The 257,000-nt window shown below is 38.2% G+C and overlaps 1 protein-coding gene across 2 annotated transcripts; it reads right to left on the reverse strand.

Moving 5' to 3' along the window:
• Window positions 1–13,269: 13,269 nt before the first annotated feature.
• On the reverse strand, window positions 13,270–204,760 carry pde1b.L (phosphodiesterase 1B L homeolog). 2 transcript variants are annotated; one of them, XM_041582578.1, is made up of 16 exons: window positions 204,447–204,760; window positions 192,032–192,140; window positions 43,303–43,416; window positions 40,854–41,036; window positions 39,060–39,126; window positions 35,374–35,490; window positions 32,348–32,488; window positions 29,240–29,340; window positions 27,082–27,207; window positions 26,642–26,743; window positions 25,411–25,531; window positions 22,789–22,870; window positions 20,724–20,847; window positions 19,040–19,176; window positions 16,488–16,591; window positions 13,270–14,515 (listed from the first exon to the last, which is right to left on the reverse strand). In XM_041582578.1, the coding sequence occupies exons 1-15, from the start codon at window positions 204,502–204,504 to the stop codon at window positions 16,509–16,511; spliced, it is 1,665 nt and encodes a 554-aa protein (XP_041438512.1). In that variant the 5' UTR covers window positions 204,505–204,760; the 3' UTR covers window positions 13,270–14,515; window positions 16,488–16,508. The 2 variants fall into 2 exon arrangements, with proteins under 2 accessions (XP_041438512.1, XP_018103026.2); XM_018247537.2 differs by lacking the exons at window positions 192,032–192,140; window positions 204,447–204,760 and adding an exon at window positions 97,194–97,423.
• Between the last annotated feature and the right edge of the window lie 52,240 nt (window positions 204,761–257,000).

The following is a 257,000-nucleotide window of genomic DNA, read 5'->3' on the forward strand; positions in this document are numbered from 1 at the left end:
ATGGACCCCGTTGGCCCAGACCACATACCCCGATCTGTCGGGCCCCCCAAAAAAAACTTTGCGGTGCGCACCAACTTTGTCTTCCATGGCTGCCATGCGCATGGTGCCCCCAGCGTTTGTAACCCAGTGGGCCAATAATGTCCAGTCCGACCCTGAGTTTACTACAGAAAAACTCACCCACTTGCTAATCAAATCATTGTGATTTTTTAGAAGTGAATTTATGATAAATACACTTAAAAAAATCGCATAGGAATGAATAGAAAAAGAATCTGGCAGTGGCAAATTGAAGCTAAAATAATAATTGCAGAAGTAATTTTTACTTTTCATTCCATTTGATGCAGCTATACACTAGATATTTCCCCTCCAGATCCTCATTCGCTTGTTTTGCTGTTTTATGAGCTATTGAGAGCCTAAAGCTTCTTTACTGTGTTGTTTACAGACACCATTCTCTTTTACTGACAGTGCCATCAGTAAGCGCTCTTTTTTTAATAACAAAGGGTTTATTTTTATCAGCAGCTAGGCATCATTCTGATAAATAGCATTTCCAAGGTTTATGCGTCACAAGCATAAACCTTGGGACAGACAGAAGAGGCATGTGCTTAGGGTGCAATGGTGGAGGTGCTAGATATGTACCTGCCCCTAGTTCCTCTATAAATACTATTTATCAGAATGATCCCTAACTGCTGATAAAAAAAAATAAAAGAGTGCTCTGTTTGGATTCTGGAATGACAGCGGTATAAGAAGCAATGGTGTCCTTGTGCACACAAAGATTATCATGGATGGGGGGGGGTGTTTGCCAGTGTTGGGTCTTGCCACCCCCTCCTCTTATCACCTGGGGGAGTTGGAATCTAGTTGAAGTCTGCTTGTGCTTTTGCGCCGGTGCTGATGCTTTGTGTTTATACATTTGTGTGCAAAATATTCTCATTATCATACCTCCCAACATTTTGGAAATAGAAAGAGGAACAAAAACATTTGCTGCGCGGATCGTGGTGAACTTTTTGCCCATGTCAATTTTGTGGCCACACCACCTAATTACCATGCACATTTTACAAAATTTGTCAGGTTATGAAAGTTTGAACACATTTTTGTGGTTTTTTTATAGTTTTGCTAGTGAAGATGAATTGCCCTTTAAGCTGCAATTCACAGTTTCCCTAAGAGACCTGCTTATCTTAAATTATAGCAATTGTTTCTTTGCTCATCTTAAATTGTAACAAATGTATCTAATTGCACCTGCCACATATTATGGACTCTTCCAAAAGCCAATTAAGTTTTTGAAACTTTACATCATCTTTCTGGCTGTTTAGTGCAGGAGATCAAAGAGAAAGTCGGGACATTTCAGTAACAATCTGGGACTGCGGGCTGAGCTGTCAGAATCATGACTGTCCCACGAAAAATGGCAAAGTTGGAAGGTATACATTATGAAGACACAATCCATAATACAATGAATATTTCCTTTGGCTACAAAATCCATCAGTGAATATTTCCTGGTCTGAGCAGAAGATGGCTACTAATTATATATTAAGCACTGATAGTCAGAGTAATGTAATCCCAGCACATTATACAGTAAGTACATTGGATCCTGGTGTATTACATAGTAGGAGACGGAGCAATGGGTAATGTCATCAGAACTATGGGTAAATGGATACTAAGCATATTGCTGAGTGATAGTGATGAGGAATTCTAGTCCCAGCACATAATACTGTCAAAATAATAGGTCCGATGGACTTCATCTAGTGAGAGCAATGTATAAATAACCAGAGTCACCAGCCTCTTTACAACATCAGACAGTAAATGACAGAAGAAACATCCCAAGTACCTTATACATTGTGAAGTAGTAGATGTGATCTATTTGGATTTTGCCAAAGCATTTGATATGGTGCAAATGACTGTATTCTGAACAAAGGTTGTTTGGTCGTATACAGAGAAAGGTAAATTATATAGTAGGGTTCTAAGTGTGGTCCCACGGGGGTTCTATATAGGGTACACTTTATTTAAGGTGAGTTAGGGGAGGGTATTCTAATAATGTATCAGTATTTGCAGATGACAAAAAACAAAATTTCTAGGATGCATCATACTTGCAACAGGATCTGGGCAAACTGGCAATCTGGACAGCTAAGTGCCAGATGAGATTCAATATTGATAAATATTAGGGATGCACCGAATCCAGGATTCGGTTCAGGATTCGGCCAGGATTCAGCCTTTTTCAGCAGGATTCGGATTCGGTCGAAACTGAATCCGAATTTGCATATGCAAATTAGGGGCGGGGAGGGAAATCGTGTGACTTTTTGTCAGAAAACAAGGAAGTAAAAAATGTTTACCCCTTCCCATCTGGATTTGGTCGGTATTCGGCTGAATCTTTCACGAACGATTCGGGGGTTCAACCGAATCCAAAATAGTGGATTCGGTGCATCCCTAATAAATATAAGGTTAGGCACCTGGCATGTAAAGATATGCAGTCACTAATACCCTTAATGTAGCTACCCTCAGTGTCGGATTGGCCCACCGGGATACCAGGAAAACTCCCGGTGGGCCTAGGTGTCAGTGGGCCCTCATGCTGCTAAACTTTTGGTCTATTTCATGGCCATTCCCTATTTCTATGAGGACAAAGAGGCTAAATAGATGGAACAATTGATTATAGTATCAAGAAAACAGACTTGGAGAATAGAGGTTGATTGAGGAGAATAATAGTACTGAGAGTGGGCCCCTGTTCTAAGGTTTTATGGTGGGCCCCTGGTCTAAGGTTTTTGGGTGGGCCCCTGGTGTCCCAGTCCGACACTGGCTACCCTAGGTAAATCTTAAGAAGTAGAAAGACCTGGTGGTACTTGTAGATAATAAGCTTGGGTGCAGCAAGCAGTGCAGTAAAACATTTTTACAGGAAGAGCTGTTATATTGTGGATTTCTCACCCCGTTGTGATAGATACATTACAAGCTTCAAGAAAGGGGTTGAATGTCTATTAAAAAGTGAGTCAATTCCCAAGTTACTGAAATTAACTCTTGTACAAAGTTGATCCAGGGACTGTTTTGATTGCCCTCTTGGAGTCAGGAAGGATTTTCTCCTACTCTGATGCAGTGAGAGGCTTCAATTACTTATTTTTTTCTCTTTCCTCTGAATCAACTAGCAGTTAGGCTGGTTTAATTTAGACCAAAATGTTGAACTTGATGTTCATGTTCCGGTTTTCAATCTAATAAATGCTGGGGAAGAAAAATCGGTGTAATTGTATAGATTCATATTGGAAAATATTTTGGTACAAAACCTGTTGCCCTCTTGAGAATTTCACTTTTCACAGCCAAGTCAAGAGGCGTAGATTAAAAATAAAATAAAAGTCATAGTCTATACTTGTTTTTATTTATTTTTTATTATTATCATAAATAATTAAAGACAGTTGTACATTCGATTAATTTATACCCCCCCCCCCTTTGTTTTTTATACATGCGCATAGTTAAAATCTGGCCATATGCATTTGTGGGGGTGTTTTTTTGCATCAGTTACAGCAGTGCAAATGTTTATAGCAAGACAAGAATCTGACTTTGTATTCACAGGAATAACCACTGAGCAACGAGTCTATGGAAATGTGTGTGTTGTAAGGGGCTGGTATTTTGCTCTGAATCATATTTAATTCTCCCTTTCAGTGCAGAAACCCAATGTAACACATCAGCTCTGTAAAACCTGTCCTTAAATGCTAAAAGTAAATACACAGAAATTGAAATATGGTGAGAATATTGCCATCAATGGGGCAGATTTACTAAAATGCGAAGAGGCGAACGCTAACGGCATTTCGCCAGAAATCCCATCTGCAGAGACATCACCAATTTACTAACAGGCGTAGGTGACAATTCGCTAGCAAACGGGACCATCAATAGCATTCATTTGCACTCTATCGGCAGACGACCTTTTGCTCTTGCGAACGGTCGTTCCTCCGCAAATTAAGTGCAAATTTTACTGAACGTTACCTCTACCGCCAGAGTTGACTTCACCACTTCAGACCAGGTGAACTGCTAAAAATAAGATAGATCTTCCTCAATCTTACGTCACTTACATCATATCCTGTCTGCCGGACATACATTTAAGTTGTAAAAACGATGGCGACATTTCCTTTTTTTAGCGGGATTGCCTGCAAAAGCCCTAACTTTTAAACTTTTTTGGGTTAACATGTTTCCCCAGACATTTGAGGGGCATAAAACATTCATTTTATGGTGGGCTCATGTCAAGGGCATTATATGATCTCTTTTGTCTTTATTCAGGTTCCTTGGACATTTGTAATAAAAAGTGGCAACTCAAGCATTTGCTCTAATAAAGACATCCATATGACTTTAATGTACCCGCCTTATTAAAACTGACCAAAGCGTAAGAAGACTAACAAAGTTTCGCTAGGCAGAAGCTAGCGTAATTTTGCTTTTAAACACTCGAACTGCCAAGTAACACTAGCGAAAAGTCGCCAGCGTTCAGCACCCAGGACGCAACTTTGCATTTTAGTGAATTAGCGTAGTTGTAACGAATTTTCGCCTGCCAAAGTGGTGCGAAGCGGTCGCTGGCGACAATTCACCCTTTCGTGAATATGCCCCAATGAGTACAAGGATGAAATGCTACAGTTATGGTTTTACTGAAGTTGAGAACTTAAGAGTCAAGTACTCAGATAAGTAATGACAGATGTCTCTTGTACAGTATATAGTTCTGTATCTAAAGATGAAGAATACAGTACTAAAGAACATCTGGAAGCTTCCATTATTTTAGACATTTATGACATATATTATGTTGAGGACACAAAGCCGCATAGAGAGTAGATGAAGCATCTCATGTGCAGATACATACTATAGTGTCCGTACGCACACCAAACTACTCAGACAATCTGAATAACCCACGCCAGTACAAAGAGTACATCCAAGGTGTTCTGGAGCCCTGCTATGTATTGTTTGGACTTATTATCATCTTAATGTGCTGTAAGTTCAGGGCCATTACAATATGGACCTTCTTTTTTCTCTGTTGTTGGTTTGATTCTGATATTTTGGATGTAGAGATAAACCAAACACTTTGTCATACTCAAAATTCAGCCAAATGACATGGTTTTGACATTTTTTTAACCATTTCATGGAGTGGATTAGAATATTCTGAACAGAGGCAGAGAGTGGGAATAGAATAACAAAAATGGACATAACTTTTACACTACTCTTCCAGCCCAATGAGACAGCTGTTGTCAAGACAGCATGAGTTTTTTTGTTTACTGAAATAGCAATTTAAAAATTGAAGAGGTTGCCTTGTTGTTTTAGAGTGCTATTCAAGAAAAGAAGGAAAATTGTAAATCTCAAGAAGTCATTCTGTTAGTTTCCTTGCCAATAATTTGGTACCTTAAAAGATTTACGTCTGTAAATGTTACAGTTAATTTATACTGCCTATTTCTTTCATTAAGAAACCTGAAATGTCTAAAGTGCAAAATTAGTGATTGCCGTTGAAAATTATTCCGCAGTGAGACAATGATAGATACTTTCCCATGAAATACATGGTAAAAGTTATACAACCAATGAATATGTATAATTCTTATACAATAAGATGCCCATACAGACCATCTCTCTTTAGGTCAGCTATACCATACCAAACAGCTTTTGGGAATGATTTATAACTTTAACTTCAATTAACATTTATAAGAAAAGAAACATCTTGTAGAGTTGCTCGGCTTAGAAAATAAAGTTAGAGAGCAGAGAAGAGTCATCTGATGTCTGGTCAGTTCTAAGGACAGCAACATCACAAGATGTTTCCTTATTAACTGCAAAAGTGCCTAGAATGGTGCCCCTCTAAGATATTTACAGTTCATCTGTTTGTGGGATTTCATTGATGCATTTGGACCAAACTCTGCACATTGCTCTATATTCCTGCCAATAGGAGATCATTTGTACTAGATGCAGAATTAAAGTCAGCTCCATCTCTAGATGGTAATAGAACATCCCCTCTGTAGTCCCATGAGCTAACTCTTTCTTGATGAAAACGTTTGCACTGCTGATAAGCACAGTATGTGTAACAAAATAAGAATTGAAATGGATAACAAGAATGTACCACTCTCAGGTGCAACAGGAAACAAGATATTTACACTACTACCCCAGGGATTCCAATCAGTCTTCCATTAATTGTGCATTGCTGTGAATACGACTGAACCATGAACTCTTGCACATATAGAGAAAACATTTTTTTCAGAGTGCTTTAAATAAGCATTGGCTTTACCAAACATAACTCAACAAGAATGAAAAATAACAGGTCACCAATAAAAATACAATTTTAATTATAATACTTTGTCTCTTAACAGATTTATGAACTATTTATTTAAAAATAAATATAAGTATACATTATAGAATGCCATAGTTTCCTACCTTAAAAGTTCTATGCTTATTACCAGTTCTTATATCATTCTGTATCTCTGTTAGAGTTGCATTTTACTACAATTTCTCAAATTTCATAGAAAAGAAATAGAAATGATGCTGTTCGTATGGCTTTTTTACTTAGTAAACCTATTAACAAACCACTGGTATCCAGGCCTTTTCTGACAGCCAAGTGTGGAGGTTACCCCTGCCAACATGATATTTGAGGCTCTGTTGATTGGCCTGCCTACTCCATTGTCTCTGTATGTTCAAGCCTGTCCTCTTAGCCTGTCATTAGCATTTAAAAATAGTATGCAAGTATGTGTACAAAATTATTAAGGAAAACAATGTAGCATTTGAAGGGGAAGCTCACCTTAAATGTTTTTATTTTATGTATGCTAATCTGCAACTGGTGATATTTTGCCTTACTATTCTGCATAGAATAAATTAAACAAACATTTATTATGTTTCTCTTCATGCCCTATCCTCTTTCTCTTCCAAACTGGATTAAAGGACACCACTTAGTCACTAGAGTCACTTACTTTAGCAACGAGCTACAAAAAACAGTTTAATTGTCAAATTGAAGATGAATGGGACAAAAACTAGTTTATAATGCAACATGATATACTAAAGTTTTAATAGTAGGGTTACTTTCTGCTTTAAATAAGCCCCCCTGTGTAGAGTCATGTATTCAGTACTATTGATAGAGTATAAATTCCTTGGTATGCAGATTCCCCCGTAACCCTCCTGACTTGGATGGATTCTGTTCTCAAGCAAGCCTTGGTTACTATTACCCTGGTCTTGAGGGCAGAGCCACCTGTTTGGCTGTAAGAGCAGTTCATTGATCTCTATGCTCTAGTCTATAAAAACTATTTGATTCCTTTGTTCAGCTTTCTGAGTTCAGAATCCATGAATCCAAACTCATGTCACATAAACTTTGTCTTTCATCTCAAGTGGTTCCCCCGACTATTCTCTATTCTAAAACTGTACTCTGAATATTGAATTATACTATTCCTGCATTAAGTCTCCTGTACCTCACACTATATTAAGCTAAATAAAATATGCTTCAGCTATGGGCACCTCTTGAGGCCAAAATGGACAGATGGATAAAGAGATTCTGCACATACCAACATTTTACATTGGGTCTGGCAGAATTTAATAAGCCTTTACTCATAAATAACTAAGTGTGAAGTCCTCATGGGACATTTAATGTCAGCCTTAGGAAAGCAGTGCCGTTGTCTTGGACAGAATGAATCCCCTTGTGTTTCTAAGTGTATTTAAGGGCATTTTCATCTTATTTTGGGTTTGAATATCTGTATTAAAAAAAGTAAAAACTGCATAGACATAATTAACAAAATGTAGAAATCTTCAGAAAACAAGACTGACATTACCAATATATCCTGCCCCAAGGATATAAGATTCTGTTTAATACTATTCTCACTTTAATGCATGTAAAATTAGCACATGGGTTTAAGCATGTTCAAATATGAAACAGCTGGGAAATGTATGGAAATGAGAAACAAGAATCAAAAACATCTCACTTTATGGAAATAGACGCATATATGTGAACACATCCTTATGTGATGCCCAGGATTATTCTGTTCCTAAGTAATATAATAAATAAATACCGTGACAATGCTGATTAATACGTTTCCTTTGTAACAATATTTCAAATATGTTATAATTTCAGTGTGTTTCATATATTTGAACACACACCTTTCCTTCCCAAAGCATTTTAGACGCCAGTATATTGTGTTGCATATTTTAAAATATTAAAACTTTATTTGTGGCCTAATATTTAATTATTTAAAATATGAGACGGATGCGAAGAATACAGCTAGTAAAAGTCAAGGGGACAATGATGTTCATTTTTCATATTTGTGGCCAGCGTTAATGACCATCACTCCATATGTGGAGCAAACATACTAGGGGCTAAAAAAAATTAGTAAATAAGTAAAAACCCCACCTGTAAAAAAACTGACACTGTGCGGACCAATCAGGAATAAGTATAAGGTTGCAGTACTATAGTAAACCAATCAGATATTCTCAGGGGCCAATGACTCATAGTAGTCAACCAAATAGCAGCCTATGTTTTAGCAAATTCTACTGACCTCCAAATATTATACTGTATCTATTTAAGAGAAAATGAATGAAATAAACAATAATCTTTTTTCTATTTCCATGCAGGCAAAAAGCCGTCACAGTTAAACTTCTCACAAAAGAACACCTATCGGCCATTTCAGAGTGTTTTTCTACTGTAATTTCAGCATCAAAATACTACAGATGGCCCCAATAGCTAGGCACTTGTATCACATTTCAGGAAAGAATTATGTGAAAATTTGACAGCGTTGGTGTCACACTGATACAATGGGGTGGGTTACGGCATGCAAACAGAGCATTTCAAGGTGCATTAAGCTTTGCTCAGTTAACCTCTGTCCGCTGTAGGATTTTTTGGAGACAGGATGTTGTTACTTACAAGTATCTTATTTGTATCTCTAACTTCAAAAAGAGGTGTATAGGAAATAGGACATAAAATTGAGAAAGAAATATCAAACTATTATAATAGCACGGCATTGTATAGACAAATTGTATCATTCTGATGTACAACTATACACATAGACAGTACATATAGTAGTCACTAATCATTGAAATAAGTACATATTGCTCACTGGAGTACTGACATGTGGGGGCATCTGGCAAGGAAAACATCACATCATTATAAGGTGGGGTTTGAGCAGTGCCAACAACTCCTGGGTGCATTTATGTCAATGAATGATGACGTGACCTTGTAACCCAATATATTGGGGGTTCCAGGTGAGTACTAACTAATGAAGTTATATTTTCCCATGAAATCTACAGACTAATGTACATTATAGTTTTCATTAGGTAAATCTTCCTAATCACCAGTGCCGATGAAAAGTTGCTTCTAGCTCTTGAGTGGCAACATCTCCTATACCTACAACACAAGTCTACAGGTCTAGTCATCTATAACAATCAATCAGTAGGTACTGGGGTATATGTTCAGACTTTTGAAAACAATGAGAAATAATATACCTCTGTGTCATGCACTTAAAACAGATCAGGGTATTTCTAGTAGTTTATACAAACTATTCATATAGTAAGCACTGACTTCAACATTATGCAATTCAGGAATTATTCTAGAACTTACCTTCATTTCCTCTAAGCAACCTCATGTAAAAACCTTCCTGCTTTGTAAAACATATATTATGAGCTGTAGTAAAACCACTAAATGTCTGTTGATTTTGTTCATTAACTGACAGATAGTACTGACAGCAGTGTCATGAAAAACATGGCAGCAGTGGAAGGCCTGGGATCCAGGGATGCATTAACAGAGAACTAAACCCCCCTAATGAGAAAAGCCTCATCCACTACCCACCATGGTCTCTCCTCCCTGCTTCCCATAATGCATTAGAGCAAAATGTCAATCTCACGTATCCATGCAAAGCAGCGCAGCAGAGTTTAAGGGCGCCATCTTCTGCATCTTTCGGCAATTTACGGAACTTTCCGACACATGCGCAGTTGGTATGAATACCGGACTTGGTCCAACTGTGCATGCACCAAATAGCTAAGTGTCGGTGGTCCCTTTCCAAAGAAAACAAAAGATGTGGAAGATGGCACCTTGAGCTCTGCTGAACTACTCTGCATGGACAAGTGACAAATTTTGCACTAATGCACTGTGGAGCGGAAGCAGGGAGGGGGGACTGTGGTGGGTTACTGAGTAACATAAAAATAAGCTAATCTTATTTTGTTATATACAGTAAATCTCAGAGGAAAAAGACTCTCAAATGTACTTTCAGTTATGCACCCTAACAGGGAACCTGAAGATAAGGTTGCCACCTTTTTGGTATAAACTTACCAGGCAGCAATGGGAGGCAGCAACAAAAGGGACGGGCTGTGATGTAGGAGTTGCAGGCCGATGATGAAATGTGGGCAGAGCTATGATGTCACGAGCACCACAGGATTGGTGGAAGAAGAAAAAAAAGGAAGGGAAAGTTTGGGGGGTTCTGGGCGAATCGATGACTTAAGGGGGCAGGCTGGGGCAGATTTACTGGCAACTACAATGTCGGTACATTTATAATGCAGGCAGGTGTTTTACCAGCTAGTCTGGGTGGCAACCCTACCTGAAGAGTATATAGAGCAATTTACTATATCTATATTAGAGTTGTACATACTCTACATTAAACATCAATAAAAACGCGAGTAAAGTTTAGGCCCACCAGTATTTGGTGGCATGGCTTTTCTGCCCCAAGGATATAAGATTCTGTTCAATACGATTCTCACTTTAATGCATGTAAAATTAGCACATGGGTTTAAGCATGTTCAAATATGAAACAGCTGGGAAATGTATGGAAATGAGAAACAAGATCAAGAACATCTCACTTTATGGAAATAGACGCAGAAACTAAACATTTTAACATTTTATGTTAACTCTATGCAGAAGCTTTCCGTATTCATTGTTTTTGCACGATTATCTCAACACCAATAGTACCAGTAGGATCCATAACAAAAATAAGTCATTGGTATACAAACCAGGACATAACGGGAATGCTTCCATTATAATTAGCTTGAACTAAGATAGGCATTAATATTCTGAGCTCTTTGATGTTTGTCTATAACCTGTAATTTAAAATTCTATCTGGCTGCAGGTTTAGCCACAACTCTCATATGGAAAAATGCAAAACAAAAATATTAAATTGTTCACAATCCACAAAGAATTTACTGTAAGCTCAAGTGCAAAGTGATAGAATTTATATGGGTGCATTTTGACGCCATTCAAAAAGGTACTTATCCAGAAACGTAACTAGAGGAGGGCGGGTCCTGGCGCAAGACGTGCAGCCGGGCCCCCCTCCGTACAACCGGAACTGGCCGGGAATTAGCGGAGCGTGAACTGCCGGGGGGCCCTGGCCCGCTCGCACCCTCTGCTCTCCCGGTAGTTCCGCCACTGTACTTGTCATGCTCCTAGAGGTAATGCCAAGGTTCTGCTTGCTGGCTGTGTCAATGGAATGATAATGGTGTGTGCCAAGCAGCTGGACATCATTAACTGTGTGCATAATATGAAGACATATTTTAATTCCTAAAATGCCCTGGGTTTCTTGAATTATATACAGGTATGAGATCTGTTATCCATAAACCTGTTATCAAGAAAGCTCCAAATTACGGAAAGGCAGTCTCCCATTGACTCTATTTTATCCAAATAATCCAAATTTTTAAAATGTATTTCCTTTTTATCAGTAATAATAAAACAGTACCTTGTTCTTGATTCAGACTAAGTTATAATTAATCCCTATTGGAAGCAAAACCAGCCTATTGGGTTTATTTAATGTTTAAATGGTTTTCTTATAAACTTAAGGTATGGAGATCCAAATTACACTTATCCAAAAAAAAAAAACCAGGTCCTGAGCATTCTGGATAACAGGTCCCATTCTGAAGATGGCTTTTCCCTGCCAGTTACTACTGAACCATTGAATCAAAATAGGATGTATTGCTTGTACAATAAAAACAAGCCCTTGTGTAATAAATGAATGTTGTTACATTTGGGAACAGGATGAAACTCAACACATTAGCTCAAAGCTTTTCTTAAGGGTGTACAATCCATTATACTAAGCAAACCTCCATTACAGGGTGTGGGGGGAAAAAACTGAAGCATGAGAGACATTTAATGATTCCATTGGTCCTCAAACTGTAGTCTGAGAGGCTACTAATGTATTTCTGTGGAACATAAACAACCTTAATATCGTGATAGTTTGAAACATAATATATAATTTCTAACATTTATAGAATGCCCGTACATTTTGTTTCTCTTGTCATTTTGTAGTTGCCATTTGATAAAGGCACGGGAGCTTATAAAGAAATTCCCTAATTCACCAATTCCTTCTGGCAGATGATAAAGAGCCTCACATACCTGTTCATTAGCAGAAGTGAATGTGTCTCAAGTTTAGCCCTCAGCCCAGTATAGGCTTCTCATCTCCTGGCTTAGACCACAGTAGATTTCCCTGTTCTCTATTGGGCATCCAGAAAGTCAGCACAGCTCTATAATATCATTGCAAAATAGCAATGAAGTGTCATATGATGGAGCTTAACGTGTTATCATGTGGCCTTTCTAATGTCCTGAGTCCCAAAGCAGATCTCTTTTTCCTAGTTTTATTACCCCAAGCTTTTTCCCATGCAACACTAAAATTATTAGCATATATGTCATATGAGTGTAACCTCCGGTGTGCCCTAGCTTTCTCTGTTGCATGATCGACTTTTACATTCTGACTTGTATTTGAAGACAGCTGGGTACATGGACATTTTAATCTAAAAAAAAAAAAACATAAAAACATTTTATTGCTTTCTTTTGTCTATAGTGAATGTCCTCTGTACCCAGAACCAGATACATATTGGAAATGACCAACTTTTGTTTTACAAAGACGAATGTTTATATTAGATTCTAATAAGACTAAAAATAGACATAGTTCTATGACAGACCAAATAACTAAATGTTAAGGAGGATGCTAGGAGACAGTCTGGTATATAGTGGACTTACTAAGCCACTGGCAAACGATGGTCTTTCCTAAATTCACGCCGACAAAATAGCCACACAATTACTTTTTAGCAGAGTTCCCTGATAGTCATTAACCTGAGATGTGATGGTTTAACGAAAGCTGAAAATGTTGACCTGATACCGTTCATTATCTGGGGCAAGTATTTCTGTGTTCACAGTCTACATCATAGAAGAGACAGCTATCCATGCAAAAGCATTGAACAGTACTGTTTTCATAAATACATATTCTGTTCCTGTAAGAGCAATTCTATATTCGACAGTTTACTGATCAAGGTTAGACAGGACTCAAGGACGAAATATATATCACGTACTTTAAAACAAAACACAACATCGAAATCAAGACACTGACAAGACAGAAATGCAAGCTTCTGCTTTCATTAACCAGACCATGGAACTACAGATGGAACAGACTTCCATTGAACCTGCTCCATCTGTAGGATATGAAGGAATGCTACTCATGTTAAAAACAGGGGAGATGAAGAGTTGATTTGTTGCTATCAGTAGAATCTGTGACAATGTCTAGAAAGGATTACATGAGCAATGCTCTGTATACTCTCAGGAATAAGAGTGGACAGAGCCCTGCTTATGTACGTCAAAATTAATGAATATGTTATTATTTGCATATTATTTAGAACAGAGGAAAAATATAAAAAGCAATGTCTGCCTAGCAGAAACTATTCTATTACAGCAATGCTCTGTGCTAATAATGTGTTCAGCAGCAGTACACAATTGGTGTAATAAATGCAATACAGTACACATCATTCTAATAAAAGGACTTTACTAACATGCTTTGGTCCCTTCCGTGTGGGTAATTAGATCACAATGCAATGGAAGAACTGAGTCTGTGTTCCACTGGCTTCTGTTAATTGTGTGTGTTAATAAAGAATAATAAGGATCACTTCAATTTCTTACAGCATCCAGAATCCTTCGACTTTTATATTGACCAGCTGTAGGAATATTGTATTTTGGTGGGGATGTTGCCCTTGGTTTTGCCCCAGGTAAATTGTCTTAATAAGGTTTGTATTAGGAGATGCCTTGGTTCCATACTTTCTACTTTTCTTTAAATGCAGTAATGCATTACAGGTTGCAATTCCCCTTGCTTCTTCTCCTTTCCACGCTTTCACTGTCCATATGTAAAGGGACTGTGGTTTCATTTATTATTTTTGCATCAATCTTGAAGACAATGAGCCAATTTCTGTTTGACTGCTTGAGAGTCATGCAGAGCACTGCATTGATGACTGTTTGTGTGACTTGTGTACAACAACAAAATAGAGTGCCCTAATTTGAGAGACTCACTAAAGAATAAGATACCTCTGTTGGAAATGCTACATGGAGAAGAGGCAGCTTAGTATTTCCATTGAGAGGCTGTTGAGAAAGAGAAGTAGGAAGAGCTGTGTAAAGGTCTGGGAGTCAGTCCACACAGTGTCACAGATGGAGGGATTCGAAGGGCAAGCTAGATCCCTGAATCCCTTCTTTCTGTGTGTGCAAAGTGACAGTTGACCTCACTCAGAGCTGATTATATTACTTTCTGCATTCTAATTCTTCCATACTGCAGTGAGGGGATCTGAAGTGCCATAAAAACTTTGTTCTGGACAGGAGCATTGCCTGTGAACACACAAAGAAAAGGAGAGAGTAAATGAAAATGGAAGGGCAAACAGAGTAAATCAGAAAGGAATAACAGGAGCAAAGCTCCATCTGGTCTGTTTTTTTCCAACATCTATGCCCCAACTTTAGAGGCCAAGTTCATACCACTCAATATTGTTGACCCATGTTGCTTATTTTTAGCAAGAATAAATATCAGCCTATGATTAAGTGTTTGTAACATGGAGGACACAATAAATCTTTTCTACTTGATTTATACAGCTTGTTGGAAGATTGCCTTTTTTGAGTGCCTGCCACAGATTTATTCCCGGTTGTCCGCTCCCCATGCTGAGGGCTCAGGGCGGTGCACCCAGGCCACTTCCTAAACGTGGTGAGTAAATACTCCACTCCATGAAAACCCCTTCTCTGATTCGTTACAAGAATAAATATCTAGCAAGGAGCTAGACAAGAACCATTCCACTCCTGAAGAGTCTGGAAGACCAATAGGCTGTTATTCAACCCATCTGTGATGCAAAAATATTTGCCAACGAGAAAATGCAATCCTTATCACATTTCACAGGTGATAGTTATATCTAAAAACTCATATCTGACACAGATATACTCAAGCATCATATTGATAGTTATAGGTGATATATATATTATGCACTAGTCAAATCATTTTGTGACTTGACACCATAATTGTTTTGCTGGTGCCCTGGTAGGTCAGTCTGATCCTTATTGAACACATAGGTTTACTATATAAATAATTTTATGTCAATATCAGAAACCTAATATTGACTATAATATAAACCCAGATATTACAACAATAAGGGGCACATTTACTTAGCTCAAGTGAAGGATTAGAAGGAAAAATACTTCAAATTTCGAAGTATTTTTTTGGCTACTTCGACCATCGAATTGGCTACTTCGACCTTCGACTACAACTTCGAATCGAATGATTCGAACTAAAAATCATTCGAATATTCGACCATTCGATAGTCAAAGTACTGTCTCTTTAAAAAAAACTTCGACCACCTACTTTGCCCCCTAAAACCTACCGAGCACCAATGCTAGAATATGGGGAAGTAATTTCTGATTGAAGGAAAATCGATCGAATTACGGTAAATCCTTCAACTTTGATATTCAAAGTCGAAGGATTTAACTTCGATGGTCGAATATCGAGGGTTAGTAAATGTGCCCCTAAGAGTCATTTATAAAAGGGGATGAAATTCTAAAATCATGTGATCTTGTGTTGAACCATTAAAAAAGCATTGGAGAATTTAAACTGGTAAAGTAATTATAATGAAAAGGGTTTACTTTTCCCTAAACACAATTAGAATTGCCGTCTAAATGATCTTTGGAAAAATATTTACACTACTTGGAATCGTTAAACATAGTGTGAGTGTTCCTGTACATTTTACTGCCATTAGCTCTAGTGAATTCCATAAGCTTTAGTTTAAACCAGCTAAGGGGTTGATTGGAAATTAACGCTGCAATAAAGGAGCCTGTAATCTGCAACTGCCTGAGCATGTGAGATTGTCTATTAGTAAAACTAACCCTAATACATTATTAGTAAAACAAATACAATGGACATCTGATCAATGTAGATAGTGATATTGTACTGCTCTCATGGGGCAATTAATAAGAAAGAAGATGCAGTCCAAGCTATAGTAATAGTAATACTAGTCATTTTTTTACTCCATGCATTTGCAAAGGAGGATCAATGGCAAACCAAGATTTTTTAAACTTACTGAAGGCTCAATTTGGCAGTAAACACATAGACCGGTGTTAATATTTGATTACAGATGACTATATTGGATGGTCTGGTGTTTTTGTGCAGCCAGTTTAAGGCCTACCTGCATACCATCTGTGTATATATATATATATATATATATATATATATATATAGATATATATATATATATATATATATATATATATATATATATATATTTTTTTTATTATTATTAATTTATTTTTCTTAATTTTTATTTACCTGGTATCCAGGGTAACTGCACTAGTCCACGTTGCCATTTTCCTCTGTGCTATGTACCTCCTCGCATGGGGAGAGCTCATCCACAGACGTTTGGTTAGTGATTCCTGTGATTATAAGAAATTATTTTATTACTTTAATACTTTAGGACTTTAAGGCTGTATATAGCTAGCAGTCAGTTCCTTAGTGACTACTCCAGAGTGGCCTCTTTCCACAGGTAGCATAAGCTACAAACTGGACAGCACTCCACAAATTTTTAGTTCTAAAATGCTTTTAGTTCTACAATGCCTGTGCCACTGTATCAGTAATAATGACGCACTTTAAAACATTAAAAACCAATGATATTATTATATTGCATCGTAAAATTAAGGGGCGGATTTATTAAGGGTTGAAGTATTCAAATTGTGAGTTATCCAAACTTGATTTGAGTTTTAATTAGATTTCAAATTTCGAGATTTATCATACTCTGGCCCTTGAACTCGAATTCGACTATTCGGCACCTAAAACCTGCCAAATTACTGTATAAATCAACGGGAGAGGTCCAGGGATCAACTTGGTGATGTTTGCAAACTTCCTGACATTCAAGTTTTTTTCAGAGGAAAAAGCTCGAATCAAGTTAAATTATGCAAATTACATAAAGCTCCCTTGTCTGGAAAACCGCATGTCCCAATCATTCCAGATAATAGCTATACCTTGATATAATACAAAATGTTCCATGTGATCCACTGTGACCTGTGACGAAAAATGACTGATAAAAACACTACTGGAGTTTTCCCATTTAATTAAACGACAATTGAGTTTAGTGAGACATGGGTGAAGGATGAAGGACTTCTTAGCACCTGCAAGATCTTTTATCAATTTAGGATTCCAGTGATGGACTTGGCTGTGCCCAACTCCTTGGTAAATAACAGTAGTATACAGTTCATAGTACAAAATATCTTATACAGAAGGGGTAAGATAAGATAAGGGGTTTTTCTGTACTTTCCGTAACACATTTCAGAAATAAAAAAACAACCAAAAAAAAAACAGGATTGTTTTGCCACCGACATGGGTGTGTGCAGCTTGGTCATCATGAAGTACAAGGTACAGGTATGGGATCCGTTATCTGGAAACTTGTTATCCAGAAAGATCCAAATTATGGTATGGCCATCTCCCATGGGAGATGAGCCTAATTTTTAAAAAGTATTCCCTTTTCTCTGTAATAATAGAACAACACCTAATACTTAATTCCAAATAAGCTATAACTATAAGCCTATGACTAAGTGCCCACAAGGCACAAAATGCGTAAGGCCACCCCTAGAGATGCTCTTTTTGGTTTAATAAATTACTTTTTATTTGCATCATACTTTGGAGTGAAGTCTGGTTTTTGTGCCAGCATACAATTGAATTGCAATGTATAACATTTCCTCCCCAAGCTGAAGGTCTGGGGCTTGAGCACCTGGACCCCCTGTTAATATTGGTAAGTGTACCTTACTGTTTACAAGTTTACAATACTGATCATCTCCCCCCCTCCCCCCAGTTTTTACCCCTTCATTATAACAAAGCTATAATCAGTCCTTATTGGATGCAAAACAATCCTATGGGGTTTAATTAATGTGTGAATTAATTTTTAGCAGACTAATGGGCAGATTTATCAAAGGTAGAGGTGAATTTTCGAATGAAAAAAATTTGAATTTCGAGCAATTTTTTGTGTACTTCGACTAGGAAATAGTCCAAATTTGAAAATAATTTGAATTTCGAAATTTATCATGTGCTGTCTGTTTAAAAATTCGACTCCGACCATTCACCATCTAAAACCTGCCAAATTGCTGTTTTAGCCTATGGGGGACCTCCTAGAACCTATTTGGAGTCAATTGGTGGACTTTGAAAAACCTAAAAAAATTTTGGGAATCGAATTCGATCGAATGCGCTATTCCTTCGATTTGTACGATTCGAATTAGGCCGAACACGGACCTATTTGATCGAAAAAAAACTTCAACTTAATTTCGGTTGGTCTTTTTGAATTCGAATTTCGAAGTTTTTTCAATTCGAAATTCGACCCTTGATAATTATGCCCCTTAAGGTATGGTCCAAATTATAGAAAGACCCCTTATCTGGTAAACCTGTCCCAAGTATTCTGAATAACAGGTCCCATTTCTCTACTGTCTTTGTTTTACAGAAAGGCAACATCAGAAGTTAGAAATAGTTTTTAATACAGGATGCTGTGGGAAAAAGCATTGCCTCATTTGACCCCTTTCACACAAAAGTATAGGACAGTATTTGGCTGAGGACTTTGCATTGTTTGCTGAAAGTATTTTGTCTACAAGTACTCTAGATAAAGGCAGCAAATATTTTATACCCCCAAACTATATATTTATTTATGTTACATCCTATTAGTAACGTAGATTCCCAAATTAGTAATTAATTTATGCCCATACAACAAGGACACACCTTCCGTGAACTCCTCTGCTCTAAACGTCTTTGTGTTTTTATTTTCATCCCATATCCTGAAGTTGTGGGAATAAAAACATTTGTATATTTTACTATGGAATACAATATATACAGTATTTCCTTACCGCTGGCTGCTCTTTCCTTCCACTTTTGCTTGTTTTCCTGGATATACTTTGTCCACGTTGTTCGAAAGCTTTTAATGTCAGCATTAATGTCTCCCATTTCAGATTGGTCGTCTATGGATGGCTGCCTCCACTGAGAGCTTAAAGAGGTAGAAATACAACCACTGAGTTATACTAATGGAAAATATAAGCCACGGCAGCACCAAAGTTTGAGGTTTTAAAAATAAGAAGAAAATATGGATTCAGCAAGCAAAGTTTGATCCAAAAGATTACAAATACATTTTAAAGGTAACTTGTATCTAGGCAGAAACTCAGCAGCAATTTAAAGGGATCCTGTCATCGGAAAAAATGTTTTTTTCAAAACGCATCAGTTAATAGTGCTACTCCAGCAGACTTCTGCACTGAAATCCATTTCTCAAAAGAGCAAACAGATTTTTTTATATTCAATTTTGAAATCTGACATGGGGCTAGACATTTTGTCAATTTCCCAGCTGCCCCAGGTCATGTGACTTGTGCCTGCACTTTAGGAGAGAAATGCTTTCTGGCAGGCTGCTGTTTTTCCTTCTCAATGTAACTCAATGTGTCTCAGTGGGACATGGATTTTTACTATTGAGTGTTATTCTTAGATCTACCAGGCAGCTGTTCTCTTGAGTTAGGGAGCTGTTATTTGGTCACCTTCCCATTGTTCTGGTGATGGGCTGCTGGGGGGGTGATATCACTCCAACTTGCAGTGCAGCAGTAAAGATCAGATGAAGTTCATCAGAGCACAATTCACTGGGGTCAAATGACTAGTGTTAGGGAGCTGTTATCTGGTTACCTTCCCATTGTTAGGTTGTTAGGCTGCTGGGGGGGGAAGGGAGGGGGTGATATCACTCCAACTTGCAGTACAGCAGTAAAGAGTGATTGAAGTTTATCAGAGCACAAGTCACATGACTTGGGGCAGCTGGGAAATTGACAATATGTCTAGCCCCATGTCAGATTTCAAAATTGAATATAAAAAAATCTGTTTGCTCTTTTGAGAAATGGATTTCAGTGCAGAATTCTGCTGGAGCAGCACTCTTAACTCTTCATTTTGAAAAAAATCTTTTTCCCATGACAGTATCCCTTTAAGTGTCTGTGATAAGGTTTCAATGGTAGAAAGTGAAATATTTTAGGGTGTGAGGATATTAGTCTGCCTTTACCATTAAAAACAAACTAAATAATGGGGTTGAGAAGCTTCAAGAATGCTAAGGCTTCATGAACTTAATATGGATGAAGGCTTTAAAATAGTTATTTGCTGCACCGTGTTGCAATACACTGCAGTATAGTAGGGTAAGGGCACATTAAAGAGGTTTCAGATGAATGGAAATAAAAGAAATTGACTGGGTTCCTAATAAGTAAATTAATATTTTATAACTTCATATCTGCATATTGCATGAATTTCTGTATTCAGTAGTACATTAACTTGATAAAAATTGCTCAGTGTTTTTTTTTTATGCCCAAGCTGCACTTGTGAATCCAGGAGGCTTCCCTGGAGCACCTAATGATCTGGCCTTGGTATCAAATGGAGCCACATTAGGTGCTAAATATGGGCTTCTGCTGACGTGCACCAAGGCCGGGTTAATATGCTGCTCTTGATCAGAAAATCTATTCTGTAGTAGAATATAAGCCATCTCTGAACCCATCTGAGTGAGAAATGTTTTCAAACCTTGACTGGTTGACTGAAGCAGTTGATTTGGATTTGCTTCCCTCCTCTACTAAAGGAAGAACAATCTTTTCAGCCACATCTGTAAGCACTGAAAAAGTGGGGTCCACAATAAATTCAATGAAGCCTGTGAAAAAGCAGATGGTATCTTCTATTAGTGCATCTACGTGAGCAAAAATGTAATGAACACAAAAATTTAAAAAAAAACAAACTGTCAGCTTCTCGTATTCTTCTTGGCAAAATCATACTCTACCATTCACAGGAGAAATATGAGTTTATCACATACACACACACTTAAACAGTTTTACTATATCAGGTGCAATCAGGGATTTCTTGTAGCATATTTCTACCTCCCCACTGCCAGATTGAATTCTTTGAGAACTTATCTCCAAATTCCATTTAAGATTTTTCGTGACTAGATAAGCATTTTATGAGCTAAATTATAAGAGGTTTTCTTATCAAACTGAACCAGCACCATTACATCTTGTTCAGGTACCTCTATGCCTGTCCTTTATTGTTGTATTTGTAATATTAGACATGTAAATGTATTTGTGAGTGAAAGGAAAGTGTGGAAGGATTCTGAACTATAGCAGAAGGTCAAGACTTGTTTGTGCTTTAACAACTCATACAAAGCAGCTTGCCAATGTCTAGCTGCAGGGAGATTTGATGCACAAGTTAAGGAGTGGGTGGTTTGTGTCACAGGGGTGTGTGAGGTGCCAGAATTCTGGAGGCCAGAATAAAACATGAATAGGAGAGGGTCTCAAAGAAAGATAAGCATACCAATAAAATGAAATGAAATGTAAACTCTCAAAGCAAATGAATGTAAAATTGCTCAGAGCCCTCTTCTAAGCACTTTTGCATTATGATAAATATTTTCTAGTTTTCAGTATATTAGCAGTTTCTAAACTTCTTCTAGAAGAGACACACAAAATCATGTAAAAACATACTAAAAATGTAGAGACCAAAGAAACAAAAAAAGGTATACGGTGCAGATCACTGGTTAAAACTCTGTTGTACATTGGTTCTGAGATGTGGAAGCTAAACGCAGTTTACTTTTATTTATATATATATATATATATATATATATACATACTTGCTACATCTAAAAACATTGTAATGCACAATAAAGATAAAGGGAATGGGAACAGAATGTGCCTATGCAGTACACAAGTAACGTGGGACACAGGCAAAACATTTGAGCCACAGCATCAGGCACCCACAGACTTAGGGTTTCAAAAATATACTCTCTGAGCTCTTATTTACACATGGCTCAGCTGGGCAAGAATTCATGTTGTTGGCATTACTATATATCATAGGCATTCTGAACCTTAAGCCCAGTTTTATCTTTGCTAGAGGGCCGAGGACCCAAAGGAACCAGGGAATGTCATCTTGAAAAACTGTGACTCTGATATCATATATTCTTCTATATCAATACTGAGTGAGAAAAAGACTAGCCAAAATTTAGGTGGTCCCAGCCATCATCCTGGTAGTGGAGAGTTAGGTCAGCCCAATATACTGATTCCATCGTCCTGGTAGTCAGGCTACATATAATTTTAGTGTCGCATTCTTGTATGTAACTTGGTTATTCATGAAGGGGGTTATTTACTAAAATCACAATTGATCTCATATTTTATTAAAAAAAAAACATAACAAAACTCCCATGCTCAATTTGACCTTATTTATTAATAAAATAACCCAAACTGATTGGAAAAACTCAATATAATTGAGCAAAAAACACAATCGCTCTGTTTTTTTGCCCAGAAAAAAGTCAGATTTTCAGGCTAAATCCACCGAAGACCCTGGTAACTTTAATTTGGGATAGGTGCCTCTCTCATTGACTTATACAGAACCTCGGCAGGTCTGAGATGGCGGATCTTTGGATTCAGGCTTTTTGTAGCATTGGGGTATAATAAATCTTCTTAAAATCCAAGTTTTCTAGTGAAAACAACTCAAATTTTTCGAGATTTACTATTCGGACTTTAATAAATAACCCAGAAGAGTTTGCACACAGATCAGACAATAAAATCTTTTTTTTTAATCAAGTACAACAAATGCAGTAATATCTTACCAATCTGAGATTGGGCAACCAAAGTGGACTTTCGGTCGCATAGTGGAGAAAAGGGCAATCCCAATTCAGTCTCTTTGTCACCCTTGGGAAAAAGTAATTATATATTGATAAGTAATAATAAATATCTATTGTAAAAAAGAAAACTGCAAACTTGCTAGCAAACATACACATTTCACAATAACTTATATAGCATCAGTAGATTATACAGAAGTCTAAAAAAATATTACTTTAGATCCCCATGAAATTATGGAAGACTGTTTATCTGTCTTGGATGAGACTTGCAGTATATTAATACACATGTCTAATATGTTTTATGATAATTAATACAGTTATGGAATCCGTTATCTGCAAACCCATTATCCAGAAATCTCTGAATTATGGGATGTCCTTTTCCCATTGACTCCATTTTATCCAAATAATATAACATTTTTTAATTTTTATCTGTAATGATAAAACAGTTCCAAACTAAGATATAATTAATCCTTATTGGAATGCAAAACCAGCCTATTGAGTTTATTTAATGCTTACATGATTTTCTAGTACATTGAGGGGCACATTTACTTAGGGTCGAATATCGAGGGTTAAATTAGACCGTCAAAGTAAAATCCTTTGACTTCGAATTTCGAAGTCGAAGGATTTACCGCTATTCGTTCGTTCGAACGATCATAGGAAAAATCGTTCAATCGATTTTAATCCATCGATCAAACGATTTTCCTTCGATCAGAAATTTGTTAGAAAGCCTATGGTGACCTTCCCCATAGGCTAACATTGATGCTCGGTAGGTTTTAGGTGGCGAAGTAGGTAGTCGAAGTTTTTTTTAAAGAGACAGTACGAATTCTCGAATAGTCGAAAGATTTTTAGTTTGAATTGTTCGTTTCGAAGTCAAAGTCGTAGTCGAAGGTCGAAGTAGCCAATTCGATGGTCGAAGTAGCCAAAAAAAATGTTCGAAATTCAAAATACTTTTTATTCTATTCATTCACTCGAGCTAAGTAAATGTGCCCCTAAAGATTGTGGATTAATTGTGGATCACTTTTACACTTACCTAAAAGGTTGGCATTGGTGCACTAAAACCATGTGCACAAGACTAAATAGCTAATATAATAGCCAAAATTAGATAAATAAATACAATAATCGCCAAATGAAGGGGGTAGAAAGCAGATGTTAAATATATATGGCAGTCAAGGGCGAGCTTGTTGCTTGATGTTGATGTTGATGCATTTAGCAGGTTAGTGCCAGCTGCTAGGCATCTGCATAAAATAGTGCATGGTCACATTAGCTTGCTCTTGCTCAAGTGTATTGTATTTAACTTTATGTTTTAGTCTATAAATGCTAAAAACACATTGGCACAGAGAAACAGGATCTAAATGAAATGAAGTGTATGACAATAGTGCTCGTCCCTATTTCCAGTAGATGGATTAGCACTTTTTAAAGAATATACTCATAAGGCCATGGCTGAATGTCTTGAACTATGGCTACAGTTACATGGTGATCAGCTGAGATTCTTTATGACACTGACTAGTCTCTAGAGGAATATGAAGTCCCAATGTCCTGCTGGACATCAAGCACACCAGGCAGACCACCAGCATTTAACTGTACCATGATATTTTTTGGGGAGGTAAAAATACTTCCCTGCCTGCCTCCTTCAACAGAACCTGGCACTGATATAATGAGCTTTGATGTATTTGCCTTCATGTCTGTATTTATACTAAAATTTGTATCTTTTCTCATAAACTTCATTGTGTATAAAACACAGAAAATTAAATGAATAGTAACACCAAAACACAGCTTCAAAGTAAATAATATAATGCCTTGTACTGGTAAAACCGGAGTGTTTGCTTTAGAAAGACTACTATAGTTTATATAAACAAGCTGCTGTGTAGCCATCTGGGCAGCCATTCAAGGCACAGGTTACATAGCAGATACCAGATGCACTCTATAGAATACAATTGTATTATATTACAAAGCTAATCTGTTATCTGCTAAGTATCCTGTGCCTTTTCTCCTTTTTCAGCTTAAATGGCTGCCCCCATGGCTACAAAACAGCTTAGTCTTTCTGAAGCAAACACATAACTTTTACCAATGCAGGGCAACAGTACATCATATATTAATTACTTTAAAATGCTTCTATTTTTTGTGCTACTATTCCTTTAGCATGGCAGTTTGTTGCTTTGCATTTTATAATTGTTTAATAAGCATTTCATGTTGAAAAAGTGAAATTTAGTGCAAGAAAACTCCATTTCCTATGAGTTCTGTAATTGCATTAATATATAATCATGTGCTCAGCAATTGTTGCTCTGATTTAATGTTTTAATTTCAAGTAAAAAGGGGCCAAACAAATGTGTAATGTAATAACCAATGAGAGACTACCTGTGGAGCAGTTATTAGTATCAGAAATGTAAATTACATATTACAGCTGGGTTATTGGTATGAAATTATAGAAGTTCATTGAATGCTTTATTTGTTTTTGTGTTAGAAACTCTAAAACAGAAAAAAAGGCTGCTAATAAGTACCAAGCAACACAACAAATTTCAAGTAAAGCGTGATATAGTGTTTATTGTGATACAGAGGAAGATTGGCAGCTGCAGAAATCCAGATTTAATATATTGTCGGTAATGTCCTTACCTGTCTAAAAAACTCTTCCATTAGAGCTTTGGTCCATCGTGCATGCACCTTCCACTGCTTGGTGGGATGGCTGATATCAGCTGCATGGAGTAGTAGAGAAAGAGCCTTTGATTTGTCCATGCTGAAAGCAGATGTAATAAGCAATAAGCGCAGGCTACAATTCTGGCATCCAATCTGTTTTACCAAGGAATTAATATGTGGAGAATAATGTACGACCTGTTATACATAAAAAGGCTATTATAGCAAAAGGGACTCCCATGAAGTTCCGTAGGCAGAAGTAATTACCAAGCACATTCTACATTTTTCAAGGGAAGGATGTAGTAAAATAGTGCCAAAATAAATTGAGCTATATCTTTGTGTTAAAAGGATCCTGTCATGATTATTATGGTATCATTATGGTATAGTTTTTATTACTAAATTACACTGTACATTGCAAGTTATTCATTCTACCATTTAAAATGTTATTCTTTTTATATATTTTTTATGTTGTAATATTTGTGTGTAGGCAGCCATCTCAGGTCATTTTGCCTGGTCATGTGCTTTCAGAAAGAGCCAGCACTTCACAGTGGAACTGCTTTCAGGTTATTTCAGGTTACTGTTTCTCCTACTCAATGTGACTGAAGGAGTCACAACTTAGATTTTTACTATTGAGTGCTGTTCTCATATCTACCACTAGGTGGGCATTGAGCATTTTTATTAATGCAGGTGTCAGGGAGTTGTTATCTGGTTACCCTCCCATTGTCCAGCTGCTGGGGGGGAAAGGGATGGGTGATAACACTCCAACTTGCAGTGCAGCAGTAAAGAGTGACTGAAGTTTATCAGAGCACAAGTCACATGACTGGGGGCACCCGGGAAACAAACAACATGTCTAGCCACCTATCAAATTTCAAAATTAGATATAAAAAAAAAATCTGTTTGCTCTTTTTTGAAAAAACAGATTTCAATGCAGGATCCTACTGGAGGAGCACTATTAAATGATCTATTTTGTAATAACATGTTTTCCCCTGACAGAATTTCATAAAGGGGTCATATGGTTCACCACAAGCTAAAGGTTTTGCATCCGCATAGTAGACAGTTTAACGCTAATTTTTCACTGGGTGCTACTGGTACAAAACCGCCCGCTATTTGTAAATAAGTTTTAGAACCATAAACTGCTTCAAGATTTATAGTACTATAACAATAGAACCTCAAGATACAACTTTATGTACAGGTGCCATTTTTTAATACTCACGTTTCTAGCTGTTGCAGAGATGTTTTCATGGTTTTGACTTGCTGAAAATGACAAGACATATCAGTGGCCAGGACCATCTCTATGACCAGAGACCTTAGTTCCCTGTAAATTAAAAATACACTTTATTGACAATCATTATGCATAAAAGGTGAATATGCATAGATGTTGGATGCCTCATAATGGCTAATCTGGTGTAAAGCATATTACTGCACTAACAATCACATTATGTAACCTATTTCCATGTAAATAATACGGTTATATCATGTCATCGACATTGAATGTGGTACAGTCTCTTGCCAGACAGGTGGGATGTTGCCCTGTAGAGCCACAGAAGCTCTCATTCAAATTAATCAGGATTATTTAGAGAACATTGGATTGTTTTAGTAAGAAACCTTCGCAGTGATATCTTTTTTTTTTTAGACATTAAAAACTGAACTTACGCAAACTCGTCCTTAGTGAGGTTGACAAAGATATTCATCTCATCATCTTGCATAATCCGATAAACTGCGCTGACGTGGTGATTCTCCAGCACTGAGCGGTCATTGTACAGAATGGCACAGTCTGACCTAAAATAATAATAATGTTCACTTGATATATTTATATATTACAGTGCAAAGAGAACAAAGTCAAGTATTAAAGCGGTTGTTCACCTTTGAGTTAATGTTTAGTATGATGCAGAGAGAGATATTCTAAGATAATTTGCAATTGGTTTTCATTTTGAACCACAACTTTAAGTGTTTGAAATTGATACTCCTGCACCTGTACTATAAACTGCATGGACAGGTCTTATACTTAACTTGACTTGGATTGAGTGAATTTACAAGAGACAGACGTTAAAAAAAAGTTAGGTTCCCATTATATAAAAAGGTGCAAAGTGTTTGTAAGTAATAAAAGCCACCCATGGCTCATTTGAATCACTGTGCTCACACACAAACCAAGGGTACACATACATGCTAGGTTACACCAGCCAATGATGGACAGAGTTCTGTATGTTACTGATACACTTCTTCCTGTTACAGTTAGAGCTGAACTATTTCCTGTCAGGTGATCTCCGAGGCAGCACACAGACCATCACAAAATGGTGACTCAAGGTACAAGATGTAAAAGGACAATATTTACTGATATTTATATTCCGCTTTGGTAAGATTCGCTAATACGTTACTTATACTTATACAAAGTATCTGTTGGTAAAACATAAAATTCTAAATCTAGTATTCCTTTAAGTTTTCATGAAGAAGTACAGTAGGTTCTCTTTATAATGCTTGTGACTACATATTACAGTAGAAGACATTGTATAGATTCATTTCTGTTCCAACATTTGGTTGAACCTATCTGCAATGATAAATGTGTCGATTCCTTAACATTTTCTTCGCTGCAGCTGCCACCGAATTGCTGGATTCCCCAGTTAGATCCTTAATACATTATTTGTTTCTTAATATTTTTATCCGAGACTCATTTCCTCTGGATACCCTACAAGGTAAAAACTGAAGAATTATCTATATATAAATGCAGATATTATGAAGATAAATTGGCTCTAAAGTGGCTGGTATCTATGATTATTAATGATTACGGCTCAAATTGTGTTTTTTTATGAACTCTTACATGTTTATCCTGGTTCAGACTCCTGCTGCTCACATAATTGGTTCAAAAGAAGAGCTAAAATGGCAGATTAACTGAGAGATGATTAATATTAATTGATGAACAATACAGAAACAGTGCTACCTGCACCGGCCAGGAAAATACTGCTCATTAGGTGTTAGGTCAAGCTCTGAACATGGAAGACCATAATTGCGCTGACGTTGCCTGAAATAATGACAAGCAGCAGGGTGATGTGGAGCCAGATTTTAAGACAATTAAAAGTTCATGTTTTAATTAGCAGAGAACAAGAAAGCATGTTTTCATGGAGAATTGAGTTAAAAATATAATAAAGCTCCCAAGTTAAAGAGGAAGTTCACCTTCAACTGAACTTAAGTATGATCAATGTTCTAAGTCAATCTGGAGCTGATCTCCATTATTTTTTTTATTTACGAAGTCAATTAACCCAGTGTTCAACTCCACTCCAGCTCCTGTTGTTTGATTAAGGCAATGTTCCCAGTTCCCTCATGTTGGCACATATAGAATACAGAAGGCCAAACCAGGTTCTGGTTCCTGAGGAAGAGCGTTACTTTATCACATGAAACACACTGAACTACCTATTGTAAATGCTGTTCATCGATGGATGTTTGTGAATAGTTTATATTTTGGCAATTCTGTTTAAGTTTAATAAAATATACTTCACTATATTTGGCCTTCTGTAAATAGAAGAGGTCTTATAAAAAGTTAAAACACAAGGTTTACAGAATAAAATGGGGTCAAGGCCCTGCTCACAAGAGCTTACAAAGTAAAGGTGATGGAGCCCTTGTGCATCTTCACCGTGTCTGTGTTTTCTCTCACATTCTAAAAACATACTGGTTATGAAACTGACCTTTGTGTAATTGTGAAAGGGACATTAGAACACAATCTCCACTGCAAACAGTGGCGATTTGCTGTAAAGCTCTGCAGAAAACATCGGGCTATAGAAATAAATGGCAGTAATATAATAAACTTCGAATGACTTACTTTGTCTGGATGTGGAAGCTGTTTGTCGTTCCTGTATGTTCAAAATCATGGATGGCCGCAGCAAAAATGATAGCCAAAATCTCAATCTCATTCAGACAGTGCTAAAGTGAATAAAAACAGTTGATAAATGAGTTGTTAGTAACACAACGGCCTCTAGAGGGAGAGGGAGTATAGAGCAAATGTGAGACACTAAATGCTGAAAATGTAATTTCCCCCTGAAAAATCTTTAGATTTATTCCAACTGAGCTGCTTTAAGTATCATTGAAATACTGAAATAATGAGGGAAGGATAAATAAAACAAAGATTGAAAATTCTCTTTAATGCAGGTTCACTGCTGCTATTACTGCATGAAGAATTGAAAGGAGCTCTAGAGACGCTGTGCAGAGTTTAAATATTTACAGATATGGTATTAGCGCTTCCTTTGTTATTACAGAAAGGACAATGTATTTCATTAGAGCTCTATTCCAGTTATCTGTTCCATATTCTGTATGACAAAGAGGCCCACAGCCACCTGAATGTATCAAGGTTCTGTAATCTCCTTCCTATCAAATCTGCTCTTCTTTCCTAGGGCAGAGGACCACTTGGCTTGAGAGCTTTCCTAGCAAAGACATTAAGATCAACACTATAATCCTTATCCCATGTCATACCAGATCCCAATTGTGTTTTGAGCCTATCACTATTCCAGCCAAACTTTAATTGGAAATACTAGATTTACAATGTGACAAGATTAATTCAAATCATTTCCTCAGAAGTCAGAATTAAATCACTACAATATTGTATAGCTATCTAGCATTAGCTAAAGCTCAATTTTCATCTCTCCCCTTTTGTAAAGTGCCATTGATATCGCTCTCTCTGTACAGGAAACATTATTAATACAGAATATGAAGTTGTATAGCAGCTGAAAAGATATTAAACCATGTTAAAAAGGTTTTTTCCAGTGGCACAGTGCTAGTAGTCTCCTCTATAACCAACAAGCTCCTTTTAATCATTAAAAAATAATGCTTATTTGTAAAATACTAGTGTCCTGACAGATATAGTCCAAAGAAAACCCCTCTACAAGTGTATTCAAGGACAAATAGCTTTTAGAGACCCCTATAAACATCATAAAATAGCTGATAAAGGACATTCATTCATTGTGTATATGTAGGAAAGGGCTCCTGATGAGATGGTTTTAGAGAACTTTAGGTATATAAATAAGATGGTAAGTCCCAGTGTACCAAAACATTTTGAGGAATGCCATAATAATGATTTAAAGGTATATCTTTCTTGCGATTTTTAACACATATGTCCCTCTCTTGGTAGGGTAGGGCACCTCAGGAGATGTGAAACTGATCGGATTTCTCAACATTGGAGTCAAAAGGTCTTATTTTTTTTTCATATAATTTTTTGAACATTTTAATATCTGTGTGAGCTACACATCTACTATTTTAACTATTTGTCATATTATTATGTATCCATAGTTTATGCATTACCTGGAGTTTTAATAAAGTGTCGCTCATGTATACTTCATCAATATAATGGACCAATAGGAAAACCTTGCCAGTAGGTGGGATTTAAAGGTCACTTTGCTTTACCTGATGAAGCAAGTTGGTCTCCTAAAATCCCCCCCAAATGATCCTCCTGGATGCAACTCCAGCAAAAAGCTTAATTCAGTTTAGTGTGTTATATGGGATGTGACTACACTGGCGAATCGTAATTTCGTTACTTCGCCGATTTACTAACGGACGCAGGTGTTACTTCGCTAGCAAAGGAGATCGACGCTAGCATTGCTTCGCACTCTAGCGCCAGACGAATTCTCCTTCTCCCGAATGGACATAACTACTGAATGTTACCATTTTCGCCAGACTTGCCTTGGCCAGCTCAGACCAGGCGAAGTGCAATGGAGTGAATAGGACTTCCTCAATTTTTCAGTGGAAAAACTTTCTAAGTTCCAAAAAATATTTGCGTCTTTTCCTTTTTTCAGAGTGATAGCCTGCAAAAGTCCTTAATAATGTTTTTTGTTTAACCGGGTTCCCCCATACATTTTCTAACATATGGAACATAAACTATACAGTGGGCTCATGTGTAGGGCATTATACCAACTCTATTTTCTTTATTAAGGTTCCCTGGACTTGTGTAATGTAATGTATTTGCTGCAACATATACGTCCATTAGACTTTATAATATTCCACCGTATGCAAATTAGCCTCTGCAATGATAAATGTGTCGATTCCTTCGCTGCCACCGAATTGCTGGATTCCCCAGTTAGATCCTTAATACATTATTTGTTTCTTAATAATTTTATCGGAGACTCATTTCCTCTGGATACGCTACAAGGTAAAAACTGAAGAATTATCTATATATAAATTCAGATATTATGCAGCTAAATTGGCTCTAAAGTGGCTGGTATCTATGATTATTAATGTTTACGGCTCAAATTGTGTTTTTTTATCATTGCTTGAAGACCTCTAACGAAGTTGCGCTAGGCATTCCCCCAGTGAATTTAGGAGGTTTGCATCAGAACTGTCTCTTAAAGTTTGCATTCATTTATAGCTATCTATCATTCTGTAGAATTCAGTTTGCAATTATCTCACATTTTGTAAAGTGCTGTTTGTCTTAAACTATCATTATCAAAGTGCTAACTGTCTCTCCTTATATAAAGCACTTTTTATTACAGAGCACGAAGGTGAACAGCTGTCGGAGAGACACAAATCAAACCATTTTATACCGTTACTAATTGAGCAATAAACTCAGATTTTAAACCAGTGAAACAATTTCACTGTCATTTAAAAACATCAAGTTCCTAGTTTGTGCTATACAATTTGGGAAAGCGTTTAGTGTCAGTGCAGGCAATTTGGTCCAATTAAATTTGTTTGTAATAATGAACTATATGAGAAAGGAAGCATATTTGTAATTATCTAGATAATTTCAAATCAAACCCATTTGACTACTCGGTTTCTCACTAAGCAGCTCACTTCAAGCTTCTCATACACAGATTTTATAGTATAAATGGTTTGGAAATGGAACAGATAGAATAATGATATTTGGATCTGTGGCTCGAGAGTTTATTTCTGAACTTAATATGCAATGACAAAAAGATTCTTAGTTGAATTATATAGAGATAATTACCACCATGCCCGTTCTGAGAAGAAAGCAATGAACTGTCTGTGTTACATCTGCTGCATGGATCTGGTTATGGTACGGATTCTTATATTTCCCATAACCGCTTTCCAGAGAGTCCAAAAAACTCATGAGAAATGCAATAGGAATCTGAAGAAAAGAATGAAACATGATTAATTCCTGTTAGTTCCTGGTATTGACAGTTGCCTGTTTCTGTTTATGAATTTTCTCCATGATTCTAAGGTTGTTATCTGGTTCTGACCTGGCCTGCCAGTCTACATCTATTTCTGTCCTACTACTCTAAGGGGCACATTTACTAAGGGTCGAATTTCGAAGTGGTAAAACTTCGAAATTCGACCATCGAATTGTAGAAATTCGATAGTCAAAGTTTTTTTTGATTAAATTTAGCCATTTTAGATCGAATTCAAATCGTTCGATCGAAAAAGGATTTAATCGATCGAACGAACATTTTTCCAAAAAAAACTTTGACTTCTAAAAACTTAGCCAAATACTGGCTATAGGTTCTAGTAGGTCTCCATAGGCTAACATAGCAATTTGGCAGGTTTAAGATGGCGAAGTGTCGAAGTCAAAGTTTTTTAAAGAGACAGTACTTCGATTACTGGTCGAATATTCAAAGTTTTTTCAGTTCGAATTGAATTTTGGCCTATTCCATGGTCGAAGTACCCAAAAATTAGTTTGAAATTCGAAGTTTTTGAATTCTAAAATTTACTTTGTATTCACTTAGTAAATGGGCTCCCAAGTATATGTTTGGCTGCTACACTTGCCCCTGTAGGAGTCTGGATTTTCTTGTGGTAAGGCTTAGCGTCTCCCAAGTAACTGAGAGCCCGGCCCAACAGGTAATTGTTGACTGCACAGGAACATGTGGCCTAACATTAACTTGTGGCTAGCTTATAGGCTACAACGCTAATTGACTACCTACTGACCAAAATCTCCAACTAACAAATATCTGTGGCTTTTAGACCAAGGTATAAAAGAATAAATCCACTAGTGTATTTTGGTTTTGTTCAGCTTCCTACTTTACTTGGTTTCCTAATTGCCTCACCTAGTGATGGGCGAAAAAATTCACCAGGCACGAATTGGCGTCAGATTTCCGCATTTCGCGCAGGCAAATAAATTTGCGAAACTCACGAAACCTGACATGGGGCTAGACATATTGTCAATTTCCCAGCTGCCCCAAGTCATGTGACTTGTGCTCTGATAAACTTCAATCACTCTTTACTGCTGTACTGCAAGTTGGAGTGATATCACCCCCCTCCCTTTTCCCCCCCAGCAGCAAAACAAAAGAACAATGGGAAGGTAACCAGATAACAGCTCCCTAACACAAGATAACAGCTGCCTGGTAGATCTAAGAACAACACTCAATAGTAAAAACCCATGTCCCACTGAGACACATTCAGTTACATTGAGAAGTTAAAACAGCAGCCTGCCAGAAAGCATTTCTCTCCTAAAGTGCAGGCACAAGTCACATGACCAGGGGCAGCTGGGAAATTGACAAAATGTCTAGCCCCATGTCAGATTTCAAAATTGAATATAAAAAAATCTGTTTGCTCTTTTGAGAAATGGATTTTAGTGCAGATTTCTGCTGGAGCAGCACTATTAACTGATGTGTTTTGAAATTTTTTTTTTCCCATGACAGTATCCCTTTAACCCCCCAATTAAAAAATGCCCCTACCTAATAACCTAGATAGAGCCCCTCTCTGCTTCACCCTCGCATACTTCAATAACCCTGAAAATGTCCCTAAAATACTTCTCACCTATCAGTGCAGAGTAAGCGCAACGGAGCTTGTGGGCACGTTCCGAAACTTCAGCTCTCTTTGGGTCCTCTTCTGCAATTTGGGTCTTCTTCTGCAATTTCTGTCACTTTTGGTGCATGTGCAGTCGGTATGAATGGGAAGACTGCTCCAACTGCAAGTGCGCCAATACGGCGCTCTATTACAGATGAAGACAGGCGATCTGGAAGATGGCGCCCACAAGCTCTGCTGCGCTTACTCTGCACTGATAGGCGGGATATAATTTAGTGACATTTCCAGGCCTGTTGAAGTATGCGGGGGGAACAGGGAGAGGGGATTATCTACAGTAGGTTAGTTGGTAGAGGCATTTCTTAATTGGTGGGTTGAGTTCTTCTTTAATGTTCATCTAAGGAGCACTTCCACCTTGGGGTGTGCTGCACTTTGCATGGAGTGCCAGATCAGAAATCCACCAGGAGGCAAACCACAGCCATGTCCTTACCGCCTGCCTTAGAGCAGGGTGGTGTAATCAACAGTCAGTGGTGTATTAGTGACGGGAGCCACAGGTCTCTGGAATGGAGGGCAGAGGACTGTGACAATTTGTGTCCATTCCCCCCTGAGATAAGGTTAAGAAAAACAAAACAGCTGGCTCTGTGCATTTTTTTAACATTTGTGAAAATTTATGAAAATGGTTTAAGAATTTGCATTCCTAAACATTTTAATTAGGTCTGCAGATTTCATGCTCATTCCGTGCTGTACAATGTGACAGCGGGCTTATGTTTGGGAGTATTGGCTGCAACAGGACTCCAGAATAATCATTAGTATCTCTCACTGGAATGTCTAACTATTTTACTTCAATACATCTTCAAATTATTTCCTAATCTACTGATGAAGACTTACCTCTATGTTCACCATTGATAGTAAAAAAAGAAAAAAACTATTCAAATGACAGAAAAAATGCATTTTACATATAAGGTTTTAAACTAAAATGCATTTTTCCAGAATTGTTGCATAGGGCTTTAAAAGAAATTGAATCTAGCCTGTGTGGAAATGTGTCAGGGAACTTAGATTGTAAGCTCCATTGGAGAACTGATGACCAATGTCTGAAACGTGCTGCAAAAACATGTTAATGATATAAAAAAATGAATGAAAACATGATAATAATCTAGGAGAGGATAAAGAAAGACAATACGGTATATTGATACTTAAAATAAAGCACCCAACCTACAATACAATACAATTAAAGCTTTTTAGGATTAGTACAATATGAGTTATTTCTTAAGGTACCTTGAATCGACTGTTAAGATTGTGCCTGGTCAGAAGTTCAAAAACAATGGTTTTCAAGGCATGATCCTCGCTCACTCTGTTCAGCACAAATACATCAAAGTCCCACAGGTCCAAGTGCTGAAAAGACAAATAGAAGAAATAACATTTTTTCAGACTACAAAGACAGGTATGGGACCTGTTATCCAGAATGCTTGGGACCTGGGGTTTTCCGGATAATGGATCTGTCTGTAACTTGGATCTTCATACATTACGGGGCACATTTACTATTGGTCGAATATCGAGGGTTAATTAACCCTCGATATTCGACCCTCGAAGTTAAATCCTTCTACTTTGAATATCGAAGTCAAAGGATTTAGCACAATTCCTTCGATCAAACGATTGAAGGAAAAATCGTTCGATCAAACGATTTGAAGGATTTTAATCCATCGTTCGAATGATTTTCCTTCGAGCCCAAATTGCCTAGAAAGCCTATGGGGGCCTATGGTGGTCGAAGTTTTTTTTAAAGAGACATTACTTCAACTATCGAATAGTCGAATAGTCGATCGATTTTTAGTTCGAAGCGTTCGATTCGAAGTCAAAGGTCGAAGTAGCCAATTCGATGGTCGAAGTAGCCAAAAAAAATACTTCGAAATTTGAAGTATTTTTTTATTCGAGCTAAGTAAATGTGCCCCTACGTCTACTACAAAATCATGTAAACCCAATAGGCTGGTTCTGCTTCCAATAAGGATTAATTATATCTTAGTTTGGATCAAGTACAAGGTACTGTTTTATTATTACAGAGAAAAATGAAATCATTTTTAAAGATCAGGGTTATTTGATTATAATGGAGTCTATAGGGGGGCAAGGCCTTTTGGTAATTTAGAACTTTCTGGATAATGGGTTTCCAGATAACGGATCCCATATCTGTATATATCTCTGCTAATGGTTTCAAATACACTAATAGCAAGCCTGGCACTGCATTCACTGAGTTGTGGTCAATAGTTTTTCTGTAAGAGCACAAGAACTAGACTAGACAATGTCATGTAAGCATTAATTGATGCTGTCCTGTAATAAAAATCTGAGTATGCCGTTACCATCAGTGCTTATACTGGTATCTGTATATAATTTCAAAAAATAACTTTGGAGGAAGGTTTTATGGCCAATTACATTTCATAGAAGATTTGGCCACACATGCCTTGCCACATTTAATAACCACGCCAGCATTCACAGAACAAACAAGGTCTAATTAAATGGGAGTGAAAATTACAGCTTAGCTATTTTAATTTTAATTAACTTTTATACTCGAAATACAATACAATTTTTGCTACAAAATCAACCAAACTTTAGAATGCCCTTAAATGTTGTGAGTCATAATTAAACTTGTTTAAATTACAGTGTATGTCAATATAAAATTATTTGTTGCCATGAACAAAAATTCTTCCAGGAATGTTTTATATACAGGAATGGGATCTATTATTCAGAAACCTGTTGTCCAGAGAGCTTTATATTACAAGACTCAATTTTGAGAAAATAATTCTAATTTTTTAACATTTTCTCCTTGCTCTATGTAGTGATAGAACGGTAACTTGTACTTAATCATAACTAAATATATTTCGAAATGTATTTCGAAACTGATCCATTGCTTGACAGCTGCCAAGTCTTTCGGGAACAATTAACTGTATATGGCCTAAAGTATTAGGGCACCTGACCTGAGTGTCCCAATATGTCATTCCAAACCAAGGGTATTAATATGAAGAAGCTCCTGATCATGGAACAGCCTTTATTTTTCTTAAAGGAAAAACAAACCCTTAATAAAAAAAACCCTACCCCCTACCCTACATAGACCCCCCCCCAGGTAAATGCCACTAACTCTTTAATTACCCCCTCTGTGCGGATTCTGTCCAGCGGAGTTCACACAGCCATCTTCTTCTCTTTGGTAATCTTCGGAATGAGACCGGTGTATCGATGCATGCTCGGAGCAATTTTCTATACTGTGCATGAGCCGAAACTCACGAAAATTGCCAAAGCACCGGTTTCATTCTGAAAGATTACCGAAGCGGCTGAAGATGGCACCCGTGAACTCCGCTGGACAGAATCTTCACAGAGGGGTAAGTAAAGAGTCAGAAGCATTTGCCCGGGGGGGGGGGGCAGCTAGGCCATGTATTAATTCTATCCTTGTCCAATGGCTCTCCATGCAGGAGTCAGAGTCTGATAAACAATTACGTTTAATGTATCATTGGTGCGTGCTCACTTCTGCCGCCCTAGACAATGTATTAAGAGTCTTTCAAATTAACTGACTGTGACACAAAGCTGCATGTAGGGTGAAAGATTGCTGATCCTAGGTGTGCTCCCTCTCTCATTTATATTTAATTTGTATTTCTAGCAGAAGAAGGTGGGGAAAAAAAGCATCTTAATTCTGAAATTCAACAGACTGTTTTTAAAGCAGGTTAAATGGGTATTAATGTCTTGTGCTATGGAAGGGTTAAAGGAAAACTATACCCCCAATGAATACTTGAGCAACAGATAGTTTATATCTAATTAGGTGGCATATTAAAGAATCTTATCAAACTGGAATATATATTTAAGTAAATATTGCCCTTTTACATCTCTTGCCTCGAACCACCATTTTGTGATGGTCTGTGTGCTGCCTCAGAGATCACCTGACCAGAAATACTGCAGCTCTAACTGTAACAGGAGGAAGTGTGGAAGCAAAAGAACTTTGTCTGTTAATTGGCTCATGTGACCTAACATGTATAGTTTGTTGGTATGTTTGTGTGCACCGTGAACTGGAACTAGATACAGCTGAGCACACTCCTTTTTCAAATAGCCTGGTGCACAAGCGTAAGAGGGTACGGCAACCCCCAAAATCAGACCAAACTGTAGAAATACGCAGGCACACAGGACGATTAAAGTGCAGGGTTACCCCTTGCTATTTATTTCTGTGCGAACGTGCAACGTTTCGGGGCAAGCCCCTTTGTCAAGCATACGACAAAGGGGCTTGCCCCGAAACGTTGCACGTTCGCACAGAAATAAATAGCAAGGGGTAACCCTGCACTTTAATCGTCCTGTGTGCCTGCGTATTTCTACAGTTTGTGTGCACCGTGAATCATACGATCCCAAGGGATGGCCCTTATTTTTTAAAATGGCAATTTTCTATTTAGGATTACCCAATGGCACATACTACTAGAAAAGTATATTATTATGAAAATGGTTTATTTACATGAAGCAGGGTTTTACATATGAGCTGTTTTATGCAATATCTTTTTATAGAGACCTACATTGTTCAGGGGGTATAGTTTTCCTTTAATGCATGGGCTGACTTGCCATTTTAACTGTTCTGTGTGATTTTAAAAACTGAATAAATATCTTTAGCAAGTTATATGGAAGCAGCTGAAAGAAAAAATCTGCAGTTCTGAACGATCATCTTCTGCAATCAAATAATACACCAAAGACAAGGAAAGTGATAGCTTCAAGCCATCATTTACCGTACATCATCAATATAACAGGCAATGTTACACCTAATGTGCATGAGTAATGGAAAGAGATAGAACTCATGGATTCAACACCATGAAATGGTAGTGATTCTGCTTCATATAATTCTGAATAAGAATTCATATTAGAACACTCATTCTACTCATAAATATGCACAGCTTTAATGAATGTTACTGTATTTGCCTTACATATGTAGAATGGCTGGATGCCAGTACCTTTAAACTGTTAACAACAGCTGCAGAATAATTGGGTCCAACTGCTGTGTATGATCTTCGAAACATTCTGCAAAGGCAAGGGAGACAGGAATTTTCATATTATATCTTTTTTTTTTTGCTTGAGTAGAAATCAGTGGTGAGCCAAACGACGATGAAATCCCCAATTTAAATGTAAAGCAGGGTTTCCCCCTTGCAGATTCCATATCCATAAAATAGCACAGTAATGCCATGGTCTGCCAAGTTTGGAATGGCTGTGGAATTGATTTTAGTTTTAATGCCGGGAGAGCTATCGATACATGGGAAACAGAGAGAGGCATAGTGTACCGTCGGAATTGTTTTAATTGTATAAGCAGCCTTGCGGCAAAGACTGTGCTAAGGCAAGAGGTTGCACATACATAGAACTACTGTCTAATCAAGGAACAATGACTAATTATTTCAGGTATACTTGAATGAATAGGCATTTAAATAGCTCCTAGAAGTCAAAATGATTGGGAATGACAGAACCGCTTGAATAAACAGCATCATTCATAGTTAGGAGATACACTCACATTTTACATTGAAAAGAATATAGCAATCACCACCCATACCAACAGAAACTTGTATGCCAAAATATGGACAACTACCCAGCAATAATTGCTTAACGGACCTGAGATTGAAGCAGAATCTCTTGCAGTCAGATAAATATCTACTATGTGCAAGTTAAACCCATATGAGGCTCTCTACTTACTTATGCTTTCCAGGTCAAGCAAATAGCTTATTAGCACATAAGGTGAATAAGCATACATATACCTCATGTACTTGTAGTTGCAAGCAACAGCTAGGGGCCGATTCACTAACTTCGAGTGAAGGATTCGAAGTAAAAAAACTTCGAATTTCGAAGTGTTTTTTGGGCTACTTCGACCATCGAATGGGCTACTATGACTTCGAATCGAACTAAAAATTGTTCGACCATTCGATAGTCGAAGTACTGTCTCTTTAAGAAAAAACTTCGACCCCCTAGTTCACCATCGAAAAGCTACTGAACTCAATGTTAGCCTATGGGGAAGGTCCCCATAGGCTTTCCTAAGTTTTTTTGATCGAAGGATATTTCTTTGATCGTTGGATTAAAATCCTTCGAATCATTCGATTCAAAGGATTTTATCGTTCGATCGAAGGAATAATCCTTCGATCATTCGATCGCACTATTTGCGCTAAAATCCTTCGACTTCGATATTCGAAGTCGAAGGATTTTAATTCCCAGTCGAATATCGAGGCTTAATTAACCCTCGATATTCGACCCTTTGTGAATCGGCCCCCTAATGTGTGTATTGCTGTGAATGCAACTTTTGAGTTAAGTGTCCCCAAAAGAGGGTTAACACCATCATCCAATATGAAGGCCAACCCTTAACTGGGCTGTACTAATGCAAACTGATTGCTTTCATAATAAATATGATTTTTTACAAGATCTGGTAACCGCAATATAGAGTGTCGGACTGGGACACCAGGGGCCCACCCAAACACCTTAGACCAGGGGCCCACCATAAAACCTTAGACCAGGGGTCCACTCTCATTACTAAAATTCTTCATCTCCTCAATCAACCTCTATTCTCCCAGTTTGTTTTCTTTACATACTATAATCTATTATTCCATCTATTAATTAAGGTAATGTTGTTTGATTTTTAATATTGCTCCTCAAGACTTCCATTGCTACTGTTCTCACAGAAGGAAATGGAACAATCAGTGGCTCAGTCCCCCTTACATAACATTCTTCCATCTCTTTCATCCCCACACTATGACAGCAGCAAGAATGGGCACCTTTCCACGAAGATTCCCGCCTGCACTGCATGGACGATGCTGCGAAACCTGGGCTTCTCTTCAGACCTCCGGCCAGTTGACCGTGTATGCTGGGTAAATGTGGAGGCCAGCCAGTCCCGGACTTCAGATGGAACACAGTCTGATCGGATTTCTGGCAGTTCATCTTCTGTGTCTAGAATCTGCCTGTAGAACAGAAAACCAAAATGTAAAGAATTTTAATTTTAAAGAATTTTAATAAATCTAGTTGCCTACTGAACATTAAAGCCATTAAACACAAGGGCACATTAGCCCTCTGGTTTTCAACAGTACAATCATTATATGGTATATAATGGTTTAAAACATTGCAGCTATACTCATTACATTAACCAAAATAATACACACACAATTAAACAAACAGGAAAAAAACAGAAAGGGTAGTGTAACTTGTATTATATCTGTATGTCTCTCAGGGTAATTACAAATCATACAATACATATAAACTGTATTAACTAGATATTGATCTTCACAAAAAAGTTTGTGAGTTTCCAAAACAGTTTTTTTCCCCCCTAAACTCCTTGGTACTAGTGATGAGCGAATTTATTCGCCAGGCGCGAATTTGCGCAGAATTCCCACGATTCGTCGCCGGCAAATAAATTTGCAAAACCGCTGCGAAAATTCGCCAGCGTCAAAAAAAAAATGGACGCCGGCGAATGTGCGCCAGCATCCAAAACGGGCACCAGCGTCCAAAAAATGGATGCTGCATCAAAAACGGATGCCTATGTCAAAAGCGAGACGCCAGTGCCATTTCGCAAATTTTTCGGCGAAGCAAAACGCCCCAAATTCACACATCACTACTCGGTACTGCTTCTTTGTATTCTAAATTGTTGGTCACCTCTCTTTGTACTTGGGTAATACTAGGGACTTCTTGTTTTTTTTCCAATTTCTAGCAATCAAATGTCTACAAGCATTTAGGGGCCCATTTACTTCGTTCGAGTGAAGGAATAGAGTAAAAAAAAACGTATTTTGAATTTTTTTTGGCTACTTCGACCATCGAATTGGCTACTTCAACCTTCGACTACGACTTAGAGTCGAACGATTCAAACTAAAAATCATTTGACCATTCGATAGTTGATGTACTGTCTCTTTAAAAAAAACTTCGACCCCCTAGTTCGCCACCTAAAACCTACCGAAGTCAATGTTAGCCTTTGGAACAATTTTTAGGTCGAAGAAAAATCGTTCGAAGGATTTAATCGATATTCGAAGTCGAAGGATTTCAATTCGGCAGTCGAATATCGAGGGTTAATTAACCCTCGATATTTGACCATAATTAAATTTGCCCCCTAGTATTTGGAAAGTCAGAAATTCTAAATTTTTGTTTGGAAGTTTTCCATATAGATTCATCAGCATAGCTTCCAGAGACTGTGGGATATTTTGTTGTGTTATCTCTGTGTTCAAAGATCTCACATTAAGTCAAAATCTCTGTATTTTCTCACATGAAGCCCTCTGCATTTTGATAGGTTGACATTTACCAATTTCTTTTCTGCACTGAAATAATTCATTCCAAACACTTTCTCAAAAAGATTTGTTCAGATCCTTATTAGTTACTTCTAATTTATATCAGGGAGGAAAGATTGGGAGGGGTGTTAGCAGTGCTGGACTTAGATACTCACTGAGATCCCAACTTCTAGGGGGTTATTTATCAAGGTCCGAATTTATCTCAATATCGGCTGCTACAAACTCCGATCTAACGTTTTTAACGCTTATTTATTATTACATTTTCCAAAAAATTTGCTTTGCAGGAAAAGCTCAGATTTTCATGATTTTTTCATGAGTTTACTCCGAAAACTCAGAATTTTTCGGAACGTTCACCCGAAAGCCCTGAAAACATTGTGAAATTGCCTGAAACCCCTGACACAACCAAAAATCAATGGGACTGGTCCCATTATTTTTTTTGCAACCTCGACAGGTTTGAGATGACGTGTTTTTATATTCGGGCTTTTTAGCCCTCGGCGTTTAATAAATTCCGAAAAATTCGGGTAATTTTGGGTATTCGGAGCTTAGTAAATAACCCCTTTAGTGTTCCCCTGCCAAACTGTACTGATTTCAACCCCTGCAATCCACTGCTGGCAGCTACAAGTTCCCTCTGAAGACCCCCACCATCCAACTGCACCAGGGCAGGTACGGACAGCATGACTAGTGGGGGGGGCAGGACTCAGAATGGACAGGGCCTTCAGAGATTTTACTGGCACCTGTAGGACAGTCTGACCCTGGGCACTAAAACTTTGCTTGGCCTCTAACAGAACAGAATCATGCTCAACTGCCCAAAGCAATTACAAATATTCTGCCAAACTCACACATATCTACATTGATAAATATCTCAATTTGTTAAACTTGTTCCTTTATCCATATACAAAACCTATACAAATACAATAAAATGTTGAGCGTTGCTCTTAAATTAAAGGGCTCTTACCTTGTCTCATCGATATAAACCGCTTCCAAGAGCGATGCTGTATATTCCAAGTTTTTTTTCAACTCTACAATGTTGACCTCTCCATTTTCCAGTTGTTTTACCATGTACTTCAGGCTAAACAAAAAGAAGGGACATGTTATAACTTTGTTGATCTAATTGGAGTTACTTTTAAACTATTTGTCCACAGGAGACATTTACAAAATATGTTTGATCCTCAAAAAATGTGTATTTGCATGTTTTCGATCAAGATCATATCCTGTTGCACAGACTTCAATTCACTCCCTGACTATCTGGGGACTCAAAGCAATATTTCATGACTACTTGACACATTTACATGACACATTGCAATCCAACAAAGGAATCAGATTTTTTTATGTCTTGCTTTCCTGTCCTACACTTTGTTTGAGAACCTAAAACTGCTGTTTTTGGGAAGAGCAGTAATGGGATGTGGACTCAGTATCTGCAGTTTTCACATTAGTGCAGTAGCATGGCAGGGTCTACTATCCTCTCAGACATTATAAGGGCAAGTCTCAATGTATTGCTCCAATGATAAATGCATCACACTTGCACAGGGCTGTAATAGCATTGTGTTGTACAACATATCTCATGAAGTTTGTGTTAGTCGTTGTGCTCACCTAACCATTACTCTTTAATGCATAGTTGAGCCAGGACTATAACTCAAATTAAAGGGATCCTGTCATCGGAAAACATGTTTTTTTTCAAAACGCATCTGTTAATAGTGCTACTCCAGCAGAATTCTGCACTGAAATCCATTTCTCAAAAGAGCAAACAGATTTTGTTATATTAAATTTGACATGGGGCTAGACATTTTGTCAATTTCCCAGCTGCCCCTGGTCATGTGACTTGTGCCTTCACTTTAGGAGAGAAATGCTTTCTGGCAGGCTGCTATTTTTCCTTCTCAATGTAACTGAATGTGTCTCAGTGAGACAAGGGTTTTTACAAGGGAGTGTTGTTCTTAGATCTACCAGGCAGTTGTTATCTTGTGTTAGGGAGCTGCTATCTGGTTACCTTCCTATTGTTCTTTTGTTTGGCTGCTGGGGGGGAAAGAGGGAGGGGGGTGATATCACTCCAACTTGCAGTACAGCAGTAAAGAGTGATTGAAGTTTATCAGAGCACAAGTCACATGACTTGGGGCAGCTGGGAAATTGACAAAATGTCTAGCCCCATGTCAGATTTCAAAATTGAATATAAAAAAATCTGTTTGATCTTTTGAGAAATGTATTTCAGTGCAGAATTCTGCTGGAGTAGCACTATTAACTGATTCATTTTGAAAAATTTTTTCCCATGACAGTATCCCTTTAAAAGTATTATAGCTCCTGCTCATACATACAGTATATTTTGTAAATGCAGATGTGTTATAGGTATGTAGTAATCTTTGTTTAAGTACTTTACTAATAAAATACATCAATAAAAATTATATATATAAACCAGACACTGAAGATGTAATAAGAAACTGAGGGATCACTAGGTGCTATAACTCCTTTGGTTCCCAATGTTATAATACAGGTATGGGACCTTTAGTAAAAACAGGTTTTTGGATAATGTATCCCATAGCTCTAATACAGACAGACTTTGGTTTTGAATTTGATTTACTCCTTGTTGCTATAGTAGGGAATGTTGGTAGCCATAGTTCTGCAGTTGAGGCCCAGAGGATTACCTAGTTCAGGAATAGTTATTAAGTTTGTTTCACTAAAAAGTTTTAAAATATGCAACAACTCCTTGCATTTTATAGGCCAATGCTCTATAGACTTTAGACAATGATTTGTTCCATACTGAAAGGTATATTTCCATCCTCACACTTATAATAGTGTTATGATACAAATAATTTTATATCATAATATTTATATACATAATATTTTCTTGGTCTCTTCCTCTTTTCTTCAATAAGAAGTAGGGAACCATATTAATTACATGCTAAAAAAAAATTCGTTACAGCGTTTGCGCACAATGTAATGGTTTCTGGCTTGAGAGAGTTAATCTCCCTGCTATTCCCTCAGGCGTTCCTCAGTCAGAAGGAAAGAGCCTGCACATTACCCGAGCTTATTTTTCAAACTTCGGCATCCCGAGGCCCAGAAAAGCCCAGTGAAGGAGAAAATGAAATGCGGAAATGAACTCTCAAGAGGAGCAGAGACCTAGAATTTAATTTATTGTGTAAGATGGGGCAGTGACAAGATTTTCCTAGTAGTTTTCTTCACAAACTAATGCTTGTGTGAAATTGGAGAAAAGACCATGAGTAATGCTGTCAGGGGGGAGGCATATGATATTGATCAATGAAAGAATATTTGGCTCAAGTGGATCCATAAACCAAATGCAGCAGCTTGTTTGCTAGTTGACCAGGCAATATGCTTATAAAGGCTTTCCTATTAACAGCCAGGGTCTCATTTGTCATTTGTCAAGCTGTCTTGTGGTGCAAGGAGCAAAGCAGGCACAATTTTGCACCCATAAAAATGCTATACAGGAAACATTTTTTTACCATGCAGCTTAGCATTCAGCATTCATTCAGGCAATCTTGTTCAGTCTGGTGCACCTTACCCTAGCGACAAATATTGTGAATGAGTAGCAGAGCGCAACTGCATACACAAGGAGGCCCTGACTGCTTTTGACCACCCATTACCCTATGCTTTCCTTAGTGCTAAGAATCTGTGCTCAAGATACAGTATATAATTACTGAATAACTTGCAAGAAAATACCCCTCCTATACCGTGTAATGCCCACATTGGCACCCCTGAACCTATTGTAGGGCTGCAACCTTTTCTGCAAGATAATATTAACCTATCTAGCTTTCATCAGTATTATTTACATCAGTATTATGTATTTTTACACAGAAGGCAGGGTAATACTAGTGAAACAAACTTTTGTGGCATGTGTAATGGCTTGGAATTCGGGACGGGGGTGGGAATTACATACTACAGAATTGAACCAATTTGCACTTTGCCCATAGTTAAAAGAGGCTCATCATCAGTGTCTTCTTGAGTGTTTAATCTAAGCACATGAATATTTTATTTTTTATTTTTCTTAAGAAAAGGGGTAAATCTTGCCAGGGACATGAAAATGATGGGTCAAAATATTTATATTTCAAAAATAATTCTTAATGGAACTGCTTTTAGACAGGCTTTTGTTTCTCCTACTCAATGTAACTGGAGGAGTCACAGTGGGACTTAGATATTTACTATTGAGTGCTATGCTCATTTCTACCAGGGAGCTGTTATCTTGTGTCAGTGAGCTCTTATCTCATTACATTCCCATTGTTCTGCTCATGGGCTGCTAGGGGGAAAAGGAGGTGGGTGACATCACTCTAACTTGCAGTGCAGACTGTAGTCAATCAGAGCACAAGTCACACGACTGGGGGTGCCTGGGAAACTGACTTCATGTCTAGCTCCATGTCAGATTTCATAATAAAATATTAAAAAATCTGTTTGCTCTTTTGAAAAACAGATTCCAGGGCAGGATTCTGCTGGAGCAGCACTAGTAAATGATGCATATAAAAAAAAAAACATGTTTTCCCGTGACAGAATCCCTTTAATGGTCAAGAAAAGAATGGAGAAGTCAGTAATGGGTAGGCTAGCCAGGCAATTTTATCTTGGGTGGTATTACAATTGAAATATGGAGAAATGCATAATTCTATTTCTATGGGTGTGCTTCCCTGACTTTTATAAAGGTGGAGATAATTTACTAAGGAAGTGCATTTGCCCACAGCAACCAATAACAACTTTGCTTTCATTTTCTAGCTCAAAGTAGACTGATGCAAACTAATTTCTATGAGCCCTTATTTGTAAATGATTCTTGTCCTGGGCAAATTATTCTTGTCCCACACAATCCATTGTCCCTTTGCCAATCAGCTAGTTCTCTTAAAAGAAAGACAGCAAATGATTTTCAGTGGCCTCCAATCCATTCAGATGCACAAAAGAGTGTAAAAGGCTGTTCCCTGAATAAGTGGACAAATGACTTTAGCCCAGCACTTCCAACAATGCCCTCCTGCCTTTGCCACATGCTACACTGCCTCATATGCTTTCCCTGCACGTTGTCTCCTTCAGTATGCCCTTGCCCCCAGCCAACAGCCGTTCAAAAATTGATTTTTCTTTTTACGCTTTCAGCTTGCAACTAATTGAATAGATGCTACCTGTGATTATGACATGGCTGTTATATCAGGCAGAGGACAGACTGGCTGTGCCAAGCAAAGAAATAGCCAGACACAATAAGCTAGGTTTTTCAGAGTTCCTCTTATTTATATTAATATGTGTCTGCCAAGGTGATGCGAGTTCAAGTGGTCTTAGGCCTGCAATCCAGATAGAAAAGGAAAGATACAGTCGTAAGAAAATAAGGCTTCTGGGTTTATGGGAAGATGAAAGCTGTAAACACTTTCGTTATTAAGAAATCAAAGATCAAAAGGATATAGCAAATGTAGGGTTCAGTGAACCTGGCAAATGATCTGGCACATACACAAATATTGAAAACAATGTATAGCTTACAAAATGCAGCCCAATAAAAAATGTCAGTCTCTTAGAATATTTCTTGCCGACCCCTTCACAGTCTCTCAACCGTATGTAAATCCAAAAACAAGCCTATATATGTCCCCAGAAAGGGATATATATAAGAAGCGATCAGCGCCTGTGGCAACAGAAATAAAAAACAGACATAGCGCAGTATGTTCACAATGTGGAATATCACCCTGTGCATACACTGGATGGTAAGTGGATGTGTTCTTCCCTTCTCCTTTAAATGGCCACTTATAAGGGTGTAGAGTGGCAATGCAGATGGACAGAAGAAAGGAAAGGTATTTTTTTTTTTTTTTTTTTTTTTTTTAAAAAAACAAAAGGAATTCATAATAGAGGCTATTTCCTATATATTAAACCATAATTATTTTTGGTTTGGGGACAAATACTATTTACAGACATGGGGCACCGCCATGGGAACGAGATTCGCCCCCAGCTATGCAAATCTGTTCCTAGGACACTGGGAGCAGTATAATGTAACATCTAAGCTGGGGGGTGATCTGGTCCTATGGCGGCGCTTCATAGATGATATCGTATTCCTGTGGCAAGGGTCGGAAAAAGAAATGTTAGAATTTGTCAATGACATGAATAAAAATGATCAAAACTTAGAATTCACTTTAACCTATAGCCAGGAGACAATAAATTTCTTAGACCTAGAAATAAGGAAGAATAAAAATAATGATTTCCTAGATTTTAAAACCTATTTCAAAAAGGTAGATGTTTGCAACTATGTATTAAGCACCAGCAATCACAATCCCATATGGCTCCAGAATATTCCATATGGACAATTCTGCCGCCTAAAGAAAAATTGTTCCAATCCAATGGAACTAGAAAGCCAACTGAATTATGTGTCAGAACGGTTTAAACAGAGGGGGTATAAAAACAAACTTATTCAAAAAGCGAGAAAACAATTAAGAGGAATAGACAGAGCAGATTTACTAAGAGAAAAAAAGAAAAAGGAATCAATTAACGAACAGCTAAGCTTATCGTTTATTACTTCCTACACCCCGGGGGCACAAGAAATAAAGAGGATTCTAAATCGTCATTGGAACATTCTGGAGGGTGATGAACTCCTAAAAGGGAAAATACCCCAAAAGCCAAAGGTAATATACAAAAGGGCAAATAACTTAAGTCAAATAATAGTACGCAATTTCATCCCTACTGAAAGAACACAAACCAAAAAACAAAAGGAGGAGTGGAAGGGTTTCTTTCCATGTGCACTCTGTAAAGCCTGCAGGCACGGGAAAAAAGGGACACAATTTATATCCAATACGACAAAAAAGGAATACACCATCGATCACTGTATCAAATGTACAACACAAAATGTTATATATTGCTTAGAATGCCCCTGTGGCCTTCAATACATTGGCAAAACCAATAGGAAATTAAGGGAAAGAATTAACGAACACATAAGAAACATAGAAAAGGGAGTTATGAACCATAGTGTGTCAAAGCACTTTAAAGAGTGTCACAATCAGAAAGCCAAAGGTTTGAAATTTTGGGGTGTAAGCATAGTACAAAAAGATTGGAGAGGGGGAGACTTAACAAGGAAAACATTACAAGAAGAAAGCAAATGGATTTATAAAATGCACACATTCATACCACAGGGGTTAAACATAGACATCAATCTGAGAGCTTTTTTATGAAAAATATTTAATATAAAAACATACAAAATACAAACAGGCAATTGAAAAGCAAGACAATGACACAAGGAAAATACATGGAGAAGAAATTAATGAAAAAACATATGAAAAAAAGTTTTTTATGCAAAAACTCGAAAAAAACTACACTTCCCATGATTCTCCTTGAGTTATTGCTTTTATATACTATTAAAAAGCATGCATTATTTGCATAAAAACGAAGTTCACTGATTTAGAACAAAAAAAGGGAGAACTACATCTCCCATGATCCTCCCTGATCATTGCCCTTGTATAATGTTAAAAATGTACCTTGTCTTTGTATATATTTTTTGAGCCAGGATGTTGTATTGGGACTAGGTGGGGCATCAAAGCTAGAGGGGTGATGAAAAGGATGTGTAGGAGGAAAATATACTGTCTTCATTATAATGCTGAGAAGACTGACAGTTGTATGCGCCAAACCGGAAGTGAAGTCGCTGGAACGCATAAGCTGGAACGCACAAACCGGAAGTGAAGGCGGAAGTCGAACAAACACGCTGGAATGGGCTTTAAAAGGAAGGATACAAACGAAAATGGCAAGAGACGCCTCTGAGGAAGCTGGTAACACCCAGCGAAACGCGTTAGGCAGAGTTTGGGGGACACAACAATCCAGACCAAGGCACCTGAAGCAAGCTGGCAAGAACTTGGAGTGAGCGGACAGGATTGCCTTTGGGGGACCCCAGAAAGACTTTTATTTGGACTCAATGCGCAAAAACCCGCAAGGGAAATGTGAGTGAGAATTTTTAATTGTTTTTAATTATGTTTTAAATAAACGGTGTTATACTATTATCGATTTGTATTCCTGCTGAGAAACTCGGAAGGAGTGGTGAACGCTGAAGGAGGAACTTGAAAGAGCTTCATGTTAAATACACCATACCACGGCAGTGGTTTGTAAGTAGGCATTTTTTATATATAAGGTGAAGGCATCTGCATCTTCGGAATACACATTCCATTTCACAGGAAAGTTCATAGAAAAAAGAAAAAAAAAAAAAAAAAAAAAAATACCTTTCCTTTCTTCTGTCCATCTGCATTGCCACTCTACACCCTTATAAGTGGCCATTTAAAGGAGAAGGGAAGAACACATCCACTTACCATCCAGTGTATGCACAGGGTGATATTCCACATTGTGAACATACTGCGCTATGTCTGTTTTTTATTTCTGTTGCCACAGGCGCTGATCGCTTCTTATATATATCCCTTTCTGGGGACATATATAGGCTTGTTTTTGGACATACACAAATATCCCTAACTATGAAACTGTAAGTGAACCCTACACTAAACTAAATTCTACATTAGACAAATTTAGTATAAGGTAAGGATTTATTTAAGTACCTTGGGTGCAAAGATTAGATCAAAGGCACATCAAAAATAGGTTTGGAAAGTAGTAGAAGACACATTTAGTAGAATCTGAAAGACCTATTTATGACTTATTCAGGCAAAATTCATTCAAAGATGTTTTCAGCAACAGTTTAGGTGGGTGGAGGTGCAATAAAACAGTATTATGAACAGTGAGTGAAGCCCACAGCAGCTTTAATGGTAGAAGAAAGTAATAGGGGTGGTATGAGCATTAAGGATAGATGATAAATAGATAGATATATTGATATATTTATACGCTAGCAACAATTTTTATACGCGCAACTATTTGGTCCAAATGTATTAAAGTTAATGGGCGTCCAAATAATTATTGACACTTCACAATTTTGACATTTTTTTGACAAATTTTCCTTTTTTTTTGACGCTGCAGATTTTTCGCCAGCCAATCAATTCGCAAATTAATTCACTTGTGGCGAAATGCTAATATAGATAGATGGATTTTATAATATAATTATTCACATGTACTTCACTGGCAGGCTTAGCAGTTGGCAGCAGTCCAAGAAAAATAGTACAGACTCAACCGGAAAATGTCCACATCGGAACCAATGTTTTAAAACGTGAAAATGTGTAACTAGACGCGTTTCGTGACTTCTAGGTCACTTCATCAAAAAGGATGGGCGCCATCTGCTGGACTGACAGTTAAATACTATTCACTATTAAGAACATGAAAAACGTTTAAAAATCACGGCACGTAGACTTACACTGAATGTAAGGATATGTTAAACCAAACATTGTTTGCTAAATAGTTATTATATGACATGTAATCAATTAGTTACATCTAATCCAGTTATTATGTAACATGTAATCAATTTGTTGCATCTAATCAGAAAGAATAAAAATAAATAGTAAAGAAACAACAAATCAAATGAGATATAACATGAGAAAAATGTGTTACAAAAATATATCCAATAAATAACGATTATTAATTTACTGACTGAAAGATTCATATATATAATATAATAAATAATCAGTGTCCAAAGCAGCATGATATAATTAAGATTTCCAAGACAATTCATCGATGGAAGGTAAGGATTATGATGTACAAATTCCTTAAGTATTTAATCTAACAATGGAAATTCATATAAGTTGAAAAATCATTCCTAATTTGATGGGGGAGGTCTCTTAGTAATGATATACCAAAGAAGGGGGGATTTGAGAGAAAGTCATTGATTAACGTACCAAAATTCAAACTAATTACCTAACAATCAATCAATAAAGCAATTCAATTCCCATTCTCTATTCAGCACATTTGTGTAACGGTGTTGAGCTTGTGTATCCAAAAAGCTTCCTTCCTGAGGAGAGGTAACTCCATATTCCCCTTCTGCACATTTGTTACTACCCTATCTATAATTTGGGCATATACACAAAGTTTACTTTCATCGGGTAGAGCTCAAATCTTTGCATGACACACAACTGAAATGCTCCGACCGGCGTTTCCTAAAAGGTCTGATTGTCTTTCCGACATACTGTAAACCACAATTACAAGTGATTAAATAGATAGCTGTTGGCAGCAGAAAGGTTTGGAAAGCTCCTGCAACACAATAGGCAGAGCCCCAATCATTTCCCCAGTCCCAGCATTTGATTCACCCACAAGTATCAGTTCATACTCAAGTGTGGGTGTTCAAATTCAACCAGCAAAACTGGTGTTATCTAGATTAGTTAATCTGCAACAATCCTTGGGCGATATCTTAGAGGACAAATTTGGCAACATTGTAGGGAACTTCCTATGTGGAGACTAATGATACTATAAATATTTGCATTGTTTTACTTGAATAAAAATAACCTATACTTTGTACTTTACAGCTACACTCTTTACCTGTCTTCTTCCACACCTATTCCTGCTCTGTCTCTTGTTTTTGCGGATGTAAAGTGCCAGTGAAAGTGCTCCTTCAAACTGCCTCCAAATCAGTGTCCCTGCTTCTTCTATCTGTTGTTATCCTTGGCCTCTCCTTCTTCATTCAATTTCCTTTCCAATCACAGTAATATTTTATTTTCTTTCCTTATTTTACAGCCAATTTCTATGCACTCAGACCGTGCGACTATCCTCCAGTTCCTAAGAGCATGTTAAGAATGCAAATTGGCTTAAATGAAAATGCATAGTGTCTCTTGATTGTTTAAATACAGCTAATGATCTCTCATAACAAGATGAGCTACAAGCAGCAGCTCACATTTTATAGCTAGAAAATTTATCTTTAAAACAATTAAATGTGATGTGCTGAAAAACAGAATCATTTAAGTTACAAATGCCCCCATACACAAACTTATTCTTCCTTAATATTGTTTCCTATCCAAGCAAATAATACAATTACTTCCTTAAATATATTTTCATAATGAGTTTGATCATTTAAAGCATTCTATCAAGAGGCATAGCAATCATGTATATATCTTCTGTAGAACTTCTTAAAATGCCTTCACTTTACCCAATTCCGTTTGAGGCTATACCATTTAATGATTTTTTTGATATAATGGTGCAGAGAAGTGACTTGACATGCCAGGCTGAAATACGATTCTGGGGAATATACCTTACAAAATTGGCTGTGCCAAGCAATTGTTTGTTCTTGTTAACCTTAACACTTTATATTAAGCTACAGATGTCGTTTTATCTGGTCTTATAAGAATTGTCCTTCCAGTAAAAAAGCCATATCTACTATCTATTGAGAAAGGGAACAATAAAATGATTCCTTGTGCTAAATATTTAAAAAACATTAGTGTAAAAATTGTATGCCCTGGTTATCTGGAATAAGATGTGGAAATATTGGCGTTTTCTATTCTATAGCGTACATGAAGTCTATATTAGGGCCTATTTACATTCCAATTTCTATATTTTTCCTTTAAATTTGTGGTTTTTTTATTATTCTAAAACTCAAAAAATTTGAGATGTTTTAAATGTAAAAACCAGAGTACAACACTTCAGCAAGTAAGCAGTCACGATTCTATAGAAGTCAATGGGAGCTCCTTTTGGATCTTTCTTAGCCATTTGGACATTTAGAGGTTTTTCTGATTTTTTCTTTGCTAGTAATTATCGGAAAACCACAAAATTTTTCAACACATCGTTCTGTTTTTTTCCGTTTTGTACTTTTTATATTCAAATCTTTTAATAAATAACATGGCACTCGTGGTTTTAGAAAAAAAATTAGTTTATTCGTGGTTTCAAAATCCTCTAAAACCACTAAATGAGAATATTGATAAATGGGCCTCCCCGTGTCAGGTTTAAGTGAGCCAAAGGGGGCGCTCTTCTGTACATAGATATAGGGATAGACAGCTAAAAATCCCACAAGGGACAGACTTTATTGTATTGGAATAAAAAAGGGTTACTATTCCAACAGAAGGATAAAAGGGTCTAAATGAAATCTTAATAAAATCTATGGGCTGTTTTACTAAAATTAAGATTTCCTTTTTCGAGTTTCCAAAGTCAGTGGGAGCTGCACTGATCCTATTGGACCTTTTAGAGTTTTTCGGGGTTTTTTTTTCGCTAGTGATTGTCCGAAAAACTAAAATTTTTAAAGGTTTTAGAGATATTCGTATTTGTGTTTTTTCAGATCATTCAGCTTTTTTTTTTTTCATTTGTACTTTTTATATTTGGTTCTTTAAATAAGTTTATTGGCATTCGGGGTTTAGAGAAATGGAGTTTTAACCATTAAAATGCCACCTTAAATAAACGGGCCTCCTTGTGTATGTTCACAGTTTACAGCAGCAGATTACCATATGAATAATCTTTGAAAAAGTGTTGTTCAACCCTATGCAGAGTTCAGAAGTGCACATTGTATTTAATCTAATTAAAATCTTTATACAAAAAAACTGTGTTTGGATAGTCAAATCCAAATGTAAAACCTACAGCTATAGATATTGTAATGCAGTACAAAGGTGTGTTTTTCTCAGACTGCTGAAATTATATTGATAACAGTTTAGGTATAAAAAGTAACCAGCACAGAAGGGTGATAGCAATGATGTTGATGTTCTCTAAGGATAAGTCCGCACTGGGCGTTTTGGGGAGATTTTGGTCGTCTGGCAACTAATCGCCTCATTGATGCGGCGACCAATCTCCCCAGACGCCTTCCCTGACTCTGCGCCGGCTTGAAATGAACAAATGCAGGCGCTAATCACACACAGCGGTTCGTTTTCCGAAGTCGCCCGAAGTTGCCTCACGAGGAAACTTCGGGGGACTTCGGAAAATGAATCGCCGCGTTTGATTAGCGCCGGCATTTTTTCATTTTAGGGCTGGGACACACTGGGCGATTTGGGGAGATTTAGTCGCCTGGTGACTAATCGCCGCGACTTTTCTCCCCGAATGCCTCCCCTCGCTCTGCGCCTGGCTAAAATGAAAAATCGCCTGCGCTAATCACACGCGGCGATTCGTTTTCCGAAATCGCCCGAAGTTGCCTCACGAGGAAACTTCGGGCGACTTCGGAAAACGAATTGCCGCGTGTGATTAGCGCAGGCGATTTTTCATTTTAGCCAGGCGCAGAGCGAGGGGAGGCATTCGGGGAAGATTGGTCGTGGAAAGTCGCGGCGATTAGTCGCCAGGCGACTAAATCTCCCCAAATCGCCCAGTGTGTCCCTACCCTTAGTCAGCGCATATTCAGGGAAGGCGTTTGGGGACATTGGTCGCCGCAAAAACGAGGCGCTTAGTCGCCAGGCGACCAAATCTCCCCAAAACGCCCAGTGTGGCCTGACCATGAAAAAGTGCAGAATTGGCATAGTTAAATCAAGATAACAGTACTGCACTCAATAAGACTGCAGATATCAGTATAATTCCCTGTGTTGCCAAATGTTACACAAAATATACTGTATGTTTTACATGGAATAAAACATTCACACAGACTGTGCACCTCGCTGCAATGTTGTACTTGAATAGAGACAATCAAGACCAATTTAACGTGTTTAGATGAAAAGAGAGGCACACGGCCGCTTTTTTATTTGAAGTAAGAGTTTATTTCGGAGCTGCTGCAAAACAAACGTATAACACAGAGTATAGGGCTGAATTCTCCCATATCTTTTAACTTTATATCCTGCTGTGCACCTTTCATGACTTGATTTAGAAAGCTTTACAAGCAAGAATAAAATCTATAACTCTGCTGTTCTTGCTTGGTCTGAACCATTTAACTTTCTTCCAATATACGAGTTATTACTAAGCCCTAAACTCGCATATAATATGATTTTTTCATTGGAGACTTAGCAACTTAAAGCGTCATTTACAAAAGCACCTGCAACTGCCAGTACAGGTATGGGATCTGTTATCCAGAAACCCATTATCCAGAAAGCCCCAAATTATGTAAAGCCTGTCCCCCATAGACTCCATTTTATCCAAATTCCACTTTTCTCTGTAATAATAAAACAGTAGCTTGTACTTGATCCCAACTAAGATATAATTAATCCTTATTGGAAGCAAAACCAGCCTATTGGGTTTATTTAATGTTCAAATGATTTTCTAGTAGACTTAAGGTGTGACGATCCAAATTATGGAAAGATCCATTATCCATTAAAACCCAAAGTCCTGAGCATTCTGGATAACAGGTCCCATACTTGTATTTTAAATGGACACAACAGAGAGTGATGAAAATAATTAAGGTACTTGCGTCCTAACATGCTGCACTTGAACATGGTTGTCAATGTATCCATGCTTCCTATTCTGATGACAAATAGGGGAAACTGCACTTTGCACACTGTACTTGCATTTGTAAATTAGTTCATGATCACATATGGTGCCACTCTAGGCATGTTAAAGTCTTGGTAGAAAATTTACTATTCGGCATTTAATGTTAAACTTTTAATTTGACATGATAAAATTAAAACGTGTTAATACAAGCCCCGAAAAGCTGTGATTATCCTATTAAAGGGCTACTATACCTATACCTATGTATACATAAATGCAATACATGGCCTGTGGGCGGGGCTAAGGATATTTTGGGCAGATAAAGCAAACAATTAAACGAACAGTAACACCAAAAAATGAAAGTGTTTTAAAGAAACGAAAATATCATGTAATGTTCCCTTGCACTGGTAAAACTGATCTGTTTGCTTCCGAAACACTATTATAGTTCATATAAACAAGTTGCTGAGTAGCAATAGTGGAAATTGAAAAAAGGCTATATGGCACAGGTTAAATAGTGCATAAAAGATACCACCATTGTGTTCTACAGAGCTTATCTGCTGTGAAACCTTTTCTCCTTTAAATGGCTGCCCCCATGGCTACACAGCAGCTTATTTATATAAACAATAGTAGTGTTTCTGAAGCAAACACAGCAGTTTTACTAGTGCAGGGCAACACTGCATTATATTTTTTTACATTAACACAATTTCATTTTTTGATGTTACTGTTCCTTTTAAGCAGAGTGAACTGCAATCAGTTCTGTAGACTTAAGTCTAGAGGAGTGATCCCGAACCAGTGGCACTTGAGCAACATGTTGTTCACTAACCCCTTGGATAATGCTCCCAGTGGCCTCAAAGCTGATGCTTAATTTTGAATTCCTGGTTTGGAGGTACTGGAAGTTTTGGTTGCATAAAACCCAGGTGTACTGTCAAACAGAGCCTCGTGAAGGCTGCCAATCCACATAGGGGTTAACAAATAGCCAATCACAGCACTTATTTGGCACCCCATGGACTTTTTTCATGCTTGTGTTGCTCTCCAACTCTATTTACATTTGAATGTGGCTCACCGGTTAAAAAGGTTGGGGACCCCTGGTCTAGACTTTGCTAGGGAAGTGTGCGATGTATCCATAAAGCTTGGAAATGTATCTTAGACATGGCTAGAGTGGAGCATGGTGGGAAATGAGTTGTGGTTGGTGCAAAAGGGGCATGGTCAGGGCACAAAAGCTCATCACCTGGGTGTTTCCAAGAAAACTCTAATTTGATTCTCCCAAAAACAACATAAACAACTTGACTACACGGTACAGTAATTGCAAAAGCACAAACAACATTTTCTATTACAGTTTTCCTTCATGCTCAATAGAGAGTTCAGACGAGCAGACTCTTGCTGTGATGAAATTACAATGAAAATGCCTATGCCAGCCCACTCAATAAATAATTCTGCTGCATTGTTCTTTTTCTGGATGCAGACAATTAACTAAATGAAGTGAGAGAAACAGACAAACCCTGAAGGCACTGAACCAGCCAAAGTATTCACATCTGCAGCGCTAAAAGAGGCTGGAAAAAAGCAGAGCATCTAAACACTGCAAATCTATACCTCTTACTGATGAGCTCTAACAAGTATAAAATAGTCTTCTGCTAGTTGGCTACTTCAACCATCGAATTGGCTACTTCGATCTTTGACTACGACTTCAACTCGAACGATTCGAACTAAAAATCGTTAGACTACTCGACCATTCGATAATCAAAGTACTGTCTCTTTAAAAAAAACTTCGACCCCCTACTTAGCCATCTAAAACCTACCGAACCTCAATGAAGGTCCCCATAGGCTTTGTAAGCTTTTTTTGGTCGAAGAAAAATAGTTTGATCGATGGATTAAAATCCACGGTCGAACGAATTGCGGTAAATCCTTCGACTTCGATATTCGAAGTCGAAGGATTTAACTTCGGCAGTCGAATATCGAGGGTTAATTAACCCTCGATATTCGATCCTATGTAAATCTGCCCCCAAATCTTCCCCTGTGTACAGTATATGCTAGAACTGCTGTTACAACTGCATTCTACTACTACTGTCGGGATCCATATTTTATAATATTATCATATCAAATAAACACTATTTTAGTGTTTCTTCCATCAAGCATGATGAATACCCACTTACAATGTATCACCAAAATTCTGTTTTGGATCTCTCAGGCTGCCCTTCCCTGCAACCCCCAGTAGAGCATGCTTTACAGGTGACTCTCTCAGGATTTGCCCTCTCAGTATAAGTGAAGGAAGAGGTATCCACTCTGATCTTGCACACAAAGGTAGATATTTCAATAACAAGGACACCAGTGGTTCGTATACAATAAATAACTGTCTATTTGTGGGAATATATAACAGCCTCTTTGGTGGATATTTGAAGATGGTATGATAAAATTGGTCAGTTAATAGCTCACTAGCAAAACAATCAGAAAATAAGTTGGACAATGGTTGGATAGTGCTCATTTAAAAGTGTCCAATGCCCAAATAATTGCTGCAGTTTTGTTGCATAATAAATCCCAGAAATGTCATGCTTTTTTTGGGGTTTTTGGTCAACAAAAAGCCCGACCCAAAAACTTGAAGCTTTGTAAAGGAACAGTAACATTAAAAAATAAAAGTGTTTTAAAGTCATAAAAATACAGTGTTGCCTTGCAGTGGTAAAACTGCTGTTAGAAACACTACTATTGTTTATATAAATAAGCTGCTGTATAGCAATGGGGGCAGCCATTCAAATGAGAAAAGGCTCAGCATAACAGTGTTATCTGTTATAGACTATTTTACCTGTGCCATATAGCCTTTTTTCAATTTCCGCCATTGCTACAGAGCAGCTTGTTTATATGAACTATAGTAGTGTTTCTGAAGCTTTGGAGTCTTTTTTTCCCCTAAGAACTTATTGATTTTTTTCTTTCCAGTGCATTGATCATCACTGAGCAAAACTCTAGGGATTGCCGCGCCCCATTTTGGTTGACAGCAATGGCATGTACTTCAATTATCGTTGAGCCATAAGTGTGAGGTGAATGGTGGTTTTTCCTCCCTAATTATAACTTAACAAAGAGTTGTTATTAATGGCAGCTACAAGGCCTGCTGCTGTCATACATCTCATTTACACCTGTATGTAAAATGTAATGATGGGATCTGATACTCTTGGTGGCTACAGTATATAACACTATAACTTGAGGCACCCCAGTATGAATTAACTCAAGTGAAATTTTGCTTCACTAATATAAACAACATTCACAGGTCCATGCAACAGATTTTCCTTTATTTTTACCTATTTTTTAACAGTTTCTTTGGAGCTCTAGGTTGATTTTTTTTTTTTGCGTAGTCACACTTAGTTGGTATGATTTATCCAGAACTACAAAACTCTGTCATAAATGACCCATCTTTGTAATCTCAAATCATTCCTACGAACAAAAACATAAGCTGCACATTGCATGTAAAATATTCAGATTGTAGCATTCTCAATGACATTTCTGACTACTTTCTTGTGCACTGACTAATAAACCTGTCAAATCTACTGGTGATTTAATCACTATGGGCAAGGCCAGACGTGGCGTTTTTACATTGGGCTTTTAAAAAAAGCTCAGTCGGGAGTAAATATCAAATCAATACTCTATTGGATCTGCATGTTTGAAACCACATACGTAAATATGCAGCGTATTTTAAATTTAATTCTTGCGAGATAAATGACGCATATACCTTTTTAGGCCTGTGACGTAATTACGTTGCGTATTGACGATCATCCCTGCTCCAATTGCTTTTCTATTTTTAAATAGCTTTTCTATTTCTAGCCAGTGAAATTATGGGGAACGAGAACAATGAGAAGTGCATGTTGGGAAAAGAAACCTACATGCTGAAAAACGCATGTTGATGGTCACCTGGTTTCAGTGGCGTATTTACGCCCAACAGAGCTTTTTTAAAAACGCCACGTCTGGCCTTGCCCTATGTCTCACTCTGCAAAATTAAAAATACCCTGGACTGGTTCTAAATAATTTTTTCAAAAAACGTTAGTAACAATTCATGACAACAAAGAATATTTTCCCTAAAAAAGCCAAAAATGGTAGCAGAACAAGATAAAGTGGCAGTCAGAGATAGGTTCCCAGCCAAGCTTCATGCCAGAATCACCACTGGCTGCCATCTGTTTATTATAATATCATTTCTTGTTTTTATTGATCCCTCTGTGTTTGTGTATTGACACCTATAAATTATATATCAATTGTAATGCAGAAATTATGTTACTGAAAAACAATTTCCTGCCCTTCAGCTACTGCGTATCTCTTAAAGTGGACCTGTCACCTACACATAAAAAGCTGCATAATGAAAGTCCTTTGCAAATTAAATATGAAACCCCAAAATTTTTTTTCAATAAAACATCCATACCTTTTATATAGGTGTTTAAATATCTAAACTGTCAATCAAATATTACCTGCCCCGCCTCTATGCCCGTGGCATAGAGGCGGGGCAGTCAATTACTTTCACTTTCCATTCAGCTCTTCCTACATGTCACTGCTCTCCTCCCATTCCCCCTTCCCTCCTCAGGCTCTATATTTGTGTAGGGCACTGCACATGGACATTAGGTCCCCCATTCTGGTGCATACACAAGATTTTGGGGTGATACACAATTCCCCTTAATAACCGCGTCCACAAAATGGCTGCTGCCTGCTTGCTGTGATTGTATAATTCCAAGACAGAGGGAAACAAAATTTAAATAATAAATACAGTGTAAGTAAAGTTTATTTTGCTCAACTAACATGATCGAAAAGAATTTGAAATTATTTCTTAGGGTGACAGGTCCCCTTTAATGAAATCTCCCTTCTGGCTTCCTATTAAAGTCCTTAATCAATAGATGAGTTTTTCTGTCACTGAATGTCTTGAAACACTTGCAGCTAGCCATGTTTTATTTACCTTTATATTCGCAATCAATCAATAAACTTAGTCTTTGATAAATCCGCCCCAGACTGTGCAACAATAAGCAATGTTATGTCCAACTATAAACCCTCAAAACAATTTACAATTGCTCAAAGTGCTGTTAAAAGTACTTTCTCGTTACATTATTTTTTTTTATATAGTTTTCAAGATATAAGCAGTTTTTAAAATGATAACACAGTGATCCCCAACGAATGGCTCATGAGCAACATGTTATTTTTGAATTACTGGCTTGTTTTAGTTGCATAAAAACCAGATGTACTGCCAAATAAAGCCTCATATAGGCTGCCAGTCCACATAGGGGCTACCAAATAGCCAATCACAACCCTTATATGGCACCTCAGGGACTTTTTCATGCTTGTGTTGCTCCCCAACTCTTTTTACATTTGAATGTGGCTCACGGGTAAAAAAAAGTTTTGGGATCCCTGTGATAACACAATGAATTCAGAACTACAGCACCACCTGCTGCCCATTTAGGTCAGCTGTTACAGTTGGCTGAAAATTAAAATTGTAAGAAAAGAAATGTATCGTTATGTTGCTCTACTAAGAAAATTAAGTTAGTGAGCACTGAGGGATCATCTGACATTTCTCTGGTCAGTTCTAAGTAGGTTGTGATGAATCCTGTAAGAGCTTCCCCCTTGGAGCGAGGGCCAAAAGGAAGCCCACAGGTCAGGTCTCCTCAGTCAAGGATTCATTCATTTTAACCGACTGGGTCACCTGCAATATTCCAATTTTTATTATGAGAAGATTGTTTGTCATGCAAAACCATTGTACCATATATATATTTAATTCAATATCTTTATACAGACAGTTGTGTATAAGTGATTTTGTGTCTAACAAGCTGCAGGTAGAGTGTCAAGATCACAGCAATAGTTCCGGCAAAGCTGATGTGGAAGTTAGTGATGGGCGAATTTATTCGCCGCCGGCTAATACATTCGTGAAACGGCCGTGAAAATTTGCCGATTTGCAAAAAAAAATGGACGTCGGCGTCAGTTTTTTGGACGCCGGCACAGGCATCCAAAAAAACTGATGCCGGCGCGGCTTTGCAAATTTTTTGCTGTTTCGCGGATTTTTCACAGTTTTGCTAATTTTTCGCCGTTTTGCGAATTTCGCGGGAAATTCACTAATTTTTCGTCGAATCGAAACGGTGGAAGTTCTTAGCTTGGGCAAAGTGAGAAAAATAAGTCAAAGTTATATCATAATAGTAGAACATCAACAAATTCTGCAAATATCCATCAAATTAATTATAAAGATAATCTACTACTATATATAGTAAAGGTAACCCAAAGAGCCAGATAGATTAGAAGACTTGTTTCTAATTCACTTTGCAGTTAAAATAAGAACTAGAAAAAGAGACCCTTCTTAATGGCTACTAAAGTCACCAGCGCAGCATCAGTACATCTTGACATCATTTCTGTAAGTGTATAATAGAACTTGAAAATAATATCAATGCCAAAATTGGTGGAAAATCTTATCTTAGGTACCGTTACACCTTAAATGGTTTGAGATCTGATAACTTGAATGGTTTTGTTACATTATGCATCACAACAGAACTGCTCAGTGGCCACATGTACCCTGAGGATGGGAGTGCGATCATCCTGGAACATTTCATGTGATTAGAATTTCTTGGGATTTAGCTTCTGAGCATTAAAATTGTTCTGAAATTGTTCTGATCAACACTGTATTATAGGTATGGGATCTGTGGTGTTTATACAAATGGCCTGTAGATGTCACTGTGCTCATACTTATACTGTCCATACTTCCTGGTAGCTTAAAAGTGAAAGTGAAAGTTACTGTTGTGTAATGACTGCATGACTCTGCTAATAAAGCACCGCTATACTCTACTCATCCTCGGCTACCCAAAACATAACAAATGGCGACAAGGATGGCTCTTCTACACAGGATCTGTAAACTGGGAACCCGTTATCCAGAAATTTCCAAATTATGGGAAGGATGTATCCCATAGAAATAATTTTTTTAATCATTCAATTCATTTTTTTAAATTATTTTTTTTTCTGTAATAAAGCAGTACCTTGTACTTGATCCCAACTAAGCTATAATTCATCCTTACTTGAGCCAAGGTATGGAGATCCAAATTATAGACAGTTCCCTTATCCAGAAAACCCCAGGTCCCAAACATTCTGGATAACAGGTCCCACATCTCTATCTGTATTTGTCTAATACGGGTATCTCTATCTTTTTGTTGAAGTTTTAAAAACTACATTTGAATTAAGTGAAATTTGTACATTTGCTGCTTTGCTTTCTGCAGAAACACTTTCCCTCTACACAGGTATGTACCAAGAGCATGTCACATATAGACTGACATTAATATTGCCTCATATATTTTGCCTTTAGACTCCCTGTAATGATAGGATGAGCACTACATTGTGGAGCTGTTTCAGCAGCCGTGTCCTAAATTCTGAGAGATAGCCTAATTATCAAACTACTGCTGTGGTTAATTGAGTTTTAATGGGTTTGGGTAGCATCTGTAACAAACAAGTAATAAAACAACTTTAAATTTAGCATACAATCTTCACTTTAAACCCTTTAAAGTCAAATCATAACATAATCTCGTAAAACTGCAAGATAGGGAAGATAATAAATACATGGACTTTTCTCCAATAAAGGGAGATTAATCCTTCCAATATTAGAAAGGCCCGGGTGCAGCATTATATGTGCCGGCTCTATGAAAAAATGCATTTTCTGCTATCCATTGGGTTTTTTGCACAACTCGAGGCTTATTCAACAAGCTCCCCCAGTCTTAAGACAAAGCTTTCCTTTCACACAGTGTATTCATTGCATTGATTTACAAGTCAATTTTAGCTATGTCTGGAATGCAGTATGATGTTACCTGGCAGCAAGTGCAACTTCACATGAAGGGGCTGATTCACTAAGGGTCGAAAATCGAGTGTTAATTAACCCTCGATATTCGACTAGGAATTGAAATCCTTCGACTTTGAATATCGAAGTCGAAGGATTTAGCGCAGATAGTTCGATCGAACGATCGAAGGATAATTCCTTCGATCGAACAATTAAATCCTTCGAATCGAACGATTCGAAGGATTTAAATCCAACGATCGAAGGAATATCCTTCGATCATAAAAAGTTAGCCAAGCCTATGGGGACCTTCCCCATAGGCTAACATTGACTTCGGTAGCTTTTAGATGGCGAACTAGGGGGTCGAAGTATTTTTTAAAGAGACAGTACTTCGACTATCGAATGGTCGAATAGTCGAACGATTTTTACTTCGAATCCTTCGATTCGAAGTCGTAGTCGTAGTCGAAGGTCGAAGTAGCCCAAAAAAAACTTCGAATCCTTCACTCGAAGTTAGTGAATCGGCCCCGAAATATCACAGAATTAAAGCGATTCTTCTGATTAAAATGTTATAGTGGTACAGTTATAGGACCTGTTATCCAGTTATTCTGGATAACGGATCTTTCTGTAAGTTTGATCTTCATACCTTAAGTTCACAAGAAAATCATGTAAACATTGAATAAACCCATAGGCTGTTTTTTCTTCCAGTAAGGATTAATTATATCTTAGTTTGGATCAAGTACAAGGTTCTGTTTATTTTATTACACTATTAGAGGAAAAAGAAAACATTTTTAAAAATGTCAAATATTTGGAGAAAGATGGAGTCTATGGGAGACGGCCTTTCTGTAATTTAGAACTTTCTGAATAATGGGTTTCCAGATAATGGATCCCATACTGGTCTTTTTGTCCATTAGTTTTGAGGTTTAACCAACAAAGCAAATATAGTGAACAGATTACAAATAGGACATACAGCAGTTCCAAGGATATCATAATCACATCACAACAACAAGCATGTGTCCCCTAACAAATTCTCCCTTAAAATCTCTTGTTGGGAGGTCATTTTCCTGAAAAGTAATTCTTTTATAGAAATATATTTCCTCGAAAGAGTTGTTGAAGCAATTTCTGACAAGCTGTGATCTTGACACTCTACCTGCAGCTTGTCAGACACAAAATCACTTATACACAACTGTCTGTATAAAGAGCGACTACATTTTCTCATTGCCGTGTTATGTGCATGATAACACCCCGCAGTGCTGAACTGTAGGCAGCACACACTAATGCTTGTACTATTTAAAGCCTTGTTGTGGCCCTCTCCCTCAGCTCTGTAGTCCCCAGACATGATCTGATTTACTTTGCACGTATTATTTTATATTGTAGGGTAGCATTTATTTTAGGGGGGCTGTGCACTGTGCACTCAGCAGTAAAGTTATTAGTTCTGACAACTAGTCCCACATGCCTAATTCATATAAACGCTTAAAAATGATCACTGGTGAAGGCTATTGGGTTGTCACTTAACCAATTTACTTGAAAGTACATGAAAGCAAAATAAACACAAGTACACAAAAAATAAAACTGGCTTTTTTAATAAACAAATGAAAGAATCCAACAGCTTTGCCATTACAGATATAGGATCCGTTATCCGGAAATCAATTGTAGATTTACACCCATTATGCAGAAAGCTTCAAATTATAGGAAGGCTGTCTTCCATTGACTCCTTTATTTGTAAACATTATTTCCTTTTACTCTGCAATAATAAAACAGTAAATTGTACCTTCAACCTTAGTGGAGGCAAAACCAGCCTATTAGGTTTATTTAATGTTTAAATGATTTTCTAGTAGACTTAAGGGATGAAGATCTAAATTAAAGAAAGATCAGCTATCTGGAAAACCCGATAACAGGTCCCATACCTGTATTCAAAAAAATATAAAAACTTACAACCACAAGATCTAAAACATATACATACATATTAAATGTCAGCAGAAGCGTACTAGTTGAGCAAGGGACCCTGTTAATGAAGATATGTGTTGGTATTATGGGGGGAGGCGCATTCCAGGTATAAAAATGGTGCCAGTTACATAGTTAAGTTTGGTTGAAAAAAAACCAAAATCGATCAAGTTCAACCCCTCCAAATGAAACCCAGCTCATATACATACACACACTCACACCGACCCCTCCATACTAGTGATGTGTGGGTCAACTACAGCTAAGATAGCTAAGATGATGTGTATAAACTATGGGCACCACTGGGTGTTAACCATGAACTAAAGGTTTATTAAATAGCAATGGTACTATTTGGTACACTTAGGAAGTTATTTATCAAAGGTCGAATTTTAGAGCTTTGTGACCTTTTATAGACATCATATGAACTCACAACTCGTATGGTTTCTAATTTAAGAAAAAACTCAAATGTAAAAAACTCGAATCAGTGTAGTCGGGGTGAAAAACGACAGCATTGTTCAAGTTTTTGAGCAAATCCACCGAAAAAAAACTCATGAACATCATGAAGGCTATTAACATCTTCAAATGGTTCAAGGGACATCTGCCAGGGGCGTAACTATAGAGGAAGCAGACCCTGCGGCTGCAGGGGGGCCCAGGAGGTATAGGGGCCCCACGAGGCCCTAATTCATATACAATTTCAATAAATATTGGAGAAACAAGTCAACCTCTTAACATTTTGGGGGCCTGAAAAATAATTTGCTGTGGGGCCCAGTAATATCTAGTTACGCCACTGATTTCTACTTGACCTCGACAGGTTTTTGATGGTGTATTTTTAGATTCGAGCTATTTCCAGCTTTGGGGTATAATAAATCTTGAAAAACTTGAAAAAAAAATCACGTTTTTTGAGTTTATATTTTAGCCAGAAAATTTGAGTTTTGACTATAAAAAAAAACCTCAAAAACTCACTCGACCTTTAATAAATCTGCCCCTTAATGGTTGGAGACATCAATTCAGCAAGACAATATGTTAAGCACCTAATTTATTAATCTCACCACAGGTGCGTGCGGTGGTCCAAGGTAATGCACTCCACCCATAGCCCTACAACACTGACTACCTAACACCCCTGGGGTGTATTATAACATGATGGTAGTCATTCACTTGGTCCCAGTTATCCTGGCTTCACTAAAAAGTGATTACCTTAAGGCCCAACCACTTCTCCTCTGACACTGAGGCCCACCTCCACCTAATGCTCTCTGACAGATCCCTGTTACTCAGGCATTTCCTAAAGAGTAGTGGTCTTAACACTTCTCTTCTGATACTGAGGCTGACCTCCACCTAAAGCTGGCCATAGATGCAAAGATCAAATCATCGAACGATCGGACTTCCCCATCTCCCGACCTGCCACTAACCATTCAGATCAAATAAAGTAGTAAAAGAAAAGATCAGCCGATGTTCTTCCCGACAGCAATCGTACGAAAGTTATGTCTGACCAAAGCTGGTGACAGTCTCCCACTGATATTGTCAGATCGACAATACACGCAGAGATATTATCGGCAGCGACAGAAATCTTTTAACCTGTCCGATCGACCGATCTCCGTGGGACGAAAAATGTCGGGACTCTCCACACACGGCCTGAAAATCGTACAAATAGAGGATTCGTACGATCGGATCTTTGCGTTTATGGCCAGCTTCACTAAGGAGTAGTGGTCTTAACACTTCTCCTCTGACACGGAGGCCTATCTTCACTTTAGGCCCTCTGGCAGACCCCCCTCCTAGTATGATGGAGTCCAAATATAGACTGAGAACATGTTCCCACCCCTTTATACACTAGGGAACCAGGAACTGGTAAGCTGCTGGGCCAGTCAGGAATGCTTCCCTCCCACAGGGCATAGGTTATGGACCAGTGGACGTCCTGAACAATAGGGGAAAGTAGACCATGTGGGTCCTCTACACACTTTAAAGGTGTTAATTATTTTGAGATTTCGGTGGCATGATGGCAGTACTTTCCTCTTCTTTTTCTCCCTTTCAATTCTCATTTTCACATTCCAGGATTTAAAATAATAGAAATACAGGTCCCAAAAGCAATATCAAAGGCTTGCATTTTGTCATTAGTTGACATGAGTTTTCTGCTTGCATCGTTAGTATTCCCATCCTCTCTGGTAAATGTTTTCTTGGTTGTGACCCTGACTTACCGGGTGTCATAGTCAGGTGAGGACAATAATTGGATGAGGCTGCAATAAGACAAAAGAATGGGAATGTAGCATTTCCCAAGAGACTAATTTGTTCCACATATTACAAATTGTCTCTCTATTATTCAGCCTTTCTTTATTCCTCAAAATAAATGTCTCCTAGTGTAGCGTGGGACTATGGCAATACCACTGCAACAATGATCAGGTTAATGGATTACCAGTAAGTGTTCTCCCATGGTGAATAGTTACAAAACAACAGGACAGAAGTGTGTCACGGAGATGACATTCTACATTAATTCCACTTAACCAGTTGTAGGCTAAATTCACCAGGTTACATTTAATCAGTATGCAGAACATTATGTTGGATATTTATTAATCATTTCATAAGTGCCCATTTATTTTACTGAATTAACAACCAGAGCTTTAGTAATAGAAACTAGATGAAAAGGGGGATTTATATTCATAAAAGTCAACAAATGCTTAAAACCAATAAGATGTTTGCTTTTAAACATGGTGACCATGCTACCTGCTGATTGGTTGCTCTAGGTGACTAGACCTGAATTACCTTTTATTATTTAACCACTTTATCTGATGTATTACAAGTAGTATACTAGCCTGTAAAATGTAACATTCTAGATATGTGGCCCTATGTAGGCCTCCCGTTTCGCTTCAGCAAAAAATTAGCGAATTTCCAGGAAAAATTCGCAAAGAAATTGTCAAAATTTGAAGCTGGCGTTAAAGTCTATGGGCGTCTGAATAATATTGACGTGTGGTGATTTTGACGCAAGCGACTTTTCGGACACGCAGGCAAATTTTCACTGGAGATTCGCAAATTTATTCGCCGGTGTTGAAATGCTGAAATTTGTTCGCCCATTACTACTGCAAAGTATTGCAAAGTATTACTACTGCAAAGTATTGAGCACCCCCAATTGCTATGTGCTTGGTAACAACCAATAAATAAAACCAATTAATAAAAGAATACCATCAACTGATCTTACTCTCTCTCTTTGACACACCTGGGGGGTCAAGCCATATTCCTATTAACTGGGCTCCCTAGATTTATGGCTTTGCTTACCTGTGTAGTCACACCACTGTCAGTCGAGATACTCAGCTACCTAACTTAAGGGATGCTTAAGGGATGATTCACCTTTAAATTGACTTTCAGTAAGTCATAGAATGACCAATTCTAAAAAATCTTTCAATTGGTCTTCATTATTTTTTTTTTATAGTTGTTGAATGATTTGCCTTCTTCTTCTGACAATTTCCAGCTTTCACTGACCCATCTAAGTAACAAATGATCGGTAACTCTACATATTTATTGTTAATGCTACTTTTTATTACTCATCTTTCCTATTCATATTCCAGTCTCATATTTAAATCAATGCAGGGTTGCTAGGGGAATGTTGACCCTAGCAACCAGATGAAATTGCAAACTGATGAGCTGCTGAATAAAGAGCTAAATAACTCAAAGTCACAGATAATAAAACATGAAAACCAGCAGCAAATTGTCTCAGAATATCACTCTCTACATCATACTAAAAGTGAACTCAAACCCCTTTAATGCTCCTACAGAAGTTCAGTGTATAGATCAAGCTCCTGCGCCTGTATATTTATAGGAAAGGGGCACATAGTCCCCCTAAATAGTATGAATGATCCCAGCAAATGTTCTAGAATCTTCCCCCTCCCAGCACAATCAGTAAGATATGCGAAGTTGATGGTATCCCTCCATCTCTCAATGCCCCAGCATGTATATTTAGATATTAGCTGCAAATTTCCACTTTTCGCTGCGAAAAAGCAGTGAAAATTTTGGAGGCACGTCGGAAAAGTCAATCGCATCAAAACCGTTGCACGTCAACATTATTTGGACGCCCATTGAATTTAACACCAGCGTCAAAATTAACGAGATCGGGCATCAAAATTCGTGTTTCGCTAAATTTCTGCAGTTTCGCAAATTTTTCAGCGAATCGAAAAATTCGCCAATCACTAATAAATCTTCTATAGTGTCTGTTTAATCCCCTGTATGCATATATATAGATATATATAGATATACTATAGTGTCTGTTTAAATATGAATAGCAAACAATATGCTTCATTCCACATAGCTTCCCAAAAGCAATTTCTCTGCATGCGCTGTATCAGTTATCTATGGTGTTAAATTAACTGTTCTAATATGCAAAGCAATTGGGTTTGTTTACCGTCTAATTGCACTTTCCGTGTTGCAGGCATCAGTATGAAGCTATTAAATGCAGAATAAGATAGAAGTGCATGACAGTGCTCTGCAGACGGTGATAAAGTTGGTTTTGCAGCATTTCTGTAGCACAGGAGAAGGGTATGCTAATGAAATCCTCAAGTAAGGAGACTAGCAGAAGTGTTCATGTCATATCTCTGTGTGCAGCTGGGAGAATACTGTATTAGGCATGACTTGATAAGCATCCATTTACACTAATTACTTTCTCAAGAAATGAATGGCAGCAAGTAAATGATACAAAAACCCCATTTGCTGAAAGCACAGTTATTTTGAATTAAAGGGGCAAGAGGTTCTAAAGTTTAGCTTAATTACAAGGAATAAAGCAAATGTAATACAGGATGCTTTGAACTATTGAGTTCCTCACTCAAAGACGTTGAATTGTATCATATCGATCTATAAATGGAACAACCAACCCACAAAAGATAACAGACGTCAGGGTGGATTTTGTATGTTTCTTAAGTTTCTGTGGTCTCACGGGAAAACATAGCCCCCATCATACAGTAGATTCTCAGGCTTCCAAGAAGTAAAGGGAGCAAGGCTGTTTTATTAAATGGGCAAAAGAGATATTTGCCCAGGGCCCACTTGGACTGGGGAGGCCCATCATTAGACCTTTCATCTGCTATTACTTTCTTCCAGAAATGGAAGGCCCTTCATTTATTGGAAAAAAAATGTAAATAGTTTTATTCCGGTGGGTTGTGAGGTGCTGCTTTTTTGTTTTCTAGACAGATCTTTTGGCTACTTGCTTTATTGCCTTTCTTATATTCAAGTCTGCCTGCTTAAATTAGTTCAGACATTTCTTAGGACGGTTGTGGGGCCCACCAAAAAGTTCTTTGCCCTGGGCCCACTGGTAACTTATAGAGGTCCTGAAAGGAAGCAAACTGAGCGGGGCCAGCTTCCTCTATAGCATTATCACCCCCTCCATGCAGCTCTTTTTCTGATGGGATGAGTTTTTGGTGCAAGGGGGATAATCATAAGGAAAGAATGTATACTGTACATAATGCATGAATTGTAGAAATGTGTACATACAGAAAACACATACTACGTTGAGCCCATTTGGAATAATAATAATAACAATAATAATACATTTGACAGTATGTGCCCCAGTGCATTGCCAGTTCACTTTATTTAATCAAAAACTTGTCTACATAGGTATTTTCACTCTCTCCTCTCTCCTCTTACCTCTTACCCACATAATAATATTCCCCCTCCCGCTCTCCCAGGAGAAGGCATTTGCCCAGCCACAGGAAGGGCCAGACATTTTTGGCTAAAGACATGTTAAAGGAGACACATAGAATAAATAAAAAAAATGAATTTTGTATGCAATAATGTATACTATCTGGTGCTGGTTTTACTTTTGGCTGTAGATTAATATGGCCTTCAAAATTAGCCTCTTTATTTGATTTCCCCATATATGGTCTATGGTCCCTGTTTCAAATGAAGAGTGGGTGTGTTCTAATGGTCACAATAGAATCACAGTAGGAGGGGGACAGCCAATCACAGCCCTGCAGTCACACAAGCATATACATGGTTTCAGTTCCCTATTAGGTCAGCCTAGCAGCTGATTGGTTCCAATCCTACAGTGCAGTGTGCTGAGTGCCGCCGGCTGGCTCCCCTGCAAAGCCTTGAAAAGGAGGCAGCAGGAAGTGGAACAAATGGGAGGGATTTTTAATAAAGTAACCAGAAACACAACTTTTTAAAGCACATTCCTTAATGCACTGGCATATTCATGTTTTTTCTTACTATCTTGCATTATATCTTGTTACCAAAATTATATTTACATGATATATATATATATATATATATATATATATATATATATATATATATATATATATATATATATATATATATATATATATATATATTACAGACTCTGAGTCTGTTGAAGAGAGGGGTGTATATGATAAAACAGACAATTTGCCTACTGTAACAACCTATTTACATGTAACATTTTAGTTGAATAGATCAGAAGCAGAATCATTAACCAGAAATAATGAACATAAATTACCTGGCAAGGTGTTAAATGTACTAGAGAACAGTTCACCATAAGAATTTGGATTTCCAGACACATTAGGTGTACAGCCTCAGACAGATGGCATAAGAGCTCAAAAAATGCTGCATTCATACTTCACTTGACAATATTACAGTGCTCAACCAACCATTGCAATGACGCATGTCTGGATTTTTTTTAACTCATCAATGGAGAGTTAATTTTCATTACAATATCAATAGTTATATGGAATAAATTTTACATTTTTATAGGACAAACACAATATTTTTTAACATTAGGATCACAGAAGAAGTACTTTCCTCATACCTACACTTAATATACCAAATTGCATGAATACTTAAAAGCGGACCTGTCACCCAGACATGAAAAGCTGTATAATAAAAGTTATTTTCAAATTAAACATGAAACCCAAATTATTTTTATTATTAAAGCATTCATAGTTGTAAACTCATTTAAAAATCTCAGCTGTCAATCAAATATTGCCTGCCTCTCCCCTACGCCTTAGGCATAAAGGCAGAGCAGGCAGTTACTTTTACTTTTACTTTCCATTCAGCACTTCCTAGATGTCACTGCTCTCCCCACATTCCCCCTCTCTCTTTACCATTTAATTGTGTAGCCAGGGCATGGGGATGGACATCAGGTCCCCCAATCTGGTGCACAAACAAGATTCTGAGATGATGCAAGGCTTGCATTAATAACAGTGTCCACAAAATGGTACCTGCATGTTTGCTATAATTATGAATTCCCAGACTGAAGGAAACAAGATTCAAATAATTTATATAGTTTAATTAAAGTTTATTTTGCTTGACTAACTTGATAAAATAGTATTTGTATTTTTGTTATTCGGGTTACAGGTCCTCTTTAAGAAATTGTTGTGCTTCCTAGAACTGTATAAGTTGTGTGTCTCACTGATCTGTTCCATGTTGTACCCAATTGTCTTTGTATATTATACCTTAAGCCCAATCTTTGTGCCCCATTTGTTGCATCCTGACAAAATAAACTATCTCCAAAGTTTCAACCCCTAATGGTGCTTAATAAAGAACCATCGGGGTCTCCAATAAGCAAAATAAGCACATTCCTCCATAAGGCATCTGTAAGTCAAAGCTTGACTTCAGCCTTCCTTGCCTGCTTAGTATAGATAACCCTGCACTTTGAAATCCTCTTCTTTGAAGAGCTTTCCTAACAAGCGGATCTCTGCCCAATTTGGCCACCCATGGACGAATGACTGAATCACACTGGGGACTTCATCAAAGCACCAACTTTCTGCCACATATTGATCAAAAGTCACTTGTGAGGGCCCCATGCACCTGCCAGTAAGCTGCTAACTTAGTCTGGAGGATCCATGTCAGCTGCATTTGTTGGACAGTGTATGGCCAGCTAAAATAGATAAATATGCAACAACCATAACTTAAAGTGCAAGTCAACCCTAAAATAAAAATTTGCCTAATGAAAGAAAACATTATTCTAAGCAACTTTGCAATATGCATTCATCTAAAATGTCCTATGGTTTTTAAGTTATTTGTATATATATATATATATTGCTATTGAAAGCAGTGTTTGTCTGTCCCTATTTTCTACCCTGTTGAAAATATTAGACCGTTGATACAACGTAAGACAAGGCAGCTGATTAACAGACCTGTCTTTGCTGGGGAACCAAGACTGTTGCAAGATTGTTTAAAAAGTAACAACTGGGAGTTAAGCCAATGCTGCTTTCAATATAAATTGTTTTTATAAATATCTTTAAAAAGCACTGAAAATTTGTAATGAATGTATATTGGAAAGTTGCTTAGAATTATGTTTTCTTTTATTAGGCAAATGGACTTGCCCTTTAAGATAGCCCAAGATGGGGCAATTAAAACTGCTGACTTTGCCCTTCAAGGGTTTATTTAAGAATGGAAATGCAAGTATGGTTGTGCTACAATGGAAGCAATTTTAGAACACTTACTGACTCCATTATAAAGTGCATGCACAGTTGCATGTGGTTTGACGCACTGGACATGCCAGAAATGTAATGGAAAATGCTGCAATATGGGTAAAAACATTACACACTATATCCAAACTTGCTGTTTGCACACTGCACGTGAATTTTTAAATGAGCACTCAAATCAGTATCTTATTGGCATGTGTATGGTCAAATTAATATATGGCTGAAAATCAGTCAGATATCTATAGGAGGACCACATTGGTGTATTAATGTGATGCATCTCTGTAAGCTTGCAGTATAATCGGATCTGCCATGAAGTCAACCTTATTGACTTTACATAACTAATTTTTGTGAAATCAGTAGTGGAGACCTCTGGGAGCTGTAGTCATGCTCCAGCTGAAGAGTCACTAGACCTTTTAAAACATTATTATTATTAAACTTTTAAGTCAACAGAAAGGTGAAAAACTATTTAAACGGCAAGGCTTAAATTCATCTCATCCCGTAATATAAACAGAATAAATTTAAACTCTTGCAAGACAGATAAGGGCAATCACCACAGGGGAATTTATTATCACAAAGGAGAATGAAAAGTCGCCTTAGGAAACAGCTAAGCAATGTAGGCAGAAGACTCGGCAGGTTGCCTGGATACAGCCATAGTTTTCTCTGCAGTGGCACGTGTCATTGAAGGCAAGTCAGCAACAAGTAACATTTGAGATTTAAGCTTCACCCCCCGAGAAGATCAGTAGGGTTTATAAACACTTCATGCTTATCCTCGTAAGTCAATGGCAATTCATCTGCATGTGTAATTTAAGAAACCTGCATTATTGATCAGGGCTGATGTATGTAGAGGTATTTATGTACAACACTGCTCTGTAAATAACCCTGCCGACTGTTATCTCTGATTGCTTCTTGCAAATGACAAACTAGTATAATTTACAATTTTCTAATTTTCATTTGAGCTCACTCTTCACAGTTTATAGTTCATGGAAAAATAAAGTAGATGTTCAGAAACATGAGCCTAACAGTATGAAATGCCTTGGCATAAACAAGCTTTAGCATAAAAGGGGAATGTATGATTAATATGGACGTCAAATAAAGGTCAGATGGCATTGTCTGCTTCCAGATATAGTCTGGCATCTGGCTGGTCTTGGTCAATGAGAATTCGCTATACTTTTCATGCACATCCACCCCCATGTCTGTTACAGATTTGGCTGGACGCTGGCTATAAACAAGTGTTAGCATGGGAAATGTTAGAACAGAAAACCAATGTTTTAAATAACCAAATAAATAAACATTTTTCATGAAAGGTCCCCTTTCCTTAGGACAGCATCATTCAAATAAATGCTTTATCAGAAATACACCTAGAACTGGATTCGGCAATTCACGTCAAGTTGTCAAAAGAGACTCACTACCCTCTATAAAAGCCATTAACACAACTGCCGTTTTAGATAATGAAGCGTTAAGGAGTATCTGCTTGGAGGGAGGACTAAAACAAATGTGGCATTCATTCTAACATGTTCCTCTAAAAGAGCAATGTCCATTAATTGTGTTCTCTTCTTTGTTAGGTTGTGTTACACAGGCATCAGATGCTCAGAACTTTTAGATTCAGTCTTGACCTAGGTTGATCTTTAGAATAAATCATTATTAATTCTGCCATCCAATTTTTAACCGTTCCTAAATCATGAAAAAGATATATATGGTAACAGTCTTCCATTGTATACGATATGTCCCTCAATGCACTGTGATTGCTTTGCTCACACGAGGACTTCACTGTTAGAGTTTATAGAACGCTCTTGTTGCGGTCATCATATCATTTCTTATATTGCAAACTTTTCCTATAGTCTATCATGAGTGGCATGCATAAAACTATATCTTCCATGCTCCACTGTCAGGGTCTTTCCTTACAGGAGGGAAGCGCTTGCAGCTGGAAGTGCCAGTTAGCTCTTGCAAGTGCCACTGTATCACTCAAAATACTGTGTTCCCATGCTGACCTTACAAATTGGTCATGTTGGAAAAGACTACAAAGTAGTAATGTCCTCACTTGCAGGAGCTGAGCACTAGAAGCTGGAACATGCAGATACTGTAGCTATTACTGATGCTGCAAGCATATTCCTCCAAATGCTACACTTTAAAGCAGTAACTTTGCCTTTGGTGTGTGCAGAAAGATTAAAAAACCAACAATACACTGAGAGACTGTAATTTACAGTGGAAGCTGGAAGAGGTGATAAAAGATGAAAGAATAAGAAAGGTAAATTAAGTAGGACAAAGGCCCCTTTAAGTTATGATCAGATAACTCTGATGTTATATATATATATATAGGACCTGTTATTCAGAATGCTTGGGACTTTGGGGAGATTTGTCTCCCCCAATTATTTAATGGTGACAAATGTCCCGAACATGCTCTCCATTTGAAATAATTGAAATCACTGCTGGTATGACCGACATATTGCTGAATCCTCCAGAGGCAACTTCAGGCAGTTAAGTGATATGTTGGTCATACTGCCAGCAATTTCAATCATTTCAAATGGAATGGTATTTTTATTATTTATGAGCGACTGCCCTTATTCTGCTAAAAAAATTATTTAAACATTGATTAAACCCAATAGGATTGTTTTGCCTCCAATAAGGATTAATTATATCTTAGTTGGGATCAAGTACAAGGTACTGTTTTATTATTACAGAGAAAAAGGAAATCATTTTTAAAAATGTTTAGGGAGTCTCTGGGAGATAGCCTTCCTAATAGCCTAATTCGGAGCTTTCTGGATAATTGGGTTTCCGGATAATGGGTCTAATGCCTGTATATTATACTCAATTCAGGGACTGAGTTTGTTTTTTTAGCATTAATGGTACAAATAGGAAAGTGAAAATGTGTGCCTCTTAGACTGATAAACTACTATTTCCTGACAACATGACTGGTTGATTGGTTTTAGTATTTTGGACTGCATGTCCCAATGGGCAAAGAAAAGCAACCCTTCCGCTAAAAATGAAATAAATGCTCATTTTGTTACTGTTTGTTTTTTTTATTTACTTATTTTTGTTTTTTTTGTCCTGAGACTTGTTCTGGTGCCAGGAAAGAATTTAGCAGTCCTTTTGTAATTAATGAGGGAACACTGCAAACAATGTTCTGATTCAGACATAGCCAGGGGCAGGCTTGAAACACCTTTCACTTCAAAATTAGCACTGAGTCAGAAATATATCTCTGTCTTTCTCATGGTGATTTTAGCATCACAGGCAGGATGCATTGAGGTAAATGTGGGGGAGTCCTAAATAGGAAAGAAAGAAAGAAAGAAAGAAAGAAAGAAAGAAAGAAAGAAAGAAAGAAAGAAAGAAAGAAAGAAAGAAAGAAAGAAAGAAAGAAAGAAAGGTTCTGATATTGCTCTGTTTAGGAAAATTGTAGGGAAAGTAGGGTTGCCATCACTTTTAGTAGAATTAATCTAACTTGCAGTCTGTGAATATACCCAGGCAGCATTAAATAGAATCTTCTACTGGCTCCACTGTGAAATTGTATTTTGAAACACAAAAAAAGCCATTTGATAAGAACATTTTAACTTTTGTATCTTTATTATTCTGTTCCTTAGCTGCCCACATAAAGGTTAGTAGAATTCATCCATGGCTGTAATACAGAACATACAGTAGCTCAAACCTGAAATTCAGTTATTTACAATTATTCACATCACACATGAATCATTTTACAAATCATTTCGAGTGTTGCAGACCATAATTCATCATTCCAATCTTAGAAAAATGATTCACAGCGAGATACATCAGGAGATTATTACAGATGGGAGGAAGCCAGCACACGGACTAAAGAAATGTTAAGGTCTATAAAGCCATGAAACATTTACATACACATAATATTCTTTCACAAATTAATATCATGCACTTTGCCTACAGCTTAGTAAGTACGATTTTGCTCTTATATATTTCCCCCCACTTTTTACATAATTTTGAGGGACTCATTTAGTCATTTCATAAACAGATATGCAACCATTAGTGATGAGTGAATTTGTACCGTTTTGCCAGAAAAAGTTCCACAACTCCAAAAATGCACGTGACAATTTTTAAACGCGCTGCCTTTTTGTGCAAATGCATTAAAGTCAATGGTGGTCAAAATAATTTTGCTGCACAACAATTTTTGCACGCAACAATTTTTACATGCACGAGTATTTTGTCCAAATGCATTAAAGTCAATGGGGCAAATTCACTAAGCGCCGAAGCGCAGAACGCTAGCGTTAATTTGGCATTTTCGTTACTGCGCATATTCACCAACGAACGCTGGCGTAGTTTCGCTAGTGTTACTTCGCACCCTTACGCCTGGCGAAGTTTCGCAAGCGACGTAACTACGCAAATTCACTAACGCGCGCAGTGTACTGAACGCTACCTTTTACGCTAGACTTCCTTCGCCACCTCAGACCAGGCGAAGCGCAATAGAATAGATAGGGATTGCTTCAAAAAAAGTCAAAATTTTTTCTAAGTCCCAAAAAACGCTGGCGTGTTTTCTACATGATGGCTGATAGGCTGAAAAAGATCGAAAGATTTTTTGGGGCTCCCCTCCTTCCCCCCTACATTTCCTGACTCATGGCAACTTACCTATACAGTGGGCACATGTGTAGGGCAAAATAAAATTTTTATTTGATGTTTTGAAGGTTTTCTAGCCATTTGTAGTACTGATACGTATTCCTCCATTGAAATTTGAATTAGGCGCCGTATGCAAATTAGCCTTCGCTAGCGTAACTTTGCTTCACTAAGCGAATCAACGCTAGCGCAACTTCGCAATCTTACGCTACCCCTGTGCGCAACTTTGGATTTTAGTGAATTTGCGGAGCGCTGGCGAAACTACGCCTGGCGAAGTGCGGTGAAGCGCGGCGAAGTTGCGCCTGGCGAAACTATGAATGTTAGTGAATTTGCCCCAATGGGCGTCAATATTTCCACATGCAACTTTTTTTGTGGCATCAAATTTTTCCTTGGAGAATTTTTGCAGCAGTTTTTTGCGAAAAAATTCGGAGGTTGCAAAATTCGGAAATTCACAGCAAATTCATGCCTGGCGAATAAATTCTGCCATCACTAGCAACCATTCAACTTCAGTTTTTACCAGCCTTCTGCAGGTTTGCTCTGTATTTAAATCAGTCCGTGATTTTGTGACCCAAACCCACATTTTTGTGCTGTGTAATGCAGAAAATGTTCATTTTGTTTCATACCTAATTAAAAACATCTCTGGGGACAGCTATTACTTTATGAGATTCTGCGTATGCTTTGAAAAAGGCCATCAGACAAAATGAGGCAATTGGCCCTGAATGTTGAAGTGACATCCCTCTTAGAAATAGAGCAGGGAAACACATTCTGGATGCTCAATTTAATTGTAGGCAAATGTATTTACAGGCTGCTTTGCTGTAGGAAACCTACTGATTCCAATTACAGAGAAAGAGAAAAACATAGATAAAGTATTCGGAAGGTTTGGTGCCTGAATTTAATAATAAAAAAATCTGCATAAACAGGCAGTATACTGCCCTTGTTCAACATGAATGCAATGAATAGAGCTTATGCTGAACATACATTTTTTGCCTATTGTTTAATCATAAAAAAATGTGTTTGTTTTTTTTTATTTCTTGAGGTAAACAGGGCAAATAGGGAGCCTGAAGCTACTCCATGTTTGATCCTTGTGAGGTACATAATTAGATTCCCAGTATACACCCATTTCCTTTCCCCTTTGTTGTGACTGTATTTTTAGAAGGAGCCCATTACTGGGACTCTAATAATATAGCTTGCGAGGACCAAACATGGAGTACCTTCACTTTCCATGTTTGTGCTGTTTAGCTCCAGAATGGTTTAGGCAACTATGGGCTGGCACCCATCACTTCCGCTGTCATATCATGCTTCCCAGCCTCCTTAAGCATAACCATTGCCACCCCCTTCCTAACCTAATGATATGCCCATCTCTGCACACTCCACAAGTGGCTTGGAGGTCTAATTAATGACATCACCTATTTCATGCTGAGATTAGTATTTTATATGTTATAATGATAACATAATTATATTATAATAATAGTATAGTTATTATTATTATTATTATTATTATTATTATTATTATTATTATTATTATTAATAAATCATTATAATAGTATTATTATTACATAATAATTAATAATTATTTTATTACATAATTATAAGGTATTTTATAAAAATGCAGGCAATGTATTAAAGCTGGATCTAGTAAGAATAAATATGTGCGTAGGAGCCATTTATTCAGCCTTCAGCAACTTCAACGCACCCAGCAATTCCTCCTGTCCTGCCATGTCCTCACCTTAAGATGTTCTTGAATATAACTGAAATAGTCCGTGAACTGAAATAAATGTCATTGTACAGTAATTGTCAATGATGAAGAAGTCTCTCTCCAATGCAGGTTCTTAGCCCTGCCCAAAATATCATTTTCCTTCAGGCACCAGCTCTCCGATTGTCCACTTGCTCTCCTGCCTCAGTGCAGTTCAAATTATCCAGCTGGTTTGTCATATTCCCCACATGGTATAGACAGTTATACATTAATTTATTCTCACACTTAGGGGCAAATTTACTTATGGTCGAATATCGAAAGTTAATTAACCCTCGATATTCGACTGCCGAATGGAAATCCTTCAACTTTGAATATCGAAGTCGAAGGATTTACCGCAAAAAATCGTTCGATCGAGCGATTAAATCCTTCGAATTGTTCGATCGATGGATTTTAATTTATCGATCGAACGATTTTTCTTTGACCTAAAAAAGCTTGCAAAGCCTATGGGGACCTTCCCCCTTCACGATATCTTCAAATTGTAAAATGGACAAATGCCATTGACTTATACATGAATTCAGCAGGTTAAAGATGGCGGATTTTTGTATTCTAACTTTTAGCAGCTTCAGGATATAATAAATCTCAAAAATCAGTGAATCAGACATATTAAATGTGAAAATGTTAAATGGGCTCTTTTGATCAAAATTCCAAATTTCGTAGTATTTAGCACTCCCTCTTCCCTCACACAAGGAAAGGTAGTGACTTCATCAATCACATGCACCAGAGACTTTAGACAATTCTGTGTTACAAAGAAATGTGTTTCCATGTCTAACAATAAAGCTGAAGAAAGCATCTGAACATTATAATGAAACATCTACCTGGGTACCTAATCCTGCCATTCAGAACCAGTCAGCGGGGAGATGGATTACTGCTAATGGCTTCTAACAAGGCACAATATTCACAACAGCCACGTAGATGTAACATGATTTCTACAGCTTCTTCATAATCAGGATCAGTGTTGTTATGGAAAGCAAGGGAACATAGCATGTGCTTATCTAAATCAGGCATCATACTTAGGGAAATTACTTACAGTAATTAAAGAGATTAAAGACCATCATCAGATGTTAAACCTATATAGAATATTACACTGGAAGGACTTCTTTTCATTATGAGTGTGTTTGATGCATTTACTAAAGCTGAAGAAGGCCAGACTATCTTAAACTAAATAAGAGATCGCTGGAAGTGTTTATAATATCCAGAGCATAATAAGCCAAGTTTCGCCTGCACATTAGTATTAAAACCAGTGAGCCAGAATAATATCTTGTTAACTGAATGAAATAATGTTATAATGTTATGGAATATGTTGTGCATAACTAAATGAATATGTGTTAAAACAACAGTTCCAAGCATGGGCTAAAGCTTTAGCTATATATATATATATATATATAGTCAAATACAAGAGTCCTCTGCACTCAACCCATTATCAATATATTTAAGACAGCGACATTTTGTGCATACTGCTACTAAAAAATGCCTTACCCTTTAAACAAAACAGGGATTGTTTGTCCATATATTGCAATATATTTAAGCTGGCCAACTACGTCAAAGTCATCCCATATCTGGCCAGTCCTATGCTCAATTTTATCTGATTCATTAAGAATTCTATTGCTACATTATACATTTTACAAAGGGACTAGGTATTACCTGCAACTTAACTTGCTGCTTTCAAAGTAAACCTCCATACTTGGCTGCCCTTTTATTAGACACCAGTGGGATCACCTGACTATAGCTGGGAAGGGTGGGAGCTACAACATGGAGCTGGTCACTGCTCCTGTATAAACTATAACAAACAAGCTCCCACCCTTCCCAGCTATAGTCAGGTGATCCCACTGGTGTCTAATAAAAGGGCAGCCAAGTATGGAGGTTTACTTTGAAAGCAGCAAGTTAAGTTGCAGGTAATACCTAGTCCCTTTGTAAAATGTATAATGTAGCAATAGAATTCTTAATGAATCAGATAAAATTGAGCATAGGACTGGCCAGATATGGGATGACTTTGACGTAGTTGGCCAGCTTAAATATATTGCAATATATGGACAAACAATCCCTGTTTTGTTTAAAGGGTAAGGCATTTTTTAGTAGCAGTATGCACAAAATGTCGCTGTCTTAAATATATTGATAATGGGTTGAGTGCAGAGGACTCTTGTATTTGACTATATGTATTTTGTGGTCACAGCCTCATTGCACCCCCGCCTAATGGTTTTAAAAAATAGTGGTGAGCACAACTTTCCCTTGTTTGTTATAGTTTATACAGGAGCAGTGACCAGCTCCATGTTGTAGCTCCCACCCTTCCCAGCTATAGTCAGGTGATCCCACTGGTGTCTAATAAAAGGGCAGCCAAGTATGGAGGTTTACTTTGAAAGCAGCAAGTTAAGTTGCAGGTAATACCTAGTCCCTTTGTAAAATGTATAATGTAGCAATAGAATTCTTAATGAATCAGATAAAATTGAGCATAGGACTGGCCAGATATGGGATGACTTTGACGTAGTTGGCCAGCTTAAATATATTGCAATATATGGACAAACAATCCCTGTTTTGTTTAAAGGGTAAGGCATTTTTTAGTAGCAGTATGCACAAAATGTCGCTGTCTTAAATATATTGATAATGGGTTGAGTGCAGAGGACTCTTGTATTTGACTATATGTATTTTGTGGTCACAGCCTCATTGCACCCCCGCCTAATGGTTTTAAAAAATAGTGGTGAGCACAACTTTCCCTTGTTTGTTATAGTTTATACAGGAGCAGTGACCAGCTCCATGTTGTAGCTCCCACCCTTCCCAGCTATAGTCAGGTGATCCCACTGGTGTCTAATAAAAGGGCAGCCAAGTATGGAGGTTTACTTTGAAAGCAGCAAGTTAAGTTGCAGGTAATACCTAGTCCCTTTGTAAAATGTATAATGTAGCAATAGAATTCTTAATGAATCAGATAAAATTGAGCATAGGACTGGCCAGATATGGGATGACTTTGACGTAGTTGGCCAGCTTAAATATATTGCAATATATGGACAAACAATCCCTGTTTTGTTTAAAGGGTAAGGCATTTTTTAGTAGCAGTATGCACAAAATGTCGCTGTCTTAAATATATTGATAATGGGTTGAGTGCAGAGGACTCTTGTATTTGACTATATGTATTTTGTGGTCACAGCCTCATTGCACCCCCGCCTAATGGTTTTAAAAAATAGTGGTGAGCACAACTTTCCCTTGTTTGTTATATATATATATATATATATATATATACTTTCCCTGCCTGCTCTCCTCTATCTAATTGTGTGCCAACTGCCCACTTTATAAAATCCAACTAGGATAGCCACTGTCTTGAAAAATATTGGCTTTCCAGGAAGAAAGTCACCACTGCTGCAAGCCAACCTTAAATACATTTAGGGAATCTCTCAACTCCTAAAAGGGCATTCCAAAGCCTTACCACCCATTAAATATTAATGGGTGGCCTCTTGTCGTTTGTTCTATTGTAACTGTAGGTTTACTAAAGGGGAAATAATATGAATAAAAGCTGTAACACAAAACTTCAGTCAATATACACAGAATTACAATATAGACATCACCATTTCTTTGAATAAGTACATTCCCTTAGAGGTGCTAGAAAGTGTTAGACTACAGTGATGATTCAGGAATACCACTTAACTCTGTTGCACCCAAAGTCCTTGTCAGTTGTATTTATACTGGGTTTTTATCATTGTACAGTATTGTAGATGGGGCTTAAACTTTGTCTTAGTGAGGAAAAATATGGACATCTGAAAATACAATTTCTTTTCATTAACATCTAATGCTTGTCAGTTGTCAGAATAGTGCATCTGTGAAACTGAATCTTTGCTTCAAATCTCCAAGACCCTACAAGTCTTCCAGAAATAGTCTTAAGTTCAGTTCATAAATGTGTTCTCCTAAGGCTCAATCCTAGGAGAATTGTTACAAATCACTTGGCACTGTGCACTATTGGTATTATCTGTACAGCGGTCACCTCAAATCAAGGCCATTTCTATGTAAGTCATACCCAATGCAACATGATTGGAGACCATTCCATAAGTTCTTGCTACAGCAATAAAACGATGACAAACCTAGTTAGTATAAGGTGATACCTTCCTACTGTTTAAGAATCTGATAATTTTCTGTAATGTGTAGAGCAAGGCTGGATGGCCCAGGTGTTTAGATAATCCTAAAAAGGAGGGCTTCTCATACATCTGCCTCTCTGTAATTATGAGAGTCTTCTAAAGTAAATGCATTCCAATGGCAATAAAGGACTGAAAGGAGTTGTAGATCAGCAATAGCTGGAGACTCCGAAGATGAAGAGTCTTTCATTAGAGAAAGCATGAAGGCATAAGACATTGTGAGCATTATTTTTCAGGTTGGGATGCATTAAATGCTTACTTATAGAAAGATATAATGAGCACAGGAATTTGCTAATGGTTCAGCTAGTGGGAAAGCAGAAAGATTTTTTGTGCTAGAAACCCCTGCTGATTCCGGCTTTCTGCCAAATCTAAAAGGAAATGGGAATTCACATCAGAAAGTGTTTCTGTCATTTCTCTCTCTGCTGCAGTGGCCTTTTAGAAAAAAAAGCCATTTGTGAAAAATGTTTTGGGCTGTTTATACCTTTGATTTTAATCAAATTAAACATAATAGAAAGGTAAATGACATTGCCTTAATAGATGCCTGTAGAGTAACAGCTTCTCTTTTTAGACCTGCTCACTGTGTTACTGCTGTTCTAGCATCAGTACGAAGCAGTTCTATTAACTTGTATTATAAAGAGATTAAGTAAATGTTTTGTTGCCGTAGTGTTTTATTTTTAAATGCAGCAGCAAGCCCTTAACTTCCTATTGTATAGAGTTTAGAGTTCTTTATCGAAACCACATCACCAAAACTCATAAAAGACAGAAACAAAGACTTCAAGTTAACAAAAACAATAAACGTTTATAAAAACAGCAATGTTTGATTGTACTTCCCTGATACAGGAGTTAGGAGAGGGTAACTATCACCATGTGGTAAATGATGTAGAGTGTAGAGTGGTGCACAAGGTTGGAGGTCTGGGTGGAACCAAAATGTCCAGAAAATGACTAAAAAAACCCAGATGAGAATCAGCCCCCTCTGGAAGTAGAGACCTTTCATTAACTAAATATTCCTCCTTGCCTCTACCAACTAAAGAAAATTTAATGGAAACTGGAAAAACATAATCAGTTACCATTTAAAGAAGGAAAGTTATAATTACTGGACAGTGGCAATTTGTTAGCTTATTGCTTATAATCACTTACACCGGCTGATGGTCCTTTTGACTGAAAAATGCACCATCTTGGAATACTACTGTAGGAGAGCCATGTCACCATCATCTTCTGCAGACCAGGGGTCCCTTGCACCCTGACCCACTTACACGCTATGCACTGTGAGCATGAAGAGTGAAAAGCTGATCTTTGAAAGAAAAGGAAAGCTTTTTGCTTTAAAGTAGGATGACCCAGGACTGAACAAGGCTCATCAAGATGGAAGAAGACAGTGAAGTGGTGCTCCTATAGTAGTGCAGTTATCAGAACACAGTAGCACCAGACCAGAGTCTCGGGTAAGCAATAATTATCACAGCAGAGGGCCCTGTGCATTATTCATTTATCATAAATAGTGATGGGTGAATTTATTCGCCAGGCGCGAATTTGCGGCGAATTCCCCACCGGTGAATAAATCCACATAACTGCCGCGAAAATTTGCCAGCGAAAATTCACCGGCGTCCAAGAAAAACGTACACCGGCGTCCAAAAAAAACGGACGCCGGCTTCAAAAACGACACGCCGGCGCAGTTTCGCAAATTTTTCAGGTGAAGCAAGCGCCCCAAATTCGCCCATCACTAATCATAAAAATACTATTCTAATTATTAGCAGTAATATAATTAGAGCAGTAGGAAGTCAGCACTCTCTGTCTTCCAGTCCCTATAGGCCAATCCCCTCCTATTTCTCTCTTTCTCTCTCTACCAGTCTTTATCCTTTGCCCATATAAATGTGCCACTCATTCCTCTTTATGTAAATTTAGTGTTACTTATTTATATAAGGTAATCATGAGAGAGTAGGTAGGGTCCATAGACTACAATCAACCTGGGGCCCATTGGTGCAGAAGGTGGAATTCAAGTAGATCTTAAACTAAAATACTATGGAATTCAAGTCAAGTTGTATTGAAAATCCAAGTACAGGGAAGCCATTCATGATAGGTGCTTTTATCCTCCACTTCTGTGTACTGTAGGAGTGCCAGTGCACCCACCCAGTCTGCTACGATGAATTGTGCCCAAATACATGCAAGGAAACTTTGGAATTACTACAAGCCCCATGGCAGGCTGTTTTAATAGCCAATTAGCAATTAGTGGAAATAGAAAAAAACCTACGTTGTGTATTTTGCTATCAATAGAGATGTGCAGAAACAAATGCCGCATAACCTCTGTAGCAGGGGAAGAACTAAGTAGCATTTAGGGGTCTCTGCCTCCCCTTTCTCTTTAGCTGCACACAGGAAAGAAAAGAGAGCCAGCCGCAGCCCAGCTGCTACTTACAACTATTTAATTTAATTATGATTTGAGCTCAGCTCAGTTAAAAGGTCAGTGCCAAAGACGATTAAAAATAATGACACATGATGTGTGTGCAGCCTTGCTTTCCGAAGCGCTGCGCTATTTCCATTTAATATTTCAGACAATGATATTTCTTTTTAACAAAGATGTTTCATAGTGCAAACTTTATAGTGGACCTGCTTATTGACAAGAAGCTGACATGGAAAAGACCAGTGAGTTAATAGCGCATATATAGGGAAACTGTATGTTATTTTTCACTAAACTCTTGTGGTTATGTAATAAATGGCACAAACAACTGTCCTGTCTCCTGTTTCCAAACTGTGTGCAAATGCACCTATTGCCATTGGGAAGCCCAGGAACCACAGCCACCTCAAAGGTGGTGATAGCACCAGGGTTCTGACAGCAGCCAATCAGCACACTGTGCGTAAAGAATCATGCACAATGCCATTTTCATGCAGGGCACTGGCAATTACACAATCCCAACACTGCAAATTTTCCATGAAGTTGGTGACATGCAGTTGACACCTTGCAGTGGCAGTCAGGGTCTACTACATTACAGAATGGCCAATTCTAAGCAACTTTTTAGTTGGCCTTCATATTTTTTATAGTTTTTGCATTATTTGCCTTCTTCTGACTCTTTCCAGCTTTCAAATGGGGGTCACTAACTGAATATTGAAATTGCAAGCTGGGGAGCTGCTGAATAAAAAGCTCAATAACTCAAAAACCATCAATAACAAAAATTTAAAGCCAATCACAAATTCTTTCAGAATATCACTCTTTGCATCATACTAATTTAAAGGTGAACAATCCCTTTAAGACACAAATGGTGGAAGAACTAATAAAGGGTTCTGGTTTGGGCATGACGGGGGCAGCAAGGGGCAAAGTGCAACAAAAAAGGAAGGAAACGTGTTTGGGGGAGCTTACAGTGAAGATGCTACACAGGTTAAAAATATGAAATACCGACCAATGAAACCAAGTCAAAATGTTTGATTATTTAGTGATCAGATCAGATTCAGATTATATTCTGGTCGTCAGCTGTTTTACTAAAGATTCAGCCACATCAGATTGCAGTTGGTCGCATATGTAGCAAACATGTCCCAATGTGCAAGTCTTTTAACAATAATTGACCACCCAAACTGCAAAGTGTGGTTAAAATGTTAAACGTAAAGTAGAATGTACGACTAATAAGAATGTTATTGGTTATGGCTAAAGCTTGTGGTATCCATCTAAGTCAAAGTACTGATAACAGTAGATAATAAAGAGCTTATATATCGTAAAACACACAGGCTATGAGTAAACACAATTATTGGCATTGAAACCATAGGATAATGAACGATAACCTCAAGATTCACAGATCATAGGTGACCAAAGCAGCATGTTAATAAGATTACATTCACTTTTCCAATTATACAAAATTAAAAAGGACATATTATGGCCATTTACCACCAATATGGGCAAATGCCTTTAGGTCCAAGTACTGCTTCTTCCAGCTCACATTACAGGAACCAAGCAAAAGGAACCAAGAAAAGACAATATCACATATATATGTGGGAGGAAATTACTTTTCATGTATTACACAAAGAGACTCCCAGCCAGGCTAACAAAGCCTCACACAGATGTACAATGGAGATACCCAATCTGCAAGATTTATCATAAGCTAAAGAACAATAAAAAGATATTGCAGATGGCAATATGGATTCTTTCTGCCACATTATTGCAGAGGGTAATCAAGGCAGGAGCATGTAGCACCTGTGTCCTTGCAGAATACACAGAGAGGGATCTATTAATTAATTAATAATTTAATATTTAGACAGATTTAGAAAAATTTTAATACTTTAGACAGATTGCGATATGTGATGCTTCATTCTACATTCCACTGATCTTTTACCTATTGAAGCAATTTCATTTTTATTTACAAATAATAAACATCCATCACAAGTCACCCAGTAAAAGAATTGTATGATTATAATGAACTTCATGTCAAAACAAAACTGCACAGGTATGAGACCTGTTATCCAGAATGCTCAGATCTTTCCATACTTCATACCTTAAGTCTACTAGAAAATCATGGAAACATTAAATAAACCCTTAAGGCTGGTGTTGTTTCCAATAAACATTAATTATATCTTAGTTGGGATTAAGTACAAGGTACTGTTTCATTATTACAGAGGAAAAGGAAATCATTTTTAAAAAAATTGGATTAATCGGATAAAATAGAGTCTATGGGAGACGGCCTTTCTGTAATTCTGAACTTTCTGGATAATGGGTTTCCGGATAACGGATCCCATACCTGTATTAATATAAAAAGATAAAACATACTGTATCTTTTACAGGTTCGGTCAGTCCAGTGATCCAGTGATTATTTGTGAAGCAAATAGACAATTGCTCAACAGCATTTCATTTAGACTTGGCTGTTGATTCTACAAACCCATTAAAGGAGAACTAAACCCTAAAATGTCAACCCCCCTAACCTACATAGACCCCCCTCCCTTCTCTCCCCAGCCTAGCTGCTACCCCGGGCAAATGCCCCATAGTCTTCACTTACCCCTCCGTGCAGATTCTGTCCAGCGAAGTTTACGGGCACCATCTTCAACCGCTTCGATAATCTTCGGAATGAGACTGGCGCTTCGGCAATTTTCGTGAGTTTCAGCGCATGTGCAGTTGTCGCAATAAAAAAAATGGTCCAACTGCACATACGCCGATACGCCGGTCTCATTTCGAAGATTACCAAAAGGAAGAAGATGGCTGCCATGAACTCCGCTGGACAGAATCTGAACGGAGTAGTAAGTAAAGAGTTAGGGGCATTTGCCAGGGTAGCAGCTAGGCTGGGGGGAGGAGGGAGGGGGGTCTATGTAGGGTAGGGGTTGGGTTCTCCTTTTAAGTGCTGAAGGACAACAACACATGGACTGGATCTTAAGGGATATGGCATTGTGGGTGCAAATGCCTGCATCCTGCTGTGGGTCAATGGAATCAGTTGGAAACAAGGGAAGTCACCTTGCAGCCAGTTATTATCTGCTAATGCAGTGCTCCATTGCCCTAGACAACATTTAAAAAATATTCTCACTGTGAGGAGTGATTTAGAAAAAAACATGTCTTTTTTATTGTCTTTTATATAAGAATCCAACAGTTTTAATAAAGCAGCTTCTTATAGAGGCTGACCATATTGCATCGTATTGTCCTGTGTATGGGTCAAAAACCCCAAAATATATCTGGTGAAATATTTATTGGGCTGGCTGCAAAATACTAACATATAAGGCCTGGCTAAAATAAGATGCTTGTTTGGTAACCTTCTAAAGCAAATAGATCTTCCCATTCATGTCCAGCTTTAATGGCTAGATAGTTAAAAAGGAGAAAGATACAGACTAGTCAGGACACTACTTTTAGATTGTAAGCTCTTCTGGGTAAGGACCCTCTTCAGTTACTGCTTGCAAGGTATGTTATTCTGTATGATCTTTATATAAGTGACAAGTGATTCAGAATATGTTGGCGCTCAACATGTTAAGAATAATAATAATAATAATTAGGAATGAACAGCAGACAGAGTAGTGTCATCGACAGCATCTGTCACTTGTCTCACTCTACCAAAAAAAGATGTTCTTTCTCATTGAGCAGCACCTTGTCACTCCCTACAATATGAGGAGAAAATCGGAGAAGAGTTTAGTAAAAACTGTGGCAAATCCCAGCTTTCTGCAAAACACTTGCTATATTTTCTCCACCATATATAAGTACATGGGAAAGGTGCAAAAGTGCAAAATATGAGCCAGAAAAGTGCTTGTGTTTGGCATCACTGAATCCAAAGGGCTGATAGGTTGGTGGCATTTCCCCCCTGTAATGCTCCACTTAAATATCATTCAACAGTAGGGGGAACTGGGTATACAAGGCACTGGTAAACCCTGAAACTACTTCCTTCCTATGACAGCAAGGCACAGCCTACACTGCTTAATGGTGGATGAACAAGTGTTCTGTGTATGGGTCTCCCCCCGGATGAACAATCACCATTTGCAAAATTAGCATCCAAAACACCCCTCATCCCAGCAAATGGTAATGTGAAATAAGGTTTCCAAATGTTAAGACTGGATCATTATCACCTCAAAGACATGGGTTAGATGACATTTATGTGGATGTATCTGCTGCTACCATAGCTATACCCATTTAGTTATACCCATCTCTAGATAAGAGCCTCAGAATATTTGATTATTATCAGTGCCAACATATTCCATGGTACTGTAAACTAAGGAGAGTATCAAATTCCATATTCTAATTTTAGTATCAGAAACAATGCCTACAGCTAATGAAAGGAAAAGGTAATACTGTTCCAATGGAGGGCACTTAAAACAAGACACAAACCTATTGTGGCAATAAAAGGTTAAAGACATCCTCACTCTGCCACCAGGATCTTCTCAGACGAGCACTGAAGTCATATAAAATGTTTAAAGGACTTCCATTCCCCCTCTGAGCTCCAGTGCTACAGACAAGCCATTTTTAATGAAAGTCTCATTATCTCTTCATCCCCCCAGGTGCAAATAAATGAAGCACAGGACCCCTGCAAGTCGCTGTCTCTTCTTACCTTCTGATTGGATATGAGAGCTTTCTGCTAAAATATCACTCTTCCTTTGAAATCCTGTCCTTCTACATACTGTATGAAATAAGCAATGCAAAACACAGTAGACACTGTATACAGATATAAGGATCAGACTAATGTAGTACAACAATGCAGTTTTGTCCCAGTCCAGCCTCAGCGACAAAAAGCCAAATAACCGTAATTATTGCAGCACATTTCAAGCAAAGTCTAATTGGTTGCTATGGGCTATTTGTTACATACTAAAAGAGGACCGTTATCTGAACTAAGAAATCTCTGCCACTTCTGTTTAGAATTTATAACACAAGAGGGTAAGGGAGATTGTAGCCAGGGAGCCTATGAAACAATGGTGACATAGCCAAAATTATCTGCAAGCTAAGAAAGAATCATCTTCATGATAGCTAGTGGAGAAAATAAAATATAAAAATATTAACGGTTGCCTCTTAAAGGACATGTAAAGTCTAAGATAGAATAATGCTAGTAATGCTGTATTTTGTATACTAAATATAAACATGAACTTACTGCACCACAAGCCTAATCAAACAAATAATTTATGCTTTCAAAGTTGGCTACAGGGGGTCACCATCTTGTAACTTGGTTAAACATCTTTGCAAGACTAAGACTGTGCACATGCTCAGTGTGGTCTGGGCTGCTTAGGGATCATCATAAACAAAGCTGCTTGAGTTCTGCATGGCTGGGAAGTAAGGCGGGGGCTCCCCCTGCAGTTCATAAGTATGATTGTTTCCCTGCTCAGCAGTTAGGGACCGTCTGACAATTCCTATCCACAGCAGTAAATGAAGGAAGAATTTCACTGCATACAGTCAGGTTTCTTATAAAAACGGTACACATTTTTTAATTAAAGTATATTGGAGATAGGTTTCTTTTTCAGCAAAGAAAGTAAAAATGGGATTTTATTTTTTTGCCTTTACATGCCCTTTAAAGGGATACTACAGTATATCCCCTTGTTCAGCATGAGTGCAATGAATAGGGCTTATGCTGAACATACTTTTTTCCTATTCTTTCAATATATGGATTTTGTTATTTCCTGAGTTTACAGGGTGAACAGGGAAATTGAAGCTACTCTATGTTTGGGTCTTGCAAGGTAGATAATAAGATTAGCAGTGCACATGAAGTCATCCTGCTTACATAACAGTCACAGCAAATGGTGAAGGGAGAGGGTCGCATACTAGTAATCTAAGTACCTACCTTTCAAGAACCAAATGTAGAATAGCTTCTATTTTATTGTATGCCATTTTTAGCTCAAGAAATAACAATAACCACTGTAATTAAAACAATAATCAAAAAGTATAATCAGTAGAATTCCTATTCATTGCACTCATGTTGAACAAGCTCGTTAATACCCCCTTTTCCTCGTTAAATACAAAGGAAAATAAAAAGTGATGGTATAACTGTCTTTTAAATCAGAATAAACTCCATCTCAGTAGCTGCTGACCCTTATGTCAACTCCCAGTGCCCTTGGGCAAATTATTTACTCCTCTTGTGCCTTAGGTTCCAAACAGTTACATTCTATGCACTACCATATTGGGATTCATTATTAATTGTGCAGTCTGTACAGTTAGAATCCCAGTGCAATGCTGAAAATAATAATTCCCTCTGAGTTCATCCCTGTGGTATAGGTTATCACAGTGACAATAAAAAGAGAAGCTCGTCTAATCTTACTTGTAATAAAAAATTAATGGGCGCCAAAAGAAGCTTTAATGGGTTTATAGCGGAAGCATTGTACACACCAGATGGATCCTATGAAATGCCCAACAAGAATACAGCTATTCCTGGTCAGGCCATTGTGTTGCTAGCACAAAAGCAAGTGAAGAAGGATAATGCATGGCAGGTTGAGGCTTGAAGATAAGACCTGCTGAAAACCAAAGAGTTGCCAGTTATTGCTGACAAGGCGACACACATGACGACACACTTTATAACTTGGATTTATCCTCCAAAAAACAAAAAGAAATATCATTAAATGCAAAACAATGTCCAGAATTAAATATATTACACACGTTTTGGTGCCATCAAATAGGTGCTTTGACAATGAAGACTCGTTTATTCAGGAGTGCAAAGCACTCCAATGTTTTTTTTTTACTGACAATACAACAATCTTTCCCAGAATTCTAATGTTCATACACCATCTTCAATCAGGCCCGCCAATGTTGCTTTAATTTGTGTCTACGAGATAAAGGGTGGCAAAGGGTTGCTTGACACAAGTATAATGAACGCAGGTAGGTGCAAGCACTTGGTGTTGTGTACGGCATTTTAAATGGATGTAATTCTATGCCTAGCACTAAGCTTATTTAAAGGTATGTTTCTCTGTGAGTCAGAGCATATGCGGCACATTTCAACCAAGTATTAGCAGGGTGGGGATTTCTCTGCACCATTGGATAAAAACACCACATGTGACGTTAGCCTTAATGCTAGTAAATGAGACATGTCATGTTATATAGTATCATTGAAATCAAAATCAATCTACAAAGAAAGAGATAAACACTTGCCTGAGCCAAGTTTGTGTTTGGAATCCTGTCAAAAATGCTGAGATTTATTTCCAGTCTAGAGTCTGGATTACATTTGTGGCATTGGACTGTAACAAACCAGCATAAAAATATAATATTTAAGTCAACAGGTTTTAGTTCTTCCCCATACCTTAAATGAACGTGGCTCTTGTCACAGTCCTTTAAATTGTCCTCAATTTCAAATCAAGACGCTAACCACAATCTCATTTTAATGATTCAATGTACTCAGCACATACCGGAAACTACAAAACTCTCACATTGATTTAATATCCCATTTATGTACCTAAAATGACAATGTCACTTGCAGCAATATGGGGTTTTTAGCTGTACCAAGCAGTGATTACTATTCTGTAAGTAAAAAATCAATAGTGAAAAAGCCTTTACAGAAGAACTTTCACGAAAACAATAGTGTAATTTAAGCTTCATCTCACAGGAACAAGATTTATACTTCCACATATTGACGCTTTTGTTTTAATGATATTTTTCTTTGAATCCCTAGAACATTAGAACTGTGTAACCTATGTATGAAGAGTTTTTATCTAAAATGTTCATGCGGACACCAATGCTTTCTGGTAGTGGAACAATACATTTTCTTTTCCCACTTGTGCAGCCACCATCAAGCTCTGTTGAACTGGTGAACTAGTGAAAGGTACGGTGGAACTTCATATTACAACTTTCACTTATGTTCTATTCACTTTTGATACAATACAGGCACAGTCATTGAAAATGCAAGTTCCCAGGAGTGAGAAAAACTATATGGATACTAAATTCTGTTGTTTGAGCAAATGAGTCTTGCAGAGTTGGCACATAAAGTCCCTTTGGTCAGCAATACTCTCATCAACTGCAGAGAAGCCATTTTTGCTAAGATTTGGAAGGGTTGAGTAGCAAGTCAGGGCCCTGTTTGCAGAAACATTTGCAGTGTGCCAGTGCTGGTGGCCACTCAGAAACTCCACAATTAGCAATTTTACTTATGGTACTAATGCCCGCATCCAAATGCCCTGGTGGATGCATTTGAGAATCCCTGATATATTATACTAATGCAATATGTTGGGATACTATCACATGATGATAGTGCTAGAGGGGAGTAGCAGGATTTATGCATGGTCCAATAGAATATCTAAAAATATCCTCTAAAATAGGAAACTGAAAAAGTTTCTTGAGGCAAAATGTTAAAAAAGTCCCATAGCATAATCTATAAATAGCGCTTGGATGTTGATGTTGATCAGTGGAAAAATGCCTCTGAACTCCTAAACCCATCCTGTGAAGTGAGATTAGATCTGGCTCTAAAAAATTGTCATGCAATCTCAAAAGGCTTAATCCTTGTGCCATGCTTATAATGTATAAATGTGTTCTGACTTCCCTATATGATTTATCACATGGGTGTGAAGTGTAAAAAATAGGTGCAAAATGCAATGTTTTTGTCCACAATTAGCCTGATAATTGCATTGCTACATAGTTAAGTTGGGTTGAAAAAAGACTATAAAGTTCAACCCCTTCAAATGAAATTCAGCACACATACCTACACACACACTCCCACACCAACCCCGTGCTGAGAATCTACATATAGGTCCTAGTTGCAATTACATCTCCTGTTCGCCACCCAACAGTATTAATGCTGCTGTTTTGTTCCCTAAATGGAGCACAAACAGCTGCATGTCCTGCCAGTGTTGCATGTAGAAGGGACGGGACCTGGGCATGCCAGGGGACATAAGTTGTTCCAAAGCCTTGTACCTGAAGCTTACTCAAGGAAAGTGTTCCATAGCTCCATTGCTGTTTCCAGGAGTGTTGCACTGAGCATCTTGTAACTAATGTGTTAATTAAAGTTACACCCCCCCCACACACAAGGGCACAAAGTGTAGTTGCCTTACTCTAGTGCAGCATCCTCAGGACTCATTAAGAGGTTATAATCTTTTTTGTACGGGGCAAAAGGTGGCCTATATGGGCGTATAAAAGCTGCCAACAGACAAAATCAGCAACTTATTGGCCAGTGTATGGGGCCCTTTGATGTGTATCAGCCAGATATTGATCGTGCAGGTTTAAAAATCCTGTCGGATAGAGAACTGCATTGGTTCGTTGATGTGGTCCTTGCACCAACCCCCTGCATTGTGATCTGATTGTTGGGCCCTAGGGCCCCCAACCAAATCAGCCCGATATCACACACTCTAGGTGGGTAATATCCACTCGTTTTGCGACCTCACCAAAGGACCAAATCTGCCCATTTATGGCCACCATAAGTGTGATTCTGTGTAACTGTTTTGGATTTGTTTTACTGCAATATGGTCAGGCCAATTTTGCCCTAATAATGTGCCTTTTTAAATAATTTCACTGTTGGTGAGGCTCTGATCTGAAGGTGATATCAGAGGTATCAGAATGTGGTATTTTGTTAGTTATTGATTTGGTGTCATTGAACAACCCCCCTCATTAGACAATCTTGGATCGCTACCCATTAAAGGTTTAAGCATTATTACTTTGTGGTTGTAGCCTCAGTTTGTTTTTTTGTTATTTATGATTTTTAATGACTATAAAATATATAGATGTATTAAGTGAACAGTGAAAATATATAATAATAAGCATCCCAAACAATGCCATGTATACCAGATTTTAAAATAAACCTACAACCCAGCTACCACTGTCATGAATTTACAGAGAAGATTAGAAGTCATCTTCAAATATTAACTTCAAGCTGTCCATTTGAGATGATCTCTGCTTACCTGAGAACTGGTATCTGGAGGTGCTTCTTGTGAACCTGAATGACCATGGCTAAGTTCCTACACAGATCCTTTTTTCCTTGTAGGCAGGATTCTAACCTTAATGTTGTGGCCCCAGGCTGTAGCACACTATGGGGCATCATATCTTGAGGGTTCCTCTAGTCCTCCATAGCTACGTCAGTAAGTTCCAGCAGTGCAGAAATATATTTACAGGAAAACTAAAACAGCTGGGTATTTGTCTTTCTATGGAGATGGGAGGGGAAAGAGGGAACGGATAAAGGGAGGGGTAATTACAGATATTAAGCAGCATACTCTGAGAAAGTTACTTTTCTAGTGAAATTCAAGAAGACGCAAGCAAGTTCACAGCAGTATGAGGCTTAGTTTTGTTGAAAGGGTATGTGAAACATTTGCAGAACAATAAATACATGACAGAAATAACAGCAGGCATTTACAGTGTTTGTCCACGTGTGTCTACATTTCTATGAACTTAATAGGAGTTGTAACATTTTTATACAAGTGTATGATTAGGAAGTTCACTCCACAAATAAGTCTTTGAATGGCTGGATAGTGATATCTGTAGAACAGGCAATCTGTGACTATGAATCATACTTTTGGCTTTTTAGATTTCTCCACAAATAGTAAAGGTTTTTTTCTGGTAGGGATAGGTATAACAGCAGACTTCTTGTTGGTGTAGCCTATTTGCATTTCCTCAATATTCATGGAAAATAGATGACACATCTCCCTGTTCCCGACTTGCTCGCAACCCCCTGTCCCCTACTGTTCGCACACCACTCAAAACCCCTTCCACGCAGCCCCACCACTCACACACTTTGTAGACAGTTCCCTAGATTGCCATAACTGGGGACCAGGCAGGCGAGAGATTTAAACAATCTCCTGCCCGGTCCTCAGCTCAGATGCGGCTAGCGGGTTGCAAGACACCACAGGAAATTTGCTGTCCTAGGCCCGGGCCTGTATTGAACCCCCAAAACTGTGGTCTGGACTACTTAAATTTGTGAACTGTGTGAAATTGAATGATCTTACATTCTAAAAATCTGCCCCTGCATTTTAAGAACAACTCTCTCTCTCTCTCTCTCTCTCTCTCTCTCTCTCTCTCTCTCTCTCTCTGTATATATATATATACATCTATAACATAAGTATTTCTTCCTTAAATAGAAATAAAACATTAACTATTAGGAATATAATCTATTTATCGGTCACATGAGACCAAGCCAGAAACAGAAGAGACTCCCTGTTTTTGATTTGACCGGAGGAAGGGAACCAATCTGGAAGCTTGCGCACTTTCACCTGCTAAATAAATTATGTACAGTAGGGTGACTGCCCCCTCTGTTATTACAAATCATGCTAACAGACCCATTTCTGTCAAGAGACTCCCTTCTGCCATATGATATACTCCCTGATAAATTACTTATCCCTCCTCATAGAATAATTTTCCCATTTATTTTGCTGTTTGAGTGACAGAAACAAGACATTTGGTGGGTGTGCGAGTCTCCAGTTAATATAATGAGCCTGCTGTTCAGAGAAAAAGACTACGCTACTTTTCGAGTAGATGATCAGCTCACATACTGGGTTAGGCCTCAGGTTAATCTTGGAGTTCTGCCAACTTGGATCACTGCTAATTTGTTGGAACTGATAATAGACTGCATTATAGCCTATTAAAATGCTGTTATTTAATCTTAAAAATGGCTTTAAAGAAATATATTGCGATATGCAATCAGTGATACGTTAAGTACATGCTTAATGTTGTAAACACATCCAGTACAATTAGAGAACTGAGACGGACAAAGCCTTTCTGTTGCTTGAGCGTGATTAAAGCTCAAAATGCGTCAGATGAATATTCAGTCAAATGAACACAAACACACATCAAGGCAGTTTTGTGTTCTGGCTGTGGCTACTAAGTGCCAAGTGATAATGCAACATCTTAAACAAACTAAGCTGGAACATCAGCTCCTAGATTCAGCTGAAATGGACTGTGGCTCACAAAGAAGAAATAAAACATTTATATTATTTATTCAATTGATAGAAAACATAGATATGATCCTCCAGTGCTAATAGGGTAATATTTTATGACTTTAAATATTGCCTTTTTATGCGACCAGCATTGCTGCCATTGCTTTACGAAATGAATGACATAAAAGCAAAATACACTTATTTTCAATAACTATATGTACTGGTCTTGATACTTATGTCCCTCTACTCTATGGCAGTTTAGGTTCTAGTTTCCCATTATGTTATTGGTCATTATGAGGTTCTACTTTCCTTCTGCCATGATTTTTTATGGTATAGTTTTTATTACTAAATTACACTGTGTACATTGCATGCAATTCATTTTACCATTTACATTTTTTTTGAACCAGTAAGTGTATTTGTTTTAGTTGTAATATTGGTGTGTAGGCAGCCATCTCAGGTCATTTTGCCTGGTCATGTGCTTTCAGAAAGAGGCAGCACTTCACTATGGAACTGCTTTTAGATAAGCTATTTTTTCTCCAACTCAATGTAACTGAAAGAGCAACAGTGGGACTTGAATTTTTACTATTGAGTGCTATTCTCATATCTACAATGGAGCTTACATCTGCTGCTGGGGGGAGGGGTGACATCACTACAACTTGCAGTGCAGCAGTAAAGAGTGACAAGTTTATCAGAGCACAATCACATGACTGGGGGCACCTGGGAAATTGACAACTTTTTAAAATTAAAATAAATCTGTTTCCTCTTTTGAAAATGGATTTCAATGCAGGATTCTGCTGGAGGAGAACTATTAACTGATATATTATCTAAAAAAATAACATTTTCCCATGACAGAATCCCTTTAATGACTATAACAGAACAGGTTCTAACAATGATTTAGGTTCACTGTATCTATAATCAGTTCTTTATGAAAACATTACTCAAATGACCATGAAATGGCTTTGGATTCAGGGCAAAATAAAGAGTACACCCACAATAGCTAACTACAGATTATATGTGATGTGATTACATATTGCGAAATATATCAAAATAATCTGTAGACCAGGCTCCTTTACTAAAGAGATACCTTGCATAACCACATCTAATTCGTTGCTAACAACCCTACACATGCTTATTCATATACAGTATTTAGCAAATTAAATTTCCATTTTCAATCCATCAGAATTGCATAACGCAAAGAAAAAACCTGGGTGACCTAGGGCCAATTTCATTACATAGCATAGGACAGATTTTGTTTATTTACTATATGCTGATGAATTACACAATAATACACCTATTTATTGATGATATTTTAATAATTATGTAGAAAATATTTAATCAATTTCACTTAATATATATCAAAACAGGGTAACTAGAAACGAAAATTAATCAAATCCATGTAAAACTTTGTTAAAATAGGCAGCTCCAGTAATACAGCCTACACCTAAAGAGTTAAAGCAATTTAAGTTCCGATTTCGTGCCAATTACGGCCTCAAGAGAAGAGATTAACTGTTAATTTATAGGTTGGTGACGGTGATTGTCTGCCATCGAGAAGAATTTGCTCCTTTTCTATTGCCTTTAGCCAGCTGCTGGGCTCAAATAAATACTGCGTTTTTTCCTTTATTCTTGCTATTTTTCTCAAGCCTTGGGGTAAATGTTTTTTTTCCTGAGTGAGTTGTCATGATTCAAGATAACATATCATTTTGTTGGATTGCTCCTGTCTTCCTAAAAGGCTCTCTCGCACCAATCTTTATTTTAATTGCTCGAAATGATAACTTCTTACAACAACATTTATCATTTTTTTCAGAACACAAGTCACAAACATGAAAATTGTTCTGCTGCTTCAGCGGTGTTTAGCTGCGGAAATTTTGGCAACAAAGACTGGACTGTGCTATTGTTTGATGTTGAAATTGATCTGATTATTATGTTATGATCATCTATGTTTTCTCTGTTGTATGTCAAGCTATTCAATATACATAAATTTTGGTAAAAGTGAGCTAATGAGGTGAGAGGAAAAGGTGGGAGCTCAGCTATTTTGGCAGTAGTAGAAATAGAGTGAGTAGAGCACAACCATGCTACAGGGAACAGAGACTACCGTTTCACATTTACGATCTGTTTAGCTGTTGGTGAGAAATGAATATGCTTTCTCTGTCCAAACACGTTGATAAATATGCATAACATTAATGGTGAATAATAAAAACCTTAAAGGAGAAGGAAAGGCTTGCAGCACTTGGGATGCCAAATATTAAGCAACCCCAAGTGATTGTATTGACTTACCTGAAACCCCGGGCCTGGGTTATACCAGAAACTGCACCGGCCCGGAGTTATACCAGTGAGCACCACGGAGTGATCCACTTCCGCCTTCTTCTGTCTTCAAATTTCCTGGGGCAAACGCATGTGCAGTTGAACAAAAGAGCCGACCTTTTAGTTAAAGTTCAGCTTTTCATTCCACTGCGCATGCGCGCGAAGAAGAAGGAGGACGGAAGAAGATTGCACCGTGGTGCTCACTGGTATAACCCCGGGCTGGTGCCGTTTTCTGCTGATAGGAGCACTGGCTTGGGGTTTCAGGTAAGTAACTACAATCACTTGGGGTGCCTAAAATTTGGCATCCCCAAGTGCTGCAAGCCTTTCCTTCTCTTTTAAAGGGTCATCTGGACCATCCATAGTCTTCCACTAACCTGTGGGGTCACAAAACAAATGTCCTCCAGCCCACTGTCCTTACAGGGCTGGTAAGACCACAACATTTATTATCAGTAACAGTCCTACTTTGAACAAGAAAACTATGAGTGATGGTTGACCCCAGTTTATCACCGCATAAATCACGTCTACCAATTATAAGTCAACCCTATTCTAAATAACAAGCCTGTGATATACAAGGCTAATAGGCGCTACAGTACAACAGGACCCTGCACAGTTAGGGCCGCCAAAACAATCCAATGATAAGGTAAATAAGTTCCAGTAGATAAGGAGTCTTAAAGGGATAGTTCACCTTTAAGTTAACTTTTAGTATGTTATAGGATGGCTAATTCGAAGCAACTTTTTCTTTTTTTTTTCTTTTTTTATAGTTTTTTAATAATTTGCCTTCTTCTTCTGACTCTTTCCAGTTTTCTTATAGGGGTCACTGAACCCACCAGCCATAAAACTATTGCTCTGTGAGGCTAAAGTTTATTAATATTGTTACTTTTTATTACTTACTCTCCTATTCATATATCATTGCACACACACACAGAAGGACTTCACTAACACAGTAAGGTATTGCACATTATTCACAATATTATTTGTTTTTGTTGAAGCCGATGTGAAAAAATTAGGTAACAGGCAGATGTCTTTAAACAGGCTGCTTGTAGATACGACTGAAGAAGAAAAGTGAACCCCAAGACACAGATCCAGCATTCAGCATGTTATAATATACGTTATCAATATACAAAATGCAACTGTATTGAGATGTGTATATAAATAAAGTGTTTGCTCTGAGTGCAGAGTTAGGTTTGTTCATGTATCCAATCAATAGCAATAACCAGAAGATGAATGCAGGTCGATCTGCAATTGGAGCTGCACACTGTTGTTTAGCCCTTTGGATGTTCATAAAATGCACTAAAACCTTCAATAGTGTATTCAACTATATTTTCTTTCTGGCTAGTAAGAAGGAGCAAAATGATTTTGCCAGATTTTAAAACCTGCTAATTTCGTGGTTCATTGCCCACAAAATTAATTTGCAAATATTTCCACACAAAAGTTTTTTCATGCTACTTGTGAATTTGCTACTCAGGGGCATATTTATCAAGGGTTGAATTTAGAATTGAAAAAACGTAGAAATTCGAATTCAAAAAGACCAACCGAAATTAAGACGAAGTTGGTTTTTTTTTGGACGAATAGGTCCATTTTTGATCGAATAGGTCCGTATTCGTACGAATCGAAGGAAAACCGCATTTGATCAATTCAATTCCCAAAAAAACTTACATTTTTCAAAGTCCACCAATTGACTCCAAATATGTCCTAGGAGGTCCCCCATAGGCTAAAACAGCAATTCGGCAGATTTTAGATGGAGAATGGTCAAAGTCGAATTTTTAAAGAGACAGTACATGATAAATTTCGATATTCGAATTTTCACATTTTTTTCAAATTCAAATCGAATTTGGACTATTCCCTAGTCGAAGTACACAAAAAATAGCTTGAAATTTGAATTTTTTTCATTTGAAAATTCGCCTAGAACTTTGATAAATCTGCCCCTTAGTGATTCTTGGTATAGGGTAAGGGGCAGGGAGAAAGACAATAACGTAAATTGCTGCTTCCGGGCCCGGGTGCAGGTTGACACCCTGCCCCCCCAAACCCCTCTAGACTCACTATATGAACAATTGCACCCCCTGCTCCCCCGGTAGTTACCACACTGAAAGCAGACTCTGCAGCAACAAGGACCCAGAATGTAGAGGGTCCATTGAGCTCCATGAGGTCCATGTTCAGCTCTAATATATCTTAGTAAAATAGGTCAACCTACAAAAGTTTTGGGGCCCTAAATTGAATTTGCTGTGGTGCCCAGTACATACCATTTGAAAAATGGAAAGAGGGATTAAAAGATCTGCTGTGTTTGTAGCTCGGTAGTCTTTTTGACTATGCCCATTTGGGACCACACCCCCAAGTACCATGTCCATTTTACAAAATTTGTCAGGTTACGAAAAGTTTCAACACATTTCTGGGGGTTTTAGGGTCATGTTTTATGTGTATTTACAGTTTTGTTATTAAAGGTGAATTGCCCTTTAAGATGCAAGTCTCAGTTCTTATGTTATTAGTTACAAATGTATCAAAGTGCAGGCACTAAGTTCTGGGCTCCTTGCCAAAAAGACTCTAATTAAGCTTCTGGTGATCAGTGCCAGAAATCAAAGGTAAACATGGGACATTTTAATAATAATCTGGGACTGCGGGATGAGCTGTCAATAGAGGCGGGACAGTTTGGAGGGTATGCTAGTAATATCTATTTACGCCACTTAATTGCCACTCAGTTGCACTTTAACCTCATCCAGTAGCTGCGTTCTGCTGTATCTTGTACCTGTTCCTTTACACACTTACACATGCAATATTTAGTACAGGTATGAGATCCGTTATCCGGAAGCACATTATCCAGAAAGATCCAAATTACGGAAAGGTAATCTCCCATAGAGTCCATTTTATCCAAATAATCCACATTTTTAAAAATGATTTCCTTTTTCTCTGTAATAATCAAACAGTACCTTGTATTTAACCCCACTAAGATATAATTAATCCTTATTGGAAGCAGAACCAACCTATTGGGTTTATTTAAAGATTACATGATTTTATAGTAGACTTAAGGAGAGATCTGTTATCCGGAAAACACCAGGTCCGGAACATTCTGGATAACAGGTCCCATAACTGTATATTTGATTCTTCAGGAAACAAAAAAAGCCTGTCTGTTTTTAAAAAAAAAAAAAAAAAAAGGAAAAACACAACAGTAAATAAACTTTTATGAGATGAAATCAGCAGAAAGCTCAAGAGGAATCATTGATCTAAGCAAATTACAAAATGATTTTATTTTCTATTTTTAAAGGGCAGAATTGATTTAGTGCTCTGCAGACAGAGCGGAAGAGTCAGTCACTCTTCTCCTTTCATATGCTGGATAAAATGCTCTTTTAACCTCTTTTTGACTTATTCAGTAACCCAGTCACATTTACCTGGTGCTATTTTAATTAAGAATTTTTTTTTTAATTTGAAAAGGACAGATTTTTATGTTTGGGTGAAAGGTCCCCTTTAAGTCAGTGCAAATCAATAGAATAGAATAGGAGTTATTTACTAAAGATTGAATTTATCTGGTTGGGCTTTTTGGGGGGAAAAACTCCATCTCAGATCTGTCAAGGTCCTGTATAAGTTAACAGGCCGGATTTCATGGACAGAAAATTTGGAGCGATTTGAGTTTTCTCTTGAGTTTTTCTGCAATCTGAGTAATTTGGGTTATTTTATTAATAAATGGTATTAATAAAAGGTCAAATCGAGCATGGGAGTTTTTTGACGTGGTTTTTGAAATAAAATATGAGAAAAATTCCAATTTTAGTAAATTGCCCCCTAAGTTCCAATCACACACACTATGGTCAGTTTTTATCAGGAGCCAATGAACCTGCCTGTATGTTTTTTGAAGGAAACTGGAGAACCCAGAGAAGCCCCACACAGACACATTGAGAATTTACAAACTCACTGGAGATGTGGTCAAGGTGTTGTTAGTGTTTAGTGGCAGTGCTAAACTCTAACACTTAAACCATTTAACTAATCTGCCTTTTCAAAGGATTTCTTAAACTTAAGATATGCAAAATATACACTGTGACTATTTGGTACTTTCAAGAATACTAGGTTTATTTTTACTATAACTCAGTAATGCAAATATTTAGCTATTATGTCATGCATCGCTGAAGCCATGTCTTTGCCTTATTTGAGGATGCATTTTATTTCTGTTTGTATCGTGATAAAGCTAATTTAGCAGAACATGAAATCACTTACGGTTACAGTTAGAAAAATCAGCCATAATATTAGAAAGAGATATGTATAGATATTTAAAGATATAAAGATATATAGCTTTACATTGAGGAGAGTACAAATAGTGACAAGCATATACTCTGTATATACAGTATATATATATATATATATATATATATATATATATATATATATATATATATATATATATATATCCAGTTAAACGTCAGAAGGGCCCATTAAAAAATAAACTCATAGTCGCTTTTAACTGCATAATATATGGCTTTATAACATGTATATTGTATATGATGGTGGTTTTAACATCATTTATTATATTCCCAGTGTTTTCAAACACAGGGATAAATTTACTAAGTTGCGAAAATTTACTAAGTTGCTTTGCAGCCATCGTAAAACTTCGACAGGTGAAAATTCGATCAGACATTGCTAATTTTCTCTAGTGTTATTTGAGCAATGCGAGGTCTTCGCTCAGGCTAATTTGAATGGACAGCAAATACATTACACTACACAAGTCCAGGGAACCTTAATAAAAAAATAGAGTTGTTATAATGCCCTACACATGAGCCCAGTGTATAGTTTATGTTCCATATGTTGGAAAATGTATGGGGGAACCCGGTTACCCAAAAAAAATGTAAGGACTTTTGCAGCCTATCTCTCTTTTTCCACTAAAAAATATGATGTAAGTAATAGAAGAATGAGGAAGATCTATGTATTCAATTGCTGGCAAAGGCAAGTCTGACGAAAAAAGTAAAATCCACATTTTAGTGAATTTGTGGAGTAACGTCCATTCGCCAGAGAGAAAATTCACCTGGAGATAGAGTGTGAATAATCGCTAGCGAAATAATGCCTGCACCCGTTAGTAAATAGGCGAAGTCCCTGAAAACAGTAACTCTAGCGAATCTTCGCCAGCATTAGTCACTTTGCCCTTTAGTTAATCTGCCCCAAAGAGTTCAAGTTTTTTGCATGTGAAGAATGACAAAATAACCAGCCACGAGAACTCAGTATGGTTCTGGCTTTGTGGAATGTCCATTTCACATAGTGCAAGTGCCACAATGCTACACAGATACTGTATATTATTGTAGAGTCTGAAAATATGTTTTATTTCCTAGAGGTATAAACGTAAACTTGTCATGAGTAATGCAAGGCTTCATGGCTGAAGGATGCACATGTACCAGACTGATGGTGGTTTTGACTTTCTCAGCTGTTTGATGTTTCGTCTTGAGTCATTACGGCATTTATATGCAATGCATGATTTCAGCAATGGAGAGGTACAAATAAATCAAATATGCATTTCCAAAACAATCAGATACAGTGTTAATGTTGACCAACCCCACGCATCTCAGTTCATTGAGCACTGATGGCATGCCACATATAAATACATATAAATACAAAGCATATGATTGTAAATGATGGGGAATATGAGCATTGATAATTGTCCCAGGAAATGCCTTAAGTGTAATGAATTCTGTATTTCAAAACATTCTCAAAAGACTTCCATATCCAAATATTTCTGCAGATAATATATAGCCATGAGAAAGAAGCTGCTGTCGCTCCAGCGTGACTCCGCTGGGTAGTGTCTTCCTGACCTTTATGCCACATCTGATTAAATAACTGTATGACAAAATCATTACACATGATCCTGCGGGCAGGCTGCATTATGCACACGTGGCCTTGTCCTGCCATCGGAACAAACCACACAGAGGGTCATTCACACAAATGCCCAGGGCAGAGCAGATGGCAAGTACATTCTCAGGTTCTCGTCTGCTATGACTAATGTATAATAATACAGAAAACACAACTAGGAATGCAATAAGGGAATTATGGAGTTTGATTATAATTATTTAACACTCTATGATAAACTGACCCATACTGCGATCAACTACTCCAAGCACTTTCGATATATTTACCTAATTGACGCATGGTCTATTTATTGAGTATAAGAGTTATTCTGCCAGTTAAATAACAGCATAATAACACTGTATTGAAACAATACAAATTAAATACTAATTTTAACTTCTGATTCTTTCTAAGTCATCTCTTTTCTTAATGACCAAGCAAACAAATTGTAACGGTCAGCACCCAACTCCAGAACAAATGCCAAGCACCCTGGTCTCGGCTCGTGCTTCACCTGTAGTGTGACCACCTTTGGCCTCGGGAGGAGCCCTCAGCTACTTGGATGCCACCAGGACTTAAACAAGAGGTGCAAGGCTAGAGGTTCTGGATAGGCAGAGGGGCACGACTGTAAAGCAAAGTCTTTGGGCAGAAGGTCGTAGTACAAGGCATTAGGCAATAGAGTAGTCAGATTAGGCCAGGTTGAGGCAGGCAGAGAATACATAGTCAGCCAGGCAAGGGTCAAACCAGGAAGTCAATCAGAGGGTTAAGCAGAAGAAGTAGTCAGTATTCAGGCAAGGGTCAGGATCCAGAGGTCAGAATAGTCAAAAGCCAGACAGGGGTCACAACAGGAATCAAACAGGTTCAAAACAGGAATAGCAAAATCTCAGGAAGCACCAGGAACAAACTCCTATCACGGGCAATGAGAAACAGTAGGAATGTTCCTTTTATACTTTTACATTTCGCACCATTGCGCGCTGACGTCATCACGCCAGCGCGCATGCGCCTACAATAACCAGAAGTGTGTGCCGTGCGCGCACTAAGAAGGAGCCGGCGCAGGAGAAGAGAAGCGGCGTGGCGGGCGTCCCCGCCGCACCACTAGACTACCAGGGTTAGTTTTTTTCATTACACAAATGCTTTGAACGGCTCTTGAGTAATCAGTTGGTTATTGGGATACAATCATAAAACTCAAACGCATTGCAAAGCACTACCTTTCCAACCTTTCCAACTTTTCTGACTGGTGGGGATGCTTCCAGTAACATGGACATGGAAGCAACAGTTCTCCTAGGCAGAGGGTACAAGAGAGTAAGTCAATTTCTCCTCTCCCCAACAAGCCTATAAAATACACATGGTTTATTTTATTAGGATATAATTAACCTTCTTCTATGTTTGGAGCTTGCTATACAGTCCATGCAACCTATAAGTGGAACATACAATCTCCTTGTAGATAGTGCCTGGGCTAGAACCGCACCCAAGAACCCAGAACTAGAGGGCAGCAATTCTAACCACCACACCACCAAATTGTTAGGTTTCTCTACGTTTATACAATAACATAGATGCTTAAAAATAAAAGTGTTACATCTGAAAATATGACAAGTTTACAGCATAAAAAGAATACAGTGTCATATTTTGCACTAAAGGAATTTGTAGACTGAATATAAAGTTATATGAGAACACTTTAATTTCGAAGGGGGGGGTGAGAGGTGTAATAAAAACTTTGTTATCTTGATTGGATAAAAGGCTCAACATGAATCCAAATTATTATAATTACAGACCACAGAAGCAGCAAGAAGGCATGCCAAATTGACTCTATTGTGTTCCCATCAAAAATAAGGATTTCTAATTCAAAAGCAATTGCAGTAATTCTGAGGCCTGCAGTTTGGTAACCCCTTAAAAACTGGGAATGGAATGAACATACCGAAATGCTATATATTTTTCACAGAGAAGTGAAACAGTAAATTACTTTGGAAAGGCTGCTCCTCTCCCCTGAAATTCTCTCCCACAGTCTGTCTGACTTTCTCCCAACCTTTCTCTTAAAACACACTTATTTAGAGAAGCCTACACTCACTCTCTGTTTAGCTATCAAATGCAATGCCATATGCTACATCTCTTATTTTGAATCTTGTCCTCTCCCACACCTTGTTTCTCATTCCCTTCCCCTTTCAATTGCAAGCTCTTTTGCACAAGGCCTTGTTCACCTTTTGTACCGGTATTGGTCGTTTTGTATGTAACTCTGTATGCTCTGTATGTAATTCATGTGATTTCTTTGGGTAAACATTTATTTTAAAGCGCTGCACAATATGTTGGCGCTCTAAATATACATGTTATTATTATTACTATTATTATTTTTATTAGGGATGCACCGAATCCACTTTTTTGGATTCGGCCGAACCCCCGAATCCTTTGTGAAAGATTCGGCCGAATACCGTACCGAATCTGAACGCTAATTTCCATATGCAAATTAGGGGTGGGAAGGGGAAAACATTTTTTACTTCCTTGTTTTCTGACAAAAAGTCACTCAATTTCCCTCCCCGCCCCTAATTTGCATATGCAAATTTGGATTCGGTTCAGCCGGGCAGAAGGATTAGGCCGAATCCGAATCCTGATGAAAAAGGCAGAATCCTGGCCCAATCCCGAACCGAATCATGGATTCTAGCATCACTAATTATTATTAATAATAATGATAAATCGGAGGTGGAGACTGAATGAGAATGTGTAGGCAAGTATGGGGCCATAATGAAATGAATGAACATCTGTCTTGTTATACTATGGATAGAACAATGACTATTTTGTAACTAGGAGAATGGCAACAAGATCTGGGTCCCAATTAGGTCCAACTTCTGCCACAAATTACACCTGTGTAATTAATTATACATGGTCAGAGCAATATCCTCAAACAAGTGCTAAAAATGTTAGGGTTAGGGTTAAGGGAGAAAATCCAGAAATTACTGCAGCATATAACTTTAAATTTTGTCTATAAGAGATCTGTCTGGAAAGCAACCTCCGACATTCCACCAAGGCCCTAGAGTTCATATTAAAACTTAGACTTTAATTATTCATCTTGATAAAGCTCTTCAGCAATGAAGAGGTCCACAATGGCTCCCCGACTTCTTTCTACTGATTCACAGCACATGTTCTGTGCAGCTGTAAGTTACCAAAGCTTAAAGAGCCAGCAAACAATATAAAACAGGCTCAGACTGGCAATTGGGCTGTTTGGGCAAATGCACGGTGGGCCGCTGCATTTATGGGCTAGGGAAGCTGGAGCCGAAGGGGGCTGAAGTAGAATGGAGGCCGAAGCCGCATGGAAGCCAAAGCAGAAGGTGCAGAATTGGAGCCGTAGCCAAAGCTGCCTAGAATGAAGAAGCTCCAAGAAATTACCAGCAGCACACTGTTAGTCTTGCATAAGTGCTCAAGTGCAGATTTATTGTGTAGCCCATAGCATATAAATAGCCTTTATATGCTATGGGCTACACAATAAATCTGCACTTGAGCACTTATGCAAGACTAACAGTGTGCTGCTGGTAATTTCTTGGAGTATTGATGTGACCCTTTGACAGGATTGGGGTCTTCCGGTTCAGCACCTGGCACAGCAACTGTGAGACGAGTTGGGAGGTGAGCGCTCCATATTTGTGATTGTTTAGAATGAAGAAGCTGGTATCACCTAGGAAGAAGACCACCTGCCAAATTATAACGGTAAGTTCCCACTGAACACCAATGATTTTTTTGTTTTAAATCCCTGGCCACAGTTTTTTTTTTAACTTTAGTAGGGGGAGAGCATTGACCACCAATTTTTGTTTTAACTTGGGGGGTGGCCCCCATTTGCTTTTTAAAAATAAAGAAATCCAGTAGCACACTTGAATTGATGCAAAAATCCGTAGTGATTTATTTAGCCCATATATGGACAAATAAGGGCAACGTTTCAGGCCCTACTGGACCCTTTATCAACCAATTTTTTTTTAACTTTTATTGGGGAGAGCCGTGAGCACCAATGTTTTTTTTTCCTTTAATTGGGGACCCTGGTCAGCAATGGGTTTGTTTTTTTTTTTGTTTTATTGGGGAGCCCTGACCACCAATGGTTTTTTTTTGTTACTTTAAAGGGGGAACCTGGCCACCAATTTTTTTTTTTTTCATATTATTGGGGGGCCCTGACCGCCAATGTTTTTTTTAACTTGTATCGCACATTTATATATGGGCTGCGTTGATTTTTTTTTTTTGCCAGGGCTGGTTTTTAATCCCAGTCCAGCACTGATATAAAATATTCTGTCCTCTAAATCTAAAATTCACGTTTTATTTATTTATTAGGATTTATATTGCATGGCAGCATACAAACCATCGGAACTGAATAAATGATAATTCCTGTAGCATCAGCTTCAGCTTCTTTGGCAGACCTAACCTTATTTTCTGAGCATGGGCAGTGGCACTCAAAAGATAATCTTAACAAGATGTAGAAATGCTGTGGAATACATTGAAGACATATGGAGGAATGTAATAAAAGTCACAAAGAGCAAAACAATTCACACCAATAAGAATAAAAATCCACATCTTGCAATGTAATATTGTTCCTTAAACTGTTATTGCATTGTGAATTTTAATTGCGCACTCTTAAGAAGAGCTTGAAGGTGTCGTAATCTTTTGGAGCAAACGTAAAGACTTTTTCAGTAAGAAGTTTTATTAGATTTACTGCGAATTGGCACAAACGATAAAATTCGCAAACTGTCTTCCACTTTCGGAAGTGGTCGCTAAACAGTCCCAGGTTCAAGAAAGCTAAATTAAATTCACACAAAGCAAAATTTGTTCATGCAAATGCATACCTTTTCGCATTGCGAATAGTTTTTCCGTTGCTGACTTTTATTACATTCCCTGATAGATTCTTGTAGGGTTGCTGAACCTCTGAGCCTCTATAAGTAGTGATGGGCGAATTAATTTGCCAGGCGCGAATTCGCGGCAAATTTGCGCGATTCGCCGTCAGCGAATAAATTTGCAAAATGCCCGCAAAAATTTGCCCAAAAAAATTCGACGGCGTCAAAAAAAATTCGCAGGCGTCAAAAACGAGACGCCGGCGCCGTTTTGCAGATTTTTCGCAGATTCGCAAATTTTCCTGCGAAGCGAAACGGAGCTATTCGCCCATCACTATGTATAAGTCCATTTCAGTTACAGTTTCCACTGAACCTTAAAGTGATAATGTATTAAACTTGAGCTTTGCATAGTGTTTAACTTTGTGTTTGCTATAGGAAATTTGCTCAATGGAAAAAATGGGACAGAAGCAGAGAGCAATGCGCTTCGGGAGAGCTTTGTTTGTCCTTTTTTCCTTCTTTAAGTTTTTTAAGGAACAGCACATTTCAGCCGCATGGTAATTATTAAGCTCATTGTTGCAGCAGTATCTTAAAGTCATATGAAAACATTTGGGAACCCCTTTCAGCCTGCATAATAATTTACTCCACCTTCAACAAAAAAGATAACAATGATATATCTTTCATTTGCCAGGAACAAAAAGTACTGGGGTGTTTTCTGAACAGAGATTTTTTTAGTGAAGCAGTATTCAGTTGTATCAAATGTGAATGTGACTGGCTGTGCAAAAATTTGGGTACCCCTATAATTTTGCTAATTTGGACGCATGTAACTGCTCAATACTGATTACTGGCAACACCAAATTGGTTGGATTAGCTCTTTAAGCCTTGAACTTCATTGGCAGGTGTGTCCAATCATGAGTAATGGTATTTAAAGGAAAACTATACCCCCCAAACAATGTAGGTCTCTATTAAAAGATACTGAGTAAAACAGCTCATGTGTAAAACCCTGCTTTATGTAAATGAACCATTATCATAATAATATACTTGTTTAGTAGTATGTGCCATTGGGTAATCATAAATAGAAAATTGCCATTTTAAAAAATAAGGGCCGCCCCCTGAGATCGTACGATTCACTGTGCACACATACAAACCACATGTAAGGTCACATGAGCCAATTAACAGACAGAGTTCTGCCTTTTGCTTCCTCACTTCTTCCTGTTACAGTTAGTTTTGTAGTATTTCTGGTCAGGTGATCTCTGAGGCAGCACAGATAGAGTCACGAAATGGTGGTTCAAGGCAAGAGATGTAAAAGGGCGATATTTATGTAAATATATATTCCAGTTTGGTAAGATTCTTTAATATGTCATTCAATTTGATATAAACTATCTGTTGCTTAAGTATTCATTTTGGGGGTATAGTTTTCCTTTAATGTGGCCAATTTCAAGTTGTGCTTCTGTTTAACTCTCCTCTGAAGAGTGACAGCATGGGATACTCAAAGCAACTTTCAAAATATCCGAAAACAAAGATTGTTTAGTGTCATGGTTTAGGCTACAACAAGCTATCTCAGAGGTTTAAACTGTCAGTTTCAACTGTAAGAAATTTAATCAGAAAATGGAAGGCCACAGGCACAGTTGCTGTAAAACCCAGGTCTGGCAGGCCACGAAAAATAAAGCACTGCGTATCTTGACAGCGCTATATAAATAAATGATGATGATGATGATACAGGATTGGCATATGCGGAGGATTGTGAGAATGGTTACAGACAACCCAAAGATCACCTCCAAAGACCTGCAAGAACATCTTTCTGCAGATGGTGTATCTGTACATTGTTCTCCAATTCAGCACAATTTGCACAAAGAACATCCGTATGGCAGGGTGATGAGAAAGAAGCCCTTTCTGCACTAATGCCACAAACAGAGTTGCTTGTTGTATGCAAACGCTCATTTAGACAAGCCACAGTCATTTTGGAACAAAGTGCTTTGGACTGATGAGACAAAATTGCATGGCGGAAGATAAACACTGCATTCCAAGAAAAACACCTCCTACCTACTGTCAAATTTGGTGGAGATCCATCATGCTGTGGGGCTGTGGGGCTAGTTCAGGTACTGGGGCCCTTGTAAAAGTCAAGGGTCAGATGAATTCAACCCAATATCAACAAATTCTTCAGGATAATGTTCAAGCATCAGTCACAAAGTTGAAGTTACACAGGGGTTGGATATTCCAACAAGACAATGACCCCAAACACACTACAAAATCTACAAAGGCATTTATGCAGAGGGAAAAGTACAATATTCTGGAATGGCCGTCACAGTCCCCCGACTTGAATATCATGGAAAATCTATGGGATGATTTGAAGCAGGCTGTCCATGCTCGGCAGTCATCAGATTTAACTGAACTGAGGAGATTTTGTATAGACGAATTGTCAAATATAACGACATCCGGAATCCAGACACTCATCAAAGGCTATGGGAGGCATCTAGAGGCTGTTGCATTTGCAAAAGGAGGCTCAACTAAGTATTGATATAATATCTCTATTGGGGTGCCCAAATGTTTGCACCTGTCTAATTTTGTTATGATGCATATTGAATATTTTCTGTTAATCCAATAAACTTTATGTCACTGCTGAAATACTACTGTTTCCATAAGGCATGTTATTAAAAGGAAGTTGCTACTTTGAAAGCTCAGCCAATAAGAAACAAAACTCCTAAGAATTAAGAGGGGTTCCCAAACCTTTTCATATGACTGTATGCCTCGTTTAGTGCCTACAATGTTTTCATGTGTCTCTGGTTAGAAATACAATAAAAATGAATTGCATAAATATATTTAATGGAATGTTCTTCCTCTAAAGTCATTTTTGAATGGCAGCCAACCATCTAAAAGAAAATTAGAACCACATTTTTCATTAAAATATAAAATTGATGTAGCTTAATAGATAAATGGCCATTGCAGCACTGGTCAATTATAAAAAAGATGTGAAAATCAGAACCATGAAGCAAGTTTAAAAGAGGCTAAATTGCTGACCCAAGTTTCAGGTGCATCAGTCACAAAAACTGCAAGAAATAATTAAAGAGGGACCAGTCTCAAATATTGTGACACTATAAAGTAAAAAAGTACAAACAAGAACAGTAGAATCAAGCTGAAGGTTTGAAGGTTGCTCACAGGTACAGATAAAGACCCAAAAATATCGAGCCTCAAAAATGACCCCAATACTGAATCAGACTCATCAAAAACTGCATATGGTAAGCTTTGCAAAGTTACAATTTATGTCAGAGCTGCTGTTCAGGTACTGCTTGTTACAAGGCTAAACAACCCAAAGAAGCAGGAAAGTTTGAGCCCCGAGCAGTAGAAAAATTAATATATCCACTATTTTCAAGACTTTTTTTATGTTTGGTAACTGTATAATTATTATTAATAATGGTCCACATTATTATCTTGTTATGTTATGCTTCATTTATATATTTCTAACATATTATCCAGTACTCTGCAGAAATGATACATCATTCACATCAGTCCCTGTCCAGTTCAGCTTACAGTCTAAGGCAGGGCTGTCCAACTGGGGCCCCCCCCTTCTGTGATCCCCCACCTACCTCCTGTGCCTGCTTACTATGTGTAAGATTTAAATGGTATCACTACAAAGTTTAACTGGCCTCTGCATTGTTCAAACCTCAAATTCAGACTAATCCCCTGTATTGTTCACACTTGTGACACCTCTATTGTTCACACCCCTAAAGCCCTGTACTGTTTACACCTGAGACCCAGACTGAAACTGCCCACATTGTTCACACTTTATACAAAATGCTAATGGGGGACCAGCAATGTGTCACTGTATGTAGCACATCTTAGAATGGTCCTGATAGGTTTCCCTGTCTTTTGCTCTGTTCTACCTGCCCTATGCTCCCTGTGTGTGCCCTGCTCTGCCTGTGGCACATAAGCCTGGTATTTGTTCTGGGGGTTTGTTAGCATTTAAAAATAAATTATTGTTAGATGCCCCTGAGGTGTTTAATCATGTGCTGGGGGTGCTGTGCAATCCAAGGGGAAGAAGAGGCATATGGATTTAAGGGTATGTCTTAATATGAAAACTTTTTTCACATGAGTGATAAGTGATATCCCTGCAGTGAGCACCAACCATGTGTTTTTTGGTTGTGGTACTACAATTAATGTGTTCATGGTTGTGGTTTAAAGTGGGTGTGGTTTAAAAACAGGGAGTGGTCAACACTGGCTATCATTATCGGCCCTCTACTATGTAGGCCGTAATAATTTCAGCCCTCGGTACCACAGAAGTTGGACAGCACTGGTCTAAGGTAATATTACATTCATACACAAATAGGTTAATTTTATCGGGGGCTAATCAACCTGCCTTTATGTTGAGTGTGGAAGGAAACTAGAGTACCTGAAGAAAAACCCATGCAGACATGGAGTGAACACACAAAGTCTTTGCAGACAGTGCCCTTACTAGAATTGAACCCAGGACCCAATCGTTAAAAGGCAGCAGTACTAAACACTCAAAATTAACACCTATGTTCTTAAATCAACTTATTCTCCTAGGAGCCCCACATTAAATACATTTCTTAAAATTCAGTATGTTAATCAGTGGTGTAACTATAGAGGAAGCAGACTATGCAGTCATGGGGACCGAGGAAAAGGGGGGTCTGAAACTTGGGTTTAGCTTCCACCTGGACGGGAGGGGAGAGCTGGGAAACTGCTCCCTGCAGTCAGCACCAGGACCCTACAAAGAGTTTTTGTCGGGGGGGGGGGGCAATCCAGAGTTGTTGACAGTTGACTGGGAAGAGCCGGGGAAGCTGCTCCCTGCAGTCAGTGCTGGGCCCCTTCAAAGATGTGGCCCAGAATTGCCCCGCTGCTCATGTAAATAGTTTAGCTAGTGATGTCACAACACTAAAAATGTAAGAAATGGCAAGAGTGGGTGGGTCAACAATGTTGGTTTATAAAAGAGGCTTATAAATGAAAAAAAATATCTGAGCCTCTGGATGATAAGAAAAAATAATTCAATTTCTAAAAAAATCATGTTTGTATGTAGACTAATACCCCCTTAGGGAACCTGCAGCAGCACGTTAATACATTTTGGGTTTAGGCACAAATTCATAGCTGCATTTAAATGGCCAAAGCAAAGCGATGATGATAATCTATGGAATTGTAAAGCATGTCTAGGGGACATTCAGTTTCCTACAGAGAAGAGACAAGTGATGGAAGATTTCAGAAGTCATTTAAGATTTTGTTTAGCAAATGAAAAATGTCTCAATGGTTTGTAGTGACAACGTGCATAAAATAGGCCGCTTCAATCCAGCCATCTACAGTGATCTCTATCACAGAGCCATCCAAGACTCTGCCTGGGGCCGTTCAAAATGATTCAAGTCATGTGTGTGAAAGCATATATTGAATTTATTGATTTGGCTTCAGAATACTTTGTGCTTCTGGACACTTGGCTTTTCAGTTCATCGCACAATTCTTTGCACCTAGAAACTGCTCTTTGTGTTCTTGCATGACTGAATATTACTTCATGACCAAAGGTACGCCAGATGTTTTATAGCAAGCAAAGTCTGACAGTGCTATACGCCTCTTATATCAACTCAAGGCTCATTTATGAACCTAAAAGTAAGTATGGAACACAAAAATGGATACACAGCTGTGTGCATTAGGATATTCTCTTCATGCTCCTTGCACAGCGTCAGACTGAAGGGTCCAAGGCTGACCGGGGCTTCTGCCACAAGGACCCCCACCAGGCTCCAGAATGTTGTGGGTTTGGGTTGGTGGGGCCCAAGAGTCCGATCTTGTCCTTGCATAGTTGTACTGAGCGCCACTGCATCAGACCGGTCTGCTCCAATTATGCAAGTGCACTCACTGACAGTTGAATTGCCTGCATCCTGTACCTCATGGTAATTCTTCGGTCCCACAGTGATTTGCGTCAATAGACAGCAACGTGCTTAGCTAATGAGAAGCTAATGTTGTTTTTATCATTGGAGTGCACTGGAGCACCAACCCCACTCAAAAGATACTAGATAAACATACGCCATGTCACAAAAACACATACACAATGGTGTCCTGATACATCAAGCAAATGGCATCATGATTCTGGTATTGCTGGAAAAAACATTGCATCATGGAAAATAACAGAGTGAATTGACAATTTTTTGTGTTTTTTCTTGGCAAATTGAACCCCCTTAGGATCTGTACTGGGTGCACATAGCAGTTACTAGCTGTGCCCTGCACTCTTAATTAGATTTAAAATAAACAGACATTAAATTCTGGGCTCCCCCCAGCGCAACTTGTGTGTTTTGAATGTCACATAAACTAGGGGCATTTCCAGGGACAACCATATGGTAGTCGACTCCTGCAACTTCTGTATTTAACATTGTATACAGAGCAAGTAGCTACTCTTGCACTCCATTCTGCAGGCGCAAATAATTCCACCTATCGCATAACATGCAGGACAAGGCTAGAAGATATTAGGGGCAGATTTATCAAGGGTCGAATTTCGAGGGTTAAACCTTCGAATTGGACCATCGAAGTAAAATCCTTCGAATTCGAAGGATTTTAGCGCAAATACTTCCATCGAATGAGCAAATTAAAATCGTTCGATCAAACGATAAAATCCTTCGAATCAAAGGATTCGAAAGATTTTAAGCGATCGATCGAAGGATTTTGATTCGATCAAAAAAAACTTAGAAAAGTGCTGGGGAAGGTCCCCATAGGCTAACATTGCAGCTCGGTAGGTTTAAAGTGGCGAAGTATGAAGTCGAAGTATTTTTTAAAGAGACAGTACTTCGATTATCGAATGGTCGAATAGTCGAACGATTTTTACTTCGAATCGTTCGAATCATTCGATTCGATCGAATTCGGTCCAATTTGACCAATTCGATGGTCGAAGTACCCAAAAAAAATACTTCGAAATTCTAATTTTTTTTCATTCGAAATTCTTCACTCGAGTTTAGTAAATCTGCCCCTAAGTGTCAAAGCCAAACCCCTCAAATCTGCAAATATCCGATAATAGAAATGGGAGATTTGCTGCACAGCTTTTGAGACTTATATATTTATAGAGCAATTGCATATTAGCTCTTTTAACTGCCTATAGCAAGCTAGCCATGAACAGAACAATTCACTTGGGTACTGTCTATTTGGCCCACAGGCTCTCAAGAGAAAGAAAATACTTTATACACATTTCTTACATTATTACCAGAGTTATCTTTTTTTCCCAGTTGCTTTTTTCAACTCAGTGAACTGCAATCAATGCTGCTTGCTGAACTAATCATTGTATCTCCCAATAGCCAAAGACTGGCTGTAGACAATAAAAGGCCATGGCTAAAGGTTATACAATGAGTTGTTATAGAGTATTATAATATTATCTGTTAGTAAAATGGAGAAAAAGAAGGGGAATTGATCAATGCACATTCCCTGGTTCCTTGTCTCATAAGTAATCCAATATCTATGCAAGTGCATGTATTTACAAAAACAGGGGTTTTTAGTTACAAAGTTATGATCATAAAATCGGTAAGCCGCCATACCACGTCAAGGTAAACCCCTTATGGCGGTCCCCAACTATTTTCCTCCGGTCATAGTATTCTAAGGCTGGCAGCTCCCTGTATATGGTAGCATTTCTTGGGATAAGTGTCTCCTGACCTGGGCATTTGGATCATAACTTTGTAACTAAAAACCCCTGTTTTAGAAAATACATGCACTTGCATAGATATTGGATTACTTATGAGACAGGGGACCAGGGAATGTGCATTGATCAATCCCCTTTCTTATTTTCTATGATTCTCTATGTTATCATTGTAAGATTGCTTTGTTAGTAATTTATAGGTTTTCCTGAACTGCATTTATTCTAAGCCCATAACATTGACTTTTTCAGCTTCCTCTCTTATTCAATAAAGTTATAAGTGGATTAATTCTGCGCTTGAACTCACTCTGCACATTGTATTGAACAGGGCTATTGGTTGTTTTAGTGCTCTTTAGACACTTGCCCTGCATTGACAAACTGTATTCATGCCGACTAATTAAACTATAATCAAGCATTTGTAGGAAGGAACATACTCAGAAATGAAGCATAGCTCTAAGTGCTAAGCCTGAATTTGTTAATGTTATTGCTAAGAGAGAAGTTAGAAGCTTAAAGAACAAATCACAGCTCTGCCTTGCTAACACCAAGGGGCACATTTACTAAGGGTCGAATTTCGGCCGTTTTCGAGCGAAGTAAAAATCATTTGATCGAACGATTTAATCCTCCGAATCGAACGATTCGAAGGATCGTACAAAAAAAAACCTTAGACTCAGGGAGGTTCTAGGAGGTCCCCCATAGGCTAAACAGCAATTTGGCAGGTTTAAGGTGGCGAAGTGTCAAAGTCTACGTTTTTTAAAGAGACAGTACTTCGATTTTCGAATGGTTGAATTTGTGAAATTTTTCAATTCGAATCAAATTTTTTGACCCAAAAATTATTTTGAAATTCGAAGTTTTTGAATTCGAAAATTCACTTCGACCCTTAGTAAATGGACCCCCATGAGTGAAACAGATTTCCCTTCTAGGATCATTTTAGGCTGAGTTCTTAGCAAAAGTCCCATGAAAACAGAATCTGTAAAAGATAATAAACACCCAAGGCCAAATTTAACAAAGTGTAAAATTAGAGCTCATCACAGAAAAAAATCACTCACTTTCTATTCAATCTTTAGAAGCTTATTTATCAAACAGGTGAGCTCTAACTTTCATCCATTGTAAATACGTTTCTTAAATCTCATAGGAATGAATAGAAAGTGAGTTTTTCTGTGGTGAACTCTAATTTCATACTTAGATAAAACTGCCCCTTAAGGGCCTATTAATCAAAATTCTTATTTCTGTAATTTTAGATGTTTTTCTGCTTCAAATAAACTCACAGTTTAAAAAAACTTAAATAATTGCTTAATTATTGAAAACACAAATATAAAATATTGTATTAAAATAATCTAGAATATCTAGAATTTCAAGTTTGAATTATACTCATCCTTTTCAACGGGTCTATAAATGTGAAAAATCTATTTAAAACATTTGAAAATGTAAAACTTGAAGAAAAAAAAACACTTCAAATTTGCTAAGACAGCACATATTGAGTTCTGCATGATCTTGTAGATGGCAACGTTTTTCTTTTGATTTGTTTATGCGCTTCTTTAAACAACAAAAATTCAAGTTTGAAATGAAAATATCACAGTAAAAAATACAATTTGAATGTTGATAAACCAGCCCCCTAGGCTAATTCCAAAATAATACTACCTTACTAGTGATGGGCGAATTTGGGGAGTTTCACTGAAAAAATCGCAAATTTTCTGCGAAATTCGTGAAACGGTGCTGGCATCTTGTTTTTGACGCCGGCTTCCATTTTTTTTTGACGCAGACAAATTTTCACTAGTGATGGGTGAATTTGAGCTGTTTCGCGATACAGCGGAAAATTCGCGAAACGCCTGTTTTTGACTCCGGCGCCCGTTTCTTTGACGCCGGCGGCCGTTTTTGACAAAACATTTTTTGACGCGGGCGAATTTTTTCGGGCGAATTTTCGCGGGCGTTTTGCGAATTTATTCGCTGGTGACGAATCGCGCAAATTCGCCGCGAATTCGCGCCTGGCAAATAAATTCGCCCATCACTAATTTTCACTGGCGAATTTTCACAGCAGTTTTGCGAATTTATTCGCCGTTGCCGAATCGCGGGAATTTGCTGCGACTTCGCGCCTGGCTAATAAATTCGCCCATAACTATACCTTACCTTATATTTTCACTAGTTCCCTAATCGAGCACAATATTTACTACATACTGACGGATCTTTGTACCCTGCCAGTTTGTGGAGTGTCATTATTATGGAAGGCAAACCACCTAGGGGCCCATTTATTAAACCTTAAATGTTACTGCTTCAGTTCTTAAAGGCAAATTTTTTGAGGGAAAAAGTCGAGACAATTCGATAAAGTCGAGTTTTCAGAACATCTAATTGTACGATTTGAATTTGTTGACACGTTTTTTTGTTCTGATAATTCTTTTCAAGAAGAATAATTGATAAATTAGTTCAATTCGTGGATGGGAGTTTGGTCGACTAATAAAAACATGAGAGTTTTCCATTGAACTTCTTCATATTGCAAAAACCTACGGTAAGCCATTTTCTATTTTGTTTTTCACAGATAAACACATCCCCAATTTATTGTCTGCAAGTGTAGTAAATAGAACAGATGGCCAATTGAACATTTCAAACCTCAGCTTCTCATAGCAAACTCTTCTCTTGGCACCATCTCTAATCCACATGAAGAGTCAGGGCAGCGTGGGCTTCCACAACTGCGCATTCCCCATATCTTTATATCTCATTAGGAAATCATTAATCATATTGGCTGGCAATACAGTTGATACCATGGAAATGAGCAATAAAGAAACAGGGTAAGCTCAGTAAGACTTGAAACTCAAGCTGCACTGGCTTCTGCTGGACAAAACACTACTGATCCCAAAAATGTAGAGCTACAGTGATAAGACCTCTGAAATCCAAATTAATTTATTACAAATGCCTATTCCATAATAATAATAATAATAATTGGTTGAGTGTTACAAATAGAGATTTGTAGATTTTACTTGTAGGTACTTGTACTGTGACAAACCTAAAGAACTAGAATTGTTTTAACCAGCTACAAACAGCATCTACTAATCTCTATGGGAGTTGGGGATTTATCAATGTTTGAATTCAAAGTTTTAAAGCAATTCAAATTTTCGGTGCTAAAACTCACAAATTTGAATTAGAGTTTCTATAACTCAAATGTTCAGTATTTATTAAGCACAACAAATGAGAAAACCTTGAATGTAAAACTCCAACATCTAAGCTTGCAAGTTCATACAGAAGTCAATAGGAGCAGTTCTAGGCAGCATTAATGTGTGTCTGAGGAGCAATAGCTATGGAATGGGTTTAGGACAAAAGGAAAAATAGGGGTTATGTGGACAGCATTTTGTTAGAAGTTACCAGAATAGCTAGTAGTGCTAGGAGACATGATTGTCATCTTTGATAGAGAGCAGAACAGGCAAATGTTGAGGAAAAAAGGAGGAGAAGAGAATAAAGCCGAGCAACAAGATTTACAGTCCAGAATCAAGCATGGGCTCAATCCACATTCCTAGGCAGATTAAAATTATCATGGTGCTTCCAATGCTCTTGTGGCTAAAAGTGCATTTTAGAAACAACAAGTGCAAGTGTCTCTGGAGATGATTGTTGCTGAGGCTGCAGGCCAAGGCCTATCTTAAAGTACTGGTGAAGAAACTGGACTCTTCATGTCTCTGGTAGTTGCCGACGGTTCCCCTGGAGTGTGGAATATAATTGTCCCTCTGGTCTTTGTTGAAGTTTTGCTGCACAAGAGCTAAAGGTTGTGGCCCTCAAGAATGGAAACTAGCAAAGTGGGAGGGCATGCAAAGGATAAGCAAGGTAAGGAAATAAAACTGAGGTCAAAACTCAAGTCAAATGTGAGACAATCTGTGGGTTCTGGCAAATGCCAGAGGGGCTGCTATAAGGTGCCATAGAAAGTCAGTATTAAGTGGGCTGGTGGGGGCTGTTTGGGCCTCTGTGTGGGCTGAGTGGGCCTCTGTGTACCTGAAATGCCAGGGCCTATTTTAATTCTCAGTCCAGGCCTGATGTGAGACATAAGGTGCACACCGTAGACAGTTGTTTCACCTGGGTGCCTGAACTAAAAATAACACAAGCAATGCAGAAGAACACTACTGTGGGTCTGGTTGCACTGTTTTATTCCTGACAAAGGTTAAGTGGTTAGATCATTGCCAAAAGAGACCAGTATTCAAGATCCAGGAGAATGATCCATGTTATAGTCAGATTTTCAACATTCAAGACTCCAGCTCCCACAATACATTTCACACATTTGTTATTTTCCTTCTTTTCAGGTCTGTTAAAAAAAACATGCAAATGTGGGAACAAGAATCTTGGCTGGAGGGGCGCCAAAATCTGTAGACTGTATTGCTGAGGTCTATTTGGCCCCTAATCTGCTGCTACCATGTTTGTCAATTAATTGTCCACAGTACAGTCTGTTGGATTCTGCTGACTTCAATTTGTTCCCAATACCAAAAAAATTAATTCCCTGTGCACTAACGTTTTTTCTTTTCAATTTTCCTTAATTTGTCATTTTCTAGTTTTTCCCACAGCCATATCTCCAGGATAGGGTTGCCACCATTTCTGGAAAGAAATACAGGCCTTCCTATATATTTATCTTTTTTCCCTATTAATAAAATTGGAATCAGCCATCATTTTTACAGGTCAGGCCAGTAAAATACTGGCCAGGTGGCAACCCTACTCCAGGCTGAAACACATGAAAATATGATTACACATATAATTTGCAACAGCTGCCTCCAGTGTGATTTGAAAAAAAATACACCCATAGACTTCAATGCATTATGGCGAATTATTGCTGTTTTACAGTCAGGTGCTTCTATGGTTGCTATTAACTGGGAAAATGCATATCATTTTTTTGTAAGCAAAACTGGAATTACCAGTTGCTGTTAGCCAATAGGGAGCTAGATGATCAACAGCAAACATATCTGTACCTTATACAGTAATCCATTTTGCCAGTGCTACTTGGTTAAAAGTCAGAAGTATTTTATCTATTTTATTACATGAGATTACATGATATTCATGGGTTCTGATGTCTCTGATGTTCTATTGCAAAAATTAAATAGCTCACGTATTAAATTAACTCCTGCACAGTAATTTTCAATACATATGAAGCCACTGCTGCCATGTCCAAATATCACCCATGTACAACATGTCCTCTCTCCTTAACCCATTCTCTTTTGCATTCCTTAATTTTTATTGTGTAAAGTCCTCTTTAATGACAACAAAAATATTGGTTTGACTGATGAAGCCCCCAAGTTTTTCACCTAAACCCCCAACCTAGTCCAAGAATTATTCTTTGTAGTCCTACACTCCATCTCTACTCACACAATGTCCAGTACTTTTGCTCAGCTTCTCTTCTATTCCCTACTCTGCTCACTTTCCCATTATTATCCTGCTAATGCCCCCTGGCACATCATCTTACTTTTCCATGTGCCCATGTGTTTTTCCATATGAAAAACTTTAGACAATATTATTGGAGTGGAGCACTTTTGGGCAAATCAGCTAAACTTGCATTTATACTTTGCTTATATTGAGAATGAATACCAGCTAGCAACAAAGGCATTCTGCATATCCCATGTTCTGCTACAAGGAACCCTTATGCCCCTACCCCACTTCGCAATGGACCAAGTCTTCTGCCCACATGCTTTGTGCAGAACATCTGGATTTTATCTGACATCCACATCACACAATTCTTTTTCGTTTATCGCTCATATTAGTTGAAGTGGCTGGCTTGCTATATTTATATATTGCTAATTTTCATACAACAATTCCCTCTGCAGCTGCTAAATCATCATGGATAGATAATCATTATTCCAATAAGCCTATCAGAGCGTGTCATGATCTAATCTAATAGGAACATCATTGTACCATGCCTGTCCTTTGAATTGCTGGGCAGAAAACCAGACTATGAAAGAATGAAAAAATGTGTGATGGCAAAACCTGGATATTTGCAGACACAGCCACAGCTTGGGTAAAAAGGACCAACAAACATAGTTTGCAACCCATGCACATCTACAACATTCCTTGAAGCCCATATACATCCCAGTGAAGCCTCAAGATGCAATACGTGGACATATGAAACAATGACAATAACGACTTTCAGCCTAGTGAAATGCAACTATAGGTATGGGATCTGTTATCCGGAAACCTGTTATCCAGAAAGCTCCGAAATACAGGATGGCACCCATAGACTCCATTTTATATAAATAATCAAAATTTTTAAAAAGTTATTTGCTTTTTCTCTGTAATAATAAAATAATACCTTGTACTTGATCCAAACTAATATATAGTTCATCCTTATTGGAAGCAAAACCAACCTACAGGGTTTATTTCATGTTTAAATGATTTTCTTGTAGACTTAAGGTATGAAGATCCAAATTATGGAAATATCCATTATCTAGAGAACCCAAGGTCCTGAGCATTCTGGATAACAGGTCCCATACCTGGTATATGCAAGCAAAGGCGAGGCACTGAAACAGGCAATTACGAGGAATATCCCACCGAAAATAACTTTGTGACTTAAAATGCTGCAGCCAATATTTAAAAGTGATATACTTACCGTAATGGTGACTGAATTATTAATTCTCCAGCATTATATAAAATTTGTATCAATAGACCATTTAACAGGTGACCTAGGATAGTATTTGGCACTGATATCATAAGGTGTCATTATTTTTAGAATGGTAAATATATACAGTATATAGTGTGTTGAGCTGATTAAACTAGGATTTACAGTACAAATAGGCTACAGTTTAACATAGGAAATCATTATGCAAAGGAAGCCTCATCTCAGAACCAAGGCTGCACATAAATAAACCAGCTTTACCTAAGGTGACCTACATCTCATAATGAGTCAGATTTTAGTGAGAAGAGCATGTCTGCTGGAGCCTCTAATGTATAATCTGATTCTGTTACCTTCTGCAGGCTTGTCTTGCAAGACATGTCAATGTGCTACAAACACTTCAGTGTTATTTAGATCCTATTAAAACTGACACTAATAATTCCCTACAATATTAGTACAAATTTGATAGAAAGTGCTATTATCCCCACACATTTTAAAGCAACATGTTTATCTAGACTCTTTTTACTGTTTATAAAATGAAAAATGTAACATTTGCACAGAGAAGAGCAGATTATACACAAAGGTTGCTAGCCTCTTGCCTAGGGTGGCCCCATCAGTTCTGAGTGATTTCAACATAGCATCAAGTGAACTGGTATAGCAGCAAGGCAAATATATCAATTTATCTTAAAGAAAGACATTCAATAGGGAATGGAGGGTGAGGGGCCTCTTGATCCATCTCTTAATGTGATATTTGGACTATGGCAAGGGGAATACTTAGAAATGCAGCCGCCACCTATAAGAAGCAATGGCAATATAAAAGGTTTAGGCCTCCCTTATTTAAACTGCATATTTGTACTACGTTACAGGCAACATCCCTCTGCAATTTTCAATGCAAACTTATGATTTATTTGCCAAGTTTTATATTGAATTAATAACTGAAAACTTGAATATTCAAACTCAATCATACATAATAGATTTGCATTTGAAAAAAGGGCATTTTGCCAACTGTTAAAGCTCATGGGTGGATCATTTAGTGGCTTTTTGGTTGTTTTGCAGCCAGCACAACAGGAATAGCGCGTGGGTAGAAGAAAGAATGGATGAAACTGATTATAAACCATTTCTAGAAATGGTTAGCAAGTAAAGAGAGTAAATCTGAAAGGAGACTGAGAATGTAAGAAAGAGAACGATTCACAATATGCCTCCAAATTTACCAGTGCTTACAGGAAAGAAGATTGTGGTTCACTTAATAACTTAGGGGGTTATTTGCACAATTTAAGTAATCCATAGCAGCCATTAGATGAATGAACTATGGGGCAGTCCAGTAACAAATCTGATGATAAAACTACTGATGTTTCTACAGACAATTTCATTTTTAGGTTACCATGTTACCTTAGACATCATCAGAAATCATGGGGTCCCATACAGTTAAATCATTATCCCTTATAACCAGCCCAATAGGCCCTTTATAAGCACCATGAGTGATCAATATTTTTTGCCCCTGTTGTTGGCTAAGCTCTCAGGCATACATGGGTCCCTGAACTAATTCTGGCTGCCCTAGCCTGATGATGACCCTGTTCTTCAATGCTTTGCTTTACTGGTATTCAAATATGCCATGTATATAGCATCCCCGTGACTGCTGTGGGATTCTGGAAGTTGCAGTTAAATAAAATTAGAAGTCTTGATTAAGCTACTAAGGAGAATTAAACATCACCTGAGTAAAGCTGACCATACATGAGCCTGAGATAGCTGCTTATAGGCCAGTGTATGGGGCCAAACATCAGGCAAATATCGATTGGGAGGTCTAAAAACAAGGACCTTATTTGTTAGTTGATGCGGTCCTAGTCCATACAACCTGCATTTACCATCACTAGGAATTATTGACCAATCACTCAGTGATGGATAGAGTATATTAAGTATTAACATTCTAGGATTACAGTATATTTAATAAATAGTTACCTATTACCTTGTTTTTATTCAACATCAAAAACATCTCATTGATTAACTCATCCCCAAATACTGTCTTCAATTTTAGGTAGCAATTTTAGGTAGCAATAGCATGGACATGGCTGGGAAGTACTAGGTGCTTATCAGCACTACATCATAGTACAATTTTTATGTTTTGACATGAGAGGCCCATTATTTCCTTTCTTGTACAGGAAGCACAGTTGTAATATATGATTCCCAAGAGAGAGGCTGGTTGACTCATGAAGATAGATCTTTGTTGTGTAAAGGGCACTAAATTCTTTAATCTCCTTCAAAGTACTGAGAAAAATAAGACAAGATAAGCCAAGAACAAGATATATTAGCAGCAGTGAAAATATGTTAGATTGTAAGCTCTGTTGAGCAGGGCCCTCTTTACCTTTTGTCTTGGTTATTGGTTGTATTTTTGTATGCAATCTGTATGTGCAACAGATATACTACCAGTTATTGTATAGCTCTGTGCTACACAGGCTTGACAAAGGGCTGGAAGTGAAGCCTGAAACACTGCCTTCGGCACTTAACTATACGTTTTCACTTTTTACAAATATTACCAAGTGCTGCTGTTTTCATTGATTTGTACAGCACTGTGGAATATGGTGGCTCTATATAAATCTATGGTAATAACAACTACAACAATAATAATAATTTTAGTAAAGAAGGGAGTTTTTTAAAAAAAAAAAATCATATACAAAATTGTTCACTTAAGTGAAAAAAAAAAATATATATATATTAAAAAAACATAACAAGCAAGCGTTCATAGTAAAATATTTAGTAACAGTAGCTATACCTAATTAGAAATGCATAAAATCCATTAAAAAGTGAGAAATTACATGGCAGTATCTTTAAACAAATAAAGCATAGACCACACATCTAACTTTATACTTGAATTAATATTGAATACTCGACAAAGGATTTGAATAATACTTAGCCAAGACCTAATCAACATATAATAGTTTGATGTCACTGTCCTAAATTACTAAAATATCGACATACAGGAGCAAACATGGGGGGCTTTAGTTCTCCAATGATTCATATGATCCCAACAATAAACTTAGATATAACAGACTTCCAAACCAAATTTGCGCCATATAAAATAGTAATAGATAAGATATACAGAGATTCCCATAGGAAACTGATTGGTCAGTCTGAGCAACATAAAACAACAGAAGATCAGTGGGCGATGCATCAATTGCAAAGGGTTCCAAAGAGGAAAACAGTATATATGCAGAGAACTTTTTATCAGGCCCTTGGCTTTTTTTTTTAAGATAATGTTGGGTGTAAAAATCATAATTGTCACTTGTCAGTGTTTTACTTTGGATCAAACTACCAAAGTTGCCAATGACAATGAAAGATGATAGCACGGAGATGTGAAACCATTTGACCCTGATTTCAAAACACAATGGAGCAAATTCACTAAAGGGCGAATTTTCAACAGCGACCGTTTCACAAAACTCTGCAACACTTTGCCAGGCACAAATTTGTTACCACTACACTAATCCACTAAAATGCAAAGTTGCGTCTCAGCAGCCGAACGCTGGCGAAATTTCGATAGCGTTACTTCGGATGGGCGAGTATTTCACAGCAAATTTTTGCTAGCGTTCATTTCTGCCTAGCGATACTTCACTAGAACTCTTAAGCTTACATTCATTTTAATAGGGTGGGTACCTAAAAGTCGCATGGATGTCTTTATTAGTGATGTTGGTGCAAATGCTTCAAGAGGTCACTTTTTCAAACACATGTCCAATGAACCATAATAAAGACAGAAGAGATCCTCTAATGCCCTAGACATGAGCCCACCACCCTTAAAGGGAGCCTGTCATTTGAAAACATGTTTTTTTCAAAACGCATCAGTTAATAGTGCTACTCCAGCAGAATTCTGCACTGAAATCCATTTCTCAAAAGAGGAAACAGATTTTTTTATATTCAATTTTGAAATCTGACATGGGGCTAGACATTTTGTCAATTTCCCAGCTGCCCCAAGTCATGTGACTTGTGCTCTGATAAATCCAATCACTCTTTATTAATATATTTAATATTTATTAATTTTTTTTGTATTCAATTTTGAAATCTGACATGGGATAAGACATTTTGTCAATTTCCTAGCTGCCCCCAGTCATGTGACTTGTGCCTGCACTTTAGGAGAGAAATGCTTTCTGGCAGGCTGCTGTTTTTCCTTCTCAAGGTAACTGAATGTGTCTCAGTGGGACATGGGTTTTAACTATAGAGTGCTGTTCTTAGATCTACCAGGCAGTTGTTATCTTGTGTTAGGGAGCTGTTATCTGGTTACCTTCCCATTGTTCTTTTGTTTGGCTGCTGGGGAGGAAAAGGGAGGGGGTGATATCACTCCAACATGCAGTACAGCAGTAAAGAGTGATTGAAGTTTATCAGAGCACAAGTCACCTGACTTGGGGCAGCTGGGAAATTGACAATATGTCTAGCCTCATGTCAGATTTCAAAATTGAATATAAAAAAATCTGTTTGCTCTTTTGAGAAATGAATTTCAGTGCAGAATTCTGCTGGAGCAGCACTATTAACTGATTCATTTTGAAATAAATCTTTAATAGTTCAGACTTTTGAAGGCAATCCAGCTTTAAAAAAAGAAAAGTCGCCAGCGTTTTTTACAACTTTAATGCCTTTCCGGCATACAGGATGTGATGTCACTGACATAAAATTGAGGAAGATGTAGCTTTGTTTTATCAGTTCGCCTGGTCTGAGGTGGCGAAAGAGGTAACATTCAGTAAAATCTGCATCTTAATGAATTTGCGGAGTAACGCCTGAGCGAAAAGTCACCTGGCGATAGGCCAATTGTCCTCTACACCTGTAAATTGGTAATGTCCCTGCGGATGAGACTTTGCTAGCGTCGGCCACTACGCCCTTTAGTGAATCTGCCCCAATGAGAATTATGTAATAAACTATGCAAATGTGTTACTAGTCTTGCAACCCATACCAAAGTATTAGCAGGTAACAGTTTACTGTCAGCTGTTGAAAAACACACATACAGGTATAGTATCTGTTATCCGGAAACCCATTATCCAGAAAGCTCCCAATTATGGTAAGGCCATCTCCTATTTTAATCAAACAATTTAAAATTTTAAAATTGATTTCCTTTTTCTCTGTAGTAATAAAACAGTACCTTGTACTTGATCCCAGCTATGATATCCTGAATCCTTAATGTAGGCAAAACAATTCCACTGTGTTTTTTTAATGTTTAAATGTTTTTTTAGTAGTCTTAAGGTATGGAGATTTCAAATTATGGAAAGATCCCTCATCTGGAAAACCCCAGGTCCTGAGCTTTCTGAAAAATAGGTCTGATACCTGTATCATTCACTGCTGTTACAAGAACTGGGCCAACATTGCCCTTTTTATTACATTACCAACCTCTTGGCTATCTATTAGCTCCTTGTTTTTAACCTTATTAGTATAACAGGATTATGTAACACAGCCATAAAAATGAAACACATATAAGTGCCATCTCCATGTGCATATGTACAGTGTGTCACAATAATAAGTGTGACAGAATGTGTTTACGATTATCCATGCCAATTTATAATCCCTTAATGATTTACCAACACCCATTTGCATCTGGAATGAAGGATATGTTGTATATTTTGCAAAACATGCCAATTATAAAGAAGAACAGGCAGATTTGCAACATATATAACATTTGACTAGGTTCTATGGGGAAAAATTCTAAATTCTAAAGATGGACACAGCTACTTACTTTCAAAACACCAGCCTCACCATGTTTATGATGGATAGATAGAACACAGATGAAGGTAAACACACAAAATCACACTCTGTTTAACTAAACGTTAGAATTGATATAAATATACAGTAAATATATATATTGTGAGCAAGATAAGGTGAACAGACAGTTCTTTATATAGTTACACAGTTGCACAGTTAAATCAGGTTGAAAAAAGACAAAGTCCATCAAGTTCAACCCCTCCAAATGAAAACCCAGCATCCATACACACACCCCTCCCTACTTTTAATTAAATTCTATATACCCATATCTATACTAACTATAGAGTTTAGTATCACAATAGCCTTTGATATTATGTCTGTCCAAAAAATCATCCAAGCCATTCTTAAAGGCATTAACTGAATCAGCCATCACAACATCACCCGGCAGTGCATTCCACAACCTCACTGTCCTGGGACCCAATGAGCCGAATAGGGGAAGCAGGGCATGACAGGGATAGGAGAGGGCCACTCCCCGCCCCCTTTTTGTATGGGGCGCTGGGATTGGCTGTCAGGTTCCCGGGATCGGCAGAGGAGGCAGAGCGCACAAGGTACTCACCAGTCGGCGCCGGGACGTGGAAGCAGCAGGACGCCGCATCCCGCCCCCCCTCCCTGTAGTTAGGTGTTTGCCGTCGGAGTTGGCGGAGGGTACCTTTACAAGGACCCCCAAGGGGAGTTAAAAAGGGGTATTTTACAGAGACTGGATGTAGCCTGGTAGGCCTGGGTCCTCATGGGAAAGTTAGGCAGCCCGGTTTAGGGCCCCGAAAATGGAGGAGGGACCAATCTTACCAGTTGAGCCAAAAATGGTTTGTTATACAAACTGCTTGTTAAGTTGAATATGTTATACATGTTAAGTATGGTATTACTTTGTTAAATAAACAACTGCGGCCATCTCTTTCCAAACCAGTGGTGTGTGTGTTTCTTTGGGCAGTGGGTATAGGGTCTCGATCAGAAGGGGAGGGGTACAGACTCGACGCTGCACCGGTCATGACTGTGAAGAACCCCCTACGTTGCTTCAAATGAAAGTTCTTTTCTTCTAGTCTAAAGGGGTGGCCTCTGGTACGGTGATCCACTTTATGGGTAAAAAGGTCCCCTGCTATTTGTCTATAATGTCCTCTAATGTACTTGTAAAGTGTAATCATGTCTCCTCGCAAGCGCCTTTTTTCCAGAGAAAACAACCCCAACCTTGACAGTCTACCCTCATAATTTAAGTCTTCCATCCCTCTAACCAATTTAGTTGCACTTAGTCTCTGCATTCTCTCCAGCTCATTTATATCCCTCTTAAGGACTGGAGTCCAAAACTGAACTGCATACTCCAGATGAGGCCTTACCAGGGACCTATAAAGAGGCATAATTATGTTTTCATCCCTTGAGTTAATGCCCTTTTTTATGCAAGACAGAACTTTATTTGCTTTAGTAGCCACAGAATGACACTGCCCAGAATTATACAACTTGTTATCTACAAAGACCCCTAGATCCTTCTCATTTAAGGAAACTCCCAACACACTGCCATTTAGTGTATAATTTGCATTTATATTATTTTTGCCAAAGTGCATAACCTTGCATTTATCAACATTGAACCTCATTTTCCAGTTTGCTGCCCAGTTTTCCAATTTAGACAAATCACTCTAAATCACACTTTATGGGTAAAAAGGTCCCCTGCTATTTGTCTATAATGTCCTCTAATGTACTTGTAAATAGTGATGGGCGAAATTTGCAAAATGGTGCCGGTGCCCGTTTTCTGACACCGGCGCCCGTTTTTGACGCCAGCGAATTTTTTCGGCCGAATTTTCTCGGGGGCGTTTCGCGAATTTATTCTCTGGCGGCCATCACTACTTGTAAAGTGTAATCCTTAGTGATGGGCGAATAAATTTGCCAGGGGCGAACTTCCGTGTTTCACCGCTGGTGAATAAATTCACGAAACTGGCACAAAAATTCGCCGGGTCAAAAAATTTTGGATCTACGTCAGAAAAATCTCTCGCAGCAAAACCATCTTGTGTCAACATTATTTGGACGCTCATTGACTTTAACTCTGGCATCAATATTGATGCGAGCGTCAGAATTGACGTAGGCGTCAAAATTTACACGGACGCCAAAATTCGTGTTTTGCTAATTTTGTGGAAAGTTCACAAATTTTTCGGCAAAGCGAAATGGACAAATTCGCCCCCATCACTAGTAATCATGTCCCCTCACAAGCGCCTACTTGAAAACAACCCCAAGCTTGACAGTCTACCCTCATAATTTAAGTCTTCTATCGCTCTATCCTTTAACAGGAGAAAAATCTATTTTATTATTCACATGTTCAGCAAACAAGTACAAAACAATATAAAACAAAACAAAACCCTTTGCCACACTCTGGCTCTAACTAATACACAGGGTATTTTCCCGCTCTACTACTGGGTTTCCCGGCCAAAACACAAAAATACAACTCCACAGAGTACACAGTCCTTTGGGAAAACAAACAGCAGCACTCCAAACTGTTTCACCCAGGCAGCTAGCAGACCTAGCCTGTGAATTATTCCCCAGGTGAGATGTATATGTATATATATATATCATGGCTTCACCATAATGTCAGAGAGAAATGCCCTACAAGTCAGTCTCATCTCTGGGAAGAGCTACAGAAGGGGTGGGATGGATTTTTCTTCAGAATAGCTTTAAAAGCTGACAGCTAGACTAGCAAAGGTCTGTAAAAGCTGACATTGTTGCAAATGGAGTGTTCTTTGATGAATGTAAAGTCTACTGAATAGAACAGCTGAATGAAACAAAAAGAATGTCATTGCCAGTTTATTTAGTACAATTTCTGATCTAATGCTTCCTTGGCATATAAAAGAATCAATTTCTACCAAAAACATGAACATTTTTACAGAGAAGCCCAGTGGCTGAACTATTGGGGGAGCAGGGTGTGCGATTGTACCAGAGCCCGCACCCCATGGGGGCCCACCAGTGATTTGCGTGCCCTCGTAGCTGCCTAGAAAATAGCTTCCGGAGGGGGGCGCAGACTGCACCCGGGCCCGACTCTACCTACAGTAGTTACATTTCAGGAGAAGCCCCTTGCCTTGGTCATGGAACGCCTTGGTCATTTAAAATATCCTTACATTTTACAATAGTGGGTACACTATTAACTATATAATACTCAACCAAGGGCCATCAATGATTGAATAACCTGTACAATATACCAGATGCTTAGTGATTACATCAAATATAATCAGTGCTCAGTGACATAATTTGTGTCAAATGACTCACTGGAACTTATAACATATGATGTCCTCCCTACTGTTAAATATGAGGATATCAGAAAGCACTTCAACGTTCCATGACCTGTATAAAAGCACTCACCTTTCAGCCTTGTGCCTTTCTATGGTCTTTTCACTCTTGTAGACTTCTGATATATTTATATTTTACGATAGATAGATAGATAGATAGATAGATAGATAGATAGATAGATAGATAGATAGATAGATAGATAGATAGATAGATAGATACATAGATAGATACTTAGATAGATAGATAGATAGATAGATAGATAGATAGATAGATAGATAGATAATAGACAAACAGACAGACAGATAGATAGATAGATAGATAGATAGATAATAGACAAACAGACAGACAGACAGATAGATAGATAGATAGATAGATAGATAGATAGATAGATAGATAGATAGATAGATAGATATATTCTAAATATTCTCTAATAGGTAGGTTTTATGTATTTTATTATTGAAAATCCATGGACTTGTACATTGATGTGCTTTATGCTGTATGGCTAAATATAACTTACCACTAATCTTCCATTTTATTTTTGTAACAAGTAAAAAGATTAGCTTCATTCAATGACTTAGAATAACCTTCTGTTTGGCTGTGGACTGTAATACATGGAAAAGGCTATAATGGCTTTTTAGGTCCAATCTGCACCCCCTGCTGTTGCTCTACAACCTGTTCCCCCCTCCAACAATCTTTGCCTTTCAGATGACAGTGGAGCGGAACTGTAGTATCAGCAGTAGGAACTCAGGTCGGACATCCCTGATACTAATCTTAATGGCCCTTCAAGATTTCTGTCCATATTTTGTGATGTCTTTGATACGGCTGCCTTCAGGAAGCTGAGTGCCCTTGAAAAAAGTCAGTTCTTTGACAATGAATTTTAATTACCATGCGAGATAGCTGGATGGGTACAAAGAAAATAATAATTAATTTCCCTAAAGTGGCATTCATATGGAAATTACTGAATGGTTACAGTCTTAATGGAGTAATCACATCTCTGGTATTGACTTTGGAGCAGTTCATTAGATATGGAGATAAGGAATGCTTCTGCAAACTTGAGACGGAACAACACAAGTCACGAGATTAAAGAGTTTTAGACAAGAGATGCATCGTATTACCCCTTAAAGGGAAAATACACCGTATTTATTAGTATGGTTTATTGATATTATAATCACATTATGACTTACTGTATACCTGTATATCTGTAAGTATTACTATGATTGATAATGATTGCCTTGGTTATGGTATTTTGTCTGAACAATTTTGGAAGAAACCATCTAGTTTATGCTGTTTTTATAACTGTCTGGAGATATGCTTATTTAAGGCTTATTGTGTTCATATATTAAAATATATTTAAGAATAATGATTGCTTTGCTATTAATATAACATTTGGAACCTCTTTAGGTTATACCCCAATTCCTCATACCCAGTTACATACAGATGCCCTCAATCCCCAAGAAACCCCACTCCTGAGTATGTCGTTTTACCTAACGAGGGCCAATATTGAAATGTATTAACTGCCACTACAATTTCAAGAGACATTACAGAGATATACTTGCTCTGCCTGTATCTGGATTGGGATGACTCAGCAGTCACAAAATTGTAGAAATTCAGAATGATGAAAAAAATATTATTTAACTTTCTTTCAAACTTTTTTAGCCAGTGGAAATAATTTTGTGCTTTGACGTTCATTTTTTTAAACATAAAAAATGTACCTAAAAGTGAATCCCACTCATAAAAATCCATCATTAAAATGGTTATTACCAGTGATATAAGTGACAGCCATCCAGAACAAAAATACCAACTAAGACATTCCCTGCCAAGTGTATGCTCTATTGTACAGGTATGGGACCTGTTATCTAGAATGCTTTCTTTCTTTGTTTTCTGGTTAAAGGATCTTTCCATAATTTGGATTTTTATAACATAAGTCTACTAGAAAATCATGTAAACATTAAATAAACCCAATATTCTGGCTCTGCTTCAAATACGAATTCATTATATTTTCGTTTGGATCAAGTACAAGGTTCTGTTTTATTATTACAGAGATTTTTTTTTAGATTTCAATTATTTTATTATGGAGTCTATGGGAGACTGCCTTTCTGTAATTGGGTACTTTTTGGATAATGGGTTTCCGAATAATGGATCCCATATCTGTACAAGTATGGGATCTCTTATCTAGAAACTTATATTGTCTAAAAAATTCCACATTTTAGGAAGGCCATGACCAGGAAGTCATTTTTATACAAATAATTCACAACTTTTTGGTTGTTTCATTTTTCTCTGCAGTAAGACAATAACTTGTACATAAAGCATTATTGATTGCAAAATAATCCTATTATGTTAATTTCCCCCCATAGGCTAACATTGGGTTCGGTAGCTTTTAGGTGGCGAACTAGGGGGGTCGAAATTTTTTCTTAAAGAGACAGTACTTTGACTATCGAATGGTCGAATAGTCGACCGATTTTTAGTTCGAATCCTTCGATTCGAAGTCGTAGTCGATGGTCGAAGTAGCCCATTCGATGGTCGAAGTAGTCAAAAAAACACTTCGAAATTTGAAGTATTTTTTCTTCTATTCCCTCACTCAAAGTTAATGAATTGGCCCCTAGCTATCAAAAAAGACTACCTTTATTCTATCAGGTTCTGCAAAAACCTTTTGCTTTTTCCTTTTCTGGTGCCTAAACAACATCACTGGGTTTGCAGTGGAAATCCGATTGCCACTCTGTTCTGTGTATCTCAAAGTTTTCTCATTGCACCTTCTTTATAAATGACTTTGTTTTTCTTTTTCTTTCACTTCTAATTGTGCAATATTCCTTAGAACTGTACCCGATGCATTCACTCTAGTCTGGAATTATTATTATTGTATGTGGTTTGCACAGCCATAAAGTGCTGCAGTTAGTCATTTGCTTTTACAGAACATTAGAGGTCCAGCTCATGCTGTCCTTTCTATCCGTCATGTTAAATTGTGTGGAATAATTTTATATGTACAAAAAGCGAGATCTAAGAAGATTGCAGGGAAATTCCAGGTAAGGTATTTGGCTGGAAGTACATAAACATCACATTTTTTAATGGAAAAGATGCTCAAGGTGAGTTCAAGAAATTCAAATATGTATGGACCAAGTCTCAGTGTTTAGCTTTCAAGTGTACTGAATAATCTAGGACCTGAATATTATTTATTTATTTGGAAAAATGCTTTGCCCTTGTTTGTATTTGAAGTGAAGTGTGTTTCTCTGGCTCATACAACCTGGTACTCATATCAAGTACACAGAGTTCCTAACCGTAATAAAATAGTACTGGTTCATCAATAAACAAAGCTTTAGAAGGTTTGTCCATTCTACCTCAAACCTAATTGCATGGAAACCTCAAGCAATGAGGAAGAAAGGTTGAGTACTGTATCACCAAACCCCAGACAGAATTTTAACGCATCCACTAATTTTTTTTGTGGAATTGTAACTACAACAACACGTTTTTATATTTTGTTTCACCCTGAACAAAATCATCTATGTAATGAGAGACTAAATAAGTGTTTGGTTGTTTCTAAGCTTAAAAGGGTGGTTCACCTTTAAGTTAACTTTTAGTTTGTTATCAAATGTTTAATTCTAAACAACTTTTCAACTGGCCTTCATTTTTTCTTTTTTAGTTTTTGAATTATTTGCCTTCTTTTTCTGACTATTTCCAGCTTTTAAATAGGGGTCATAGACCCCATCTAAAAAGCAAATGCTCTTTAATGCTGCCAATGTATTGTTATTGCTACTTTATATTATTTATGTTTCTATTCAGGTCCTCTCCTATTCATACTGCAGTCTCTAATTCATATCAATGCATGGTTGCTAGGATAATTCGGACTCTAGCAATCGGATTGCTGAAAATGCAAACTGGAGAACTGCGGAGTAAAAAGCTAAATAACTCAAAAACCATAAAAACATTTAACCAGTTGCAAATTGTCTCAGAATATCACTCTCTACGTCATACTAAAAGTTCATTTAAAGGTGAACATCCCCTTTAAGTAAGGTCCTGGACAGCAAACCTCTGTGGTTTAGTGAAAGGTAATAATGATGATGATAATGGCAGAACTCTAATGAATTCAGTTTAAGGTACATCCAGAAGGAGATAGCAGAATGACAATTTGGATCTTGGGAAAAGACAGAAGGAGATGGGTCTGGAGTAGACAAGTTATCCGCGTACAGATGGTACTGGAGTCAAAATGTCAGAACAAGTATAGCTTTTATTATAGTGTGAGAAGAGCAGAGGGCCCAAGATATAACCTTGAGGAACTTCAACAGAGAGAATGAATGAGATACTTTCCAGGAGGTATTAGAAAGATAAATGATAAAAAAAGTGAACTGTGTCAATGTCATTGCTTTTGTTGGTAACAACAGTTTAAGAGCATTGGGTGGAAACCAGATAGCACGGGGTAAAAAAGGAGTTGCATGAGATGCTAGATCAGGGGATTGTAAACAAGTCCTTCTTACACTTTGCAAGCAAACGGAAATAGGGAAACTAGATGATAGTTGAAGGGACAGCAGTGGTCAAGGCAAGGGAGACTGGAGCAATGAGTGCCTGTTTGGAAGAAGATGACAACATATCAGCAGAATGTGAATAGGTGCAGGACTAAGTCTACTAGGAAATTGGGTGAAGAAGGTGAGAATGTACAGTGTGTACAAGTGGGCAGGTTGTGGGGTTAGAGCAAAACACAAGTTTGCTAACTGTTTTAAGGGACCCACAAATGGACTCACTAATATTCGCAGGTCATGAAAGTAATTTGAATGCCATCTCACTCACTACACATGGTGTTATTTCACATAGGGGCCGATTCACTAACTTCAAGTGAAGGATTCGAAATAAAAAAACTTTGAATTTCGAAGTGTTTTTTGGGCTACTTCGACCATCGAATGGGCTACTACGACCTTCGACTACGACTTTGAATCGAACTATTCAAACTAAAAATCGTTCGACCATTCGATAGTCGAAGTACTGTATCTTTAAGAAAAAACTTCGACCCCCTAGTTTGCCATCTAAAAGCTACCGAATTCAATGTTAGCCTATGGGGGAAGGTCCCCATAGGCTTTCCTAAGTTTTTTTGATCGAAGCATATTCCTTCGATCGTTGGATTAAAATCCTTCGTATCGTTCGATTCGAAGGATTTTTATTGTTCGATCGAAGGAATAATCTTTCGATCGTTCGATCGCACTATTTGCACTAAAATCCTTCGACTTCGATATTTGAAGTCGAAGGATTTTAATTCCCAGTCGAATATCGAGGGTTAATTAACCCTCGATATTCAACCCTTTGTGAATCAGCCCCTAAGTGTCACTATTTGTCTTGTGAAAGAAATTGCCATTCATTTTGGTGTGATCTGATGAAATTCTAGAACTAGACTTGAATAAAACATATGTAACAGCTTATGTAGCGTGGATGCAATAATAGAAGATAAGATAATATATATTTATCCATGAAATTTACTACAAGTCAACAACAGACCCAGTAAGTCTTAGGAAAGATGTAATACACCCAACATAATTACATATTTCTCTTGAGTGTTGTTAGAATCTGTAGTATTTGGAGAGCTGGTATTTAGAGACCTGTTTGAGGCAGCTTCTGCACTAATCTTCCACTTTATCATTTAAGTGGATTCACATCTGCACTAACACGATGGCTAAAGAGACTTTTGGCTGCTCGTAATCATGACTTGCATTGGAATGAGACATATATCAAAAGATTTTTTTTTTAAGCTCAACTTTAAATTCAGGAATCATACACTGTCCTTTTATAAATTCCTTTGGTGTTTTTGTTACCTGCATCCATCTGTGCCACATTATCAAGAAGTGGAATCTGCCACATTAACTGACACTTTGGCTTTGAGCTATGTACTGTTCAGAATGAACTTTCTCAATGCTCTAAAAGATTTTGAGCAAGATTTTATAGTGATACACAACCAGTAATTCTGACTTCATTTTTTTAAACCTGGTATCACTACCAGTGTAGTTCTCTGTTGCCTACATTTGCCAGAGTGTCAGTTTTTGCAGATTATGCCCCTGCCCCATGTAAAACCTAATTTCCTACCAAAATCAGATACGAGAAGGCAAAATAGCTCTGCAAATATTATTAATTGCCCTGATTAATGATAATAAGTATGTCCTTCCAAAAAGGTTTGTTACTAAGTTATATCGGAATGTTTTTCTAATTATTTATACTTAAAATTAATAAATAGAATAAGAACATAGTGTAATAAGTGCCTAGCACATTCCTTTATTTAGTTTAGGAAGCTGCTTACTTGGTCTATGTGTAAGATGAGAAAAACAGAACCCGCACCTCCACCGCACCCGCACCGCACCCGCACTGCACCTGATCCATCTTAACTCAAACCCTATCAGAACTGGTGTGGCAACTCTATTTATAGACCCACCCATCTCTAATGTAACTAAAGGGGCAGGGCACAGCAGACTGTGGCTACAAATAGAGGCTGCTGCCATTGGAAGCTGCCGGTGTAAGGTCAAACATCTGCGAAAGTCGGCCTGAACCCACCCAACCTGCTGGCGCCATAGGTGTAGGGCCGTGCATTAGTCTAGACCAGTGATCCCCAACCAGTAGCTCGTGAGCAACATGTTGCTCTCCAAACCCTTGCATGTTGCTCTCAGTGGCCTCAAAGCAGGAGCTAATTTTTGAATTCCAGGGTTGGAGGCAAGTTTTAATTGCATAAAACCAGCTGTACTGCCAAACAGAGCCTCAATGTAGGTTGACAATCCAGATAGGGGCTACGAAATGGCCAATCCCAGCACTTATTTGGCACCCCAAAAACATTTCTTATATATGTGTTGCTCCCCAACTCCTTTTAATTCTGAATGTTGCTCACGGGTTCAAAAAGGTTGGGGATCCCTGGTCTAGACATATTATACTAGCAAAATAGCAACATCCAATGGTGACAGCAGTATACATTCGTTTCCACTGTTACATGCTAGGCTAGTGGAGATGGTCACAGGCCCAGATTTGCAGGAAGCCCACAAAGGCATGGACCCAGCAACTTTTTAGGGGCACTATAAAAATAATCAGACAGGTTAGAAGACTTCTGACTGCTAACGATAATATCTCTGCATGACAATATCAATGGGTGACGGTCACTAGTATTTGTCAGACATAACTTTCATATGATTGCTGTCATGGCCAGAACATCATCTGATTTGTTCTTTTACTACTGTATTTAATCTGAATGGTAAATTGCAGGTCGGAAGATTGTTCCTACAATATGAGACTAAAATCGGTACATCTATGGCCAGCTATAGTCTATTACGTTAGCCTAGCACATAGTTTAGGTTTTTTTGGGCATTTTTGTTTGTGACATGCTTCATTTATATTGGCATAATTAACAAATAATTTTTTTAAGCAGTGCTAGTGACCTGTGGTTTTTCAGATAAGGGGTCTTTCTATAATTTGGATCTCTTTTGGGTCTACTAAAAATATTTAAATGTTAAATAAACCCAAAAGGATTATTTTGCCTCCAATAACAATTATTTCTCTCTCTCATGGTTGGTATCAAATACAAGGTACTCTTCTTTTAATACAGAGAATATGAAATCATTTTCATAAATTTAAATAATTTGATCAAAATGTAGTCTATGGAAGATGGCCTTCCTATAATTCTGAGCGTTCTAACAGGTTTCCAGATAATGGATCCCATACTTGTACCACAAACAGTGTCAGTCACCACTGATACGCTGATACCTGTATTAGACTCAGTATAATGAGTTTTAATCAACGTTGTTGTTTTTAATAGAGGAAGTAAAAGGTTTTTTTAACTTTTTGTCCATTCTTTAAACCTTTTGTGCCCTTTTTTTTACTTTCCCTCTGTAGTCGCATTTCCCTTTGGCCTACAAACACATTCCATGTGAGAGCTACATAGAGAGAAATAAACATTTTTATAGTTATAGTTCAAACTATTTTAAATAAAACTGTTTGCCTTCCACCCCAAAGTGCTCTCAACACAAATTTAATATATACCTAAACAATGACTCAATATAGTGAAACCCAAATGTGCTACTCAAACTATACATGTGCAAATTTCTGCATGCAATATACAGTGGTACCCATGCAAAGAACTGGATCATAGAATTAGAAATGACTCCAGCATTATCTCTGAAAACAGTAACATGGTCAGACAGAGATTAAGGGTCTAAGAACTATAATTGTTGTATAAATTATTCTCTAAATGCCTGTCAAGTCAATGCCTGGGAGGCTGATGGCTACAATGAAATGATGGTTTCTGATAAAATGTAACACGTAACGCTTGAGTTTCATCCACACAATAAATAAAATGGATACTCAGTCAAACCAGCTGAACCTCTAGTTGATGTAGAGGAAGGTGAAACAGTCTCTTCTGAAATCGTCTCTAGCGAAGGGTGAATAAATTCGGCAGGCGCAGATTTGCGCCAAATTTCCATGTTTCAATGCCAGCAAATAAATTTGCGAAACTGCAGCAAAAATTCGCCATTGAAAAATCCGTTGCATCAAAAAAACTTGTGCATGCATCAGAATAGTCGCGTGCATAAAAATTGCCGCGCGTCAGAATTTTCGGGCGCCCGTTGACTTTAATGCATTTGGACAACATAGGCACGCATATAAAAATTGACGCGCGTCAAAATTATTTTGCCGCCCATTGACTTCAATGCGCCCATCACTAATCATCTCCATCTTCTTTTCTCTTTTTCAACTAATATTAGCATCCCATTCTTCGGTTGTATTAACACCTCCTATCTTTACTGCTGACGTGGTGAAACTCATTTACAGATTCACAGATTCACAGATTTCAATATATACATAGGAGCAAACAATCAAATAGCTAAACTAAAGCTGGTCAAAGTCTGTCGCAGTGAAATTATAATAATAATAATAAATGAAGCATCACTTTTATTTTATTTCTCTATGGCACCCATTTACTAATAATCAAACTGATTTTTTTCCCACAAATTTCTAAAAAATCTTGATTTTCCTATTTTTTTTAAAAAAAAAAGCTATAAAAATTTGAGCTTTATAAGGGTAAAAACCATGAAAACCACTAACTTTACTAAACTTCACCAGGTAAAAGCTGTTGAGATCCTATAGAGGTCAGTGGGAGCTGCACTGATCCTATTGGACTGTTTTAAATCAATTTGAAATTTTAGAGGTTTTCAGATTTGTTTTCCGCTAGGAATTGTCCAGAAGAATCAAATTTTTTGAGGTTTTTGAGGTATTTTTATTTTTTAGAGCATTATTTTCCTTTTTTTTTATTCCGATCGTTTAATAAATTCCATGAGATTAATAGTTTTAGAGTTTGTGAGATTAATTTAGTCACTAAAATCTGACCTTTGATAAAAAGGGCCTCCAAAACGCTAACAATTTGAGATGTAATAAGTTTAAAGGCTTTGAAAAACTGGAATACAAACATTCACCAAGTAAAAGTAGTCAAGATCCTATAGAAGTCAAAGGGAGATGCGCTCATCCTATTGGACCTTTTTGTTATCAATTCAGACTTTTAGAGGTTTTTTTTTCTGCTAGTGATTGTACAAAAAACACAAATTTGAGGTTTTGTTTATAGGTTTCAGAATTATTTAACGCATAGTGCAGCATTTTTTTCATTTGTACATTTTATATTCAGATCTTTTAATAAATGACATGGTTTTAGAGAAAATGAGTTTATTTGTGGTTTCAAAAACCTCTAAATCACTAAATGAGAATGTTGCTAAATGGGCCTCCCTGCTATCTTCTAAATTCTCTCATAAACTCATAATAGATGAGTCTGTGGCACCTTAATTGCCGTTGGCATCCAAACTTGGACAATCATGGTTACTTTGGAAACCCCCATATTAATTGCTTTGTTAGTTGGTGCGTTATCTTTTGAGTTATTGGTTTGGAATGTGGCACTGAAATCAGGGCAACAAGTAAAAATATGGCATAAATACAGTTTTTCGCCCAAATTTTTGCGGTGTCATGTAAATTAATTGGCTTATGTGCCAGTTGCTAAGAGATGTGTCACCGGCAGCAGCAAAATGCAGCATGCAGATGCCATTTCTTGAAATCTTCCCTGCCATGCAACAGTAATTGAGCATTAAAATATTATAGCGGGTAATACTCCAGTCTTGACACATATATAATTTAAGAAATATCTTGCTCTAAAAATGTCAAGTGACTTCAAAACATAGCACAAACCTTTATATAATATAGCTGACTACCCTTCACTAGCAGTGACCGAGTTTCCAAATTCTCTTGCACAGAGTGGTCCTTAAACCTTGTTATTAAAATTATTTTTGTACATTAAAAAGTAACTTGTCAGGACATAATTGTTGGTCACTTCACATGGCACTGGTTAGGTTTACCTGTGATGGCTGCCAAGCTTTTATAACAACAAAGTGACACAACTTAAAAAAAAATGCTGACCATGTTGGCAAACAAATATGTGCACTGAAAATAGAATGAGTTTGCAATGAAAATAAAATTACTATGGGGAAAATGTAGTGATAAGGGTTACATCATTGTTATTTCATCATAGCACTGGTATATATATATAAATATAATACACAAAAGCCATGAATATCTTGTAAATTATATCCTTATAAACGGTGAGTTCTGATGTCATTAGTTATAAACGGTGAGTTCTGAAGTCATTTCTGTCACATGATTCACTGAAACTTGTGTATTATAATAAATAAAGTACCCCCAGTTGCAAAATATAAGGATATTAGAAGTTACCTCGGAGTTCCATGACCTGTATAAAAACACTCGGCCTTATATTTTACAAGAGGGGGTACTTTATTCACTATATCTATACTATATCACTGTTCCTGATTAGCAGTAAACAAAGTATTGCCTTAAATGCATTGAACAGAAAGATGGCCCAGAACAGATTTTGTCACCCTGAATTAGTAGAGCTGACCTGGTCTAAACATATGAAATGAAAGTAAGCAATTTGTGTATATTTTATACGGCACCAAAATGTTTTTGTGATTTGTAATTGAACTGTTGGGGTTCCAAATACAAAAGGAAGATTAACATTTCTTCATGCTGTTTCTTTATGTGTACAGGTAAGGAACCTGTTATCCAGAATGCTCGGGACCTAGGGCTTTCCAGATAACAGATCATTTTGTAATGTGGATCTTCATGCCTGGTAAGTGTTATAGAAAATCATGTAAACAACTTTGTTTGGATCAAATACAAGGTACTGTTTTATTATAACATAGAAAAGGGAAATCACTTTTAAAAATGTAAATAATTTGTATAAAATTGAGTCTATTCAAGACGGCCTTTCTGTAATTCAGAGCTTTCTGGATAATGGTTTTCCGAACCCAAACAGGTTCTAAGGCCCTAAAGACTGGATTTGTCAGTTTGACTGCTCTAAACATTGCAAAAAAACAATCTCTGTCTAGAAAAATAACAAATACAGAAACATGAAACACAGATCCAGTCTGAAACAGATTGTGACAATGAGTTGTAATTCATTACAGTTGTTGTCCATCTGCTTTTGGCATAAACTTAATCTGGTCTAGCTGGAACATTCTGGAACACTGTGACCAAGTCAGCTGACACCAAAAACCCCAGTATGCAGTTGCCTGACTATAGACTACAACTGGATTTTTGCAGGTTATCCCATGGTTAATCAGGTCATTGTAGTATCAGTCTTGGAAAGGTGAATGTGTAGGTGTGGACTATAATAGCATAAACAATTAGCCTTTTCTTAATAATAATCAAAACTACACAAAATGTGATTTTCAAGGTGTACCTCTCCCACAGAAACATTAAATGATATACCTAAAAGGGAAGACATTCTCATAAATGTAACATTTTGTAGGTCTTTAGATTTTTATGTACTATCATAAAAAATACATTTTAAAAATCAAACATCTATAAAGTAAGTCTATAAGTAAGTTAAGTCTGAAACAACCTTCCTGAATCATAAAAATATTTACAGCACAGAAAGAGTAAAGTTATCAAGATGGGAATGAAAACAGTAATTATTATTAAGATAATAAAATATTTCTTTGCCACAGTAGGCCTTTATGTTTCCCCACAAACCTGAAGCTAACAAAAAATACTCTTTCACATATACATTTGTTAGGTATTTAGTTTAGTGAGTTAGTTTAACTAGCTTAAACTTGTGGACATTGGGAATGGACCAGAGATTACAGAGACTCTGTAAATGCTTGAAAAATATGGCGCCTCCAGGAATTTAAAAAAAAAAAACTCCAATGTGTTACATTCTGGTCTCAGATTTATACATATGACCACTGAAATCTGTTCTGCAGATGTGTTGCTCATTCCAAGAAAATGGCACTTTTAATGGGAAAGTTACTACTACTACTAGCCTATTAGGAATATTGCTCAACAAAATATAATTGTAAAAGCTGGTAACCTTATCAAAGGCAGAAGTCAAACCTTCTTAAAGGAGAACTAACACCCCAATGCGAAAAGACCAATCCATTCCTCTCCATTGTCCCCCTTCCCTGCATAGTCCATTACTGAAAAAAAGAGTCCCTGAATGTCACACTGACTTAACCATGCAATAATGCAACGGGGCTCATGGGCACCATCTTCCACATCTTTGGTTTTCCGTACCGCCAACACTGAGCTATTTGCCTATGATTACGTGTGTTAGCACACGAAACGCGTTAGGACAATTTATGTTTGTGTAATAAAGTAAAGTGAATTTTACTGCTGCCTGGAGTCCTGCTGAGTGCGTGCCAAACTGTCGGTTTCAAGTCTTGATGTCTCCCCTATGCTGAGGGTTGGGGGCGCAGCACCCGGGCCACTGAACAGAAGCGGTGAGTGACCCATATTTTCTGCATTGGAGTGTTATAAGCGGAGGGTTCGGGGCAAGTGCACCCCAACCAATTTATAATTGCGGTGATCGAGTTTTTCAGAACACTGACCGCTAAAAGGAAAAAGCGTCCAATAAATTTTTCTACCAGTCTAGTATTCACACCAACTGCGTATGCACCAGAAATCTCTGTAAATTGGTGATGGGAAGGAAGAAGATCCAAAGAAAACCGAAGATGCGGAAGATGGTGTCCATAAACTCTGCTGCACTATCCTGTATCGATAAGTCAGTGTGACATTCAGGCACAGTAATGGACTATGTGCGGAGGGGGGATTAGTTCTCCTTTAAGGATGACATACATCACATTGTAGTATGTGTTACACCCAAACAGCAGCTACTGTGGACGCCCCTTACTAAGAGTTGATTCTGGTTCACATTAAAATACTGGGGTCATTTCTTTGGACAGTTAGCAACCATGTCCTATCTAAAGAACAGGTGTGTTGAACAACTCTTGTAGAAACAATTCAGGCCAGGAGACCAGTATTGCTTTGCTGCCAATGACACCACAGTTTGTGTTCTAACAATCTGTCAAAGTAATGAAGATAAAATATCGACATGACAAAGACATTATCATCCTTTTGTTATTTTGCTGTGCAGATTTGTGGCCATACACTATTAGTACCAAAGCTGAAATGTAAAAAGGCAATGCAGGATGGACTTTGAGGTTGAATATCTAACATCAGCCAAGAGATACTGCATCTTCACTATGCTATCAAAGGGGCTGCATAAATTTGATGACCACAGTTGAGTTGCAGAAGCCTACGGTTCTTAACAGTAACACCAAAAAATGTAAGTGTTTTAAAGTAATTAAAATATCATGTAGTGTTGTCCTGCACTGGTAAAACTGATGTGTTTGTTTCAGAAACACTACTATAGTTCATATAAACAAGCTGCTGTAGAGCAATGGCGGAAATTGAATAACGGCTATATGGCACAGGTTAACTAATGGATAACAGATAACACCATTAGACAGACAGAGCTTATTTGCTATCTGCTGTGTAACTTGAGCTTTTTCTCCTTTGAATGTCTGCCCCATTGCTACACAGCAGCTTATTTATATAAACAATAGTAGTGTTTCTGAAGCAAACACAGCAGTTTTACCAGTGCAGGGCAACACTGCATTTTATTTTCATTACTTTAAAACACTTTTATTTTTTGACATTACTGTTCCTTTAAGTGTTCAGGAAGGCAAAATGTCATTAAGATACAAACGTAGATGATTTGTCCAAAAGACCTCCTTATACTGGTTCATAATGCACAGTCAGTTCATAATGAAACATCTTTTTCTTGTGTTATATCCTTTTATTAATTGTAAGGTTATTGCTTGATTCATGATTATGGTGGGCACTGTAGGATACTACTTTGAAATGAATCTTTCAATTGCTTTCAACTGCTATAGGCAGTGGTGTCCTCACAATTTTTCAGGCAAACATAGAAGCAAAAAGATCCTTCTAATAAATCTGCTCACCAACTGCTGCCTTCAGGCTGCTGGCACTGGATGAGTAAAGTCTTAGATTTCTAAATACAACACAGGTACCTTTTCAGCATGGTATCCCTAATTACATTTATTCCTACAGTAGACTATAGAGCTAAAGCATGACCACTCTATTCCTGGATCTCTACAACATTAAACAGGTTTGTTTCTATTTATGTGTTCATGAGTGACACTATATACATGTGAACTTCTGCATATCTCAGTAAGTGTTCATTTGTCAGTTTTTGGCATCTTTTTTGCATTCTGCGTATCTATCAAATCAGCGCCTCAAAGCAAAATGTAATAAGCAATTTCAGATTCCCATCAATTCAATCAAACATTAGGTCAGAGATGCTGAATGATTATACAAGAGAACAGAACAACTCGTTCTGTCAGATGGGGATATCAGGCATCTGCAAGCCAACAAATTCTGAAAGATTCAGTTTTCGGACTGGGGTAGTCTTCCATTTTTGAGTCCCCTAACTATTTTAATAGTACAAGTATAGGACCTGTTATCCAGAATGCTTGGGACCTGAGGTTTTCCGGATAACGTATCTTTCTGTAATGTGGATCTTCATACCTTAAATTCTGTAAACATTAAATAAACCCAACAGGCTGGTTTTGCTTATGGGGATTAATTATATCTTAGTTTAGATCAAGTAAAACATAATGTTTTATTATTACAGAGAAAAAGAAAATCATAGGTGTCTTTAGGAGTCTATGTGAGATTGTCTTTTCCTAATTCTGAGCTTTCTGGATAATGGTTTTCCATTTTTTAACTGATCCCATACCTGTAATGGATGTAATAGCTGGTTTTAATGGTCCAATAAGTCACCCTTTTACAGATCTGATCTTAGCAAGACAAGAATTAGATGCCACAGTTTCACCTATGTGCTACCATTCTAAATGCAAACACAGTAAAAAAAAAAAAACCACATGGGATAATGGAATAAAAAACACAAAGTTTGCCCAGGTCTACTGATCCATAGCAGCCAATTAGATGTTTGCTTTCAAGCAGATTAACAGTAAATTCTACTGGATGATTTGTTTCTGTAGATTACTATAGCTGTAGCAAATGTTGAACCTTCTAAAACATCACACCTATTGATTTCACTGTAATAGGGGTTATCTGCTAAGAATTTCACTGGTGTACACTTAACACTTATCCAAAGATTGTGTGTTGTCACTTGCACTCATTATGGATAAGTGGCCTGCAGGCAATTTATACTTGAATGAGAAGAAAAGTCTAAATCATTGGGGTGTCAAATGTTAGGCACCCCTTAGTGATTGTAATCGCTTACCTTATACCCTGAGCCAGCCCTCCTGTTAGCAGAAAACTGCACTGTCTTGGGATACTTTTCAGTGAGCACCACAGTTATCCTCTGTTTGTGAAGATTCTCATTCATCCAGGTCATGATATCTGTAGAAATAAGTCAAATCAACTGGGCTTGCTGTGTTTTTTCCTGGAAGATGTTTTACCAGTCATCCAACTGGCTTTCTCGATTCAGAATAACTTGTAAATAAGATTTTATTAGGGGAATATATATCCTCTGGATTGTTGCTTCAATCAGCATAATCTGTTTATCATAATCCGCAAGGATGTCAAGAAGTAAAGTGTTGATTGTATTAGAATGATTGGAGCTTTGAGGGGCTATTAAACCTTCCAGAGAGAGGTGCCAAAACAGCATTGTATGTGGCAGACAATAGATGTCTCACCCCCCCCATCTCTATTCAAACTTAGTTTTTACATAGATGGCTTCTTTAACACCTCATTTGAATCCTGGTCTAGAATCTGGACTTGGCAGTCTTCAAAGTTGTGTCCTTTTTCTTTTAGATGTAGGTAAAACGGTCCTAACCAGAGGAGCTGGCACTTCTTTGCTGCACCATATTCTGCTGTAACTGTTGATTGGTTTCTCCTACATACACATCAGAGCACTCCTTACGGCACTGCATACACAATGTTACTCTTCTTGTGCTTTGGGGTTGGGACTTTTGGGTGAACTAGTTGCTGCCTCAGTGTGTTGCTGGGTTTAAAGCAGATAGGGATGTGGTGTTTATTAAAAACCCTTCTACGTTTTTCCGACACCCCAGCTACATATGGGAGGACCAAGTCCTTTCTCCTGTCCTGATTTCCACCTTCACTAGAAGTCTTGGTGTTATTGCTTCTTTTTCTACCCGTTTTCACAAGGCCCAATCTGGATACCCACATGTTTTCAGGGCCCCTCTGAGATGTTTCATCTCTTTCAATTTAGCCTCTGTGCTGGTGTGGATCTTGTCTGTTCTGTGATGTAGAGATTTGATGACCCCCGGTTTGTGATGTAGTGGATGGTGGGAGTCAAACAGCAGGTACTGGTCTGTGTGGGTAGGTTCCCTGTAAACCTCTATTTCCAGCTTTCAAACCTCTCTGACTCTTACCAAACAGTCTAAAAAAGCCAGTGTGTTATCTTGCACATCTTCTCGTGTAAACCTGATGTTGTGGTCCACTGTGTTTATGTGTTCAGTGAAAGTCTGTACCTTGTGTGTGTGTATTTTTAACCCATGTGGCATCCACATATCGGAACCAATAACTGGGAGGGATTCCTTTGAAACTATCCAGGTCCTTTCTTTCCACTTCCTCCGAGTACATGCCACAATGGGTTAAACTGGCGATCCCATGGTGCAGCCATGCTTCTGCCTGTAGAACTTATCCTTGTACTTATAATAGGTGGTACTTACACATAGGTCCAGAAAGGAACATACATGCTCTGGGTTAAGCTTTGTTCTGTTGTCAAGGGTGTTGTCTTTTACCAACCGTTTTCTCACTGTTTTAACTGCCTCTGTTCTGGGAATGTCTCTTCTTTCTCTTCTACTTTCTTCATCATTACTCCCGGCCTGATGCACACGCAGTGTTAAAGCCCCACTTTTCACTCTAAATGTGCACCAGCACAAAGGAAGAAAAAGTGGGAAGAGTATAGCTCTGTGGTGCTTGCACAGAAGTTTCAGGTAAGTGATTTTGATTACCGAGGGTGCCTAACATTTGGTAGCCCCCAATGATTTAGACATTCCTTCTCCTTTAAGTAGATGTGATATTTTTTCTGTATATTTTCCATTGACTTTTCAGGTTGTAGTCCATTATTGATTACTAAGTCCTAAGCAGAACAGGTTTGCTGTTTCTGAGTGAGAGGTGATCATGGGATATATTTTGATTCTAAAAATCAAACTCTCAAATGAACTACAGTATTTTGGAGCAGTATTGACTGTCAGTCCCATTTGAAGAGGAACTGTATATACAGTATCCAAAACTGAATACAGGGTATGTATATTATATGAAAGTAAGCTCACTTTTACTATCTGCAGAAATCAAATATTTATCTGAGCTGCATTTGTGCTGAATGGAAACCGTAACACAAACACATTAATTCTGACACAATCTATACATGGAAACTTTCTATATATCGATGGTGGTCAGGACACTTTCTGGTAAAAACATACACTATCTGTAAAATGTGAAGCAAAATATTTTGACTGTTACAAGTGTATAGGAATACAGCTTTGCCTAGTGTTTAGTTCCATGTAGGGCACTCAATTCTAGCTTTGTCATAACTGTTTACACTCCCATATTACAAACAAAGTACAATGGCAATACAGGATAAACTTGAGGAACAGATGCCTTCAGAAAAAGGAGGAGAGCCCCATGTTGGTGCCATAACAAGACAAGGCCATTCATTTAGGTGAAATGCTATTCAGAACTGCCCCAGATGACCCATACTCCTCCTTTATATCTTTCTAAGGTGGGCGTTACTTTAGCACTGAAGGAAAGGTTCCCACTTTGATCTCAACAATTTTAGCACTTTACAATAACTTAGGCACTTGATTCTTACCAATAACAATTAATTGCTTATTGATGGAAATTGATCAGGTTACAGTTCTTTGATGTTATAAAGCCAGGGTGGGTACCAATAACAGACAGCAAAAGTCCTCATACAAACATTTCCAGCCCCAAATTACAAAGGTCTCATAGTGATGCTCCAAGGGAATTTTCTCTAGGCCTATATGTTTGAGTCCTTACAGTGGTAAGTGATACCTGAGGTGCTAACTCTGGGGAAGCTCTGGCTACGATACTCACTACCTGTTTAATGTTGAACTTACACAGTGAAGGTCATTTAACAATGATTATCTGACCATCCCATCCACTGACCGAGTTCGTAGAACAATCATATCATTAAGTACACAAATAGGTGTGCACATACATAACATTAAAGCAGCCAAAACAAATCACAGTGTCCCCAAAAAATGTAAAGAACACCATGGGGGTGCCCACAAGTTTGGTCTTTATGGGCTTGGAGAAGAAACCCTCGAGTCTGAATGCTGGTGAGTGTTTTATCAGGCTCAAACAAAGGGAAATGTTCTTGATTTAACCTCAATAGTTTGGCGCCACATGGGTTGAACATCGATTTAGATCTTGCAGCTTTTCAATTTATCATATGTTTATTCCTGTGTATAAATTTAGTCAATTGTGGTTTTGCGCCCACCTTTTTTACTTTTTCGCTATTAGCTCTTTTTGATCCTGTAATTTTATAGATACAAATTTTTTATGTGTGATTTTAGTAAGCCTCTTTATTCCCCTTACAAATGGAATTTTATAACAACTGTTTTATAGTGAACATTTGTATTAGATTTTAAGACTGTTAATGATGTTCACATTCATGTTTTATGTACACATTATCTTTTGTTCAGTAAGAATCTGGTTGGTAGGCTGTTGTTTCATTTTGCCAACATCAGCATCATTTTCCAAAGTTGATATAGGTACGTATAGGTACGTGCTGACCGCGATGTATGTCATATGCACGCGCAATAGGAATAGTAGTTTGTGGTGCGAAAATTCAATAATTCTAAAGGGTATGAATAGCAATGTTTATGCACCAATATGTTATCTGCTCTTGTGGAAGCATGGCGACCCCACGTGAAACGCATTGAGCCATTGAGCAATGACTTTGTTTTTGATTTTATACATGATGAAACTCTACTACTGGTTTGTAAGTAGATTCTGTATATTTTATATGTTTTTTAATAAATGGATTGCACTATATTATTTTTGTCTCCTATATGATCTTGGATATCTACACTTCTAAATTGATACACACCCTTGAGGTCGGAATCTTTTGCTGTACCTGGATTCATTATACATCTGATCGGTGGCCCTGGTAGGGACTGTGTATATCGCTCACAATCAAGTCTGGTGAGTGTAGGCTGACACACTGAGTGACCTGCTTGGACACATTCACGTTTGACACATTTGGCACAGTGACTGAAGAACTTGATTTGGATATCAGCACTTTCACATAGTTTATAAAATCAGTTGTTGGAGCCCATTCAAGGGGAAGTTAACAAGGAAGGTGCAACATTATTTCACTTCAAGGGATTTATATCATGACATAAAAGAGCTGATTTATTGCTTGTTATTGTAACACATATTTGATCTGTTTTAGAGAAAAAGTGAATCACCCTTAGACCCCTCCCATGGGTAATTTAGATGGTTTCCATTACTCCCACAGGGCACAACTTGTGTTGTTTATACAAATGGCCTGTAGATGTCACTGTGCTCAGACTTATACTATGCATACTTCTTGACAGCTTAAAAGTGAAAGTTACTGTTGTATAATGGCTGCATGAGCCTGCTAATAATGCATTGTTATACTCTACTCATCCTCAGCTACCAAAACATAACACAACTAACTTTGATGGGGAACACCCCTTCCCACTAACAGATAACATTCCATAGAAAAGGCAATGTAGAATCCATAAGACATTTATAGATGCCTGGACCTTCTCCCTGTGAGTTCAGGTCCTAGAAGGTCCCAACCTATGAAAAGTCCCATCAGACAATCATTATTTCTTCTATGTGTCTATATGAAAACCTGCACCATTTGACTTTCATAGCTAATTGCTGTGAGAATGTCCCCCAGGGTGTCAATTTCTCAGGTGGACCTTAGGAGACCCAGTCAGACATTGATAATATGGTCATCAGACGTTTTTATTTTATTAAAGTCTTATTTTTTCTTTTTATAACCAAGAAAACATATTAACCAACCAATATTCTTACTTAGTAGAACTCGTGATGAATAATGACACAAAAATATTGCATTTACTGCTGACAAAATAAACCACTACAAGTCTTTGTAAAATATCAAATTCCTTAGACACAAAAGCCTAAACTAATGCTCAAACGCCACAATAAAATGAATGTAATCCTTTCTAATAAACAGAATATATTAGCATACATAATAAAAGCAAACAAAATAACGTCACGTTCTTTAACTCTAACACTGTGGCTACTTTCTTTCTGTTTCCCCTGTTGGTCCAGAAGTGTATGTTCATGTGTCGGCCATGTTTATTGTCAAGCAACTATGTGACAACTGAGAGGACAACAAATCTTTTCTGCAGTCAGCATGCAGTACCGAGTCACGACTAAGCAAGTATACCAGTCTTAAACTTGGAATATCTGTTAAATAATAAATGTTCACATTAAGTGCTTGCCAGAAACAGCTGCAATGCCTGAAAACATTGCAAAGTTTTATAGAATGGGAAAAATGTTCTATGTTGCCATGCAACTAAAATTGGGCCAAACTACTGTTTGTTTGACTCAGTGTGTGCACAGTTGGGAGAACGATTTATGCCAAATACTGTGCTGTAAGGCATGCTACAAAACAGCTGAGCTTCTATTGTGTACACTTTATTCTGCATTGTTTTGTGCAGTAGTTGAAAGGATGGTGCACAGAGGAACATTTCCACATCCTGCCAGGAGATTTTGATACTAAGATAACAGTTTGATTTGCACACGATGACTCCAAGCATTCCATGCTGATTTTTTCACTTTCACTCCTGGGGTGAGACTTGGACAGGGTCATTCCAAAAAAATGAAACCCAGCAGCACACATAACCCTTCTTGCAGTATGAGTAACTTCAAAGCTACAGAAAATAAAATACTTTTGGCAGTTTATCTGTACTTTAAAAAGACAACGTTGACAGTTGCTTATGGTAAGCACGGGACACTTTTTTGCCTATTGGTACTTACACTGTCCTATTGAAATGTATGAAGAAAGCATTGGCTGAGATGCATACAGTATGTAAATGTAAATATGTAAAGAAGCTATATTCTCTTAACAAAATAAAATATCCATTAAACAGAACTGTGACATTCTAGTTTATCTGGAGAAAGGGTGTGGGTTTGGAGAATGCAATGAGAACACTATCTAATGGTCAGGGGCTGTTTGTCATGCTTGCGGCTATGTTCCCGGTTCTAATAAATACTAAACTTAAAGGAGAAGGAAAAGCTTTGTGCACTTGGGGGTGCCAAGTCAGGTAAGTCAATGCCTAACATTTGGCACCCCAAGTGCACAAAGCCTTTCCTTCTCCTTTAATGCACAGCATGTTAGTAGCGACATTTTGGGGACGGTCCTTTTCCATTCCACATTATAGTGACGTTCTGCACAAAGGTCCATCCAGAATTGGTTTACAAAGGATAAAAACTTGACTGACGTGCATAGAGCGCTGATCTCAACCCAAAAAACACCCCAGGGATCAATTGGAACAGAGATTAGCCAGACCTGATCCCCAGCATCAGTGCCCATTTTCACTACTGTTATTGGTCCTAAATGGAATCAAATTTGACAATGTTCCAACATCTACCAGGAAACCTTCCCAGAAGAGAAGAGGCTCCCAGCAAGCAGGGACAAACTACATGCCACCTCATTAAAATTTGCTTAACCACTGCATTCTGTCACTGCAAATAAGCCCAATGATTACACTCTTAAAAGAGTGTAGTGTAAAATCTTGACCCCCCCACACACACAGAAGGATTGGTTGTAGGATTTATTCAACAGGCTGTAGGAATGCAAACTCTGCTCCACATAGCTGTGTCAAAACCATAGTGCCTAGGATATTCTCTGGACTGCTGTAGAGGGTGCCCTCTACTATCAGCAGCGCTGCATAACAATAAACAAAGCATAATGAACATGTCCTTAAAAAGGTTGTTGCTAAACACTACATGTAGATATAATTGCCTGTTGTTTTATTGAAGAGCTAATTAATTTACTGCTGTTTTACCAGTTGCAGAGGCATTACCAGGACACTAATACACAATATATTGGTAACTAAAGAGAATAATGTAGTCTTGTAACTTAGATATCAGCACATTTAGCTGTAGGAACCAGGGCTGGAACTAGGGGTAGACAGAAGAGGCACATGCCTAGAACACAAAGGTGGAGGTTTTGCCAGGCACATACCCCTTCTGCTATCTTCCTCACGTTTGGACTCTTGTGCCCCCAAAACAGCTGGTCTTGTATCTTTCGCAATGGATGGGGCATTTGTGTGTGCTCTTTTGCACATGCACACGTGCACTCATTTGAGGACGAGGAGGGGGTGACATAGTTGTCTAGGGTGCCCAGTCGGCTTGGCCCAGCACTGATGGGAACACATTTCTATGTTAACATAATGAAGAAGAATATTTAGAAAGTGTGTTAAATCAGCTGTTCCTTCACTATCATTACTGTTTGCCTTTCTGTATATCAGATCTAGGAAGCTGATGACTTTCAGTTTCCTAAAGTAACTTTTCAGAGCCTAATACAGTTGCTGACATCCCTGTTTGGCGAAGCAGCAGTGCAGCTTTGCACTTACTCTTTCCCCATTCTGTTGACATAGAAAATAAAGATCTGACTGCAGACCAACAGGAAAAAAAACACGTGTACATTGCCCGTTACAGGAGGAAAGAGCTAGACAATATAACAGTGTGCTCTTTATCTATATGTTCCTTTGAAACTGACAAAAGTAGACTGTGTCTATAATCCAACAATCTTCTTGTGGTCTTGCAAGTCAAATTTACCAATAATATAAACACCATTAACAAAACGTATATAAACCAGACCCATCCAAGAAGTCTCATCTGCATTTCTATAAGCAAAGGTGGAAACGTGCCTGTGTTCTTGCTGCACAGAACAGTAAAACAGAAATAGGAGGAAATGTAATAAAAGTTGTAATAAAAACACGAATTCTCTAATATTCTTCAATAGATATTTACTGCATTGCAAAAGGAGATATGGCCGACTGGGCCATATTAATGATTAATGTATAACCTGCAAGATCATTATGTTATCTAGAATGTGACTATAAAGAAAATGAGTTGCCACTATATGTACAGTCATTTCAGCTATTATTTGTCCTCTGTGTGGCTACGTTGTCATCCTCAGATGTCAGTCAAAAGATACGGATTTTTGGGCGAATTTCAGTGCAGACCACAGAAACTTCAAAATAGGATAGGGACCTCTGGCATTGACTTAAACACAATCTCGGCAGGTCTGAGATGGCGGTTTTTCGAATTGGGGCTTACCTGCATCAGGCTTTAAAAATCTCGAAAAATTTGAGTTTAAAAAAAAAATGTAATTTTCCCCCAAAAATCCCGACCAGAGCCTTTGTTTGCATGGTATTTATAATTTTGCCATAAAAGTATTTGCTGGGTGCTTTTACATTACATTTCTAACTTTCCATGTTTGTCTATGACAGGGGCTGCCATATTTGTGCAGCAGTAGTCTTTGCAGGCTGACAGGTAACGAAGGGACAGTCAGGTTGGCTAAACAGTCAGGTGTAGGAACTTCAAGTAACAATTACTTAAAAAAAAAACCTATCAGTGAAAAACACTCCACATGACCTATAGGTAACTTTTAATGTACATGAATATTTTGAAGAGTAGTTCTAGTGCCAGTATCACATGCTCTAGAAGATGTATTTATTATAAGTGACTGCTTAAAGGCTTCATTTTTTTCAAAAAACATGCATGCTGGCTTACTAATCAGCAATTAAGTCATTTACATGCGGGAGACTAAATTGGCTTCTGCACAATCATCAGGTGAGCAGAATAATTACTAACAGATTGCTTTGCGGGCATCAAGTTTTAAAGGAACGTTTTGGGAAATATATAGATTTATCAGACGCTACATTTTACATGTCTGAGTTAGTAAGTAGTTCAGGTATGCAATGCTATGGGGTGCTGTACTGTTGGTCTGGTACAGTAAAATAAAAATAATTTCGAGTATTTTTATCCTAATACTTCCCTGGTTTCTAAATTCCCTTTAATGAAGTGGTTAGGGCATCCCTTAGCTTTGAGAAAACTGCCAAGCAGGTATGTTTCCTACACTTTCTGAGTTCTGCATTTATTAAATTACCCAATATAATTAGTGATGGACGAATAAATTCGCTTGGGATGAATTTGCTGTGAATTTCCTCATTCCACCACCTGCGAATAAATTCGCGAATCTCCGTCGAAAATTCACCGGCGTCACTTTCCGATTTTCATTATTTTTTCGTGAAAATGTTAAATTTCACGATTTTTTTGTGAAAACTTTCGAATTTCACTATTTTTTTGTGAAGCCATTAGAATTTCACGTTTTCTTTTCGTGAAAACGGTTGAATTGCATGATTTTTTCGTGAAAACGTTTGAAATTTTGCTGGCAAATAAATTTGTGAATCTCCCGCGAAAATTTGCCGGTGTCAATTTCCGATTTTTTCGTGAAAATTTACCAATTTCACGATTTTTTTCATAAACTTTCTGATTTCAGTTTTTTCGCGCAGCATAATATAATCTCCCCTTAAGTGAATCTCAGAGTGATCATTTTATATTCTTATGGTACATTGTTGTGTTCTTAGCAAACAGTTATAAGGATTTATAACTTTATTTATCATTTTAATTGAGACAGGCACAATCCCTAAAATCTGCGGTGATAAGTATGCCTTCAAATAAACCAGGAACACTTCCCTTAACACTGGCCCTTTAAATACTTATTTGTGTATGGAAAAAATGAGCTCCTTTAAAGGACATATTAACTGCACACAAAAAAATAAACAATATACAGCTTCTTTGAAATCATTCGGCCACTCTGGTTGTTAAAAGGTTAATGGTAAGGCTGCAGCAACCACTTTATCATCATTCATTCTCATTTTTCAATAGTTTTTGTTGGCATTTACCAGAATAAACCAGATTAACATAAAACAATGCTAACAAGATCTTAATGTACATGTCACACATGTTAGTAGGAATAAATTGAATTCAAATAGAATTTGTCAATGAACAGACATTATGAATACAATAATATAGTCAATGAAAATTGTATTATCAATAAGGTAATGATATAACCAGAAAATAAAAAAAAAATACAAATACAAATCAATGCCATGACTATCAAAATGAATCTCAAAGTTAATCTGGAGATGTTTTATCTCTCTCTTTTTTGTTCAAGAAATCTAAATATCGTAACCACTTTACATACCTCCCAACATTTTGGAAACAGAAAGAGGGATAAAAAGATGGTATGACCACGCCCATTTCAGTGGTCACGCCCCCTAATTGCCATGTAAATTTTACAAAATTTGGCAGGTTATGACACACATTTCTGTGGTTTTTATGTGTTATTACAGTTTTACTAATGAATTTGAATTGCCCTTTAATCTGTGAGTCTAAATTCTCCCAAGAGACCTGCTTATCTTATATTGTTACAAAAGTATCTAAGTATCTATTCTGGGCTCTCTGCCAAAAGCCAATTAAGTGAGAAACTTTGTATCTTTTTCTGGCTGTTTAGGAGATTTTTTTTTCTGCCTGTTCTGCAGGAGATCAAAGAGAAAGTCAGGACATTTCAGTAACAATCCCAGGAGATTTCCCAGGAGTTTGAGCTGTCAAAATCGGGACTGTCCCGTGAAAAACAGGATAGTTGGGAGGTATGCACTTTATCATATATTCTCTTCTATATCTTTCTGTACTAAATCTAAATGTGATACTCTCAAATGAACAGCAATCATAAAAGTACATAAGAATGTCTGACTTGGGAGGATTGATCCAATATTTGTATATTGACCTCACAGCTGAAAATAATATTTGCAGAAATGTAATTGGATTTGGTTTTTCTTTTGTTCCAGAAAATGTAAAAGATTTCATAATATCAGTTGGGAGGCTTAATAAACATATTAATGGATTAAGCTTCAATGAGATATTTAGAATGGAAGAAATAATCCTTTCTTGCCATAAGGAACTGATCAAGGGACAAGACCATAGAAAGTGAAAAGTATGTGGACACTTAGGATTCCTTTTGCTCATCTCTCTCTGACCCCTCCCTCAGGAATTTGCTTTGGCTGTTGGCTACTGAACTTGCTCAGGTCTTCCCACCTCAGATTACTAAACACACCCTCCAGTCTAGCAGCCAATGAAGAGTTGGCATTGCTGGTTCTTATAGAAACTCTAAGCTCTATCCACTTGCTACTATTTTATTCTTAACTTCCTCTCATGAGCTCAGCTTAACCATAACAACTGAATCAAAGCAGGACATTTTTTCAAGCCTGTGCGCATGTGTAAGCCTGCATTCATCATTGCATGAACTTTACAGTACACATGTGCTATTTGCAGATGTTAAAGTCAATTTTTTCAGAGGGAGAATGGCCGCTGGGTGAAATCTGCTGTTAAAGGAGAAGGAAAGGCTTGTAGCACTTGAGGGTGCCAAATGTTAGGCACCCGAAGTGATTTTAGTTACTTACCTGAAACCCCGGGATGGTGCTCCTATTAGCAAAAAAGTGCACCGGCCCTGGGTTATACCAGTGAACACCACAGATCGATCCACTTCTGTCTTCTTCTGTCTTCAAATTTCCATGGGGAAACACATGCGCAGTTGAACGAAATAGACTTTTTAATAAAGTTCGGCTTTTCGTTCTACTGCGAATGCTCAGCCGTGCGAAGAATGAGGAAGACAGAAGAATATTGCTCCGTGGTGCTCATTAGTATAACCCCGAGCCGATGCAGTTTTCTGCTGATAGGAGCACCAGCCCAGGGTTTTAGGTAAGTAACTACAATAACTTGGGGGTGCCTAACATTTGGCATCCCCGAGTGCTGCAAGCCTTTCCTTCAACTTTAATATTTGTAAAATGTGATGGTGCTGGTGAACAGAAGGGATGTATGCAGTAAAAATTATGCAAATTAGGTGGGGGAGAAGTGCCCAATGTATATGGTAGGAAAGTTTAGGGTTTACATGTCCTTTTACTCCTGCCACCCTCCAAGTAGAGCACTGCTACTGTACATGCAACTCTCTCTCGGTTTTTTCCTTCGCATGATAGTAGGGGTTTGTAACTGACATTCTCAAAAAATAAAGTTGGGAGTATATGACAATTTCTTCAATAAGCTAATCTCTGTGAATTCTGTGACGTCTTAACAAAATATGCATTTTTCTGAGCACCTACAAAGTACCTTATATGGTGGGTAATATCTGGGGAACTAACCCCACACTGTCCCTCGTCAGTAGAGCAGAGGACTACTCATTCTATCTACCCTGTCTAACTCACATTCCTAGTATAAGCAAAAAGTACAGCGGCGCACTAGCAGGCTTGAAAAAGGACCCTGTGGGGCCCGAAACGTCGCCTGTAAAAATTATTTTGTAGGCTCAATAACTTTTTCACTGATGTTTGCAACTACTAGTGTACTTTTTGCTTATACATGACTATGTCTCCAGTGCAGGCAGGAGACCTATAGTTAGCACCTGCCACACAAGTGGTGGCTCTCCTCCATTAGGCACTCCCGCAGCCTCCACTCTCTCCACAGAAGGGAGTCCAGAAAGAAAAAATATTACTGCTCTGTTTTTTAATACCAAGAATTACCCATAACATCCCTGAGTCACTAGGCATATATTAAGCTCATAGGTTGCACATACTCTACAAAAGGAACACACTTCATATTATTATTTCATATTAGTGCTGATTTTACAAATACAGGTATGGGACATATCCTGAATGCTCGGGACCTGGAGTTTTCTGGATAACGGGTTTTTGCGTAATTTAGATCTTCATACCTAAAGTCTACTAGAAAATCATGTAAACATTAAATAAACCTAATAGGCTGGTTCTGATTCAAATAAGGATTAATAATATCTTAGCTGGGATCAAATACAAGGTACTGTTTCATTATTACAGAGAAAAAGTAAATCATTTAAAAAAAAATTGATTTTTTGATTATAATGGAGCCTACGGGAGACGGTCTTTCTGTAATTCAGAACTTTCTGGATAACAGGTTTCCGGAAACGGATCCAATACCTGTACTAAATATCTACAAAAGCTGTACTTCTAACAGTTAAAAAACAATTAAGTGACAAAGTAATTCTGAGTCTATGTCTGTTTTAAACTGTGCTTGTGTTATTAAGTTTGCAAAAAATTGGTAGGTCTTATCTTACATTGTAGCCGTTCAGTTGAAACTTACAACACTCTTGAACCCTATGACTGCCGAAAGGCTTGTCTGACTGCATTATACTGACCGGGAGCCCAAACAGCGCCCACAAATACTGTGAGTCACTGGGATACCCCCCACAGCTCTGACTACCCTGTTAATCCTCAGTCCTTCACAGCAGCTACAGATATTTCAAACCCTTCATATTTATGTTTTAATTTCAATATCTCTGTAAAAATGCCATCGTGCATCATATAGTCAGAAGACTGAGAAGAGCCTGGAGTCATTGTTTGCTCAGCCTTTAAGAACCATTTTTTTTATATATGCTGGCAGAATTATAGCTAAAGGTATGTGCTTATAAAACACAACACTTATTTGCCTTTTAGTGTAAAAATGTGTAAAAACGTCAGCCCCGGAGGACTTTGAAGTAGTAGTTTAACTATAAATAAGTGAACTGACCTTGTTCAAGGTCATCTATAAGGAATTGTTGAATTCCCATGCAAGCAGTTATATATACACACTAGACATATATTATATACAGTATCTATATACATACTGTTTATTTATATATATATATATATATATATATATATATATATATATATATATATATATATATATATATATATATATATATATATATATATATATATACCAATAAACTGCAGAGCAGAGGTAGCAAGCCTGAGCCCCCCAGTTGTTATGGAGCTAACATCTTCCTTAGGTTTATGGAAATTCTTTTTCCATTTCCTTTTAAAAGGAATCAATACCGCACTTTTTTCCCATGGGCACATTCATTTGGTCTAGTGAAACAAAAGGTGCATAAACAGTCTAGACTTCCAAAAATATATATAAATGTATTTTAAGTATATGTTGCTTGAGTATCAATAGGTAATGAAAAAAGACTTCCAATTATACTCCAGGTATGGGATCCGTTATCCAGAAACCCATTATCCGGAAAGCTCGGAATTACTGAAGGCCATCTCCCACAGACTCCATTTTAATCAAATAATTCAAATTTTTTAAAACGATTTCCTTTTTCTCTGTAATAATAAAACAGTACCATCTGTCTGTTCCCAACTAAGATATAATTAATCCTTATTTAATGGAAAACAATCCTATTGGGTTTAATGAATGTTTTTAATGATTTTTCAGTAGATTTAAGGTATAGAGATCCAAATTATGGGAAGACCCCTTATCCGGAAATCCCCAGGTCTCGAGCATTCTGTATAACAGATCGTATACTTGTTCAAAGACATGAATACCTTAAGAATTAAGACCATTCTTTGTGTGGCTTGATCCACTCAAGAGGGAAAAAGCAAAGGCAAAATTTAGACAAACACTGAACAAGCTGCTCTTAGAATTAGACTTGCATCCCCATGTTTCCTAATCAAAAGCTTAACTAATATGTCATATCTAATTCAGTATATGGAAAATCTCGATTTTATATCTGCTGCCTAGGAGTCCGGCTATTACTGCTGCCAGCGATAATGGTGAAAAATTACAGCCCAGTCCTGTAGCCGCACACTGTGGAGTTTATACCAGCAATAATGTCGGCTTTAGAGCAATAGCAGTACATTGGGAACTTCAAGGTGGAAGCTTTATTATCTGAGGCAGAAGCCATTGATTCAGTAGAAAACACATTTAATGAATTACACAGCCATGTCTTTGCCAATTACAGCAACTCTCATTGCCACTTAATGTATTCACTGCAGAGAGAATGCCTTCAGCGAAGAGCTCAAAAAACAAAAAGCATCCTATATATATATATATATATATATATAAAATCAAAGTCAATTAAAAAGTATGAAGCTCACGGGTGCCAAAATATAGAAGAAATACAACAACATATATTCCAATGTTGTTGTTTTATATATATATATATATATATATATATATATATATATATATATATATATATATATATACATACAGTATATATATTTTTTAATCTTCAGAATGCTGATATCTGGGTAATCACCACCATAATCAATGTCTACTGTATATATTACTATATCTACTATGTCATTGGTAATGCCCTTCTTTTTAAGTCCCTATAGCAACATGGATTTCATGGGTTCAGCCACCAGTCCAAATCAGTGAATCTTGGCCACACATATGAATGGCTAAATTATACGGAATTACTCATTCATCCCACAGCCCTAATTAGTGCATCTCAAGGGAAGTACAGTTCATGTCAATTCCCAACAGCTGATCATTACTTGCATACTCTGATGGGAGACTCGAGAAGACTTGGAATTTCCATGACTTGGAATCATGGAAGCTTTCTGTAAACTAAGAAATAAACAAAATCTCACTCTGTGCATTCTTTATACTGTTGAAACCATCAGATCCTCTGATAAGTACATTGGATAAGGAAATAGTCTTTAATATGAACGTGGGAAATATATTCCCTGTTGAAAGGACATTTAGGAGCTGCTACCCTGCTTGCCTTTGTGCTGTTCTTGTCCATAGAGTTCATTACTATAACTGGGTAGTGCCCGAACTCTAAGGTTGAGGCCTGGACCAGTGACAAGAGCCAGGGGTGCTCAGCGTTAAAGCCATTTAGGGTGAAATCCTATATACTCTCCTTAAAGGTGTGGTTCACTTTTTAGTTAACTTTTGGTATGCTTTAGAATGGCTTATTCTAAGCAACTTTTCAATTGCCCTTCTTTTTATCTGCTTTATATTTTTTTGAATAATGTGAATTCTTCTTCTAAATCTGACCCCATGTATAAACAAGTGCTCTGTAAAATTTATAACATTTATAGTTATTGCTATTTTTTAACAACTCATCTTTCCATGTAGGACCTCTCCTTTTCATATTCCAGTCTCTTACTGAAATCAATACATGCATGGTTGCTCGGGTAATTCTGACCCTAGCAACAGATTGTTGAAATTGCAAGCTGGAGAGCTGCTGAATAAAAACCTAAATAGTTGAAAAACGACAAATAAAAAATTCAAACCAATTGCAAATTATTTCAGAATATCACTCTCTACATCAGGGGTCCCCAAACTTTTTTACCCATGAGCCACATTCAGGGGCGCGCCGCCAATGAGGCGAGCTGAGACGCTCGCCTCAGGCGGCAACGCCGAAGCGGTTTCCAGGGGCGACAAAAAGCCGCTCCTGCACCTTTAAGAGCCGAATTTCCGGTTTTTAAACCGGAAATTCGGCTTTACTAATGCGAGAGAGCGCAATTGCGCTCTCCGCATTAGTGTTCCTGCCTCCCCTCCCGACAAGTAAGTCGGCGAGGGGGGGCGGCATTGCAGGAGCCGCCTCAGGCGGCGCTTAGGTCCGAATCGGCGCTGGCCACATTCAAATGAAAAAATAGTTGGGGAGCAACACAAGCATGAAAAAAGTTCCTGCTAGTGCCAATAATGGTTGGGATTGGCTATATGAATTGGCAACCTACAGGAGACTGTTTGGCAGTACATGTGGTTTTTATACAACCAAATCTTGCCTACAAGTTGGGAATTGAAAAATAAGCACCTGCTTTGAAGCCACTGGGAGCAACATCAAAGGGGTTGGTGAGCACTAGCTACTGGTTGGGGATCACTGCTCTACATCATACTAAAGGTGAACAACCTCTTTAATGCTCCTAAATGATTCATTATGGTGAGATTTGGGGTCAATGTTTATTTGCTGTCCTGGATATTCTTGGACCTATCAAGGCAAAATATGTAGTGAGACACCAGGACTGCTGTTTTTTCTTAGCCTGAAGCAACTTATTCCCCCTGCCCCCATTATACTGACGTGCTAATCAACCTCTAACAGTTTGCATATATGCTCTACTACTGGGCAAACAGCTTGTCACTGTGACTTATTGCAGGATTGCCAATAGTGATTATCATCAACCTATCCAAACAGAAACTGTTGACATTTGTTTTAAAAGGAAAATTGAATGCATAAAATAAAACCTCTTCAGCCCTGCAGTACACAGGGAGTTTTGACAATGAAAATGTACCCTAATAGCTAAAATCACTTTCAACTGACATGAATGGGAAGTCCTAAGTTGCCCAGCCCAGGTGGAAATATAGCAGGGATAGAAATACAAGCATATTGCACAGTAAATGGCTCTCACTGACCGTGCAATTTAAAAAGTCACGTGTGATAAATCCTCTGACTTCACCGTTAACCATATTTTCATAGTAGCAGAGGTACTTCAGTTTAATTCATGTTGGAATCTACTTAAACAGAATGGTTGCTTGGTATATTTTAGTTCATCAGGTTTTTTCCTGGTGCTCCAATGGGCCAGTCCGACGCTGAATGTTTAAGAGGAACCATTTTAATCCTGGCCCATGTAAGATTATTAAGGAGGGGGTTCTCTACGCTTAAACACTGTTACCGATTGAATGTTCTCTTTCTTTCAAGGATAAATAACCTAAGTATTTTCATCTGTAACATGTTTTGATGCAATTATTTGAATTTTAATGAAAACTTTTATATCATTAGAACAATATCCAATGTTTTGTTCAAATGTTAGTTTGTAGATTCATTTTAAAGGGTGGTTGGCCTCAATAACAAGCTGCAACCTTCCATGCTACTAAGAGCTGCAAGTAGTCCCAAAACACATATAGGAGGTTCCCAAGATCTCCAAGTTGCCGGGTTGTTTTTGACTGCTAATACCACAAGGGACCAATTAATTATTCCGAGGATTAGCCTTAGAAAGAGTAAGACTAGCTGATAATAATGAACACCTGGGATAACGCAACACAGATGAGCAGCAACAACAGGCAACTATAAATATAGAGAATGAACCATTACCATTTTTTTTAAGCTTGCTAAATTAGTTGTTATGCAGGTAGCTGATACCTACACAATCACTAAAGTAACAAATGATCAGTAGAAGTTTAGCACAGCACTTAGTAATAGTGTAACTGTTGATGCATCCTGTTGGTGAACACTTGCTCAATATCAAGAGATTCTTTTTATAGTTTATGATGGTTTGTTTATATTATTTACCATGATTGATCCTCTAAGGATAGTACTATTAGAGTAATCCTAGTACAATACTACTATGTAGAGCAGGGGTCCCTAACCCTTTTTACCCATGAGCCACATTCAAATGTAAAAAGAGTTGGGGAGAAACACCAGCATGAAAAATGGGGTGCCAATAAGGGCTGTGATTGGCTATTTTGGTAGCCCATATGTGGACTGACAGCCTACAGGAAGCTCTGTCTGTTTTTTATGCAACCAAAACTTGCCTCCAAGCCTGGAATTCAAAAACAAACAGTTGCTTTGAGGCTACTGGGAGCAACATCCAAGGGGTTGGGGAGCAATAAGTTGTTTGAGAGCCTCTGGTTGGGGATCACTGACGTTGAGAATCGAGCTTGAATGCCAGAAGGCCTGATGCCAGCAAGTATGTTAGTTAACACATACACTGATATGAATTTGGCTGAGACGCGTGTGCATTAAAGTAGGGTGATATTGATCATAACTTTTTTCCACATGTAAACCACCCACAAAGAATGAAGTAAAATATTATCCTTTTAAAAGGATCCTTTATTGGAGCTCCATATAGATCTGCTAAGGTCACTAGTGATAAGCATTTCAGTGAATCACTAATGGTCACTATCCATGTTTAAAATGAAGGGTATGTCCTTGTCAGAAGCACAGTTGGAGGGTGACAGCCAATCACAGTGCTGCAGTCACACAGGCAAAGACAGGCTTCAGTTCCCTATCAGGTCAGCCTATCTAATAGGTACTGATTGGTTCCTATACTACAGTGCAGTGTACTGAGTGCCACCAGCTCCCCTGCTCAGCCTGGAAATGGAGGCAGCAGAAAGTGGAACAAATGGGTAGGATTAATAAGGTTTTTGCAGAAATTTTCAATAAAGAAACCACTTTACACCACTTTTTTAGCACATTCCTTCTATATTTAAAATAGTATAATGCCCTGGCACATTCTTGTTTTTACATGTCTCCTTTAAGAAACTATTTTTAACTGGAATCAGGAGCAACAGGGGTATATATGACTGAAACATGTGCATATGTTTATGCAGAAACATATTACCCAAAGTACTTACAGAGTGTATTGTTTAACACAATGGCAACTTACCAAGCATAACTCCAACCAGATGACAATGAATGTGTTATTATAATTGTGTTATGGAAAATATAGACTTGACATTTAATTTAATGGAAACATCCCTTGTTGAGAAAAGGTCAACATTTTATTTCATGTTAATATGATTATGTCAGTTCATTTATGAATATAGAATTAACTTCAATAAAGACTGTTTCCCACTATTCCACTATCATTTTCTTACGGCAACCCATGTATTTTTGTATATTATGTTTTTAAGCTCTGTTGCATCTTGCCCATCACCCTGTCTCTCCTCTACTGTCATTGTCTTCTGCTCCTTGTCTATTACTCCCCTTCTTCCTGTTGTTTTTCTGCTGCCCCTGCTCCCAAGTGGTATGTGTGACCCAGACAATTCCCTTTTTCTATTTATTTACATAACATAAAGGGGTGGAGTTGTGATGATAAGGGGTGGGTTTATTACATTAATGGCTGGAAGGTGCAATGGGGGCAAATCAGAGGCATGCCAGGGACAGAAGGACTAGTTATAGGATAGATTAGTTAGTAGTAATATTAATAGTAAATTTGTAATACTAGCCCCAGCATTGCCTGGCTAGCAAAGTGAAATACCAGCCAGGCAATCCTAGTGTCTACTGGCAACTGTACTTGTACTATACACTTTAGCATATAGTGTAGTAAAGGAACCCTAAGGAGTAAGTTGGAATACAATTTTACGTCTACTGAAAGAGGAAACAAGAACATTGCAAATAAACAGTTGAATATTGCTGATTTTTTTGGGCAAAATGAAAAGAAAAGAAAATTGAAATCCTTTGAGTCATGGTAATTAATGCTGAGGTCATTCACTGGGGTATTTTGGTACTGAGACAGCAACGGATCTAAGGAAACAAATCTTATATAAATAAGCCTGTAGGAAAAATCTCAGTTATAAAAAAAATAGTGCCAAAAACCCCACTTGCATCACCCGGCTAAAAAAGGAATGACATATACCTTTGTTTTAAATAGAAACCTGTGAAGGGTAAAGCAAAGAGGTGTTTTAAAATTATTTGAAGAGAGAAAACAGCTGTGACAAATTTGAGCTTGGTAAGTTTCCCCTTATGTGCAGCAAAAGGACGGCTTTTATTTTGCATATCTATATAGAGGTCTTCAGATGCAGCTAAACAATAAGACTTGCCCAAATCTTATGGACATTAAAGATCAACTACAGCTAGAAAATGACAAGTTGCATGGCCTTATACAGGGCACACATGTTGAACAAGCAATGAACCGCATGCAATAATCAATAAGTTCTTTCTGCCTGGTGATATGTAGTCAATGAGTGCATTCTGCTCACAGGCACATGCCAACATCCTGCTTAGGAACTAGATCACCGAATGCAAATCACAAGGAGTACTTGACATTGCCAACTTATTATAATAGCAGGGTGCCGTACAAAGTCACGGCACGTTCAGGCATGGTGCTCCCTCCATGCTCACGCACAAGCTGGAAGAAGGTCTGCTTTACGGTCTGTTCTGTGCTGTAATTAACAAAAGCTGAATTCTTGATTCCAGAGAAGTACTTTTAATGCATGTAAAATACTCGTTTAGTAATTAGAACATGTACAATGTGTTCTATACCATCATTCAGTTAGTTAAATTTTCATCTACGTTGGTGTACAATATCTGGAAAATGCTTCCATGCTGGTCATTTTCATGCATCATTCATTCATTCAACCTACAAAGATACCCAAAATAGAACATTAACATCCACATGATACCTGATTAATATGACATCCGGGTATGTACTTTGTCATAACCTATTAACTCTAGGAATATAAACATGGGAATACCGGTTTGGGACCTATTATCCAGAATGCTCAGGGACCTAGGAGTTTCTGGATAACGGATCTTTTATCTACTAGAAAATCATGTGAACATTAAAAATAGACCCAATAGGTTTATTTAATAGGTTTTGCCTCCAATAAGGATTTATGATATCTTAGTTTGGATCAACTACATGGCACTGTTTTATTATTACAAGGAAAAAGGAACTTGTTTTCTTAAGAATTGTATTACTTGGATAAAATAGAGTTGCAGAACTTTCTGGATATCGGGTTTACAGATAACGGATCCCATACCTGTAGTATATTTTCTGCAATGTGCAAATAAACATAACTATACCAGTTCTACATTGGTCTATACAGGAGTCAATTGTGTTTTACACTGTGAGCAGTAAAGTCAGCAACATGGGCCAATATGTGTTTAGTTTCTTAAAGCAGAATAGTAAAAATGGCTTCTTTAAATTCATCCAATAACTTGTAAGAAACATGCAACATCCATACAATCAAAACAAAACAGAGAAAGACATTTTTTAAACAGAATTTCTGTATAATAAACCCTTTAGGCTGGACAAGTAACATGTCGGCTCATTATACAGAATCGAATAGCTCTCACTTTACTTGGGCTTAATGGGCTTATGTGAAGAATTTACATATATGATTCATTTTGAGAAACGTTTTTTGTTAGAAAAATCCCTTGGACAAAGTTGTCCCCAATTGTACATGGCCAAATAAACAGAATTATGGTGATATAGCTGGCAAAGGTGCATTTTTTATTTTACTTATGCCTTAAAGGGGACCTGTCACCATAAGAAACAATTCTAAATACTATTTTATGATGTTAGTCAAGCATAAAAAACTTTACTCACTCTATATAAATTATTGAAATCTTGTTTCTTTTAGTCCTGGAATTGACAATCACGTGAAACAGGCAGCGGCCATTTTGTAGGCACTGTTATTAAGGCAAGCATTAGATTATTCCAAAATCTTGTTTATGCACCAGAATTGGGAACCTGATGCCCATGCCATGTACTGGCAACACAATTAGATGGTGAGGTGGGAGGGGTAATGTGAAGGGTGGAATAATATCTAGTAAATGCAGAATGGAAAGTGAAAGTAATTGCCTGTCCCACCTCTGTGCCTAAAGCATAGAGGAGGGGCAGGCAATATATGATTGACAGCTGGAAATTGCAAACGAGTATATAACAGGTAGAGATGTGTTAATAAAAAAAGAATTTGAGTTTCATGTTTAATTTTAAGAGGACTTTTATTTTACAGCTTTTTGTTTGGGTGACGGATTCCCTTTAAGCAGTATAGTTTTGTCTTTAATTTGATATTTAATTGGAGAAGAAAAGAAAATCAGAACAAAAGATTCCATAGCAGATTTCATAAAACCTTTGTGCTGTGACTTGGGGGGGGGTGTTTAGATGTCAATTCAGGTTTACAGAAGCTAATGGAAATATATTTTCAATTTAATCTGCATTCTACATATATAACTTATTTTGTAGGAGTAATATCTAAGAGCAATATAAATGAGTGGCAGCTAGCAACGACTGAGTTTTGTTCTATGTTAAAAGGAAAGAACATACCCGAAAGATACAAGTCCCAAAAGCCATCAGTGCAAGTTTAAATAATGAAGTAACTGCACCTATTAAATAACGGGAAGCAACAATTTTTGGATTCTATTGTTCTGCATCATGCAACAATCATGAGCAGGACACATTCCTGGTTATTCATTGCTCAGAAAAGGGGTGGAAAGTTGGAAGTAAGGGAGGTCAAGAAGTTGCTCTATATATCCCCAATAACATTAAAGCAATGCTGATACAATGCAGGATACAGACGGTCAAGAGAAATGGTTAACTGCAGTAACCTGGGAATCAATGTATATTGAGTCCCAGCACAGGAAAAAGAACTGGACATGTTATCAGTAAAAACAAATCACCAAGATCACCATAAAAGGCTGTGAAAGAGTTATGGGAGATTTTAATATGCCCAGTGTGAAATGCAGTGTGCTATCTGCCAATTTTATACGGATCTGATTTATTGTAGATTCCTTGCGTGAGGCATCAGTCGTGCTGATTGTTATGGAACCAACGAGAAAGGAAGCGAACTTTAAGGAAGAAGTTAAGATGTTATGATCACCAGTCACTAATATCAAATCAGTATATATTCACTATATATATATATATATATATATATATATATATATATATATATATATATATATATATATATATATATATAGTCACAGCCCTCATGGGCCACCGCCGGCCCAGACCCCCTCTCCTAATCTCCTGGCCCTACAAAAAAAACAATTTGTGACGCATGTGTGCGGGGCCCCGGGATTAGTAACCCGGTGGGTGGCGGACACAGCGACGCAGTATGGGGATCCGGAGGGGGGCCCTTGGGTCTGTTTCCTCTAGTTATGCCAGTGCTGGTTAGCCATAGGGCAGATGTCATGTACAGGGCTCTACTACACGCTGCACCCGTCGGTGCTCCTTAACTTGTGCATCATTCAGACTCTGTTTTGGAGCACAAAAACCTGCGGCAATTATTCTACCTTCATGGTTGGACACAAAATGCAAAACACATGACCTGACGGAGTCTATAACAGCTGAATGCAGAACAAAGGAACCTGTCACACAGCAAGGCTCCTACCCAGGCAATCTTTTTCTACACATGTATATGTATGTCATCATAATGCCAGAATGTAATTAATATAATATAATATATTATTATAATACATAAACAAACAAAAGTAACTCTTGGTAGTATAAAGATAAACTTAACACTGAATAAGCCAAAAGTAGTTCCTTTAGATAAAATGTCTTTTCAGTTTCAAAACAGAATAGCATGGTAGACACTTACTCGAATTTCGTATTTGTTCAAGGCTGCATAATCTAAAAAAAAGCAGCAGTCAAGTAAATATATTCTTTGTCTACACCATGATGATAGCACTATCTAAATGTAAAAAGAAGCGTCAACACTGATATTGCAAAGACCTTATCCAAGTGCAGCAAACATTCATTCAGTACAATGAGATATTGTTGAGAAAAAAATGCCCTTGCAGCTAAAAGCAAAGACAATTCCTAGCTTGACATGCACACAAGCTATGCATCATCTGTGGATTCCTGTGGCTGCTATTTACTGTTATTATGGTTATTGAGATCCACATCATATGGGATTCCTAAATCTGCCCTTCATACTTATTATTATACTTTATTAATACAACTAGTGGCATCATGAGAAGAGGGGAAGCAAGGACCTTTCCAATAAAGGTTGACAGTCAAAAGGAGAATATAAAAACATATTCTGGGGGATTGTAATACAAGTGATAAGAGTGCATAAATGTGCAAAAATAAGAAACACTGCTCATTAGACAGTTTATTATACTGCATCTGTTTTCAAAGAGGTTGTTTACCTTTACATTAACTTTTAGCATGATGTAGAGAGTGGTATTCTGTGACGGCGCAATTGGTCATCTTTTTTTATTATTTGTGGTTTTTGAGTTATTTAGCTTTTTATTTAACAGCTCTCCAGTTTTCAGCAGTTTGGTTGCTAGGGTCCAAATTACGTTAGCAACCATGCAGGGCCTGAATAGAAAGATGAGTAATAAAATTTGTAGCCTTACAGAGCATTTATTTTTTGATGGGGTCAGTGTCCCCAGTTGTAGCAGGTCAGAAGAAGAAGGCTAATAACTCAAAAACTATAAAAAAAAGAAAAAATGAAGGCCAATTGAAAAGTTGCTTATGAGTGGCCATTCTATATCATACTAAAGTTAACTTAAAGGGGTTGTTTACCTTTGAGATAACTTTTAGTATAATGTTGAGAGTGACATTCTGAGACAATTTGCAATTGGTTTTCATTTTTTATTATTGAATGTTTTTGAGTTATTTAGCTTTTTATTCAGCAGCTCTTCAATTTGCATCTTAAGCAATCTGGTAATTAGGGTCCAAATTCCCCTAGCAACCATGCATTGATTTGAATAAGAGAATGGAATATGAATAGTAGAGAACCGGAATAGAAGGATCAGTAATAAAAAGTAACAATAACAATACATTTGTAGCCTTACGTCAGCGACACCCCTTGCAAAGGGTCAGAAGAAAAAGGCAAATAACTATAAAACTATAGAAAATAAATAATGAAAACCAGTTGAAAATTTGCTTAGAATTGGCCGTTCAATAACATGATAAAAGTTACCTTAAAGGTGAAAAACCCCTTTAAAGTTGAACCACTTTTAAGACCTGGTTGAAAGTGGGTTAATTTTTTGGAATCTTTTTCTCTGCTGCTGGATGAGAAGATATTGACTCGCAAAGCTTTTATTAAATATACCCAAAGGAAAAATTGTTGTTCCTGAGTGGCACATTGCTTTCCCCCTCATTCCTTTGTAACTCTTAATTGCAGACGTGTAGATTAAACAAGGGGAGGTAATGTAATAAGAGGTAGATTGTTTGTTCCTGTAACCCACAGTAATCAATCAGCAGGTAGCAATTGAAGATCTGCCGGTTGAAAGCAAACTGGTTGCCATGGGTTACTTGGCCTGGGGTAAACTTTGCGCCTCTTATTACATTATGCCCTAAAATAAACAAATGAGCTAATTTAGCACTGTGACAAATGTTTGTATGCAGAAACCATTAAACTGTTACTGATGGAAGATCTACATCTGCACATTGAGTAATGGCAAGTTTCCGCTCTAAAGACAGCTGCCGTCCTCTGTCTATAACTCCTCTTTGCTGCATAACTTCTGACCAGACTCATCGGATCAATACACTTGACACCGCCAATAGTACTTCATTTAATGGCCCTTGGTCCTAGAGAAGTGGAGAGGTATGAAAATCACTGGGCTCTTGTTGTAGGGAAATGTAAATAGCAATCAGAACAAACCCATCAGTTATGTGACATGAGGCGAGCGAACAGTTCCCAGCTACAGGTCATGTTTATACAAAGGATTGAACCTCACTTGTATAATGGGTTCTCCAATCAAGAGCTAATTTATTTAGCTCCAATTCAGCCACATAATCATGAAAAAGAAAATACTACCAAGCCTTGAAATTAACCTGTTTTCTAATTCTCCTCTTGACTGACTTTAGCAGTTTGGCCAAACATATATATATATGTACATACAACCAAGGGCACAGTCTGACTTTGTTGTATGCTTAACCCAAATGCACCATTTCAATAGACTGATCTTAAGCTGGACACACAGAAGGAGATGAATGCCAGTAAATGGGAATCATCAAAACAAATATTTCTACATTGTGTGCAAAAGCCTTACGGGTCATTGGAACCAATTTTTTGATGTAATACTGTCCAGCTGAGATCACGACTTCCACACTTTGCAACCACGGCAAGTAGAAAGGACAAACTATGTGCATGAAAAAGGCAATATCACACAGCTCCGTTGTGAATTTCTGTGAATTGAAGCCATGCATCACAATCATAGGAATACTGGTATAGGACCTGTTATCCAACATGTTTGGGACCTGGGGTTTTCCGAATAAGGGTTTTTTCCATGATCTCTATATCTTAAGTCTACTAAAAAAAAAATATTTAAACATTAATTAAACCCAACAGAATTGTTTGCCTAATTAATCATAATACGGATTCATTTGATCTTAGTTGGAATCAAGTACAAGGTACTGTTTTATCTGGTTGCTAGGGTCCAAATTCCCCTAGCAGCAATAACAATATATTTGTAGCCTTACAGGACATTTGTTTTTAGAAGGGGGCAGTGACCCCCATTTGAATGCTGGAAAGAGTCAGAAGAAAAATGCAAATAATTCAAAAACTATAAAAAATAAATAATGAAGGCCAATGGTAAAAGTTGCTTAGAATTAGCCCCTGTTACACCAGGGTAAAGCAAAAAAAAAAAGTCATGTAACTCATTGACGCGGCGGGGCTGTGACATATAGGGATGTGGCTGTGACATGAAGGGGTGGGACCGTGACGACGAATGACGGGGCTATGTTGTGGTGATTGCCCGATCGCCGTGTCATGGGGAGTCCTGCCCGGTTTTCCTTATTTTGAAAACCAAGCAGGAAGTTTTGACCGAGGCAGCCCTTCAAAATACAAGGCTGTCCAGGTCAAAACAGGACAGGTGGTAACCCTAGAAGGCCATCTCCCATAGACTTCCTTTTATCCAATTAATCCACATTTTTAAAAATGATTTTTTTTCCTCTGTAATAATAAAACAGTACCTTGCACGTGATCAAAACTAAGATATAATTATTATTATTACAGATCTGATCTGTTCCAGATCTGTTATCTGGAAAACCCCAGTTCCTAAGCATTCTCAATTGCAGGTCCCATACCTGTATTTGATTTTTTTTACAGAATTTCTAAAAAATGCCTTTTCTAGAGGATGCAATTTCCTTTAGATTCTGACAAGTGATAATTGTAATTCCCTTCTAGGCAGTCACCAATTAATGACCATGGTGGCACAAGATCAATTATTTTATTACAAAGGTAATTACAAAGGTAATGCTGTATGTAATTTATATATTTAAATCCACAAGCCCAGATTCATTCTGGCTCTCCCATACACACTGCAACAACCAGAAAAAGCACAAATTGATCTCTTGCATCGTGTAATTCTCAGAGCAGGAAAACAAAGTGTCTAATTAAAGGAGTTGTGCAATGCTGGTATAATATGGAGCTCAAAGTCCCACCGGATTCCTTCTCATGCGACTGTATTATTGCTTCTAAAGTGTTCCAGTAACTGATATACACATACGCTAGTGGAAAAGACTAACGCATATTAGCAGTCATGAATAAACAAGAGCAGTTAGACATTTTGGAAGCCATGCTAAAAAATGGGAATTTCATTGGCAGATTACACCAAACATCCATAAGAGCTATAAGAAGATATTTTGCTTTGTATCTAAACCAATATTTTTGCTTCTAAACCAGAGCTGCAGAATCAGAGTTATAATATTAAATAGATGCATTCTAAGGGGCAGATTTATCATGGGTCGAATTCGAAGGATTTTAGCGCAAAAGGTTCGATCGAACGATCGAATAAAAATAGTAATCCTTCGAATTGAACGATTCGAACGATTTTAAGCGATTGATCAAATGATTTTTATTGGAACGTGGAAAAGTTCCCCATAGGCTAACATTGCACTTTGGTAGCTTTAATGTGGCGAAGTATGAAGTCGAAGTTTTTTTTAAAGAGACAGTACTTCGATTATCGAATAGTCGAACGATTTTTACTTCGAATCATTCGATTAGATCGAATTTGACCAATTCTATGGTCGAAGTACCCAATATACGAATATTTTGGCATTCAAACTATTCACTCCAGCTTAGTAAATCTGCCCCTAAATTTTACTGGATAGCGAGACATTTATTATACATACAACATGATGGGAGATTTTCTGACAAAACTAAACAGGTTGCTCCACCACAGTACAATTCCTGATGGACCATCAATTATTGCATGCAACTGTTTAATACCTACCTACAAATATATTGGAAGAAGGATTAAACCTTCATGAGGGTTGTACAAATGCTAATTCCTCAGCAAATATTAGGAAAGCCATGTCGACATTGCTGGCCCATCCACTGTTGTAGAGTATTAATTCTATCTTAGTTGGGATCATGTAGAAAGGTCCTGTTTTATTATTACAGAAAAAAAGGAAATTATTTTTAAAAATTTGAATTATTTGATTAAAATTGAGTCTATGGGAGATGACCAGTAATTCTAATGGATCCCCTACCTTTATTCTGATTGAATGCAATAGGAGAGACAAAGAGAAGACAGGGAAAATGATAAGATGAAAATTAAACTAAATATTTTTAAACATATATTTGTTAAAAAAAAAAAAAAGCCATAACTTGTGGTGCACTACTTGAAATCAAAATTCAAGAACTTTTTTGAAGCTTTTTTGAAGCTCACATAAAACATTGTCCTTCTTCTGCGCGTTCTTAATGATAACAAAAACGAAAAAGATACAAAAAATCTTTTTACCTTTGCAAGTGAAAGCATTGCATCCAAATTACCCCACTAAAACTTCTTTATATTTATATACTTTTTTAAAATTAGAATATTTATTTATATTTGCTGTACTTTACTATTTAAAGACACTTGTATCCTGTAAAACCCCTGAACCTTTTAATAGTTTTTTGTTTAAAGGGGTGGTTAATTTAAGTTAACTTTTAGAATGTTATAGAATGGCAAATTCTAAGCAACTTTTCAATTTATCTTCAGTATTTTTTTTTTTTAGGGCTCTTACTCACTGGCGTTCTGACCTGCGCTCCCCTGCTTTCCGTTTTTTCGGCGTTCAGCCGCAGGGGAGCGCAGGAATAGACGCATGTCATTATTTCAAATGGGGCTGTACTCACTCAGGCGCGTGTAGGCGCCGAACGCAGGAAAAATGCAGCATGTTGCGTCTCAACCTGCGTTCGGCGCCTACACGCGCCTGAGTGAGTACAGCCCCATTTGAAATAATAACATGCGTCTATTCCTGCGCTCCCCTGCGGCTGAACGCCAAAAAACGGAACGCAGGGGAGCGCAGGTCGGAACGCCAGTGAGTAAGAGCCCTTATAGTTTTGGAATTATTTGTCTTCTTTTTCTGGCTCTTTCCAGATTTCAAATGGGAGTCACATACCCCCAGGGTCAGACTGGGGGGCCCGGGCCCCACCGGGACTACTGTCCAGGGCCCCCCTGACCCCCTACCGTGATGCGCCGAGCGTCTGCTTGAAAGGCTCCTGCATGAATGACGCTGTGCATATGCGCAGATAGCGCGGCGCCTAAAGAAAACTTTTTTGTTTGAAAATCTGATCGTGAGAGGGGTCTGGCCCGGCAGGGGCCCATTAAGGGTCAGGGCCCACCGGGCCGACACTGCATTCCCCATCTAAAAACAAATGCGCTGTAAGGCTACAAATATATTGTTATTATTGCTACTTTTGAATTAGTGATCTTTCTATTAATTCCCTCTTATTCATATCGCAGTCTCTTATTCAAATCAATGCATGGTTGCAAGTGTAATTTGGACCCTAGCAACAAGACTACTGAATCACAAACTGGAGAGCTGCTGAAAAAAGCTAAATAACTCACAAATAATATTTTTTTTTTTTTAAAAAATAGCAAATTATCTCAGAATATCAATCCTTACATCATACTGTACATCAAAAGTTAACTGAAGGGTGAACAACCCCTTTAAAGGGGCAGGGTAATGGGTGGTGACTGTAAAGATATTACACCTAGAGGAATATGGATGGGAATTGGGAACTACTGCCCTAGACCCTATATAAAAATTGTTATGATTCACAGAACTTCTAATGTAAAACACACTCCTGTTATAAAGAGGGATTGTTGATAGTAATGGGAAACCATATTTCTCGTCTTGTGAGTTCTATTTTCCTGCCGGGCTGCCAGATTGTATGAGATGTAACCATTGTTTCAAGTGAGTATAAAGCTAAGTGATCTACCCTGTGTCATTGTTAAGATGCGCAAAAGAGCCCCTGAAGACTCAATTGGAGCCCCTGGAGACTCAGTAGGGGCCAACTTATTAAAAAGTAATTTTGTCAACTGTCATTGCATCTTCTGTTCACTAACCAGCTGGGTGCTCCTAACATCTCCCTGTGCTAGATATATATAAGATAGTGTGTACTTGTGAAGCTACAACCCTCTCAACAATATAAAAACTAATTTCATATCAATCCTGTTGCACAAAATAGCAGAAGTGTGCTTTAAAGGATATGTAAACCCTTGAAGCAATTAACGTCATATATATAAATAAGCGTTTTGTACAAGGCTAGTATGATGAATTTGAAACATTACTTCTGCCGACTGAAATTAATTTTATTTAAAGAAAAAAAAAAGGAAATTCTTGTGATGTTGTCCGGGTTTAAACTGACCAGCATTGTCTCACATGACTCTTCTCTGCTCACTAACTTAATTTGCTGAGCAGAGCAACCTCACAAGAATGTTCTTTTTTCCACTGACTTCCTTTTCTACGGATCTGGTGCTGTGGTTTCAGATTTATTTTATTAGCCATGTAACAACTGTTAATATCGTGAAAGCTACATTTACATTAATTTGTTTTGAGGGTTTACAGTCCTTTAAAAGAGAAAGAAAATGACTGAGATTCTGACTGCTCTTATTAACCAAAGAGTGTACGGCACCAAAGTGGTTAGCGAAGGGTGTCGGGGTCTGTGGGGAGGTGCTAGGGAGCAGAGGGAACTCTGGGCATAATGACGTGGAGGTGAGTGATTGGTGATGGACACTAATAAGAGGGCTGGTATAAAAAGGGAGATCACTTACCCTCCTCCTCATTCAGCATCACAGGCACCTGGAGCACTGTGCAGACTTGGCAGCACATCTGGTCTCCCATTATGTTTGATTAAAAATGATTTAATAAAGCTGTGGCCATCCGCTACCATTAAGGGCTCTTACTCATGAGCGTTTTTACCTGCGCTCCCCTGCGTTCCGTTTTTCGGCGTTCAGCCACAGGGGAGCGCAGGAATAGAAGCATTTCATTATTTCAAATGGGGCTGTACTCACACAGGCGTGTGTAGGCGCCGAACGCAGGAAAAATGCAGCATGTTGCGTCTCAACCTGCGTTCGGCGCCTATATGCGCCTGTGTGAGTACAGCCCCATTTGAAATAATGAAATGCGTCTATTCCTGCGCTCCCCTGCGGCTGAACGCCGAAAAACGGAACGCAGGGGAGCGCAGGTAAAAACGCTCATGTGTAAGAGCCTTAAGAAAAGGAAAATTGAGTCTGGTGTTTTTAATTTTATTGGTCGCAAGGAGAAGGTTAAATGTTTCACACAAGCAATTGCCTCCCCACAGTCATCAGACATACCTCCCAACGGTCCTGTTTTTAGAGGGACAGTCCCTCTTTTGACAGTTCAACCCGCAGTCCCTTGTTTGTACTGGAAAGTCCCGTTTTTCTCTACACTGAATAGCCACAAAAAGAAACAAAGCTTCTAACTTGATTGGCTTTTAGCAGAGAGCCCAGAACAGCCTCAGCAGCAGATAAGATACTTTGGTAACAATTTTGAGATAAGCAAATAAGTAGTTGTAACAATAAGCAGGTCTCTTGGGGAAACTGACTCACAGCTTAAAGGGCAATTCACCTTCATTAGCAAAACTGTAAAAACTGAAAAGAAGCACAGAAATATGTTCAAACTTTCATAACCTGACAAATTTTGTAAAATGAACATGGTAATTATTGTGACCACAGAAATGGGTGTGGTCAAAAAACCAAAAGCCAACTTTTTTGTCCCTCTTTTTATTTCCAAAATGTTGGGAGTTGTGTATTAGAAACCATCAGCATAACAGAGATCAGTAGATGTGTAGTGCAGCTGTACTAATATCCAGGGGTTATAGTATCTTTTTATGGTAAAGGTGATAAAAAACAAACAGGCCCGGATTTGTAGGAAGTCACAAAGGACCAGGAGGCAAAAGTTTGGGGGTGGGGTGGTGTGTGAGCTTGGGGGGTTGGGTGCAAAGAGGGTGCGAGCACCTGGGGGCCTAGGTGTACAGACATCTTGAAATCCACCCATAGAAACAAATGTACTCTTACCTTGGCCTATTCTAGGGTGAATGACAATGGTTTTACACAGTGGTGTCACTGCGGGATAGAAGGCATATGCAAATATAGTTAAATATAGTAATATAATTGGGATCATCAGTCAATTGTAGAATTATAAAAGTTGCTATTAACAGGCCCGGATTTCTATTTCCCCTCATGAGCATGCATAATGAGTATTTTAGGTGCATGTTTGGCAAGATCTTTTTAGGCAGTCAGTTTTCTTTGTTTACTTCAGGACATAAACTCGTACTCATGTATTAAAATCTACAATTAGTATAGCTATTGATATATACAGGTATGAGATCCGTTATCCGGAAACCCGTTGTGCAGAAAGCTCCGAATTACGCAAAGGCCGTCTCCCATAGACTTCATTTTATCCAAATTGTCCAAATTTCTAAAAATGATTTCCTTTATCTCTGTAATAATAAAACAGTACCTTGTACTTGAGGATCCCAACTAAGATATGATTAATCCTTATTGGAAGCAAAACCAGCCTATCTGGTTTATTTAATGTTTACATAATTTTGTAGTAGACTTAAGGTAGGAAGATCCAAATTATGGAAAGATCCATTATCCAGAAAACCTTAGGTCCCGTACATTATGGATAATGGGTCCCATACCTGTATATAGTTTATGTGAGTGTATGTGTGAGAGTGTGTCGGTATTCATTTGGAAAGGTTGAACTTGGTGGACTTTAGTCTTTTTTCAACCCAACATAACAAGTAGAAAACATGAAGCAAAATAGGGAAGCAAAAAAATAAATTCTGTCACATTGTTAATCTCGCCAGAATTGTATTCAGATTTCTGGAAAACCATTGCTTGTGCCTAGATCTACCATCTGCTCACTTTGATGCTAAAGCTGAAAATGGCAGAGAAGAAATCAAATAAATAGATAAAAGAAAAAGATAAAAACTAACAACATGCTCTCTCTGGTGCCAATGCAATAGATCTTATATTATAGACCAGTTCCAGATTAAAAGATGATGCCAAATACGGTGGCCAACTGCACACAATAAGAGAGATAAATGCTTGTAAATATTTAAAATAGTGAAAGTAGAAACCACCAAACAAAAGTGGACAATACAAAAGGCATGTCAGTAGTCACTTTAATCATAGGACTTAATGATGTTGATTAGTAATTCTCCTGATTTCTAGTACCTTTACAATGACGGGCTGCTCATCTTCACCCTGCAATTCCATGACTCCCTCACCTGTGACGTCTTCTCCCCCCACTGAATTAGTATAACGTGGCATCATAGCAGTAGTTCCCTTGAATAAAGCATGAGCCTCTTTGTTATTGGAAAATAATGTCACTAGCAGCATCAAACATTTAGAAGAACATACAGTGGACTTGTCTTCTTTAGCTTTGTCTCATTATGAAAAGTAATGAAACACCAGACCAAAGCCAGCAATATGCTCTACACTACAGTTCCTATTAACAATGAGTTTATTACACAAATGGATTAAATAATAGAGTCAACACGAATGACAATCTTCTAGATCCTGCTAAAAATCCCCAAAACGTAGGGTAAAGAACTTAGAATGTTAATTTATTTATTATTCTTGATCTATACAGTGTCAACCTCTTTACACAAAGCTATAATAAGATTATACATGGCCATCAGTCCCTGCTGTAGAATATTTTACAGTCTCAAGGGTCCCTATCTTATTCATACATCACACTATGGTCAACACAGTTCAATACACCTTTAGGGTTGGACTGGGCCAGCGGGACACCAACAAAAATCCCAGTGGGCCCTGCCGACCCAGACCTGCACCCTGCTGAAAACTGTGTGCACTTGCCATGCTCCTCACAAACTCCCAATTGCAGTTGCTAAGAACAGAATTTAAAGGTACACATGGGAGGGGGAGGAGAGGGAGAGTTGCAGCGGTGGGTACTGCCTGGGGGCTCCTGAGGGGGTGTAGGGGGCCATGGAACCCGACTCCCACCCTGCACACATTCCTGTATATTTTTGTACTTTGTGTGGAGAGTCAAGAACATACAAAAATGCAATTTACACAATGCAGTTCTACAACATATTGGCATATCTTCATTGGTTAATTCCCCCCGTGGCACATTCAAATTAAAAGTTGCTGGAGTCTGGATTCATAATGATCCGACAGACAGGTACATGGAAGCAAAAACATCACATCAGTAAATATTCAAACATGGGAACTGATGATTTATTTCCATATTTATGTACAAAGTAAGAGTTAACTGTACCAGGGTCTTATGAAATGTATGAGTTCCAGCACAGTCCCAGCACTCACTGATGAAAGAGAATAAAGCAAACAAAATGAATTGAATACATATAGCATAGAACTATCTAGCTATTTATCCAAAATGCCTGGGAGTTGCCCACATGTCTTGCATATGAGGAGCTAGTATTAAAGGGGATGGGGAAAGTGTAGAATATGCATTCCATGGTCAGAAAATCTACCTTATGCATGGCCAGTGTGGAAGCTATATATATATATATATATATATATATATATATATATATATATATATATATATATATATATATATATATATATATATATATATATGTATATATAGATATAGATATATATATAGATATATATATAGTATATATAGGAAGTAGTGACCCCCTTTTCCAAGTTGGGAGTAAAAACTGGGTTCCCTGTGCCTTTGGTTTTATAAGGGAGCAGTCATCGTGCTACACTGATAAATATGGTTCCTAGTACAGGTATGGGATCCGTTATCCAGAAATCCGTTATTCAGAAAGCTCATCTCCCACAGACTCCATTTTATTTTAATCAAATAATTGAAATTTTGAAAAAAGGTTTCCCTTTTCACTGCAATACTGGATCCTAACTAAGATATAATTACTACAGGCAAAATAATCCTCTTGGGGTTGATCCATGTGTAAAAAAATTTGTAAGGTAGGGAACCAAATTATGGAAAGACCCCTTATCCAGAATGCCCCAGGTCCTAAGCATTCTGGATAACAGGTCCCATAACTATATTCCCTGATCTAAACATCATTCCATAGAACAGCTAAAATTGGCCAAAAAAACTGATTAATGAATAATATAGTAAATAATACAGTATACGTATCTTAGATAATAAGACAGGAAAGCTGGTCGGTTGGCTTTATATTTGCTGTTCCTACTGCAACTAATGTTATGTGAACTGGGGCTATAATCTAATTTGCAATGCAAAGACATTAAGCGGTGGGACACAGTACATAGATTAGTGCTGCCCAGTGAGTTAATCCCATAGCATTTTTTATATTACCAGTGCAAGAAAATGTTTACGGCTGATAAAAAATATATTAGAAAAATCACCTGATATTTATTTGTAGCCATATCCTGCATGACAGGCATATAGCAGCACAACCTTTATGTCTTTATAGGCAGAAATATAATTCGATCACATGTCACCATATTTCTAGAAGATAGACTAGTAAACTCTTGATCAATGGAAGCCTGCGCTGTGTAGATTAGCCCACACGCTCCTATATCCCTTTATACCAAAACAACTGGGAAAGACTTTTTACAGGGTTAAACAGAGACGGAAAATGGGATATTTTAAAATGCTTATTAATTGTAACTTTCATCTTCCTGGTCATTTGGTCACTGAATGGTCATGAAAAACACATCACTATTATAGACCTGATTTTCCATTGGCATCTTTTGTGTCTTGTGTTATCACTTTTTTTTAGACTGACCAACTGAATTTGGAGCCAGTTTAAAGGTTTTGGCTAATTGGATATAATCAGTATGAACAGATTTAACAGTTTCCTCAAGGCCATATTTACCTTTCTTGCCTACCTAGGTCCCAATGCTTTGTTACCCTCCCTTCCATTGCTGCTGAAGCACTGGGAGAATATACAAACTCAATGGGGAGAACATACAAAATCAACTCCCCTTAAAAACAATATGTTAAACTGTTTGTATAATAGAACCTTTAGGTGCTTCTTGAAGCTAAAAAGAATGCTAAACATATCCCCAACCCCCAAAGCCCATGGCAGCAGTGCAATAATCTGCACCTACAAGAATAGACACCCCAACTTGATTTCAGACCTGCTGCCCTTCTTGAATTATGATGGTTGTCTACAGAGGTGCTAATATCATTACTAGTATCAGACTGGCCCACCCAGGTACTGGGAAATCTCTTGTTTGTACAGTCTGCTACTAAGAATGATATTACCACTTCTGTAGGCAACCATCAGTCCAATACTAGCAGGGCCGATACAGTTTTCAGTGGGCACTCATGCTACTCAACCATGTGGCCTTGTATGCCTATATCATGTCCATTTCCCATTTAAGATTTAGAAGAGGGGGTGGGATGATACTGAGTGAAGGACAGAAAGGAGGACAATTAGTTTGATCATTGGGCCAGTGACCCAAAGCTTTCTGGTGATCCCCTGGCACCCTAGTTACTTTAAAACAGTGGAGTCCCTTAATCATAAAAGGTAAGGGTGTTAAGAGGAAAGGAGGACAATTAGTTTGATCATTGTGCCAGTGACCCAAGGCTTTCTGGTGGGCTCATGGCAGACCTGGACTGGGAATCTGTGGGTTCTGGCAAATGCCAGATGGGCTGCTGTAAATTGCCATACACAGTAACTATTTATTGGGCTGGTGGGGGGCTGCTTGGGCCTTTGTGTACTTGGAATGGCAGGGCCTATTGTGAATCCCATTCCAGACCTGGCCCATGGCACCCTAGTTACTGTAGAACAATAGAGTTCCTTTATTATAAAAGTCAGGGTGCTGTGAAGAAAGGAGTTGATTACTGGATCAGTGACCCAAGGCTTTATGGCAGGAGTGCCCATACTTCACTAATGCGGGGGTCTACTTTGAGTGACATTGTCCCATTATGATCTACATCCATAAAAGCATTGTTAGCATTCTGTTCCATGGAAACTATTACTTTAACATTATATTGATTCATGAGAATGTATTTATCTGAAAAAAAAGCATGAAATAGGACAGTGATTTAGACAAGCTGTTTTTTGACATAGTCTTGAGATCAACTGCTAAAGGTCTACTGGTAGCTCCTGATCTACCTTTTGGCCACCCCTGCTTTATGGTGTGCTCCTGGCACTCTAGTTACTTAAGAACATTAGATATCATAAAAGGTCAGGGTTTTATGAAGAAAGGAGGATAATTAGTTTGATCATTGTGCCAGTGACCCAAGGCTTTCTGGTGGGTCCATGGCACCCTAGTTACTGTAGAATATTAGAGTTCCTTTATCATAAACGATCAGGGAGCTGGGGGTTGTACTTCAGCAACAATTGATCAGAGATTAACTTGATTTAAAATGGACCTGTCCAATTTCAACCTAAGCTCTAAGCCATGAAAGACAACCCTGCCCTGCTATGCCCATTCAGCTATGTTCCTGCAACATTAGGACTCACTGGCACAGATTCAAAAACTTGCAAAAACATCATGAGATCAAAAGCAGATGATAAATACAACGTCATTAACAGCATTTTGTATCTCTGTTCCACAAGACTGTTAGTTCATATTGAGCAATCTGCACCATCAGTTGACATTGCATATAAATACATGAGAAAAATAAAAGCCATTACTTTGCAGGGCTGCCCAGATAAATCAAAATAACAGATGTTTAAAGAAAAGGTGATTGATTTAGCAACACTGCAGAATGGGTTTTGGTGTATTGGGAAGAAAACAGAAATGTGTGTACTTTTAGCCCTGGATATTGTTCATTTGCTTGTTGTGTAATTCTCTCATTGCCCAAATATTTAGCATTTCTCTAATTAATAATATTAGGCGGTATAGTACCATCATTTTATACTGTATATTTTATATTCATCCTGTTTATGCACAACAACGTTTTGCTGAATATGCAAATTTAGTCAACCGTGGACTTTTCATTAATGTTAAATATATTTCATCTCTCTTATGCAAGCTAAATTATCTTTACACTTTTCAGGATTTCATTCAAATGACATTCAAATATACTATGTAAGTGGAACTGCCACTTTAATGTATGCATATAAAATGGTAACAGGCTTATGGAAAAACACTGGTAACGTTTGCAGAGGTCTTGTTACCCATAGCAACCAATCAGATGTGACGTTTCAGCACTCTAGATACCCTGCATTGGTAAAAACGAACTGCTTCTTGACTGCAGGATGTAGGGCCATGGGAAGCTTTGTCTTGGTTTCTGCATAATAATAACATAGTACAGGTATGGGATCTGATATACAGAAAGCCTTTATCTAGAAAGCTCCAAATTACAGGAAGGCCATCTCCCATAGACTTGATTTTAATGAAATAATTTACATTTTTAAAATTGATTTCCCTTTTCTCTGTGATAAAATACAAAGTATCTTGTACTTGATCCCAACTATGGTATAATTAATCCTTATTGAAGGTAGAATATTCTTATTGGTTTTATTTAATGTTTCAGTTCTTTTTAAGTAAATTTAAAGGGATTCTGTCATGATTTTTATGGTGTAGTATTTATTTATAAATTACACTGTTTACACTGCAAATAATTCACTCTACAATATAAAACTTTCCTGAACCAACAGTTATTTTGCCTGGCCATGTGCTTTCAGAAAGAGCCAGAACTTTAGGATGGAACTGCTTTCTGGCAGGCTGTTGTTTCTCCTACTCAATGTAACTGAATGTGTCTCAGTGGGACCTGGATTTATACTATTGAATGTTGTTCTTATATCTACCCGGAAGCTGTAATATTGCGTTAGGGAGCTGCTATCTGGTTACCTTCCCATTGTTCTTTTGTTTGGCTGCTGGGGGGGGGGGAAGGGAGAGGTGATATCACTCCAACTTGCAGCACAGCAGTAAAGAGTGAATGAAGTTTATCAGAGCACAAGTCACATGACTGGGGGCAGCTGGGAAACTGACAATATGTCTAGCCCCATTTCAGATTTCTAAATTAAACATAAAAAAAATCTGTTTGCTTTTTTGAAAAACTGATTTCAGTGCAGAATTCTGCTGGAGCAGCACTATTAACTGATGCATTTTGGAAAAAAAACATGTTTTCCCCATGACAGTATCCCTATAAGATCTGGAGATAAAATTACTGAAAGATCCCTTATCCCGAAAACCACAGGTCCCAAGCATTCTGAATAACATGTTCCCTACCTGTATCATTTGTTAGTCATACTTTGTTATTCTATTTTATTTAATTTCTTTGTTGATTAAAAGGGCAGTTCACCGTTAAGTGAAAGGACAAGGAAAGTCTAATTCACAGGGGGATGCCAATATGCCAGTACCCCCTGTCAGATTGTAAATAATAAATGTGCCTTCTTCTGACTCTTTCCAGCTTGGTGTTTAGAAGAGAATTAAACCCCCTAAGCTACTGTTTGGAAACCCACAATTAAAGTGGATTTCTGACTAGCCCCAACTCCGTGTCTCCAAAGAGATATGAATGGGCAGAAGATGGTGCAAAGGAACTCCGCAGCGATACTCTGCGTTTTGAGCTCAGATTTCCAAACAGGAGCAACTTTCTGCATAATACAATGTGTGGGGAGGGAGAGGTAAGGGGGCAGATGGAGGGCAGTTGAAGGGGGGCTGTTGCATCTTGGGGGGTTTTGTTCTCTTTTAAAGGAGAAGGAAAGCTCCAATCGATGGGGTGCCAAATGTTAGGGCACCCCTAAGGATTGTAATGATTTCTCTGATACCCGGGGCAGTGCTCCTGTTTGCAGAAAACTGCACTGGCCCAGGGAACGTGCAAGTGAGCAATGTTTTTCGTTCTCTCTTCAAAATCTAGTGGGCGCCGTAGAGTGAAAAAGCCAGATTTTTGTCAAAGTCCAGCTTTTTGCTCACCTGTGTGAAGGAAGAGGATTTCTCGCTAGCCCCAGGCCAGTGCAGTTTTCTGCTAACTGGAGCACCGGCCCGGGGGATCAGGTAAGTCATTACAATCCTTGGAGGGGGCTTGGTGCCCTAAAATTTGCCACATTCCTTGAATTGGAACTTTTATTCTCCTTTATGATGTTAACCCCTTCTTGAGGGCCACAGATCACAGCCAAAAAAACTATTACTCAGTGAAGCTGCAATTTTATAGTTGTTGTTTTTTAATCAATCATCTCTCTCCTATTCCTCCTCCATACTGTCTCTGAAACCACTGCCCAATTGCTAGGGTAAATTGCACCCTAGAAACCAGATAGGTGCTGAAAAGCCACACTGGAGAGCTGCTGTACACAAAGCTTAATCATTCAAAATCCACAAATACATTGTATCCGCATATCCCTGTCCCTATATGATACGAAAAGTTCATTTAAAGCTGAACTATCTTTGCTTGACCATATTGATGAATTGTAATTGACATGGCCAAAGGCTGATTAGTACTAATCATTTCTGGATATTTAGTGATCTGCGAGAAGCTCATTTTTGTGAGGATTTCTAAGCTGACAAATTTAACTCATGAGGCCAGTTATTATTTTATAGAATGATGCCAGTTTCCATGGCAGTGCAATATGTTGTAGACATTTTTGTGAGTGTGACTGGTTTAAGTAAACATTAGGAAGCCTCAGTAGACTTATGTTATTCATCCTCTTAACCCCATCTTTGCCATTCACATTCCAAAATATTATTTCACTGCAGAGCTCCCTGGCAAAGAAACAGGTTAATCAGGATCCAATATTGCAGGTTGCCATGGTGATGTTAGCATTATTGTGTTGAGATTGCAGCTTTCATTTAGCGTTCTAATGCACAGAACACACATTTGTCGACTGCGCTTTATTAAGAAATGATCACGGCAGAGACCCGGTCCCAGTGTCAATTATCTGTGCCGTGTGCCTGCTGATGGGTATGTTTAGGTGAGGATTTGGAAACCACCATTACCCAACAGGGATGGGATTCCTCTTGGTGGTCTGCGCATGTGGGGAGGGGAAGCCCCTTAACCCTTTCAGAACCCAGTTTACTCACAGAGATCGCAGCTTGACCCACATCTTCTTGCTTGGGGCTGATTTCAGTTCAAAGGGAGACGTGCATCCTTCTAGCAGATCTTTGTCCACACTGGGAGACTCCATTATTCCTGCATAAAAGCACAATTGATATCAGTGACAAACAAGCAGGAGAATGACAAAAGCCTGAGAAGCAGTGGAGGAAGCATCGCTAGGAGCCAAGGGAGAGATGTGCTGCTCACCCATCTGACACCTATGCCTTGCCTTTATCAGGAATGCTTCCTGATGGCCCCCCAGAGCACTAAAGAAGTTCATTAGCACTTACTGGAAAAGATCTGAGCATTCAAAGAGCAACAAGGTATCAGAAAGGCAAAATAATATGGTGCATACCAACCTTACAGCCAAGAGTGGAAGTGTAAACAAAAGCATGCAGTGGGTTAGCCTGCCGGGGACCCTGACACCTACCGTCCGCACCAGAGCACAAGCCGTGTGTCAGTGACAGCAGTGCAGGATAATGTGTCAGTAGGGAAGGGGTTCATGCAAATGATCATTCATCTCACATTTTCCGTTACCGTCTGTGTGTGTCCTTCAGGGAAATCAATCTGTTCTCCATGCGATGTGATGGATAAATGTGGGCAGTTTAGAGGAGGTGGGGTAAAAAAAACCAGCAGCAAAACATAGGCTGCCTGCCCCTTCTGCAAAGACATATATATGTGTGTGTGTGTAAAAGGCAGCACGCTATACCTCTAATCCCCAGGAGAAGCTCCTCCAGACACTCTAACAGGTTATAGGAGTCTGCAAATAACATTCCCACCTCCCCTCAAGTCATTTCTGCTGCAGTCTCTGCATATGACCTGTAATGACAGTCCTGGGCTTTAGGAGACCACACATGTGACTACCATGGAAATAAGGTAATTCTCAACCTGCGGATACCATGCAAGTTAGCTAAATCCTGCACTGCACCAATAAAACAAAAATCCATAGTTGCATTAACCCATTATAGTCCCTCAACTACTGGGGACTTGCAAAAGAGGAAGATTCTCAGCAAGGCCAGGGTTAGGGGCTGAGCTGAGAATAATTTTTTTGGGGGACTCAGCATCACAGTGGTTTGGAGAAACATTAATAAAAGTGCAAATGACATATATATTGTGTTTTTCAGTAAATACATCAGATTTCAAATGAAAGTTGTAGTTCAACAGCAGCTGTAAAGATGCAAGTTTGGCCAACACTCATAACTAGGGGGACTCCATCCTTCATGCATTGCCAGGGCCACTTTCTCCTCTAACTGTATCCATTTTTCCCCTCTCAGCTTTTATTGTGGTTGACAATTCATTTTTCGCTACATATAACGTTACCACTTGCAATATCACTTTTTACCAAAAAGCCACAAAATAACAGCACCGCTGCCTATGGTTCAAGCTACAGACAGAACAGCTGATTAAAAACCTTTCCAATGAATCATCTCCCATAAATAGCATGTTCTTTATTTGAATCAACGGGAAGTTCGCTGCAGTGTATCCTTTCACTATAAAATGTGTTTAATAGTAGGGTGTCACATTTTGTAGAGTAAAAATACTGGGAAGAAAGTACTAGCAAGCGAACAAGCCTTTATATAGGACACTTTATATGGACATAAGTACAATTCAGAGAGAATTTGGAACGATCAGAACAGCAACTACACTCTAAGCAGCATAGGCTTTTAATGGGGGAGCAGATCCACTCATTCCTTTTATCAATGCCATGCATTAGTAGAGTGCTGTAAAGATGTAAGCCATGAGAGAGGTGAATATGGGTTTCCTCAAGTAATGAATCCTGTTCACATCTGGGTTTGGTGGATGCCGTTAGCAGGGCTGTATTTATATTAGGGGTGCACCGAATCCTGAAATTCTCCTGAATCTGAGCCTGACCAGGATTCAGACGAATTCAAGTCACTGGTCAAACTGAATCTGACCCCTAAATATTGTGTGATTTTAGGACACAAGCAAAGTTTTGTCTACATGCTACACTTGCTGATGTTTCCTATTTCCTTGCCTAAATGTATCCAAACGGGGGCTTGAATGAATTTTGGGATAAGGCCAAATCACTAAAAACACTAAAAAAAATTCCCACTGCCATACACTTGGGGTAAAATCCATCAGTGGAGCTGGGAGGTTACCTGTTTCTTTGGCAATGTGCATGTGTTGGATGTCACCGAATGAAGATAAAGCCCTAGGCAGAAAAACTGCTACTTACCTGAATGCTTAAGGCTGACTACAAAGTTTGGTGTAAAAGGTATAATGGTCTGGCATTTTTTTCATGGCTTGGTTCATGGCAACAGTTTCCAGTTTGTGCATGCTAATAGCCCTAAGCACAGTGCTAATTGTGTACAGAGACATTTTTCTCTGGTTGGAGTCCAATAATGACGGACCTGCACAGAGCCCTGACCTAAACTCAACCACATACAAGCTAGAGCTGATAACCCAGCATCAGTGCCCAACTGCTCCTGTGGGCAAATTGAAGCAAATCCCAACAACCATATCCCGACCAAGTGAGGAGGGTGACATTTTGTTATGTGGAAAATAACAATCAAGAAGGGTTTCCACTGTTAAAATTAAAGGATGGTTCACATTTAAGTTAACTTTTAGTATGTTATAGAATGGCTAATTCTAAGCAACTTTTTGATTGTCCTTCATTTTTTCTTTTCTAATCGTTTTGTAATTGTTTGCCTTCTACTCCTGACTCTTTCCAGATTTCAAAAACAAACGCTCTTCAAGGCTACACGTTTATTATTATTGCTGCTTTTTAATACTCATGTTTCTACATACGCCCTCAACTATTAATATTCCATTAATAATTTGGACCATAGCAACCAGATTGCTAAAAATTGCAAACTGGGGAGCCACTGAATAAAAATCTAAAAACCACAAATAATACAGAATGAAAGCCAATTGCAAATTGTCTCAGAATATCACTCTCTACAATCATACTAAAAGTTTTTAAAGGTCAACAACCCCTTTAACATACAAATGTTGGTCTCTTTTTGGGCAGGCTAACAGGCAAGCTAACATCTACTGGAAAACCTTTCCAGCAAAGGAGAGAACAGTAAAAGGTAGACCAATTTTTTATTAAAACCCCTTGAGGTGGGATTGAGATTTTGGGCAGATGCCCGTATTGTACAGCCAACATGTCCCTCTCAGCCTGAACTAAAATGTTCCACATTATAAACATAAGAATGGCCGTATCTTACCAATATCTCACGGTGGTATTTTGACCAAATCCAATTTATTTTTTCCTAATGACAAACACATTGCATTCTTCATAGAATCGTTCTTCTGAATATCTTTGTACATCAGTATATTAGTATATTTACATCTTAGGGCAGAGACACACGTGGAGATTCGGGGAGATCTAGTCAAATCAGCTCTCCTTCAGGCGACTAATCTCCCCGAACTGCCGCTTCGCTTTCCGAAGTATGGCTAATATTCGATCAAAATGGTTTGGACCAGAAAATTTGAATCGTATTCGATTCGCTCAAGTCCAGTTTTTCTCTGAAAATAAAACTCGAATGTCAGGAAGGCTATTAACATCTCCAAATGGCTCAACGGACCTCTGCCATTGACTTGAACATGAACCCGGTAGGTTTTAGGTGGCGAATATTTGAATTAGGATTGTTTCCATGTTCGACGTATAATACATCTCACATTCAAATTTACATTCGAGTAGGGGGATTAAAATTCGAATGTGTGAATTTTGATACTCAGAAATTTGAATTTACTATTCGACCCTTGATAAATCTGCCCCTGGATGTTCATATCATGATACACATGTGCAGAGCTCTCACAATGTGACTGTCATTAAATTGCTAGGCAACCCCCCTCCTCTGTAAACCCATGCATTCAGCTATTTAGCGTGAGGTCGTCTGATGTCTATTGCATTTGTATTCTGCTCTGCAAATTTCTATCAGCGAGTGACAAGGGAAAGTGCTTCCTCCAAAGGTAGTTGGTGCATCATCAGCAAAACCACTTATTTAATATCTAACAGATAATGGGCAATGCAGGGCTGTAGATATAACATTTATAGCAAACAACAGGAACGGTGTCTCTTTGGGTGGAAGCTCTTATTATTTATAGACTGATCTAATTGTAATTGTCAGTTATGGGATATTTCATTCTTGGGTTTTGTAAATAAATCCATTGATATCTCAATGGTGGGTTCTTTCTTCTCTGTGTGTTAACCCATAAGCAAAAATATGGGCATAAAGTCTATTAACCTACAGTAGGTATGGATACTAATTCTGTAGAAATACATATTTTTATAGGAATGTATCTTTTGCAGGATGATGAGTATATTAATTTAACTGCAGCTGAATGGCACCCCAGATGTACTTATATATCACTGTATTTATGTACAGGTATGGGACCTGTTATCCAGAATGCTCAGACCTGGGGTTTTCCAAATAATTGATCTCTCTGTAAATTGAAGTCTGCTAGAAAATCATGTAAACATTAAATAAACCCAATAGGCTGGTTTTGCTTCCAATAAGGATTAATTATATGTTAATTTGGATCAGGTACAATGTACTGTTTTATTATTACAGAGAAAAAGGAAATCATTTTTAAAAATGTGGATTATTTGGATAAAATTGAGACAGACAACCCATAATTTGGAGTTTTCTGGATAAAGGTTTCTGGATATCTGATCCCTTGCCTGTAAATACATGTCCCGCAGCCCCCTGCTTTCAGCCGATTGTTGTGGAGGGCTAATAAAACAATACCAATTGTAGGGTTCCACTGACAGGGATAAAAACTTGCATCAGGTTCAAGGACTAGGTTGGGCAGGGGTGGGGAACCCCAAAACACAATTAACAGCCAAGCTCATATCTATGTATTACTGTATATTATCAAAGGGAAAAGTACTTCAGGTCACAACATTTGTACTAGGTTTTGCATGTATGTATGTATATCTTTATTTGTATAGCGCTCCTTGAGGGCAAAGCACTTTACAGCAAAACAATAAATTAGTAGTAACAAACAAGGGGTCACTGCAATAATAAGTAACAATAAGGGCATTATTAGAAATCCAATTCACATAAATATAAAATATAATTACACAAATATAAAAAATAAAATAGGAGGACCGTACTAACCAATAAGCAATTCAGTCACCTGTTTTAAAAGCAAAGATCAGATTGGTTGCTATGGGTTACTAGACCTGGTGTTGGAGTGGGATATCAGGGATTATGTGCAATTTACAGCTGTAGCATGCAGGACATTAATAAATGAGGCCCTGTGACTATTTCATCACTCCAATGCCAGTGTTTCCCAGGGAACCAGCGAGTACATATCTATATTGTTTGTTGGCAAGTGTCCACCTGGCACAATCCATGGCATTTCATTAGAGTTTTGGCAGAAGCTTATGTGTTTGTACAGAGAATAACCAAATGCAATGAAACTTCTCAGGGACCACCCACTCACCCATGATGAGGTCAGCAACTAATTTTTGTGCAAATAACATTCAACCCCAATGTACAGTAGTTCTGTAAATTTCAGGGGCCCATCACATTTTGTAGCATTTGGGCAACTAAGCTTTTCAGAGTCCATCTTCTCATCCAGGCGGAGTCCATGACAGTCCTCACCATCAATGCCAGCCAATGGGTTACAAGAAAATGCGACAAAACATATACCTAGGGGTTTTCCAAAGCTGTGGAGAGTCAGTCTTCTATCTACTTATCCTAAACTTACAGACCTGACCAATAAAGAGGTGCCATGACATCAGATAACATCCAAGCAGCATATTTGGGCATAGGGCAAAACCATTGTGCCATTCCATGGTACTGGAAAACTACATGGAAGCACACTTTGTCCATTCACCTGTCAACCTCAACGGTTTTCTGGGCACTGCTGGTTAAGACTACCTACTGTGCTTGCATTGCAGCATTCCATTGTACTGGAGAATTGATCAGCAGCACAAATGGTTTTTATATTGTTCATTTAAAGATATGACTTTAAATTTAGCTAATTTAAAATATATGTGGCATGAAAATTCTGTGCTATTTCACTTTTTGTCTTTCTTCCTTTTTTTAACTCTAATCTGTTACAAAGTGGTTTGCTATTGGTGTTAAAGAGTATTTGTATATGTGTATGTGTGCTTTTGAGCGTGTGGCCATTGGGACCTAGAATGTGTACAGACATGTCAAGGAAAAAACAGGCTGCAGTAAAAATACATTCTATTCCCTCAGCAGTCAGCAAATCTATGAAGTGGTTTTGAAAACATAAACACCATCAATAATGCGCTTCATGATTGTCTAATAAACTCTCTCATGTCTGGCTTAGTCATAAACACACTTAAAGGAACAGTTCAGTCTAAAAATAAAACTGGGTAAATAGATAGGATGTGCAAAGACATTTTTTTCTAATATAGTTAGTTAGCCAATAATGTAATGTATAAAGGCTGGAGTGAGCGGATGTCTAAAATAATAGCCAGAACACGACTTCCTGCTTTGCAGCTCTCTTAGCTGATGCCAGTTAGTAACCAATCAGTGACTTAAAGGGGGGTCACATGGGACATAACTGTTCAGTTAGCTTGCCTTTGATCCTTAGCATTCAGCTCAGATTCAATTGCAAACTAATTGAACAGTTACAGTATGTCCCACGTGACCCCTCTTTAATTTACTGATTGGTTACTGACTGGTATCAGCTTTGAGAGCTGCAAAGGAGGAAGTTGTGTTCTGGCTATTACGTTAGACATCTGTTCACTATAGCCTTTATAGATTACATTTTTGGCTAACTAACTATATTAGACACATTTTTTATTTTACACAGCCTATCTATTTAACCAGTTTTGTTTTTACTCTGAAGAGTTACTTTAAAGGGATCCTGTCCTCGGAAAACATGTTTTTTTCAAAACGCATCAGTTAATAGTGCTACTCCAGCAGAATTCTGCACTGAAATCCATTTCTCAAAAGAGCAAACTGATTTTTTTATATTCAATTTTGAAATCTGACATGGGGCTAGACATTTTGTCAATTTCCCAGCTGCCCCTGGTCATGTGACTTGTGCTTTCTGGCAGGCTGCTGTTTTTCCTCCTCAATGAAAATGTGTCTCAGTGAGACATGGGTTTTTACTATTGAGTGTTGTTCTTAGATCTACCAGGCAGCTGTTATCTTGTGTTAGGGAGCTGCTATCTGGTTACCTTCCCATTGTTCTTTTGTTTGGCTCCTGGGGGGGGAGGGAGGGGGGTGATATCATTCCAACTTGCAGTACAGCAGTAAAGAGTGATTGAAGTTTATCAGAGCACAAGTCACATGACTGGGGGCAGCTGGGAAATTGACAATATGTCTAGCCCCATGTCAGATTTCAAAATTGAATATAAAAAAATCTGTTTGCTCTTTTGAGAAATAGATTTCAGTGCAGAATTCTGCTGGAGCAGCACTATTAACTGAAAACTGCGTTTTGAAAAGAAAAAAATTCCCATGACAGTATTCCTTTAAGGGCATTGGCACTCATAGTGACTAACGGGCATTTTAAACCCCCAGTGTCTTTCCTGGTTAAAACACAGTTCCAAAAATCAAGCCCCCATCTCCCGCTAAAGTAATTGTGTAAAAACACATAGAATCTTTATAGAACAGTGAAAATATCATATAACAACAGTGTATGTTCATGCTCTAAGCCATTTAGACTTCTCCCTTTAAGGGGAAATAATAACTATTATAAGCCTTTAAAATGTATTTCATAACACTGTGCTATAACTACATTTACCCATTGTGTACAATTCCTGAAATCTCAACATGTATTGTTCAAAAATATAATCTGTAAGTGAACATTGTTGCCCACATAACCTACCATTGGCTTATTGTGCCCTAAATTAATATGGTGCAGTCACTGCCCAAATTTGAGAAATTCCACATTTGAGAAATTATTGGAGCTTGAAGTTTGCATCCAGTGGCCCATGTGGGTAAAACATGGGTCACTTTTTATACTGTGTATTTAATAAAATCCCAATATAAATGATTTAAAGGGGACCCGTCACCCAAAAAAATTATTCAAAATCCTATTTTATCACATTAGTCAAGCAAAATGAACTTTAATTACACTATATAAATTATTTGAATCTTGCTTCCTTCAGTCTGGGATTTCAAAATTATAGCAAACAGGCAGCAGCCATTTTGTGGACACTGTTATTAAGACAAGCCTTGCATCATCTCAGAATCTTGTTTGTGCACCAGAATGGGGAACCCGATGTCCATCCCCATGCCCTGGCTACACAATTAAATGGTAAAAAGAACGGGGGAATGTGGGGAGAGCAGTGACATCTAAGAAGTGCTGAATGGAAAGTGAAAGTAATTGTCTGCCCCGCCTCTATGCCATGGGCATAGAGGAGTGGCGACAATATTTGATTGACAGCTGAGATTTTTAAATGAGCTTACAACAGCTATGAATGCTTTAATAAAAAATAGAAATTGGATTTCATGTTTAATTTGAAAAGGACTTTTATTATACAGATTTTTGTGTCTGGGTGACAGGTCCACTTTAAACAGAGGTTCCCAAACTATGGGTCTGACCCACCCATCAGGCACAAAGCAGCTAAAAGTCAGTCTGTGAGTCAATAAAGAATTAGAAATTCTTGGGTGCCCTGAAGTTGTTGTGGACCTATCCCTGGATCAACCTTGTGCTAAAATGTGCAGATGTAGGTGAAGAAAGAGCTGAACTGACTAAAACTAACCATTAAAGTACAAGCAGTAAGTAGAATATGCCCAGAATATAAAAGCCTTCCAGTTTCATATCAAGCCTTGATAGCTAATGAAACTCTTGAAATAATTATTTAGCTCAATTATTGAAGTTCAAGTACACTCTCTAAAGTTTTGTACGATAGACCTAGCTGAGTTTCTGCCATGATATTTGGCACCTAAACTGGGTAAGGATCATATAATTTTGGCCAAAGGATTAGCTTTTGGCTCTGTACCATTCTGTATATGATGGTAACCAGATTGACCACATCTCATGTGACTCTTAAATGCCAAATGGGCCTTCTCTTTCTCTCTGGTTCTTTACTAGCTTCAGTTTTCTGCACAGAACTACTACTATCTTAAAAATTAGAAAGAAAAAAAACAATTCCTGTAAATTGCACACAAAAGCAATTTTAAATTCATTTGTTTTAAAGGTTTATATTTCCTTTACATAAACCCTGCAGAGTTGCAGACACTGAGCAGTCCTGCATTCCAAGGATCAATGGAGCCAAGCTGGTGTATAAGCTACACTTTACAGAGGTGTCTGTTTACTTTTAATCAGTGATTTAAAGATGAAGTTGTGCTATTATCATAAAGAACAGGGAATGTACTGGCAAGGCACACAGATATATAACAGTCACACTGCTTATGTAAGGAGGCTTCCAGGAGAGAAAATAAGCATATCTCACCTTATATCTATAAAAAATAATTAAAGGGGGTTTCACCTTTAAATTAACTTTTAATATGATATAGAGTGTGATATTCTGAGACTATTTGCAATTGTTTTTCAGTTTATACTATTTGTGTTTGTTTGCGTTATTTAGCTCCTTATTCAGCAGCTTTCCAGTTTGCAGTTTCAACAATCTGGTTGCTGGGGTTCAAATTACCCTAGCAACCATGCATTGATTTTAATAAGAGACTGTAATATGCATCACGGAGGGCCTAAATAGAAAGGTGAGTTTTAAAAAAACAATATATGTATAGCCTTACAGAGCATTTATATTTTAGATGGGGTCAGTGACCCTCATTTCAAACCTGGAAATAGTCAGAAGAAGAAGGCCAATTATTCAAAACTATAAAAAAAGAAAGAATAGATTTCAATTGAAAATCTGCTTAAAATTAGCCATTCTATAACATACTACAACTTAACTTATAGGTGAACCACCTCTTTAAATCAAAACAGGAAAAATCATTGTTCATGGATCCACTAGACTCTAAACAATAACATTTTGCTGTCTGTCTATCATCCGGCTCTGAACCAAGGGTATTAATGTAAAGTTGGTGTCCCATTGCTACTGTAACTGGGAAGAATTTCTGCTAGGTCAGGTGTAGGGATATTGCTGATTCCTTTCCCAAACCATAAAAAGCAGTACCAGACCATTATTCCCTTTCCACAGATCTTGCAGGAAACTTTCTCCTGGCATCCACCAAATCCAGACACTTCATCAGACATTGTGTATGGTTATTTAATGTTTGTATGCAGCTCTAGAAATCCCTCCTCCCCATAAATAGATCTTGTGCTGATGCTGCTTCCAGAAACAGTTAAGAATGTAATAGATTTTTATCTGAGGGCATTTGCTTTTAGAAAGAGGTCATACTTTTGGCCAAAAATGTGCCCAGTTACTGTTGGCCATATAGTGTATTTCTATTTAGGGTTACAAAGGAGCGATTATGTTTGTTGACTGAGAAGTTAGGCTTACACGGAGGAACAAATGCTGGTACTTGTGACTATTTCAAGTTGCTTCCTGGTTAATAGAAGCCCTCTCTTGCTTTAAAGCTGGGATTTTAGATATATACTATCAAGATCAGAGCCAATGACTCACAACAGGCAGAATACAAATATTCCCCCTAAACTGTACTTTGCACTGAAGGGAAACATGAATTATACTACAACCAGACTTTCCCTGTAATGCTTCATGCATCTGAAACACAATATCCTTTGTTGCTGCATATATGAGCTAAACAGATTCACATACATATATTACATTTAAGCCAATGTCTTTCCACCATAATTGATTCAATGGGGGTTATTTACAAAGTAGAAAGCAGAGGGCAGTGTCCAAAAAGGGGCACAATCTTATGTCCATTTGGTATAATTTCTGGTGTTCGGTGGGCGAATGACATGTGCATCCAATTCTTTAGATGCAATTGTGCTGCACATGTTGGTGCTGGGGGCAAAGGGAACCCTGGGACTATCTACTGGTCTAAAGCTGGTGGTAGCCCTGGGGCTACCACCAGCATAGCAGCTCTTAATACAGAGCGGGAGGCAGGAAGGAATGAGTTGCACTGAGGGCGACTACACTGAAATGCAAAGAGAGCATTTTGATGCAAGTACCTTTAAAGAATGGGGTTAATGCGTAACTGACTGCAGGTCAGTATTTTTTCCCTGCGTTTGCATTGGGTTTCATTTCCAAAAACACAGTGTTATGTTTCTTAGTTTCTGCTGAAATTGCCATAGTGCTAGTGATAATGGCATTAGACTGTTAGCTCCCATATTACAGGGACTAAAATGAGTGATTAAACATTTTCTCTAAAGTGAGATATATATATATATATATATATATATATATATATATATATATATATATACTGTAAATATATATGAAAAAGGACAACATCAGCGCTCAGATACATGCATTTGGACAGACAAAAACCGTGACATTCCCAGACTCATGTTCCTTTGTAAAAACAAATGACATCATCAGTTGAATAACTGAAGGCATAGTTCATGAATGTCCTTTTAAAGGGCAATGTTGGCACGTACAGTAGGTAATAGTGGATCACAGCTCATGAGCAGTTAACAGTTGAGTTAGGGATGACTGGGAAGAATGCAGTGTGACAGGGGGTAATCCCTGTAGCTGCTCAGAAAAACGTTTATGGTGAGATCACATCTAATTTTCAGTTTTAACATATCAAAGTGTGGCAAATGAATTAAAGACCGAGAGTGAGGCTTCTATTGGAAAGTTATATGTGAGCCGGGCGCCTGCAATACAAATGCTGAATTCCAAATCTAATCATACTTTGGCTGTGAGGATAATGACCTAGATCTAGCTATGTGCGTCTTGTAGCAACCTATAAAATGTAAAAATATATAAAATATATAAAATTTTAGGAACTGACAGCATGTGTATATATTTGTGTATTCAATTGGTGGGTATGAGACGTCTAATGTAATGTCGGTTGCCAGTCAATAACTAGTGATGTTGCTTTAAGAGTCTGGCTAGAACATTAATTGTAAACTAACAGAAACATGTTGCAGTGATGTCCTATCTGGCCAATTATCCTGCTGTTCTGTACATCTGATAAAAGCTTTCTCTGCCCACATTGACATTGAGCTTTTATTCAAATGAGTCCATCTCTGAAGTGTCAGCAGAGACTGGAACTCATACACAGTGTGCATAATAAACTCACCCAGGGTGGCATATTGTTTGCACATGGCACAAGGGCACACACAGAGCTAATAAAGTATCTGGTTGACTCTCTGCGCTTAAATATTTGGCATACACAGTTGTGGCTGCTCGATATGCCTAAGCTGTGGCCCTGCAGCTGCTAAACTATAAAGAACAGCATTAAGTGTTTTAGTTCAATGTTGGACCACATCACATTTGTAGACACACGACTGATCAGAATTTGCATGGCACACTAAGTACATTAAGAATATGAGCGTGCTTGCGCATAGCGGAGTACAGCCCACCCCCGCGGTGCGGCCACTGCAGTGTAACAGGTACAGTACCTGGATGAAGCGGCAGAGGAGTTCCGCGCTGTAGCCGTCGCGTAGTTGACAATGACATTGTGACTTCAGGGTCCCCTCTCTCTCTCTCTCTCTCTCTCTCTCTCTCTCTCTCTGGAAGGTCCCGGTGGAAATGCAAAATTCAGTGTCCCCAAAGTCCACCACGGCCCCTGATGTCAGGGAGGTTCCTGCTTTGCTCCCGGAGTCTGATTTGCCGGGAAGGTGTCAGTGTTGCAGCTTATCAGTATGTGACCTGCTTCCCCTGGATAGCGACTGCATCTGTCTGCTGCTGCTTCCAGCACTATAGAGCATTCACATTGCTGGGTTGGGGGGAGGGGGCTGAGGATCGGAGACAGGGGGGAGACACAGCTGGGAAAGGAGCAGGTTGGGGGAGAGGCGTAATACTGGGGGGGGGGTAAGTAGCAGTGACAGAGGGCAGTGATAGCAGGGAAAGGAGGGAACAGAAGGATTGAGAGGTGCCACACTGTGCTTCCCTCTGGAACATTCAACATGATCTGCATTTGCTCTGTGATGGGCACAGATATACAATCAACAACTTGACTTTCACTGATTATTTACACTAGTGCCATTTTGGCAGAATGGTCTTTCAATGCTTCACTACAATACATTTTTATTGACCTACAAACACAGAATGGAACATAAATCAGGCAAGTGCAAAGTACTGCAATTATGAGAAATGTTACATAGTTAAATTGGGTTGAAAAAAGACAAAGTCCATCAAGTTCAACCCCTCCAAATGAAAACCCAGCATCCATACACACACCCCTCCCTACCCTCACACAGTGTCAGATTGGGATGCCAGGGGGCCGGGGGCAACCAAAAAACCATAGACCAGGGGCCCACTTTCCAAACTATTATTCCTCCTCTCCTCATTCAACTTCTTTATACTCATAATTTATATCTACTTAATATACTTTATTCTTCCATTATTAAGCTTCTTCTATACTATATAGAAATAGAGAATGACCATGAAATAAGCCAAATGGTTATAAGCAATACTGACACCTGGGTCCAACCGGAGTTCTCCTGGTATCACAGTGGGCCAGTCCGACACTGCCCTCACATACATTATATACAGTGTCAGACTGGCCCAGCGGGAAACAGGGAAAAAAACAGGTGGGCCCGACCCTCATGGGCCCCCACCGGGCCAGACCCCTCTTCTGATATAGGAATTCTAAAAAAAAAAAGTTTTCTTTTGGTGCCGCGCAGCGCCGTCTGCGCATGCGCCCGCTGCCCGCTGTGTGCGCATTCATGCGTGTGGCCCGATCGGCACCTCACAGTAGGGGGGCCCTGGACAGAGGTCCTGGTGGGCCAAGGGCCCCCCAGTCCGACCCTGATTATATATACACACATATCTATACTAACTATAGAGTTTAGTATCACAATAGCCTTGGATATTATGTCTGTGCACACTTAAATGGGTGATTCACCTTTACATTAACGTTTAGTATGTTATAGAACTTTTCAATTGGTCTTAATTTTTCTCTGTTATAGTTTTTGAATAATTGGCCTTCTTCTTCTGATGCTTTCAAGCTTTCAAATGGGGGTTGCTCTGTAAAGCTACAAATTTATTGTTATTGCATCTTTTTTATTAGGCCCTCTCCTATTCATATTCCAGGTTCTAATTTGAACCCTAGCAAGTTGCCACCAGATTGCTGAAATTGCAAACTGGAGAGCTGCTGAATGAAAAGCTCAAAAACTACAAATAAAAAATGAAAACCAACTGCAAATTTTCTCAGAATAGCATTCTCTACATCATACTTAGTTAATTCAATAATTTAATGAAGTTACTTTAAAGGTGAACAACACATTTAAAGGGATACTGTCATGGGAAAAAATGTTTTTTTTTTTCAAAAAAGCATCAGTTAATAGTGCTGCTCCAGTAGAATTCTGCACTAAAATCCTTTCTTAAAAGAGCAAACCAATTTTTTTATATTTCATTTTGACATAGGGCTAGACATATTGTCAGTTTCCCAGCTGCCCCCAGTCATGTGTGCTCTGATAAACTTCAATCACTCTTTACTGCTGTACTGCAAGTTGGAGTGATATCACCCCCCACCCCCAGCAGCCTAACAACAGAACAATGGGAAGGTAATGAGATAGCAGCTCCCTAACACAAGATAACAGCTGCCTGGTAGATCTAAGACCAGCACTCAATAGAAAAAAACAGGTACATTCAGGATTCAAAACTCTTGCATCCCAGCTGAGGGGATACTATTTCACAAAAAAAAGAAGTGAAGGGATGACATCCCTGTATGTCCTTCCCAGACTTTATTTTGCTCCTATCCACTTCTGCATGCAAATAAATGCAGAGATAAAATATAGCTAAATATATGGAAGATAAAGGGAGAGAAATAGAGAAGAGATAGAGAAGTGTTAAACAGATAAAGAAGGTGGAGGCTTCAGAGAGTGTTATAGCAAAAAGGAGAGAAGAAGAAAACGGGAAACAAAAAGAGACAATGAAGGCATTAAACAGCAGCAGATTAAGGAATAGTGAGAGTATGAAATATACAGTATGAAATAATCTTGGGTAATATAGAATATGATAGGGTTGTGTAATGTTATGACACACAATACACAGGCAAGGTGCTCTGTTTGCAGAAGCTGAATTGGTAGCCAAGAAAGTCACATGCACACTTTACATTTTGGGGTCGCTACAGGTCACATCCTTAGGTAAATCTATGCATACTGGGCATTAAACTGTGCATTAGAAGGAAATACCAAAATGGAAATAGCAAAATGGTTTTGCATTAAAGTGGGTGAAACCAGAAAGTATTGGTGTGTGAGGCTTATTATACAATGGGTGTGGCTTATGGTTGTGGGAGGGGCTTGTTTTAGCATGCCGCATTACGCTCACCACACAGAGCATCCCTCCACTTTTTTCACTCCAGTCCACTCAAGCACTGCCTGGGGGAGACAGATTTGACAGATCATCCTGCTTTCTTATTGGACTGTAGTTGATCTGTCAGTGCATCTTGTCAGCAGGTACATGGAAGGAGTTGCAGCTTCTTTTTTACTTTTAATATCCATTAGTTCAGGCCATCAGCCCGAACCAGACTGTACAATGTGTTTATCCACATGTAGGACTGATTGACCAATAGCCTCCCCTCTGATCTGCATGTTAGTGATGGGTAGGTTAGTGATGATTGGCGCTCAGACATGGGCCCAAGAAAGTAGTGGGCCAAACAGGCCCTTGGGTGAAGTCTGACATGCACTCTCACCGAACTATATGGAAGGGTGGTGGCAAGAGTCAGATGCAAGTGGGAAATATTTTGACCTGTCGATCATTACTGCAGTCAGCTCAATTGCTTATATTTAAGTCTACCAGTGCATGGCCATCTTACATAGGCTTGGGCAGTGGAATTCCCAGTGTGGTCTCCATAGATATATTTCTTGTTATTCTGAGAAAAACCCTATGGAGGAAAAGGCTGACAAAATCAGAAATCATATATTCTATGGGGCAGATTTATCAAGGGTCGAATTTCAAAGTGGAAAATACTTCGAAATCCGACCATTGAATAGAATCCTCCAAAATTCGAATTCGAAGTTGGAGGATTTTATTCATCGTACGATCGTATTCCGATCGTACGATTCAAACGATTTTATCATACGATCGTCCTTCGAAACCCATAGGCTAACATAGCACTTCGGCAGGTTTAAGTTGGCGAAGTATTGAAGTCGAAGTTTTTTTAAACAGACAGTACTTCGATTATCGAATGGTCGAATATTGGAACGATTTTTACTTCGAATCGAAGTCGAAGTAAATTCGAAGTCGTATCCTATTCGATGGTCGAAGTATCCAAAAAATTACTTTGAATTTCGAATTTTTTTACTTAGAAAATTCCCTCGAATTCACTTCCACCCTTGATAAATCTGCTCCTAAGTGTTCAACTGAATGTCCACATTATGTTGATGTAGAAGTGGTATTACTGCAACAATAAAGAAGGCACTTCAGTAGATAAAACAGCATACTGACATTTTTTTACAGGCTGTGTTTGCAAATAGTATTATTTGTGAACACTTGGATTTACTAACATTGGTGCCATGTTTTCTACATTGCTGCACACATTTCACAGTGTAACTTAGCTGCTGTGTGATGAATTTTGTGTAAACCTATACAAATTTCTGTTCATCCAGAGCAGGGGGTCCCAAAAGGTATCATCCAGTAGACCTTTAGCTGGTGATCAGTAGATCTCAAGACAATGTCAACAAACAGCTTGTCTAAATTACCCTCTTGTTTCATGGTTTTCATTCAGATATTTTTTAAGGTTACATAAGAAATAGTTGTTAAATATACATTTTCTCATAAATCAGTATTTAAGTAATATTTTACATGTAACATAATGCTAACATTGCTTTTATGGATGTAGATCATAATGGGACATTATCACTAAAAGTAGACCTCACATTAGTAAAGTATAGGCACTCCTGATCCAGAGTTTACGGTGGTGTACTGGCATTATAACTTGTGTGAGGAGGTACCCAAGATTTATCGCAGGGTGAAAAAAAAACCCATGCGGCATAAGCCTAAAAGTTATATGGGGGCCTACACCTTACTCATACTCCCAGACCTGGTAACAGACCTGGAGGTGGGGTGGGTTTGCTTCTCTCTCCCCGCTGTACTTTTAAAGTTCTTCCACCTGTTCCCTCTTTATCATTCTCCTCATTTGAGGCTCACTGCATTAGGCCCTTTTCTCCTGTTTCACTCTACATTGCTGTTATATATCGACCACCAGGACCAACTGCACAATTTCTGGACAACTTTGCTGCTTGGCTTCCTTACTTTCTTTCATCTAACATCCCATCCATCATATTACGTGACTTTAATATACCCGTTAACAACATTAACAACTCTTCTGTCTCTAAACTTCTTTCACTAACCTCCTCCCTAGGCTTATCTTTGTGCTCAGACCCCCCCTCTCACTCCAATGGTAATGCTCTGGATCTCATATTTACCAGACTCTGTTCAACCTCCAATTTTACTAACTCCCCATTTCCCCTCTCTGATCACAATATGCTCACATTTCAACTCTCACTAACTCCCTCCTCACCCCCTGCTATTCCCCAAACACGTACTTACCGTGACTTGCAAGCTATAGACGTGTCACATCTCTCTTCTTCCTTTGACTCTCTTCACTCTAATATCTCAGCCATCTCATGTCCTAATGTGGCTACATCTGTCTACTATAGTACTCTCACCACTGCCCTAAATGAGCTTGCTCCTATAAAAACTAAACATTCTACACCCAAACCACTTCAACCTTGGCATACTGCTCATACAAAAGCGCTCCAAAGACATTCACGTGCACTTGAGCGTCCCTGGCGCTCCTTTAACATCAGCCTCTTCCAAGCCAAACAAACATACTTTACTTCACTCATTAACTCCCTTTCTAAAAAACCAGCACAACTTTTCTCCACCTTTAACACTCTCCTTTCCCCTTCTCCACCCCCTCCATGCACATCTGTCTCTGCTCAAGATATTGCTGAGCACTTCAAAAACAAAATTGACACTATCAGAACGGACATTACACTACTCAACCCCCCTAGACTTCCACCACCCTCCCTCCACACTCCCCAGTCTCTCCTGTGCTCCTTCACCCCTGTCACTGATGAGGAAGTCTCAAAGCTTCTGGCCTCTTCTCACCTTACCACCTGCCCGCGTGATCCAATTCCCTCAAAACTTCTCCGCAATACCAATCCTTGTCTAATCAAAGCCTTAACTCACCTATTTAATCTTTCGCTCTCAACTGGACTGTTTCCTTCTCAACTAAAATATGCTCTTGTCACCCCCATTCTGAAAAAACCCTCTCTTGATCCCTCCAATCTTGACAACCTCCGACCTATCTCTCTGCTACCTTTCATCTCTAAACTACTTGAGCGCTTAGTCTACAACCGACTTACCTCATTCCTCTCTGACAATAACCTGCTGGACCCCCTACAATCTGGTTTTAAACTACAACACTCCACGGAAACTGCCCTGACTCGACTAACTAATGACCTCTTAACCGCTAAAGCCAACAATCATTTCTCACTACTAATACTGCTTGATCTCTCAGCCGCATTTGACACTGTGGATCACCCTCTCCTCCTCCAGTCCCTCCAGTCGCTTGGCCTTCGTGACACAGCCCTGTCCTGGTTCTCTTCTGACATCACCAATCGTTCCTTCAGTGTCTCCTACAATGGAGTATCATCTTCTCCCCTACCTCTTTCTGTTGGAGTTCCTCAAGGCTCTGTCCTGGGACCATTACTATTCTCCCTCTATACTTCCTCCCTTGGCAAATTAATAAATTCGTATGGTTTTCACTACCACCTCTATGCTGACGATACTCAGAACTATCTCTCATCTCCTGATCTCAACCCAGAACTCCTAACTCGCGTCTCCTCCTGCCTGTCCGCTATCTCTACCTTGATGTCGCAACGCTACCTTAAATTAAACCTCTCTAAAACTGAAATGGTTCTCTTTCCTCCAACTAACACCAGTAGCATCCCCGAAGTATCCATCATAGTTAACAATTCCACTATCACCCCCTCTCCCCAGGCCCGGTGCCTTGGGGTTATCCTAGATTCTGCTCCTAAATACGATCATTTATCACCCAAGACGCTGCCAAAATTCTTATTCACTCTCTCATCATATCGCGTCTAGACTACTGTAACTCTCTTTTAATTGGCCTCCCCCTCCAGAGACTGTCACCTCTCCAGTCCATAATGAACACTGCTGCGAGGCTCATACACCTCAGCAACCGCTCCTCCTCTGCCATGCCATTCTGTCAATCCCTGCACTGGCTTCCGTTACCTTTCAGAATCAAATTCAAATTAATGACACTGACTTTCAAAGCACTTCACAACTCTGCTCCAGCCTACATCTCTGAACTCATCTCTATATACTCACCCACTTGCTTACTACACTCCTCTACTGACCTGCTACTCAACTCTTCTCTCATTACCTCCTCACATGCTCGCATTCAAGACTTTGCAAGGGCTGCACCCCTCCTCTGGAACGCTCTTCCACGGTCTGTCCGACTTTCTCCCAACCTTTCTGCTTTCAAAAAATCTCTGAAAACGCACTTCTTTCGAGAAGCCTACCCTCACTCTGCTTAACTACCAAACGCAACACCACATACAATACCACATTTCTCACCCACTCAATTCGATCTTGCCCACTCCCACACCTTGTGTATTACTCCCTTCCCTTTAGACTGTATGCCTATGCATAGGGCCTTCCTCACCTTTTTGTACCTGTATTGACTGTGATGTTTGTTACTCCATATATTCTATATATGTAATTCATGTGATGTAGTTGTATAATCACATTTACTTTACAGTGCTACGCAATATGTTGGCGCTATATAAATACATGTTAATAATAATAATAATAATATATATACAGTAAATGTCTTTTCAGTTGACCAGTTGAAAAGACCTTGGTGAATCTTGTTGAGTTATATTGTTGGGGCATATTAGGGATAATGTGCAGTGTTTACCTTTTAATATTTGCTGAAGAACTGTGGGGATGTTAATATGGGGGGGGCATGGATTTCTGGACCAGGTCATTGATGGGTTTAGCTTTGGCGTCCACTTTGGTAAAGCTTGATCAGTCAAAATGGTTGTATATGGAAGGCCAGATTTAGAGTTGTTTTGTATGATACAGTGTATGCAGTGATTTACAAGGCTTAGACAGCAATATATACCATGACCTGGATGAATGAGAATATTACAGCTTTATTTAAATTAAATATTGTCTTTCCAAAACCTGCATTGTGCACATGGGTGGATATTGCAGGTCCAGTGTGGGGCCCTGTGATTGTGAACAGAGGCCTACAGACCTCAAGTTATGCCCCTGTATGTACCAGAATAGCACACAACTTCATGTACTGTAAAACGATGGGATATGTTATCCGGAAACCCGTTATCTAGAAAGCTCGAGATTACGAAAAGACTGTTTCCCACAGACTCCATTTTATCCAAATAATCCAAATTTTTAAAAATGATTTTTCTTTATAATAATAAAACAGGACCTTGTACTTGATCCCAACTAAGATACAATTAATCCTTATTGGGAGCAAAACCAGCCTATTGAGTTTATTTAATAGTTACATCATTTTCTAAGGTATAAAGATCCAAATTAAGGAAAGATCTGTTATCTAGAAAACCCCAGGTCCCGAGCATTCTAGATAACAGGTTATGTTTACCAGCTGCTTATGGATCCTATAGCCTCATCAGTTATCCCAGAGATGTTACATATTTTTGACCCTATAAACATTGCCTTTAGGTTTATGGCATCTGATTCATGGTTTTTAATCATCTCATGGGAGGCCATGAAAAATATCCAGCAGTCTTGTTATAAATTGTTGGCTTTCATTGGCTGCTCAGAATAGACTGCTGAAGTGCAGTAAGACTCACGTGGCCTTTCATAGCTATGCAAAGGAAATAAATCATGTACCCTCACTAATGAGTGTTATTATGACTTTTAGTCAGTAGCCATGAAGAACATCCCATTCTGAAAAGAAGAAGGTGTAATGTCATGCCAAGCAAGAATGAGAAGTGATAGTCATTTGTTTAGTTGTTGCACTGGGGAAAGCAAAATCAGTATATATTGACTATATAACCTACTATAATACACAAAAGCCATGAATATCTTATAAATTATATCCTTATAAACGGTGAGTTCTGATGTCATCAGTTATAAACGGTGAGTTCTGATGTCATTTCTGTCACATGACTCACTGAAATTTGTGTATTATAATAAATAAAGTACCCCCAGTTGTAAAATATGAGGATATTATAAGTTACCGAGGAGTTTCATGACCATATATACAGGTCATGGAACTCAAATTTCAGTGAGTCATGTGACAGAAATGACATCAGAACTCACCGTTTATAACAATTTAATAGCATTTTCATATTGCAGGAATTAGATGATTTACAGAGGTTCTTGCATCGTTACCATTGGAGATAATGTATGTAAGGCTATAGTAAAATAGCCAATAATTGCCCCAGATAAGACTCCCTATGCTCAGGGGTGGGCCCTCGCTTTTAGTGGAGGCAGGGTGTTGCTGAACTATATCTTTAAGAGTTCAGACAATGAATGGGCGTTAGTAGTTCTTAACTTATCCATGAACAAATATATAGTAAAACAAATAAACAGAAGAAATGCAGGGTGGCACATACAGTTAAAAGATATGTGAGAACAGTGAAACTTACAAAAGAGGAGCCCATAGATACTTACCTATTCCCTGCTTCTGTATACTTGTTTCTCTACTTCTGGGCAATAGTGCACCTGGAAACCAAGTCCCATTGATAATCTTTTGTGGGGCTACATGCTGCTCTGCTAAATATCTCTATCACTCCTAGAATGACCCATTAAAGAGTATACCCTACCACTAACTAGGTGTGATCTAACTAGGTTCCACCAGACCCTTCCTGCCTGCTCTGGTAAGGGCTACTACAAGATGGACCCAGAGCACACATGTGCTCAGCTTATATGTTTAACAGGAAGCTAGGAATGGTAAAGGTCATACTGTGACACAAGAGGAGGAGCTTATTTCCTCTCTATGGCTAAGGACCCTCTTAAATTTCTAAACTTATACTGAGGCCTACTTAGGTGGCCAACCCTTAGGGAACAACCTAATTAAAGGAGAAGCTAATTTACCAGCTTCCATTACAATAGTAAGTATATAAAGAAAAGGTAACTTTTTGAAGGCACAGTCAATTGTTCATCCTCTCTTGCTGGTAGATGGTTCTGCTTTACCTGGACTAACCTTGCTGTAGTCTGACAATTTGCATGCATTGTTAGATACAGTAGCGTACACCCATTTAGGAGTTTAATCAAAATCTCTATCTTTTTAGCAGATGTTACTTTGTACTTTCTAGATCTACTGGGAGAATACATTTTTTTTTTTTTTTTGCATGATTCTCATCTGAAAATCAATCACTAATAATAACAGTTGACTGCACTGCTGCTTACAATACATATCTCTAGGCGTGGCTGCTTATTAGAAAGGAGAGTTCCAGTATATATAGATCTGTTTCTCTTTCATGGAATGAAGATATATAAAAAAAAAAGTGGGCATTCCATTGGGTTTTAGGGTTGAAATAATTGGTATGGTGAAGGAGATTTGTATCCGAAAATAGTGCAAGCGCACTGGGAATTTAACATTTAATAAATAATTTAGAAATTCCTTTAGAACACATGTATTTCATCTCACTGGGCCTTTGTCAGATCTCACATCTCTTACACTTCTGGCAGAATTCTAAAGTCTCAGTATATAGTTTATTGGCCACACATAAACACACACATACATATCTTTTGCAGTCTCATCTATTTACTATGCGAGATATGGACACAAACAAATGAATGGACAAATTGTATTGATCCTCTGGCTAAATGAATGGATGGTATGCTAAAGGAACAGTAACAGCAAAAAATGAGAGCGTTTTAAAGGAATGACAATATAATGTAGTGTTGCCCTGCACTGGTAAAACTGGTGTGTTTGCTTCAGAAGCACTACTATAGTTCATATAAACAAGCTCCTGTGTAGACATGGGGGCAGCCATTCAAGCAGAGGATATCTACACAGTAGATATAAAAGTTTTGCAGAATCCCATTTTATAGTACAGAGCTTATCTGTTATCTGCTGTGTATCCTGTGCCTTTTCTCCTTTTTCAGCTTTGAATGGCTGTCCCCATGGCTACACAGCAGCTTGTTTATATGAACTGTTGTAGAGTTTCTAAAGTAAATATGTCAGTTTTTAACAGTGCAGCACAACAGTCCATTATTTATTCATTACTTTAAAATACTTTCATTTTTTGCTGTGACTGTTCCTTTAAAGGTGAAGGAAAGCTATGGTGGCATTTTATTGCCAATAGATTAGCTGCAATAGTGAAAGCTAGAATTCTATATTTATTCTGTAGAATATTTTTCCATACCTGAGTAAAAAGCTCTAGAAGCTCTCTGTTTGTTTAGGATAGCAACTGCAGTATTTGCTTGTAGTGACATCACTTCCTGCCCGAGTCTCTCCCTGCTCTGGGCTCAGATTACAGCAGAGAAGGGAGGGGAGCAAACTGAGCATGCTCACGCCCGGGGCATGGAGGTTTAAGATGAAGTCTAATACAGAAGCCCATGTGTACACAATAGAAAGAAACAAATGCAGTGTTTCTTTTGACAGAGGACTCAGAGCAGCACTACTGGTATATTTAGGTGGACCTTTCTGATAAGGCTTACTTAGTTTTAACCTTTCCTTCTCCTTTAAGGAAGGAAAGGTGTAATACCACATGGCACTACAAGGGGGAGGATAATCCTGTGAGACAAAGGATTTGGTCTGGAGAATCTGTTCCAAAGAAATGCAACCAAGTAGGGAGGTGCCCGTCTATAAGGTAAATACTAGCAAGGAGTTTACCATGGCACTGTATGATGGTTTGGTAATTATACAATCCTAAACTCGTAACTAAAAATTCATCTTTTTCAGAATGTGTGCAGAATAAATGACTGGTATACCATGGGGCCAAGAAATCTGTATTGATCAACCCCTTCTTTTTTGTATGTTTTTAGTAAATGTGTCCACTTCTTATATCTTTACTTCTATTTTACTTAGCCTTGCAGTAATTAAGTTGAACCATTCCCTTTAATTAATTGAATATTGTCTGTGCACATTGGGAGTGACATCTGTTTTTAAATGTGTAAGACTAAAGGGGTTATTTACTAAACTCCAGTTGGGCTTTTTGGGGCAAAGCTCTTTTTTTTTTTTTTTAAACCTCAAGATTTTTTAAAGCCTAATGCAGCAAAAAAGCCTAAATCAGAAAATCCGCCATATCAGACCTGCCAAGGTTGTGTATAAGCCAATGGCAGAGGTCACTATACTATTTTGTCTGTGGTCTGTGCTGGAATTAGCCAAAAATCGGACCTTTTCAGGGTTTTTGGTCAAAAATCCTAAAAATTCGGGCTTTTCAGGCTTTTTCCCGAACTATTAAATTAAGCTTTTTTAATAATAAATAAGGTCAAATTGTGGATTCTAGTTTGGTCGGACTTTTTTTATTTAAATAATCAGAAAAGTTCAGATTTTAATACAAAACCCCCTTAATGCTAATCATTTTAAATTACAAGATTAAAGGTGAAGGAAATGTATAATCAATGGAGGGGTGCCAAATGTTAGATACCCTGGTAGATACCCCTGGACTTTTGATTTAAAAAAAATTTTTTTTTTTTTAAATTTTTTAATAAATTTTGATAAATTCCCATAAACTCTAAATTTGACCCTTGATAAATAATCCCCAATGAGTAGGATTTCTAGCATAATCTTTATTGTGCTTCGGTTCTTCTTTAACTCACATAATTGTATTTGAAAATTAATATTGGGATTGATCGTTGTAAGTGAAGCAATCACGTACCCGTTTAACAATTTTTTGCCTTTTTGCTTGCTTCTTTACACTTCATATATTTATAGGTCATTAATGATGTGCCTGTCTTCTGTGACTCGTTGATTTTGAATGTTTCCTGCTTCCTTCCTATTAAGTTGGTACCTAATGCTTTTATATTTCTCTCCTAATAGAATAAAACGAACAGCAATGGTTTAATATCACATTTAAAGGAACAGTTCAGCATACAAATAAAAACAAGATAAAAAATAAAAATAGATAGGCTGTGCAAGTTATTTACCCAGTTTTTATTTTTTTACTGAACAATTCTTTGAAAGGATGGATATTTTTTTGTGTGTGTGTTTTAGCTGAGAAAATATTGTCTCAGTCTAAACAAAGTCGTGATCTTAATTAATTGTAAAACATTCCGTATTGTTATCACTATCTAGCACCATTCTTGGCTGGGTCCTTGGCTGGGAAAATTCTCTGTGTATCCTGAGCTGGGCCTTAAACTACGATAGTAGAAAAAAAAAAGATAGGGGATTATGAAAACCACATGAAGTGCTACATTTGGACCGTGCATCTTGCCATAGATCTACCAATGTATAAAGAAAGATTGCACCATCCACTCAGTTAATGCATTGGGCATAAAAGTTGCACAAGGTTGCTTGCCGCCCTGCAGAACACTGTATGTGCTACACTTAGGGGCAGATTTATCAAGGGTCGAATTTCGAAGTAATGGGAGTTTTTTTGAATAAAAACGTTGAACTTCGGAACGTTGAAATTCGAATAAAAAAAGACCAATCGAAATTTATTAAAAAAATCTACGTTTTTAACTTCAGGTGAATAGGCTACATTTGAATCGTTCGAATCAAAGTTTTAGTGCATTTGATCGAATTCGAAACAAAGTATTTGCCCCAAAAAACTTTGATTTTTCAAAGTCCACCAAGTGACTCCAAATACAGTGGGTTCTAGGAGGTCCCCCATAGGCTAAAACAGCAATTCGCAAGTTTTAGATGGTGAATGGTCGAAGTCAAAGTGTTGAAGAGACAGTACATGATAAATTTCGATATTTGAATTTCGAAAAAATACTGTAGCTCGAAATTTGAATTTTTTTACTTCGAATTTTCACTTCGACCCTTGATAAATCTGCCACTTACAATTTGTTATTGGTACAACATTACTGTGAATTGTTGGTGTGGCTCCTATATTACGTCTCTGTTATATCCCATGAACCTCTGAATAACTTCTGCTCTACATAAATGCTTTTTCCCTCAATACTTTTGCTCCACGACCCTATAACTTTTCGGTACAAGTTGCCTTTCTCTTTTATTATCCATAGAAATTTCATCTGTTACTTTCATGATTTCACACTCTATGAGTTAATCAGGCATGAGGAAGGGATGGCCAGGGCTCTGACCATAGAAACTAGATAGAAGTTTGTCAGGCTATGGGCTCTGTGAAAAAAAAAGAAATCTGCTTTGATTAGGAGTTTTAATGTACATTTAAAGAGACGCAGGATATACAGACTAGTTACAAGATTCACATTTTAAGTTAAACTTTACTTTTAAAGAATTATAGGTGAACAACTTACAAATCTTTATTACTTGCAAAGAAAAGAGTGAATAAGATAGATAAAAGAACTTTGATATAGGGACATTTCACTTATATTTTTTTATGTTATTGCCATTTCATTTGGCAATTAATCAGCTGTGAATATTCAAATGTTCTAATTAGCTATAACACCCACCCACGTTGGCTGCACAATAACTCATAGCAAAAAAAAAGTTCAGAGGGTTCTCACAAACCAATGAAACACAGTTAGAATATTGATGAGGATTGTTTCTTTTTTGTTATAAACATTACCAAGGTCAATTCAAAACTAGTACGCTTATCATTCTCCTTCTGTAATCCACATAACTCAGCGGATCCTCAGCCATCAAATTGCCATGTCTAACGTGGAGGAGCCACGTGTTTGTAGCTCCTATACAACTTGTAAATGAAAAGAAGCTGTTTCCATAGATCTCTGTGAGCAATGAGTGTTGTACATCAAGATAAGTGATTCTGCTGGCTGGAATTAGAAATATTGTGAGTTTGTGGTTGAAGGCTGAAATATTGGCACATAATGCTTAGCTCACCTCCATTCCCAATGAAATATACAAAGAGACCAACTGCCGTCAGATCAGAGCAAGGATTCTGCCCTAGTTCATGCATTGTTAAGTTGTATTATTATCATTACAATATATTCTGAGCATTGCAGTGACATTATTGCAGTACCAATTTATTGTCTAGTTCTTGTTCTTTTGCAGACGTGTTTTGTCGAGTGCAGATGGAACCGCAAACTCATTATCCTGATTCTTTTGTTGTGCCACACCAACTGCGCATCTCCAGGAAGGTACTAAAAACAACAACAACAGCTACTGATTAGAGCTGGCAGCAAAGGGGAAGAAAAAAATACATATTTCCTGAGTACAAACCAACAAGCAAAAAAAAGTATTATTGGACGCCATTGCAGATGTAACTAAAGGGAAATTGCATTGAACAAACTGAACATCTGAATCTCTGAACATCTATTAAACGCACCAAGTCTTATTTGTTTTAGTTGGATCCTCTCCTTCACTTTCAGAAAAAAACCCAATTATATTTATTATATTTATAGTTAACAATATTTTAGTTTATTTCTACACACAAGGCTGTTAAATCTTACTTTTATTAATAATTATTGAATGTTAATTATCATTGTGCAGTTCTCTTTCTCTCTCTCTCTACACTTTTGATGTGCCCATTGTGGTCTCAGCCTCAAATCCCTGTTCTGTGGGGCTACAATGCTAATCCTCAGATGACAAAGTTTCCAACACCTTGATTACTTCTATATTATATTATATTATTATATAATACACAAAAGCTATGAATATCTTGTAAATTATATCCTTATAAACGGTGAGTAGTGATGTCATTTCTGTCACATGACTCACTGAAACTTGTGTATTATAATAAATAAAGTACCCCCAGTTGTAAAATATGAGGATATTAGAAGTAACCTTGGAGTTCCATGACCTGTATAAAAACACTCTGCCTTCGCCTTGGAGTTTTATATGGTCATGAAACTCCTCGGTAACTTATAATATCCTTATATTTTACAAGAGGGGGTAATTTGTTCACTATATTATGTATGTGAAAGTAGGGAGGGGTGTGTGTATGGATGCTGAGTTTTCATTTGGAGGGGTTGAACTTTGCTAATGTTATTGTAATAATTCACCCCGGTGGTCTAGTGGGAGGGGGTCGGCGGGGGCGCGTTGCGCCGTATCCTCCTTGTGAGCGCTGCCTTAGGGCGCGCGCCGCGCATCTCCTTGGTTTAGTGGCGCAAAATTCAAATGCCTTAAAAGGGGAATCAGTGTGTAAAATCCTTGCCCGTTATAGGATCAATCTTCGTGAGTTCCTGGTGCTCTGTACTTGTATTCCTGCCTGTTATCTGATTTCTGACTCCTGTTTTTGACCCCGCCTGCCTGACTAATCTGACTTCTGATATCCTGACCCCTGCCTGGTAATTCGACAATTCTACTCTCTGTAATCCGATCTGTGCCTGTCTTGATTGATATCCCGGCTTTGACCCTTGCCTATCTGACTTTGTTTGTATTCTGCCTGCATCGACCCGGCCTGATTTGACTACGCTTTCCATCTACGCTTTGTACTGTGACCTTCTGCCCAAAAGACTTTGCTTTACCGTCGTGCCCCTTTGCTTGTCCAGAACCCTTCGCTTGGCACCTCTCTTAATAAGACCTGGCGGCATATGATTAGCCGAGGGCTCCTCCCGAGGTGAAAGGCGGCTTTTAAAGGCAGAAGCAAGAGCTGAGAACAGGGTGCTTAGCATCGGTTCTGAATTTAGGGTTCCGGCCGTGACAGATATAATTGAGAGTCAGACTAGTGAAAAGTGTAGCATATTGTGGATATTTTGGGCATTGTTCACCTAAAAAAGACCCCAAAATAGTCCTAATTGTGCCTATGAAGAGCATGAATTTTCACATGAATGTCTCACCAAAGTACATATGATCCATAGTCACAGTGGAGATTGGAGAGGTTTTGAAAATGTTTTTATTCAGTAAAAAGCTCAGATGTGCTACATTTACCATGGGACTTGAAGAAAGTTTTCAGTGGCTACCAATGCAAGACTGATGCCAGGAAATAATATCATGTAAGTATACAACAGTGGAAGTCCAGTAAGGAACATGTATTTTAGCAGATGAGAAGTCAATTCTAGGATTTTGGAGTTTATTGCTAATAAAAATGTTTTTATAGGTCACTTTAATAAGAGAAGCACTGAAAGCAAGGAAAAAATGTGATCCTTTAAGTGATGGAGAGATGTGGTAAGATGAGCCCAAGGCCTGTATGGGAAATATGGCCCTGGTTGTAACTATTGAGGTGCAGGCACAGAAAGAACTGGGAACTGGATAACAAACAAGGAGCGAGTGGTGACCTTAACTGGAAACTGGGAAGGAGTGGCAGAGATTAGAGGAAAATGTTGAAAAGGAGCGTAGTGGTTTGCAAAATAAGGTTTATAATGGGAAAGAAGAATAAAAACAGAGGCCGTTGAGGGCCTGTGCCTAGGGCAGCAGCTTTAGTGGTAGCAGCCCTCATATGCCTAAATGGCAAATCAAAATGTGAAGGCCCAGCTTCAGTTGCCCATAGATTAAGTACCCTAGGACAGGGACCCCCCTTGTGTTGCCCCCACATGAAAGTCTGACTGCTCTGTCTGTTTACCATATGTAAGATTTAAAAGGTATCACTTCATAGAGTACCTGGCCCCTGCATCGTTTAATCAAATTCAGACTGTAAAATACCCTCTATTGTTCACACCTGTAATCCCCCCCCTGTATTGTCATTGTTCACACTTGTGACACCTCTAAAGTCCTGTACTGTTCACACCTGAGATCCAGACTGAAACTGCCCACATTGTTCACCTGTTCACACTTTATACAAAATGCTAATGGGGCACCAGCACTGTGTCACTGTATGTAGTACATATTAGAGTGGCCTAATCAGTGGAAACTGTCTCCTGATCTGTTCTACCTTCCCTATGCCATACTCTGCCTGCCCTATTCTCCTTAGGTGTGCCATATTTGAAAATTATTGTTTTTGGTTATTGGGCCCCTAGGGTGTTTAATCATGTGCTGGGCAGTGCTGTGTTATCCACAGGGGAGGAGGCATATGGATTTAAGGGTAGGTCTTAAAGGAACAGTTCAATGTAAAGTAAAAACATTTTGTCAATTTCCCAGCTGCCCCAAGTCATGTGACTTGTGCTCTGATAAATTCAATCACTCTTTACTGCTGTACTGCAAATTGGAGTGATATCTCACCCTCCCTTTTTCCCCCCAGCAGCCAAACAAAAGAACAATGGGAAGGTAACCAGATAACAACTCCCTAACACAAGATAACAGCTGCCTGGTAGATCTAAGAACAGCACTCAATAGTAAAAACCCATGTCCCATGAGACTGAGACACATTCAGTTACATTGAGAAGGAAAAACAGCAGCCTGCCAGAAAGCATTTCTCTCCTAAAGTGCAGGCACAAGTCACATGACTTGGGGCAGCTGGGAAATTGACAAAATGTCTAGCCCCATGTCAGATTTAAAAATCGAATATAAAAAAATCTGTTTGCTCTTTTGAGAAATGGATTTCAGTGCAGAATTCTGCTGGAGCAGCACTATTAACTGATTCATTTTCAAAAAAAATTTTTTTCCCATGACAGTATCCCTTTAAACATTACATTTTTGGCTAACTAACTATATTAGAAACATTTTTTATTTTGTACAGCCTATCTATTTACCCAGCTTTTAGTTTTATACTGAACTGTTCCTTTAATATGACAACTTTTTTCACGTATGAGTTTATCACTATATCGCTGCAGTGAGGACCAATTGTTTGGTCTTTTGGTGTGCTATTAATGTGGACATAATTATAGAGTGGTCAACACTGGCTTCCATTATCGGTCCTCCATCGTGTAGGCCAGAAAAATTCCGGCCCTTGGTACCACAGAAGTTGGACAGCACTGCCCTAGGAGATACATTTTTGACCATGGAACAAGAATGTGAATGTAAAATGATGTGTAAACCCACTTTTTTCTCCATAAAATAGCCTAATTATACAGAATAAAGAGGAGAAAGAGTTCATGGAAAATCTCACTGTTTAGGGCCCCAGGAATGTAGAGAGCTCCCTGGGATCCCAACTGATAATAAATTGTTATAATACTGGTCTTCTTGCTGATGGTGAGGTCCAGCAATACTTCTCCTGAGGGAACCAGTAACCTTTAGTGACATTAGTGAAGCCAGAAATCAATTTGTAATTATACACAGACATGTCCATGACCTACATATTTAAATCCTACCAACCTAAAACAAACTGTCTACCACAAAATAGCATACTCTGCATCAAGATACAGTATTGTCACAGTGTTTATATAAACTCCATCTGAACACACAAAAATAAACTGAAACTAAAGACTGTCAGTGGCATTGTAATAACTAAAGCTTGAGCTTAGTCTCTGGAGCTCTGTACCAGATATTAATGAAAGAAGGCTGCAAAGCACAAAGTACAAATTCCCCTGTCAACAAGTACATAGGATGCAAGCAAAGACCTGCAAGTCACATAAATGTGCATTATCTGAGGCTTAATCTTTAACCAAATTATATATCATCTTGTGAATCTTGACATGGATTTCTCCTTGATAGGAACAATATTGACACACTACTACTGGAGAAAAGGAATGGGTAGGAATGTATTTATTGTATGAACAATACATGAACAATAGTACTTACAGTATTAATTTTAAACTACTAATATAGGGGCTGGAGAGGTTCTAAAGAATTTAATTCTAAAGAACTTTAGAAGATTTTCTAGGTTCTGATTCTGCAAGTAATATTGTCCAGGGTTGCTGGTAAACCATTAGGCCCTGACATCATGTTAACTCCAAATCTAGAATCTAGTGGGGCCTTTGACTAATTTAAAATGACTAGTTGTACACATATTTATTTACTTCCTCCCTTCACTAGTGAGAAGTTAGGATTCTTGTGTAGAGGGCTAATGGTTTTGCCATCCTTTAATTTATGTAGTCCCAAAAAGGGTTAAAGTCAGCTAAGGGTTGGGCTTGGGAAGGGGGATCATGTCCTTTGGAAGTTCAGTATTTGCCAGGGGGTGCCAGGTGTCCCAAGTTTATAGAAGGGCCACCACATGTTCTATCTGTTTTTGTCCCTACTTACTGGAGGAGGTGGTGTACTGAAGGGCATAAAACAGAGCTAGGTTCCAGTAGGTGAAATAAGTGCAAGGAATGACATGGAAGTAAGAGGCAGGATCAGGGTAATTAGTAGAGCAGCCAGAGGCACCAACAAGGAGGTCAGGAAGAGTGAGTACACTGTGCTGTCAATCCCACCAGTATGGGGTCTCAAGTAGTTAGGCTCAAGAATAGGAGATTCCTGAAATAAAAAGCCAGTGAGAGTTTTTCCTAGCACTGGGGATTTTTTCTCCAAGTGAGTACTAGTGAGTGAGTACTATCTATAAGTGATGTGAATAGGGATGGGCGAATTTTTTCGCCTTGTTTTTCTGAAAAAATTACGCCCATAGACTTGTTTGGCGTTGTGTGTCAAAATAAAAGACGTGCTGCAAATTTTTTTTGACGCCCATAGACTTTAATGGGCATCAGCAACATTTCGCCGGCGGCTAATTTTTGGCGAAACTAAACAGGTCAAATTCGCCCATCCCTAGTTGTGAACACTACAACTGAAACAGGGGCCTATTTATCATGCTGTAGAGAAAAACATCACTGGTTGCCCATAGCAACCAAACTGATATTTGCTTTTGTTTTCTAACTTCTTGGTGGCTCAAAAATGAATACCAACAACATGTGAGGAAGCATCTAAAGCATTTAATAATTGATCTAATATTATACCATCTGAACTAGCACCCACCAAAAAATCGTATAACATCTTGTATAATAAAAAATGTATCATTGGCGCCCGAGTTGTTTGAAAATCAGTTGCTTGTGTGGTTGTGGTTAACCCTTCCTATAACAGTACAGCGAGGGCTGTACAAGAGTCACATGTAACACCTGCTCTTCCAGGAGTTGCAGGGAGTTACAATTTGCTCCACACTTAAAGGACAAGTAACATCAAAAAACAAAATTGTTTTAAAGTAATAAAAATATAATGCACTGTTGCCCTGCACTGGTAAAACTGATGTGTTTGCTTCAGAAACACTACTATTGTTTATATAAATAAGCTGCTGTGTAACAATGGGGGCAGCCATTCAAAGGAAAAAAGATTCAGGTTACACAGCAGATAAGCTCTGTACAACACAATGGTGTTATCTGTTATCCACTATTTAACCTGTGCCATACAGCCTTTTTTCAATTTCCGCCATTGCTACACAGCAGCTTGTTTATATGAACTATAGTAGTGTTTCTGAAGCAAACACATCAGCTTTACCAGTGCAGGGCAACAGTACATGATATTTTCATTATTTTAAACCACTTTCATTTTTTGGTGTTACTGTTCCTTTAAGGTAGCCCATTTCTTAAATAGTGTTACACTTGCAACCCCCTTGTGGGTCTTTATACCGTATGGTAGTCATGGTAGTTGTAAGGTCGTACAAAATCCCTCACTGCCCATGGTTTGAGTAAGTTATCAGGCTTGGCATTTCATGTACATTTGTTTCTAAAGAGATGAAGTAGAAAATAAAGTTTGGGGTAGCAGGAGCTGGACCAATAGATATGATTGAGTTTAAGTCATACTTATTTGTGAGACGTATTAAACATTGCTCCTGTTATTTCACTGTTTGTTCTACCTGTCTTCTTTCTCAAGTTTTCCCTTCTGTGTTATTCTGACCATTAAGTCGCCAAACAGCTATACATACATTTTCTTAGTATATTTATTTTACAAGGGTAAAATAAATTGTGTCTGTAAATAGTTATGTTTATAATAATAGTAATTATCATGTGAAAGCAGCGCACAGAACATTTATATTGATTATAGCTTAAGCAAGTAATTAGGTGACAGCAGCAGAAGGATGCCTGAAGAGGTGCAATTACCAATCAGGAATTTAAGTCAGCAGTGGACACCTTATGCCTTAATTTCCTCTTCTAGTACTAACCACTGTATGCTATACAAAAAAACAAGAGTCTCCTTCATTTATGGAAGTTCTTGGGCAAAACCAATACCTGTGTAGGTGGTGTGATTGTACTGAATTCCTGGAACCCCCATACATTTGCCTTATCCAGTCAATTTTTAGTTTCCAGGAATATGAATTCATTGTGACCTTTATGAGACAAGCAGCAAGATGCCAATAGAATTTGGTCGCCACACACTATAGGATTCGCTCATTTGTCAAGGAAAATGAGTGGATCTTTCCCCCGTTATGTCCACCAAAGGCGAGCCCAAGGGCCAAACGATCAAATTACAATGACGGAAATAGATGCCAACAGGACGAGGACCACATCAACTAGCTGATATGATATTGGACAGCAAAATCAAATCTGTCTGGCCAACATCTGCCCGATTTTTGACCAGATATTAGTCAGGGAGGCCTGTAGGAGGGCCCCATACACGGACAGATAAGCTGCCAAATTGGTCGAAAGCAGTATGGCCAAATTAAGGCGACTTAGTGGAAACATGATATATATGGCTTCAAATAGAATGAACTCTACTTGGACGACCTCTCAGGAAATCTTGCTTAATAAGATATGCTACTAAAGGTATGGGATCTGTTATCCAGAAACCCATTATTCAGAAAGCTCCAAATTAGAGGAAGGCCGTCTCCCATAGACTCAATTTAATCCAAATTTTCCAAATTTTTAAAAATGATTTCCTTTTTCTCTGTACTAATAAAACAGTACCTTGTACTTGATTCAAACTAAGATATAATTAATTTGAGGCAAAACAAACCTATTGGGTTTATTTAATGTTTAAATGATTTTTGTTATGTTTTGGTAGCCCAGGATTAGTAGAGTATAACAGTGCTTTATTAGCAGGCTCTCATGCAGCCATTACACAACAGTAACTTTCACTTTTAAGATGTATGAAGTATGCACAGTATAAGTCTGTGCACAGTGACATCTACAGGCCATTTGTATAAACGCCACATATTCCCCCTATAGTAGGAAAGCATTTGAACAACTATAATAAACAACAACAATGCATCTCAAAGCAATAATATACATTATTCACATCATATAGTCCTGGGTGATTCTCTCAGTACGCCTTATAGGTTCACTTTCTTCAGGCCTATTGCAGTTGGCATCAGGAGTAGGAAAATGTCCTTCACCTAATGGAGCTTCTCCAAAGTCATATCTAACAGGAGCAAGACGACTTGCATTCCATATGCGTACATCAGACAGTTCATATGTGTATGGTCCTCACTGGCGTCTCACTTCAAGTGGTGTAGTAAATTTAGATTGTACTTGTTTCAGTATTCCTAGTTTCTTAATTCTGACTAAAGATCCAGGCTGAAAGTGTACTTCTCTTGCACCACGTTTTCTGTTAGTATAAGCCTTGCATTTGGCTTGTTGATGTTTCACAATGTCAGCATTAGATGATTTTGTAGGCACAGTATTTTGTGGAAGTTTGAAGTCTGCAACATGTAACTTAGTGCGCATCTGTCTGCCATGTAACAATTCAGCTGGAGATGATTGGGTTGTTGCATGGCATGTTGCTCTGTAGTTATGTAGGAACTCTGTTGTAAATACTTTCCAAGATTTCCCAGTAAGATTTGCTGTCTGTAGTGCTTCTTTCAGACTTCTGTTGAATTGCTTGATTTCTCCATTTGCTTGTGGGTAGTGATGGGCGAATTTGCGGCATTTCGCTTCGCCGAAAAATTTGCGAAACGGCGCCGGCGTCTCGTTTTTTACGCCGGCACCCGTTTTTTTGACGCCGGCACCCATTTTTGACGCCGGTGTCCGTTTTTTTCCGATGCGGCAAAACATTTTTTTCTGACGCGGGCGAATTTTTGCGGGCGTTTCGCAAATTTATTCGCTGGCGGCGAATCGCGCAAATTCGACGCAAATTCACGCTTGGTGAATAAATTCGCCCATCACTACTTGTGGGTAATACACTGAAGATTTCCTATGCACTATATTCCTCTCTCTCAGAAAGGATTCAAACTCATATGAGACTAGGGGGTAAATTTATCAAAGAGTGAAGTTCCGACACTAGAGTGAAATTCCGCAGCTCTCAATTCATTTCTATGGGATTTTGAAAGGCGTATTTATCAATGGGTGAAAGTGGAAGTTCACCCTTTGATAAATACGCCTATAAAAATCCCACAGAAATGAATGGAGAGTGGCGGAATTTCACTCTAGTGGCGGAACTTCACTATTAACTTCACTCTTTGCTAAATATACCCCAAACTGTGGTCTGTTGTCTCATATGAGACAAACTGTGGTCTGGATATTAACTCCTTTGGATTACCTTCTCTGCTGAAGACTGTAGACAGAAATGTTATTACTGTAGCTGATGTTAAATGAGAAACAAATCCAATTTCATGCCATTTACTGTAATAGTACTGTAATAGTCAAGGTTATAGCAACTCTACAGTCTATAGGAGCATCTGTAAAAGGGCCGACAATATCAAAAGCAAGTTTTTCCCATGCTGAATCAGGAAATGGTACTGGATTTACATCTGGTCTCAACTTAACTTTGTGTACAAAGTTTTTTGCACAACCCAGTGAAATGTTGCTTTGTGGTGACATTTTAGACACTGGCTGTGTGGCAGGCACTGGTGCTTCAGTAATGAGACCATCAACTAATTGTAGGTTTAATGCAGCAAAGAGATCCCTTCCAAGTATAGCAGTACCCTTATTCACAATGTAAAAGTCGCATTTTGTAGTATTTGATTCAAGTCATACAGTCATTGGCAAGCAACCAAGCACAGGGATTGGATCCTTTAAGGTACGAAGATCCAAATTATGGAAAGATCCATTATCGAGAACACCCCAGGCCCCAAGCATTCTGGATAACAGGTCCCATACCTGTAAGAAGCAGTTAACCACTATATAGTTGTTTATAGTCCCTAAATGTAATACAACATATTTGGCATATATAAGTGACTAAAGAGGTTCTTCTGGCCTTTGAATTACAAAGTTGGATCTCATGGGCCTTTTCATTCCAGGCAGCGGAACCAGAGGAAGATACAGTATGTTAATAGCTGCTCGACCATCTGTTTTCTACCGTGATCATAGCTCACTGATTCTAAAACAATAGAAGCTTTTCAGAACAGCAGACAGGCCAGGATCACCACTTTATCATGGCAGATGCAAAGTGTTCTGTGCCACTGTCTAGGCACAAATACAGCTTATAGGCTTTGTGACATTGGGTTCTTCGTGTTGCTATAGAATGATAGATTATGGCACTGAGGCATTGTACAGCTCTGTAGAGCTTTTCTCATATGAATAAGGAGCATCTGCTGCCAACTATAAAACAGGATAAAGGATGTGCAGGGAGATCGAATAATGGGAGGCAGATACAACTCACCTTCACATTGATGATCAGAGCAGCTCACTTCCGTTTATACGAACAGTAACACTTAAATGTTAGTTAATTCTATGTGAAAGGGCAGGTTACAAAAGCAGGTGCATAACAAAGCTCCCATATTCTAAAAGAAGTAAAACCACATGTACTGAATTGTGTAAATGTATCTACTTCAGGTATGGGATCCATTACCTGGAAAGCCATTAGCCAGAAAGCTCTGAGTTACAGAAAGGCCATCTCCCATAGACTCTATTTTATCCAAATAATTAAAAAAAAAATCTAAAAAATGATTTCCTTTATCTCTGTAATAATAAAACAGTACCTTGCCCATTAAATAAATGGAAACAAAACCAGCCTATTGGGTTTATTTAATGTTTACATGTTTTTCTACTAGACTTAAGGTATAAAGATCCAAATTATCGAAAGATCCGTTATCCGGAAAATCCCCATTCTGTATAACAGCTCCTGTACCTGTATTATTAATTGATCAAGTGTATTTGTATGCTTTTACTGTTTCAAATTTCACAATAAATGTATTTTTTTGCTGCAGGAAAAAAAATCCCTGGAGCCAGCTGAACTGGAATAGACAAAGGTAAGCTTTTATAACTACAATACAATACAATCTGACATTCTGCTCTACGTTGCTTTGGTTCCTGATTTTTGATTATGAAATGGCCAATACCACACCCAAAACATAATATTATTTATTTGAATGGATATGCCCACCATCTTATGTTCTCAAGGCTTTGTATTTTATACAAATAATCCAAAATGTTTTCTCTGCAATAATAAAACAGTACCTTGTACTTAATCCAAACTAAGATATAATGAATCCTTATTAAAAGCAAAACCAGCCTATTGGGTTTATTTAATGTTTACATGATTTTCTAGTAGACTTAAGGTATAAAGATCCAAATTATTGAAAGATCTATTATCCGGAAAACCCCAGGTCCCAAGCATTCTGGTTAACAGGTCCCATTCCTGTTCCTTGTACTTGATCCCAACTAAGATATAATAAATACTAATTGGAAGCAAACCCAGCCTATTGGGTTTATTTAATGTTTACATGACTTTGTAGTAGAGTTAAGTGAGAATGAAAGTCCTCCTGCACTTGGGGGTGCCAAATGTTAGGCACCCCCAAGTGATTGTATTACCTTAACTGAAACCCTAGGTCCCTCTATGTGAGATTCTCCATGCCAGTTGAGGGGAATACAGTAGTTGCAATATATCAGCTTAACTAGTTTAGGTTTTTTTTAGATGTTTTATCTGCTCTATCTCAGATGACTAATCCCCTGCAATTGCTTTCCCGCCAGTAATGATGTAAATCAGCAGTGGTAGAACATTTGCATTACTTTAGGTGACCTCAGGAAAACAAAGCAACACATATGTGTCATTAAATGACCTGTATAATAAAAGCCCTTTCAAATCAAACATGAAATACAAATTCTTTTTTATTAAAGCATTCATAGCTGTTGTAAGCTCATTTAAAAATCTCAGCTGTCAATCAAATATAGTCTGCCCCTCCTCTATGCCTTCCTATTACTTTCACTTTCCATTCAGCACTTCCTACATGTCACTGCTCTTCCCACATTCCCCCGTTCTCTTTACCATTTAATTGTGTAGCCAGGAAATGGGGATGGATATCAGGTCCCCCATTCTGGTTTACAAACAAGATTCTGAGATGATACAAGGCTTGTCTTAATAACAGTGTCCACAAAATGTCTCCTGCCTGCTTGTTATAATTATCAATTCCCAGACTGATGGAAACAAGAGCCAAATAATTTATACAGTGTAATTAAAGTTCATTTTGTTTGACTAACTTGATAAAATAGGATTTGGAATATTTTTTTTGGGTGACGGGTCCCCTTTAAAGAAATAGAAGTTTAACCTCTGTGAGTACCGGACTGTCTCTACAATTTTATTGACTTGATAATACAAGCTTTTTGTGGACGAAGGCAGAGCAAGAGGTACGCTAAAGGCATATTTGGAAGTTGGAACCAGTATTTCACAAGAGCAACAAGTATGTTGTCCCACCAGCGATTTACATTATTGCCGGTGGGAAATAAGTAGAGCTGATTTATCACAGACAACTAAGTTCAAAGTGTGCCATAGCCCTTAGTTTTTATGTTTATTCAATGTGAATACCATTGCTGCACTATTTAAATCTGCCTTTGAGTCTAAGCAAGGGAGAGGAAAAAAAGGTGGAGCGGAGTATGACTACAAATATATGTACTGTATCCTTAATTCAAAAATACTTATTATGGTAAAGACTACAATATTGTAAGACCTTCACTAAAATAAGAAAACTGTAAAGGGGGTTTCCTTTTGAAAAGATCATTCATGCCCACGCTGTTCTGCATTGCCAGCAGCTGCAAGGCAGGTGGCAAGTACTAATGGTTTGTGCCCATTCTTTTGCATTTTTAACCCTGAGCTTTGCTAACTATAATATTTCGATGAAGAATGCATGTGCCCATTGTGTCTTCCTCTAATAGTGTTGTGAACCATACAGTATTTCACACTTGAGATTGGAGAGCTTACACTTTCTATTTCAGATCCAGTTCAGTTTACATAGGAACAGGGTGAGGGTGAAAGGAATTTGAAAGGAGCGAGTTGTAAGGCATAAATACTTCAGCACCTTTGGTCTCAATATTGATTTCTGAGTAAAGCGTTCTCTGAACTGATCCTTATTCATACTAAGCTTTCTTTTTGTCCTACTCTTTATCTATTGAGTGTTGAAAAATGTTCTGCTTGAGATATATCAAATAAGAGAACATTGGCAACGCTCAATAGAAAAAGAAAAAAGTAAACTGTAGTACTTACAAAAGAATAGGAAAAGTCTAGGTGTTGCTGAAATGGTTATTTTTGTGGGGAGTTGTCAAAAAGGTGAACTTCACCTTAGAGGAGAAGGAAAGGCTTGGTGCACTTGGGGGTGCAATATGTTAGGCACCCCAGTTGATTGTATTGACTTACGTGAAACCCCGTACCAGTGCTCCTATCAGCAGAAAACTGCATCGGCCCGGGGTTATACCAGTGAGCACCACGAAGCAATCCACTTCTGTCTTCTTCTTCAAATTTCCCGGGGCAAACGCATGCACAGTTGAACAAAATAGCCAACTTTTTGGCACCCCTAAGTGCACAAAGCCTTTTCTTCTCCTTTAAGGCTGAGGCAAAAAGCAAAGGTTCACATTTCCTTGGCAAAATCTGCATAGTGTTGGCGCCAGAGCCGGCACAAGGGTTCCGGACTCAAATAAAAAAGTAGAATACTGCTTGTGGTAGGGGCCGAAATGGGCCTGGGGATTTCAGCAGGCTGATTTTGGCCCTTTCTGGCCCTAGCCTAATTGTGATGGCACACAGGATATTTTATCTTCTGCAGGAAAGTCTTCCCTACGCACGGGTGGCCTGAATTACCTTTGCACCATGAACAATGAAAATCACCTAGGGTAAAACACATCAATCAGGTAATCTTTCTGAAAAGATAAGATTTAAAAGGTAAAAATTTCCGTGGGCAACAAATTGATCTGTGTGCCATCACCCTTAAGTAGGCCATTAATTAAAGGCTAGTAGCTAATTTGGCCCTTGCACTTACATCTTGCCCTTCCCATGCTGCATCTGCATTGTGTACCTGGTGATGAAATACCCAGAGTGTAGCACTGCCAGGAACAAGGGAGCTCTGCATATAACATCTGACATAAACAGGGGGAAAGTACAGAACTCACTAGTATTTAACAACCCACTAGGGTTCCTGATGATATGTAAATGAGGTCTATGCCAAGGGACAACCATGTGCCATCAGTTCTAAAAGCTGGCACTATACAGAAATAGGGTTGCATATTTGTAGGCTCTACTTGGAAAACTAGAAAAAAGGGAAGCAATGTCCCCCCCCCCTCTATACCAAACCATATTTGAATCTGCATATTCAAATCTTAGCAGAATAAAACAAAAGTTGTATGACATGGAAAAAAATGTTTTCCTGTGCTTTGTAGTTACTCAATAAGCCATGTGGGTTCTCCTACCTACAGTATATGTTGCCATATTGATCTTTTGAAGTGATAAATAAAGGATATTTTTTAATAGTGATGGGCAAATTTATCGTGTTCCGCTTAACACAAAAATAATCATGAATTTCAGCAAAAAATTAGTGAAATGTGAAATTTCTGATTTGATGTGGGCCTTAAAGTCAATGGTCGTCCAGATAATGTTGGCGTGTGACGGTTTTGATGTGAGCGACTTTTCTGAGACGCATCCAAAATTTGTTGACATCTGCAAATTTTCACTGCAGTTTTGCGAATTTCACAGAAATTCGCCACAAATTTGCTCCTGGCGGATTTATTCATCCATCTCTATTTTTTAACTGTGATGAAGTCTGTGCTGTGCTGTGCTGTAGCAACATTCTGATTCTGATCCTGATGCCATGCATTCTGTTCTCCCCTGCCATGGAAGTTATAATACCAGGATGCGGCCTGCTGATTACCAATGATCAGCTCAATCCAAATCCAAATCCTACAGATGTGCTGGGATTCAAGCAAATCCTAAATTTGGCACATCCCTCGTTTAAAAAAAGCTAAGCCGGCATTCCAAAAATACATTCTGTCCAAATGCAATGTTTCTCAGCTACAAAAACGTGGAATATAGCACTCAAAAGATGTTGCGGTTGACAAATATACGTTTTTTTCCTTTCCTTTTGCTGAGAGTCCTTTCTTGCATAGTTCCAGCAGTGAACAGATGCCTGTAACAGTGGTTGCTTAATAAAATAAACTTTAGACCTGCATGCAATAAACCAGACTGTGAACATAACATATACAAATGCTGGCGGTCATGGTTAAATGGCAATAGACAAATGAAACAGGGACAGGAGATTTTTATATGGGAAGTTCTATTCCAGCAGCTGCTTGGGAAGGGAAGGGGGTGTACAGGTATGCAAAGGGCAAGAAGCTGAGCAGCTTCTAATTAAAACTACAAAATACATAAATTGTATTAAAAAAATCAGAAGATTGTAAGCTCCTTTGGGAAAGGCTATCTTATTGTATTTGTGTGTAATCTGTATGTTGAATTTATACACCCATTTATTGTAAATCCTTATTGTGCGTCGCTTTATAAATCCACATCAATAATAAGAAAAATAACCCCATACACTCAGTAATCTACTTTAATAGGAACCAGTTAACCAGACATATTCCTGATCTGCATTCCAGAAAAACAAAGGTCAGCCCTGTAGTGTCTTAATGTTATGTGAGAGCATTTATGTCCTTACCTCCAGTTAAAATGGTGGTTGGAATCTGTTGTTTTCACTTAAAATCCTGCCTTCCATGTTGTAAATCAGGTCTTCTTTAGATCTTAATTCTTCCTTCAGTAAACCTTTCTCTAGGACAATCCTAATTTAGTGCACCAAAAGCATATATAGCCAACATAGGGGCAGATTTAATAAAGGGCGAAGTTGCTAATGCTAGCGTCAATTCGATAGCGTTACTGCCCGCAGGGACATTGCCAATTTACTAACAGCGCATGCGTCAATTCGCTATCTAAAGAGACAAATGCTAACGTTCATTTGCACTCTATCGCCAGGCAACAATGGACGTTACTCTACAAATTCACTAAAATGCGGATTTTACTGAACATTACCTCTTTCGCCAGACTTACCTTCACCAGCACAGACCAGGCAAAGTGCACTGGAGTGTATAGATCTTCCTCAATCTTCTCTTACTTACATCATATTCTGTGAGTGGAAAATGCATCAAAGTTCAAAAAACGCTGGCGTCTTTTCCTTATTTCAGAGCGACAGGCTGCAAAAGTCATTAAAAATGTTTTTTTGGTAGCCAGTTTTCTCCATATATATTTTAACATATGGAACATTAACTTTACAGTGGGTTCATGTGTAGGGCATTTATTAAGATTCCCTGGACATGTGTTTTAAAAAGTGTAACTTGTAAGTATATGCACTAACATTTAACATAAAGATGTCCATACAACTTTAAAATTCCCGCCCTATGCAGATTGACCTGAGCGCAAGATCCTTAGCGAAGTTCACTATGAACGCTAGCTCATCTTTACTATCGAATGCTCGCATTGCTGAAGTAACGATATCGAAATGTCTCCAGCGTTCGGTGCCCGTGATGAAACTCTGCATTTTAGTGAATTAGCGTCGTTTGAGGCAATTTTGCCTGGAGAAGTGTTGCGCTGGGTGCGAGTGGACGCTGGCGAATATTCGCCGGTTAGTAAATCTTCCCCTTAGAGTTTGTGGCTCTGAACAGGATGGTCTGTGGACCAGCAATGGATTTGCTGCTGCAACAAGTAGTTTTTTAAGAAGTAGGAGTGAGTATGAGCGAGTAGGAGTATGAGTAATATGTAGGAATATGAGCATGTAGGAGTATGAGTGAGAGGAATAAGAGTGAGAGGAGTAGGAGTGAGTATGTGGAGGGAGGGATATAAGTAGAATAGGTTTTGGCTATGTTTTATTATTTTTGGCCACTGTTTTACAACTTTTAAAGTGACTTGTCTGGTCTATTGCTGATAGATATAACCGATTTATGGAAGGAAAGCCAGTGGAACTACATTACACAATCATCTGGTTCTTCACTTTCCTGTCTGGGCACAAGAAAAATTCCTGCAACTTTTGGGTTTATTTGATGTTTAAAAGATTTTTAGGAGATTTAAGGCATGGAGATCCAAATACAGAAAGATCCCTTATCCAGAAAACTCCAGGCCCTGAGCTTTCTGCATAACAGGTCCCATACGGGTAGACATATTTTTCTGGGAAATGTAGTTAATCAATAGCTATTCCATCTATCCTTAACAGACTGACTTGACAATAATCAGCTGCACTGGGTGCTTTTATCAGGAGAAACTACAATTTTGGTTTTTCAATGTTCCGCAGTTGTTTTCACATAGGGCAGATATATAAAGCAGATATAAATGCTCGGTTCATCACTTGAGTTGTACTATTCCACTTTTTCTTTTATTAGGCTTGCAAAACAAGTGTTTCCTTTTCAGCTTGCAAATGTTATAGTCTGCCTTGTTTGCTTGTTATCAGCCGACCTGTGCGGGTCACTTTTTATTCTCTGACTCTTAGGATTGTGCAGTAATTGCAATGACTGGGAGAGAAGGGACACAAAATACTTATCTCTCTTGTTTTTAGAAAATGTAGCTACAATCCTGTTCTGTGCATAAACTACCGAGAGCTTGTTTAAATTTCCTCTTTCTGAATCTGTAATAAAAGGAACAGACATGTCTTAGCAAATCATCTAAATTGGTGCAATTTTGTCTTTTTTTTCCCCTTCAAACAGACACATTCAGCAATAATTGCCGGCTGTCATCATAACTTTCACAAAACATCTCCCAAGATTCCTGTTCTCTGCTGATCCATGGAAAAAAAAACATTATTTCCATGGCTGAAATGTTGCTTTTAACCCAATATTATCCCAATACATAAAACACCAAATACAGCTCTTATTATAATCCTTAGCTCTATGTACAACATGCACTGCCCTGTATATTGATATGCATGTTTGATTCATGTATATGTAACATTTGTTTGGATTCTTCTTGGTGCACAAGCTTACATCAGTCCCAACATGGCACTCTCATGCTGACTTTTAGAAAACCATTATGGCTTGTTGGGTGTAAAGAGACTGCGAAAAGTGTGGTTTCTTCAGTCCAAATTGATCCAAGACAAAGACATTGCCATATATATATATATATATATATATATATATTTTAGCTCTGCAAATCATATAAAGCCTTGTGAGGCATGCCAAGCTGTACAGTATCCCTGGGTAGAACTTTTTAAGGAACAAACTGAATACAAAAATATGGCTTAGGCCTGTACTGGCCAAGGCTCATCTGCAGATCAAAGGGGAATTTTGTTAAGCAAAGGTTAACAGTGAGTAATGTCTCCATTTGTTTTACAGGGGTAGTTCACCTTTGAGTTAACATTAAGGGGCCGATTCACTAACTTCAAGTGAAGGATTCGAAGTAAAAAAACTTCGGATTTCGAAGTGTTTTTTGGGCTACTTCGACCATCGAATGGGCTACTTCGACCTTCGACTACAACTTCGACTTCGAATCGAAGGATTCGAACTAAAAATCGTTCGACTATTCGACCATTCGATAATCGAAGTACTGTGTCTTTAAAAAAAACTTCGACCCCCTAGTTCGCCATCTAAAAGCTACCGAACTCAATGTTAGCCTATGGGGATGGTCCCCATAGGCTTTCCTAAGTTTTTTTGATCGAAGGATATTCCTTCGATCGGTGGATTAAAATCCTTCAAATCGAACGATTCGAAGGATTTAATCGTTCGATCGAAGGAATAATCCTTTGATCGTACTATCTACGCTAAATCCTTCGACTTCGATATTCGAAATTCGAAGTCGAAGGGATTTTAATTCCCAGTCGAATATCGAGGGTTAATTAACCCTCGATATTCGACCCTTGGTGAATCGGCCCCTTAGTATGATGTAGAGAGTGATATTCTGAGATAATTTGCAATTGGTTTTCATTTTTAATTATTTGTGTTTTTTTAGTTATTTAGCTCTTTATTCAGCAACTCTCCAGTTTGCAATTTCAGCAATCTGGCTGCAAGAGTCCGAAGTACCCTAGCAATTAGTGATGGGCGAATTTGGGGCGTTTTGCTTCCGCAAAAAATTCACGTAACATCACCGGCGTCCCTTTTTGTTGGACGCCGGCGAATTCGCTGGTGAATTTTCACAGCGGTTTTGCGGCAAAACGCAGGAATTCTCCGCGAATTCGCGCCTGGCGAATAAATTCGCCCATCACTACTAGCAACCATGCACTGATTTGAATAAGAGACTGGAATATGAATAGAAGAGGACCTGAATAAAAATATGTGTAATAACAATAAATTTGTAGCCTTACAGAGCATTTGTTTTTTTAGATGGGGTCAGTGACCCCCATTTGAATGCTGGAAAGAGTCAGAAGAAGAAGAAGGCAAATAATTCATAAACTATACAAAAGAAAAAACTAAAGCCAATTGAAAAGTTGCTTTGAAGTAGTCATTCTATAACATACTAAGGGGCTGATTCACTAAGGGTCGAATATCGAGGGTTAATTAACCCTCGATATTCAACTAGGAATTAAAATCCTTCTACTTCGAATATCGAAGTCGAAGGATTTGGCGCAAATACTGCAATCGTACGATCGAAGGATAATTCCTTCGATCGAACAATTAAATCCTTCGAATCGAACGATTCGAAGGATTTTAATCCAACGATCGAAGGAATATCCTTCGATCAAAAAAACTTAGGAAAGCCTATGGGGAACTTCCCCATAGGCTAACATTGACTTCGGTAGCTTTTAGCTGCCGAAGTAGGGGGTCGAAGTTTTTTTTAAAGAGACAGTACTTCGACAATCGAATGGTCGAATAGTCGAACGATTTTTACTTCGAATCCTTCGATTCAAAGTCGTAGTCGAAGGTCGAGGAAGCCCAAAAGAAACTTCGAAATTCGAAGTTTTTTAACTTCGAATCCTTCACTCGAAGTTAGTGAATCGGCCCCTTAATGTTAACTTAAAGGTGCACCATCCCTTTACGTTAAATTGTAGTATGTTATAGAACGACTAATTCTAATTCAACTTTTCAATTGGCCTTTACTTTTTCTTTTTTTATAGTTTTTGAACTACTTGTCACCTTCTTATGACTCTTATAGATTCAAGACGAAAAGTGGCCATGGGAATTTTGTTTTGGTAAAAGCTGATACAGGTATGGGACCGGATATCCAGAGTGCTTGGGACCTGGATAAGGGATCTTTTTGTAATTTGGATTTCAATACCTTAACTCTACTAACAAATAATTTAAACATTAATTAAACCCAAAAGGACTGCTTTGCCTCCAATAAGGGTTAATTATATCTTAGTTAGGATCCAGTACAAGGTATTGTTTTCATACAACAGAGAAAAAAGTAATTGTTTAAATTTTAATTAATGATTAAAATGGGAGATGGCCTTCCCATAATTCGTAGCCGATCCCATACCTGTATATTAAATGGCTAAGGGATACAGAAAAAAATAAACTATGAAGCGAATAAAAGGTGTCAACTTCATCTCAACAATCCCTTCGTCTATCCCTTTCCTTCAAACCTTTTTCAGTAAAACTCTCTTTGTTTTTGTTTTTCCCCCATAAATTCCTGCAGGTTATAGTCAAAATAGTGAAGAAAAAGCGATAGTAAAATTTAATGTGGGAAAGCTGAAGGTCCCAGTAAGATTTCCTCCTACGCAGCAATCTCCAAGAGACTTGTACAAAATGGCTACAATGTGTTTATAGGTGTCAAGCGCTTGTTCTGCAAACAGAACTTTATAAGCAGAATAGTGGGACAGGTTTCCCGGTGCTTTGACTTTGATGAGCTGTAGTTTTTTTTTTTGTGGTTGAGAAATTACAGACAGCATCGTGACGGAAAGAAAACAAGTGTATGGGAACTTTTACTCATACAATAGATGAAGAAAAATGAAGAATTTAACCTGTGTAATGCCTAGCAATGAATGCAGAGATCAATGGAAGGATTTGTTAGGTGCAGTATAGCAAATATATTCCAACACTAATCTAGGAAGTATGTCATATTGGTATAAGGGGTTATTTGCTTCTCACAGTTAGGGTTTGGAGAGGGGTGGGAATGCCTGCCAGGTGGGTAGGGGTACATGTGCCCTGGTTTAGTAGATTACAGTTCAGCACCTCCCTGGGTAGTGGTCCCAGGAGATAGTGGTGTAGAGTGAGACTTACTTGCTCTGTCTGACTGATGGTGGCTTGTCAGTTGGCCCATTCACTCAAGCGTTCCCGGGGTGCTGGTTAATAATTTATATGTATATCATGTTATGTTAATTTGTAAAATAAAGCTGTGGCATTTCAAATCCATCCCGGACTGAGTGAATTTGTTGTGGATGATTTTATGAGGTTAGAAGGGCAGTTAGATGGGCAATGTTCTGGGGGGACAACCAAAGACCTTGACGCTGCCCCAGTCAAAAGTACTTACACCGTTCAGTGTCTGCTCTCATGTGCAAATGTAGCTATTGACACACTGAACACTCTAATGGAGGATTAACACAACACACTGGAAGTGATGCAATCTAAACGTTAGTTGCAATTTGGACATGATTTGCAAAAATTGGCTCTTGCAGTTGTGTTTGTTTTGATGCAACCAGCACAGTCGTGAATGAAACACAGCTCTCAGTACATGGACACTGGAAAAGGGCCCAGTAGGGTCCGAAACGTTGCCTTTACCTTGTATGTATGTGGGCTAAATAAACAAGATATCACTTATCACATCAAAAATCAGTGTGCTTCTGGATTACTTTCTACACTGGAAAAGTCTTAGTGAAAGAAAAAAGTTATATGCCTCTGAAAATTGCACTTTGCACATTTCACTCCTAATTTGTACCCTAACCATTCAATATAAGGACACAGGTAGTTATGGTAACTTGCTCATGGAAATACAGTAAAGCATGGAATTCATTTACCATTAGTACAGGTGCAAGTGCTGGATCACTGTATGGAAAAAGTGCACTCCTGATTGGTATAAACAGTGCGTTCCAAATAGGATGTCCAACGACTGTGAACAGAATGATGATATAATTATTGCTAGAATCATGACAATAAATCATGAGTACATTGATGCCACTTCAGAATGTAAGTAATTATTTATTTGAATATGGTTCATTTACAGGTTTTTTTGTTTTTTTTATTTGACAGAATATAAATAAACAAGAAACAGTCATATGTATCTCTATAAGGATTATTTGATGAGAAGGAAAATGTTAAATTATTCTGAGCTAAAACCCCACTTTATTCTATTTATGTTGATGTACTTACTAGTAGTGCCAGTGCTTAACATGCTTAATCTGTTTATCTGTTATCAGCGGTGAAATTCCATTCTCCATATCTTTGATTTCTCTGATACCACAGTGAAAGCACAATTTTCTTCTCAATTATAGACAATTAGGTCGGGATGCAGCGAATCCACTATTTTGGATTCGGCCGAATACCGAACCAAATACGAACCTTAATTTGCATGTACAAATTGGGGGTGGGAAGGGGAAACCATTTTTTTACTTCATTGTTTTGTGACAAAAAGTCACACAATTTCCCTCCCCGCCCCTAATTTGTATATGCAAATTAAGGTTCGGATTAGGTTCGGCCAGGCAGAAGGATTCGGGCCGAATCCGAATCCTGCTGAAAAAGGCCGAATCCTGGCCGAATCCCGAACCGAATCCTGGATTCAGTGCATCCCTACAATTAGGTGATTACTAGTGACCAAAATGAGGAGACCTATTATGGTGGTGGCACACGTATGATTCTTGGGAGATTAGTTGCCCATCGACAAACCTCCTCTTCTTCGGGCAACTAATCTCCTCGAAATGTCTTCCCACCGGCAAGAATGTGAATCGCCGGTGGGATGGAACTCGGATCGGTTCAGTTCTCCATAGTCGCCAGAAGTTTCCTCGTGAGGCAACTTCGGGTGACTTCAGAAAACAAAGTGGTCCGAGTTCCATCCCACCGGCAAATCAAATTCTTGCGGGTGGAAGGCATTTCGAGGAGATTAGTCGCCCAAAGAAAAGGAGATTTGTCTCCCCGGAACACTACGTGTGCCACTACCCTAACTCCGTACTAGGAATGAGCAAAAATTTCCCTGTGTTTCGCTGTGCAAAAACTGTCCATAGACTCTAATGTATAGTACAAAAATTTTGCACAGTTTGAAAAATCGAGTTCAAATTTTGAGTGAAATGATTCACCCATCATTATGCCTTACATGTCTGTATGTGGACTATCCCTGGAGAGAACTATATAAGTACTACAGGCGTGGGACCTGCTATCCAGAATGCTCTGGACCTGGGGTTTTCCAGATAATCATCATCATTCATCATCATTTATGGATTCTTCCGTAATTTGTATCTTCATACCTTAAGTCTACTAGACAATCATGTAAACATTAAATAAACCCAATAGGCTGGTTTTGCTTCCAACAAGGATTAATTGGATCTCAGTTTGGATCAAGTACAAGATACTGTTTATTTATTACAGAGAAAATGGAAATCATTTTTAAAAATTTGGATTATTTGGCTGAAAATGGAGTCTATGGGAGATGGCCTTTGTGGAGTTTCATGCAGAACGGGTTTCTAGATAATGGATCCCACACCTGTACTTCGCTTTTAGAGAGCACCTTCTTGCAGATAACGTTATGGCATCCCTACTACTACTAAGTGTAAATAATACAATTATTGGTGGGTAATCAACAAATAAAACATTGGCTTCCCACTACTTAGGTAGAAACACATACATTCTATTATGGTGCCATTTATGCACTTTTAGTACCTTACCTAAAATCACAGTCCCGTTTCAAAAGCAGTGGATAGGAAGTTTGCAAAAAAGCTTTGGTGACTACCTTGTAGGCACTTGGACTCATTGGTCTAAGATTTGTAGGATATTTAATTAATCTATGTAGCATATGCAGGGAATGCCATAAACCATTATGGATTGCTCCATCTTTAAAGGGCTTCTGTCATGGGAATATATGTTTATTACAAAATGCTTCAGTTAATAGTGCTCTTCCAGCAGAATCCAACATTGGATTCCAGTTTTGGTTCCGATCTTTTAACTGTGTGTGTCACCCTGGAACGTAAACCGCTTAAGGGCTAGTCCACACGAGGAGATTCGGGTAGATTTTGTCGCCTGGCGACTAATCGCCTCGTCTTTTGAGCGACTATCTCCACATAGGCTACAATGAAAAGTCGCCTGAGCTAATGCACACGCGGCGATGAGTTTTCTATAGTCGCCCGAAGTTGCCTCACGCAGTATGTGCATACATTTGAAATGTCACAGCTTTATGAGTGTTATTAATATTACACTTATGGAATACAGTTAACTTAATGTCTTTATAAATATTCTCCTAAAACATTTTGTGCAAGAAGCTACTGAAATGCCCTCACCTAACCTTAACCTAGGTTGCCTTTAAGAGTACGGTACATTGTAGATGACTTGACTGCACAGTATATAATTAGTTCTGACTTGTATGAATCATAATGGCCATTGTTGACTGTTGAAGGCCACCTCGGGCCTTTCAGCTGGCACAATATAAATCCACTTCTATCTTTTTCTCTACAAAACGAAACATCAAACCTAACAACTGCAATTAGTTAAAGAGTCCTTTATCTTTAAATATGCCATTTTCTTCCTGTCTGGGAGGCAAGGGAAAACACAGCCAGAGCTTTGAAGATGGTACAGTAACAGAAACTCTGATGAGTAGAACATCAGGAATTCTCATGGCAACGGATGCTGAAAACGTATTTGTCAGACTAAGTCGGCAATACCTGATATCAGTTTTGATGAAAAAAGGAATGGGACTAGATTGCATCGAGATTGAGACTGACAGGAAAGCTTAGAACAATTATTTTTATTCTGAGCCTGGGACTGAAACTGGTCCAAGGAAAGAAAAAGCTGTAAACAGTGTGTTACAACTAATATTCATAGATATTATTGGATGGCATTAGTTGGTAGTAAGGTGTAATCTGGTCATTATTGGCTTTAACCAAAACTGCTAGTTATATCCCCAGATCTTTTCTTGGTGCAACTCTTGATGATTTTGGAGGAGGTTTAGGCTATAATGGCATTGTGAGACCAGTGTTGGCACCAGGGCATCGTAATTAACAAATAGCAGTTATTGATAAATATTAGTCTCACTTATTGGCAAATAGCTGTATTAGGATCTTAAATACATAGTTTCCAGTTACACATAAGTTAGTATTGGTTTATAAAATGATCTGCAGTCACAGACCCTCGGGGGGTGGGGGTTATATAAAGTCCTCTAATTCTCTTTAACCTGAATATTAGACAATAAAAAGGCAGATTATGTAGATCAGGACAGAAAGAGAAAATGACAGTTATTAAGTAAAGACATTGATGACAGGTGAGTGGTGTCAAACATAGAATACAGGGACTCTTTTTTAGGCCACATAGTCTGGCTCAGTAGTTGGCACTGCTGCCATTGCTCTCTGTGGCCCTAAGTTTGTTTTCACTATATGCAAGCAGTTTGTATGTCCCAGTGTCTGCATAGGTTTCTACCTGGTTCTCTGGCTTCTTTCTATACTCCAAAAATTTAATGGCAGGTTAATTGGCTTCTGATAAAAGTGACCCTACTGGGTGAGTGAATGTCATGGAGATCGTAAGCTCCATTGTTTATCAACATGCTGGCACTTTATAAATAATAAAAAAAAAAAAATTATGAGAGGTGACATTTGCAACCTCCTTCCCAAGCAAATAGAGTGCAATAACAAGTGCTCAGAGGACCCCCTCCATGAGTAAGACATCCTATAAAGCAAAGCATACAGGCCCTTTAACGTAAAGCGTTTTTCTAATGTAAGAGTGTGTGTATGTAACCCTCCTATTTAGACTGTAAGCCCTACGGGGTAGGGTCCTCTAGCCTTTTGTTTCCTTGACACTGAGCACTTAATCTGCATTGTAATTATATTTTATATTTATGTGAATTGTATTCTAATAATGCCCTTATTGTTACTTTTTATTCCAATGACCCCTTGTTTGTTACTACTAATTTATTGTTTTGTTGTACAGTGCTTTGCCCTCAAGGAGCGCTTTACAAATAAAAATATACATACATACATACATACATACATACGTAAGAGCACACAGTTCCTATTACTAAACATAAATTGAACCCATTTTTCTGCAGGTATTGTACTAGTAAAGGGTGCTAATCTTTGTAGATATTGCTATTCCATAAGATTTATAAGCCGAATGAGCAAATACATTCTGTAGCTACATAGTTACATAATCAAGTTGGGTTCAACTCCTCCAAATGAAAACCCAGCATCCATACACATACCCCTCCATACCTTCAGATAAATTCTATATACCCATATCTATATTAACTATAGAGTTTAGTATCACAATAGCCTTTGATATTATGTCTGTCCAAGAAATCATCCAAACCACTCTTAAAGGGGAAGGAAACCTAACTTGTTACTTACCCTTCTGCGCAGGTCCAGTCCAGGGAGTTCACAGACGACATCTTTTTCCACGCGATCTTCTTCCTGCTTTGACTGGCGCATGCGCAGTAGGAGCATTTCGCCGGTACGATCTACTGCACATGCGCCAAAAGTCACAAAGTGAAATCGGAAAACTTTGTGACTTTTGGTGCATGCGCAGTAGATCCGTACCGGCGAAATGCTCCTACTGCACATGTGCCAAAACGCTGTTCACAGCAGGAAGAAGATCACGTGGAAGAAGATGTCATCTGTGAACTCCCTGGACTGGACCTGCGCAGAAGGGTAAGTAACAAGTTAGGGGCATTTGCCCAGCGGAACGGGTAGGCCAGGGGGGAGGAGAGAGGGTGGGCAACACACGGGAGGGGGGGAGGGTTTTTACGCCAACTAGGTTTCCTTCCTCTTTAAAGGCATTAACAGAATTAGCCCTCACAACATCACCCGGCAGTGCATTCCACAACCTCACTGTCCTGACTGTCCTACTGTGCTACTGTAGAGGGTAAAGGATTATAGGCTTATCATTATTCTTTTGTGCAGTTTCTCCATTTACTGCTGTTGCCCTTTAAGGGTAAATGTACACTCAGACCCTTTAATCTCTGCATTTTTAGTAGTCCTAAAACATAGTGCCAATGCCCTTGAAGCAACACCCCCCTCCAAAAGACCTTACTGTAAACCCCCATGTTCTTATGGGAGTTTCTGCATGTTTTTGCAGACTATTATAACAAAACATAACAGATGATCTATGGGGGGCTGTTTTGAGACACTTTGAAACAGTATTTTCTCTTTACTTCTACAAAAGTTGGTGAGTAAAGTGTCAAAACTAGACACGTGTGCCATCACCTTCACTGTAACCCATTATAATATATCTCCACTGTGTTCCATTTGACCTATGTTTTAATAAAACGATACCCAGTTATATGTGATACAAATCTTGCAAGTTTTGTAAGACAGGAAACTGCTCAGTCACTGTACGTGTGAGTCCCCTTTAAACTACGTGATGTGAAATCCTTAAGTTCATGGCATTTTAATTGGGGTATTTCCTGGCAACAGTGACATGAATGATTAGCAAACGTTTATCCTTATGTTCAACACAGGAAAAACATAACAAAGAAACTTTATGTTGAGCAATGTTGTGCCTTTATCACCCGGACCTCTGGTAATGGGAAAAGTCAATCATTAATCATAAACAAAAGGCAGGCAGTTAAAGGAACCACAACAGCCAGTCTTGTAAATTTGTGCACCAAGAACTGCAATCCATGGTTATTCTTACCTGTTTCTTGCACATACTAGGCACATACTATTGGCCTTTGAATAGGTGCCTGTTTGCCCGGTGTTTAAGGTGGTCATACATGGAGAGATCCGCTCGTTTGGCGATGTCGCCAAACGAGCGGATCTCCCTCCGATATGCCCACCTTGAGGTGGGCAATATTGGCTGATCCGATCGTGGGCCCTAGGGCCCAACGATCGGATCCTAACGATGCCCAAACGGGCGGTCGGATCGCGGGACCGCATCGGGACCGCATAGATGCGGCCGCGATCCGACGGGATTTTCTGTCCCATCCGATCGAGATCTGGCCGACTTTTGGCCAGATCTCGATCGGTGAAGCCCGTCGGGGGGCCCCATACACGGGCCAATAAGCTGCCGACACGGTCTGTCGGCAGCTTTTATCGGCCCGTGTATGGCCACCTTTAGTCAAACAGTGCTGGGATTAATGTTGGCCTTGTCTAGAGTGATGGCCTCATTTTAAACAGTTTGGTGATCTACAGTTTGGGGTTATTTGTTGACTTTCGTTCTGGCAATGGCACATTCCTTATTCTTTTTCTTGTACAGGTATGGGGACCTGTTATGCAGAATTCTCAGGACTTGGGTTTTTTTAGGATAACTGATCTTTCTATAATTTGGATCTTCATACTTTAAATCTACTAGAAAATCATGTAAACATTAAATGAACCCAATAGGCTGGCTTTGCTTCCAATAAGGATTAATTGAATCTTAGTTTGGATCAAGTACAAGGTACTCTTTTATTATTACAGAGAAAAACTAGATCTGGATTATTTGGATAAAAAGGAGTCTATGGGAGATGGCCTTCCTGTAATGCGGAGCTTTCTGGATAACTAGTTGCCAGATAATGGATCCCATACATGTATTTATCTAGATTCTCAATCTATTACAGACCTCCCCTTTGGTTCACAACAGGATCCACCAAATGCCTTTCTTAAGGGGGAATGTAATTAACAGTTGCAAGCATTATTTAAAAATGATTTAAAATCCTTGCGAATGTTTAGCACTGCTCGCAACGTTGGCGAATATTACATTGTGCATTTTCTCTAAGCAAAGGTTTAGCATTGACACCTGCTCTGGAGTTTTGTTACATATTTTGTGGCAAAAAAAATTTTGCGTTTGCGAAATTTTATTAGATCCACTGCAAACGTTCACAAAAACAATTTGTAATGAAGTCGTTGGAGTCTTTAATCAGTCAAAAAGGATGCAAACATGGCCGCTAACATTCGCAAGAGTCTTTGGCAGGTTTTTTGTGCTAGCAAACCATATTACATCCCCTTTAGGCTTTTATCCAGCTCTAAAGAACTCCTCAATAATACTGTGATATAATGGGCAGTAGAACTCACTGTCCCTGAGATCTTTAGTGGAATTATTAATAAAAGTCAGCAGTGGCTTTTGTCCAGGAATACGTGGGACCTCTTTTTCTTGTACAATCATTCATGTGGGCAATATACAATTTGCAATTTGTTAAAAAAAAGCTAACTCAAAGGTGAACAACCCTTTTAAGTTTTTATTAACTTGGAAAAATTGTATAATTTTATAATAGAGATAGAAATCCCCTTCTGGCAGTAGGCTAATCCTAACATCTTCACCTGAAGAAGGATACTAAACATGGTGCACTGGATGATAATATAACACAATAAAACACAGTTGGATGAAGCTTTGATTGGTGTGTGACTTTTGGGGGTAATTTACAAAGGGTTGGTAAAAAATGATTTAACAATTACTCCCCAGAATTAATCATTCCAATAATTGTATGAATGCTTTCTCCCCATTCTTCTTATTGAGTTTTTTTTTTAAATAAATCTGCCCCTTTGTCTGATATATAATATATAACTGACTGCAAACAATGATCACAGGTGCAAGTCAGATTTCATGATAGTTTCTATCTAAGTGCTAAGGGATAGAGATGGGCTCAGTTTCATCTCTGCACATAAAACCCCTGCTGGGGATTAGGGATGTAGCGAACCGCCGAGTATGTGTTCGCGAACGCCGTTCGCGAACACCGGCAAAAAATGCGAACAGTTCGCGAACTGTTCGCGAACTTCGAACATCCGAAAATCGTTCGATTCGAACGATCGAAGGATTTTAATCGTTCGATCGAACGATTTTCGTTCGAATCGAACGAAAATCGTTCGATTTTAGCGACCGAATGGTCGAATGGTCGAACGATTTTGACGCGAACGCCTATTGGCGAACGTCGTGCGACGTTCGCGAACTTGCGGCGGACGCGAACAGTCGAAGTTCGCGCGAACTAGTTCGCCGGCGAACAGTTCGCTACATCCCTACTGGGGATACTTACAATTTTATTCTAGTATGCAATAACATTCATCAGCATCTGCTGCATTCATCTGCCACAAACCATGTCTCGCTTACTGAGATCTGACTTTGTCTTTTTTATTTCAGTCTTTCTCCCAAGAGGGAAAGTGTGAGTGATTTTACCATTATTACTTGTCTCTCTCTTTGTTCTTTCATTTTATTGAATGATAACATTGTGACACAACTGCAGAAAACATCATTATTCCTCATATACCTCTGGCACTGGATAATATGGCAGCATAGAGACAACAGGAGCATATAGATTGTACCACAAGGTGCTACAGCAGCAAAGAGAGATGATATTCTGTATATGGTCCATCAGTTTTGTCATTCCTTTAAGAGGCTGGCATACTTCATTTAACTCAGAGGTGTTTCTATTCTTCAGATTGCCTTCCTCTTTGACTAAGCCTTCTTTGTTGCTTGATATGTTCACTCTGGGAAACTAATCCTGGATTATCTTTAATTAGTGTGGTATCCTGTTCACTATTAAAACTGAATTCTAACCATATAAATGCAACTGCAGAAACTACTATGCGTCCACTGCTGGGGACTATTTCAATTGTTTTAGTTCTAGTGTAGAGACCCTGAGGGTAGGTGTTTTTCCCCTATATGTTGGGCACCTAAGTGGTCCTTTAATCCTCTATTGCTGGGTCCTTTGTAAGTTGATTTAATCATGGCTTGCCCGGTATGTGGCAGCATTTAAAAGAATAAAAGGGTATAGCCCCATGGTCTATAGCCCCATGTGTCTTTCCTAAGACCTAACCTCTTTGACAGGTTGTTACAAGCCCAGGGCTCCAGTTGAGTTAAATTATAGATAAGGTTAGCTAGTGACAGCTAGTTGTGTTGTAGTCACTCTAGGAGCAAAAAGAAGGCTCAGGGAAGGTAGTGAGCAGCCTGTCGCTCCAACATGAAGGACCATGTGGAGTATAAACCACAAGTGCAGTCATCTCAGAGGGTGAGTTGAGGACCAGGTAGGTTGCCAAGATACTTTCAGGTAGGAGTTGCCTCAAGAGTGTTGTACTTTTGCCTATTTCAACCCTGGGAGGGACTTGCCACTGTTTTGTTAATGTACTTATATTTTCAAAGTCTGCGTCATTTCTGGTGTTGAGGGAAACATGGAGTTACCACCTGGTCCAGCGGTGGTATCAATAGGTGCAGTAGCACTTCATTTAGAACAGAAAGCAGGAAAGACAGAGAGGCACCAAGCACAGCTTTAAGGAAATGCAAGGAGAGCATTTTCATGTGAGTACCTTTAATAAAAGTACTGTTATATGTAGTGATGGGCGAATTTGCGCCGTTTCGCTTCGCCGAAAAATTCGCGAAATTCGCGAAATGGCGAAAAATTCGCGAAACAGCGCCGGCGTCTCGTTTTTGACGCCGGCGCCCGTTTTTGACGCCGGCGCCCGTTTTTCCGACACCGGCGCCCGTTTTTGACGTCCATTTTTCGAAAAAAAAATTTTGACGCCGGCGAATTTTTTCGGCGAATTTTCGCGGGCGTTTCGCGAATTTATTCGCCTGCCGCGAATCGCGCAAATTCGCCGCGAATTCGCGCCTGGCGAATAAATTCGCCCATCACTAGTTATATGCAACTGACTGCAGGAATAGTACAGGGAACACAAGTGCACTTGTGGATGTACATAAGCCCTTATGATATGTGATTGGTTGTAGCCTGCCCTGTTTCTGGTCCAACTGAGACCTTAGGAGTCAAGGACGGGATGCAGCCATTCTCATTACTATTAAAGGAGGCCAGAGACCAGCATCCCACATGAATACAGTGCTGCCTGTGCACTTGTGTTCTTTAACTTGCATCCGGGGGACTCTGTAAATGATCCCCATTGTCTCCAAGGACATTTAGCTTCAACAAACTATTTGTGTTGACAAGGTGCTCCTTCCAAATCATAATTACGAGTGTGGCACTTCCTCTACACCTAGGTAGAAAATCATTATACAGAATAGCCATTTTAGCCCCACATTTTTACTTTCCTTTGATATTTCTGTAGGGGATGGATAAATATATTCCCATTTCGCATTCCCCAAAGATTGTGCCCATAGGGGCCCTTAGTCTAAGAAAAGTCCCGGGTCACTGTATGACCCCTAGCTATTGCACGCTTAGCCGCTAGGTGGCACGTAAATGCCTGAGTCATGTGGGTTCAGGAGGGAGTTTGCAGAGGGATTATGCCAGAGGCCTGCACCTCTCCTAAGTGGATTTGAGCCTCTTTAGTCAGGGCTAGTAAGGAATAGCTAGACCCTGTAATAGTCTCTCTAGGAGAGCCAGACAGATTAGGGCTACCTTTATTGAGCAGCTTTGGCTCCACCAAGGAATGATAGAAGGGATTAGATCCCAAAGGAATTGTTGCTTAGTCAGGGAACCAGAGACAGGGCAATAGGGACTTAGACAGATCCTCCCCTAGACTTCCTATTAGAAGTGTGCCCAGAGGAAACAGGAGAAACTCTGGGTTACTGATTATTACACCTTGGTTGCCTTCTGTATTGTGATATTCACCTGTGTGGATATGTTCTAATAAATCAGTTTAGTTATTGTTCAAGAACCACTGGCACCCAATTATTGTGCATTGCATGGAGTTACAGTTGCACAACACCCTGCCTCCATATCGTTGCGATGGCTCATTTCATGAAAGTTAAGGTCTCATGTGGAGCACATTATTGGGGTAAGGCTCATAGTAGAGCAACGGTGCCACTAGGTTTACTATACGCTTACATTTCTATTAACTATATTGACTATAGAACCACTAGCTTTTTGTAGGGCAACAGCTGAAGCAGCTCTGTAGTAAGTGGAATTGCATTATCTATGGCTATATTATTCAATAAAAATGCAAATTAGTTTGTATGTATTCTTTTTATACATTTTTAATCCTAGCTGTCCAGAAGTAATCTTTACCCATGATGAGGTTGTCTCATCCTTCCTTCTTTATTACCTTCATCAGTTCTCGCCTACAATTTCATGTCAGAAGAACGTCCTTATCTATTCCCATGGAAATAATATTTTATGTTGGAATGTCATCAACAATCAATGACAAGGGCTCAATTCACTGCAAATTGGGAGGGTCTATGTAAGTACTCAGTTATGTAACATACAAAATGTTCATTATACAATGTGTTATGTACATAACTTTATCCTACAGTAGGCACGTTCTCAGTTTATTTAAAGAACTACACCCTTTTCAACCAAATATTGCAATTGCTAAGACAGCTCAGACTTATGGAAGCCATTATTTCCTATGGAAGGATGAAGAACATGTCAATGGCAAAGTGAAGGAATACAGATAGAGTTTTTAACACCCATAAATAACCTGACTGGCCTTTGAACAAATTAGAATTTGTTGACATTATATAACCTTGGCATCACTTCAACTTGTCCAGAAACTTTATAAATACAGGTATAGGACCTGTTATCCAGAATGCTCAGGACCTAGGTTTTTCCAGATAATGGATCTTTCCATAATTTGGAATTCGTACCTTAAGTCTTCTAGAAAATCATGTAAACATTAAATAAACCAAATAGGCTGATTTTGCTTCCTATAAGGATTAATTTTGTCTTAGTTTGGATCAAGTACAAGGTACTGTATTATTAATACAGAGAAAAAGGAAATCAATTTTAAATATTTGGATTATCTGGATAAAATGGAGCTTTCTTGTTGTACTCATTAACAACTTTGACATTTTATAAACAGGGTCCTTATTTCAATTTATGCTACTACAGGTATGGCATCTGTTATTCGGAAACCCATTATCCAGAAAGTTCCGAATTACTGCCATCTCTCATAGGGGTAAATTTATCAAAGAGTGAAGTTCCGCCACTAGAGTGAAATTCCGCAGCTCTCCATTCATTTCTATGGGATTTTGAAAGGCGTATTTATCAATGGGTGAAAGTGAAAGTTCATCCTTTGATAAATACGCCTATAAAAATCCCATAGAAATGAATGGAGAGTGGCGGAATTTCACTCTAGTGGCGGAACTTCACTATTAAATATACCCCATAAACTCCATTTTAATAAAATAAATCAAATTTTTAAAATGGATTTCCTTTTGCTCTGTAATAATAAAACAGTACCTTGTACTTGATCCCAATTAAGATATAATTCATCCTTATTTGAAGCAAAATAATCCTATTGGGTTTATTTACTGTTTAAATGATGTTTTAGTGCACTTACAGTATGGGATCAAACTAACAGAAAGACCTGGAAAACCCCAGGTCCCTAACATTCTGGATAATGGGTCCCATACCTGAATAAGTACGAAACTCGTAGGGTTATGGTTGTATGAGAATTTAATTAATAGTGCCTTTAATGTGAAACAAAAAAGCCCTAAAACAATGTGATTGGCTCTCCAGGTTTCCTATGTGTCCAAGTGTTTCCATTGTCATTGTTACATTGTAGAGCGTGGTCATGTTACTGTACTTTGGTTTAAAAAGTTGAAAGTTTGCTGGTGGAAAATTCATGAAGACATATAGGCTTGTCACAGTAGTTTACAGAACGTTAAGTGCCATTAAAGTCTAATTGAAAAGCTCTTCCATTTCAACATCCATCAAAACGCAGGGCTACTTGCCTCTCAGCACATACACAGGCAGCAGAGCAGCGATGAACCCCGCGCAGAATCCCAGTGGGAGACAAATAACAGTTATGAGGTGCGGCAGGCAATGTGTGGTGTTATAGATGTAATTCCTCAGGCTCAGTGTGAAGTTAACAACCTTTCCATTTCTACCTCCTCTTGAACGGAACGGTCACATTAACTGATTTTGGAGACTAATGAATCAACCTTTAGCACTAGTTTCCCACTGTTTTGCTCGAGGACCATTGACAGTGCACACGGTCCATATATCTTCATTTGGGAAAGAGTAGCTGTCTACTTTTCAAGCAAGAATATTCCCTTTGGTAATACATTTTAGATATTTGTATCAATCTAAAACATGGTAACCAAATTGATCTCGGCTATAAAAGTAGTAGAGCACTAAATACCCTTTTACGTCACCTTTTGCTTTACTGAAACCCAACTCGCATGTCTTGAAGGGGAGTTTCACATTTCAGTTAACTTTTTCGGATGTCATAGACTGGCTAATTCTAAGCAACTTTTTAATTGGACTTCATTATTTATTTTTATTTATAGTTTTTGAATTATTTGCCTTTTCTTCTGACTTTCAAATGGGGGTCAGTAACCCCATCTAAAAAACAAATGCTCTGTAAGGCTATACATGTATTGTCATTGTTACTTTTTATTACTCATCATTCTATTTAGACCTCTCCTATTCATATTCCAGTTTCTTATTCAAATCAATGTTCAGGGGCGTAACTACAGAGAAAGCAGACCCTGCGCTTGCAGGAGTGTAGGGGCCCTGGTGAGGCACTAGTTAATTTATCTTGGTAGGCTAGGCCATCTTATCAATATTTTGGAGCCCTAAGTTGAATTTACTGTGGGGCACCGTAGCATCTAGTTACACCACTGCCATGGTTGCTAGGGTAATTTGGAGACTAACAACCAGATGGCTGAAATTGCAAAAAAATAAATAACTCAAAAACCACAAATAATAAAAAATGAAAACCAATTGCATATTATCTCAGAATATCACTCTCTACGTCAAACTAAAAGTTAATTTAAAGGTGAACAACCCCCTTTAAGCCCTGGTCAGCAACATTACAATTTAATGAGCAATGTATTAAAGAATAAGAGATTTCAGAAGCAGGGGAACAGTATCTTATAGTGCATTGAGAAGAAGGAATTCTTTCACCCTATTTCTCTGGTTGTATGATTGAGTAACAAAATCTTTGTGTTTAACACATTTCCATGTGCAGTTCTTCCTAATGTCAGTAGATCTCATAACTTCTTTTCTACAGATGAACATGTCCTGGTCAACATCACCAGGTCTGTCTACCATTTGGCCAATTTGTGTATCACTGTACAGGTATGGGACCTGTTATCCAGAATGCTTGGGACCTGGGGTTTTCCGGATAACAGATCTTTCCGTGATTTGGGTCTATTAGAAATCCTTTTAAACATTACATAAATCCAATAGGCTGGTTTTGCTTCCAATAAGGATTAATTTTATCTTAGTCGGGATCAAGTACAAGCTACTGTTTTATTATTATAGAGAAAAAGGAAATCATTTTTAAAAAAGGTAATTATTTGATTAAAATGGAGTCTATGGAGCAGATTTACTAAAGCGCAAGTGGCAACTTTTTTGCCAGCGTTGCCACCAACAGGGACATTGGCAATTTACTAACAGGCGCAGGTGCCAATTCGCTAGCGAAACAGATGGTTACTAGAGGTCATTCGCACTCTGTCGCAGGCGACTTTTCACTCTGGCGAACGGATGTTACTCCGCAAATTCACTAAAATGTGGATTTTACTGAACATTACCTCTTTCGCCAGAGTGGTCTTACACTTCTGTTTGGGGGCATAGTAAATGCCCCCAGTATTTATCCTGCCATTTGTTCTTGCATGTAGATATGTAGATATCAGGGTTTTAGATTAAAGCCATATAAGTGGTTATTATCAAAGAACAAAGATTACAGAACAGGACACTAGTACAGAATTGCTATGTTCTAATCTAGAAGAAGCTCAAGTTTCTGTTATTCAGGCTGTAGAATGTTTACACAAAACATTGAATACATCTGTTGTCTCATGTCATGAGTATTCCTAGTTCAAGGCCAAGAAAGACATACAGTATAGTTTGGAAACCACAGCACTGATAGCATTCTGGACACTGTGCTGACACAGTAGATGTACCTTATTTGGCTATTGTACTGAGACTTTATGGTCTTCTGGTTAATTAGCCTCCCCAAAGCCTATGATCCACAGGTCAAAATGGTTCCTTCCCAGCCATAACTCTGTAGCCCTCTCTTTAGGTCCCTCCATAGTCTACTCTATTAGTAAAGAAGATACAAGTGGCCTTGCCCCTTATCAAATAAGACTATCTGAGAGCAGACGACCATACTCAAGGTAAGTGTGAGCCATTGAAAACCCCACCACGACCCTATCTGTTGGCAGCTGAAGCAACTGCCATTTAAACGATTTAGAAAAACGGCATAGGAATATGGCGCGACCTGAACATATCAAATGCATAAATCTTAAGGTCTTTGCTGAAAGTTAACTTGCTGGTACCTGAACCTTACAATTGGTGGTGGAACTCATACCCATGCACCATAGTCCACCATGTGCACCACCTACAGAAACAGCGATGCAGCCCTGAAGGCTGCCAGAAATAAAGGGCAAAAATGTGTTGCCAATCACCAAGTAGTTGTAAGTTTTCTCCTTGTAGCCAATCAAAGCTTGTGCTTAGATAGTTCAGATGTTAGCTGAGCCAAGTGGCAGTAAAACACAAGAAAGCCTCACTGTGCAAACAAGCAAATCACTTACATCCAACTCGACATCATCTAATGTTTGTTCTGAAAAAGCTCAACAAATGGTAAATGGCTATTACTTACCAAAGCCATTCTGAGATAATAATAAAGCAATCTGTTGCAAATGTTAAAGGGCACACAACCTGCTCCCTTGTTAAACGAATCTCCCACCATCCCCTGATATCACGTTTATATACAATATATAACCGAGGCACAGAGGGAACAAACATACTGTTCATACACATCACCGCTGCACAACTGCCACATTTACTTTTCAGGTGGATTTCACATATTTCTGAGACTGTTTAAAGGTTCCTTTTACATTCCTGCATGTTTTAATGATTTGAATAAATGTTTTGAATTGTAAACACAATTTGTACATTTGCTCAGTCTACGTGCGATTGTTTGGAAAAACGTCTTTTGATTAGAAAGCTAATCCTGCCTTTCACAGCATTGTAAGCTGGAATCACTTATCCTCAGATAGCGTAAATGTGTGAATGGTTTGCCCCATATAATTCAGGTAACTGCCAATCGGTGTTGCTCGGGCTGAAGGCAGCATTAATGCAGGTGGTTGTCAGTAAGAAGACAGGCCAGTTCACATTGTGATTTCCCTATAGTAAACAGATGAAAGTTTAAAGTTAACAGTGCGTGAACATGATCCTATTTGGCATGGCCATCTGACAGTGCTTCCACTTCCACCCCAAGAATAAAAATGACCTATGATAT

Source organism: Xenopus laevis, chromosome 2L (genome assembly GCF_017654675.1).
Source record: "Xenopus laevis strain J_2021 chromosome 2L, Xenopus_laevis_v10.1, whole genome shotgun sequence".
In the NCBI taxonomy this organism is placed as follows: domain Eukaryota; kingdom Metazoa; phylum Chordata; class Amphibia; order Anura; family Pipidae; genus Xenopus; species Xenopus laevis.

Coding starts and splice junctions, on each gene's coding strand:
- pde1b.L (XM_041582578.1), bottom strand. CDS start 204,504: ATGTCATTGTCAACTACGCGACGGCTACAGCGCGGAACTCCTCTGCCG. Junction 192,141..204,446: donor TCCTCTGCCGCTTCATCCAG/GTACTGTACCTG, acceptor GCTTTTATGCAG/GAATAATGGAGTCTCCCAGT. Junction 29,341..32,347: donor TTCTCAGAACGGGCATGGTG/GTAATTATCTCT, acceptor TATTCACTTTAG/CACTGTCTGAATGAGATTGA.